The 288,358-nt window shown below is 40.2% G+C and overlaps 3 protein-coding genes across 3 annotated transcripts; 2 read left to right on the top strand and 1 right to left on the bottom strand.

Annotated features, from left to right (window-relative positions):
- Window positions 1-52,055: 52,055 nt before the first annotated feature.
- Window positions 52,056-80,404, top strand: SP4 (Sp4 transcription factor). The gene is made up of 6 exons (XM_075143608.1): window positions 52,056-52,579; window positions 53,253-53,353; window positions 53,834-55,391; window positions 75,337-75,565; window positions 75,802-76,001; window positions 77,062-80,404. The coding sequence occupies exons 1-6, from the start codon at window positions 52,573-52,575 to the stop codon at window positions 77,307-77,309; spliced, it is 2,343 nt and encodes a 780-aa protein (XP_074999709.1). The 5' UTR covers window positions 52,056-52,572; the 3' UTR covers window positions 77,310-80,404.
- A 10,058-nt stretch (window positions 80,405-90,462) lies between these two features.
- Window positions 90,463-248,533, top strand: DNAH11 (dynein axonemal heavy chain 11). Its single transcript, XM_075140860.1, is given in 91 exon segments — window positions 90,463-90,591; window positions 94,739-94,935; window positions 96,336-96,525; window positions 97,285-97,384; window positions 99,045-99,086; window positions 99,089-99,255; window positions 100,486-100,573; window positions 100,576-100,718; window positions 102,407-102,574; window positions 106,718-106,834; window positions 108,731-108,868; window positions 108,948-109,063; window positions 109,297-109,414; window positions 109,949-110,043; window positions 110,350-110,455; window positions 111,872-112,076; window positions 112,079-112,203; window positions 112,830-113,078; window positions 113,174-113,343; window positions 113,870-114,097; window positions 115,543-115,681; window positions 115,807-115,893; window positions 116,621-116,779; window positions 117,617-117,700; window positions 120,693-120,851; window positions 122,282-122,404; window positions 122,658-122,780; window positions 123,196-123,420; window positions 124,710-124,788; window positions 125,918-126,051; window positions 127,619-127,768; window positions 128,930-129,159; window positions 131,348-131,501; window positions 132,559-132,691; window positions 132,694-132,712; window positions 133,542-133,698; window positions 133,816-133,961; window positions 134,738-134,784; window positions 134,787-134,853; window positions 138,782-138,920; window positions 141,901-141,993; window positions 142,121-142,315; window positions 143,750-143,827; window positions 144,498-144,630; window positions 145,193-145,320; window positions 146,375-146,514; window positions 148,155-148,163; window positions 149,391-149,547; window positions 150,414-150,545; window positions 152,492-152,662; window positions 153,829-154,030; window positions 158,897-159,062; window positions 161,305-161,407; window positions 161,858-161,900; window positions 161,903-162,093; window positions 163,130-163,199; window positions 163,202-163,290; window positions 165,535-165,728; window positions 168,251-168,416; window positions 169,930-170,053; window positions 170,876-170,988; window positions 170,991-171,023; window positions 181,367-181,528; window positions 188,104-188,337; window positions 190,339-190,485; window positions 197,629-197,742; window positions 198,128-198,271; window positions 205,608-205,742; window positions 209,918-209,968; window positions 209,970-210,092; window positions 212,982-213,217; window positions 214,492-214,614; window positions 221,732-221,936; window positions 223,254-223,307; window positions 223,309-223,419; window positions 223,911-224,051; window positions 224,686-224,856; window positions 226,673-226,795; window positions 227,339-227,532; window positions 228,441-228,587; window positions 229,653-229,782; window positions 232,538-232,765; window positions 235,081-235,272; window positions 238,504-238,623; window positions 242,300-242,542; window positions 244,559-244,741; window positions 244,873-244,988; window positions 245,822-245,934; window positions 247,372-247,398; window positions 247,401-247,499; window positions 248,047-248,533. Coding segments are annotated over 91 exon segments (12,489 nt in total). The 3' UTR covers window positions 248,295-248,533.
- A 51-nt stretch (window positions 248,534-248,584) lies between these two features.
- On the bottom strand, window positions 248,585-268,867 carry CDCA7L (cell division cycle associated 7 like). Its single transcript, XM_075143609.1, has 10 exons — window positions 268,784-268,867; window positions 261,803-261,949; window positions 258,317-258,448; window positions 257,497-257,847; window positions 255,503-255,583; window positions 253,848-254,033; window positions 252,211-252,345; window positions 251,197-251,346; window positions 249,909-250,045; window positions 248,585-249,566 (listed from the first exon to the last, which is right to left on the bottom strand). Exons 1-10 carry the CDS (start codon window positions 268,865-268,867, stop codon window positions 249,536-249,538), a joined length of 1,434 nt encoding a protein of 477 aa, XP_074999710.1. The 3' UTR covers window positions 248,585-249,535.
- Between the last annotated feature and the right edge of the window lie 19,491 nt (window positions 268,868-288,358).

Here is a 288,358-nt window from a genome sequence, read left to right as displayed (position 1 = left end):
AACAGTAATAATAACAATGAGAACAACAACAATAACAATATACAAAGCAGGCGATGCACAATGCAACTGCTCACCAATCGCCAACCTCATGTCACGAACGGGGGGGCGAGCCCCCCCACACACCTGGTTTTTATACTGAGCATGATGTCACATGGTATAGAATACCCCATTGGTCAGTTGGGTCAACCACCCCGGCTGTGGTCCCTCCCCCCACCCCAGCTTCCCCTGCATGTGGCAGGGCATGGGAGGCCGAAAAGAGAAACCAAAAGTCTCCCCGGTGCAAGCACCACCCAGCAACAAACAAAGCATCAATGGGCCATCAACGCTCCTCTCATACCAAACCCAAAACACAGCACCCCCCCAGCTACTGGGAAGAAAGTTAGCTCTGTCCCAGCCAGAACCAGGACAGGGTGGTATTTGAAATACCAGGATTTCATCTGCGTGTTGGCCTTGCATTCTTGAGGAGCTGAAGCTTAAACACTGGCCTTACAGGTAAGAGGCCTTTTCTCAAGTGAATATATGGCACCTTAAGTGTTTTTTTCTTCTGTTTTTTGGAGTATGAGTTGGAGTGCAAATTAAGGCAGATGCAGCTAGGACAGAGGGCATGGGGGAAGTGTCCAACAGGAACGACCATCTTCCATTACGCTTCGCATGGTACTTCCATGGGTAATTACTGTAACGAATGTTGGCTGACAGCGTTGCTGTGAAGTGTTGCTTAAAACACCCATGCAAGAATTTTCATGCTCAGCAGTACAACTAGGTGCAGAGAGCCAGCAGGACTCGTTCAAGCCTCCTCCGATGGTGACAGATGGATGACTTTATATTGACAGACCCTGTGAAGACACGAGTTACAACAGTGTTGAAGTGTAGCATGCAAGTGCTTTAGGTAGTCTTAAAGTCTTAAAGCAGCTTTTAAAATAATCTTAGGAGAATCTCCCACTGCTATGGGAAAGGAGTTTTTTCTAGAAATTATGGGAAAAGTTTGGGAATTGTGTTAGAATTTAACATCTTTCTGTCACAGATGGGGCCTCTGAGGTAGAAAGTAGTTAATGAGCAGCCTGATGTCATACAGCAGCTGAGGGGACCTGGTCATGAAAATGTACTATCCTTGTGCCCAGAACTGCTATTTTGTTTTCCTGAGCAGCCTGCTGGAGCTGACAGTGCTCTTAGCAGGAAGTTGGACTAGGTGATCTCCAGCGGCTTCTTCCAACCTCAACTACTTGGTGATTCTGCCACAGTCCCACCATTTTTCTCTGATCTGTCTTTCACCCACAGGCTTTATAATCCTGAAAGAAAATGTGATAAAGATCTAACCATCCTTTATTTTGGGTTTTTTAAAGCTGAAAATACCATGCATCACTCCCCAGTGGTGTGATGAGGCTATAGTCTTAGGCTCTTGAAAGTCACACAATATAAAAATATCAAAGAATTCATCTTCATGTGGGTTCTTATGGAGCCTAAATTTTTCAGGTTAGAGAACTTTGAGAGAAAAGAAATGGATTTGCTCACCTAAATAATAAGAAAACACCAAATACACCAATATAGAAATTGCACATAGAGTATTTCCAAGGAGGTGACTAGATCCAGCTCCATGTGATGAAGACACAAATGGCCCTTGGGAAGGTCAAACTGAGAACTCAGCTGCATGATTCAGGATCCACTTCTCCTTCCACACAAGAAACACTTCAGAAATTCAAGACTAAATTAAATATGCCATCCTAGTGATGCAATCAAATGGGTTTTAAAAGTTCTTGCCCTGGAGTTATCAGGAGGTGATGATCACTAGACAAGCTAAAAAATGTTTATTGCAACAGCGAGGCTCTCGAAGTGAATTTCCCTCTTAGGAGATTATTGCCTAAATAAATTCAGCAAGACTGTGAGGCACAAATTTTATTGCTTCTAGAAAATGAAGACCCCAAACTCTGGCAATAGAAAGCATAGAGTGAAAGGCATATCTGTTCAGATTGGGGAGTTGAATTCAGGGTTTGACTTTAAAAATTCTGAAAAACTCACCAGTGGCTACAATGGGCACCTAAACACATTTGCCTGCACTCTCCAAAGGACATCACCCCACAAAGAAGCCAAGGTGACAGATCTTCTATCTAAGAAGTTATAAATTGAATATTGCAGGTTTTTTCCTAAGGTAAGATCATACTTCCCCAGTGTTTCTGTGTTCAAAAATGAATTATTTGCCTTTCATACTGAAATTTTAAAAATGCTGTAAGTTCTAAGAAATATAGTATTGAACCTCACTATGCTGTGTCTAAATGTCTCATATCTGCTGTCTCACTAATTAATATTGTATTGAATATTGGGACTCCTTTTCCACTTAGTACATAACACCTGTTATTGCTAATGGGAGTCCTAGTTACTTATTAAAGAAGAGTAGATCTCTATTCAAGCTGCGGTTTGCAGTGCAGTGGGTTAAAAAATATAGCACAGTCTCAACCTTAAATTTCATAGATGATATGCTGGCCGTGTTGAAGTCAATTAAAATTTTGCCATTGATTTCCAATGGTGAGAGTGTTCCACAATACAGGTTTGGACTGTAAAAGAAATCAATATTATTTTAAGACATTTATTGGCTGAATTCTGTTTATTTTTAATTCCCTTGGTTCCTTCGTAGACCAAGAGAAATTCATTCAGAGGACTTTGTAGACTGATAGTTTAATGAGTATGATTTAGACATGAGGCAACAGCCTAAATCATATGGCATTGCTTTCAGTTTTCAAAATTCTCTTTTACAAGTGAGGTGTTTTTTAGCATAGCAAAATGAAAAATTCACATACATTCCCACACAAACCCAAGACTATCAAACAAGCTAAACCAGATATCCCAAATATTTCGTTGATACGATCTGGTTTGGTGTGAACGCACAATATATAGATATAATTTACATATATCTGCCCTCTTCATCATTAGAAAATGAGCAAAAGTGGGTAATTTTGAAAGAATGTTCAAGAAACTGTAGCACAGAAAATCAGTTTGCAGGCTGAGACCCTGCCCAGTTTCTGCCTAGAATCACTTTCCCCAACAAAAAGTTAATAATCCTTGAAAATATTAGTTTAAGGGATACACTGAATCATGTAGCTGTATATGTATTTCACTAAGTTTCTATGAAATTGAACATGTATTTTTATTTTACAGTATACTAATTTTCACATTTACCACATGCTTTAAAAAAAGCATAACAATTTTATGCCTATTTTCAAATAAAGGAGATTATTTCACAGTGTCATTGCAAGCAGGTTGGTTAAGCTACTACATGGGATTTGATATGACAAGATTACTTCAGTTGCTACGTATTAATATGTATATGTGGGGTATAGTTTTATAAAATCAAAAGGAGATTTTAAAAAAAATAAATTAAAGATATTTCTTGTATAACTTTGCTTTTAAGCTCTAGAAAGGCAGCTGGCTATATGCATGTTTTGTAAAGTAGAAGGAAATATATTTATCAGTATTAAATGCAGTGCCATATACTTTACATAATGACATACAGAGTAGGCACATGTGTATTGTATTTTAAACAACATTATTCTTGCATAATTTATCCACACAGTATTCACAATTTTTCTCAGAGAGGCAATATATCCAACATATTCACAACACCCATACACTCCAAATATTTGGACCACTCTGAGATGTTAAGGGAGTTACTTCATGAAACAGATCACACGCTCTTGTTTCTCTGTGAAAATTAGGTGGTACCTTAATTAATGCTGAATTGCAGTGGAATTCCATGTGAGAACTTAGACATTCACAAGGCTGCAGAATGAGTTAATTATGATCAGTGTTATTACAGTGAATACCAAATGAATTAATAATGCTGGCACACTTAAAATGAAGTGTTACCAAGGACTGTGGTAGAACATCTAAGGTTAAATATTATGCGATGAAAGGCATTATGCGCTCAGTGGGAAGAAGCAAAACTCAGTCTCCGTAGCTCCACACTCGCAAGCACGGTGTCTGCTAGCATCACGCACGCTTCATATTTGAACAAGTCGAATACACATTTCCTTGCAGGAACAAGTGTTCAGCAGCACTAGCCACAGTTTAACTTTCCAGGGGGAGAAAACATACCCTGTAGAGAAGCACTATTTCGTAGCAGCGCTCTGAAGATCTCCTTCTCCTACAGACAGAATTTTTCTGGGTATCTATAACATTAAAACAGTTCACTGACAGGAAGCTGGAGACAGCAAGAACACCTGAATCTCCTACAGCATGCTGCCCCGAGTCACGCTGTCGTTTACCAGACACTGTGGGCTCTAGCTGGAATGAAACTGTGAAATACAACAACCTGATTCTACCTAATATATTATTGCTTCGTAACCTTCTGAAGATAACCTGCCTCGAACTCATAGAGAAATTTTTGTTTTGATATAATGTATCGCAACAATTCAACAATTCCTATCAATTATAGATTTATAAGATGTGAAAGCATAAATGGATTTAATCAGACGTAATTATTTTTATGCCTACTACTCAAAAATACGCAGAAATGAATTTATGGTTTTTTGGCAGCCAGTGGGAATTGTGTTTATAAATGTTGAAACAGCTGTTGGCAAATGTAAGTGTTAAAGCACAGAAAACAGCTTTTAACTTCTACTCGTCAGGTTTGCAATAACGGAATCCTCCTCGTTCCTTGTGAGGGCTAGGCTGTGATCCATGTACACCTCCAGCAGCTTCACTGAAATCCCTCAATTCATTCCACACTCATAGGCATGGCAGAGAGATAAGAATTTGCCCTCTAAGCTTTGACTAGTTCTCCACTGGCTCTCTTATTGTCTGTAATTACAAACACGTATTATACAGTAATTCTCCGGGGGATTAATATAGATGAATGGATAAAATGAGGACTTACTGTACTTTTCTCTGCCTTAACCGTTAGTATCTTTATCTCTAGCTAGAGATGCCTATATTGCCTAACGCATGCGCACCCACCTTTACATGTGGATCCCATGCCTGCAGGTTTTGTTGAAGAGAATCAAGCACATACTTAAAACTCTGTCGGTGCTTAACTCCTGTGTGCTCCAGGGCTAGCATGCATCATCGCTTTCCCAACTTGAGTTTTAGGGTTTTTAGCAGGATCAGTCTGCTTTATACAAATACAAGCATGCTACCTTAATGTATGATAGTTCTACGCGCAGTACTCCTGCCAAGTTCTCATAGTTTGGCTTCTATTTGAAAAACTCTGTTTAGTTTTAAGTAATTTTGAAGTTTTACATTATACAGATGAATTATTTTGTGTTACATCTTTATTAGATTACTCCACTTTACTTCCGTGCATTCTAGACAGATAGGCTAGAAACGCCTAATTTGCTCAAAAGAAATTCCCCTTCAACTTTTAGATTTAAATGCAATGATTTTGATTTGAAAATGAGTGAACAACAGAAGTCAAAATGGTTAGTAAAATCAATAGCACAAGACAGACTGGTGCCAAGAAACTAACCTATTTATGAACTAGAAGAAATATCCTGTATGGAACAGCAGTGGTGTCTGACCTGCCTACACTTACGATATTCAGTGTCATCATTTTTAAACAACCAGCAAGGGTAAAACTCACCATTACTGAGTAAGTACACTTTTAACTCAGAGTATGTTACAACTTTTACATATAATTTACAATTTTGAAGATGTAAGTAAGAGCTTACAGACTGTGTACATCACAGGCTTACTCCTAGCACCTGACTTCATCAAATGATGGGGTTCTCTTTCATTCCTGTACTCTATGTTATTGTGGAAATCAGTAGCATTTCCAATAAATTATAGATTGACCAGTACTAAAGACTCTTCGAAAACCATACTCAGTCATATCTTAACCCTTTTAAGCTCCTATTAGGCTCCTTTGAAAACCATAGAGTGCCCTCTGTTGATCAAAACATATTCCTTCAACATATTAAAGCTCTCGCACAGCAAATGTTACAGTTTCATCTTTTCCAATGCTTCAGTTAAAAGAAAAAAAAGCTAATTTTGCGAAAGTGAAGGTATTCACTTAAAGATTGGTGTTAGAATACAGAAGTATAAAAAAAAAATCACCCAAGACCTACTGCATTACTAAATATTTACACATAATACTGATGATTAGAAAGATACATACCTGGCAATGCTAGTTGAAAGCAATTTCTTTCCCTGCGCGTGCATGGGTATGCACATGCCTGTTCATTGGTGCCTACCATCCCAGACACAGTTATACACATTTCTATTAATATAATGAAAAATAGTATTTTTAAAACCCAGATGCAAACACAGGTGCTAAATGCCACAGCATACAGTGAGCAACAAAAAATGTATAGTAAATGGCGATTACTTAATCCTACCATGTTCTCGCAAAAAGCAAAACAGCTGAGTGAAGCTTTTAGCTCCCATGTTGTCTCTGTGTGACACAGGAAAATTGATGGCCTGGCTTTCTGGTGACTCTTTGAAACTAAGTTCCAGGAAGCCTTGATAAAACTGTAAATTTTACTGCAATTTCTGAGCAGGCATTCATAGGAGGATGAGAATAATTCTTTTTTTTTTTATCTTTTTTCCTTTCGCGTCTGTTTGTTGGCTGAGAGTGAAAGCATTGTTATACTTAGGAACTCACTGTTAATTGATTGAGGATGTCAACACTGTAAGTGATTGATTTGCCTTAAAAAATCTTATAAAATAACATATCCTCCTATATATTTCATTGAAATGCTGAGAACAGACTCACACTTCTTGGTGAATGTTGAGATAAATAATAGTGTATACTTAATATGTTAGTTAATTAAATAGTTCAATTTATCTTGTGTCTCTATCATTGTACAGATAATGATTCATTTGTAGAAGTAATTGTTCTGTGCTATTTTGTAATAAAGAAGGGCCAGTTTCCATTTTTCTGCAGCCATTTGAAGATATAGTAAAAAAAAGAAGAGTTGTATAGTTTAATTTCTTTTACTGTATTAGGACGTCAGTAGCAAGTGTTGAAGAAACAGGTTCTAATGCTGAATGTCTGTTTATTCAGAAATATGGTGGTAACTATAAAAGCATACAGACAATTCACCTTTTGAATCAGGATAAATCGCTAGTAAATACAGTAAATTAACATTAATTTCCTAATATAAAACATATAGACAGAACTCTGAAAATTAAAGAGGAAAAATACAGAAACTCTATTCTTCAACAATCTTGCCTCTTGCTTGCATTATATTTATTCTCCAGATGTGATTTTTTTTCTAATGCTATAATTAAAACATATATTCATGAAACTGAGGTTTTATTAAATTGAAAATATGGTAATACAAAATCTTTTAAAGTACATTCATCAATACCATTTTTGCATATAATCTTCTTTTTGTCAGGCCCATAGATTAAACCTGTTTCAGTTGTGAACTGAAACATCTCAAACACATTTTCGTGGAAAAAAAAAAAGACAGAATAAACGTCAAAAGAAAACACAAGAGAGTTTTGGAAAATTAACAGTGTAGGTTAACATTCATACTGATTGTAATTTATTTTCTTTGAAATCTTAATGATTCTATAGTTTCATATATATTTTTGGTAACTACTACTGAAAAGTAAACTAGATTTTTAAAATAATATTTAATAATATACAGGGAAAAAAGAGTAACCAGATCAACATCCCTCACATTTTTTTAAAGGAAAGTCTCAAATTCGTGAAAAATAATGTAGTATTGTACTGCCTAACTGGAATGAAAAATGAAAATGCTTTGGAGTGTGTACATTTAAAATAGGTTTCCTTTGGCTTACCGAAATAATTTTTACAATTTTCCTCAAAAATAATGGAATTAATACGTAGAAATCACTTCCAATACAGAAGATTCTAATTGCAGAATATTCCCATGACAACACAAAGTACTTGTTACATTCCTGTGTTTTCTACCTGTCCTAGTAGCCACAAGAGGGCACTCTGCTTTTGTTTGTAACTTGGTTCAACTACTATCACTAGTTGGTGGATCTGCTGTTTTACAAGTGATACTCAATTTTTTTCCTTTTTCCTCCCATTTCAAAGATCGTATATTTTACCACTGTACATGACGAACTGATAAAATTATAGGATCAAAAATCCTTAATGAGTGACTGTACTACAACTACTACATCATCACTCGATTGATGTATTCCTATTGCAATTGCACTACTGGAGCTCTCACAAACACATTTTCTTATGTTGAGTATATATGATACACCCAAAACCACCATCGATGAGATTTGTTTTATGGAGAGATTGAACTCTGGGGCAGCCTTAAACAGAAGCAGGACTTGCTCTTCCAAGTCACATAGGCAGCAGGTGCAGACTTTCTGTAGCACCTGAAAGAAGGACTTACACTGAAGGAGGATGGTGTGGGTGTAATCACACCTCCATAAAATCTCATTTTTGCTGTCAGGCTATGCCATGACTGCAAAGTATTATACAGCCAACAGTTAGCTGTAGGTTGTACCCCTTGTACCTGCCCTTAAAATATCTGTACTATTAGTCATTTTGAATGCGACACATAGCGGCCCAAACATGGCATTTTTTCCCATATATATTTTCTGCTGTAATATCGAATATTTTCTGCTGTACATAAGTAAGGAACATTAACAAAAGTTAATAGGTATATCTCCAAGCTAGACACAGAAGGCTGCCTTGATATATAGCTTTAGACCATGCAAGACTAATCTTCTAACTAGATTTTCAAATAAGCTTTCCAAGAAGAAAGCTGTCTAGGAAAGACACAGGGCAGTCCTTTTTGTGCCCATGCATCAGTCCTTTTCAGAAGCACAAGGTGCTTTTCCCTGAGAGCTGTATCACAGTGAGGGGAGGGATGCCGGTGTCTTCCACCTTCTCAGCCTTTTGACAGTCTGTCTCCATCTGGAAGGCCTTTCTCCACACTTTGTCATTAATAAAACCACAAGTAAGCTTTGTCTCTTTAGCTGGGCCTTTACCAGACCCGTTCTGGGTCCTGGTATACGGTGTCACACAGAGAGATGGATAACATTCACTCTATATTTGTGGTTTATGTATGGCACATTTTAGATGTTAACCATCTTTCCACCAAGCTTCAGTTCAGACGCTCAAGAAAGCGGATAGGATTTCCCCCATGGAAACTTTCCCTCTGGAAACCTTCAAAGACATTTCCCTCTCCACACTGACTGAAAAGCTCAGGCACTTCTTTTTTAACCTCAAATTGCTTAAATTTCAGTCTCAAGCTACATACCTGAACTAGGCAGATTCTGCATGCAAGAGTTTCTAGCACAAACTGCTAGAATAGCACCCTCTGGAGATCTGGAGGCGTAGGAAAGGGTTTTGTAGAACAAAGACAAGCAACCAAGAAACATGAATTTTATAACGTAACTGGTGTTTCTGCTTGACAACATCCCTGGTGTGCTGCTAGAATGATATCAGAGATCTCAAGTGTTCATGGTCTATTAAAACATAAGTATGACACTTTCACAGCTCCCACAAGGGTTGTACTGTTCATTCATGAATGGAGTAAAAGGTTGGGGATAAGACTAAGACGTTGGGGATATTACAGTAATATCACAGTATTATAGCTGTGATCAACCCAGTCGTAAGAGATAAAGAATTAAAAGCACAGTCACTCAAACTGGAATGTAAAGAGGTAGATTGCATGGCACGGATTTTTCTTTTCTCTGTCTTAATAACTTTAGTTTCTTGGAGCAAGTGAGACACAACCAGAGTAACAAGACATGCTTCATGTAGCTGAGTGCAGAAACAGGTACGTTTCTCTGTACGGCCTTGAGTATCTCCATCCCCTGACCCTACTGCCAGTCTATGCAGATGTGCCTCAGATCACTGTTTTTGTAAAGCATTTCACAGTTAGATGTTGATCACATAATTGGCAAAATAAACTATAGCATTATTTTCCCTCTGGAGAGGGAGGAGAAAATGAATTATGGGTTTGATTTAGTTTGAGAGCGATTTAGATGGGTAAACCTACTTACAACATCATAGCTGTTAGAAAGTCAAATCATGTCAGTGGTTGCTGGGTGACACTAGATTCATCCAGATGTTCCTCTCTATTTTTCTGTAATTACTTGTGGTCACTCTCCGTGCAGCGAGTCAGCCATGACAGGAGATGAGTCCAATGCCTCCATTGGCAGTAGCTGTGGAGATGGAGACCCTCCACCCCATGTGCGAGTCAGCAGCTGTGTGTTGGGTCATATTTTATGTTGGCAGCATTTCTTCAACCAGCTGCTGCCCTGGTCTGGTATCTATGTTCCTCTTGTTTTAAAACTGACCCTTCTCTGAGTTATGGACAAAAAAGAATGAGCAACCTGCTTATGTGTATTTAAATATAAGCAGCTCTGGAAAAAAAAGACAACCAGTGCTTGGAGAGGGAATAGGGGATGATCTGATCTGTCAAAAGGCCATGTTCAAGCTTGAGTCCCCTTTTCTTCATCCCAATCATAGAACATACAACAACTGGAGGTTTGATTTCCTTCATTGCAACGCTCATCACCTGCGCTGTTTGAACAGAGAGGAATTTCCCCTGCTCTACTACCACTGCATGTTTTTGTCTAATTTTGTATTTTTTGATAGCAAAATTATCAGGAAAGGGCGGGCTCTCAGCAACAGCATCGGTGGCAACTGCTGGAAGTATGCGGAATTAGATGGACGAATCCGTTACTCTGGCAGATAAATCTTTTCTCTTGTTTGAAACTAGAAAACACAAAGTTGAAAATTGCTCCTGGCTCTAAGTAATGAAAACACAATATATTCTCCTCATGCTGAATCCATCAAAAGGTAAATGTATATTAAGTCTCAAGTCAAATGACTTCCCAATTAGCCAGCCAGGTTTGTGTCCATGAAAAATGCAAATTACAGATGAGTGATGAGATCTTGTATGTGTTACTGTTTTGCAGTCTCAGACTTTTTAGCTAGAACGGTAGTAATAAATAATGCTTTTGAGTGCTCATGCTGTGAAATTGCTTGCTGTTGTGAATACATCTCTTCACTACCTGCAGGTGCAGCAGTGAAAGTACAAGCACTGTTAATCACCCCGAAAGCAGTGAAAGAGGAAAGAAGGGAAGATCCTTCCTGGCAACGTCTTTCCGAAAACCCAGTGAATCTAGACATTATGTTATCTTCAGGAACTCAGCAGTGCACCTGCTTAGAGGCTGGATGTGTCAGATTTTCTTTCCTCTGCTCTAATCCCCTCACTCCCCTCCTGCCTCTTAGAAAGGTCCTTATTTAATACAGGAAAGAGTTCTGACCATTTTTAGAGTGAGCAGCCAGAGATGTTATCATGTAGCTACCTGTGAAGGGATCAGCCCTGCAAGTTCGAGGTAGTCCTTCCCAGCAGGCAGATGGTGGTGGTGGCAGCTACACGGCTCAGCGGTAACTCCTCTCCTCAGGGGTACGGAAATGGCAGCCTTGAAATGTAGGTCTGCCTCTGATCTACACACATCACTTCTCAGGGTAAAAACTTTGCTTTACTTCTTGTATCCACCTGTTGCTTTGGCTTGTCCTGAGGTTCAGCCAATGCCAGCAGAGTTTACACTCTGTAACACATATTCATGTTCTTTCAAATTTCAGACACTTCAAGGATGGTCACTGCCCCCGCTGTTGCTGAATTGCGAGCCACTGATTGTATAATTGCATTTTAACACTATTTCCAGCAGACCTCTCAGAAGTAATCCACTGACTCCCTGGGGAGCTGCAGGCCCTCGCAGACAATGTCTGCATCTATTGCTATTCTGTTTACTCCCCCCTTCAGAGTGAGCATATCATGCAGAACTTAGAGTCAATCTAATTTATGATGCAGGCATTTCTTCTGTGACACATAAAATATTGCAAATATATCTAATGTGTTACAGAAAACAGTTTTATATAAATAATTTTTGTCTTTAATCCCTTCAGCTGATGATCTCTGTCTGATTCTCCAGCTAATTTCACGCCATTGTCTAACCTACACCCTCTTATCTCGTGCCTGCTCTTAAAGTTGTCAAAGTGAATGTTGTATTATGTCAGAATAATGCGTGCAAAGATGTTTGACAAAACAAGTCTGACAGTTTTGTAAAGGGACAATACAGCTTAGAAAAATATCTACCAGTGGCAACCTCAATATTTCCATCTGTATTTTCCAGTTTTGCAAGGAAAAGTTGTGTATCCTTTCCACAATTCAGTAGAGTGCCATTTTTCTTTTTACATGGCAACAATCTTCATCTAGGTTGCTGCCACCAACTGTATATGGGACATGCCAGGTTTCTTCACTCCAGATCTTGTGGAAGAGTAGATAACCTTTATGCACCAATGCTTTGTTGCTTTGTTTTTTAAAGGGAGAGAGAGCTAATTGAAAAACACAGGAGAGTTGGTAAGATGCACAAGGAAGTTGAAACGGATGTTGGTTCTTCTGACTTTCACGTGTTCTACTTGGTAGCTCTGTTCTATAGTTCCCCTAACTGTAATACAGGAGTGATAATATTATGAGCCTAACACATTGGTCTGATAAGTTTTATTTCACTCAGCCTTGCAAAGTGCTTTGAGAACCTTGCTGATGCCAGTGAAATATGAGAGGCTTTTTTCTCTCTCTCTTTTTTGTTATTGTGCCTGGAAATCATAATGTTTAAATAAAAATAATTTATATTCGTGTTTCCTTTGAAAATAACGGAATGGGATATTTTGCAATTAAGATCGCTTTCCATTTGCAAAATTTGCCAGCATTCAGTCTTCACACATAGAAAAAAATCATGTGACAGATCTATGACAGTTACACAATAAGAAATCATTTAATTTATCTTGCACACAGTTATTGTTCTTCATTTAAAACACTTCTGTCAGCTGTATGCAATAACACTCATGTCTATGTATATTGTGATAAAAGAAAAACCAAACTAGAGTGCCTACATTTCTATTACCTCAAGATCTGGGTTTTTTTCAGCTCTTCTATTAAACAGAATAGGTCTGGCTTAGCTGCAGTATTAGGTAGCTCCATCAAAACACTTGTTACTGCAGTAGAGGATGTTCTGTCGTGCACTACATGCTCTTTCCTTTCTCAGTCACCGCTACCTTATTTTTCAAGTAACACCGAGATAGTGGTGTACAGCTTAGTGATAGACCTGTACTTGAGGTGCATTGTTTTGGCAAAGCTGCAGAACTGAAATGTTAACATCACTTTTGGACATTCATAAAAATCTAGAGATGGTTTTAAGTCTGATAATACAGGTATACTGTGCCGACCTCATCTCCAGTTAGTGAATTCCATTCTGCGTGTCTTCATTACTTACTGGTTTCAACTGTCTCTAGCTGCAGTTTTCGACGTGTGGTCTGAGGAAACGTAAGCATGGATGGACTATTTCCAAGACTTCCAGAAAAGCTAAATAACAAAACCAAAGTCATTGTAATTAAATTAGAATTCATTTTGCAGACATCTATCTCTTCAGAGGAAGACAGGGGGGTGAAAACTGCAAAGAGTTGAAAATCATTGTAATATACTGGATCTAATTTAGCTAAGAACTGGATCCAATTTAACTCACACTCTTTACAGAACATCTTCACCACTCCCAGAGGCAAGCAAAGGAATGTGAGAGTACCTCAGAATGAAGTCCTGTAGGTCCACCTGATTAAACAACCACCATAATCAACCCATGGCAATTGCACTTCAATAATGTACACATCTATTTAAGTGGGGACCATGCAAGTCTAGATCAAAGCTTCAAGATTAAGGTGGCATTTACAGCAAGAGCGTAATCTTACCATCTAATGATATTAAAATGGGTTTTGGCCTTAATCTTTATGTGTTAATCCTACTTATGAAAACTATTTTCTATGTCGTTTGCAATGAAGGTTGGTCATATCCCCTGAGAAAAAAGAACAAATATTTATATATTTTATTTCAAGTGGATTACTTCATTATTTTTCCATTTTCTATAAAATTAGGAAATTTGACATTAAAAGCATGAATTCCTAGAATTTAAAAAATACATTGAACACTAGAAGTACATTACAATAGAAGTAGGATTGATGAGAAATCTTTGAAAGGTAGCATGGAGCTGCTAAGAGAGGTTGCTGTTATTTTCAAAAGCAGAAATTGTAAATCTAGCAAAAACTCATGAAATTCAGTTAGTGAAAGTTCAGTTTAAAAGAAATCGAAACTTGCTGAATTGGGAAATATGAGATTGAAGCACCCAAATGGCTTGGGCTCTGCTCTACCGTGGCTTTTGGGGAGGGTTTCCATAGCCTGAAGAATGTCTTCTGCTGCTGTTTGTGCCAGACGAGATCTATGTTGCTATGTTAAGGCTACACTTCATGAAAAACACTGTTTCTTCACAACATCCAGTATGTTTACCTTCAGAAGTGTCTTTTCAGAAGAACTGGAGCTATGTGGCCAGTAACATGCATTAAAACACCCAGTTACCAAGGAAAGCAAAATTGGAAAGATGTTAAAAACTATTTTCTTTTAGAGGTATTTCTTTGGCCACTTTTCAAAACATCTGAGGAAAGGAACGGGTTTTAGTGATCTGTTTCAAAAAAATGTTTCCACACTTATAAAAAGTTTTTTGGAGTGAGAGGAATAGGATGGGAAATCTGCAGATATTGTCAAAATTCTGTTTTAAAGACATGAAGAGATTAAAAGGAAATAGTGCTGTCTTCTGTCAAACAAGGCTTTTTAAAATACTAATTACAGGTTTCACCACCATGAAGAACTTCAGGAGGTGTAGCTGATTACCTACATTTCAAAGCTAGCAAAAGTCCTAGGAAGACACGCACAAGACAAGGTTTTGCCAGTTTTGTAAGGAAGATGTGGAGGCTGGAAGAGATGTGTCTTGTGGATGCAGCTGTGCTCCCTTTGATACATGAATCAGCCAAAGATTTGTCTTTTACTCAGATCTTTTCAGAATTTCTCTTCTTTGCCTGGGGGTAAAGAAATATTTGCGGAAGAGAAAGCAGGGGAAGGAAGAATACTAGTAGAGGCTGGTAATGATCAGCCAAACTCACTATTTTCTGATAGGCTGTGTACAGGGCACCTGCGTGTCTCACTAGGGGAAAAGCAGAGCCCTACAAAGGGTTTTCCTCAGTGAAAGAGGAAGGAGACCTTTGTTTACCTTGCCATTACCATGTACGTAGCTGTATGCACAGAGGCAGATGGTGGGGAACAGCTGACAGTATGGTTTATACTTGTTTGGATGGCTGGCTCCTGAGTCTCACCTCATGCCTCACTGTCGCTGCTGAGAACACAAGAATCAATTTTCTTTTTTAAAATTATTTTAATCAGTCTTGCTTAAGACTTGTCTGCATGGCAATGTTAACATGAAACACGCAAGGCTTCAACCGGAGAATACAGTTTGCTTATAGCAACTCTCATTTGACTTTGATATTAGCTTTTTTGCTGCATTAAAAGTATATTTCTTGGAACTAGATCATGCTAATCTTTAAAAAATCAGTGAGGCTACATCTAAATTTTATCAAATGTGAGACAGAAACCCTCACTGCTCACTCTCTTAACTGACCAAAAATCAGATGACTGTACTAAAGTAACACCAGCTCAAAATGAATATACCCTGATGCTCAGCTCCAAGGAGTGGTACCTGGTAGGATTTTACATTTAGACCCTGCATGTTGTGAATGAAGTCACATAGCTTTGGGTTGTCTCAGTAAAGTACCTACAACGTACACCGCATAACAGATTCCTCTCTTTCTTTTGATCACTCATTTCTAAGATAATGAGCTTTTTCAGAATCTCTGTTAACTCTTTAAAGCTATAAAAACATGAAAAAGCATTTAATTTGCAGAAATTGATGATGCAAATACAGCTGTACAGTAGGACCAATGGTGCATGTTCAGATTTTTGCATTTTAGTATTTTAGTCAGTGTGCTAAATAACCAAATTAACTACAGCTCTTAATAGGGAAATTTCATTTCACTGAAATACCTGTCAACATTTTCTACATGATTTAAACCAGATGCTCAGTAACTTGCACGAAAAGTTAAGTATGATGGATTATAATGTCTCCTAAGTTCTTGCTTTCTGGAGGGAAATAGATTCAAAATGTCTGGAGGTTATTAACACACAGGAAGAAAAACATGCTGACCAATCCTGAGTAATCTTGATACTGAGTAAAGTTTGCCATCCAGATGCTGAAAAAAAGAGATTTCCATTTCCATCCTGAAAATTGAAGCATTAACCCATTAATCACTCCTTGGAAATACAAATAGTGGGGTTTAAGTCTTTCACTGTCTAAAGACTTCAGTTCATACTTTACCTCCTGAGGTCTAGCCCAAATATGTTTGCCTGAATAAACCAATTCATATAAAAGGCACCTACCACCAGTATTGCTCATGATGTTAGCTCTCAAGACCATGGAATGACAACAAAATTTCAATTTGTTTCCCTTGCAGAATGATTCTTTGGTATACAATAATATCGGATACTGTATGTCCATGAATATTTATTTAAATTATCATATTCTAACATGTTAATTCATATTCCTGATTTTTATATTTTAAACTCTTTACGGAATAAGGGATGACAATTTTTTTCACTATGGTTTGGACGAACTATGCTTGAATGAAAATTAGGTTTCATTTAAAAATGACCCCAAAGAGAACCTGAGATAGTTAATTCAAGGCATGCATATACAAGAGGAGGGGAGGAAAAGTTCAGTCCAATGCAGCATATTGCTCTCCGATTTATCAAATCAAGCATCATGTAATTGAGAAGTCCCTTTTTTAGCACGTCCTTCAGGATTTTAGAACTAGTAAATTCCATCTTTTTTCACTTTCTGTGGGTAGAAAGAGGATAATGACATCATTACTGCTTGCTCTGTCATATTTTCAGCTTTGCATGAACTAGTCATTAAATTGACCCGGTATAATATTCCCTCTGTTTCCATGGGAGAGGCTGCGGCTGTCCAAAGCCGGCTTGGTGTCTCAGCAAAGATGCGGCTCCATGTGCTCGCCCAGTGCCATTACCAATTCTGCGCTTCGGACGATTTAGAAACTTTGGCACCAAACACACGCTGCTGTCAGCTACCCAACGGCAATTGAGAAGGACTCCAGCCAGGCTTCAGACACGAGGTTTCCTAGCTTGGCCGTGCCACGGCCGGCGCATCGCACCCTCGCACGGCTCCAGCACGGCACGCCGGGGGCTGGCAGCTCTGCAGGACCGAGGTGCTGAGCCGCCTGCACCTGCAGCCTCCGGCCAGCCCACGGCAGAGCCAGCCCAAACGCCTCGACACGGGAGCCTGGCTGAAAGCATATTCATTGAACGTGGTATCGTGAGCACATGCATAGAGCCACTGCTAACCCTCAATTAATAAACGTGCCACCAGAGTGCGGGGGCACTGAGCAGCAGTTGTGCTAGGTCTGGGCAAGCATATGAGTTTCAGCTCAGCATTGGTACTGCTGGACCTGAGCTGCCATGTGTAGTCTCATCAGGGTCTCTACACCATTACCTGGAGTATCCTAACCTCCATGTATCTCTTAAAAATTGTAAATCTGGTTGTATCATCTTTCCAGTTTAATTTAGAATACATCTATAGACAGTACTAAAAAGTCATCATAATTTTGAATGTAAGCAACTGCATAAGTTCTTGTTTTCTATATTTTTACATCATCGCTTGTTATAAATACTAGCAAAAGGTTACTCCATCTATTTAGGCTTCTACATCTTTCTCATCATTCTGATTACTGTGTGCATCACATATTAATCATTAAGATACAGAAGAAAAAGCCTCTGTGAGGAGCTGGTGTCATATAACTCTGGGACTCATCCATGAAATGAATGACCTGCAGAGACAGAGTCGTCACGTACACAGCTACACTTTCCCATTAGTAAAGATTTTCCAGTAGCACAAATGTACGTTATCTTTAAGGCACTTCAGCAAGACTCTCTGGAAGTGACTCACAGCCAGATCTTCCAGCAAATCTGAAAGAGATCCCAAAGATCAGTTTCAGGCTGGAGATATACTAAATACAAAGGATTCCAGGTGACCCAAAAAAGATTTTACCATTTTAAAACCTCCCATAGTTGTATTTCTAGAGTCAAAGATTTGACTTGTGAACTGTACAACACACAAAATACTTAATACATGCTCTGGATTTTTTTTAAGGCAGCTCATAAATTTATTGCAGTCTTATGGCATACCATTCAGATTGATTTATGGGGCACAGCTCAGATTTCTTATAGCTGAATTACGAAGCACAAACCAGGTACACCATCCCATTAAAAATGAATTTACTATGGGAACTGCACATTGAAAGTTAAATAATGTCTTGATTTTCAAGCTGAAACTGAAATATTTGCTTTTCTGCCAACTAATCCAAAACAGTCTATGAATAATTGCATTACCTTTGCTTTCAAAATGTTATTTATTTTCACTGAAGGTCATAGCCTTTGGGGAAAAATTACAGAATAATGAGCATTACTTTACATACTCTCACCTGTAGTGTCACCACTGTCACACCTTTGCACTGAAGGGTATGCTTATGTTGGCAAAAGAACTCAGTTATGTTGTTGGGGTTTTTTTAAAGATATGTTTATTTTATTTTAAAGGAAATTTTACATGTGTATACATACACATGAATTCATATGAATTGCAAAGTCACGAATGAGTTCCAAATCAACAAAATCTAGAACAAAAAAGTTCTTAATCCCAGAGCACACCATCACAAGTTATGTTTAGCTCACATTTCATAGGAAGTAATATTTTAGGAAATGTCCTAAAGAATAAGGATAAAAAAATGTGTGAGGTTCTCTTTTTTCATATTCTTTCTTCCACCAGTCTGACTTACTATCATAAATTCAACTGTACAGACCTTTAAAGGAGAGATAAATGGTCATAACAGAATGTAAAATGTTATAAGAATGAGCCAGTGTAGGTATTTCTCAATGTTTCTATTCTGCAGACTACAAGGATAAAAGCAAATTTCCTAGAACAGTGAAAATACAGGGTCCCAGCCTCACCAGCAGATACAGTCCTCATTTTTATTTCTAAAATTTTCTGAATGTTAACTTTATGATGTGTTTAGGATTGAAGAGAACAGTCACTTTGAAAGAAGTCCTATATAGAATTTTTAATCAGATGGTATGGAAACCTTGCCTAACATACCAGAAGTGATAAAATAAGAAACCATCAGATTTGGATGTATAGTGGCTCTTAAAAAAAAAAAAAACCAAAAAGGAGTAAAGGTAAATTATTTCCCCTCCTTGCCATTTTCATTTATTAGTAATTATTTATCTGGGGGATCATTTGAACTTGTAAAAAAGTTATGACAATAACTAAGCATTTGAACTGCTGTCCATGCTGCTAGGTAAGGTGATCAGTTGACCCAGGTCAACTGGGTTGAATCTTGCCCAACATACTTCATTATGGAATCTTCGTGAACTGAAAAGGGGTACCTGGTCTTCAGCTAGAACCTCACTTTGTTCATGGTCATGAAGCCTTGGAAGACCAGAGGAACTCATTATGTAGCTATACTTACTCTACCAGCAGGTAGTACGTATTTTGTTTTGTTTTTCCCCTGTAGACTGCCTCCTCTATTCTGTTTCATAAGCACAGGGGTTCGTTTATCCGCATGCGACCCAAAGTCCCCTACCATAAACTCTTCCTACACCATTTTCAAGCACTGACAGCTTACGAAGTGGAGCAGGTGCTGACTGAATGCAAAAGAACAAGTTGCCTTCCCAGTTTGGTGCAATAGAGCTGAACTATACTAAAACTGCCCAAGGCACATAACCAGGTGAGTGACATCCTTACATACTCTCGCTGTGCACTGCTGGCCTTTGGAGGAAGTGCTTGCGTGTCACAGAAGTACTTGTTTGATTCCACTTTTTCCCTGTCTGGCGTACGTCCATGCAAGACCTAAGTCAGCTATCTGGTGTAAGGGTATGCTTCGTGTGTAGAGAATAATCAACATATTATATGCAGAAAGAACAATTAGTTTCTGTGGTTTTTGTCTCATTGGAAAGAACCATAGTAAAAATATGCAGAATCAGCATTGCCTGATCAAGCCATGACTCTCCTTCATCCAGGTTTTCCTCGCTTTTGGTCTGGAGTGGTCCCATTCAGCTGTGCATTTGGAAAGCATTCTGGATTACCCCGTGTCTATGGCAAATGCTCTGCAGTCCTACTGCCAGGTACTGTATTGCCAGAAAGGAATTTGGTCCAATCTTCCTAATGCAGGGCATGGAATATAATTTGTGCTAGGCAACCTGCACATTATGTTGAAAGGAAACCATGAAAACAAGGGCTAAAAGCTGAAAGATTTTTGTGATAAAAGACTAGGACAGAGGGAGCTACTAGACAATGAACTCCATAAAGGGGCACGTCTGTATTTATCTACAAGTGATACAGTGTACAAAAGAACATTTATAAAAAGTGCACGTGTGATGTGCATGCAGAGTACTGAGTGCTTCTAACCCATTGATTTATCACACCATTTGACAGTAGTGTCCCAGTAATGGATCATAGCTGCTAATGATGATTTTAAAGTGCAATTGGAATGAAAACAGGACTACTTCTCTTTAATCTGTTATGTGTGACACACTACGGTAGATGTGATTTACTACTTGTGTTGTGAAATACCATGATTGGCCAGTGGTACTGAATGTGCTATAAAAAGATGGCATAGAGCTAAGTTATTTCAAACTCTCCTTTCTAGCTTTCCAGCTGTGTTGGCAAGTTTTACTTTTATATGTACATATTCATTTTAGAGATACTAATTGCTTGATTTTTATTTCCTGAGCAATTAGTGACATTAAGTAAATGTGAAAAACTTTATACAACACAGGGTATGTCAGCATTTATAATCTATCACAGTTTAGGCTTTAAAAATGTTGCCTCACATTCTCCTTTAGTTATAAAACACTTCACATAGACAGAAATTGTAAATGACTTTCACAATGCTTAACAATAGGCATCTGAATCATCTACTTGGTGATCCTGGTGCAGTTCTTGGGGAATTTGGGGCCCTCAGAATCAAGTGTACTGAAGAGACTGTCAGTCAGAGGGCTCAAGCAAGTAATGTCAGATAATCAGTGACAAAGGTCAGTCACCATGCCACCATGCAAACAAAGGGTGGCACCATGCCACCAGCCACCATGCAAACAAAGGGCTAATTAATGCTCTTTTTTTCTCAATTTCCCTCTTCAAGACTTGCACAAAGACTGAGGAGGAAATCTCAAAGAAGAGCTGGTGGGAGAGGAGAGAGGAGAATGTCTTTGGGAAAACTGGATTCCAATTTCAAAGTTCCTTGGAATAGCATGTTTTTGTATGTCCAAAGCCAGAAAGGGCTTTCAGGTATTTCGTTTTGGCTTTCTACTATTGTTCTCCAAACACTAGCCTGGAAGAAGCTGGAGAACTCACCTTGTATACTCAAAAAAGGTAGTAAGCTCATTTCAGAATTATATATATAAATATTCATCCCAAATCTCAGTCTCACCTTGTACCTTCCATCATGAACCTATAACATTCTTACTTTTAAAATTTCCCTTACCATGAGAACAAAGGTCAACTTAAGCAAAGTTGATGGCAGCAAAAGAGGAAACTGGACGCAGTATTCTGGACACAGAACTCATATTCAGAAAATGAAAAAAGAGACTGCCTTGGAGAACTAACATGACACACAACCAAGTTGCTTAAGAAAGGAAGTATTTAATCCACTCACTTTCTTTCCTGGTATCATTTTGGTAGCTATTTTCCTAAATGAGTCCATCTTTTTTGCAGGTTTCAGCTCATTTTCAGAGCAGCAGCCAATGATTTCTCCACAATTCAATTTTACATCCACAGCCACCAGTCATGTGAGAAGGAGCTCACCTACCTTGGGATATGCCAAGTATTGGTTCTTCTAGGTATTTTTTTCTGTTGGATAAAGAAGAAATACAGTGACAGTCTGCAATATGGGGTGCAGGGGAGAAAATTAGTACATTACTGCCCAAATCTCTGCTCACTTCCTCAGAGGGAGAGGGTGACCTTGTTTACTCTGCCAGGTTGTCCAATTGTAGTTTGAACTCCCGTTTCACACACTTGAAGAGCAGATCCACTGCTTCGTCTGCTCTCATTTGTTACAGCCTCTTTGGCTAGTTTTCCTTATGTGCAATTCATATCTCATTTTTGCGGGGAGAGAACCTGCTTACAACAGAGCCAATGTACAACTGATAAGAAATGAGCCATATGCTCCCCTAAATTACTAATCCTGCTTACTAACTAGAAAAGCAGAAATAGTGTTGAAGGCTCTCTGCATGAAAGCCTCTCACTTTCCGCTATCACTTACTTCCAAGTCAGAGCAATGGTCTTTTCCCGTAACCCTGGCCCAGCCGTGAGCGTGGCAGGTCCTTCCTCTCCAGGACCACGGAGAGAGCTTTTACCCGCCCCGAGGGGCATCCCTCCGCTCCCAGTACTTGAAATACGTAAATAAGTATTTTTGGGGGGCGGTGGGAAGTGTATGGGTATATACGAGTATCCATCCTGTTAAGCTGGAGACAAGGCAGATATATGTGCTGGTGATTTATGGGTGAAATTCCCCTCAGGAAATGTTTTATTTTTCTCTGTTCACTATACACTCCACACTTCATGCCTGTTATTTTTTGCCTGCAATGGGAAAATAGTTTGCTTAAGGAGATTTTGAAAGACAGGCCGTTTTTTATGGATTTTTGAAGTCATATTCTGAAATAGGACTTTTAAATATTTTGGTAGCAGAGAAAGGTCTTTGAGTCCTCCTTTCGTCCCACTGAGAACTGCATAGAGACACTTTACCTGCCATTCACCTTTGCTTGTACTGTTTACATCCCTCAGTCATGGTCACGTAACTTTCTTGTGGCAACAATAGCAAGTGCACACATCGGGCAGAGTTTTACAGAAAGGATAATGTGTTTTTACCTGGCAGCTACGCTGGACAAGCCTCCTCTCCAAGGATTGTAAGCAACACTCTGTAGATCCCAGTGTGAAAACTTTTGTTTTAAATATTAATGAATATAATTGTCTCTGAAGATGGACTCTGGAACCTATTCCATTTTTGGGGATTCTTTCCCCAAACAATTCTGTTGTTAGTGGTTTTACTAAGTACTTGCATAAATCTCAGTATTGGAATGACTTGATAGAGTCCTAAAGACAGGACAGTGAGTGTGTGTTAGCATACGTGTTCAGCAATGTACAATCATTTTAAATTGAAAAGTATAATTCAGATCACTTTGCATCTCACAGTTTTATTGTGATGATCAACTGGGAGAGCTGAAGTGTCTCCTGCTTTTCAATGACTTACAAGAATAAACTATGCAGAGCCAAGAATGTGTAATGGGATTCCTTTCAATACTTAATCAGAAAACAAACCCACACTATGCCTTATCAGAGGTGTTATTCTTCACCAACACATAGCACTGAAATTGCTTTAGGCATTGTCATAAAAGAAATTGTAGTTATAAAGAGAAACACAAAGTAAGGGGAAAATGTTCAAGAGATGATGTTTTCTCTTCTTTAACTGACAGGTTTCTTGAATACTTATTTGGCTTTTTATCTCATACCTGCCAGACAATTTATATTCCAGCAGATAAGATTCCTGAAGAAAAGGAACTCTGAGCAGAATATAACCATATATAGTTTACTAATTAGGTGTCAAATGGCTGACTATGTACATACAAGGAAAATACTAACTCTGAAAAAAGGCCCCTACAAAAAAGTGAGCAGACAAATGGCAGATCTGAAAAAAAATACATCTTCTTGTATGTGGATAACATACACAAATACAGTGCACATGAAAACACACATATTATATATATCAATCAGCATGTGGATGGAGGACGGACCAGATGATCACTTTACACCTGTTCCAACATTCCTCCTCTGTGATTCTCTGTGTGTGAGTGCACACATCCATGCATAAAACATTCTTGTCAACTAAGACTAGGACATGACAGGCATTTAGTTACAGGTTATTAGTGATTTTAAAGAGAAGGTGTAAAACTGGACTGCAGAAAAGATTATTTATTTTTGTAGAGAAAAAAGAGAACACTTCATAGGACTAGAAAACAACAGACTTGAAAAAGTTCCAAAAGAATACCTGAAATTCCAGATCCTTTTCTAAGGTCTTGAGCAAAAACTCTTTGTAGTTGCTGGTATTAAAGAAATGCTATACAGCTTGAGCAAACCTAATGCTTCTATTCAAGACTGTCTCAAAGGAATGAAACCAACTAAAAGATTAGATGGAATCTGAGTTTTAGACCAGAAATTCATTCGTAAGAGGATTCCCTTTAATAGCAAATGCTATTTAATATTATTGATGTGGGCGTTACGGTACCCAAAAGCATGTCACCTCCTCGAAGAGCTCTATAATTCCTTTAGTAAGATGGCTGTAAAGAAGTCCCCTTCCTCTTTGATAACTGGCCCAGAGGGCATTTACTGAGTTCAAAGAGAAGGCACAGATATAATTTTTTTCCCTTTTAAAGGCAATCTACATAGAAGAGAGAGCACAAAGAATCTCACTTTATTCCCTCATATAGACACTTGATTTAATATGTATATTCATGAATAATGTTTCTTTTTCTAAGCTGTTGACTCAGCTTTACTTAGGTGCATATTATCATAGATAATACTGAGCAAGTGATGGCATAACCTTCTATGTTATATAGGCTTATCCCAAAAGCCATTCTTTCTGAGTCAGCTGCCCCAGAAAACAAAAATAATTATGTATTAAAAGCTGCAGAAGATGTTGGTGCTGACTGGAAGGGGTAAACCTAACTGTACAAGTCAATATGACAATGCATTGGACTCAGTATAGCCATTTAGCTTACAGAGAAACACAGGACTAAGCCCTTCAAAAATCAAAATGAATCTGTGAATCTTTTTTGCCTTTTTCTTGATTCCTGAATATTGGTTAAGTCTGGGACATGTTCAGACTATCAGGAAAATATCTGTTCTGGGACAGGTGAAACATGACAGGAAAATATGCTTGGTGGTAATGCAATATTTTGTATATGGCGAACAGGTGCATACTTCTATTAATCTTTGTAGTTATTCTGCTCTTGTGACACCTTCTCTGCTTCTGAAACCAGTGGCTTCCTAATAAGTAACATATTTAACTCCTTTTTTTTCTCTTTTTCTAAAATACAAAATCTCCTGTTAATTCCTGTTGGCTTTTACTCTGAAATATCTACAAAGTCAGTCTGACCCTTCTTTGACACACTAAGACTTATGTTTAGAACATAATCATTCTTCTTCTTAGCAGTTTTAAGTTTTCTCTCTAGGTACTTCTTTGTACTTCCATTTTTTCTGAACAAACAGTATTTGCAAGCTGTCAGTGCTGCCTGCAGTATCTCCCACTTTTTTTTTTTTTTTTTAAATATTTTGGTATCATAGTTATACATCTGAGAAAAACACCACCTGTTGCCAAAGTACAGTCCAGGCCAGGTTTACAGCTCTCAGCATACGCATGTGCAGACATAAACTTGGGCAGGTGCAGTTTATATCTGTGCTTTGCAAACAAAACCACAGAAAGGTCTTCCCATTCTGAGCATCTGGTTATCCACAAACACTGGCTCTCCTGCCTGTGAAACGCAGACAGAGCAACAGACTTCAGAGAATCCTCTCAATTGCTTCAAAATGCCACTTTTGGGACTGTAAGAGGTGAAAAGTTTCATAGGAAAAAAAATTATATCTTTATCTTTGAACAAGGTACAACACAAGCATGAAGACTAGTCTTTGCTAGAAAACTTCTAAAATTGTTTTGCTTTTCTTCTGCGTTTTGGTGTCATTCTTCTCCAGCACTCTCCCTGTAAATACCTTTTTACTCTGAAACTATGCAGTACAGCAATTTCTTCCTGTATGTTTTCTTACAGCAGGGTGCAACTGAGGTAATCCTCTTGTCACTGATTAAAAGTTCCTCTGTGGGGAACCTTGGTGGGTACTAAGCCAGAAGAAGACATTTTGTCAACAGCCCATTACATTTCCAGATAGATACCAGCTTGTTGACATGGCAACTTGAACGTCATCCTTCTGCTTTATGTACAGTTATTATCTGCCATCTACTAGGCTGACCCTTTCACAGCAATAAAATATAGACCACAGCCTCCAATGGCAATAGTTTTGTTTTACCAAATGTCACGACAAGAAGGAAAGCTTGTTCTGTACTAACGCACTGTACTGGCTACCAAAGACAATTAAAACATTATTGCTGCACTTTATTCTCTCCAAAATACCCAGCCTATTAGTCAGTTGCCTCACATGTTGACTTATAGTTGCCACCTGTTACTGTAGGGACTTTCATCCCAGATTTTTAATCCGATGGATTCCTAATGTAGATCAGAGAATAAGGACTACCTTTATTTATCACCAGCATTGCAAAAATATTGCCAATGCCATCGTATGTGGGAATTAGATCATTCTTTCCCCTCTATGCTTGAAATAACATTTAAATGAGTAGGTGGCATTATGTTCATCTCTAAAGTTCTAAACTTTTGATGAAGTTCTTTCACCCCGAGTAGTGTGGAGGTTATGGCAGTTTGAAAATGTAGCCTAAAAAAATGGCCACGTTTGACCCTTTCTTGATTCCTGGTATGTGCTAATTCACCATTCTCATGCATTTCCATCCTTCTCACTTCTACTTTTTTGATGCCTTGCCACCACTCCTGTCTCATGATCCTGCCCCCAAGTGATATTCCCAGACTGACCATAGGCTGCCAATGTCCTTGTCCTCCCTTTACCTTCAGATCCACTTGCTCAATTTCCTTCCAGCCTGTATAGCCACTTACTCCCCAGCTGTCCTTTGAGAAGCTCCTCCTCCAAAAGCAGCAACAAGAAACACCCCTGGCATTTATAGATAAAATCTTCTCTGGTCAACTCTCTCTGACCAACCGGTGGCCCTGAAACAGCTCATACAAACAGCTGTGCAGTGGCAGTTTGGCTCCTCAGGTGTTCAGACAGGTAAGATTACCCTGGAACCCCCTTCAAGCCCTATTTTATTATGTTTCTATATTTAATAATCATCAGATATTGATGAAAAATATTTATCAAGTAACGGTTCTTTGCAATACCATATGCTAATAGTTGCATGCATTCTTCTCCATCGCAGGACAATACTTGCCAGGAAGGGGCAGATACAGATCAGGAAAGGGAGATTACTGGTACCTTCCTCTAATTAATTGGTGAGCTTGTGGTTTTCATCTGTCAGCTTGCCAGGCATGAATTATATGAAATAGCAATCAAAAATTACTCCTATATTAAACTTCAGAAAACAAAATATCAGCAGACTTTCTCAGTACGGACCTATCTACAACATGTTGTGAAACAACTTTTTGTCTCAAAAACAGAAAAATAAAGCCAGCCAAGAACATGTTTTCATCCAGCCTGCCCAGTTTCAGATGTAATAGTATTTAAAATGGCAAAATATAAACTAAATAGAAAAAAAGAAGGCCTATAAAAATGCAACCAGGGGAAATTCAAATTAAGTTGATATATGCTTTCAGAGATAAAAAAGGCATTTATGTCCAATTCTAAGCCAATTTTTTAACAGAGCCATTTCTAAAAAGTTTGATTAGGTTTTGGGAATCAGTGAAAGCTGATTTAGGTTTTGTAAGGTGAATTTCTTTGCTAGTATGGCCAGCCCAAAGGCTGCACACTGCATACAGCCCAGATTCATCTTCTCTCTGGGACTTAATTTCACGAGGTTGTAAATTAGCAAAGGTGCAGAGGCCACTCTTTCCCCATGTGTGGTTTTTCCTAAAAAAATGCTTTCTCAGGCCTCTTCTACCTACCATTTCATTCTCCTTCCATTTGAGTGGACCCTTCCATTTGAGTGAGGTTATGAGCAACCTGCCAAAGGGAGTCCAAAGGCTTCACCTAACTCTTCCCAATCAATATCAATAGCTGCCAAGAAAATAAGTTTCAGAGATATATTGAAAGTCTAAGGGAGCCATTTGAGGAAACCTGAGGACCGTGTTATTTAGGATCATCACAACCGTCGCTTCCATCCAAGACAATATGCAAGGCAGTAGAAAAGGAGCCCCCCTTCACCAACGCCTCTTTCGAAACAGCACCACACTGGAACAAATATATTGAGCACATGAAACCCAGGTGCTTCTAAACAGCCATTTATCACAGCGACACTGTAATAAAAGAGAGAAGTGACTTCCCTTCCCTCTTTATGCTGTGAAGAAAGGCTGGGTGCGGCAAACTGACATCCTGCTTGGATGCCAAAATATCCTTCTATAGCACTGCCCCTGGCCCTGTATCTGTTAATCAGTTGGTTGATTGTGTCTGTTTCTATAGGTTTATTTAATGGAAATAACAGCATATGGAACAAAAATCACCTGTTCTTTCAGAACTGAAAAAAAATCACACAATAACATTTTAAAGTACCAATATAGGCTGTAACGTGGTTTCTGGTCTCTTAGCGTTTTTAAATCACGGAAAAATCATGGACAACTGGTGTGAGACACACTTCCTCTTCTTGCTTCTCACAAGTGCTTTCACTAGCCAGTGCTTTCACTGTTCAGAAAGTGACTAATAAAAAATAGCCATGGATGGAAATGAATTAGTTATGCTTTAAAGTAGAGATTTCATTTTTTTGCAAGTATTTAAAAAAAAAAGTCAAAAGTTATAAAGTGTGATGATTTCTTTTTAAAGGAAAATCCAAACTTGAGCCCTTATTTAGAATCCCTCTGCACCTAAGGTTATTACAGCAAGACTAACATTGTTTGCCAAGATCTGCAGTACCTGTTAATCCATTTATTTTTTCTTAATACTGTCCTGCAGCACATTCATCATTTATGTATGCAGAATTTGAATGAAATTAATTATATTTAAAGATACAATATTTCTACCTACAATTCAATAGCAGTACACAATTTAAAGTTATTAATCTTGTATTTCAGGTTTCCACATTGAAATTTCTATGGATCTCATTCCAGATTTATGCCAGAGATTAATTGCAAAGAGACAGCATAAGTAATTTTCATTTACATATTAATATATCTTGGTTCTTAACCTCATCATAAATACTATTTTCAACATATGTGACTCATGAAGGTACACAGCTAGTAAATTTTCCTGTGGCAAAGTGCATTAAAACTCTTTCTGTATACCTTTCTTTTACAAGCATATTAATAAGACTTTTTACTACCAGACTTTCAAATACTGCTTCTAGGACTACAGCCATTTCAGGAAAGAAGGCATTAATATAATTTCAAAAGGCCATATTTGCAGTTTTACTAAGTATTAAAGATTATATGAACATTATGTTACAGCTTACTGTTTATCTACTTCAAGCGGGACAGTTCTCAACTGAGTGGTCTCAACTGCTGTTGTGGTTGTGTTGATTTAATGGGACCGGCGGTGCTCATCACCACGCTGGGATGAGACTGAAGGGAACAAAAAACCGCATTTCACTACAAGCTCTGTAACCTGGCTGGGGTTTGGATCAGATCCCATGTACTTTAAGGTAGAAAATCTCTCAATTACCTTTAGAAAAGCAATTTCTAAACAAACAAGCAAGCAAAAAGCCCTGTTTCACAGTAGTCTCAGTTACTAAAAGGAGTCTGGTGCCGAGTTCCTGATCTGCACTTAACCACCTCCTGAAATGGATCAGGATGTTCCCAGTTGTGTAGAATTTCCTGGGGCACAATAACCGCCCTCTAGAGCTGTTGAATTAGTCTGTACAAGTCTATAGTTGTATTTTCCCTAGTGCATACAAAGAGTAACAGTGTTAAAAGACCAGCCAGCTATACAGTTAACGTAAGTACTTATCACCTGTCTATCCATAGGTGGAGACATAGATCTTCCAGGGACCTGTATGACTTTCATGCTGCAACTTGGTTTTCGAAAAGCAGAGGTAACACATACTTTCCGTAAATCTTCTCCCCGACTGCTCCTTGTCCTGTAGGAATGACAGATCAGGTAAAATGGGTAGCATTAACCAACTCCCTGTTTCTTCACCCCATGGGCTGCTAAAAGGAAAGTGTCAGTGCTCAGACATGTGTACCACTGTCCTGGTCCTGTTTCCCATCCACCTTGTGAATTTTCTGGAAAAAATAAGGTGACAGGTTTTTATCATGCTCATATCATCTTCCTCATCTTTGCAAGGCCTTTTTATGATTTTCCCAGCCTTAATTCATTCTCCTACCCCTTTTCTGCTGCCCTGCACAGTCAGGGGTTCACAGGTCACCTTGACATCAGCTGATGATTTTTCAGCAAGATGATGATATTTACATTGATATGGGAGGCAAATGTTTTAATAACATTAAATTAGGCAATCACAGTAAAGTTAAAGTCTAAGATGCACACTAAAGACCCAGAATAATTCAGATGACTCAATTGAAACTAATGCATATGGGCTGTTAATCAGTAACGTGACCTCTAACACTGTGAGGAACGATTGTTGGAAAGAGCTGTCATTCTCTCCTGCTAGAGCCTGAAGGAAGCCAGCTCCTTCATTTGCCTTCAGAGCTTGATAATGACTGGTCGGTTGCAGAAAAAGGAAAGAGTATGAGATTCAATGAAGAAACCAATAGCTTTTATTTGTTTCCTACAATCTGGAGTGATGAATTTAATATTTGTGTACTAATATCCCATTATTACCAGTCCTTCTGCATGTGTAGTTGAACTACTTCATGATCTCACTATGCTAATTCTGACCCAGAACTGGTTAGTTTACTTAATGCTGTTTCTGAAAAGGCCAGTCACCAAAATTTGAGAAAGTAGATGGTTAAAAAGTATTGACGTCCTCAACACAGATACAGCATAATAACTGCACATACTTGTAGCTCCTTCACTAGAATAGCAATTCAAACATAGAGAACCACACAATGAGTGAATGTAAATGTTTTTAAGACAATTTGGGGGATTTTGCCCAAGATGGGTATGACATATCCTTCTTGGTATTTGTGCTGGAATAGTGATCTGCTGTGTCTGTCTTCAGTAGGTGGGATGGCTGCTGGTAGGTACGTGTTAGAGCAAGTACAATCTATTTCTAGAGCCAAGGTTAGGAGGAAAGTCCAGAAGCCATAACTGGTGGTTACTGCTCATTCTCTTCTACTGAGTCACTGCCGCAGATGCACTAGAAAATAATTTCTAGAGACTACAATGTCATCTTTTTGCAGAACTGCCTTCCTTTCTCCCTAAATTTCCCTCTCCAGACTGACTCACTCTCTGCACTTAGTGTCTGTACACAGAAGATATTTTCACCCTAGCTTTAGGCTGGTCTCCATTTTTGCAATTTTTGCCAAGAGCTATTTTTGCCAGAAGTCACATGTATGTGGGATTCTGCCACAAAACCAACCTATTTAAAACCACCAGTACCAATAATAAACTCTAAAATTAAAATGGGGAGGAGGACTGAATCTAAAAATGTGGTCTATTTTAGGTAACGGATCGATGTTTCTATTTTGAAGTAAATCATCTTCAAAATGTGATTCTGTTTGTCAGCAAAAAAGCATAAGAGCAAATTGAGTAGATTATTTTTCAGCAAAGGAAAGGATATGCACATGAGTTTTGGTGACTGCCTGTCCCAAATTTACAGTCAGATGTAGAAACCTTGATCCAGGCTACTAGGAGATTGTAACTCTTTGAAGAAGACATTAGAAATTTATGAAGTATCTCACAGATTTGATGTCAAAAAACAGATAACATTTATGCAGCAACTTTAAGACAAAAAATCTTTCATTTCCTTACAAACTTCCTATAGAAATTAATCCCATTGCTACTAAAATATTTTAAAGTATGTTTGAATAGCTTTCGTAAGTTAAATCAATCAATCACAGCTATATAGTCAACCTCTTTGTGTATCAACCTTTTCACATACTAGTCAGGATCTTACCCCAAATATTTATCTCATAGTAAATGCTAGCAATAAAAGGCCCACGTATCTAAACCTATTGGCTTTATATACAGTTGTGCTGTGTAAGGACAGGTACAGACCCAAGGCTGATAGAAAACATCATCTTTCTACTTTTTATTAGCCAAGTTTGCTCTACTTGGATGAAAACAGTGATGGCAACTGTTCCACCTCTTAAAAAGAAAAAACAATCTTTCTCTTACTGGAATAAATGGAAAATTTATTTTGCATAGACGGATAAAAATAGCAAAAATTTAGATAAAACCTAGTAAAGTTTATGCAGACGTGCCTGTGGTGGACTGGAGCTAAGACAGCATGCAAACTGAGATGCTTAATAACAATAATTCTAATAATTTTAGAACAAAACTCTTGCAATGTTTATGCTGCTGACACACATGAAAAATATAGAAAATGACAAGATGGCTTCTGCAGAGGCAACAAATGTTTGCAATGGTGTTATCCATCATCTTTCATGTATACATCATCTGTTTGTGACATATAGCTTTCCAGGATGCAGTCATGCTAAAATGATATATTTATGTAGACCAAATGATTCCTGTCTTGCCATCAGCTTATTAGCTCCTTTTTCAGCTGAGACAATGTTGTTGCAAAATTTAGTTGGAAAGGAGTTATTTTCATCTGTGGCCACACGGTGCCTGTGATCATGGAAATTCCAAATAGTTTCTGATATTTCTATGCTACCACACGGTTAAAGGAGAATAATCCATTGTTTACCTGTCTTTAATCTCTTTTCCTTATCTGCCTGGAAGTTCCTGCAGGAGATAGCTGTTTTCCTTCTGAAATAGATGAAAATGTTAGGGCACGTCCTCCCAAGGGAATATCTGTCCTGGTTCTGGGTACTTAAAGTGGTAGCTTAGGTTTCCTTTCCTTACAGTGGTAACAAACAGAGCTGTGGCTAAAGAAAGGCTGGATAGACCACCTCGGTGAGGGAAAGCTGGAGAGCCCAAGGGCAGAATGTGGTTACTAAGAGTCCTCTGGTGAGTTTGCATCAGTGGGAGTTTCTCAGGGCCATGTCACCACAGCCCTTCTGTGCCTCATTCTCTCCTGATTGCTTCCTCGTCCTTCAGCTTCTCCCACCTCCATCTCCCCACTCAAGCCTGCCATTACTCCAAATGACTATGACTTCTGTTGCTGCTTTGCATTTTGCCTGACTGGTACAGACAGGTTACAAAGAGGAAGCCACAAGAAAGCTGTACTCTCCTACTGACTCCGAACAGGTTTTTACTTATGCGGCAAACCAGAGCCTATCCCAATATCTGGGCCATGATCGGAACTTGGGACTAGTCTAAGCCTAGACTACTTTGGAGAGTATGTCCCAGCTTGAATAAAGTACAGAAGCACTAACAAAATTACAACATTACGAACTACTTTAAATTAAGTAAAATGTCTTCATATTTGCCTTACATAAACAGCGCAATCTGAAACTGAATGCAGCTCAAGGAATTGGGGCTTGTATTTTTTTAACGTGGTTAGGTCAATCTGTCTATGATTAGATGTTGGTTTTATAGCCACCAAAGAAATAACCGAAAGTGTTTATGATATTCTCTGGAAGCATTTGCCTCAATAAAATGAAAACATAATGTTTCCAGAAAACATTGGTAAGTTGGCTTTGCTATCTGTCATTAGAAAATCATGTTTTGTGTTGTTTGCAATCTGATACACTTGCAACCTATCTCTTCTTCACAATAATTGTTCTTCTTTTTTTCACCTCAGTAAGCTAACAGAAGGATCTGGGTTCTGAGCTCGTCATTCCCTCTTCATTCACTCTTCCTTTCAACAAGGCACACAGAAAAATAACTGTTGTTAAATGCCGAAGTACTGGATCCTATCTTTTCAGTGCTGAAAAGACAGGCCATTGGCTTTTTTAATTTAAAAAGCCACACTTGTTACTCTTCCCCTTCAAGCCTAATCACACATATTTAAGGTGTCTGACAGCCACAAGTGACATTGCTTACAGTCTCTTGAAACTTGCATTTCTTGGTAGCTTTAATATCCTTTTAAATAACTGTTACTTTTACTTTTCTTTAAAAGAGAAAACTGCTCATTTTTTTAACAGTACTTCATTAGTGCAAAATTAATCTTTCTGGATCTGAAAATGTTGTCCATGTTAAACCTAGCCCCTTCTTGCACCTTCTCTGAAGCCAGCAGAGGAGCTAGCTGGAAGGGGCCAGCGGGCTGACCTGAGCAGGTCCCCCTCACACACCCCGTTGTGCAAGAGTGTCCCCAGCAGGCCCGACATGTCTTGGACCATCAGCTGCTCTAAACTTAATGCTTTGTTTTATTTATTTTCTATTTCTTTGTTCAGTTGGAAGGGACCTACAACGATCATCTAGTCCAACTGCCTGATCACTTCAGGGCTGACCAAAAGTTAAAGCATGTTATTAAGGGCATTGTCCAAATGCCTGTTAAACACTGACAGGCATGGGATATTAACCACCTCTCTAGGAAGCCTTTGGCTCTGCTTTAACTTGTTTTCACACCTTCACTGACATATGCCTGACCTTTATCACTGCCAGCAGTTACACAGGCCTTCATCCTGTGATGAGAGGATAGTTCGGGAGGAGAGGTAGGAGCTGCCGTTTCTAGCACACTTGGTGGAAGGAACAAGCCATGTCAGTCTATGTGGAATAGAAGCTAGAGAAAATAGCTCTGCTTTCTTGTACTTTCCCAGTTGCTCTGAACACCAGCTATGTAATTACCTCAGCAATATTCAGAAACGATAGATACAGCCCAGTAGGTGCTCACTGTGCTTTGAACTGTACCCTCCGTAGGTAGTGAGACTGCTGGGAGAAGACGTGCTTAGTCCTCAAAACCTTGTTAGGTTTCTGTGAAGAGCTGATGCTGCTAGTGTGTACATTGATAGAATCTCAGAGAACTAAAAATCACCTGTGTTAGGAAATGTGTGAAAGTCTCGTTAAAAATAAATATATATATAAAACAAAAAGGACATTGCTTGTTGTAAAAAGTCTTCATTACAGTACCTCCAGCTAAATAATTTCAGGACAAAGCTTATCAAACAACTTCTGAAACTTTTTATTGGTTAATTCAGTACCATATTAAATGTCATATCAACACAATACATTCATGCTTGTCTAATCATGGTCAGCATTATGCTGGGAGTCACGCGGGGTACAATCCCACCTGCAGCTCCCCTACCTCTCTGTCTTCACCCCAATTGACTTAGCAAAAAAAGCCCTTTGTTTTTTCAGTAAACCAACTTGGAGGGTGAAGTTATATTAAACAGGGTGAGCTGATGAAACCACTCCTCACCACTGAAAAGGAAAACCACTCCTTGTCTTTCCTCTCCTCTGTGTTCCCCAGCACCTATCTGCTCCCACCACGAAGGTAGCACTGGGGGACCTCTCTGTGACCTGTTCAGCTCAGTAACCCAGCACACAAACCCAGAAAAAAGAAAAAAAAAAGCGCATATTCTGCTCGAACAGTGAGTTCAGTTGGCTTGGGGAAGGGACTGACGAGTATTAGAGCAAGAAGAGAAGGAGAAAGGACTGTGTGGTCACCAACAGTGCTTATAGAAGAGAGACGTGCAAGGAGGCCCTCTGAGCACAGGAGGAGCAAGACCTCCCCTTCTCAGGGGGCAGTGAGATGTTAGCAAAGCCCAGAGGCTTATGGAAACACACCCTGGAAAAATTCACCCTCTGTTTTTTTCAAATGTGTCAGTGTTTACTTGTGCGAGTATTGCCAGGAATAACACTGATGAGAAGGAAAAAAGATGAAATACACTGAAAACAGGTTGTCTTTGTAAAATCACTGGAATGGTAGTAACCTGGACAAGTATAAGAACAAAAAAACATTGCATACGTTCAGCACATGTTTTTCTTTTTTTTAATATATTGCTGCTTTCTGACACATTTCATGTATTTAGTATTTTTTGTTGTTTCAAGGCTACCTAATACTATCTGACTTAAATTCTGGCATTTAAATCTAGTTTTCACTTATTAAATCAAATACTCTGAACGCCCTGAAAAGAATAATTTATTATTATAGCACCAAATAAAACCAAAATATTTTTAATAGAAAATACATTACCCATAGGATTGGTAAAATAACAACACATAAATACTGATTTTCTATACACTCTGCAGTTTTAATAATAAAACACAACCAGTTTTAATAATAAAATTTTATTAATAAAAATTAAAACAAAATAAAAGCTGATTATTATGTTATGAAAATACAAACAGATTTATTGAGCTAAAACTATATTCTGTAAAGTAAGAATAGTGTGTTGTCTATTTTATCCAGCTTTAATAACCTTAATGCTTAGATAAAAATAGTAACAAATAACTACATGATTTTAAAGATCCACAGGGCAACCACCTATATACCAATCTGAAAGTGGTTTCCACCAGGCCGTAAGGTCTTTCTACCTTGCTGTGCATGAAGCTAGTTCACGCAAAGCCTGATGACTTCTGTGGACCACCAATGGACAGCACTTCCGAGCACCCTGAGAGTGGACCCTGAGGTCAATCTTAGGACCATTCTCAGGAGGCAATGTCGACGCATCCATGCATGTAACTGCACACCCCATATAGGCCTGTGGAAGATCATGCACAGCTCCAAAGTCCTATTCTGTTATCAGTGATACTTAAAACTCCCAGAACAAGGCATGTCAAAATAAAGCATATTCTATCTACTATATTTTTTGTATGTCACCTGATAGAAATTCAACTTCTTTGTTCCTTTAGGATGGTCTTTGACAGCCAGCATAGGAAATTAGAAGTCCCATCAAGAATTCCTTTCATGTCAGGGAAAATTCCTTTGGAAAATATTTGTTCTTTGCTTTTTTTGCTTTATGCACTTCCATTTTAAATTTCCTTTCTTAGCCATAAAAAATGTATGCAAACCCCCTCTAAGTATCTCCACCAAATCGATTTAATATAAAACAAAGCTACAAAATTTAGAGCCATGATTATATTAATAAATGATCTGAAACTCTGAGAAGTATTTTAACATTAATATAGCAAAGCAAGCCCATAACACAAAGATAACAGCACCCTATTTTTTCACAGTTTAGACTTAACCTTAAAACTGATTCTTTTTTTTTTTTTACATGCTATACATTCCAAATAGGTGCAGAGGCTGTCACCACACTGGCTTTTTGAGTAACAACAACAACAACAACAACTTGTTCTAAAGCAACGCTAGGTTAATCTATGGAGTCTCTCTTTTTTTTTTTTTGTTTCCAGAGGAATACCTCCACTCTACTGACTTCAGTCCCTCAGGGCTTCAGCATAACCCAGTATTCCTTAATTTAAGCTTGTTTTTGATGTCATGGATATTTTTTTTTTCAAAACTTTACAGCTTTCATTTTCCTTAGTCATAAAAGGCATCATATGCATCAGCAGCTATTTTACATCCTTTCTGCCCTCCCATGACTTATATCCAAAACTCCCCTCACATGAAAATCTTTCTACACACTCAACAAAGTACTCTAAACCCAGCTTTAAATGAACTCTTTGTTGCAATCTCAATGAGACAACAAAGTCCAGTAGTAAGGAAGATCCTCTTAGATTGGGCAGGTTTAAGTTCAGTGCCTGTTCCACACAGGCTTTTCTTACCACCTTAGGCAAGTCAACTAGTGGGATCCATGCACTTAAATATCTTTTTTTGAATACAGACTTTAACATTTCTGTACTTTGATATCCCAGCTGTACTGGGGGTAATAAAACTCCCTGATTTTACCACAGTGTTGTGAGCATAAGAATGTCAAAAATTAGAGGTGTCTCACACATCCTGGAATAAGCATTCAGGGATAAGATCCCCTTTATGAGTCTTGCAGGGCTCTGATAGATTACAACATGTGGAGTCTCAAGCAATTGTTCAGAATGTATGTATGTAGGTATGCATGTATTTTTTATAAACAACAGAAAGATCTTTATTAAATCCTGATGCAAAATGGGAATTATGCAAAAAAAGGTGCTACGCAAAAATAAGCTATTGCGTTATTAATTAAGAAATAGAAGTAATAATTAAATTAAATAGGAAAATTAATACTACAATCAGTGCACTTCTTACTACTAAATTAATTATTAAATACTATAAATAGCTTAAGCTTTCCTCATTGTTCCAATTATGTTTCAACCGTGTATTACTCTACTATCAATGGTGTATCTGCAGTGAATGAAGACTTGAATAACATTACCTTCCAGTTTTTGCCTACATTAGTAATCGTAGCAACACTATTAACCACAGTTTATAGAACCTTACTGATAGGTATTTTCACTGCCTTTGCTTGCAAGACGGACTGTTCAGCTTCGAGAGATGGTTTCACAACTCTAGTAGGCTGAATTAACACCCCACCACGGCTGATGCACACACTGCTCCCTGCCCTGCCCACCCTTCCTTTCTGCCCCAGCACTAACCACTCACTCCTGCTGCTCACAGCGCGCCAGCTCCAGAGCTAATGAGGTATTTCTGGGAGCCAGTTTCAGTCTGCAGTGGGTTAGACCAACTTACAGCAAAGCCTGCCTACTGTCAGAGCTGGAACAAGGAAGGATGGGGGCTTGAGGGGTCAGGAACATGTGGATGAGGAAAAGCAGGAGCAAGGGGCTAGGGAGTAAGGCTTTCTTGGCCACTGAGATCACTTTCATTCACTGCTGACTCTTGTCTTTAGTGTGTTCCTTCACTAATAATAAATATAGGCTAAAAAGATCAGAAGGCAGGCAGGTTTGTCCATGCTAGTGATACTTTTGGTGGTCCTTTCTGGAGTATGTTCAGTATCTGCTGATGAGTCACATACCAGACACATTCCTCAGATTTTGGGGTCTTCTTCTGGTGAACTAGAAGACCAGATACTTGGGCTAACAGCAACTTGACAGGTTCTCCCCAAACTGCAGGCACAGCTAATGGCACAACTATCGTCTCCCCAGAAGCCAAATAGCAGGATGTGGCAATGATGGTCCTTAACTTGTGTGTGTGGCTGGGAGGTACTGGGCTGATCAAGAACTGCTTTTTCTTGAAAATAAATAATAAAATGTCTGTAATAATAAAAAAAAAAAAGCTGACAGACTTTAGACCTAAAGTTCTTAAACACTATGAAATATCCAGCCAAGGAGCTTCTTCAAATTACAGAATACCTTGAGACTTGTAAAACCAGTGGAATAGCAGTGCCTGATCACTCGGTTCAGCTGCCGGCATAAGAGAAATGGCTGCGAGCAAGGCCAAAGAGCATACTGGACCAGCTATTCTCACATGCCATAGTAGCTCTCCAGGGAGCGTTACTGTGTTGTACCAGTTAAAGCAGCATTATCCCCTCCGTGTAAATATCTGTATCAGCAACATGGTAGACAGAGGACCAATCTTCAAAAATGTTTTGAGAAGTAACGGTAATTGTTTCATCCTTATTGCTTATTCGCAGGCTCATCCACATACTGTATGAAATTCAAATTACATGCTTTAAAATCCCTTTGAGGCCATCACATGTCCTGATGCTGCTGGTATACCACGTGTCATGCAGAGTCCTTGTGAGACATCCCTCATTCTGGGCTTAATTCTTCATTATGTATAACTTAAGCTAACTCTGCCCCATGTGGCCTATGAAGAGTAGGTCAGACTAACTTCTCCTGTCCACACTTCCCACTTGAGTTTCCCCTCCTAGCACATCAGTCAACTTGTGCTTATATACAAGCTGAAGTGAAAACCAGCGTGGATAAATGTGGAGTTTGGACTTGACACCTGAGCTGAAGTAACTCATGGGGGTCAAGCTGCCAGCAAAGGCAGCTCAAGGGTCCAAACACAGCATGCACCTCTTTTCAGCTATGCTACAAGTACAGTCTCACAGCATGGCTGAGGCTATTATGAAGGAGGGAGAGAAGAAAAGACTTCACAATAGCAAGGAAAATCGGTGCAGAGGTATTCTGCTAATCCCACGGCAAAGGAGTGGTTTCACGCCTCTTGTAGCTGATCTCTACTGCTGCTGAAAGGTGCAATTCCAGTCTCTACCACATCTGCTCACCTTCCCTTTGTGTTGGGACTGTGCTGCTTCGTCAGCACAGGCAGCTGAAACAGCTTGCTGACCTAGCTGAGAAAACACCTCTTTTGTGATTGTTTTTTCCACTGGGTTACGTAAGCTTCTCTGAGTCACTGCATGGCCACACAAACGCCGGTACTACCACAAGGGAGTCAACGGTGACACACACTGGGGTGAGAAAGAGAATTATTCTTTTTGGAAGAGTACCTTCTCAAATTGGCTAAAGATAGTTGTGAAACCACACAGCTGAATATCAACCCGGCACAGGTGAGTATGTGGCTGTGAATAAGCACATAAAACTAAATGCCAAACCCAGAAGACTTTAATTAGACTATTGTTAATGTAGCACTGCAGTTGCTAATGACTAGGGCTGCAATGACCAGTGAGACTGGTATAGATCACTGTGATTTGCAAGATCATGGCTTTTCTGACTATGAGAGGAGTATTGTCAAGAACAAGCAAACTGAGAGAAAGCATAAATGTTAAATGTTTCTGAACATTTCTGTTTTCTTTCTTGGGAGATGATAAACTCTGGCAAAACAAGAATAACTTTTAAGTAAGAGTTGAAACTAAGGAATCCCAAATATGTCCTCTGATATAGGATAGCAGAAGGGATCAGACTGGCATAAGCTCCAGTGTGCCAGTTTTCTGCTTCCAGAGATGCTTCCTGCTTTGTTGTGTTCGTAGCCGGCCATCTCAGCTTTACAGAGAGACCCTATAGTAACTTTGCACAAAGCATATGCTCGTCACATGAAACAGAAGGTGTCAGGTTTGACTTTGGTTATCCCTGTCATTCCCCTTCTCACTCTCTGTTCAAAACAGGAAAAATAGGTAGTGTCAGCGTAGGGATGGGGACCAGGGAATTCTACCTACGGTATAATTTGTTGTCAAACTGACAAAATAGTTTAGCCGCTTGGAGCCAAATGTTCCATCTGCTCCACCGTGTGATTACAGCAGCCACTGCCCAGCTGTTTTCTGCTCTTACCTCTCCCTAGTGCTTGAATGCATACTTTGCCACAGAGGAAGACTTAATGGCACCCAAAGGGTTTGGCTCTCCATGCATGCTCTTTAGTCATCTCAGCTAGGCAGCAGAGCTGTGCTTACTCCAGAGCTGTGAGGTGCCCTTGTGAAGCTTGAGGACAGACTTCACTCCAGGGAGAATGTCTTCCATTTTTTAATATGTAAAATATACACATTAAAACAGAAAGCTTATATATCTTTCTCTTAATTATCTTTTCATTATTATTTTTCAAATAGGTAAAGAGAGAAACGATTTCCATATTACATTTTATGTTGAGCTTAGTCACTTGTTTGGCAAGTTTAATGCTTCATTGTAGAAAAAAATACCAAAATACGAAAGATATCTTTCACTATCTAGTAACTGAATTTTGCAGTGCTCATACATTTGTCATTGCAAATATGTATTTCAGCAGGAAACCACATGAGATGAATTAGATTTCCTGTTCAGCTTAGAGAGTAGCACAAGGCTATTGATGCATCTAGCTAGTTCAGAGCTGTTATCTACTGTTAAAGGAGATACAACTCTGACATTAAAACTCTTCAGTTGTTCTTCATCTGAAGACTAAGGTGAATGGGTCAAATTAGTTGTGTCCACTTCTGTGAGTTGCTTGTTGCAATGTGCAGCTACCAAGACAGCAAAGTACAATAAATTTGCAGCCTAGGAAAGCTGCCTTTGATGTCAGGCAACTGTGCCTGTTCTGTAAAATAAAAACTTAAACATACAGCTATAAATTAAGGTGCTTTTCTAAGTCAGATAGAGAGCTGTTCATGGCCACGTTCTTTTACCAAGCTGAAAAGGTTGAACCCTCCTATTTCTTAGCAACAGCTTCTTATAGCATCACATAATTCCAAGGAATATCTAAAAGCAATTTCCTTTTTCTCTCACATAATAACTAAAACTTGATGAAAAGAGAAGACTTTTGTTATGATTTAGAATGAGACTTTTAACACTTTGGAGGTGAATCTTAGCAACCTGCATGAAGCTCTTCATAAAACAGAAAGCACTTTTTACATTTCCATCATAATTCAACTCAAAAACAAGATAAAAAATACTGAAACAAAATATGACCAGTGTAAAATGGCATAGTCATTTTCTTCACTGGTTTGTTGACATTTTTTTCATTAAAACAGAAGAAAGAACATCCTCAAGTAATCATTGGACCTTCCACAACCCATAACATCAAATGGGGATAGCTTTGCTTACAAGGTCAACAGTAAATGGGTGCTTTCCAGAGAGGGTTAAATTTCACTAACAGAAATCAGTTACATTTGAAAGGTTCCAAATGTGTTTTTAAATTTTTTAGTATCTGGAGTCCCATCTGTGGCAGAAGAGCCATTCTGTGTTAGGTTGTGTGATAAAGTTCATCTGAACACCCATAAAGGAGCTCAGAGAGACAGTGGCAGGAGGGGAACCCCAGGCCCATCACAAGAGCCATCAGCCCATGAAGACCTACCTCCACAAGCCCAGAGGAGCACAGGGACACAGAGTGGCAGGTGGGAACCTAAACCAAGGATCACCGAGGAATGAACACCTTGTCCAGGTCCCCCCACGGGCTGTCCCAGCAGAGCCTCAGCCCCAGCGTCCAGGTGAAAAACCCATCATGATGATGCACTGCGAGTGAGCAGCTCTCTGGATCACCTTTCAACCAAGGAGGGGTTGCTGCCCAGGGGTGGGATACATCATGGGATGCAGGAGAAAAGCAGTTTGGGATCATACACGACTTACTATGGGATGTTTAGGGGAGGAACCAAAGGCAGGAAAAGGGAGTGGTTTAGGTGATTTGGGGAGGAACAAGAGTGGGAAAATTGAAGGGTAAGGTGATAAAAAGGGCCGGTCGTGTGTAAACGCTGTGTATTTCAGTATTCTATATCTCACTACCTGTATCCTAACATTTTGTTTGTCTTTTTAACTCCTTTTGCCCACTGACTTATTGCCAGTCAACTTTCAAGAAAGCAATTTGGCAACCAGCACTTCATGATGATGTAGTTTTGGTAAAGAAAATTAGTAAGTATTTAAATAGCTTCTTATAATAATATTTAGAAGGAAAAGTCTGCTAAAGTTACAAAGAATGCTAATACACTGGTCATACAATTTTCCTTCTGATAAGTTATTCTACTTTATTCTTTTTTGTCTTGTAAATTTTGTCTTTAACAATGTTTATCTAGTTTACCTCTTACTAAACCAAGTGTCAAGTATTCATTTTAAGCACAAAGTCATGATTTCTAAGTTCACTCATTATCTAAATATTTACCTCAGAAATTTTCTGTGGAGTGGTTCTAGAATTAAAACATTGATAACACCTCATTGCCATCACTGTCTTCAAGAATTCATGGAAGATGGGTGAGTCTGAATAGAGGAGAATATAATATTATCTTCAGAAAGAAAGGAGGAATCAACAGTCAACATAATTCCAACATCAAGAACAATATTCTAATAAATTATTAAACAGCCACATTAAAAGCACCTTGAGTGAAAAAGAAAGAGCCAGCAAAGATTTGTTGCAAACAGAAGTTTGTTAAACTGCTGTATTTTCCTTCTTTAACAGAGTATCTGGCCTGCAGTGAAAGAGGCAGTAGAAGTGATGTGTATTGATTTTAGGGAGTCTTTGGGCACTGTCTTACATGACACTCTCATAGACAGTGTACAGAAATATTTTGTTCTGGGCTAAATTGCTACACAGTAGGTGCACGATTGCTTGCAGAAAATACTCCAAGACTTATCATCAATATTGTGTTTTCAAACAAAAAGGATATATAATACAGAATTCTGTTGGGGTCTAGCCAAGATCTGGTACAATGCAACATTTTCATTCATGACTTGTATGATGGAACGGAGAGCACACTTACAAAATTTGTAAATAGAAGGGCCTGTGAGGGAGCTGAAGGATTTGAATTCAAAATGACTTTGATAAATGGGAGAAGTGGTCTGTAATCAATAAGATGAAACTCAGTAAACACAAGTACCAAGTATTATATTGAGGGAAGAAAAAATCAAATGTATAAATACAAAAAGGAGAATAGTAATAGCACTGTAGAAAGAGACCTGGGTGTTACAGTAAACCACATATTGAATATGAGTCAACAATATGATGCGGATGCAATAGAAAAACTCATCCTGGGACATTTTAATAGATGTGTCATATGCAAGACGGGATTAGCAATAGTTCTTCTTAACTCTCAGAAGTCTTAGTTTGGTGTAGTTTAACAGGACAGTACAAAAAGATGTTAAAAAAAAAAGGAGGTTTATAGGTTGGAGAATGATTGAAAAAGGGAAAGGATATATTTGCTCCAAAAAATAAAGGCTGATGGCAGGTGTGGAGGTGATATGATAACAACCTTCCAATATGTAGAAGGTTCGCATAAGCAGGGATCCCATTGATCTTCATGACACTGAGGATAGGATAAAACCTAACTGGCTTCAATTACAGCAGGAAAGGTTTAGCCTAAGATGGGAAAAACTTCTAACTCTAAGGATAGCTATGGACAGAAATAGGTCACCTAAAGATGTGGTATAATCTCCACCATTCACGTTTCTAAGAACAGGTTAGAAAAATACTCGTTGGAGATTCTCCATTCCTTGGAGCAAGAGGCAAATAGTATGAGCTCCTGCAATTTTTTTCATTCTAGCTACTATTGTTACAGTATCAAAGAAACAGAAACCTGTAACTTAAATTAGCTTTTTTATGTTAATACTAAATATTTTCAGGCCAGTTTCTGACAGTGACTTGCCTTTCTCATCTGCAAAAAGAAATTCATGCCCTGGTGGTCTGATCCTTGTGAGTAGTAACATCTGCAGAGAGGTTAGATCTGCTGCTGACTTTGATCCATTCTCTCAAGACAGCTTAATACGTCTCTTGATGCCTGCAGATCTTTGATTCCAAATATTTATCTTCTTTTGGATTTATTTCTGGCCACTTGAATTTTACGTTTCCCCACAGAGCCCCTCTGACACACACATCAGCTTCAGAATTCAGTTGCCACTGTTCGTGACATTTCCTCCTGGCATCACTAGGGCAGCTGTTAATTCTTGATAGACTTATTTATTACTGGAATAAATGATCTAATGCAACACGTTTGCTGATTTTACCATTCTACTGTGATGTATTTAAATAGTTACCAAGTTAATTTTAAGGATTTTATTTTCTTTAATATTTTGCCTTGGTTTCATGCTTTTATGCCTTTGTACACTCTTTCTGCAGTTAAGATCGCTACACTAATCTTCACTATCTTGCAGTTACTGTGACAGAGAGAGTCGGCTGTAATTACTTCTTAAATCAGATCTCGTTTGTTACTTAGGACAAAATCTCCTGTGCACCAGCAAAGCTACCTACTGCTTAAAGCAGTCATTTGTGGTAACAAGAATTTGCTACTCTTAGCTATATCCTTCAGTGGTATTTGAGCCACTAATCCCGGGTACTTGAAATGATCTATTACTACTAGCTTACTTCCATTTGTACCCTTCCTTGTGCACTTCTTTTACAAGGGTCATTCTTCTACCACAAAATGCACTGAGAGTTGGATCTAGATAAAAATGGAGTCTATGGCTCCTGTTCTTAGTTCTCTCACCTCAGAAACTTAATTAAAGTAAAACGGTATCATATTGAAGAGTCGAGATTAGAAAATATATTTGAGACTATGGAATGTGCTTGTTTTGTCAGTTTTCTTTTCCATTAGAGTGCAGGGGTAAAAACTCTACCTCGCATTCTCCCATACACCTGCTGTACTTGTAGACTTGAATTTCCAGGTATATTCATTGATTTTCTCAAACAAGAACCGGCGTATTGACACGTCTCTCATGCAGCATTTTTTACATTTAGTAATACAAGATTTGGGCAGAACTGAGTCACTGGTAGCATGTGTAAAATTTGGATCACAAATTGCAAATTACGCAGAGCATAGGATATCCTGCTTATGCTTACATGTATCATAGGCATGTTAACTAGTATCTTAGATTGTACTGCATCGCACTTTCCCATCCTCTGATACTTTGTAAGCTGCCAGCCCTGTTTCTCTGCAGGGAATAGGGGAGAGGGATCATGCATCTGTCTTTGAAGTACCCAGCAGCTTTAAAATGTTCATATAAGATACCATGGACCTCTCACCACACCCACCATCAGAGCCTCTCCGTTTTTGCAAGATGAACTGAGCAAGAAGCACATATCTGGGCACAGCAGCAAGGCTTTCAGTTACAGCGCAGATGCATGCAGACTTCCTGAGCCAAAAGCGTTGTTTCCTGCACACAATGGGCCACATAAAATGAGACTGCAAAGTTGGAGTTACATCAGGCACGACTTTCTGTGTAGTCAGATATTGTCACTGATGACAGGATCCCTTTGAGCATCACATCTGGCGCTGTGAGAAGAGTTCTGCAAACGCAGGTGGGGCAGCTCAGCAGCAAAATGAGATTTCTAGAATGGGAAGTACAATATTAAGGGTAGATTTGTGATAAGTTCAGCCATTATTTGGTGAGATAATGACTAGTATAAGTGTGTTGTTGAACAATTAGAGGAGGATATATAGTCATGTGGAGACCCAAAGCATAATTCCACTATGTCAGTGCTCTGGCAGCATGTTGGGACTGGAAAATCAACAGCAAGCAAGGTTATTTAGGGAATGAAAACAACCATTTTGATAAGAAGTGGTAGCAGACTTTTCTTGGATACTGTCTCAGCTGCATCAGGGTCACTGAAGGGGAAAAAATACTCCCCGCATATTTAGGTCTCCATGCGTTAGATCAAAAGGAAGGAGTAATTGTGTTGCAAGCTGTTGTAGATAACCATGGAAGACAAAGCCAGTGTTGGGTGATTTAGCAAGGTGCATGATGTCTGGGTGTCCCACAGCTCTCTCCAAGTTCCCAGCATGCTGAGATCAACAGACTGACCCATCAAGAGCCACTGGTGACTATGCTTGCACCCCAACATCCAAGCTCATGAGCTCACCCATCAGCAATCTCCACTGAGACCTTTTCAATTACCGCTTAAGTTGCTGTCAAATGGTAGCTGGAGGTGTGTGCTTGTCCAGCTCAAAGAAAAATCATTGATCTTCTGTCAGACCTGATTCTACCCATAGCTTTCCTACAATTTTTTTACATATTTAACAGTATATATCTCCTAATCGTGAGGATGTGCATCCCAAGGTTCTTCCTTCCCTACTTAATTTAGCACTGATGATAGTAGGTTATGTCACATACTTGGCAATGGGGGCTCTCTGGCTTGGAAGAACTGAGAAGGCAAGATGTCTGCAGAGACTTAGATCTGTCAGAAGTTAGGGACAGGTGGAGAGAAGTCAAAGACGGTTCATAACAATGAGAAGTAGAGTCAAGTAGCTCCTCGAATTCAAACAGACTTCGGGCAAGAGTTTATTTTAGTTTTAAAACTTGCAATAGGTCAAGCATAGAAAAGTGTACAGAAGAGAAAGATCACTCCCTTAAGGTATGCACATCACCTTCATGCTGGGTGACGTGATTATGGGTGGTGAAAAACACGTTTGACTAAGCCAGGGGAAGCCCATCAATTAATGTCCTGAAGCTGATGTCCATGCTGTGTCCTTGGACATGCTGAAGTCCTCGATCACAGCTATGTCCTTTACTGTGATAAGGAATAAAGTCTGATGTCTTGAGTAATGTCAGGTGGATTCCACTTTTCTATCCTAAGCTAAAACCTCACTTTTACAATGTCTGACGTAACGTCACCCAATGGTCAGAGTCGGTATGGTAGCGGGGTGGGGAGTGCATGGGCCCTGTCTAGAGTCACGTTATTGCATAAATTCTGTTTGGAATAAATAAATGCTTGATTCAGTGTCTGAAACATACCTGTTGCCTCATAATTACTGCCACATAGTTATGACATGAGAAAATCCTAGGAGAACATCAGGTGAGTGAGAAGCAGGTGCAATGGGTATGGATGCAATAGAAGGGAAGGGGAGCTTTGTATTTCAGGCTTGGACAAGTTACGGCCATGGCAGGCCATGGAGTGTTCATTTTTACCATTTGTCTTAAGGATTCTTAACCTATTCCTGCGCCGTTAACCCAGTCCAGGCCGATGCATTTGCAAAGAAAGGACGCTACAGAAGAATTCATGCCTTGAGTTCCCATGGTGTTGTCGATAGATGTTTTCCACGGAATCCAAGCAGATCAAATACCTCTGACTTGGTCCACTTGGGATCATGTGGAACAATGCCTACGGAGTGTGCTTGCCAAGTACACGATTTCCACTTTGGCTCTGGTCCAGGCTCTGTCTGATCAGCAACGCTATGCTGTCACCAAATTCTTCAAAGCTGCTGTTGTTGGAGCCGAGACAGTTTACAACAAAACACCGGATTCCAGCAAGGGCCCAAATAAAAGAGGAAAAATATGCACCCAAACCTGCATATACACAGGGAAAGCAATTTCTTGGAAACATTTGGGTTCCATGACAAAGCAGCATCAAGAGCAGAAAGGGAGCATGAAAGAATTGGCAAAAGAGCCTTTGGGCTGGCAAAGAAGGTTCATTCAGAAATGTGGATATCTGATACCTGATCTTGCACAATCCTGCCAGATAAAAATTATTCCTTCATTTGTTTATTTATATATTCTTACCCCCACCCCACCTTCAGCCAAACAGAGCGGTCTTATACTTGTTCAACATCTTGTGTCTAAGGGCTGCAGCATTTTTAATCTAATACTAGCTACCCTTCACTGGATTTACAGTTTTGTGAAGCCACTGTCTCATCACTGTCTCTGCTGTTTACAGCTGCTGGCCTCTCGGCTCTCTCTGTCCAAACGCAACCTATGTACGTGCTGGCAGATAGTAGAGAGGGTAACCAATGAAACCGGAGCACGCAGCCAGCTGTCTCTCCCTCCCCCTGCACGCCCCCCTCTTTTTTTTTTTCTTTGTAAAGATATTTAGGTGTTGCTCTGTTCAGCATTACAAGCCTCACTGTGCTCAGTAGATCAATGCCTAAATATGTACAAAAATATCAGTCAGTGTGTTAGGTGAAAAATCAATCAATGCTAAGGATAGCTTAGAGAGCTAGCCAGAAGTGACATAAAAGAAGATACAAGATAGTTTGGGAGCTTAAAAAAGAAAAAAAAAAATAAGAAATGTGAAACACAGGTTGGGAATTTGGGTGGAAGAATATTTTTGAGGTGGAGAAAAGAGTGGGTGTTAGAACCAAGAAAAAAAGTAGCAAAAAATAATGGGACAAGCAAGATCCAAGGAAGTAACTTAACAGAGGAAAAAGTTGGAGAAAATAATGAAAATTAAATTAGGGCACTAAGGAATGTCACCAAAAGATTAGAAAATCAGAAACAAAATGTAGAACTGATAAATAAGAGAGACAGAAAACTGCACATATGGATACAGAGAAAGGATAATTAAAATATTAAAAACAAGGAGCTAAACTCTTTGTAATTAAACAAAACATATATACACTATGAGAGATGCCAAGCAGTAGAGACTCAGCACTAGGTGGATTTTCTTAATTTGGGTTGTTGTGCAAACCAGCCACCCTCATGTGATACTACGCCTGAACTACATCTCGCCAGGAACCTCGCATTTCGGTGGGTCTCTGCTCACCCACGCATTTCCATGCTGTGCTCTCTTCCTGGGTGTCAACACACTTCTAAAGTTCTGAGCCTGAAAGAAGGTGGTGATGAAAACCTTTTGCTTCATTTTTCCCTATTCCTGATATTTTTCTTTCATCCATTCCAATAGCGGTTGGGACTCCTGTGTCAACAAATATACATGCTCAGACCTAATCCTACTTCCATGTAACTCAACAGGTGACTTCTGCTGACTTCTACGAGAGCCTGCAGACAGCAACCAGTATCAGGGTGCAGAGGGTAGGTACTGGTTCATGTGGGAACAATGTTAAAAGAGGCAGGCTCAGAAAGCTTAAGTTGGCAGAAGGAATTTGAACAAGAGTGACATTTGGAATCTGGGAAAGAGTAGGTGGTATAGGAGTAACTGTGGATGGTAAAAATTTATAAAAATCATGATGCCCCTACTGAAACCACCTACACCACCACCACCTTTTATCTGTTGCTTCAATCACTCGCTGAGTTGAGACTGAGTTTTTACTCTTTGCGCCCTAGAGCCAGATTTTCAAAAGCACTGTACCTACAGCCGCAGATCCAGTGGAATCCAGTGAAAGTTTAAAAGTTCGCATAGGACTTAAAACACCTGTCTCTCCCTAAAAAAAATGGCCTTGCTAATACACTTGCCCATTCTTCACACAACCTCTTATTCAGGAGGTGCTCCATACTCTGCCTCCCCAAGCCCTGAGCACATGGGCAGGCTGTGGTGCCCTGACCACCCTCGCTCAGGACCCCTGCCTGCTACCCAGGGACCAGGAGCTCCGCATAAGCTCAGACCTGGCTCCAGACCCAGCCCTATGGAGGAGATGGCCCTGTCTCCTGCTCATCTGATGACCACTGGACCATTGGCAGGTCTTATCATCCACATCCGAACAGGGACGGCACCCTGCCTGCGAGGGCACTGTCGGGCTGGGGTCTCCTCGGCAGTCAGCTCTCTGCCAGGGCAGCCCCGCTCTTCCCGCTCCCCGGCACTGCCTAGGAATAGGCACTGAGATTTGGCTAAGTTGTAAACTGTGAGATATTACCATTTCCTTATCTGAACGCAATTTATTCAGCATTTGTAAGGCCATTTTCTGATGCACCTACTTGTGACCTGTGTGTTCTGACTGCGTACAACTCCTGGTAACAGCCTGCGCTACATTTATTTCTGATTATTTTCTTACTCTACGATGGACAAGCTTGACATTTCTAAATTTCCTGTCTTCCAGAGGGTGTGCTGGAGGCCTGGGTTGGAGATTGAGGGTGTCCTCGTCCCTTTGAAGGATGAAACTGTTGAACAGCTGGTAAACAAATTCTTTGGCACCTTTGTCACTGACTTGTGATTAGTAGGTGCTCTATATTACCTAACAAAGAACTTGAACATGTAGTATAGAAAATGTAAACTGACAGATCAGTACACGTGTACCACTACAATCAAATTTCTTCTACATTTGAATGGGGTTAACTGCCAGTTAACTGCCATACTGCCCGTTTTTGCAGATCCACTATTTCTTGCACCACACCACAGCCACAACCAGTTTGGGCTTACCCAGCCACCTTTCCAAACCAGTCAGGTTGAGTGGGCAACACCGCCGGCCCGCTGGCACGCACACCGGTGCCTGCTCCCACAGGGAACAGGCAGTGCAAGAACCGGAGGAAACCATCAGCACAACCATCATTTATCCGTTTTTAATACAACGACGACCGGCCTGGCCCACACAGGCTGCTGGGGGCTCACTCCCGCTCTGTCAATCTGCAGCGAGGCTATGCAAAGCGTTGAGCTGACCTGACCTGACCTGACCTGACCTGACCCGACCCGACCCGACGCCCCGCTGCCCCCGCCGGGCCTACACGGCCGCGCCCGCCCGCGCCGGCGGCTGACGGCGCCGAACGGCACCTGCCGGGGAGGGCGGCCCCAATGACCGACGCCCGCCACCCCCTCTGCGCATGCGCCACCGCCGCTCTGCGCGCCCCGAGCCCGCGCCGCGGCGCCCGCCCAGAACTACATATCCCGGCGTGCCGCGCGCGCCCGCCGCCACGGCTGAGCCAATGGGGAGGGAGGAGGCCAGTTCCCGCCCCCTCGCCCCCGGCTGCGGGAAATATCCCCAGCAGGTGTGTAAGAAATCCCTGCGCCGCCCTTCCCCCGCCGCCCTCTGAGCCGCGCGCGCGGGCAGGGGGCTGGCTCGGAAGGCTGTTACAAAGGAGTAGCGGAGCGAGGGGGAGGGAATAGGCCGCGGCTTCCATATGGAAACCACGGGGGGGCTCACCTCCTCCCTCTCCTGCTGGGCTGGGGGGGGGTCGGGGGGGAGGCAGGGGGGCCGCCAGCGGGGTACGGCGGGGAGGGAGGGTGCCGCGCCTCAGGAGAAGCTGCGGAGCGGCTTCCCGCGCGCTGTCAGTTACGAGCAGGCGAGGCGGGCAGGTGCCACCGGGTTGGCCAACTCCACGCGGGGCCCCGCCCGCCCCTCACCGGATTTGCCGGCGGCTGGCGCGCGCGCGCTGTCAATCAGCGCCCGAGCCGCGGCGGGCCGCGGGCTGCCCGAAGGCTACGGCTCGGCCGGGCCCCGCCCCGCGGCGGCCAGGCCCCGCCCTTCGCCTGCCCGCCCCTCGCGCTGTCAAGAGCGGCACGAGCGCGGGAGCCGGGGCTGCCCGCCCGCGCCGAGGGCAGCCACCGCCCCCGCCCCCACCCCGAAGCGCGCGCGCCTCGGCAGCCACGCCCCCTCTCGCCCGGCGCGCGGCACAGGCGGCCAGAAGACGAGGAGGAGGAGGAGGAGGAAGACGAGGGCCCTTCGCCTGCCCCGCTGCCTGCCGGGGCCGGGCTCGCGGGGCGCCGCGTCCCGCCCCCGACCCGCCTCCTCTGCCTCCGGCGTGGGGAGCCGGGCTGAGGCGGAGAGGGGCGGCCGAGAGGCTGGCGGCTGGGCTCGGTTTCCTGCTCAGTGGGCGTCAGTTGGGCCCCGGCGGGCCCCGCCCCCGCCGCCGCTCGCCCTCCCTCCCCCTCGCCGCCCGGCCGGCCCGCAGCTGTCACTCAAGGCGGCGGGCTGAGGCCGGCGGCGGCGGCGGGCGGAGAGAGAGGCAGCTACGCCACAGCCCAGCGGCGGCCATTCGTGGAAAAATAGGCCGTCCCGCTCCTCCCAGCTCCGGCTGCGACCGGCCTTCTCCCCGCTACCCCCACCCCACCCTCCGCCTCCTCCTCCTCCTTCTCCTCCCCCCTAGAGCGGCGCCTCAGCGGGGCATTAATGCGGGATGAGCGGTATGTAACCCCCTCCCTCTCTCCCTCCTGTGCACACCCCTCCCTCCCTCCGCTCCTCCCTCCACCCTTCATCCCCCCTCTATCCCGCCCTCCCGGGTTCCCCCTTTTCTTCCCTGCTTCTCCCCCTTCTTACCCCGCTCTCCTTTCGCTGCCCCTCCACCCATCCGTGCTGCTTCCTCTTATGCCCCCTTTCTTCTCTTCCTCCCCTGCCTGCCCCTCCGACTTGCCTCCTCCGTACCTCCCTCCTCCATTCCCCCTTTCTTCGCTAACCCTCCCTCCTGTGCACATCCCTCCCTCCTTCATTCCTCTTTTCCTCCCTCTTTCCCTCCCATGCACAACCCTCCTCCTGCCCCCTAAAGCATCGACGGCCACTCAGTGGCCGTCGATGCTTTAGGGGGCAGGAGGAGGAGGAGGGTTGTGGGTGGTTTTTTCCTGCTGTCTCTGGGAGAGGAAACCAAACCTCCCCTTTCTGGGTGTTAACTCTCCAGCCCCCATGGGTTGGGTTTCAAACCACGTTTCTTAGGACTCGTTCTTTTGTAATAATGATTTGCACTGTTGTTTTTATGGAGAGGTAAAGGCGACAAGCTGGGAACCAAAAAGGATATGCTCGTAGGTTTTGTTATTGTATAAATGAAGGTGAATAATTAACCTGTTACACTTGATATTTTTTCAGATCAAAAGAAGGAGGAAACTATGCCCACAGAGGGAGAGAAATCTCCCGAGGCAGAGAATAACAACAATAATAATAAAAAAGGGAAAACTGGAGGCTCACAGGTAAAGCACACACACCCGAATAGGGAAGTGCCCAAACTATTAGCATTTAAAATGAAATGTTCAGCTAACAGCATTTCCTGCTCAGGGCATCTTTCTTTGGGTTGGATGAAACATAGTCGGTTGGGTGCAATATTTTTACTGCCTGGACATGTTTTTTTTTTATTGCATTTTGCAGTGATCAGCTGCTTTCCATGTAATAGAAGCATTTTTAAAATTTTTCTTTATTTTAGGGGGGAAAAAAAAAGAGTGGATTGAGGATGCGGTTGAGGTCCTGGCTGTCACATATTCATGATAATTGGGGGCTTTATGTTTAAAGATTATTTACAGAAATACATACTTCCTTATTCAGAGCTATATCATTGGTCTCTATGCAGAAGCACTTTTTTTCCTGCTTCCTGTGTAAACCTTAATGCTTACTTCTGATGGTTCATGCTCATGCTCTTCTCCTGAATCTGTTCTGTTTTCTGTCTTTATGGATAGGATTCTCAGCCTTCACCTCTCGCTTTGCTAGCAGCCACTTGCAGCAAAATAGGAACTCCTGGTGAGAATCAAGGAACTGGACAGCAGCAGATTATTATAGATCCAAATCAAGGTTTGGTGCAGCTTCAGAATCAGCCACAGCAGTTAGAATTGGTAACAACTCAGCTTGCTGGAAACGCTTGGCAGCTTGTTGCTGCTGCTCCTTCTGCTTCAAAAGAAAATAATGTTGCTCAGCAAGGATCTTCTGTTGCCTCGAGTGCGGCAAGTCCCTCCAGCAGTAACAATGGAAGTACATCTCCTTCAAAAACCAAATCGGGCAATTCTTCTGCAACAACCCCTGGACAATTCCAAGTCATTCAAGTACAAAATCCAAGCGGTAGTGTCCAATACCAAGTGATCCCACAGATTCAGACAACAGAAGGTCAACAACTTCAAATCAATCCATCTAATGCTACTGGTCTACAAGACATACAGGGTCAAATTCAGCTTATTCCTGCAGGGAATAATCAAGCTATCCTCACAACTGCAAATAGGACAGCTTCGGGGAATGTTATTGCTCAAAACCTAACAAATCAGACAGTTCCAGTCCAAATTAGGCCTGGTGTTTCCATACCATTGCAACTGCAAACTATTCCTGGTACTCAGGCGCAAGTTGTAACGACGTTACCTATAAACATCGGTGGGGTTACCCTGGCATTGCCTGTGATAAACAACGTGGCAGCTGGAGGAGGTTCGGGTCAAGTTGGCCAGTCTACTGAGAGCGGAGTTTCCAATGGAAATCAGCTAGCATCTACGCCTGTCACTTCTGCCTCTGTTAGTACAATGCCAGAGTCTCCTTCCTCATCTTCCACCTCTACGACCACTGCCTCAACATCTCTAACTAGCAGTGACACGCTAGTAAGCTCTGCAGAAACAGGCCAGTACACAAGCACAGCAGGCAGCAGTTCAGAGCAGACGACTGAAGAAGCTCAAACAACTGCTACAGACTCCGAAGCCCAGAGCTCCAGTCAGCTTCAGTCCAATGGACTACAGAACGTCCAGGATCAGTCGGGCTCCCTTCAGCAGGTCCAAATCGTAGGTCAACCTATTCTGCAGCAGATCCAGATCCAGCAGCCTCAACAGCAGATTATTCAGGCCATTCCTCCACAGTCATTTCAGCTCCAGTCAGGGCAGACTATACAGACCATCCAGCAGCAGCCTTTGCAGAACGTTCAGCTGCAGGCAGTGAGTCCAACTCAGGTGCTCATCAGGGCTCCAACTTTAACACCGTCAGGGCAGATCAGCTGGCAGACTGTACAGGTTCAGAATCTGCAAAGCCTTTCAAATCTTCAAGTTCAAAATACTGGGTTGCCCCAACAGCTAACCATTACCCCTGCATCTTCAAGTGGTGGCACAACCATTGCCCAGATTGCACCAGTGGCTGTTGCTGGTACCCCCATCACTCTGAACGCTGCCCAGCTTGCTTCAGTACCTAATCTTCAAACAGTAAGTGTTGCCAACCTGGGTGCTGCAGGTGTTCAAGTTCAAGGAGTTCCTGTTACCATTACCAGTGTTGCGGGTGAGTGGTCTGACAAAGTTTTGGGTTTGTTTTGGTTTGCGTTTGTTTTTGGGTTTTTTTGTTGGTTTTTTTTTTTTTTTTACTATTGCAAGAATACCAGTCAGTTTTAAATTAATACTTCTTTCAGGATTTTCTGTAATAAACGTTAAACCCCTAACTGTGAAGAAGTACCTTATCTTTATCACTAAAATTCAGATTTTAAAATAGCTGACACTTCTCCTAAACATTGAGCTAATATTACCAGTTGTGTCAATTGAAATGGAACTGTTTGTGTTGATAAACTATCCTTAAATGATCCTGCTCTTCATCTTGTTAAAGACTTGTAGGCTTCAGGAGTGAACGTGAGACTTTACTGTTAGAGCTTTTATATGTTTAAAAAACAACAACAAAAAGCTTTTTCCAGCCAGGCAGTATTCGTCATCTCTGCATGGGGGATGTAGGATGAGAAAAGTCACAGTATGTGACCTGGGATATCTTGTGTCATGGCATGCATTTCTACGGAACTATTTGTTGTATTCTGCACTACATCCTAAACTTGTTCCCTTAAAAGTTTGAGTTCTGCAAAGAGATTGAGTGGAATAAGGTATGCTTGCGCACAGCATAGTTCCTGTGACTTGTCTTTTTAAAAAAATAAAAACAACTGGTAACTGTACCTCAGTACTTGCTGATGAACTTTTGATATGTATTATGAAATGCCTGTTTGGTTATGCTGGTCTAATAGTTGGGAAAGGAGCTATTAAGGCTCTATGGATAACAGGGCTTAGTTCTAAAGTAAATTCTGTGCAAGGTCTGTGCAGTGTTCCAGAAGGGCAACTTTGTATGTAAAACTTGCAAACTTTTAACCTTTCAGGTAAAACTTGATTTAGGGGTTCTCTCTGCCAGTTTGATAACTGCTTACATGAGCTTGTTTTTATTTCATACAAGTAAAAGTCTTCTGTTGTAGTAGTTACAATAAACTCTTGTCTTAGCAGCAACCTGGCTACGGACAGAGTTCGTTAGTATAAAACTGTAAGAAAAAAATCATGATTAACTACTGTCCAGTCTGCATAAAGAAATGTTAGTATCATATTGACTCTTAATCTGTTTTTTTATAATCATATGCTAAGATAAGAAATGTTTAACTGGGCGAAGGATTGTTCCCTTTACTTGAAACATTTCTGAGGAGGCTAAACATAGTTTGGTAACGAATTTGCCATTGGGAGAATTTCATCTGCTGTGGTACTCTTTGGCACTTGATGGCATGTTGAAATACTAGAGGTGGGTTGGATGCACTAAACCTGGCTTACTTAAGGAGCGTTACAGAAATGTTAATCTGGGTAATCAGAATTAAAATCTTGATGTTGTGTTTAGCTGTAATGGCTCAAAAAGAGGTTTCAGTTAGCTGGACCTGACCAGCTGCTACAATATCTTGCAGTCCGATTTGCCTTGGAAAAATTTTTTCTTGATGGGAAGGTGCTGGTTGGGTACTCTTGTTAGACAGAAGTTCCTACTTTGGTAGGGGACTCTTCATAGGAACAGCCTAGATTTGGGGGTGCGGGAAGAACATTTCTGCATGCAGTTTTTTCCCTGCTTACTAATGGCGTATAACTGTTTAGTACAGACTAATAGATATTAGAACAGGAGATACTGAATATCATCTTGCTCAATTATCTTGACTGCACCTCTGCTCACCTGTGATGTCTTTTGGAAGATAAAGGGATTGAGATTTATAAATGAGGATGAAAGAAGGGGAATGAGTCACAAGTATGGTCCTGGAGAAGCCAAGCCTTAGTCGTACAGGGTTCATATGTTAACTAAACTTAAGCTTTGTGACCATTGAATTCCCCTCCACTTTTTTTTTTTTTTTTTTTTTAAGTCCAGGCAGACCTTATGGCTGTTTCTGCAGCACTTGTAATTTTATGCTAGCGGCAGTGAATCCTCCAACCTTTTCTCCATTCCTTAGTATATAAGGTACTATTTCTGTTTCCCAAGGCTTGAGGTTATGGAGAAAGAACAAACTTTGAGAATGTGAGAGATTAGTTACAATTTCTTTCTCTTATTTATCTCTACTTCTCTCCTGTGAAACTTCCTGATGCTACACTTTGGGAATGGGAGACATGGTAGCATGGAACCGAGAGTGAAGAGCATGATGTGCAGTCCTTAATGCTATATTAAGTATTCAAGGAAGGAATGGTTATGAAATAGAAAATTACAGACATGCTAAAATCTAAACTTTGCTTGCCACTTATAAGGAATAAGCTGTCTTGATCAGGGCTATTAACTTCCTCAGATTTGCTGGTTTTTATTTGAAATGTTTTTTGCTGTTATTGTTACAGGAAACCTTTGAAAAAAATAAACTGCTCAGTTACCTCAACATCTGCAGACTGGTATTTCCATTCTTTTTCTGCAGTACCTAAGCTTGTTGGTGTGAACTCTTTTGTACATTAATTGAACTCTCCAGAAGTGGATCCTTTGCTACAAGTGAGCAGTAGAAGTAGGTGTTAGAAATGAACTGTATGGAGGATGTCCAGAAAGTGTCAGGCAAAAGACTGAGTGAAGGACTCATCCCATGCATTGATTCAGGTGCTCTAACTTTGTTAGGAAAAAAAAAGTTACTTTGTCCTTCAGGCAAACCCAGCAGATCAAGCCAGCTGAGTTTCAGGGGAAAAAAAAAATCACAATAAGTATTTGTCTGAAATAACCGTTCTTTTATTTGTGTTGTATTTCTCTTCCATGAACATTGGTTTTCCTAGTTATTTCTACAATGGGGTAATTTAGGTACCTTTTTCTTAGTTTTTCAGTAATAAATGAAATGCTAAAGGAATAGAACTCTAAATAATTAACTGCAAATAACAAAAATTCTTAGCTTAAAATTATTATGGAAGTGTTAAACTATAGAACTATTTTGGGAAAGTCTCTTTTTTTTTTTTTTTTTGGTCAAATGGAGTCTAAATTGTCTAAATTCCAAAAGGAACAAATTTCACATTGGGAAGAAAAACATTAAAATCTTCAATTATTATATTTTGGTCTGCTTTTTATAACCTTTGTTACTCAAAGTCTCTAGTCCCAAGGTGCATGGGCTCTGCTGTAAACCAAGCAAGATGAGTAAGTGTGCTTGCGTTTTTTTGTTGTGTTTTTAGTTTAGTTGTTGTGTTAAAAGTTCGAATGTTGCTCTCGCTAAGTATCACAGTTTGGGTTGTATGTTGTGTGTGGTCAAAAAGCAGAGCAAAACAGAGAAGTTCTCACATCCTTTCACTTTCTGGCCTGAGGGAGAATTCATTCAATATCAGTGATGTAGAGGAAAACTGCTTTTTTACTGTGAGAGTGACCGAGCACTGACAGAGGTTGCCCAGAGAGGTTGTGGACTCTCCATCTTTGGAGATATTCAAAAACTATCTGGATATGGTCCTGGATAACCTGCTCTAGGTGGCCCTGGTTGAGCAGGGTGGTTGGACCAGATGACCTCCTGAGGTCCCTCCCAGTCTGCACCACTCTGTGATTCTGTGAAGTTTTGCTGAGATGGTGTACAAAGTGTCAGTCAAAGGAGTAATTAAATATACAGAAGAAAGCTGGATGAGAAGATAGAAACTAGGTATCTGAGCCTTAAAAACATGTCTTTAAACAATTATTTAAATAAGAGCTAATCAAACAACAGACTACATAAAAGCAACTGTGTTTACTTGAACATGCAGGCATCTACAAATACCTGCCTTGCTATGAGATCAGTACCTGTCATGGCCTTTAAGCAAGCTAGTTCTATACAAAGTAAACTGCATTTCTTCTGTGCTGCATGAATTGTTGTTTTATACCTGATTCCCAGTGGAACAGGGTAGCCTTTAATATTAATAGGTGGTGACTTCCTGAATCTAGCCCCTATGAGCTTGGGGACAAATAGGTACTGCACAGTTCCCTTGCCTTTTTTCAAGGCTTCTGCTGTGATAGCTGTAGATACAGGTTTGAAGGATTCCTGTCCCCCCCATCCCCTTTTTAAAATAAGGTATCCTTTGCCTTTTTGAAGCTTATTTTCAGGCCTTTTTATTTGTCCGGATGTTTAATTGACAACATAAGTGACTATGTGGAAGGAACTTGTTTTACTACTAGATGGTTCTAAGAAAAATATATAGTTCGTAAAACTATTTCCTTTTGGTGGGCTAAGTTTCTTTGTCCCTCAATGCATTGGCCTTTGAGTATATTTGTTTTAGGAATAGCACGGAATGTGAACATTTGTGGATGCTGAAGAATATGGGGTGAGATAAAACAGACCAGTTAAACTGTAATGAAATGATGAGTATTAATGGCTTTCCTGTAAAAGTTGTGTGTTCTGCTTGTAGGATTTCTTTCACTAGAGCCTTCAGAAGAGGTCGCAAGGTTTTTTTTAACTTGTTCATTGTTTTTGCTGACAGTGGGAATCTAGTGGTGGTGGTGGAGATGATGTCTTTTCAGAATAATTCCCTGTTTCTTACAGGAAAAAGAATAGTAGATCAGGATTGTATCTACCTTAATTATACATCTTGAAGTAATTTTGTTACATCATGATGAAGGTGTGTGTCCCATACAAAAGTGTACGAGAGACTTTTGTTTTAAAAATAGTGAAAAATATTACTTGTATTTTATGTATACTTAGGCCAAGCTTTGTTGGTTGCTTTAGGCAAAAGTCACCAGATTCCATCACTTTGCAGCTCAAGTTCAAGCCATTTTGTTTAAGATGAGTGGTGACATGGCCTGAATCATGGGGAGTTTGGAGTTCATCCACCAAAATAATCTGGAGAAGTGACTTCTGTTCAGTGGAACAGTCTGTTGCCTGGCAATACTGGAACTGGAGAGTTTTAAGTCTTTTGCAGGGATGTGCAGTGGACTCTAAAACAGTTGTTAATGACAATGAAGTCCAATACCAAGTGTTCTTATTGGGACACTTTACAAACATGATGAAACTTGTCCTTCTGTTTCATACTCTGTAGTAATGTGAGTTACTAAAGCATTTTTCTCTTCAACCAGCTACTTTCATTGCACTACTATTAGTAGTTATGCAATTTGTCAGTACCTCTAGGTCTCCTGCTTTCTTGTGCCTTTTCTCATTTGTCTGCCTCCAACTTCATCCTGTCTTCAAGGCTTTCTCTTCCCTTTCCTTTTTTAGTAACTCTTCTTGTGTGACAGTCGCTAGTTTTATCACTTGCTGTTCAAAGACTGAAGATATTGTTTAGATATTACTATCATTCTGGCTCAAACTTTGCAGAGGAGTTTGAAACATTCTAGCAAATTTTTCAAACATGAATAAAATGATACATAAGATTAAATGCATGTAACTTGGGAATAGTGACTGGAAAAAGGGAAACATCACACCCATTTTTTAAAAAGGGTGAAAAGGAGGACCCTGGGAACTACCAACCAGTCAGCCTACCTCTGTGCCTAGTAAGATCATGGAACAAATCCTCATAGAAGCTATGTCAAGGCATATAGGTGACAGAGGTGATTAGAGACAGTCAATGTGGTTCACAAAGGGCAAATTGTGCCTGACTAATTTGGCGGCCTTCTACAATGGAGTGACTGAGTTGGTAGGTAAGGGAAGAGCAGCTGATGTCATCTGCCATGACTTATGTAAGGCCTTTGACATGGTCCCGTACAATAACTTTGGAGAGATATGGATTGTATGGGATATTAGATGGATAAGGAATTGACTGGATGGCTGCATTCAAAGAGTTGCCATCAATGGTTAATCTCCAAATAGAGATTGGTAATCAGTGGTGTCCCTCAGGGGTCTGTATTGGGACCAGTACTGTTCAATATCTTTATTAATGACAGTGGGATCGAGTGCATGCTCAGCAAGTTTGCAGATGACACCAAGCTGAGTGGTGCAGTTGACATGCCTGAGGGATGGGACGCTGTTCAGAGGGACCTGGACAAGCTTGAGAAGTGGGCCCATGTGAACCTCATGAGGTTCAACAAGGCCAAGTGCAAGGTCCTGCACCTGTGTCAGGGCAATCCCCGATATCAATACAGACTAGGTGATGAATGGATTGAGAGCAGCCCTGTGGAGAAAGACTTCTGGATATTGGTAGATGAAAAACTTATATGAGCTGGCAATGTGTGCTTGCAGCACAGAAAGCCAACCATATCCTGGGCTGCATAAAAAGAAGCGAGGCCAGGTTCTTTGATCCCAGGTCGAGGGATGTGATTCTCTTACTCTTCTCTGCTCTTGTGAGACCCTATCTGTAGTACTGTGTCCAGTTCTGGGGTCCTTGGTAGAAGACAGATGTGGACCTGTTAGAGCGGGTCCAGAGGAGGGCCATGGAAATGATCAGAGGGCTGGAACATGTCTCCTATGAAGAAAGGCTGAGAGAATTGTGGTTGTTCAGACTAGTGAAGAGAAGGCTCTGGGGAGACCTTATTGTAGCCCTTCAATATACAAAGGGAGCTTATTAGAAAGATTGAGAGATACTTTTTACCAAGTCACAGGACAAGGGGCAGCAGTTTCAAACTGAAAAAGGGTAAGGTTTAGAAGGAACATAAGGAAGAAATTCTTTATTATGAAGGTGGTGAGATGCTAGAACATGTTGCCCAGAGAAGTTGTGGATGCCCCATGCCTGGAAGTGTTCAAGGTCAAGTTGGACGGGGCTTTGAGCAACCTGATCTAGTGGAAGATGTCCCTGCCCACAGCAGGGGCATTGGAACTAGATGATCTTTAAAGGTCCCTTCTGACCCAAACCATTGTATGATTCTATGAATATGAGTCAAAGGTGTTTCTAACCCTGTCTGATGCTGACTGCAGGTGATGCATACAAGAATAATCTGCTCAGATACTCTTCCCACCATTCAGTGATCTGCAGCTCTGGTCTTCCTGAGCCAGAAGTGGGATTTTTTTTTTTTTTTTTTTATATTTAATAATCCTTGATGGATTTCTTTTCTTCTATGAATTTGTCTTTTTTGAGTCTGTAAATTTTTTACATGTTCAATACTTGTCTGCAATGAATGGTGTCTTAATTGTTGTATAAGATATATTTTTATTTAATGTTCTCAAACTCGGGTATTATGAAAAATTAAATGATCTGATTCACTTTTATACCACTCACAGTCTTCTGTTATCTTTATTACATGTGCTAGTTATTGAGGGAGGGGAAGGTGTTTAGTCTGAAGTCCTAGAATATTACACTTATGTTGTTGAATGAAAGAAAATGCACTTTCATGACAACATGTAACCTGTGGGTCTCCTTGCTCGTGTTAGTGTAATAGTGAGTATGTGTAGAAGCAGAACTCGGTGAGTTGTGTAGCTAAGCAAGGAGGGATGCCTGTAGGAGGCAACAAGGTGAAAAGGGCTTAAAATAGCGACAGTGTGTACAAGCAAACTGGTAAATATAAATACCAAGGGTAGAAGTCAAAGGAGCTAAAGGATGGTGGTTGCACGATCTTTTTTTTTTTAATAATATCCAGTGTTTCCCTGGATGTTCATTGGCAAGCAAGCTGCAGTAAATACTTTGACAGAAACAAGCTGCAAGCTATGGAATCTGCAGTAAGAAGATAAGTACAAAGAACTGAGCTATTTTCCACAAAAATAGAAAAAAATGCAGCAGTTTTTCTTAGTTTTTTACTTCATAGGGTGTTGCTTGGCATTCTGAGAGTGTAGTTGGGAAGAGTATAGAAATTTAGCATACTTCTTCCAAAGTCATGAAAGGTCACTTACAACTGTTCTCAGGTTGCCTTGAGCTGAGAATTGTTGCAGAACCACAGTGTTCTAAATATTATAGCACTGTCATCCTTTTCAAATGCCTCAGAATAATTATAGAAGCATTTAGTCTTCTAATGACAAAATTGCTTTGGTTGTGGGATTTTCTTAAACTGAAATTCAAAATAGTGGCAGAAACAGTTTAACAACAAACAATGCGGTGAAAACAAACGTTTGCCTTGGTGATGGTAGCTTAAAAAATAAAGTATCAATATACTGTTCCTGAGCTTGATGCATAAGGAATGCACAATCTACCTGTTCAGCTAAATTGCCTATAGAGAATAACCTGGTAAAAATATCTCAGTAAAACAAGCCTTTTCTGCCTGGCCTGTGAGTAGCAAGGCATGACTTCAGCATTGCTTCTAGATAAAGTGGGAAGGGGAAGCGTTTCAAGTACCAACTTTGCTCGTAATTGTGAGGTGAAACAGGTTTCTAATGAGCCGTTTCTATGCTATTAACTTCAAGAATTAAATGTAAGTTCTTAAGTCTTCGAAGAAGAATGTTAGTAAAACTATATTTCCCTATTAGAGTATGTGGTCTTATAAAACTGTTTCATCAATACAGGTGCGCTCTCTGAGAATATCAGGTTTTGCCATCCCCTCTCTCATTCCCCATTGTCAGAAATCAGAGCATATAGAGCAGGAAATGAATTGGCTGAACTTTCGTGTTCAGAAAATGTCAAGCAAGCAAACTGAGTAATACTGCACATCTTCATCAGCCTGTTAGTGTGTGGTTTTTTGTTTGTTTGGTTGGTTTTGTTTTTTTTTTTTTAAGGGTGCTTAGATCTACACTAAGCCAACCTTCTTGTTCTTCCATTACCACCTGGGGCAGGGGTGTGGCAAGAAACATATTCAAAATCTAATTTCAGTGGCTTCCTCAGTGTAACTTAAATTATGGAGTACTTAGCTTCATGTGATTTTGGTACCGGTAGATAAGATAAATCAATTCTTAGTGTTTTAATAATTAAAAATATTTAATGGCAATGGCGATTATTGAAAAATCTAACTATATATGGAATGGTATGTTCTAAGGGGAATTTTAATTTCAAGTATAAACAATGTTATTGAAAAACAACTACATTTTTCAATGGTCAGTGATTTTAATGGACAATTTAGTTAATAAAAGTTGTTTCATTCATATGTTGTAGCATAGTAGCTTTGGAAGTGGTCAGGACTGCATAATGAAATGTAACTTTTATAATATTTGCTCTTGTTATGGCACTTTCACCAAAACAATAGCTCTGGACATCTGCAATCTCTTGAGAAATGTAGCATCTCAGCATACGCTTAGGGTAGTTTGGGCTATAGTTATATGGATTTCTATATGCATCCATTCTTAAGAATGGAGTTTCGAGTGATGTTTAATACCACTGACAGTGGGTATCAGCCATATACATTAATCAGCTGGTTATTGGTAAACCATGTTATCCAAACATGCATAATTAGTCTTAATAGATTGGCAGATTAGTATCATTTTGTTGTAAAGAGAAAATGATCAGTTAATATCCTTCTGCCAAAACGAACTTGGGATACATGTTAGGTACAAGTCTGACCTTCCTTAATTATAGAGTAGTTTCAAGTGACGATGTGACCACTTTTCCTTTGAGCAAAATACTGAAATCTAAGAAATACAGGCCTTGGTTGTCTTGTTTCTTTGGTCATCAGGAAGTAACTCTGACTAAAACGTCACGCTCTTCAGTTTGTTCTGAACTAAAAAAGGAAGACCAGGTAAGATTAAGCATACCATTTTATAGGTATAACAATGTTACAGAAGAAGACTTCTAAGGGTTTGGGTCTTGGGGATTTACATGGCCCTTCTTTTGTGATTCTATAATATGTAGCTTTGTTGGTCCTTGCCTGATGAAGGCTGTAACAAAGTTACAGTTTTTACATCTTTAATAAACAAACTAGTCCTCATATTGATTAGCCTGTCTACCCATAGGCTGTTATAAAACCAAGGCTTATGTCTCATGTTTAGTCTTACTAAAAGGTCTTTAAAAGGTCTTTAAAAATGTTTTATGAATCTTGTTTTTCCTGATAATAGCTTTTAGTCACCTTAGAATAGAATAGAATAGTTTGGGTTGGAAGGTACCTTTAAAGGCCATCTAGTCCAACCTCCCTGCCATGGGCAGGGACATCTTCAATTAGATCAGGTTGCTCAGAGCTCCGTCCAATCTGACCTTGAATGTTTCCAGGGATGGGGCATCTACCACCTCCCTGGGCAACCTGTTCCAGTGTTTCACCACCCTCATTGTAAAAAATTTCTTCCTTATATCTAGTCTGAATCTACCCTCTTTTAGTTTAAAAACGCTACCCCTTGTCCTACGGCTACAGGCCCTGCTAAAAAGTTTGTCCCCATCTTTCTTATAAGCCCCCTTTAAGTATTGATAGGCCACAATAAGGTCTCCCCAAAGCCTTCTCTTTTCCAGGCTGAACAACCCCAACTCTCTCAGCCTTTCTTCATAGGAGAGGCGTTCCATTCCCCTGATCACTTTTGTGGCCCTCCTCTGGACCCGCTCCAACAGGACCATGTCTTTCTTGTGCTGAGGGCTCCAGAGCTGGACGCAGTACTCCAGGTGGGGTCTCACCAGAGTAGAGTAGAGGGGCAGACTCTCCTCCCTGGACTTGCTGGCCACGCTTCTTTTGATGCAGCCCAGGACACAGTTGGCCGCCTGGGCTGTGAGCGTACATTGCTGGCTCACGTCCAGTTTTTCGTCCACAGTACCCCCAAGTCCTCCTCTGAGGGGCTGCTCTCAATCCCTTCCTCCCCCAGCCTGTATTGATACTGGGGGTTGCCCTGACCCAGGTACAGGACCCTGCACGTGGCCTTGTTGAACCTTACGAGGTTCACACGGGCCCACTTCTCGAGGTTGTCCAGGTCCCTCTGGATGGCATCCTGTCTCTCAGGCATGTCAGCTGCACTGCTCAGCTTGGTGTCATCTGCAAACTTGCTGAGCGTGCACTCGATCCCACTGTCTATGTCATTGATGAAGTTATTAAACAGTGTTGGTCCTGGTACGGACCCCTGAGGGACACCACTCATCACTGATCTCCATCTGGACATTGAGCCTGTTGACCATTACCCTCTGGATGCATCCATCCAACCAGTTCCTCACCCACCGGACAGTCTACCCATCAAATCCATACCTCTCCAGTTTAGAGAGAAGGATGCTGTGGGGGACCGTGTCAAAGGCCTTACACAAGTCCAGATAGATGACATCGGTAGCCCTTCCCATGTCTGCTGATGTAATCACTCTGCCATAGAAGGCCACTAGGTTGGTCAGGCAGGGCTTGCCCTTGGTGAAGCCATGCTGGCTGCCTCGAATCACCTCCCTGTCCTCTGTGTGCCTTAGCATAGCTTGCAAGAGGATCTGTTCCATGATCTTCCCAGGCACAGAGATGAGACTGACTGGCCTGTAGTTCCCCGGGACTTCAGTTTTTCCCTTTTCCAGTCAGTGGGAACTTCACCGGACTGCCATGGCTTCTCAAATATGATCGATAGTGGCTTAGCAACTTCATCTGCCAGTTCCTTCAGGACCTGCGGATGGATCTCATCGAGTCCCATGGACTTGTGCACCTTCCCAGTGTTGTTTTTTTTTATTCTGAATAAATTATCAACTGCTGTGCAACTTAACCTAGTTTTAAAGTCAGCTATCTTCCTTTCTGTTGAAAAGATTTTCCATTTTCCATGTCTGTACCTGTTAAGTAATCCCTCCTGTGCATAGAGGCGTATTTATTTTTATCTTGATCAATATGAAGATAACATTTCATATAGCCAAAATGTATACTTCAAGGACATTCATGAGCCTTCTAGTCAAGTGTAAAATATGTAAGCTAGCTAAACTGTAGTCAAAAACCCACAAAACCCAACCAAAAAAACCCTACCCCACCCCTCCAAAAACCAAACAGAGTACTGGAAACTTAGCTTGCATTTTTTCATGGCTCCTTCTGTCCTTTCAAGATTAGGCTATTGCTATTTCCATGGTAATATACAGAAATTGAACTGAGATGTTGAAAAACACACTTCCAGAGACCAGTATTCTAGTTTCCATATGGCAGAAGTGTGAGAGAGAGGCATTTGATTTTGTTTTTTGTTTTGTTACAGTTTGTCAGGTATTGAGGTCCTCTAGTCAGACTGTTGAGACTAACTGTCAAAATGTTTCTTTCTGGCCCTATCCCTATTTCAGAGTTAAGGGGAAGAGTTGGAAAAAAGAACTGGGCCACATTCTGTTGTGACTATAAGCTGTAGAATAACCTGAGAGTTGGGGCAGGGTGATGGCATAGAGGGAGATATTCCATAAAAGTAAACTTAAAAACCTCCATTTCTTAGATCTACTACTAGTTTCCATGCAGTGCATCTGACAGTCTGCAGCACAGTTGGTACTTGAGTTTTCAGTTATCTATTTGCTGTATGGTTCAGTACGCAGGGAACTACTTGTGTTCATCTGCAGAGAAGCGTTCTTGAACACTCATCCTAAATACACTTTTCTTTTTGACTGTTTTTTTCAATGATGATGAAAATCAGATTTTTTTGGAAGGGTCTCTTGCCTTAGCAGTAGTATAAGAAGTTATTTTTCTGATTCCAACTCCTTCTTTAGAATACTTAATAAATTGACCATATTTTCTTTCCATTTGAAGCCACAGCATCCAGAACAACCAGAGGCATTGCCTTGCTTTGACTGAAACCTCTACTTGGTAGTGCAAGACTAAACTTTGTGAAACTGTAACTGTATGGTTGATTTTCTGTATAGGTCTTTCTGTGTTGTATTTGTGGTAGCTCTTTCCTATGTTTAATAAAGTAATAAAAAGAAAACTGGCTTTCAGTTTAATGCAAGATACTACCAGCTGGGAAAACTTTTCTGTCTCAAAGTACTGAAGTGACTTCAGGTTGTCCTAAAGCACTTCAGTAAAGCCTTATGTTTTTGAAAAGTCATTGAAGTACCTTCATGAAACTTCTTGGGCATTGTTTTGTCTTTGTGTTGCCAATAAGATTCTTGCACAAAATGAAAAAGACTTCAGTTTTTTTAAGGTGTTTAAAACCCTCAAACTTACTTTTTACTGCTCTAAATCTCATGCTTTTAAGTGGTATTTTTCACAGAAGTTAAGCATAATTATAATGCTGTTCAGTAATTTTTTAACACACTGAGCCATTTCACATAGGAACCTTTTGGAAGAGAGGATAACAAGTTCTTATAAATCTTGTCAAAGTTGGCAACAGGTCAAAGATCAAGATAGACGCTTGCTGCAATGTCCCTGTAGGAGGTAGAAAAGATAGATGTCTAGTTGATGCTGCAGTTTGCACTGGAAACTTTCTGCTTGTGGTAGCATCTGGACACAATGCTGTGCTGTGATAACCCAAATTTCTTGTAGGAGTCCTTTTCTCCCCTTTCTGCCCTGTTTGCCTCAGAGTAGTTTTTCATACTTGCTACTTCAGGTAAACAGGAATAGGAATGCAGGTGCAATATGTAATAAAACGAAACTTGTTTTGACTTATCACGGATGTCCAAGCCTAATAACCATGATCTCCAGTGGTCAATCACTCTATAGGAAAGTATTTCCTAGGTACCATGAATTAGCTTCCTTTAATCACTGAGGTGGTATTATGGGAGTTATTATTTTGCAAATTAGCTTTGAAGCCTAAAATTGATGGAGAGAGAGATATATTATTTGACTTCATAGTAATTACTTAAAATTTTTGAGTTTTCTTGCATGAATGTGTTACAGACTCATGTATATGGGAAAGTGCATATGAGTTTTAACTGCTAAGATGCAGTTTTACTGCAAAATTGGAAAGCCGAGTATGTGATGCTGAAGAACAAAGGATGTGCAATCCTTTATCTTGATAATCCTGTATCTTGTGCTAAAAAGTAATGCATTTACTTAACTGCTTAAATGGGAAAGATTAGTGACTAAAATCACGCAGGTTCTTCTACCTGAGGAGCTTTAAAAATTTCTATCATGTTACTCTTAATTACATTCAGTCATAATCGTATATGCAATATTGCAATGAGTGAGAGTCTTACTGCGCTTGATTTGCAAAATAAATACCATATCAGGTTGCCTTGTTGTTTGCATGTTGTCCTGTGGTCAAATAAAATGGTTAGTATCCAAAAGAGAGAGACAACTTAGACCTGAGAGAAAATGAAATGTCATGGAGTAGTTGGAAATGTAATGGAGTAGTTGGTATCAGTGTTACTTTGTACTAACATTTTATTGTAACTTAACGTTGTAACTTGACAGCATGTACAATAAAGTTCGTACAAACATAAGTTCGGGGATGATTTTGTTAATCAAGAATGTTTCACAATTTCACGAAATCACTATTAAAGAAATCATGGGAACTTGATAAAAACTTTTTATCTTCTAAAAGCAGGTGTAAATGTGAAGTGACTGCTTTGACAACTCATATAAAATAACATAGATGAACTGAAGTGTGAATTTGTTCCCTCATGTAATGATTTGTTTAGATCTCTTTCTGAAATCTGTGTTGAAACATGAGAGCTCTTGTTACTGAAAGGTTTGATTGTGGATGGTGAAGTGTAGTGATACCAGGTCTTGTGGTTTGGAGTATGTCAGGAAGAAGTAATGTCAAGTGATCTCATGATTGTAGCAGAATTTCTTTAGGGAGGCTTTAAATAGTATTTTAATGCCACTAGTAAGAATTCATATGGATTATTTTTTATAGGTCTTTTTTCTCCATCTAGAAAGTGTCGGGAGATCGTTCTGTTCCTGTATGGGTAACGTTATCTCAGCCACCTGTTTTCAGAATAAGCAGGGTTTGTTTCAGACAAAAAGCTAATTTGTATCTAGATCCTCTATATTGAAAAATCCTCATTTTTATAAACTTTTAGAAGTTGCCCCAGTTTAATTTCGTAGGCTGCTGACAAGCTCATATCAACAGTTAAGTTTTCTCAGTATCTTTTCTTCATTAAACTTAATTTAAGAAATAATGAAATTCCTTTATCTTCCCTTAATAAGTATAAATGATGTAAAAGTTAAAGCCCTTAGTGATCCATAGTGGATTCTAGTATATAGTTTAAAAAAATCAAAATCCCATACAACTCAAGGCTATAGCAGGCTCACGTTGAGATTTAGACTGGTTCTGTCAGTTGTTCTATGAAAATGTTCTGATTTTTCTTCAAGAGAAAAAATTTTTCAACTGGTCTAAAATACATTCATTTTACTTTCAAAGAACAAGAATGAAGAATTTTACGTTTAACAACTTTAAAATGAGAATATATGCATTTCTTTCTATCCTGTATGCTACTAGTGTGCTAGCTTGTTGGAATGCTCTTTCAGGAGTTCAAAACAAAAATTAAGTTAATTACATTATTGAACTTTCTAGTGTTTTCTGATAACTATGTAAATCTTTGGCAAAGAATATTTATCAGATATGTGTGCTTCCTTCAGTTACTCCTTTATCTCAAAAAGTAGAGATTTGCTTATTGAATATTGTGGCCTGGATCTTTAAATAAGGCTCTTTGTGTGATATTTTGAGGGTTTCAGAACCTTCTGTTCTGAATTAAGTAAGTGGAATACAAGGGAAGGGAGTTTAAAATAACAACTCCGTGAGATTAATTTAAAGAAGAAAATCAACATTCACATTAGAAAATGTAATAACTTTGTTAATGCCATCTAAAGAGCAGTCATTTAATTACTGTTTAACTGAAACCATATGGATAATGTAATTGTCTGAGCCACCTTACTTTTGGCATTTTCTCTTTCGTATTTGTCGTGGTTTAACCTGGCAGCAGCCAAATACCACGCAGCCGCTCACTCACTCCCCCCACCCCCAGCGGGACGGGGAGAGAATCGGAAGGGTAAGAGTGAGAAAAACTCGTGGGTTGAGATAAAGACAGTTTAATAGGGAAAGCAAAAGCCGCGCACGCAAGCAAAGCAAAACAAGGAATTCATTCACCACTTCCCATCGGCAGGCAGGTGTTCAGCCATCTCCAGGAAAGCAGGGCTCCATCACGCGTAACGGTTACTTGGGAAGACAAACGCCATCACTCCGAACGCCCCCCCCCCCTTCTTCTTCACCCAGCTTTATATGCTGAGCATGACGTCATATGGTATGGAATAGCCTATTGGCCAGCTGGGCCAGCCGCCCTGGCCACACTCCCTCCCAGCCCCCTGCACATCTGGCAGGGCATGGGAAGATGAAAAGTCCTTGACTAGCGTAAACAATACCTAGCAACAACCAAAACATCAGCGTGTCATCAACATTATTCTCACACTACATCCAAAACACAGCACTATACCAGTTAATAGGAAGAAAATCAACTCCATCCCAGCCAAAACCAGGACAGTATTTTTATTATGACCTTTACAGTTATTGTGAAGAATTTCTACTCAGATATATCACTACATTATGTTTAATAAATAGATTAAGGTTTTAGCTCAGTAGTATGTATCCTATACTCGAAGATATGCATGGTCCTCACATGGGGGAGGGAAAGTTTGGAGCAGATAAAGTATGTGTCAGCAGTGGTACTCGATATTCTGAAGAAGTATTAGAAGATCCTTGTGTGGTTGATCGTCTCATGACTTAAAAACTGGAAGTTGTTTTATATGGAATCAGCACAATATATTGGATTTTTAGAAATGCTGAACAGGCTTCCCCATAAATGTGGATTGATCAGATCCAGCAAGAGTTATGTGCTGGCCATTCATCACTGTAGCACTAGTGATAGAGTGAAAAATGGAGTCGTCCTCCTCAGGGTTCAAGTGCTTCAATTCACATCACTTGGAAAGCCTTGGTCTGGCAGCCTGGGGGAAAGTTGCATTGAAACTTTAATATCAATTCAAGAAAATCAGAAAGAAAGGGAAAATTGAGAAAAAATAATGCTCTTCAGCTGTGTTCTGACCACACACTGGTTAGGTCCCAGGACTTCTTGGCTCAAATAGGACTTTGTGACATGAATGGAGTCATCCCTCTAACAGACTGTAACGACAAAGGATAATTCTTATTAATGTACTTGAAAACGTGACTGATAGTGAAAATAGCATAAGAGGCTACAGTAGGAATGGCCATAATGTCTGTTACATCTTTAACTACATTCTTAGACATTATAGTAGCGTTTATAGTGCTGCTCTGTGGATTAAAGGAGTTTGCATCTTGGGTTTGTTTAACAGACAGGAGAGCTGTTTGTGCTCTGAAGGACTACAAGCTAAGCAAGTTCTTCCTGTTAATCTATTTACCTTTGGCTAACCAAAAACTGCAGCTGGTTTTCAACACAAGCAATCACATTATCATGTTAAGATGAGCATTAGATATAACAAAAATGATCACCCGCTTTTGACTCTGGCTATTGATAGCACTCGCTCAGCACTTCAGCAGCTTACCAGCCTTACAAGGAATTGCCCTTGGACTAGCGCTTTCTTTAGAAGCTCTTGTGTCCTCTTCTGCCACTGTTAGACCCAGGTAGATATTACTATTTGCATTTTATAGTACAGTGTTCTCCTTACCGTATCATATTCTCCCTCAAAGATTTTCGTGAGTGCTTTTCTTTCCCGTTAGAATATGGGAAATAAATTTATTTCCAGTACATAGCTATTCTGAAAAGAAAGACTTTGTTCTATCCTAGACATATGGAGGCTCTGCACTCAAGATTAAGCCTGTAATTCTTTTTCTATGGTTCCTCTGCTGCAAATACCAGACTTTTTTTAGATTGTTTGTTTTGTTTTAATATCTATCTGTCCAACAGCAAGTGGGATTCAAACGTTATCTCTTCTGGGTTTGTCCTTGTTCTTTGACGGTTGGACTTGATGATCTTAGAGGTCTCTTCCAACCTTAATGATTCTATGATTCTGTGATTCTTTTCAGAGAACCGAAAGTACTCAGCATCTGTCAATATTTGTGGCCTGCTTAAGATAACAAGGAATTCATGTTTATTCACATCTAGGCAGATCAGGTGCAAGATCCAGGCAGAAACCAAGAGGAAAATTTGATCAGTGCTTCTGGTGAAAATAACCTGGTACTGACCTAGGCACAAGACATTTTTTTTCTATTTCCTGTAGCCAACAGTGGCCTGTTAGAGGACAGTCAAGTCACTTTGGGGGGTTCTCTGTGTATCATGTTATTTAGTCCTAACCTGTCTGCATGTATGTGGTGGTGTTCGGTGGTGTGTGTCAGGTTTCGTTTACAGCTATTATCATGGTGTTATACAAGATAGCATATATTACTCCTAAGCAAAGATGTGAATGAAGTAGTCATTATCCCGAGCTGTGTTGTATATGAACTCACTTGGTAGTTAGGCAGTTTAGACTTCAGAGAGAGTGTTCTTCTCAGTCTTATCCCCATTGATGGCGTCTGTTATGGATGCTTGAGAGGTGAGTTGGAGTACCCATTTGAATCTCTCTGAATCATGTTACCTCCAAGGGATTTCTAAGTTTCAAATTAATGCTTCGTCTTTCAAGTCTTAAAATATTATAGTCAATTCTAAGGAATTCTGGTTGGTCATTACACTCTCTCAATAAGTGGGTAGTATTTCCTCTTATTTCCCATTTGTATGAAGGCACTGAATTTTTGAAAATGGCAGCATCTAATGATATTTTATCCCATTCCTGTTACTGACAGGACTGGCATTCAGTGTTGTCAGATTGCGGCTGGGAATCATATGTCTGTGTCACATTAGTTTGTCACATTATTTTCTTAGATCGTATAGTACTAACTTTTTAAGCAAACATATTACCCTGCTGCTCAAGAAACTACACTTCTTACCTATGTTGGAATAGTCTTTGTTTTGCTTTAATATCAAGACAGTAATCCTGATTTCCTTTGATCAAGAAAGCCAATGAGATCAATGAACTTATGCAATGAAACTGAGTTCTTAATTCATCAAGTCAGTCTTAGAATTCCATTTGATTCAGTCAAGCTGCTTTTCCAGTCGTCTTGAAAACATACTACTTTCTGCAAAACAAAATCATACAATATCTCGAGTTGGAAGGGACCCATAGGATCATCGAGTCCAACTCCCTGTTCCTCACAGGACTACCTAACACTAAACCATACGACCAAGAGCGTCGTCCAGACTCTCTTTGAACTCTGAGAGGTTTGATGCCGTGACCACTTCCCTGGGGAGCCTGTTCCAGTGACCGACCACCCTCTCAGTGAAGAACCTTTTCCTAATGTCCAACCTGAATTCCCCTGATGCAGCTTCATACTATTTCCATGTGTCCTATCGCTGGTCACCAGAGAGAGGAGATCAGCACCTCCCCGTCCGCTGCCCTCCTTGAGGAAGTTGTTGACTGCGATGAGGTCACCCCTCAGCCTTCTCTTCTCCAAGCTGAACAAACCAAGTGACCTCAGCTGCTCCTCGTAAGTCTTGCCCTCGAGACCTTTCACTATCTTGGTCACCCTCCTCTGGACACAGTCTTAATAGTTCGATGTCCTTATATTGATGTGCTCAAAACCACACACAATACTTGAGGTGGGGCCACACCAGTGCAGTGTAGAGTGGGGCAATCACCTCCCTTGACCGGCTGGCTATGTTGTGCTTGATGCACCCCAGGAAACGGTTGGCCCTTTTGGCTGCCAGGGCACACTGTTGACTCATATTCAACCAACCCAAACTCCCAGATCTCTTTCCGCAGGACTGCTCTCCAGCCTCTCGTCCCCCGGTTTGTATGTATAATGAGGATTACCCCATCCCAGGTGGAGAATCCTGAGGAAAACAAAACAAAACAAAACAAAAACAAAGCTCTGGTATGCAAGCTTGTTCAAGTCTAGTCCTACAACATTTCTTTTTCTTTGTGAAAGTTCCTTTGTGGCTCAATGTTGATTCAGGACAGATTGTAGGAGAAGTGACAATTCTGTATGTGCTGTAAAGCAACTTTTAAAATTAGCTAATTGTAGTTTTAAGAATGTAGATATATTTTCAAAGGTTATTAGAGCGACATTAATTGGCAATAGATTTAACAATCTTTCTGTGTAAGATTTTGTTTAATGTTTTTTCATTTATCTCAGCTTTTGAGAAAAAGAGTTAAACTAGTTCACATTTCTTAGTATCAGTCGGTAATTTGCAGTCTTGTACTGTTCTAGTAACAAATTACATTAAACAGGGCTATCTATCTAAGCTAGCAGGTAAGTCCTCTGGTAGTGCTTCAGGAAGATGACTGGATTTAGTATTTGTTTTGTGGCTTCCCTTAACTTTAGGTGGATTTTTGTTCTATAAAATGTATAAAGTTTATTTGTGCATTTCACTTATTGAAATGACTAATAAAAGGTACAAACACTATTATTTTACAGGTCAACAGCAAGGACAGGATGGAGTAAAAGTACAGCAAGCCACAATAGCTCCTGTTACTGTAGCAGTAGGTGGCATTGCTAATGCAGCAATTGGTGCTGTTAGTCCTGATCAGATAACACAAGTGCAGCTGCAACAAGCTCAACAAGCTTCTGACCAGGAAGTGCAACCTGGCAAGAGATTGAGAAGAGTTGCCTGCTCATGTCCTAATTGCAGAGAGGGAGAAGGAAGGTAAATGTAAATTTTATCAGTACGTATTTAGGCTTCTTATCACAGTTTGCCTCATTTGGGCATGAGATTTTCGTATATTGCCTACATTTTGTAATGCTTTCTATTACAAAGTATGTTTATATATTTCTTTTTAGACAGGGGATTATAATTGTCTCTATTAGCATGAAATATTTTTCCTAATAGTTAATAATATTTTATAATATAATTACTTACCTGTTTAAATTTGATCTTTTTAGAGGCAGCAATGAGCCAGGAAAAAAGAAACAACATATCTGCCATATTGAAGGATGTGGAAAAGTTTATGGCAAGACATCTCATCTTCGAGCACATCTGCGCTGGCATACCGGTGAAAGACCCTTTGTATGCAACTGGATTTTTTGTGGCAAGCGATTTACAAGGAGTGATGAGTTACAAAGACATAGAAGAACCCACACAGGTTGGTCAGCCCTCTCTGTATGCATAGTACAGCAAGTCTGAATCATAGTGGCCATGGTTAAACAGTGGTATCAAAGATCTCACTTATTAGGATCTCTGAAAACTACTTTTAAATATAAATTAACTTTAAAATAGATAAAGTGGTAGATTTCAGTTTTCATCAATGCAAGCTGACTGTGAAATCAGATAAATAAAATGAGATCTGTTCAAACTGTTCTTCTGTACCTACGCTAGAAAAAGATGACAGTTTCATCACAGGTAGCTGATGTACATTAGCTAATGCCTGATCTAAATTTGGCAAATTTTCTTGGGCGTGTAGGATTGGCCATGGACCAGGGTTGTGTGGACTAGCTCAATTCTTAAGAAATTTATTAACCTAGTCCATACATCAGATTTGATCTTCTTGGGAAGTTTCTTGAAGTTTCAAGTAAGAACTGATAAAGCAAGTTTTTACAGTTCAGATTGGAAAGGAGGACCTTTTAGAAACTGAAAATGTAATCAGCCTTCGTATTTCTAGCCCCAGGAAGGTTCCCCTCCCCCCCAACTTATAGCATCAGAAGATAGCACTCAAAGTCTAAGCACTAATTACATTTGAACAGTGACAGGACTTTTTAGAGTGGTGAATTTCTTTCTCTTGACATAGATTCATACATCGTCATGGAGCTTTGGGATTCACGTTTCCAAATTCCTTTCTCATCACTGTAATCTAAATAACAAAAGTATGCTTAAAAAATGCTATCAAGTAGTTCTTTCAGGGCTTTTACCTCTCCTACTCTGTCAGATTTAGAGAAGTTAATGAAAATTCTCTGGTGACCTGAAATTCAAACTTCTCACCAGATAATCACAGCATAGCAAATATTTGTTGAGAACATTTTAGTAGTGAAGAGTGGGTTGTCAAAAGCCCGTGACCTGGAAATCAGACAGGTAGAGAAGAAAACATTGTATCCTTTTAAAGACACTTCAAATGTTAAATAGAAAAGAGTTGGATTCAAATGATCAAGCAAAAAGCGTTCAGTGCTCTCTTTCAGTAACATTTTGGTTTTGTTCTTCTTTTAAAAAAGGTGAAAAGAGATTTGAATGCCCAGAATGCTCTAAAAGGTTTATGCGAAGTGACCATCTCTCAAAACATGTCAAAACTCATCAGAACAAGAAGGGTGGTGGAACGGCCCTTGCTATTGTTACCTCAGGAGAACTGGACTCTTCAGTTACTGAGGTTCTTGGTTCTCCAAGAATTGTCACTGTTGCTGCCATTTCTCAAGATTCAAACCCAGCAACCCCTAATGTTTCAACAAACATGGAAGAATTCTGAAAGGATCATTTATATGGACGCCTAGTGCTGCACTTAAGTTTACATACCTTTCAGGATATGGAAATGGGCTGGTAAAGTGGATTACAGAGCAGGAAATCATGTTTTCAGTCATGACTTCTGTAAGTGTTCCAGGTTGGAGGGTCAGCATGGGAAGTGTACACCGGTGCAACAAGACAAAAATTTCAAAAATACAAACAGCGCAAATTGATGTACTGGATAAACAGATGGGGGAATATTATTTCCATACTGTACTTTTTTAGTTATATGTCTGTATATCATGTAATGATTTTAAATGAACTTCCCCCCCTATTTTAGCATTGTGTGTTAATGTATTTATAAAATCAGATAATATCAATGTAAAACAGGGTGGACCTTGACTAGGATTAATAGTTGTTTGATGAAGGTACTTTGTTTTTAAAATAAATTTGTAATATTTTCATGAAAACATCCTTTTCCCATAAGGCACAGCAAAACCGAATACAGATTGAATGATAGTGGAAATATTTTAGGTTTTTACTCAGTCCATAGAACACGTCAGTTGATTTTGGCCGTCTTTTCTCAAGTTTTGGAATTACTCAAAAATAGCAGCTGGATGATGCATGCTGCGAAGTGGTTCTGAGGTGGACCTCAGATTAATTTTGACCACTACATTATAGTAGTGTGTATAAATGACAATCAGTGAGTTCTAATTCCTCTCTTTGTTTGGAGAGCTAAGGTTATGTAGAATTAGTGTATACAGTAGGAAAGATAAAACCATAGAAAGATATTAACGTAAGATTTTACAGAAGTAATGGTATCTTTACGTAGGATGAAAAATGAATATGGCAACTTTTGCGACAGTTTTGGTATTTCATTTCATTATATTTTAAAACATCCATGGTCCATTTCTAACTCGTAGGTAACATGAATCTTAAAAACTCAATCTTAAGTATTTAAATGTTTTAATTTTGTTAGAATTCATGGAAACTAATCAGACAATTGAGTGTTGTAGCTCATTCTCCCGTATCTTTTCTCTGTAAATACTAGTTATTATATTGTGGTTAATGTGCCGAGTTCTTTATGCTTTGACTTGATAGCCAAAGAAAAGAATTAAATATCACATTTTAACCAAAAAAAGGTATTGAAAGTAAACATTTTCTCTCTTTTCCCCTAAATATTACTGTCTTTATTTTCTCTCCAAGGATAATATGTGGGCTGGTAATAAATACCTGTTACCTATCAAGTCATACATTGAGCCTCCAACCACAAAACAAACCGGGGAAAGAGGAATATAGTTATCTTTTTACTACACGACTTTTGATTTCAAAGGTTTGGTTACATTTTCAGATGTGCCAGTTTAATAGGAATATAGAGGAAAGGAAAAACAACGACAACAAAAACAAACTGCTTTTTTTTGTGTGTGAAAACTCCAGTACGTACAAGGAGGAAAGATGGCCAAATATTTCATACTCAGGATTTTTAATTACTTCCCATAGGCATAAATGTAACCTTTTACACATACAGTCATTTGGTAATAATTCTCATGACCGGTTTTTTAAAAAATTTATACACCAAAATATTTTTGATGTAACTAAAGGAAGTACAGTGCAAGAAGGATAAGTTTTGTTTTGGTTTGGTTTTTTTCCCTGCAAATTATAAAAGGAAGAATGTGTTCGGTAGCTGTTGGTTTGAGAGACATAACAGATACCTTGTGCATTCCCTCACAAAACGTATACTTCTCATCTGAATACTTTATCAATCTTGTGGTGTTTTCTGTATTTTTGAAGCAAGAGAAATACCAATCATTGTTTACACTGTGTACACTTTAGGCCAGCCCTTTGTAGCAAAATACTAAGCTGAAGGTATTTTATACTTTCAGTTTACATAAAAAGCTTTGAGATTAAAGAAAAACAATTTTACACTGTGGTTATAAATTTCAAGTTTCTTAAAGCTTTTGTAGACTTGTAACAGAGTCTTTAAATTTTAGTTGGGTTTTGTACATTATTTTGTATATTTTATTTAAAGTACTCTTAACTGATGTACCTGGATTTAAAACATCAGAATCAATTAGATGTTACATTTAATACAGATGAACATTAGGTAGTATTAACTGTTAATTTTATTATATAGGAAATGAAACGTCAAATATATATTTTATCATTATGCTTCACAATCAGTGCTATAAATTTCTTTATGCAAAGAAAAAACTTTCCTAATGTTAATACCATGTTTCCTAGAAGTTAACAATTTTTCTAAACTGAAGTTATGAGCATTCTGCACAACCATTTCATATATAATTTTTCATGCATACTTATGTATGCAGATAGGAAACTGAAGTAATTTTTAATCTGCAATGAATCCCTATTATAGATATATCAAAATCTAAATCCGGTTGGCTTCATAGCATCTCAAGTACATTAACTTGTGTTAGCAGGTGCATATTGTACCACTGGAATTAGAAACATTTTGACGGTCTGTTCTGCATACCATTCTGAATCCACTTTTCTGTCTTAAAAGGATCGTAAATTTCAATGTCCTTTATTTGACTCAGTGGGATATAGCTGTTGTAAGTAATAGGGCACAGATGTGCAGTAGTATCTTGTTTAATGGCATTTCACTGTTCATTCCCTTTGCCACCGTTAAAAATTTTGCTTTATAGTAATTATCAGTGCAAAGTGTATTTACCATGGTAGAACTCCAGTGTTAGAATAGTTTTTTTCTTACAATATGCTTTCTTTGGTTAGGTTTGTGTATGTGTTGCCGATTACATTAGAAATTGGTGTTAAGTCATTATTTATCACATTCTTTCACGAGAGCAGTAATAAAAGTGTGTAATCTAGGAGAAAAAGTTAATTTGTCAAAGTTAGGTAAGCATGATGTTTAGGTCCTATTTTTCAATTTTATAACTGTTTTATTGCAACAATATTTGTATTTAAGTCTTCATTTTAATGCCTTGTGGTGTTTTTTTATGCATGTCACTGAATTGTCATCCCGCAAGAATTGATGTGCAGCATAGGGTATTAAATCTACATAATGATTTTGAAACAGAAAAATAGTTGATGGTAAAAATGTAAATGTTTTGCAAAAATTCCTTATAAAAAAGTTTTGTAGTAATATTTCACTTGTAAATTTTTCTAAAAAAATGGAAAAGGAAAAAAATGAGAGTAACACTTCCCCACATCTAGAATCTAGAAATTAATTCTGCCAGCAAAGCCTGTAAGGCATTAATTTGACACTTTTACAATGCTGATTTGTATAATTTTTTGGTGGGTTTGGAACTAAAATCATGTACAAGTTGTTGCCTGCAATAACATTTTGCAAGTAACCTATTAAAATTCCCTTGAGTTTAAAAGGTTTCTTCATTTAATTACTTACAATATAAAGCAGCAATAAATTATGTTTGAGTGATAATCTGTTCATCAAGAAGAACACTAGAAAGCAAATGCTTCTCAATGGGGAAAGGTTGGCAGCAGCTTCTGGATTTGTGTAATTAAGACCTGTACTTGCTGGTCAGCGTTTCCCAACTGGCAGACTCCCAGCAGGGAATTAAACCAGCAGATTCTAGCTCAGCATGAATTCTGTGGGGTTTGTTCAGCTCTTGTGAATGGAAGTTACAGTTATTCCTGAACATACCAAAGGAAAAACTTTTCTAAGGTAAGGAGTATGAACACACACACACACACACAAATAAATAATTAAAATTTAAAACAAAAAAAGATAATTCAGTTTGAGAGAGAGGAAAACTAATAGAAGTGTCATGATTGTATTGCAGACAGGGAGTGAATAGAACAAATAATGGAAACCTGAAAGTAGTGACTTCTGAGCTTTTCCTAGTGAAATGTAAAGGGGCTCCTGCATTGTGTTATACTAAAATAACTTTGATGGTATACTAAACTTCTAATTATAAAGGTATACTAATTTTTTTTAGTACTAAAAGAATTTTGATGGTAAGCCTTTCAGTACTTTGCAGTGAACAAGTAGTAGTATTTCACAAAGGAAGAAACAAATATCAAAAATACCACGTGTTTGTTCCATCTTGCAAAAGAAGATGGAACTTAAAATTTGTGGCTTCTAGCCTTGTACTGCAAGACAGAATCATTTTTCCTTTTTCCTAATTGAGACCTAAAATCAATTATCTTTATGTATGTTTGATGAAATATCTGTTTAATTTTAAGTCTCATTAACCTCTATTTGAATGCAATGATTCTAATGTCGGACAAACTTATTAACTGAAGTCAAACTATGCCATAATTCAAAGTAACTGCATCTGACCAACTAATATGTCTTTATTGCCCAATTCTTTAGTATTGTGGCACTGGCATTTTTATTGTGAATTACAAGATACGTGGAGATTTGAGCCAGTTTCTAGATTACTGATAAGAGAGTAGTCCTCCACTTACACAGCCACCATTGTGGTACAATATCAGAAAAGGTAACAAAATTTAACATAAGGACATTAAGGATGAATACGCATATTCCATTTTACCCTTTTAGTCCTTTAAATATGATCATTCTGCTCTGTGAAACAAAGAGCAAATAATACCAAATAGAGTAATTTCTTCTACAACTTTACATTCAGTACCATTGCTATTAATTTAATTATGTTTTATATTTATTCCATTAGCTTAATTTTATGTCCAAATAGGTAGCAAATAGTAGGGTATTTTCTATATGTAAAATTCATATTTAATTCACATCGAACGTCGTGCTGCCACCTTCACCTCCTTATGCTTTCCATGTCCCTGCTTCCAATTCCTTTTCCTTTCCCCAAAGCTACTTGCATCATTTCCCGATATCCTGAGACTTGTCAATGCACGTGGAAATACTGTGGGGACAAACAGCTAACATACGCTACCCTTGCTTGCTAGAATAACTTCCGTAGGGAGAGAACAGCAAGATACCTTTTCTAGCAGACTGTTTCACTCTAAAAATTGCTAGAAGTCATTACCAGCAGGTAGTTGGTGATGTGATCAGTTGATGTGAATGTGGTTAAAGGCACTTTCTTCAACTAAGCTAGGCATTAAACCACCGTAACGGAGGGATTTGGCTCAATGTGCCCATTCCATAATGCAAGGGATTTACCATTAACAGGAATGTTTAAAGGTCTCTCATTTTGCCCTGGAATTGTCTGTCTCTTCTCCAGAAGCATTTGCGATAGAAGATTTATAGCTTGCAGAGGATTTTTAACAGGCTCTGATATTTGGGAATTGTTCAAGTGAAATGCTTCTTCAAATCATTCCACTACCATTGCTGAGGTATTTTTCTGTCTGGTTTTATCTAGTTTGTTGGGTGTTTTTTCTAGCAAAGATCAAAAATTACCTACTTCTAAATTGCCAGATCAAGGAACATGGGCATTTCTTTGACTTACAAGAGCAGCAGTGTGCAATGTAAGGTTCATAATATGTAGATTCCAAACTTTGCCTATCATTTATACTTCTATGTATGGAAAATGCCTAGCCTTGAACCATTTAATAATTTCTTACAATAATGTTTTTCAGCACAACTTTTTCATTAAAAGAAAAAAACAACTACAAAAATGATGTCAATCTTTACAGTTTCCCCTAGGAAGAAACCCTTTCTGTTCTAAAATGAAGTGTATTGGAGACCATAAATATTCACAGGTTTCTTTACCAGTGATACATTTTACAATTTACATTTCTAGAATTTTTCACTTTCTCTCTTGCATCTGTCCCCTATGCTGTATCCTAGCCTAGGTTTCCATTAAGACCTCTCTTACTGCATTCTCAAATGCTATAGCTTTTTATCTTAATAATCTCCTGCTTCTTGCTAAAAGCCACTGCAGAAACACATAGACTGGACAAAAGAAGTACTCTGTCTCAAATATTTATATTGGAAAACTCTTTTGGAAAGTATTTGAGTTGAATGAGGTCTCTGTTCCATCCCCACGTTTTATGGAAGCATAGTCCAGGGTAGAGTTTAAAATGGAGTATAAATTTGCAGGGCAGGGGGTGTTTCTCAAAAAATGTTTGTACTGCTGGTCTGAAATTCTGTTAATTGTTAATTTTTAAGCTGTTTTAAGTTCAATGCCTAGTTTTGTGTCACTTGTATATATAAAGGAAAGTCTTGGGACAAATTCCAGGAAGAACCCAATCTCAAAGCTGGCTGACCTTTCGGTGTTGACAAGTTTGTCGAAGTTTTGGAAGATTTTTAAAACTACTAAAAACAAGCATTAAGAGAAGCATGCTCTCCGTAGACCTAGACACATTCAGATTTTTAAAAAATGTAATTGAATTAATGAGGTATTGATTTACTTTCATAGCTCAATTTACTCACTTAAACTACTGCTGATAATTAAGGTGTATATCTGCCAAGTGATGCATGTGCATCTTTCAGGAGCTACTTGAAAGATTTTTGAGTTTGTACATCAACAAGTATATAAAATGTTATCCTCTTTCTACCTCCTTTTAGTCAGTTCTACTTCAGTCAGTAGTACAAGTACACATCCTCTGCTTAGAGTTTTAAAAATCTAAGGAACTAATGCATAAAATTACACAGGTATGTGGAACAAAGCCAAGAAAGTGAAAGCCAAACCAAGTGAATTAACATTTTCTAGGCACATACTTTACTTTTATCCTGTTATAATTTTTACTTAGGCATGCCAGATTTTCATCACCATTTTTTGTCAATTCCTAACAGGAAACTTCCATAACTAGATGTGGAAGAAGTGTTTATTTAAAGGAAAAAAAGGTAGCTAGAGCATAAACAGGATTCTCATTGGTGTACCTTTTTCCCTTTAAGTTTTTTATTGACAGCTGTCATCAAAGCTTACTGCTGCTTTCAGTTATTTCTAAAGGTGTTTAATACAAGCTGGCAAAGGGAACAGAAGCCAAAATAATTGAAGGAGGCAAGAATTATTTGAAAGTGGGATGAGAGGGATGGTAAAGTATCTAATTAGCAGAAAAAGGGTGATATAAAAGAGTACATTACAAAACAGGAGACTAAAGAACAGGGACAAACCTGAACAGGATCTAAAATGATAATAGAGGAATAGGAAACGTAGTAGTTCCCATTTTGAGCTAGAAGGAGTTGAAGAATAGGTAGGTTTGTCCCTTTGCAAATATGCATTTTTTTATGCTTTTGACTTTTGAAAAAACACTGGTCATGCAAATGGTGCAGGCAGCTTCATTCTATCTGGGTGAGCCACAGAAGTCAGTAGACTCTCTACTAAAAATTCTTTAAAAGTGGAAATCCGTGTTAGTGTTTATTTTTTCTAAACTGCTGGATTTGCAGGCACAGTGGATTACGTTAAAAGTAGAGTCCCCTGGGAGCTGTGCATGAACATAGTAAATGTCAGTCGTCCTGGATCTGGTACCATCTGTCCACATTAAGACAGGCAATCAATTTTTACAGGCTGTCATAAAACAGAAAGATTCTTCTACTTATGTAGAAAAAAATTCAATTTCCCTCAGCTTTTTTCCCTTCCTCTTTTATAGCAGCGTGAAACTACCCTGGTTGGTATCAAGTTGGTAACCTTGATGGAATAAAAATACTCTGGTTTAAATGGTAAGAGCTTAAGACATGAAATAGCAATACATTTAAGCTCTTAAATACGGGCAGAACTGATTTCTTATCATCAACTTATTGAAAAAGTTCAACATCAACTTATTGAAAAAAATTCAAATTATGTAATTCAGCTGTATTATGGTCAATATGGCTTTCACATTAAACACAATCCATACTTCTACATTAACTTTTATAAATTTTACTTCTGTTGAACTAAATGCATGAAGCCTGTTCTGAAACTAATATTGAAACCTTTGGGTAGCCTTCTCTTTTTACACTTTAAGCTTTCAAAACTAGTTTGCCATTGTGAATCACCTAGAAACCACTCTGATGGCTATTATTGCTATTTAGCCAGTAATAATGAATGATTGCACCTTTGTTCTTCCTTTATTTATGACTGTTCAATAGCCTCTGTCTTGTTTGTTTTAGCACAGTAGTCTGTTATCACACTGTTAGAATAAAATTTCGTAGTCTTTTAAAAACTCTAGTCTGTATTAGATTGTTATCTAATTAATTGGCGGTAGCCAACTGATCACCCAGTAGCATGCGTGTGAAGAGTAGAGAGTTGGAGAGCAATGGAGTATGTAACAAGTCAATACGTAAAGAGGCATTACCTGCAAAAATGCTAAATTTAATCTTGTCTCTATTTGATCTCTTCCATTCTTTTAAGTTCTGTACGTGACCTGCAGAAAAAAATTCATTATCCTTGGTCTTGAGGAGATGTCTAGCAAATACACAGGAACACATGCAGAGAAAAAAGTTAGCCGAGACAAATATTTATTGCAACCAAGCCCCACCAGATGAACAGCAATGATGTATTGAGGAAAATCAAAAGTGAAATTTACTGGGGAAAAAGATAACAGATTTCAAATGTGTCACAGGATCAGAGAAGGAATTTTGGGGGATTACCTTTTTGTCATATTGAAGAAATCAAAATTCATGTATCACAATAACGTGTATGAATCCCTTCATTTAAATGACTTCACAGAATTTCCCGTGTAATCTCTCAGTTGAACTAGCTAGCCAAAGCTTTCCACAAAGGTTCTATGAACAGGAGTTTATAATAAGGATCAGAAAATGACTTTTTGAGGGTGCCAACCCTTTTCATTTCAGAGAACAAAAGCTAGTATTTAACTACTTCATTGAGATCTTAGGGATTGACACCTATTTCATGTACATCTAGTCAACTCTCACCGTATGTCCCTCAGGATTTAAGATTATGATTTCAAATTACTGTTGAATTTATCTGTTAATCATCTGTTAATTGTCCTTCTGACTGGCCAACAGAGAGATTCAAATATCCACTCTACATACCTTGTTGAATGTGTCCATTCATTGTGCTACAGCTGTAACAGCTAACTAAAAAAATTATGTTGAAGCTTTCAACCAAACTCTTGCTGAATTGCACTGCTAGAAGATCATCTGCTTTGCTGAACTACTTAAGACAAGATTTAAAGAAACAAAAGGATTATCAGCAAAGAATAAGGCAAATAACACTTAAGGACAAATTCTGTCAGTCACCGAGGTTACAGAAGAAGGCAGTAAGATACCTAGGGTCAATCTTTAGGATTTTTATCCCTCATCTAATGGTAGAATTATTTTCTTTAAAGAATCTTGCGCTTGGTTTCCCCCCAAAGACAAGGGGAAATTACTTGCCTTCCATAGATAGATAGATAGGTAGATGAGACTTTTTCACCAGTGCCCTTTTAAGCTTGTAGACTGCTCTGGATGTGACCCAAGAGGCAGGTTTGTTTGTCTGTGGGGAAGCCTTGAAAAACCCCTGCACTTCTACCAGGACAGCTATTTTCTCTGGCACTCTGTGATCCCAGAAAAGGGAAGTAGATCAAGCCTGGCAGCGAGGAGCTAATTTGCGCAGATCGATGACTCCAAAGAGCAAGAGAAGTTGAAAGAGTTCTCTTGCTGTTTCCTTGAGAGAGATGGAAAGTACTCTAAAAGTTGGTTACGTGCTAAATGTCGACCAAATGAAGCATGAAAAGCAAACGGATGGCACTGGCAAGAGAGCCAAACTCCAAGCCCTAGCAACAGTGCTGAACTCCAGCTGGCCCCTGCAAAGGGGGAAGCAATCCCCTCTTCTAAGAATATGAGGACAAAGGTGCTCACAGAAAAAGAAATCAGAGTAAGAAATGTAACGTCCCTGGTGCTGCAGAAGAATGAGAGAAAAATTCATCAAGGAGCACTATGGTTTCTTGCACAAAGTGAGAAGGCAAGCCAGCTCTAAAGGTCTGTCAGGCAGCAGCCTGGCACGTGGTGGTTGCTGTCACTAGGCTTTACCCCGCTATTTGTGCTCAACGTTCGGAAGAGCTTTATGCGCGGCAGAGCAGGGCTGTGCGCAGTCAGAGCTTTGCCCACCTACAGGTACTGGTTTCTAGGATAAGTTGGTAGTGGAGCTCAACTCATAGTCAACATTTTGTTTTTCCTAGATACAGTCTGTTTTGGATTTCTTTTTTTGCAAAGACCTGTATGATCACAGAGGTCTTCTAGATGCCCATGCCAAGAGCACACACATATTTTATAAGGGTGTTGTTGCATTAGTCACATGGGGAAAACAGCTTTTTCTGAACTGAGTAGCCATCTACAGCGGTGCTTTACAGTTTGGCTGACCAGCAAGTTGGCTGACCACTGTTAAGAGAGAGAGGAATGAGCAGTCTGTAAATGCCAAACTGAAGAAACCTCAGAGAGAAATCACTGTCACACACCAAATAAAACTGACTTGCTGTTTTTCTCAATCATCTACAGATTTTGTGCTTTCACTGGGTCAAAAACATGTATTCTGCAAATATCTGTATTTTGTTTGTGCTTAATCAGATACAATTAGCCAGCTCTTCAGCTGTGAGGTTCGGAAGGCAAACACTGGTGACCTGTTTCTTCTTCCTTCTGCAAAAAGCAAACTTTTTAAAATCGCAATAGGAAATATTTACTAAGCAGCGAGTGTAACTTCAGAAAGCAGCTGTCCTCACATGGCTGCGTAAGAGGCAGTTACTTTTCGTGTGACCTGAAGTTTAACAAAGAGCTGCCCAAATTGAGTCACAATAGCTACCACGCTCCCTGTGCAGGAGCGGAGCCCGGCAGGCGTGTCCCAGGGAACGCGGTGGCGCTGGGCCCCGAGTCGGGACCGAACATTTGGGGTCTGTTTTATTTCTAACAGTTTCCATCTGACTGGCTGTCCTGGCATCCCCAGGGCATGCTGGGGAGCCAGTATGGGCAGACAGCAAACAGTTAATTTATGGCAGTTTTGTAAACATTTACGAGGGGGGATGCTGAGATAGGGACCCGTATTTCATACATTCCCGGAGGCGGCGGCGGGGCGGGATGATGATGTACAAGTGTTGCTGCATAAGGACCCGATCCTGTAAAGGATCACGCATTCCTTCAAATCCGGCCGCGCCGCCGATGCCCTCCTCCCCCGCCCCCTCCCGCGGGGGCCCCGCCGCCCGCCCCCGGGGCTGCCGCAGGCGGCGGGCGGGCGGGGCCGCCCCCGCTCAGCCGGAGGAGGCAGCGGAGCGGTTGCCTAAGTTCCGCGCAGGTGGCGGCAGCGGGCGGGGTCCCGGGGACCGCCATCCCCAGGGAGACGGGACGCGGTGAGCGGTAAGTACGGAGCGGCGAGAGGTGTGTGCGCCGGGGGGGGATAAATCGCCGCGGCGGAGGAGCGGAGCAGCGGCCGGTGCCCTCACCGCGGCTCTGCGAGGCGGTCCCGGTGCCCGTTGCGGGCGCGGGCGGCGGAGCCGCTCCCCGGCCCGGCCGCGGCGGAGCCCTCTCGGCGCCGCCGTCCCGCGGGAGGCAGCGGCCGGGCAGAGCTGGCAGCCGCCGCGGGATCGTGGTGGGCTTTTTCCAGGGAATTTAGGTGGTGTTTGTTGTTCTCCCGCCCAGCGTGAACAGTGAGAGAAAGCAGCGGTTTTGTGTTTCTTTTTTTTTCAATTCCGAGGGTTGCGTGATTGTGAAAGTCTGAGAATGTCATCTCTCGATGAAATTTAGTTGCAGCCCGAAACAAAAAAGTTGTTCTTCTTTTTCTGGGGGGATGGAGGATAGACAGAACCTCGAGCTGATTCCAAATTCTTGGTTTGACCAGCAGGCTCAAAAATTAACTGTCCATGTTACTCTTCTTGCATCACTGTGAGGCTGCACTTGTATCTCTTCTCAAATAAGCTGAATACATTTTAAGAACAGTTTAACTTTATGATAGAAACCGAGGGGTAGAAATGCTGATGCTTTACAGTGGTAATCTTCCTCCCGTCCTCTCCTTCCTTTTACTGTCTTGAATGTATGTGGGTTTGAATATCTTCTGTGCCATTTATTTCACAAAGGTCATTGATCTGTCGTCTGCTGTACTGGCTCTGTGGCATCTGTGTTGAGAACTGGAACTATGAGAACTAGGTAAAGCTTAGTCCCCGTTAAACTGCTTTGTGGCAAATGATTTGTTTTCATGAATGTAGTGTCTGACCAGAAAATCTGTGAAAACTTTAGTTGTGCTGAGCACAGCTCCCCTTCTCCTCTTTCTACCGATGAAGTTACACTTGTGCTATGGCCAGGACTCTTGCTGTTTCTTGCCTCTAGTTGCTGGTCTGTGCAGGAGCATGCTGACCTTCTCTGAGGGGATTATTCCTCTGCTGAGGAGTTGCCTCCGTCCCTTTTAGCCCTCTGCCCGATGGCATTCAGTGGGCTACAACCTAACCATAAGGGTCACTTAATGCTATATGTGTTTGCTGGTCTGGTGGAGTGAACCGATCGCATGTCAGCCTGGTCTCAGGCTACAGCCAGTTCAGCCCATACTCCGTTATGGCTTTTAACTTTTTCAGGTAGGTTAAAAGTATTTTGCTGCAATGAAAATTCAGATTCTGTATTTCTGAGCAAGCAGTGAAATTCACACTAACTTGCACAGCTGCCAAGTCATGAAATACAGAGCTCTGGCAAACAAGATTTTGAAGAGTTAGTTTATTTTTGGACAGGAATATATAACTTACTGTGAGATTATGCTGTTGGAAATATTCTTTTGGTTCCCACTAATTTAGGAAGGAGTCATGTATGTACAGAGTTGAACAGAGTTAGGTCTGTGGCAGTCTAATGTCCTAAAGTGCAACCTCACTGGTGTCTGGAAGTGTGACCCCGATTCTGTATCTGTTAGCTACAAAGCAGGCTCTCTGGAAGATGAGAATATACGGCTTTTTGGCAGAGCAGAGAGAATATGGATGACTAAATGCAATTATGTAGATTGAAATATGGTACCGATGAAAGGTGGTGTGGAGTATCCAGGGATAGTTTTCAAAAGGTGATTTGCATGGTCATATTTCCAAGCCCAAAGGCTTGGAAAAGGTCAATGCACATCCATAGGGAAGCTGGAAAAGCAGGTTTAGGAGGAAGATATATATGCATGTTCATGTAGTATAGGTGTTCTGGAAAACATTCTTTACATTTGCAACTTGCCTGTGTATGTACTTTGCTTTCTTCTGTTGGAGAGAAGGAGGCTCTCCAACAAAACACTCTGAGATTTTGACTTCTGTGATGCATCAGTTGTTGGAGAGCTCTGATGGGCAGCGGAGGCTCTCCTCATCTTCTTTATTCTGTCTAAACTGCAACAGTGACATTGTCAAACCGATAACCTGCATCTTACTTGCTTCAGGTGCCACACGAGGTGATGCAGAAAGGTGTCCGTGCTATGAGGAAGACCACAGAATGCCTTGGAATGGAGAACAACAGAAAAGACCTTCAGTGTGGGAAGCTGTCTCAAACACCAGTCGGGCCTACAGTAGCATTGATAGAAGAGGTATTTATAGCCAAATACTTGTAATAAAGCAGCAAAAACAAGGATGAGATTTTAACTGGCACCAGAGACAACTGACGCAAAATAACTCTTAAGAAAAAAGTGACTCTCTAAAAAAAGTAGCTACTCCACTCTCTATAGACTCATCAGAGATGCTGGAGGCTTAGTTCTGTGTAGCATGTTGCTCTTCTTTTCTTTTTGTTGCTTTTTGTGTAATGGATGTGACTGCTGTCATCTGAATTGTTTACATGAAATATATATTCTTTCCTGTGCTCGGGTCTCTACGCAGTGGTAGGTGATGTACTTCTTGTCCAGTATATGTCATTGTGAAAGATGAGGGATGAGTCACTTCCCCTGTGGGCAGTGATGACTAACCGCCTCTCCTTCGGGAGCAATGACATGGTGAAGCTGCCACACCGGCAGTTAGGCACACAGGGAATCATCACCTCGAATTGGCTCTCTGCTGACTATAGGATGTAAAAACAGTTTATTAAGTCACAAGATTAAAGGCTTTTACAGCTCGTAAAGGAGGAAAGCTTGTAAGAAGGTAGTAAGAAACAGAAGTAGTGTTTAGTTTTCTACCAGTTTTCCCAAAATTGTGCTGCTTCTGAAACGTAAATCATAAGAGTTTTGTATACAGGGTTTCAAAACTTGTATTATAAGAGTTATTAGGATTAAGCTGTAAAAACGAGTACTTACATGAGATATTCTTAAAGAATAAGGCATAAGTAATTAAATTCATATATGTGCAATTTCTTTTAGTGTACATGTCTTAAAGTTGCATAGAAACCTCTTGCTTTATTAACAACACTGTTAGTAGACACTCAGAATTAGGGCTGGATACAAAATATCTGGGGGTTTTCTGTCTTGTAAAAGTTCTGGGAATAACATGAAATATTTCATTGTGAAGTGTAGCTGAGTCTACACGAATATCTTAAAGAAAAAGTACAGAGAGACTGTAATCCAGATCAGAATCCTACCTTTCCAATGAAAATTCCCTTAAAATTGCATTTGAAGCTCTGCTTTAAACCAATGGTGGATCTACGCTTGGTACAAAAAGGCAACATCATGGATGTAAAAGTTGTACTGTTCTTGCCAGGTCCTGAGTCATGCCTCTGGTCCTAATCCTGATTATCTGGAACTCTTTCCCAAAATTTTGAGAAGCGTTGGCTCATCAAAATAACATGCTTTTAAATGGAAATACTCTAGTTCTGAGCAAATTTTTGTAATTACAGATCCAGGATCAAATTTTGGATCGAGGAAGAGACCAATATAGTGGTTCGTGTCCCAAATTTAAGCCCAGGACAGCCAAACAGGTTTCACAGAACAGTTTTAGTTGTTACTCCTGCAGTTCTATGAAAAATGGATGTTTCAAGAAGGGAATAAATGTGTGCCATTTATGCCACAGTATTACAGATACTGTGTATAAATACTCATGGCAATGACAAAAAGAATAGTTTTCATCTTCCTGCCTTTTAGTACTTTGTTAGCAGCATTCAGATTTCAGGCTGGTCATTATCTCAGTGGTTTGATCTTGAGAGGCAGCGGTTATGAATAGGGGCAGGGATAGAACCGCAACTCTCCTGCCGAGACGGAAATCTCTGCCTGATTGAAGCCCATGACAAAACTCCCATCAACTTCAAAGGAGAAGGATTTCAAGCACAGCCACCTGAATGCATCTGAAATCCACTGTTGGGCAGTTTGGAAAGGTCAAGGTTTTTTCAAAGATTAGTAAGGAAGAGAAAAACACTGAGAGCAAATCGTGACTAGCATGAAGAAAAGAGAAGAGGAAGTTGACAACTAAGTTCACAGTTCGTTGCTAAATCTGTGTTTATTAAGGAAGCTGATTTTTGTGAAACTTGATATAGGCATTCAGCTGGCTTGGGTATTTCTGCTTAAAATGAGAATGGGATTATTTCTCGCTTGGCTTGATGTTATGGAAACAAATATCTAAGATTTGGATGTCACAGCACTATTGTGGCTGTTTACTCAACTAGCATATTCTGCAGAGAGAAGCCAAAATTTCCCAGCAGTAGCACCTGCTAAAGTTTTTAACTTAAATATTTCATAACTTCCAGTCTCCATGTGTTGCTCATCTATGTTCTAAAAAAGTCTTCAGCAAAAAGTGCTTAAAAATTTATTTTAAAATTAAAATATTTTAAAACCTCTTGCAAAGGAGAGACTATACATGAGAACTGAAAGTTTAGAGATTTTGACATGAGTTTAGTGCTTGCTCAGTGTATACACAAGGAGTTTCATTTATAGCCTTGATATTTAAATCTAGTCTCTAAACTCCAGTGACATCTCATACCCTGACTTCAGTGTTCAACAACAGAAAAATAACTCCCTAAAATGTCAGTTTTGCTCCTTTTTTTCCATGCTGGGGCAAACCCAAAGCCTATCAGATTTATGAAGTTCGGAAAGTTTAAGGGGTTTATTATGTTAAGGGAGCGTAACTTGCTTCATAAAGTCACAAATGAACTCATTAAATTCACGTCTGCCTTTTGAGTCTCTAGGGAGCACACAAGCAGTGCAAGGCGTGCCCTCTTCATGGATGAGACGGGAACCGGCCCAAGTGAGAGATCTGGGGAAGGCTTTTGGGAGGGGAGGAAAGGCTGCCGTGGGAGCGGGGCTCCGCTGCTCTGAAGCAGCTGGCGGTGCTCAGGGGGTGCAGGCTTGGGCGGAGGAGCGTGAGCTTCAAAGTCCTGAAGACACTGTTCGTTACTCTATCAGGGCCTAATAAATTAGGTCTCGGGAGAGGGATGATGGTTAAAACAGATAAACAGAAGCACTGTGCTGCTCATCCTAGCTTCTCTAGCTCGTATTTTTGCCCACTTGCTTACACATCACAGTTGAGTAACAGTTGCAAAGCAACAGGTATGCTGGGGCTGCTCTTGTGCTCTTCATGTCTTCACTGTCAAAACAAGCAAAATTGAACCCTAAAAGTGAATCTTGAGTTTGTAACTACTTATGTTAAGAGCAGACTTGCATCACTATTTTCCTTATTGTTTCCCTTTCTGTTATTTTTCAGTTTCTTGTTTGTTAATCTCTCTGGCGCAGAGAGGAGTACAGGGAACATGGTGTGGATGTAGCAGCACATTTTTAGCTGCACTAGGCCCTAAAACTGAGTCTATAGCAAGGACCCATCTCCCTGAATTCTGTAACTCAAAGGTTTCTCGTCGATTTTGATGTTTGGCAATAAAATACTTTGAGCCTTACGAGTGACTGAAGCCCATACACTGATGAAGACATGAAGATGTTCCTCCAAGAAGCTCACTTGGGATGCTGGTGTGAAGTTTTAATTAATCTCTCTATGGCGTGGACCTGATTCAGCAAAGTACTTTGATTTGAGCATGTGCTTAATTTCAAGTATCATGACAAATAGTAACATACTTCAAGTTCCTACCTGCCTTCCCAAGCAGAACTCTCTACTGACTGGTTTAAGAAGCAGTGTGGTGCAAAGTTAGGAAATGTTTATAAGTGTGAGAAGATGAAGGATTTAAAATAAATGTTTGAACTGGAACAAAATTCACAATCAGCGTTATGCTTTTGCATCACAGAAAAAATATTTTTCCAAAGGATATCACAGGTGTCTATTTCTAGGAAATAATTTTAGATAGGAGCTTATAGCCTGCAAGTAAACTGGCTTTAAATGGTATATATTAGTGGCTATTAAACCACAGAAAGGAGGGTTTGGGCTGCTGATAGGATTTGTTTCTCCTGTTAGGAAGATACTGGGTATAGGTGGTATGAAACTATGCCTGCTCCCCTCTCCCCCTAGTCCCAATCTGTTTCTATTTCTTGAGGTAAGGGAGGGAAGGAGGAGAGTGATGATAATAAAAGTGGTGTAAACTTCTTCTGAGTTTCTGGAGCTGCTCAGTATTCATTTTCAGCTGACTGAGAAGCAATACTGTCCCAAAACATAATTTCCATCTACAGTACAATCTGGCTGAGATTCAAGTATGTATTTATGTTGATAGAAAAAGAAAATATAAAGCTGATTTTGATTCAAATAGTCATGAGTTTGAGAAGTGTGGCTTGGGTTAGCTTGTTCCTCTCAGATTTAAAGAAGCGGTTTGCAGTATGTCACCAATAGCCAAGTTACTGTTATTACTGATTTGTAATGTTGCTTCTCCCGCTTTGCCTCCAGGTGTTAGTGCCTATTCTAAGCAATAAGGAAAACCATATGTCCTGGCCAGGTTGTGTTTCCCAAGATACGGAGCATCATGTGGAAATAAGGAAAAATAAAACACAAATTATGAAAGGACTGATGTCAGGAAGAACTCATCTTCCCATTCCCACGGTTGCAGCAAAGACAGACTTGCATCAAATATATGCTGAAAATAAGTAAAGAAAGACTATTGTGTGACCTGTGCAACACAGGAGGGGGAAAAAAAAGGCAAAAAAAGTGCACTGCTTTTGGTGTTTTTAGTCTCGGATGTAAACTGGTAGTAAATTGCATTAACAAGAAAGTAATTAAATACTTAGTATTCCAAACATAATATTTTTATTACTCCATTTTTCTAAGCATTAAAATGTATTTTAAAGTATTTTATGTGCAATTAATATATTTTAAACACTGTAATTACTCTGTCATATGAAAACATGAATTTTCAAGAATTTCTATTTTGGGTTTATTAATTTCAAAGGCAAGACTTAAGCTGTCTGTAGAGTCACCAGGATTTTGAATCACATGAAGCTATGCTTCCAGAGTACAAAATAGGGTTATTCTGTTGAATTACCTTTTAAATGTGTTTCCAATAGATTGCACTTCTCTGTTGCCTTGAGTGTTTAATGTGAACTGCACTCTTGCCATAAAAGGTGTGTTACTGTTTTTGATGAGATTAGTACTAATCTCAAAGGATGGCATCAAAAAGGAGCGCGGCACTAATCATTGGGCTGTGCATCTGTTACCTATAGAAACAGCAATAATATGAGCTATGTCCCAGAGAACTCACAGTTTAAGTAAACCAAAGGCTTGATTTCAGTTTAGGACTGGCTGTGTACAGAGATGATTGATATTCAGTTGTTCGATAAGCGAAGATTTATAATCCTGTCAATAATAAATGATTGTGAAGGCCCTGGTCAGGGTCAGCTCCTTGCTGTATGTCACGGCAGTGAAGCAGGTGTGCCAGGCAGAATAGTGCGAGCAAGTATGGAGCTAAAACTGAGGCACAACAGATGAATTAGCTTAAATGAAAGGACTGAAGGGGAAAAAATAGTGTGTGAAAGGGAGAATGTAAACTTAACGTTCCATTAATATTTTATTAAAATGCTTTGCTGTGTATTGTTAGTTCCTTTTTTTGTAAACACTGGCAAAGTGTAATAAAAATATATTAAATAAAATCTATTTAATATTTATGTTAAGTACTAGCGTTCATTCAAACACCAAATTACAATGTAACTTACTTATCAGAAAATTAAACAGTAAAATGCAGGTTTTTTTACATCTGGAATAATTGCAAAGAAGCATTCAAAGGATCTGCTGCCAATAACTTCTGAAAGGGTGTTTGGCTATGGTTCTGAATAGTAAATACATCTGGAAGTGTGATCTGTGTCTTCATAAACAGCCTTTTTAGCTCTGTCTTCAGGGTTGTTTTCTTATGATTTTCCTCTTATCAGAACCAAATTCCACATTTCAGTGTTGTTCATCCTTAAATGTAAAGGAGAGTGGGGGGAGAAGAGTTCTGTACTATCACAGTACAGTATTTGCTCTGAAATTCAGGAGCTTTTTTCGTATTTTGCAGACAAGATCCCAATTCCAGGGCAGTACTACGTGCCATCGAATCAATGGTTATTAGGTGGTCACATCAGATTCATGACACTGCGGATAGGGATTCTGCTGAACCTCTTCTGCATGGCCTTCATCCAGACCCCCAAACTGATCTGAACTTCTGGAAAGCAAGAAAAGACAATCTTTTGTATATAAATAAGCAAGTAAGTGATTTCAGGTATTATTGTAAACATCAAGGAGAACTTTCTTTTGGTTTGCCTTTCCCCGTGCACTCTGAAAAATGAGACACCGAAGTGATTTTTTGTTGTTTTATTTTTGTGAATAGCTTATAGTGGTTTCCCAAAGTAATCAGACTTTGCATAAGTTACCAAAGAAAAACAGAGTTAAACATTAGAGGACGGTGAAAGTCAGTGATGAAGGGCTATGTAGCTGTAAGGAATTCTGTTGTTCTCGTCCATCTCTTCTAAATTTCTTCCCATGACATTTCTCAAACTCTGGAGAAAATGAGGTTGAGAACAAAGTTTAGTTTTGGGAAATTATTGCCAAATTTGGCTATGAAACGGATACTGTTGTTTAATGATGATAATAATCATAGCTTGTTACAAGTGAAACAGCTCTTTTTAATTAAAAAAGGTATGCAAGGTTATTTACTTTCCAAATATGAAATGTTGTTTGGAGCTGTGTTTAATCCTCTGCTTCTTCCGTGCTTGTTATTAGTGACGTTGCCATGTCAGGTAAGTGAATGTTATGAAGAGCCCAGTTCATTCCCCACTGAAAGCTTTTGGGGCCTTTCCATAGATTTCAGCTGGCATGGATCAGCCTTTGTCTTGCTGGTAGGCTTGAGACATATTTATTCATTAATTCTCTGAGTGCAACTGTAAGTTGCCTGAATTCTCCCTTCTACTCTTTTGACAGGCGACCATGATCTTTAATTCCTTCCTTTCTTCTTTGTTAAATTATAGCTTCAGAGTCCTGTTGTTCAAAAAATGATTAAGATCTTAAAAGCCAAAGAAAGCAGCTATTATCCTGCTTCTCAGGACATTTTCTAGGAAGTAGAAGACGGTAAGGGTAGAGTGAATGAGGTGTATATTTTGTCTGTGCTTATATGTGTGTGTTACAGAATAATCTATAATTTGTCTTGACATAATGGTGTAAGTCATGATGGTGAGATATATCAGGGCTGCAGGGACGTACACATGTTAAATCAAGTTCTTTTGTGTGCTGAGCTGGCTCATTATTTGCTTTTTTTTTTTTTAACTTTATATGGATACTTTTCCTGTCATAAAAATAGGTGAGAGAGATAGCAGTAGCAAAAATCAATTAGTATGTGCATTTTTTCAGCATCGTTTTTGATTGTTTAGCTGCAGTAAATCTGTAGATAGATAAATTCTACTGCTAAAAGAAATTAAATAAGGCAGTTAGCAATGAAGAAATATTTAGCTAATATACTACTTTGTATATAAAATTAAACTTTAATGGAATATAATAAAATGCCAGCTTCTTCTGTAATGTTATTCCGTTTAGGAGATACTAGCTCTGCAAACAGCTTACACTCACAAGTATTGTCTTGCCTATTTTACTCATGGTTAAAGATCACTGTTCAAGTTTTGAAATAAAACCTTAAAGTACTCACACATTTACATATTTTTTTCTTTTTTTTTAATCCCAGTGTTAAAATTTTGGGGGCGATAATTTTGTATTAGTGAATTGAAATACATTTAAGCAGTTTTTCTGTTGATGTATGACTAGAAGAAGGGATTGAAACTTCTGTAGTTCATCAGGTGCCTTTAGTTAGCAAATAGTCTACAGTGACAGAGTGCAAAAATTTTCAGGTCTCTTCTGAACTTTTGAGGCCAGAGATGTGTGGAGTACCTACCAGGCAATGGAAAGACATTATTCACCAGGACCTTGCCACCTGTAGAGGCCGGCATTGCTCTATAACTTCCACTTCAATGGAAGTTTTGAGCGGTGAAAGAACAGACTTTAACTGGGTTGAACAGAGCCCAAATCTCCCTGCTTGTATGAGTCTGAATCCTTCCCACGTCATCCCATGCCAGCAGCAGCCTGTTGTGCCTTTTGCTGAAGGGCGAAATAGCACAAGCTTCTACAATCTATGAAAAGAAATAAGTTGTCAGTGTTTGTTAAACGTCCAGCTTGAAGCAAATGTGGAGTCCTCTTCCCCTTTGACAAAAAACACCAAGCCGTTGAATGTAACACTGGAAGGTGCAGTGGAGCACACAGCCCTTGCCAGAACGTCCAGATGCGCTTTCCTCTTGGTGCCAGATTAGTCAGCAGTAGTAACTGATTATCATTTGACCTCTTGTGATCAGACCTGGCCTGTCTCTTTAAAATGATCGCAGGCTTCAGAATTTTCTTTTCTTTCATTCCAAGGTAGAATTTCACATTTCAGTGACCTGGGTATCTGCGGTGATTCCTGCCTCTCCTCAGTCTGGTTGGCAGCAGTGAGAGGAAAAACAGACTGATTGTAGAAAGTTGTTAAGTATCCTTAAGTACCAGCAGCGGAACGGGAACCATCCTATCCACTTGCAGAGCCTCTGTGCAGTTTCATAAGCAATCTTTGGCTGTAACATGCCACTAAAACCTACGTATCTGTTTCTTTTAAGTAAGTACAGGATAACTTTGCATTCTTCATTGAGTCTAGGATGATTTGGAAGTGATCATCTCTTAAGCTGTAGCATTTTTCCCTTTTATATTTTTATAGCACTTGTAGAAGCCCAAGATATTGATCTATATCTGAGAGCACTGAAAAATACATTCAGCTCTTTCGGGAGATGGAATTCCCAAAGATCTGTAATCTAATCCCGCCTTTATTTCACACCATCTGCTTGATATGGAGCCACTCCAAGTTTTATAGCATGCCTGCACGAATAATAGTTCTGCTGCAGGAATTTTGCAATCTGCGTATTGACCAGGTAGCTTCAAGTAAGGGTGGTAAACCACGTAAGTACCTAATTGAGAAATGTTAGTTGCTATGCAGTACACCAATAACAGACACATGGATTTAATCTGTCTGTTAGTTGTCTAATAAATACCATAATTATAGAATTCATAGAATAGTTTGGGTTGGAAGGGACCTTTAAAGGTCATCTAGTCCAACCTCCCTGCCATGGGCAGGGACATCTTCAATTAGATCAGGTTGCTCAGAGCCCTGTCCAACCTGACCTTGAATGTTTCCAGGGATGGGGCATCTACCACCTCCCTGGGCAACCTGTTCCAGTGTTTCACCACCCTCATTGTAAAAAATTTCTTCCTTATATCTAGTCTGAATCTACCCTCTTTTAGTTTAAAACCATTCCCCTTTGTCCTATGGCTACAGGCTCTGCTAAAAAGTCTGTCCCCATCTTTCTTATAAGCCCCCTTTAAGTACTGAAAGGCCACAATAAGGTCTCCCCAAAGCCTTCTCTTCTCCAGGCTGAATAACCCCAACTCTCTCAGCCTTTCTTCATAGGAGAGGCGTTCCACTCCCCTGATCACTTTTGTGGCCCTCCTCTGGACCCGCTCCAACAGGTCCATGTCTGTCTTGTGCTGAGGCCTCCAGAGCTGGACGCAGTACTGCAGGTGGGGTCTCACCAGAGTAGAGTAGAAGGGCAGACTCTCCTCCCTGGACCTGCTGGCCACGCTTCTTTTGATGCAGCCCAGGACACAGTTGGCCGCCTGGGCTGTGAGCGTACATTGCTGGCTCACGTCCAGCTTTTTGTCCACCAGTACCCCCAAGTCCTCCTCTGAGGGGCTGCTCTCAATCCCTTCCTCCCCCAGCCTGTATTGATATTGAGGGTTGCCCTGACCCAGGTGCAGGACCCTGCACTTGGCCTTGTTGAACCTTACGAGGTTCACATGGGCCCACTTCTCGAGCTTGTCCAGGTCCCTCTGGATGGCGTCCTGTCCCTTGGGCGTGTCAACCGCACCACTCAGTCTAGCTGGAGGGATTTGTAACAGGTTGAACACACTTTGGGAGCATCTCAAAAGTGAGAATTCTATTATGAGATAATTGACAAACTAGAATAGTTAGAGATAACAATTTTAAAATAAAATACATACTGTTCTCTGTGTTCGTATATAAAGTGGAAAGTAACTTTGTGATTGATGTCATGACTACATTTTTAAGAATTTTTTCTTCTGCTGTTCATTTATTTACGTTCTAGTCTAGGTTGTATCTTTCACCAGAAAATCTTTTCAAAGGAGAAACTGAGGAAGCGTTGGAACATGTGAAAATAGCTAAAACTATTTTAAAAGCTTTAAGGATTCATTCTTTAGTCACAAAAACAGATTGGAGAGTTACTTCACCTGTGGCAAGGAATTTAAACCATGGGATTTCAGATCTGAGCTGTTGTTTGCCAGATTTGATATGTTCCTCAACCGCTTACTGAAGATTGAGGTATTACTTATAATCTATACTGCTGGATAAATGTAATATCTAAGAAATATGGGCTATTCTCAGTTATACAGACAGCAAGACTCAGGTTTCTAATATCCAGAATGCAATATTACAGTGCATAGGAAGAATTAGGAGCGTTGAGTAGGATGCAAACATTGCGTGCTGTGCAAGGAGCAGACTAGCGTTAGCAGTAAGAAAAATGACAAAGCTGTTTCCTAAATCCAGCCCTTCCCAGAATTTTGAAAGTTGCTTGAGTCAAGTGCCACTCTTCACATGCAGCCCATGGCTGGGACTTCCTCCCGAGCACGGCACCTCCATCTGTTTTTTTCTAAGAACTGAGAAGGAGTCATCTGTTTACAGCTAGAAAAAATGTGGTGTTTTAAGCTGGTCCTTGGATGAGACAGAATACTCTTCACCTTTCCTTTTAAATCTGTGCCAACAAGCAAAAAAAGATGAAAAATCTGAGGTGTGTAGATGATTTTTCTAATACTGTAGTTAGGGTATTTGTATAGGATGGGAGCAGTCATAGGTTCTGGTTCCTGGGGCCTTTTTTTATGCTTTTCTGAGCCTGGAAGCAGTTGCAGTAAGAGTCTAGACTAGCTGCTAGTTAGGGTGCCCTTCTGGGAAGTGGGAGATTCACTTTTGGGATCTGAGCTGGGAAACGAGGTATTTTAGCTCTGCAGTTATTTAGCTAGTGTGCCTTTCCATCCCACCCCTTTAAAATACTATCAGAGGGTAAGAAATCCAGTCTTACAGTGTCCGACAGTGCCTGAAAGGGGTTTGGGGCAAATGCATTGGCTCTTGGCTGTCCGTTGGCAGACAGACAGGTCGCGGTGGTCTGGCCGGGGGTAGTTGTAAATGCTTAGGGACTGCATCCTGTGCCAGCAGTTTTGCTCCCGCCAGGAGCATCACGTACAGCCATGGCACACGAACTAACTCCTGCTGATAGTCTTGGTTCTTGACAATCAGATGGTCCCACAGAGAGCCCAGCCCTGTGCAAGCAGGTCCCTTCAGGGTGAGGTGGCCGCTAAGTCTTTGTAGATCGTAATACTGAGCCTAGAGGACTGCAGTCCAGCAGGAGTCTGCTTGGGGAACCCGCGACTGGTTTGCTCCTGAAGAGAATAGGTGTTGCACGTTTCCAAACACAGAAGGCACGAATTATTTTCATCCCTTTGGGGCATAAAACAATTACTTCATTCGAGTGAAATCAGAGCCCATAGAAATTAATTTGGCACATGTTACAAAGGAGGTTGAAGTGGGTTCAATTTTACTCCTCTGAGAAAGAGTTATGTTTAATTTTCATAGCAACATTTTGTGTTATGATAATAAATCGTGTGTTTACACACGGAAGTATGTGTTTAGTAGTGCGTGCTCTTTTTTATCTAGGCTTTTTTTAACTGATAATCTGATAAAATGGAGTTAAATTTGTATGTTCTATGCGACAATTCATTTCCACTTGTGTTTTAATCCTACAAGTGACTCAACCAGGATAAAGCCTTGCTTCAATTACCTGTTGCTCCTCCACTTTTTTTCATATTAATTATTTAAGATGGCACAGATTTTAACCTCTCATTCTGCCAAACCGGAAGAGAGAAGGTCAAATGAGGCAAAAACTATCTCAAACATCAGGTTTGTTACTGTTTTTTGTAGAGGCATACCATTAATTAATTTTTATTCATTTGATCTAGGAAATTTTCATTAACATGTTGGAATTTCAAAAGCTGGAAAAGCTGGAGTTTGGTGGAATCAAGGGGAAAATTTTAAGTGAGCAGGTCTGCAGAATGAAGGAAGAGTTTCTGGAAAGCTGTGAAGTTTTCAGAAAGAGAACATACGATCCTTCAGGTTACAGTAACATGGTAATATTGCAGCCTGTGCGTAGGCATTTGTGCTGTTGTTTCCTTGTTTATTTAGAATTATCTGTGAACTTGGAGGTTGTGAAACTGGGAATTTTATAGTGCTGAGTGGAACTAGGCATGAAATAGGCTTCCAACACAGCTGGGTTCAGCGTCTACCACTTCTTAAATCAGAAATTAATTTTCTTAAGAAAAGATTTCTGGATGCTTTCTCCTGATCAGATGATTGAATTATTTAGAAGTGCCACATGTGGAGAAGCATTCAGGTGGTTCTTGCCAAAGAATTTGAGTGAATAAAATATATTTGAGTGAATAAAATATATTTAAGTGAATAAAATAAATTTGGATAAAGTGAAACAAAATCCTCCACCAACATTGACCAAAATTAAAAAAAGAAAAAAAAGTTAATTATCGACATACAATATACAGAACTGACAGTCAGGTTTTTTCCGACAGTAAGCTTTTTTCCGAGAGTGTTAGGATGTAATTTATGTACAGTTCTGGTGTAAATAATAGATCAGTCGACTCTACTTGAAAAATAGAGAAGGCTTTTAAAATGTTGGTATATAGCGATGTCTTGCAATAATAGCTGAAATAATTCCTAACGCTATGCTTATTAGCAGTCATGATATGTATACCTGATAAAACAGAAAGAATGTTTATTACTTTTCTTTTCATAGGTGCTTTTTTTTGGTTATTTTCAAGATTTTGGTGTTAATTCATAGCTATAAGTATCTGTAAACTTGCTAAATGGTGTTTTCTGAAGGATTTAATTCACTTTCAGCATAAATTCAAATAAAGAAGTACCCTATCGCCTTATGTGATTGGCTTTGCTGCCTGCTGGCAGCACTCTGGCAGCACTAGAGCACTCGGCTGCCGTGAGAGCGGGCTCTGGTGCCAGCGCGGAGGATGCTTCCAGCGCTTGCGCCGGGCAGCCAGGCGCGGCGGGGAGAACGGCGCCGCCCGGGGAGCGCCCCAGCCGCCCGGGCGCTCCTCTGGCTGCTCCGCCCGCCAGGGCTGGCAGAACGGCAGTCAAATGCGCTCTTTCAGGGTACTCTCTGACGGTGGGGAGGTCTTGATTAAGTTCCTCTTGAGGTGAGGAGGCTGGGGAACCCAGGGCTGCCCCCTCGCAGGTGTGTGCCCCAGCCAGGGGAGGTAAGGCAGCAGCAGAGGGGGGTGAGGCAGCCTCAGCCCCAGCTGCAGATTTAATGGGTGCCCCGTGATGACGCTCTTCTTTGCCCTCCTCATCCAAAAGGTTGCTATCCCAAGTGGGATTCAATCACCCCAAATAATCTACCTTAAAAACATACTTTTTCTAATCTCTTTGCTGACTGACCTTCATTTAAATGAAATTCTTATTCTCTATTGGATGACCAATTTTTTTTTTTTTTTTTTTTTAATGCTTAAACCCACCCATTCCTCCCCCAAAACCCTCCAGCCAGCTGATTCTCCTAGCTGTGTCTGTGCCATTTCCCTGTGCTCCTGACACCTGTATATCCACAAGCCTTACTGGGTTTGCAGAGGTGCAGACAACGAGGAGATGGGCTCAGCCTCCTGGTGGGTATAAGCTTTGCTGGCGTTTGGGAGCTCGGACCTGCTGCGTGGTGTTTTTGGCAGCGTGTTAAGGAGAGGGAGTGCCGTGCGTGTAAGGAGCATGTATTTTGGGTGAGGTGTTACTTTAACAGGCAAATTTTCTGAAACAGACCCAAATTTTAAAGTTGTTATTATTAAAATGTTAATAATAATATAATTATTAGCAAAATATAGAAATTTACTGTTCTGTTAGATGTGGTAGGAAATATAACCTGTGTATATGCGCACTGGTTTTTCTTGCAAATATGTGGCTTAATCTAGGTAATTGAAAATCCAGAAGAATGATCATAAACCAGATTTGAACTAAACGAATGGCACAGGTTTAATTCATGCAGAAGCCTTACAAAATTATTAATGTCTTTAGGGTAAAACCCTGGCACTGCTTTAAAATCCATGGTAAAGCTTCCCATGTCTTAAGGTCAGGACTTACTGTACTGTACCCTGTACTCTGTACTGGCGCTCTGAAGTGTCCTTGTCTGTGGGAGATGTGGTTTCAAGACACTCCTTCTCAGGCCTATACATAGTTTTTCTGGTTTGCCTTTACCTCTACGAAGGATTCCCTGCATACTCAGTGTATAAATGTAAATGGTGGTGAGATGCTTGAATAACAGTTTGAAGCTGCTAGGTAAAGTACAGCAATTATCATATTTGGCCAGACAGATTGTAAGATGGTTTGAGCTGATCCATTTCTGAGGCAGTGGGTCCTCCCTTAGTGACTCGACTGACTCAGGACAAAAACAACCTTTTAGCATGTTTCTGAACGATCATTCTGCATTGTAAGCTTGTTGACTTTCCAGCTTATTGCCAAGTAAATCATAGCCAACAAGTGTGAGTTTTCAAGTTCGAGCCACTCTCACTCGTGTATGCAGGCTTAGTGTTGACAGAAGTACAAGTGGAATACCAAGCACCAATTACGGTGCTGGTTTAACTGTTATCGGTAAAATAGTATTTTTTTCCAGGTTCTTCGGAAACTAATTGCCTTTGGGTTTGACAATACTAACCAGGAGCTTTATCAAACACTAGCTGTCATCTTAAAGCTAATTTGTTTGTCAGAAGCTTCAAGGTTCATGCTATTCAGTGTATGATATATGAATAGTTCCAAGAACAAGTTTTACATGCTTCTGAATAAGCAATGTGCAGTATGTGTTTGGTTAATACATGGATGCAATTGCCCCAAATCCAGAACAGAGAAATGGTCTGGACTGTGGTGTGACTGGGGGCCTGACTCTGAAGAGGACCAAAGGATGCTTTCAGGGCACAGATATGGGCTTCTCAGACTGATTGTCTTAAGCGGATTTTTGATGTATTAAATATAGGTATTTTAAATACATATCACACCCAGTCACACAACTAAATCTGAATTTCTTTATTGGCTGTGAAGAAGTGCAGGTAGTTCATCTGTCATGTGTTTTGGGTATATATGTGTGGTTTTGTGCAGTGTGTTTAAAAACCAGCCAAACAAAAAGCACATTAGTTGGGAGAGAGGGCATTAGAAAGGAAGAAGATTCTTAAATAAACAAGTTAATTTTATATGCCTTTCCAAGGAGGCTGAATTTTATTTAACTGTCCAGCTTGGCTATGGGTACTTCTATTTTATTTTTTTCCAAGTGGCTTGCAACAGAAAAGAGATTTAGCCAAGTTGTGAGGAAGAATATTTTCTCAGAGGTGATTAGTGTTAACGTATTTAACAAAGCAACAAGTGTAGCTTTACTTGTACATGTTACTGTTTGTGTTGCTAACAGGACAAAGCAGAAGGTGCTGGAGCTCTCCCTTTAGAGCCAGCATGAACTTGCATTAATATGCACCTGTCTTTTCTGCTCTGGTATTATTTTTCCAAAAGTCCTCATTTGTGAACATGGTTAATTACCTTGAGTATAAAGAAAGTACAGCTGTGCTATAGAAAATGGCTGTTGTTCTGTTGCCTAATACATGAGGTAGCTGCGGATTCTTAAGATAATCTAATTAAATGTAACAATGAGTCAGAGTCAAAAGATACTGTTTACTTAGTGAGTTGACTTCAAGTATCTGAGTAGCTGAAGTTTGATGCTCATAATATCCTACTTAATGATAACATGCAGAGATCATTTGAGCTTGTAAAAACTTGTTGAGAAGTTCTTTGTTTAATGGGAGGGCTAATAGTGTCAGCATAAATGTAAGAAGTAATAGTACCTGGCATAGATGGCTATCCCTCTTATCAAGCTTCCTAAACAAAATATTTTAATAATATTTTTCCTTTCCTTGAATATCTGTATACTGGTACACACATGTATTGATCTTACACTGATGTTCAAAAATAATCTGTATTGCTAAGCAAATGCTTCAGTTATTAACTCAGTTTCTGTAAAAAAACCAAACCAAAAGCATCACTGTTAGATAGCATTGATCATTGCTCCTCAGTTAAAGTACTACTGAAAAACCTGAAATACAAAAATCTTAGAAGTTTGTTCAGTGACAGAAATGAGCTATGTGTTTAGCACAACCATGCTGCCCATTAGCTTTTCTTCCCGTTGGAAAGGCATGCATTTTCTACATTTTTTTTTTTTAACATTACAGGAGTTGGAAGCTGATTGTACTGAATTTAAAGCCAAAACTGGGGATCTTGACAGACGTCTTGCCTCAGTTCTTTGTGTAGGATTTCATGACTGTTCAGGGTTAGAATCCACGTTCAAGGTCAGTACCCCTACACATAAAACTGTTCTTCATTTATTGTTAAAAAAAACAGGTTTGTGCATTGCTTAAATTAAACTTTATGTGTAGGTAATCTATTTGTGAATTGAATGCCGTGGCATACTGACTAACAGAAAATATTTTGGCGATACATTCTTTTGAAATAAATGTAATCTTGTGGTGTATTTCAGCTGCAGACTCAAACTGAGTTCTTCAGTTCTATTCTCATTTTAATGCTGTTCTGAATACAGGTTCTTTCCAGAAGTTAACCCATAGCTAAGGCCGGATCTAAAACGTGATTCAGAGAAACAGATTCGCTATCATTCTGTATTTGCACTTGACTGCGCAAGGCGTGGAGAATCTCATGGATGGCAGGTGCATCCAGGCGCTCCATCCAGTGCAGCATACAGTTAGCCTGGGGAGTTGGACTGTGTTTCTGCAGTAGTATGTATTATTCTTAAGCAGGAATAATTAAAATGTAAGATAGAGAACAGTTGGTTAGAAACAGTTCTTCAAAATACGATTTAGGAGTTGTCATATGTAGAGCCTGAGTCGATGATGTCATGTTATTAAGAAAGAGGTAAGTATGTAAGATGTTCCAATGGGTGATTGTCCTGAAAGGCACAAGGAAAAATCTTTCATTTTAATCACCCTTGATAAGGCCTCCAATGGAGTATTGTGCCCAGGTATAAGCATTACAGTTCAGGAAAGAGGGTCTGTTGATGGTTATTGAGGCTGAAAAAGAAAAGATGGAAAACAGACATAAATCTTCAAATACATTAGACTTCTGCATATAGGAAGGAAATAGTCTGTTCTCTACATCCAGAACATAATGGATTTAATTTAAAGTGCAGAAGGTTCAAGTCTGATGACTGGGAAAACCACTTTATGCCAAGTGTAATGAATCGCTAGAATAGATTGCTAGGGGAGGTAACAGGCTCTTCGTTACTGAGAAATCTTTCAGGGAGGGCTAGAAAAACATCTCTTGGAAATGGCATAGGTATAGCAGACCCTGTCTTGGGGCAGGAACACAGGCTAATTGCTCTTGAAGTCCCTTTTAGACATACATTTCTATGACATTGTATACATCACACTCAAACTGTGTGAAAGTATTGCAAATTAGTGGTGGTAAGTATAAGGCAGTAATAATTAATACTTAACTACAAATTCTGAGTAAATTAATTTTCCTTAGGTTGTCACTTTTGGCATCATTAGCAGTTAAGTGAGTATCTTGCATTTAATGCTGGTGTTTATTCTGTTTCTTTCCAAACTTACCTTCTCACTGAATTCAGATAATACATACAGTATTAAATCTACTCTTTCAAAAGGCAGATAACTAGTCTTAACTTTAAACAAAGCAAGGAGAATGGAAGACAACTTATCCTCAGAGAAGCCACTTCTGTTTGCCTCTTGTTTGGTAATTTTTTTACAGCAGTAGGCTTTTTTTCCCTCAAAAAAACCATGAACGTACAATTAAGACTTTGAATTTGTGTGAGACACTGGAGGAAGAGGCTAGTGTTTCAGGAGAAAGAATATGTCTGGAAAAAGGGGAGAAAACACACAGGTTAGAAATGTGCAGGGTAGGATTTAGGAAGTATCTAGAGTGTGGGGTATATGGATCTGGAAATCGTAGTTAAATACTTTCTAGGATCTAAGCTAACCTGTCACTCTTAATCGTTCTAGAATTCATATGTTTAGCACAATTGAAGAGAATATTTAGAAATATGTGGTCTGTTTATCAGCACATGGCACATACCGATAGTATAGCTTGGTACAGTTCTAATCCTTCAGAAGCCTTTTGGATGAGATTTCAAGTTGAGAGAAGATTATTACAGAAAGAGAACTCTAATGCTTACTTTGCTGTTTGTTTTCTTTTTTTTCCTTTATTTTCTTTTTAAGCTTTTAACTGTCTTTGGAAGCTTTCTAAAAAAACCTGTCATCATGGAGATATTTAGCCCAAATTGCAATATTTTATTGGAAATGTTTTATGAAGAACTGGATAACTGCAGACATATATGTGATGAACACATTAAAAAGGTATGCCACAATGCAAAAAAAAAAAAAAGATTATGTTCTTGTTGGTTCATAATGGCTTAATTTCTGTTCTAATAAGCAGGCAGAAGAAGGGAATAAAATAGTTAACAAAAATATGCCAGTTACTTCAGGAAACCTTAAATGGGCTAAAGAACTGAAGGAACGAATACAGACATTTTGGTCCTACTTCTCATCTCTGCCTCATCCATAAGTTGTTCATAGTCGCTGATTTAGTGGAAAGTTAACAGCCTTTAAATAAAGCATCGCTAATCACTGAACAAGTGTGATCTGCATAATATGGTGTCTTATCCAAGTGAATTTATACATCCATGTTGTGCATGTGTACAGTTCAAGTTTTGTGGTATATTGTGGAAACTTCATGTTTCTGCATTGAAGTGCACTCGGTAGTATTCTCAGAATTGCTTTTTAAGAACTGTAAGAGATTTGCTTGATGATTTTTTGGATAAAATTTGTCAGTTTAATTGAGACCAACCTCTAATTAAGCGTAATCCTGAAAATGACCTCCTGAGTGTGAATTTTGACTCTAAGGTATGTAAGTATAATTGTAATTAAATCTGTATCTGATGTTTCTCCCTGACTTCATATTCATAAAATGACAGTAATATTCTAGGGTATGAGTAAATCCTAAAATCTTAAATCTTACTTATTTTGTTGTCTTTGTTTTCCAGTCAGGAAATCTGGTTGCCCTATACCTGCTCAGGGGAGAGTTCTTACTTTAAACAGTAAAGAAGGTTATTACAGTAGTAAATGGTTTCCCTAGAGACACATGAGGAAATCTAATAATATATGTTAATATAATAATAATATAATAATATAATGACAGCACTTACCTTGTAACATACCTTCAAGATATCAAACTTCAAAAAGCTCTTAAATCCCTACCCATAAATTGCTGAAGACTAATTAAAAGATGTCTCCTGTGTGCTTTCCTATACTCCAGTCATCAAAAAGATATTCTAATGCCTTTATATCTGAGATCAAATACAAAGTAAACAAGAAGTCACTGTGTTGAGGCTTCTGAAGGGATAAATATGAGATAAACTGTTTCTTTCCTTCTTCTAGCTAGTGGCTTTATTGAGAGATGTGAAATATCTCTTGATGTTGAACCAACTCAGTATTCCAGATTCTGCTTTAGCTATGTATGAGAAAAGGAACAGGTTTGCAAAGGTTTGTGGTGGCGGGATATGTTAGCAGTGTGTGTTTCGTTTTTTCTTTTTTCTTCACCACAGCCCCTGCAGCTTGCATGCATGTGTGGGTGCACGTGCAGGGCTCTAACTATCCTGCTGTTGTTGAAAGGAAATATCACATCGTTGTCTAACAGAATCCCACCGCAGCTTACCCTTCAGCTTGCAGTGCTGGCCACAGCTGAGCATTAGATACCATTAGTCTGGATCTTCAGGCTGTGAATCCAGTTGCCTTCCCGTAACTTACTTTCTATGGATGGAACATGACCTCTTTTTCAGGAAAGGTGAAAAAGAAGCTCTATTATACTTGGATGACAAAGGAGAGAGACTTGCTAAAATATACAAAATTCAAGAAGATAGCTACCAGATCCATCATCTTGTAGAGGTAATGGCCAAGTGAGCTGCATTTTGATGTGGTGACATGGGTATTAAATATTCGACTATTAATACTTAGTCACTTGCATGTTTTTGTTCAATTATTTGTATAATTGCACAAACCACACAAAAGTTAAGACTGAAGTTTGAAGACAAATAGGGAGAAGAGAGAACAATTTTGGCAACATCTGAAAAGGACATTAGTGCTTTTTTAAGTTGGTAGATTGGGAACGACTGGCAAGCTGCAGTCATGATAGTGCTGCTGTCTCATTTTTGTTGCTCTGAGCTATGTTGTTCCTGTGATCCCCACAGGTAAAGTAATTTCTGCAGCTGGAGAAATTGTCCTGAAATACTTTCTTGCACTAGATGTATTGTGAAATAATTTTTATTTGAAATATGAATATTGCTTCCTTATATGTGTAATTAAAAATGTACAACAGCGAATTTAATTCACCAGTTTACTTATGAATGCTAAATCAAATTATAATATCCTTAAATATGAACTGCTGCGTTACATGACTACAAGTGATATGTCGTACAGTGACTAAGTCAAAGAACTTAACTTGAATAAGACACGAATGCAGAAGCAGGGTTTTTTTGTCTCTTTGCCCCATTTTTTGCTAATTTTTGAGAGACCTGCTTCTGTGTCTACTGCAACAAATTTTTGTGTCCGTTATCAACATTAATCTTAGCATTACTATCTGAAGAGTACCTTTTAGTTCAGATTCAGACCTAATTTTATTTGTATTATTGCCTTTTATTTATACTATTGATATTTATTTAAGAAGGAGATCAAAACCTGATCTATTGGTCAGGCCTTGGAACCTATTGGTCAGGCCTTGGAACAGGCTGCCCAGGGAAGTGGTTGAGTCACCATCCCTGGAAGTATTTAAAAGACGTGTAGATGACGTGCTTAGGGACATGGTGTAGTGGGCATGGTGGTGTTGGGTTGACGGTTGGACTCAATGATCTTAGAGGTCTTTTCCAACCTTAACGATTCTATGATTCTATGGGTTTCTTTTTAATGTTTAGTTAAATATAACAAGCGTTGATACCGCAATGCAGAACAAACATGCAGAAGTGTTCTTACAAAATGTGGATATTCCATCAAAGTTGAGGTATTGTATGATAGTTTTCTGCCAACCTGTAGCCTTTTCAATGCAGGGATGCCTTCACCCTTGCACAGAGGTTTTGCTGGTGTAAACTGTGATTCCAAAGAGGTTCAGGAGTCTCCTACACTGACCAAAGTATGGTCCAGTAGCACACTGGATACAAGAAATACTAGAAAGTGTTGTTTTGCAATATACGTCAACTATATAAAAATAATGCTGAAACAAGGAAGTGTATTGAATGAAAACAAACATTAACACAATGATAAATTAAACGCTTTTTAACTGTAAGGTGGTTTGTTTGTCTGCTTATTTAGGGAAATTTAAAGCTCTTCAAAGCAGATTCCTCGTTAGCCTCTTGGAAGTTTTATATAGAGTATGTTGATGACATTGTGGTTGATAGTTTATATAACACCATAATGCATTCTTTAGACTTCTTTTTGGAGAACACAGAAGAAAATTTGAAGCCAGCTCCACTTTTCCAAGCACGACTGATCCTTAATGGCACAGAGATTCAGTTTAAACTTCTCTAGATAAAGAGGCTGGCGATGGCTTTTATGACCTAGTAGATGAACTCCTGGGTGATGTTTTCTGAATGTCTGCCCAGGTGGAAAGGGTAGCAGCACACCTGGGATCAGAACATTACCAGGTACAGCTTCTCCTCTTGTGTTTGGAAGTAATGAATCCAATTAATTGTAAGCTGCAAGAAGTTTATTTTTAGTTGCGAACTCATTTAATAGCATCAGTCTTCAAATCCTGAGCCTCATCTGTTCTCTCAGTTATGCAGTTTATAGAGGCATAGTCCCATTAATTTCTGAAGGTTTACTCGTGCTTTCACCCGCTTCTGCATCCGTGAGCAGCAGAATGAAGTTGTCCATTTTACGCAAAGCTAATTTAGATTAGCTGAATATTTGTCTCTCGGTTCCCGTGCTGTGAGCTTCCACCTTGGGTGCCATGTTAAAGTCTGTAAATCTGCACATAGTGGAAGCTTAATCTCTTGGACAAGTAAGGGAGTATCCACTAAATTACATATAGTCCATGAACAGTTCAGCTCTGAATAACTTGCAAAGGATATGCATTCAGTTTGTTTTTATGTGTTCATATAACAAAATGTAAACCCAAAATAGGAACAGCTGAGTGAATTGTAATTTTTCTTGTTAATAGGTCTCTGGGGAAAAGGGGTGAAATTCCAGTCTTCCATTTGCATGTAAATTTAACCAAATGGTATTACCATCTCAGTTACTGAAATTACAAAACTTTTCTTTTGATGCCTAGAATGATACGGACAACATGTTTGATCTGTCTGAAATCAGGCAGGAGATTATGGCGAGAGTGGCAAATGTTGCCAGCAAAGCCCTGGGGTACAGAAGATCTCTCGCTAGCTATGCGTCTCTCTGGCTGGAGGATCAGTCTGAGTTTATGAAGCAATTCCTTCTCCGTGGTCATTGTTTAGCATCCACAAAGATGCCTCTTATTGATGAAGTCTCTCAACAGCCTCCCACTATTAAACTGTTTAAAGAGCAGGCAAGAAAGCAAGTAGTCTTAGTAATGGCCTATTTAGTGGGGGGGGGGGGAAATTGGAGGAGTATATGCATTTATTTGTCTCTCTTCTGCTCTAGATTGGCATCTATGAAAATCTTTATATTCAGATAAGAGAGTTTGAAGACTCAGAAATTTTTGAAAGTTGATTTAAAGTGGATACGAAGCCTTTCAAAATGAGCTTGCTAAACACTATTAAGAAATGGAGCTGGATGTTTAAGGAATGTCTCTTGAGATTCGTCATTATTAGGTAAAATGGACTGCATGTGTGCGTGTCTACATGCACTAAAGGAATAACTATAATCTTGGGGTCTTTTAACATGTAACACTTCAATGAACTGGGTTTGCAGCTTTTTTATTTTTGTTTTCTTTCTGTTTTTTTAGTGGTTGGTTGGGGGCGGGGTTTGTGGGTTTTTTTGTTTGTTTGTTTTCCAGATATTGTACTTGCATATCCTGTTGGGTTAATTCTCAATAGTAGCACTTGCCATCGCTGGAAGTCAGGCCCAAAATGTCTTAAAATGATATAATAAAACTATATTATTTTATTTTATAAACAACTATATTTATTTTAAATACTAAATATATTTAGATAAATAAATATTATAAATAAATAAATATAAAATGTAAATAACTATAGTTATTTTATAATTAACTATATTTATTTTGTAAAACAGCTTAAGTGCCACTAGTAGTACCAGTAGGGCTTACTACATGTTTATTCACTATAGTAAGGAATGTTTGCCCTGTTCGTAATCATACCTGTCTCTCTTTGGTAGTCTGACTGACTTAGAAGAATTTATAAAAGTGACAGATGCTGGACTTCATAGGGAGCTGACCGAGGGAGATTACTGTGTGCTGGTAGAAACCATGGGCCATCTCTTGGCTGTGAAGCAGAGGCAGACAACTGCTGATGAACTCTTTGAACCTTTAAAAGAGATGGTTGCACTGTTAGAAAGCTACGGACAGAAGATGCCAGGCGAAGTTTATGCCCAGTTAGAGGTACTGTAGCAAAAGTAATATATCATGTTTACATATATGTGTATATGGTCCCGAAATAGCAGTATTTGATCTCAGTGATGCAAAATAATGCCATTCTCCTCTTTCCTCTCCTTCTCAACTGCCAGCCATAAAACCAGGTAGCTTTTCTTATGTTCTTTAAAAGACTTGTTTTATGTGAATGATGGAAAATCAGTTCAAGAAGAGATGTGTTACATCTTGTTCTGATGAGGTCTGTAGTTATTTTTTGCTTTTTTTCTCTCTTTTTTTTTTTTTCTGTTGACCAAATCATGTTCACATTCATAAGCCTCCTCCCGGGAGCTGAGCCATGTAGAAACTCTAGTGAGTGTATTTCCTATGTTGCTTCACCTTCTTAACACAGTTAACAGTAGTTTGGGGCTCTGTTCAATGATAGATACAAAAGCTGGAATTTGATGCCTGTCAGGTGATATTGGCTTTCAGGCATCCTCAGCCACTTGTTTCTGTATGTATTCTGCCCCACACCCATTCCAGCTATAATTATTTTGGGTGGCAAGTGAAATTGGGGGAATTAACTGAATTAAACAAAACTCGGTGGTAAGAATAGGTGGGAGAGCACTACAGCTGCAGTGGTCCCTGCTGACACTAAAAGAAGAGCTTATTAAGCTCTGGCTTTAAGATCAGCACCTGCATATGAGAGACCTCTCTTTGGTCTGTTTTAGGAGATGCACTACACTGTAAATAGCGTTGAATAGAATTGGGTAGAAGTTCAGCTAATGTTTTTCATCAGATAATCTAATTAGTCAAAATGAAAACTTCTCACCAGTTTCAGTGAGTTTCGAGTCCACAGTGGAATTTCTATTTTTGTGTCTGTCTGATCCAAACCAGATTGAGGGGATGACTAGGAAAGTAAATGTACGATTTTTGATGTATACCCTAAACTAGTGTTCCAGATACTGTGAAGTGACTTGGATTCAGGCTTCTCTTTCTTGTACTTTCTTTTGACACAGACAAAAAACCTGTCAAGGTATTTTTTTTCATCCTGATGAAATGGTTTTTTTCATATGGTTTACTGAATGTTTTTTCTAGCAATCTTGGGGAGATCTGTAGAATGAGAAAGCTGTTTCCAGGTCAGCTTTATATATGTGAAAATGTGTTAAAGCAGCAGCAGTGGAGCTCTCTGTTTTACTGTGTGGAAGATTCCCAACATATTTTTGAATGAAATTTTATGTGATTATACATAAAATAACTGAGTTCATTAAGTTCAAGTAGTTTATAATTACCAATAATCTATAAAATTAATTATTTTACAGTTTACAAAAAGTCTAGTAAAAGCTACAACATAGAGTATAGTTTGTGGTTAAATAAATCCTCCACTATAATTTCCTATTCATAGGCAGGTGTTGGGTTATCCTCACTGTTAATATACAATTTTACTGATGTTTTTTGCCATGTGTGATATTTTTCCTCCAAGATAATTTTACTCTTTTAAATATGAATTGCCTGAAAAATGGAATGCCGTTAAGAAGAGAGCTATGTCGGTAAAGCACAAAGTAACTTCTCTTCAGGCATCTGAGGTTGCAGTTATCAGAAGAAAATGCACTTTACTTGATGTATGTTGAATTCTGTGGTCAGTCCTTTTTTACCTCGGGGTTTTTTTGGGTTTTTTGAGGGTTTTTTTTGTTTTTTGTTATGAGAATGTGATCAATGACAGGTGTTATTACCTGTGTTTCATCAGGGGAAGCAGATGGAATTCAGAGAGAGATTTAAAAAGGAAGCTCCCTTTCAGTTTGATGTGGAAAATGCATATGCTCGTCTCGATAAGGTAATGGGGAATCTTAGAAAAACGCATTTGCTTGTAATCTTTCAGTACTAAATCTAATGATATTTTGATGTACATATTTGTAGTTTGTGGGTTGGGTTTTGGTTTTTTTTGGGGGGGATGGTTTTGTTGTTTTTTGGGGTATTTTTTGAGTGTGTGTGTTTTTTTGTTTGCGGGTTTTTTCTTGTTTTGAGTTCTGTTTTTTTTCAGGAAGCTGGTATAATTCTAGCACCACCAAATCTAGGTTTCTCTTGTTTCTCTTCCAATGCTGCATATGCTCACTGATAAAATAAAAAATTTCAGAATACTTGCTCGTATTCTTTATTCATGTTCTTTTAAAAAGGCAGCATAATGTGCTCTTGAATATAGTAGTCTAAAGTGGAAGATTTACTGGTTCTTTTTAAAACATCATGAAGGGATGTTGTTAGCATTTATACAACTTTAAAGTAAGGAGAAGTGGTTTAATACATTAAGAGATTTATTACAAGAGTATAAATTAACTGTTTTCTATGCAGCTTTTCTTTTTATGGTTCAAATGTAGAGCCCGTCGTATGCCTTTTGGGTGCTTTCAGAGGCAATGCAAACTCAACTTTTTAACTTCTTTACAATAATTGCTCCCAGCTTTTCTTACATTGAATCATACATACAGGATCTACAGATTTCACTGGCAGGTTTAGGTAAGCTCAATATACCCTATAACTGTACTTTGAGTGCTCTTTTCCTCTTCAAGGCAAATCAAGAGCTTGAGATGCTGGAAAAAGAAATGTTACTAATGCAGGAATCTGCAAAACTATTTGAAGTAGCTATTCCAGACTACAAGCAAATGAAACAATGTCGAAAAGAAGTGCGGTTGCTCAAGAAAGTTTGGGATATTAGTGTTTATATTAATGTAAGATTTTTTAAAAAATATTAATTACAAAGTTAGAATATATTTTGAATGTTATACTTTTAATTTGATCTAGAAGTGTTGTAGCTTTGATTTTAAAAAAATGTTTAAAATAATGAAGATTTTCATATTCCTTTTGTTTTTGAAATTATATTTGCTATGTTTTAGGATACCCAGAGTAAAAATATCTCTGTTCTCAAGTTAACCAATTTCAAGATAATCCCAAAGCAAACCAACCTTTGTAGTTTCATTTCGAGCTTTTTTTTAATATCAATAACTTGCTTGAATAGTTATAATCATTAAGTAAAAATTCAGAAAGCCAGAAAATTGTACATTAGAAAGCTGTAGAAGACTAGAAGCAAGAATCCAGAAAAGTCAGTGTACAGACCTGTATGAGAAATCAGCCTTGTAAAGTTCTGTTTGCCTCAAGAAGTTGTTTTTCATAGGCAAGGTTAAAAATATATGTACTAGATTTTCTTTCCATAATTGTTTGCCTAGCATTTGTATTGCCAGAAGGGGGTGCAGGGCAGTTTCTGCCACATTTCCTAGGTGCATCTGTATATTATCAGTGCATATACGTGTGTGTTTAATAGCGCAAGAAAGGTATTTATACCTATCAGAAACTGAAGTATAAAATCGTTTAAATGCTTGGGTTTGGGGTTGAATTTTGAGATTATTTTGTATTCTTTCTAGGTAGTGGTGGTGTAGGGTTGAAAAAAATAAGGTCCGAGAGCTATTGCTGGTGATGGGCTTTCCCCCTGCATCCATTTATCTGTTATATAGCAGAAGATTGTCTTTACCAAATGTTGTTGACACTTTTATCTGTACTTTCTGTTTCAGAGCAGCATTGATGATTGGGCTAAAACCCAGTGGAGACAGATTAATGTGGAACAGATGGATGTGGAGCTCGGAAGGTTTGCCAAGGCAGGTTCCATAGCTGCCTCTTTCTGCAATTTATCTGTCTCGGTGCCACCCCTTCCTCACTCTTCCCACCCACTTTGATGTTCCAGTAGATTTGTTGCTCGCATCCAAACTGAATGTTCTGGAACATGTTTTGTTTTGGGGGCTTTCCTTTAAAACTTTATTCTTCTGACTGAGTTTCCAGCCCCTGTAGAGGTACATGGTCAAACCGTGCTCTCACTTCTCTGAATTGAGGCAGTATGTGAAAGAATAAAGAGGGTGGGGTTTTATGATAGGACCCACCAGGTGAAAGTCATTATTTTTAGAGACAGGTGGAATTTGCAGAGGTTTATCTCCTCTGCCCTTAGACATAGCTCCGGAGTGATGGGAGTTGCAGCAAAGATGCTAATTTTTAGAGGGAGGGCACTTTCTTTCCTTGAAATATTTGCAAAATTTTGTTGATAGTAGCCCTGCAGAAGACAGTTCCAATAGGACAAGGGAAGTATGAAGCAAAAATAGCAAAGACCCTCATACTATTTGCAGGACACTAGAAGAATAGCTGTGGTTCATAGACAGCATAGTAGTTGAGTATGGAAGGAAGGAAGTCTTGAACCTAATGGGCATAAAGTTTCTTCTTTACATATTTGTTTCATTCAGGAATAAATAAGTTTAATTGCATGCCAATTAGTAGTGCTTGAAGAGAAGAATCAGACTTACAGCAGATGTCTTGGCTTAAACTGCTTCAAAACAACGTGACCCCATGTGTTGCCTGGCTAGCTGCTATAGTAATTCCCATAACATGCAACTCAAGTCTCGGGTTACAACAATTTAAAGGTATTTCCATTATAGACTCCATCCCTGGTCCCTTTGGACCAGACTGTAGGGTTTAACATTACAGTGAACTCCTCCCCTTGCCCCTGCTCCGGCTTGGACTCATGCACAGACTGCAGTCCCTTAGGGGTGTGCCTGCTCCAAGTGGAGCCTTACCTATGAGCCACAGACTCTCCAGGGGTGTACCTGCTGCGGCATAGACTTATCCACAGTCGCTTTGAGGTGCACTTGCTCCAGCGTGACCTTATCCGTGGGCCACAATGCCCTCAGAGATATACCTGCTCCAGAGTGGCCTTACCCACAGCCACAGTCCCTTCAGAAGTAAACCTGCTCCAGCATGGCCTTACCCGTGGCTGCAGCCCCTCCAGGGGTGTACCTGCTCTGTTGTGGGCTTATCCATGGTACCTGCTGCAGCATGGACTTATCCACAGCCACAGATGCTTTGAGGTGTACTTTCTCCAGCATGGACTTATCCTTGGGCCACAATCCCTTCAGAGGTATAGCTGCTGCAGCGTGGACATAACCATGGCCAGAGACGCTTCGAGATGTACTTTCTCTGGCATGGGCTTATTCTCTGCCACAGACACTTCGGGGCGTCCTGCTCCCACGTGGACTCATCCACAGGTCACAGTCCCTTCGACTGTGTTCACACTGGAGTTCCAGCCTGTCCAGTACAGCAGCACAGAAGCAGCAGCGATGCCCTGGCATCTGCCAGCCCAGGCGCATCCCCGTTGCTGTATCAAAATGCTCCCAGGCACAGCCCAGTAAGGTGATCAGCAGCACAGCAGGACAGCAAGCAGCGAAAGCAAAAAGCAGCCACTAACGAGCACTAGAGTCTAATACACAGTGAGGCAAGCAAGCCCCATGGCAAGCACAGGAGCCTGCCAATTAATAGCTAAACAGCAATAACAGCTATAAACTCAATCTAGCACGTTCCAATCAAAGCTGTCGTTATCTTGAACCCTTTGAGCCCCACATTGAGCGCCAAAAAGGACTGTTGTGGTTTAACCCCAGCCAGCAACTAAGCCCCACACAGCCACTCGCTCGCTCCCCCCTGGTGGGATGGGGGAGAGAATCAGAAGAGTAAAAGTGAGAAAACTCGTGGGTTGAGATAAAGACAGTTTAATAGGTAAAGCAAAAGCCGCGCACGCAAGCAAAGCAAAACAAGCAATTCATTCACCACTTCCCATCGGCAGGCAGGTGTTCAGCCATCTCCAGGAAAGCAGGGCTCCATCACACGTAACAGTTATTTGGGAAGACAATCGCCATCACTCCGAATGTCCCCCCCCTTCCTTCTTCTTCCCCCAGCTTCATATGCTGAGCATGACGTCATATGGTATGGAATACCCCATTGGCCAGTTGGGCCAGCTGTCCCAGCTGTGCCCCCTCCCAGCCTCTTGTGCACTTGGCAGAGCATGGGAAGCTGAAAAGTCCTTGACTAGTGTAAACACTACTTAGCAACAACTAAAACATCAGTGTGTTATCAGCATTATTCTCATACTAAATCCAAAACACAGCACTATACCAGCTACTGGGAAGAAAATTAACTCTATCCCAGCTGAAACCAGGACACTTCACTTACCCCTTTATGATACCAGGGTGATAGGGGTGGTAAAAGCGAGGAGAGAGTTGATAATTGCATTCCTCTTCTCCTTTTGCATCATTCACTGTGGCACATATGCCAGGTCATGGAACAGAGAAGATGCTGATCACTGTCCGTGAGCTGATCACTTGCGTCATGTTCAGCACGCTCCGGTCTGCATATGAGTCTCCCTTAGCCCCCTGGTGGTTTTGAATATATTAAATTTATGGATAGTTTTATCTCCAGTGAAATAATTAATAAGAAAATTAGACTTAAATCATCAGGGCTGTGATGAAGTAAATGGCTCTGATCCAACTATAATCATAAAATCACTGTGTATATGCAGTGTTAATACAGTTCCATTACTATAAGTGACATACTGGAAAGTACATTTCCAGAGCCCTTGCTTTATCTGCCACATAAACCAATGACCCCAATCAAATCTTCCCGAGACTTGTGCTAGCTACAACCATCCCACACATCCGCGTATGAAATGGGAAAGTAGAGTTTTCTGACAAACCGCCTAAATTTTTCTTAAAGCTATCAACGAGATGCCTGTTAATGACAAGTAATTATTGCAATTATTTTAATCTTATTCCTTAGGAAATGCGGTCTTTGGATAAAGAAGTTCATTCCTGGAATGTATACAGGGGCTTGGAGTTAAAGGTGAAGAATCTGATGTCATCACTGAGGACAATACTGGAGTTGCAAAATCCTGCAATCCGAGAGAGACACTGGTACCAGCTCATGAATGTGATGGGAGTAAGTATTCAGCCAAAGAGACCCCCGTGATGGTCTTTCCTGCTTTACCCATAGATGCAGCAGTACTGTCAGGCATGTGGTAGAGCCACTGCTGCCAACTATTCAACATATAAGTGGAGCAGAGATTTAGGTTTCAGACTGAGGCATCTCGTGGGTTGAGAAGTGAATTTGTGGTCTCTGCTCAGGCAAAAGGACCCAATCCTCTGAAGGCAGACATGCCTTGCTAAATTAGAGGGTTCTTCCATACCTGGCTGTCTCCCTGCTGAGCCTGAAAATAGCACTAAGCTTGAAAGGTTCTCTGTCTTGTCTGGGACAGGGGAATACTTCCCAGTAATAATTTCTATGAAATATTTATAAGAAAACCAAACAATGTGGCTAGAAACTTTCCTGGACAGCAAAAGAGAATGTTTCTTAATAGTGAACAGAGGAGATGATGGGCAGAGGGAAATGGAAGGTAGGGAAAGAAAGGCCACGTGAAATATCAGCCTATAGTAAATTTTTTAAGAATTAGTGCATAAGGAGACTGTTGACCTGACAGTAGATAGGGAGGGGAAAAAAAAAAGAGAGCGGTGTCAGAAGGGGGAGAGATGTATACATTTTACCCAACTGTTGATCATATAGCTGGAAAACCAAAGAAGTTTGTATGAACAAAAAAAAAAAAAGTTACTTCAGCTTCTCAAAATGAATCCCAGTGGTTTTGGTTCCTAGGGTATAACATGGACTAGTTGTTGGTTTTCAAAATTTGAATAAAATTTTTTAACCATTTTGAAAAAAAGTGAAGTTCCATTTTCAATCATGTTTAAAATGAAGAAAACTGGAAAGCTGAAAAAAAAACACAGAAGAGAGTGACTATAACAAAATGTTTCTATTCCAATATACCAAGCATTTTTCACGTACAGTTTTAATAAGAGCACATTTTAACTTATTTTTAATGCAGAAAGCTCCTAAACAGGCCTAGCACAAAATTGTTGTGATTTTTTCATTTTTTTGGTAAAAAAAAGAGGATCGACTGTCATAAGTCTTTTCAAAGCCTCGATTAGAAATTTAATTTTTTTTTTAAGTGATATCTTACAAAGCAGTAACAAAATATGGCAAATATCCCCACCAAGATTTCTAGTGTGTAAATACTGTGTCTGTAGCTTACATCAACTTCAATGGCAGCTGTGCAAATTAACTTGCCTTTTAGTGTTATGATACACAATATGTCACAGTACAAGACAAAAAAAAATACAGTAACAGTATCAAGAAATATTTCATCTAGGCTGATTAAGTTCACAATTTTGGTGCAAATCTGAAAGTATATCCAGTATCTAGAGTGCGTATAACTTATTTCATCGTTTTTTACTTGGATTCCATTTGAACACTTTGTTATATACTTATGTCTGATTTTTCTTATTCATTTACTTATTTTGCTCTCTGCTGCTTTATAGGTCAGGCTTTTACTAGCAGAAGATACTACCTTGACAGACCTTCTGGGACTCCAGCTTCATAAAGTAGAAGATGAAGTCCAAAGTATAGTTGACAACGCTGTGAAAGAGTTGGGTACTGAAAAGGTGAGAGGTGCCCATTTTTTCCTTCCGTTTTTGCATTTGATTAAGTTTTGTTTCAAGAAATTAATGATAGAAGTGAATATTTTCATGTGACTTACCTAGTGAGCAAAATTCACAGCCTAGTGAAACTAAATTCTTGTCTGTGGTGTAGTTTACCATCACTGTGAATGAAATATAATTTTATTAAAGTTCTCAACTCAAAATATTAAATGTGATATGTATAGACACATGTTATTACCTCTCTTCTTGTTCCCAGATTTTGGCAGAAATCAGCCAAACATGGACTGCCATGGAATTTTCTTAGGAAGAGCATCACAGGAACGAAGCTCCTTTATTAAAGTCAGATGAACAGCTGCTTGAAACTTTAGATAACAATCAAGTAAGGATTTAATTAATAGAAATACTATTAGTATATCAATATTATTCACTCCCTTGATAACTTGGTTAATTAAGACTTTTTTCCTGAATCTTTATTGCAGAGAGTTATGTTTCCTCCAGATGTTAGTCCTGGGAAACGATATGTATGCTATGTAACTATATATATTCTAAAAAATTGCCTGTCTCCATGTAGGATTTAACAAAATTACAGCTTTCTAAGCTTATATTTTCTTAGGTTTTTTTTTTTAATAATTTTATAATATGCTGTCCATTTGCAGTGTTTACGGATGTCTTCTGTTATGATATACAATAATAACAAGTTATAGGAGAATTTGTTAACTCTTATTAGCTCTAGTTCCTCTGTTTGATAAATTATTTTGATTAGTGCAGTTTTTCGCTGTTTTTTGTTTTTCTAGGTTCAGCTGCAAACGATTCTGAAAAGTGAATATGTGGTATATTTAATTGAACAAGTGAAAGGTTGGCAAAATAAATTAAACATGGCAGATTCTGTCATTTCCATTTGGATGGAAGTTCGGTGCACGTGGCCTCATCTAGAAAGTATTTTCACTAGCTCTGAAGATATCAGAAGCCAGCTGCCTGAAGATGCAAACAGATTTGATTAAATCAACAGAGACTTCAAAGTTAGTAGAGTTAGTGTTTTATGTCCATTTATATCTTGCATTTGAATTGAGTGGGTGATTAAATAGATTTTTTTTTTTTTAAATAATACCATATTGACAGTTTAATTTGTGTATTTCTTCGATAGGCTTGTTTCTACCGCACTGAATTAACATTATTACAAGAGTCTCAGGCTTACTTGGGAGAATATCAGAATTTGCATTCTTTATTATTAAAAACAAAGTAATTATTTGCCTTGTTTTCCTTTCGCATGGACTGGCAGCTGCTGGTTGACACATTGTCACAAATCATGGTTTGTGACAAAGTTCTGCAGGTCATTCCTTCATGACTTTAATCTTCTTTTATTTACTCTTTGTTAGCTTTTTAACCTCCTGGAGTTGTATAGAGATAGAAGATACTTCTGAGTTACAGAAATCCCTTCTGCCAAACTCAATATCATTTAGGACAATGATAGCTGAAATACAATTTTATGGTCTATTATTTATTATTGGCCAAAGGTAATTACAGCAATCAACCTAAACATTTGAACTTATGCAAAATATCGTGCCTTAATTGTTCATTCTGACAAAAAAAAAGTCACTGAACCCTTGCTTAGTAAAGAGAATAACTTGTGTGTTATCAATATACCTATAATTCAATCCACATATGCTAGGGAAAGTTCTCATTATGTACTATTCTGAAAAGCTAAGATATGATAATGTTCTACAGGGAGGTTCTACGTTTAAAATTCCAATACATTTCTAACTGTTTAAATCTGCAATTTAAACAGTGTGGGCAGCAACATGGCTAACTATATGCCAAAAAAAAAAAAAAATCTCTACATTCACACCTTTGTACGAGTTGAGAACCCTGTTAAGAACAATGAAATTATTCATGCCGTTTAACATGCATAAGTTTCTTCATGGTGCATGTTGAAAAAGGCACTGGGCTTACACGCATGAGCAGAATTATTGTACAAGTTAATGCTTCTGTTACGATCTGTCATTTTTATCTTGTTAGAAGAGTTCTAACAGTATAACCAGTGGTGTTTGCTTTCCTCCAGAACAGTTCTCTCAGTTCATTTTACATTTCCTTCATGTTCAGTCTAAACACTGTCAAAACAGGTGTTTATGGATTTTTTTTTTTCTTTTGCCATTTAAGAAATAGAACCTAAAACAAGCTCATGAGGTGCCTTCTTCCGGCTCTTTTTCCCAGTGCTTTTCTTGTCCCAGTATAGTAAACAGTATGAAGTAGAAAAAAAATCTGAGGGGAATTCCTCACGTTGCAATAACTTCCTCGCACTTCTCTACAGGAGTTGGTGACTGACATAGCAAATACAAAAAATGTGATGGAAGCTATGACCAAGCCAAATTTGAAGCTTTGCGGCACAGGTAAAATTGCCAGTATGATTATGAATTGTTCTAAAGTGTAGTAATGGAACAGCCAGGAAAGAAGAGATGTCAGGTCACGTTTGCTTTTTGTACAGGTGTGAGATGATCTGATGATAGTATTTTGTCATTTGTTTCTATTTGACATACTGGATTTTTACTGCTTTTTATATGATCAATTACATTTGAGGCATTGGTTCATTATTTATGGATTGCATGATGTAAAAATTGTCAAAGGTCTTCAAAAATATGCTCCATTTCAATTTTCTCCCCATCCACAACCTGGGAGCTGGGAGTCTTTCTTTCATGCTTACAGCAGGAGATAGAGGATTGTGTACAGCAAAGGTCCTCCTTCAACACAAAGGTATGCCTTGAACTTCCCACTGACGTTCACTCTTCCTACCTGTAGAGGCAGTGATGTTTGGAGCCTCAGCCCGTCTCTCCTTGCAGGAAAAAGTTGCAATAGGAAGTTAAAAAAATCAAAACACAAACCTGTTTTTTGAGATGGCACTTTTGTTATTATGAGAGATACCGAGCTAATAGCTAAAGTGCATCAGTCACACGTAAATAAATGTGTTTTTTTCCTCTCCAGATAGGCATGAGTATTTTGATTCTTAATACTTTTTGTGTCAATACCAACATGTGTTTTCCTGTTTGTTATCCTTCATCCATAAAAGAAAATGTGTGCATCTTAAGAAAAGTGGTTAATTTGCTCCCCCATTAGACTGGTTCTTAGCTGTTTGGGGGTTTTTTGTTTTGTTTTGTTTTTTAATTTATCTGCAAATAACTGCCCTGTTAAGTAAGAAATTTTGTTCTTGTCCCTTACTTTCTAAGGCTGGACTCTGCAAGGTTGAAGGGGAGTTTCTGCTTAACCATTTTCTGGCACCATTCCGTTCTCTTGGGTTCCTTGGTCTGTATGAGTAAAAAAAGCGTGTTCTGTATCAGTTTCTGGAAAGGAAATGTGTAAGGTTTGCCACCTTAATAAATACAGGTGTATTCATCATTATTATTTTAAATCAAAAGTGGATTGTATTGTTCTGTTTTACTTTTTGGTCTGATTTCTTCCTTAACTGGGAGGGAATTCTTGGCTTTAGGGTGACTAAGGGCATGTAATGTTAAAATCTCTCTGTTCTTTTCAGACTTTCTCTTTGTGAAAAAGCTCTGGCTGAATAGTTAGAAACCAAGCGCATAGCTTTTCCTCGCTTCTATTTTGTTTCTTCAGCAGACTTGCTAGACATCCTTTCAAAAGGAACACAGCCAAAACAGGTGAACCTCCTTGCATAATATTGTACTTAATTTTGTCTACAGAAAGACAAGTTTTCCAGCTAACCATGTGAGGAGATAGTATGGTAGAACTGCACCTTAGTTTCTGAGTGTTAATTTACTTTACGAATAGAACACTTTGTGTAAACAAGATAGTAAGCATTTCCCCCCAGCTAGGTGTTCGGCAAGGAAAGATGATACCATCCTGCTCAGAAGTGTTATAAATCCTGTGCTGTCTCTTGCTGGAAATCTAGCTATGTGCAATTTGCATTTATTTGGATGTTTGGATTGTAGGTTTGCGGGAATTAGAAATGGAAAAGGTCAATGAGATCGTCAAATCTATTCTGCTTCTGGTGCTGATTGATCAAATTTCAGGCACGCTATGCAGAGTGATGATAACTAAGACTGAAAGATCTATGGTCTCTGTTAGGCTGTTTCTGACTGAGCTGCTGACAATTGTACGAGGAATGTTTTTGTAGCTATCCTTCTGTTTTCCTCCCTTGAACAATAATCTGCTAGGTTTTGTGACACTTTGAGACCAATTTGGATAAGAGCACAGGCACTTTGATGTATTTCAGAAGCTTTATACTATGTTATCTACATGCCAGATGATACTCCTGGCCTTGGTGACTATCCAGCCATGGCCATTAATTCTCTGAGTGCTAGAGTTATTGGTGTGTCTCAGGCAAAGCCTTTTTAGATGCGATGTGACATCTAACAGGAGAACTGTTACTTTCCAAGAGGATGAAGGGCTTGAGGCTTGAACACTGAGCCTCTTCAAACATGATGGCATAGCTCATAGCTTCTTTACATAACTAAGTCTCAGTGACTTGTATCATCCGCTCATTGCTCTGCAATATAAGAAGAGCAACCAAACAAATCTTCTGTTCTAGTTATCAGGCATAGAGCATGCTGGTGTGTAGACAGTGATCTTCAAACTCCACGGTCTTTGGAGAGGTGCGTAGTTACACAAGGCATTTAGACCTGAATCGACAATTTGTGAAATAAGCACTAGCCATAATTAATAACAATTTCAAGACTTTGCAGTTTTATATTAAGCTATCTTTGTCCTTCAGGTTCTTCTGATGACTGACAATAGTGTAATTAACCCCAGCTTTTCCCATAAAATCCTCCTGTGTAGTGATCGTGCAACAGACAGTCAGCGTCACCGTGTCAGTCTGCGCCACCAGGGAAATCAGAAGTACTCTTATTATTTATTCAATTGACATAAGTGTTCTAATACTATGGAAAAAAATGGTTTATATTTTTTTTATTGTCTTTAAAACTTAAGGATGAAATGTTGATTAATCAACATCTTACTTGCTAAGATCAATTGAAGCCCTATGCGCTGAAAGCATTAGAATAAGAAACACAATTGTAAGATTAGTGCAAGGACTTCATGTTATCCAGTTAGTTGGTAAAAACTGTGTTAAATTTTGCTGGACCACAAAGTCTTATTCTGTGTAGCAAATGGTAGCGTGGTAGTCATCCACTTTAATAGAAATATGCATTAATGTAGTGTGATTGACACAAATTTAAGGTAAATGGTTTCCTTATATGTCTGGTGCAGGTGGCTCATCATCTTACCAAACTTTTTGACAACATGGCTGATCTTAAGTTTCAAGAGAATATAAAGGAATCTGTATATACTGCCCTTGGAATGTACAGCAGAGAAAAGGAGTCTGTTCCGTTCTATGACGGGTGTGGATGCAGTGGTCAGGTATGTTGAGTCATGTGAAATTTCCTTTACAGATTTTGCCCTTTTTGGGATATAGATTAAATAGACACTTTCAGTGACATGAAATGCTGCTTTAAGAATGTGAATTTAGGAAAAAAAACCCCAACAAACCCTTACAACTATTTTTTCCAAATTTCAAAACATTTTGTGGCCCAAAACTGTGTAATAAACTAATAATGTAATAAATTGTCTAGCTGCCCCTTGTATGTAAGTTTTTGCTTTTTTTCTTTTTTTTTAAGAAGTGCAGAGAGTTAAGTGTTTAGGAGCAATGAAAAAGAAAAAAAAATGTACTAAAAGCCACAGAACTGATGAAGCCTATGGTTGAGTGTTGCATTTCTCATACTTCCTCTCTTCTTCTGCCCTTTTATTTCATCTTCCATTATACTTTCAGATCCCCTCCTCTCTTATCCTTTAGCACACACCTCTCCAGACCTCCAGCTCTCCCCCGTGTCCCCTATCAGCTGAACAGGGTTGTAGCTGTTTTTGAGCCTCGTATTTGCTAATTGGCCAGCCAGTATGTGTGCTAACTGGGTAGTGGTAGGTCAAAAAGAACAGATCAGCAGCTTCTGAGACAATAACGTATTGTTCTCAGAACAGTGCTGAATGGATAAGCATTCACATTGCATAAAATCAGTGTTGCATGTGGTTCTAATGATTGATTGTCTCAGCAGGGAGGCCCCAGACTGAATGGACAAATATATGCAGCTTGCCTCTTAGAGATAGTTTCTCCAAGATACAGCTACGTTTGAGTGCATAGAGACATAGGAAAGACTGTATTGTCTTTGTTTACACTGTGTCTGTGAACAGAAAAACTTCAGACTTTTGTATTTGGAGCTCTAAGACTGTATCTAGTCTTCAAGTATGCCTCTGTGCTCAAGTCAAATGGATATGTAAAACAAAAAAATGTCTGGTATCTCAGTAATTGGGAAGGGCTCCTCTGAGCTAAATCCTACCGAAGAGGCAGCAGGAGAGAGAAAATGGAAGAAAAAAACCCATTCTCATTTCAAGTTTGTAAAGAATGTTGATGCAAAAAAAACCCTTTGCAAAGATTAGTGAGATGAGCTTCCTATATTGTTAGTATAAAATGTACCATTTATGTTACTTGCATAAATTTATGCATGTTTGGGTTTTTTTCTTCAAAAGGTAGAGTCTTGGTTGCAATACCTTGAGGAAACTGCACACAAAACGGCGCACCTCCACATCATGGAGGCAATACTGGCTCATGAAGAGAAGCAGAGAGAACAGTGGGCCTTTGACTACCCAGCCCAGGTTGCACTTGCTGGTTCACAAATCTGGTGGGTTTCAGATGTTGAAATGGCATTCAGTAGGCTGGAAGAGGGCTTGGCATCAGCCCTGAAGGATTGCCACAAGAGGTATGGATATCTTCTTTCTGTTTAATTCAGTTGAAAATAAGTACAGTGTGAAAATGGTCTCATAAAAAGAGAGGAGTGGCATATCTAGTAATTTCAGCCCTCTAGTAAAGTAACTGCTATTAGCGCCTACTGAAAAAAGAAAAACACCTTTTGCTTCCATTTCTGTTATCTCATGGGCATTGTTATCACATCTTAATTACTGGGATTTCTGTAGGGTTATTCTGAACTGAGATGAAAGGTGAAAGCAAAGATACTGCCAAACATCAACCACAATGGTGTGACAAGAACAGAGCATGCAACCAGTACATATACAAATACTAAACACATGTATTTGTGTAGGGGAGCCAAAACTGTTAGTTTTATTTGTGTCAAACCAAACAGTTTACTTCTAATACTATTAGTTTTAGTCCCACTTCTGAAGGGTACCGTCTGCAGTTTGATTTTTTGCTTCGCCCTTGTTTACCTCCAGCTTCTTTTGAATGTTTTTGTCCTGGTGTGAGTATTGTTTCTCTTTGTGAAAACTTGGTTCTTTTCCAACCTAGAAAATCTGCCGAAGGGAAACACGAAATAGGAAAGAGACTTTTAAGGGGGAGGAAATCTGGTAGAGGTGTCTAAAATTATCCCTGTAATAGAGAAGGTGGATAAAGATTAATCTTTGTTTCCCATTTCTCATAATACAAGAGCTAATAGGCACTACCTGAAGCTATTAGGTAGCAGACTTTAAACAAAAGAAATACTTTCAGACAGTGTACAGTTTAAAATATGGAACTTTTGGCTACAGATTGATGGAAGTATAAAAATGGTCAAAGGAAAGATTAGCCACATTTCAGTCCAGTTCATGGCTATTAAGTATGATAATAAAATAGGTAGCGTAGTTTTGGGGGTTTGGGTTTGTTGGTTTGGGGTTTTTTTGTTTGTTTAGTAATTTCTGGCTGTGGCAAATTATGGCATATGTTCCCAGGATATCCTTCTGGACTTGTTTTTTGTGTTGCTTTTGGGTTTTTTAAAACAATCTCTGCTAGCTTCTGTAAAAGGCAGAGACAGATCCACGATGAACCTCTATGTGATCCAGGCAGCCTATGTTTCTGTGGTCACTTTGCAAGTAGAGCAGACCACTGTCCCATGCTGTTGCTGCTTCCTGAACCTGTGGTGGGGACTTTGGAGTGGTTCTGCTGTAAAAAGAGTGGACAAGGAAAGATCATCTGAGCCTCTCTGCAGATGGCAGCTCACTGCCATAACGAAGTGGAGCTTTGGGCATGTTTAAAGGAAGATGCCAGAAATATTTCAGGATGCTAGACAATTTCATTCAGAATGTTGCTATTGATATCTCCTTTATAATACAGAAAGAATAGGGAGCCCAGTGAAATTACCTTCTGGTTTTATTTTTGTAAGCATTTTCAAAATCTGTTATGGGTTTAGACTGTGATTCTCAAATAATTTGTTTGCATGGAGTATTACCTTCTGGGCCTTTAACTCTGTCTCAGTTAAAACAGCACCAGTAGGTGTTTTTGTATATTATATAAAAATAATACAGAAAGTGTAGTGTCTCACTAATTCACCACCCGTTTTTAAAGCCAGAGTTTTAAAACATGTACAAGCATAGTTCCGTCTCACACTAGCTACCCAATAAGTGATATCTTTCTAATAAAGCTACATTTGCCTCCTTAGAATTACATGCAGTAGCTGTGTATGTTTTTTGTTCCTATTAATAGGAAATCTGAAAAATTCCATTGCGTCTTTCTACTATGTAAATCTGTATAATCATTCATATCACACTTTGTGATCTTCCCTTCGTTGCTTTTAAAACGTAAGTCACTGATCTTTCCTAAAGTCTATTTTCAAACAGTTTGCCAATAAATGTTCTCATGCAATTAGTACAATTTTTGTGGAGTCTGGTGCATATCTCTGTGGAGATTGTAACCACAAAGTTTACGACTCAACTTCATGCACATGTTCTTATCCATCCGTTCATCCTACCCTGCCTAGTTGACCACCTTCAGTATTTGTGCTCATCTGGATTGTCATTGTTTTGGAGGTGGTTCAAATGTCTGTTTAAACCATCTCATGTTTAATATCAGTAAATTTGTACATTCAAGACATATTTTGTGGGGATTTAATTAATGATGTAGGCAGACCTAATTTCTAGTGGCAATAATGGTAAATGGTACTGGGATCCATCTGGTCTTAGAGGGTTACCTAAATCTTTTCAGGTCACTCAGCTAAATGCTTTTATTACCATGCTGCTTGGAGAACTTTCCTTGGGTGATCACCAGAAAATCATGACCATTTCCACCATAGATGTTCACGCTAGAGATGTTGTAGCAAATCTTGTAACTCAGAAGGTATGTGTTTGGATCGGCTGTATTTTACATGCACAGTTTTAGTGGTTTTGACAGGAATTAATAGTACTTAAGCTAAGTTTGGGTCTGGATCTGCATGGCGGCACCAGGACGGTTGAGGTGGAGTAGGTATAATCATGAAGACAGCCTGCTTCAGACCTTCAGGCCGGCGTTTTTACGGGCTACTGCCTTCTAAATTTAAAATTTTCCTGAATAAAAGTCAGGTGTCAACTTTTACCCTACTTCTGGGAACTGTTCAAACTTTTAGTAGGTTTTCTGTGAGCAGCAAGATATTTCCTTTACATTTCAGATCACAAAACTGAGTGCAGACAATCCTTGGGCAATCTGAGTGTTTTTTCCAGATGTCTTTAGTTATTCTGCTTTTAATTATTCCATCTTCAATCGTTCACAGTGTGTTTTGCTCTCCTTTTAGAGGCATACATCTGCATCTCTAGAGCAAGGCACTCCTCTCCTGTGGTGACTCTTTATAAGTGCATGCAATTACAATTTTGAGCATTTATTTAAACCCGAGCGCTCGCCCTATGTATAACTTTGTTCAGGTAAAACTAAGGTGGCTGGCACATGTGGCTGGTTTGAATGCACAAAACATTTCACTGGATGGGTTTTGAAATAGGAAAGATTTCCCTTTTTACTTCTGACCTCCTGAGCCTCAGAAGTAAAATGGGTTTTTAAGATGGCATTAATACAAGAAGGAACAACGCTTGAGGAGTAAAATGAAACTCCTTCTGGTCAGAGTAATGTCTGCTCCCACGCAAAGACTGCGTTGTTTGTAAGGAGAGGTCTTGGCTTAAGAAGTGGCAATGTGTTCTGCTGTAATAGCTCTATTAAAAAGATCTTATATTACAGTTGCATCTGTATAAAAGCACAAATGCCTTGAGGTGCATCTAATCCTTTATAATTGGTTGTTGTAGTTATTAGTCATAAATGGCTAGGAATGAGGTGTGAGACCTGCTGATGACAGCTGTAGCTTTGTGACGGGTCTCATTTCTTTCATCTGAAGAGCTCCTACCTGGCATAAGGCTCTGCAACGGCTTTTTAGGTCACCAGTTCCCAAGCTTTTGCTTGGCTGTCACAGCTACGCCATAGATGGGATGACGCCCAGAAACACTGTTTTGCCAACATTTGCGATGCTCAGTTTCAGTACTTTTATGAGTACTTGGGAAATACCCCTCGGCTACACCTTTGACTGACAGGTAATGACTGTTACTAATAACAGGGTTTGCTTTATCTGTTTCACTGAGTAAAAAGTTAAATGTTTCTTAGAAGTTTAGTGTTCTTTCATACCTCGTATGTATTTTATAAGGTTATTAAGACACAATATCTTTGAGCATGTGTGAGCATGTAGGTGTGCATACTTAAGTAATGGTACGATTTTAATGTCCATTATTTTTAAAATAACTGAAATATTTCTTGCATAACTTAATGTATATATTCAGTGTCTAGTCTGAAGGAGAATCTGAGTGGATCTATACCAAGGTTAATCAGGAGTTTTCAGCAAAAGAATTATTTTTTTTTTCCTATGTTAAAGTCCAAACCAGTGCTTTTTTTCACACCACATACAATGAAGCTTTTTTTCTGGAAATGCTTTGGCTCCAGAATGGAATTTCTTGTCAAAATCGGTGATGCAAAAAGATGCACCCAACAATCCTGGCTGACTTAGTGCTTACGACCCTCAGTTTGGGGGGGGACAATTTTGGGGCTCAAGTCTTTGAAATAGGCAAAGTGGCAACTACAGCCTCCTGTTTCCCGTCCTGTGTGACCACTGATAGGATATTCCTTCTTGCTAAAAAATGTTGAAGTGGTTGATTTTCATATCTAAAATAAGCATTTTCCAAGTAGTGCCACATTATGGTTTTACATGACCATGAAAGAGGTACGTTTGTGGTTTAGGATATTAAATTAAAATGAGAAAGTGGACTCAATAAATCGCCCATGAAACATAAGGTTTGGGGAAAAAAAACCCCAAACTCCCAACATTTAGATGTTCCTTGCATTGCTAACAATCACTTCTCTTATGTTAAGGTGTTACGTTACTCTAACACAGTCTCTCCACGTAACAATGAGAGGTGCTCCTGCAGGATCAGCCGGCACAGGTAAAACAGAGACCACCAAAGATCTAGGCCGTGCCCTTGGTGTGATGGTGTACGTCTTCAACTGTTCTGAGCACATGGATTGCAAGGTGAGATGTTCTGCTAAGCAGTACGGAAACTGTTGTTTAGTTTCTTTTTCATATGAAGTACATTGGAAATTGTTGCTTTCAAGAAAAAGATGTTAAATCTTTCACTTTTTATTTTAGTCTATAGGGAATATCTATAAAGGTTTGGTCTAGACAGGAGCTTGGGGATGCTTTGATTAATTCAATCGCATCTCAGTAGAAGTTCTGTCAGTGGTGGCAGCACAAGTGAAGACTATCCACGATGCAATTAGGAACAAGAAAAAGAAGTGAGTATTTTAGCAGTGCTGCTTTATTGTCCTTTGCAGGCTATAAATACTGAACCAGTAAAATCTCCTTCCAAAGTTCCTCTGAAGCCCTTTGTAAATGCAGTGAGGGAGTAGATGGTAACACTAAATCACCTGTGTAATATACTACCTTAAAATAAGTTTCTCTTCAAAATGTAGCCATAAATGTGAGTGAACTCCTGGCCTTATAGGAATCCAATTGAAACTCTGGTCCTGTTCACGTCCCACCATGTGAAATCATTGCATCATATGGGTGAGAAGTTTGGCGGGATTCACTTTGCAAGAAGTCTCAGGGGTTCCAGGGTTTCCCAGTGCTTTTGAGACATGCCTTGTGTTTCCACTGTCCCATGTTCTCCTTCCTCTGCTTCCTTTACTCAGTGCTGTCTCCTGGCCTTTTCAAACCCACCGCATCCCTACCAGTCTCATTTATTTTACGTGTTTCAAAAGATAATTCCTCCTAGAGACATACTTCAGCCATATACAATCTTTGTTGCTCTGACAGTCCAGTCTTTTCCTTCCAAATTCAGTGCTGGCCAGAGGAGCCATAGGTTACTAAAAGCTGGTGCCTACCAAGGAGATGCCTCTGTTTGTTCAGCTCTAATAAACTTTCCTAGGCATTTGCTTTTGGCCATTGTGAGAGACGGGATCCAGGCCCAGATGCACCTTTGTCATCTGACCCCTGATGGCTGGCTTTGTATGATGCAGTTCTTTACATCTAACCCACCCGTAAAATTTTTGTGTTATCTTTCTTATAACAGATTTTTATTCCTTGGTGAAAACATTACATTGAAGTCATCAGTTGCGATATTATTACCATGAACCCAGGATATGCAGGTTGGACAGAACTACTTGAAAACCTCAAAGCTCTGTTCGGGCAAGTATGCTATAGTGTACTTTTATGGTATACTAGTATATCAAGTCTACATTTAGAGTGCATATCCCACCTAATGTTACTAGCCTTGGTTTGCAGTGAAGTGCAATTTCTGTTTACTTCAGAATTTCTGTGAAAAAAATCAGTATTCATGTTGTGCCTGGCTGTACACTGTAATGACAAGGGAAATTAAATGTATATCTTGCCTTTTTTAAAAAATCTACTTAAAATTTTAAAGGTACCTGTGACACATGGGATGTACCTAAATACATGCAAGAATATTCGCTGTTTTGTGGTAAATAGGAATCCTCACAGCTGGCTACCTAGTAAAATTTCCATTTGAAAAGTGTCTAGCTATCACATTGTCGTGGTTTAACCCAGCCAGCAACTAAGCCCCACAGAGCCGCTTGGTCACTCCCCCCTGGTGGGATGTGGGACAGAATCAGAAGAGTAAAAGTGAGAAAACTCGTGGGTCGAGATAAAGACAGTTTAATAGGTAAAGCAAAAGCCGCGCACGCAAGCAAAGCGAAACAAGGAATTCATTCTCTACTCCCCGTCGGCAGGCGGGTGTTCAGCCATCTCCAGGAAAGCAGGGCTCCATCACGCGTAACGGTTACTTGGGAAGACAAACGCCATCACTCCAAATGTCCCCCCCTTCCTTCTTCTTCCCCCAGCTTTATATGCTGAGCATGACGTCATATGGTATGGAATATCCCTTTGGTCAGTTGGGGTCAGCTGTCCCAGCCGTGTCCCCTCCCCACTTCTTGTGCACCCCCAGCCTGCTCGCTGGTGGGGTGGGGTGGGGTGAGAAGCAGAAAAGGCCTTGACTCTGTGTAAGCCCTGCTCAGCGGTAACGAAGACATCCCTGTGTTATCAACACTGTTTCCAGCACAAATCCAAAACACAGCCCCGTATTAGCTACTGTGAAGAAAACTAACTCTACCCCAGCCAGAAGCAGCACACACATTCTTCCATGGATGTAGGCATGCAAGCGATCATAGATGTTTCATAACTACCAGCTGAAAATGAAGCCGCATACTCTTACCTGGCAAGATATTGAATATGTGATTGTTGAGAAACTGCGAAAGGTATAGTGCACAGCAAAAAAATTCATATGCTTTTGAACACTGTAGGACAGCCCATTATCTTTTTCTTAAAGTACATGTTTATGCTTTATATCTTAACACTAATGTTTCAAGGAAGAAAGTTTTGAATTTAAAAGATCTGACTGTATTTTGCGTGCTGCGCTCAGTGAGTTTGTATCGAAATGGTGTGAGTGTGAGTGAATTAATTCCACAAGCGGTTGCTCCAGCATGATGGGCAGTAAAATTATGCCAGTCTTTTCTGACAAAGTGTTGGAGCTGTGCTTTGAACTATGTGGTAATGGTCTTTGACTTAAATGGTGCAGGGCTTGCTTAAAAAAGGGTTGTCACTTGAAATCCTTGCTCTTGCATTAACACTTTCCACTGATTTAATCAAGACTTGAGAAAAAAATGATTCAGTGATTTCATTTCTCAGCGTATTGAAGTTCAATGGGGCAAGCTGTGAGGCATTGCCAGGCTGTCTGGGGAGGCACAAGTATAGACGTGCTATCTGGGATCTGCTTCTCTGAGCAGTAAATCCCTTTGATTTTTAAAAGATAGAAACAGGGCAGAACTGAGCATCCCTATTGCTTCTGTGAGCAAGTTGAAGCAGAAGTACTACTTTCTTCTGTTTTAAAAGTACATCAAGATTTTGGTGTATTTTATTATTTCTGCTTTAGCTGTGGAATTCCTGACACCATAGTCCTTCATCCTTTCACTGCAGAAAGACACAAAGTCTGCTGAAGTTAGAAAGCTGTTTGCTCGGGCACATCTCATCCTCTTGCCAGCCAAACATCCTGCTTCAGATGGCAGGAGCGGGCAGCACAGCAATTGGCTTTCTTGTTCTTGGAGCCTAAATTACAACCATTTGTAAGAAGCGGTAAGTAACATCTGTTTACAAGGAGGAGGTTAGGATTTGAATTCATGTGCCTCTGCAAAGACTGTTGCTGAATAAGACCCTATAGTTGGGTCTTAGCAAACATTAGAGAAAGACCCTGAGAGAGGCATCCCCATAAGTTTCTTTTTTAATATTTCACAACTTAGTTGTTGCTTTACCAAGCCTTCTCATTAATTACCATCTGAGAACTCTTCAAGGCAAAGCAGGATTGGTGCACACCAAGGGAACGATGTTGGGCAGCCCCTCAACTCAGAACCTCGCACAAGGGAGGACAGGGCGACGGGGACCCCATCCACCCGTGTCTGTGCGGTGCAGCTGCCACGCTTTCTGCATTTGGAGGCGTCAGCTGCCTTGACGGCCACGTCTTCGGCAGTCAGCTAGATGTGGTATTTGACAAGAGAGCAGGAGGGATCACTCCCTGTTGCTACCAGGTGTTTCATCTCTCAGTGGACCACCAGAGGATGGAAAATGCATGTGATTTATTTTTGTTGTTCATTTATTATTTTTGTTGTTCCTTTTATTTTTTTTTTTCATTTGGGAAGAAAACAGTAAGGAATATGAAATAATTAACAATATCTCTACTGAAAGATAAAGTCAAATTATTGCTTTATTTGGTGTGCTTTCTGTTATGGTTTTCTTTGGGTTTGTTTTTTTTTTTTTTTTAATTTTCAAAATGTACTTGCTACATAGAGCTGAATTGTTACCTTTACTTGGTTGTCACATAAAATAAAAAGCCTTTGGAATTAAAGTATGAACTGCTGCATTTGGGACTCAGGAATTCAGCCCTGTAGCTGATGTCTGTAACAGCTCTTATCCATTGTACAATGCACAGGAAAGTTGGGAGGTAACTGGTAAAGCATTAACTCCTTATATTTGCCACCTAATAAAATCTCACAAGGGAGAGAAGATATATTAAATACTACTAGCCTGATATTTTTTGTGCAAGCAGTTATTCTATTTGCAAGAAGGATATTGGTTATGGTAGGTAGAAGTGCATATAATTTTTTATAATTGACTGCAATGCATATAGCAGCCCTTGTTTGGGCTTATGAAGAAATGCTTCTTAGGGAATAGTTTACTTAAAAATTGTTTAACAGAGGGGTGCTTACTCTCTTTCTAGATTACATGTTATTGATTTCTGTCAGAAATATACTGCTGGACTAAACCACTGGTTTTAATTTTGTCATATTTAAATATGAATGGGGAACAAAAGAACTCTTTGTATTTGTCAGGAGTAAGAAAAGTGCTCTAAGGGACAAATTTGCTGGCTTGTAGCTGACCTGAACACAAAATTCAAGATCTCTTCTCTGCTACTATGTAACTTAAGTAGTGATTTTTAATGAGGAAATTGTTTAGCCTTTGCATTATTGCTTTGTGTTACTTTTTTGACTGGAGATTTTTCTCATTTATATCATTAAAATGGCTGTGGTTTTGTTCTAAAAGTTTGAACTAAAGGTTATATTTAAAAAAGAAACAAACAGTGAAACCTCCAAAGGCAACCATAACTTCATATAAAAGCTTCAGAGCTCTCCAAAAATCGAAGTCCGTTAAAAAATGATGGCATTTTTAGCAACGGCAGGGTGTTGCACCTGACTTCCAGACGCTGTACAGCTGCTGGCAGTGTCCTCCAGTCGGTGGTGGCAAGCGGTGCCGCTGCAGACTGTGCCTGCTCTAAGTTTCGGTAGTACCTGTCTCCCAAGCCCTGCGTTTCTCAGCAGCATTGTGTGCAGCAATGTTACTGAATACTAACAATCAACAGTGCCTAATTAGCTCCTTTTACTTTGAAGTAAGGTCCTTGTTAGCTTTGACTGACACTTTTAATTGTGACTCTCTCGAGCTCTGTTTTTAAAAATGTTTGCACACATCAGTCATTTGATTTAAATGACTTACTCTTACCATGTTTAAATACTAATCTGTGTATTTGGATTATGGGGTTTGTTTTCTTTCGTAGACCCTGTGCTATGGTTGTCCCTGACATTGAACTGATCTCTGAGATTATGTTGGTTGCTGAAGGGTTTATTGATGCACGACTGTTAGCCAGGAAGTTTATTACCTTGTATAGTCTCTGCAGGGAGCTGCTTTCTAAACAGGTGAGGGTCTCTTTGGGCTTCTGGGTTTGATACGTGTTAATTAACACATACTCCATACCGGTGCGGCTGGACGTTGTGGAATAGTAGGGTATTTTTTAAGTATATCGTCTTATCTTTTATTTTGAAGACACTTCAAATCATGTCCATCCTTATTAAATTGTCAGATATGAATTTAGAGGAAAGTGCTCTTTCCTCTGATCTTGGGACATTTGTAATGCGTCAATTTTACGTTAAATAATTGTATATCACTGCTTCATACCTGGGATGGCTGAACTAAATCGTGCTGTTCTGTAATACCTACATTAGAAATATAACTATCTGTTGGAGAAGAGAAAAACCTTATAGCAGAGTAGGAATTATTCTGAAAAATGTATTCTATTTGGATAAATGTTTCTTTAAACTTTCCCCAGTAAATACAGTGGAGGACTGTTTGAAAAATAGAAATAAAGCGTTGCTTAATAATTTAATTATTATACTAGAAAGAATTCATATTCAGAATAATTATCTTAAAAATCTACAACTTGTAAAACTTGGAAGGTTCATCATTTCTTCCCTATATTTATGCTGTTTACTCATTTCCAACTGTATCATTTTTCACAAGACATTCTTAATATTCAGTTTTATTAGTGGAGTAAGAACTCAGAGAACCCTTCAACCTCAAGCCATAAACTCTAGCAAGCAGGGCCATTATGAAAGCAAAGTCAACTTTATTTTCATGCCTGCATAATTTTGAAATTATCTCTAAATATCCTGAGGTTTTCCTAACACATTCTTGCAATGATTCTAGAGATAATGGAGTTAAACCTTGTATATCTTAAGATATCAATATTGTCTGCTTTACTAGGGGATTCCTCAACTCTAATGATTACTTTGTCCTGGAGTCATTTTCTGAATTCAGAAAAATCGCTTATACCATTGTTTGCCACTTCAATGTTAATGTTAGTAATAATAATAATATTAACATTTGAAGCAAAAGCCAGAATGTTCTTTTTTGTTTACTTTTTTAATCTTATTTGTTTTCATTTTAATGGAAATGGGAGAAATCAAATCCCTTTGACAAAAATTCTGGGCTGCTGCAGAAAATATACAGCAGTTCAGAGAGCTCTGAAAATATTGGTCCAGTGTTGGGGCTTTTAGGACTTTCAATATACCTCTGGGGCACTAGGATCCTAGCCTATGAAAACTGCTTCAGGTCAGGGCTTTCAGTGCATCTGCTGCGAAGGAAGGGACTTCTGGTCCTGTCATACCATGGCAAATAGCCAGGATGTCTTAAAGTCCTTGTCTTAAATCCACACAGCAGGCTGCTGTAAAGATGGATAGCTTGCTCTTTAACAACCTGTCAGACAGCAAACTAACAAAAAATTTGGAAGAAAAAAATCTTACCTAAATCTAAGCAAAAGCCCATTAAGCCCAGTATATTCCTAAATTTCCTATTTTCCTAACCAGCTCTATGTTTAACTTCTCTGCCTAGGTGTACTTTTTGTAAAATGTGGAGCCTCATTTTCATTGCAGATACTCAGCATCTTTAATACCTCAGAAAAAAATGGCAGTTTTTCTTACTGATGATGAACTGTTCTGAAGCTGAAAATTCCTTTTTTTTTTTTTCCTTCTTTGTGATATATTTAGTGCATTTGATTCACAGTTAGAGAGTGCCACTGTTATGGAAGAGGATAGTGACATGTGCCAACTTTAAAAATTGTATATTGTTAAGTTGTGGGTTTGCTACTGGTTTTTGTTTGGGTTTTTTGTTTGGTTTTTTTGTTGTTTGTTTGTTTGTTTGTGGTTTTTTTTTCCTTTTTTTCTTCTTTCTTTCTTTTGGTTTTGGTGTGGTGTGGTTGCAGCAAATGTTCTCAAACTCTACCTGACTGGTAGCCAGTTTGGGTGCTGACAGCAGGGTAGTTGCAGCCCCAAATAGTTTCGTTTGGGTTTTTTTGGTTTTTTGTTTGGTTGGGGTTTTTTTTAATTGTGGGAGGGTTAGTGTGCACACACTAAGGAAACTGTAGACCACCACGAGTGGTGGCTGTGTAACTGTTGGCTGCAGCAGCACAGAGGGTAGAGAGGAGCTGATTATCCACGGACTTAGCCAGCTGCTCTTATAGTACCTGGTCCCACTGCTGGTTATACCAAAATTAACCATCTGGGGTCTCTACATGAGCTGCAAGAACACCTTTAAGTGCAGGTGTAGCCTTAAATTTAGAGAGCTGTAACTTCATGGTAGACCTCTTCAAATTGCAAAATTGGCTGTTGGGATACTCCTTTCAATCATACAAGATGCTGTTCAAATTCTTTAAATCTCCAAAATCATTCAAACTCCTTCTCTTTCTAATTTTGTGTTACCTCGGCAGGAGAGGGAAAGAGGTGAGTGTTACACAGCCCTGGAAAAAGGAGAAAGAGGGATTGAAGAGCATACGTGTGATGGCAAAAGTTGTGCCTTCTGCATTGGATTCTTCCCTCTGGCAGGGCTTAGGGGAGGATATAGGCTTTTTCTCTGCCCTTCACTTACCAAATGTTTCTAGGCTTTTCCTCTAGGCTGGGTACCTATCTGTTTCTCTTTTCCTTTAATTTTGGTGTTGGAGCTGGTTGCAAAATATGTTGATAGTCGTCTCTTTTGGAAAGACAGAAAAGTATTGCTAGCATCAGGTCAAATTAGTAGAAGTTTGGCAGCAATTTTTTGCTTGCTTTCTTTCATCATGGAGGTATAGTTGCAATGAATACAATAATACTTAAGGGTGCAAATTTTGCCATTTAAAAATAGGGAACAAAGTGATGGAATACTAAAAATTAAATAGATATACACACTTCACCCTCTTTTGTTTTTTTCTTTACTAGACTTCCAACACTGGCCTAAAGCCACTGCAAGACTACAAGGGACTAAAAAGGTGTCATTTTACTCTGTGTGTAAACCAATTGTTTTCTTCATAAACACTACCACTTAGTTTTATTTCCTGTTCTAACGTGACTAGTTAAAATGTTTTCACAGGACCATTACGACTGGGGACTGTGTGCTATCAAGTCAGTTTTGGTCGTTGCTGGCTCACTGAAACGAGGAGACAGGAACAGACCTGAGGATCAGGTAAAATCTTCACTTGAAAGCATCTAAGAGTAGGAGCTGTTTCTGGTGTTTTGCCTTTGGATAAAAACAGAATCCTAAAAAGAGGATTTAATGTTCTTGCGATATGTGGTTTACCATCCTTTTCCAGGTGCTTATGCGAGCCTTAAGAGACTTCAATTTGCCTAAAATAGTGACAGATGATATCCCAATTTTCATGGGCCTGATCAGTGACCTGTTTCCAGCTCTGGATGTTCTGAGGAAGAGGAACCTGCAATTTGAACAGATGGTTAAACAATCTACCCTGGAGCTTCACTTGCAGCCTGAAGAGAGCTTTATTCTCCAAGTAAAAGAATTCATTGCCTTTAATTACTCCCCTTAAGATTTTCAATCAAAATAATTGCAAATGGGTTATATTAGAGATGAAGGTTATTTTTGAGTATGTTACAGTATTGATAAGGTGTCCTCAATGTCTCGGTATTTCAAAGGCATTTTGTTGTGGAGGTAATGCTCCTCAGTATGATAAATATGCCCCTAAGGAAACACGTATCCTGTTCAAAAAAGCTGTCTACAGTGACAAACATGTTTGTTTGTGTACAGTACCAAGCATTTGTACTCGGTAGCAAATTAATTGTTGTGATTATTTGTAGGGAGGAAAGAAGAGTGAGGGAGCAAAAACATATAAATAAGAAGGCGTGGATTTGGAATGTGCATGGCTACATGTGACTTTTCTGTTCTGGTATTTCTGTATAATACAATGCACATTGTGCTATACACATTAAAAATATGCATGTACATGTATGTATGCATGTATAGTCATAAGAATTAGTTGTCTATAAGCTAAATTTAAACACTAATTTTAGTTTGAATTACAGACAGGGTGAAAAGGTGAAACTTAGAAATACTGGTTAGTATACGGACTAAATAAAAAGTGTGCTTATTTGGACTACTAAGAAAGTATATTCCCACCCTCCTTCAAGGAACATCCGCATCTGCTGTATGCGATAGCACAGTCCTTACCTTTATTAGGGTATATTTGAAACTGAAATAACCAAGCTGGTTAAATGTGACTGATCTCAGGATTTATAAAGGATTTTCTGCTCTTGTTTATCTTATTCCATTATCCTGAATGGTGAAGGACAATAAGCTATACCTTGGGGTATTACAAACTTTGCCTTCCATAGAGTATTTTGATTCCTGCTAACTAGGTGAATCAGAAGACGAGCACTTGAGAAACATGGACTTGTTCCTATTGGACTTCAGAAAATCAGTGTGGATGCTCTTCGCTAAGACAGAAATCCATAAGCAGCCAAGCTATTTTCATTCTGTGGCTCACAGAACTATTTTTTTGGAAGAAATGTATTACTTTAGTGGACTGATTTTCTATTTTACCAAATTATAGCTGCACCACTGTTCTGCGTGTGGAATTCACTCTGCTAAAGTGATGGCAAAATTGTGGTAACTGTTCTGTATCCCTGGGTTGGCACAATCCTACTGGACTGTATGGCCGCCTAGCAGAAGAGGATTTGTTCTCACTTGTTGAGGTAACTGCATTCATCAATTTAAGGCAATTTTCTTCCCATTTTCTGGGAGACAAACAATGTTGGTTGATGCAACATCAGCTCAGCTGAGGCAAATCTGCTGAGAAAGTTCATTTTTTCCTGTTGAAGGGAATAGGAATGCGGAGGGGGAGATAATTTTTGTGAATAATTGTGCCTCTGTAATAAGAAGGACAACAGGAGAGGAAAGGCGCTCACTGTGTATCCCTTCTGTGGGGTAGGTTGTTCAGCTGGAGGAGCTACTGGCAGTGCGTCACTCTGTGTTTGTCATTGGAAATGCGGGGACTGGAAAGAGTAAGGTACCTGCCTACCTGCGCAGCATGTTTTCTATCTTACATTGTAAAGAAATTGCCATGGTTCTTGTAGAAAACATTCTGCATGTTGCCTTTGCCTTAGGCTGCAGTGTAATAACACGCTGTTCAGGCCATCCAGTCAGCCACATGACTTTTGCAATGGCAAAGCTCAAATGTTACAAGTAAATTCTACATTTATGTGTTGTTTGCATGTCCCAAAGGAAAATTAATCGTGGCACCAAGTAATGAGCATTCAATTTGACAGATAGAATAAGTAATACTTTGTTCAGGAAGGAGAAGCAGGATGGTTTAATTAGGCTTCTAGACAGAAATAGGGGAATATATTGCCAAAACACTAGACAAATACTTCTAATAGATAATGCTTGCCCATTTCTGCTACTAAATGTTGGCAGCTGCATGGATTTTATTCTCCATTTAACACTTTCTATTAGAATTGACTTCAGAGTACAGCCGTTTCAGAATGGGAGTCTCCTTTCCTATCCTTAGGCTTAATGGAAATTTGGGACCAAACTAGGACAGAAGTGTGAGTAAATCAAGGTGAACAGTTGACTGAGTGCAGGGATTTGCAGTCAGAGACCGAGTTCAGGAAGAAAGCCAAAGACTCCTATTGTATCAAAATTGTGTCACTAATGTGCAGCCTGTTCCTCCTTCTCAGGTGCTGAAAGTTCTGCATCACACACATGTGAACATGAAACAAAAGCCTGTTTGGAATGACTTTAACCCAAAGGTTCTGACAGCTGATGAACTGTTTGGGTTTATACACCACGCAACCCAAGAATGGAAAGATGGCAAGTAGCACACATGTTCTTACTAGGACCTGTTCCTGGAGGCATCATTCTCCATCAGAAACAGACAGCTTTGGAGAAGGTGTTAGAGACTGAATTCTTGCGTTTTTCTGTGTTTTGATGCAATGAGATGTGGGTGCAGAGCACTGGTGGCTGTGGAAAGACTGGAGGCAGGGCAGGATGCTAGCAGATAGAAAAGTACTAGCCTGAATGATGCTGATTGAGCTGCCTTAAAGGGCGAGTTATTTTCTCCCCAGACCCATGAATCCTCCCATATCTCACCCATGTCATTAAGACTAATGACATACTCTCCTGTAATCAAAACAGAAATAGGTCATTATTATATAAAATGCAGTCATTTTGCTGTATCGTGTTCACTGAAAGTATTTTTTAATTTTACTTTGAATAACCACCTAATAAGCAAGCAAGGGAAAAAAGCATGGTTTTGATGCTACAAAAGCTTCTTGTTTCAGTGATGCATTAAGTCTTCTGAAATTTTAGTTGCTGTGCAGTGTTGTTATTTAAGCACTAAAGTGGTGGGATTCTGTTGAAATATAATTTGCAGGTCTCCTGTCATCTCTTCTGAGAGAGCAAGCTAATATTACCCATGAGGGGCCAAAATGGTTAGTTTTAGATGGGGATATAGATCCTGTGTGGATTGAGTCACTCAACACTGTTATGGATGATAGCAAGGTGAGCAACTGAGAAGCAGGTATAGTGGCATCCCCTCTGCCTGTTTTCACATTTTTCTCTTCCTTTGTTTTTCTGGAGTTAGTGTAGCAGTGTGTGTTCTTTTTTCTTCCGTTCTTATAATTTCTTTGGTTTTCACTACTGCTAAGTCGTATTTTAGCATCTGATTAACACATTATGTCTTGCCTATTTTGTACAACAAAAAGACTTAAAGTAGCCTACATATACTGTAAGGGTGATTGTGCCTCCTAGTGTATGAGTTGATGTAATTCAAGATGTCAATCATAAGATTATTGAAACTGGTATTTGGAAAGCCTCTCAGTAAAATAGATTTAAGATTCCGTGAGTGAAGTCCTTGCATCACTATACTAAGGAAGGCTAGTGTTCGGGAATCTAAATAGGTCAGTTTAAGAACTAGTAATGTCCAGACTTCTTATTCCCTTCTTATTAATTATACAGCTAAACCAATTTTGTTGTCTGTCTGAAATGCTGTAATGTAATGAAATCCAAATTTAAAATCTGAATGTAACCTTAAGAAGGTGATTGTAGTTTAGCCCATTCTCTTAAGCTTTCCTGTCTTAAGAACTTAAACCTATCCAGTGACACGGTCTCTGGTTACTCAGCAAGGTGTCTGTCTGGGGCTAGCCACATAGCCTAATTTTACCTAATGAACAGAAAGTGGCTTTTCCAAGGGACATTTCAGAGCACCTAAGTTTAGGTTCCAGCTCGGAATCGTTTTCTGTTTATTTCCATTGACATTGAGAGAGACTTTGCCTCCCCTGCTTTTAGCAGCTTTCGGGAGAACTCATACAAGATCAAATAAAACCTTTTGAATTTGCCCTCCTCTGTGTTTCTGAACACAGTTCTGAAAAAACTATAGCCATGTTCAAATAAAGTTTGTTTAGCTACGTTCAAGAAATAGTGTATGTGCATGGTGTTGCAGATAATCCGTGCTCCTTTGTGGGGCTATAATAAACACACGGTTGCCCTGATCATGTTCTTGTTAGACAGCGTATCTTAGCTTGCTTTTGCTGAAGAATTTGCTGATGATTTCTAGGTTCTGACCCTTACAAGGAATGAACTTGTGCCTATGACTCCGTCAATGTGGCTGCTATTTGAAGTACACCATTTAAGAGCTGCTACCCCAGCTACAGTATCCAGAGCTGGTATTCTCTATCTGAACACCCAGGACGTGGGGTGAAATCTATGAGTATCTGATGATATTAGTTAGCATTTTTAAGATACATCTTGAAGATTAATGGGAATAGACTCCATTATTTATATTAATTCTTCCTTCTAGATTTTATTCTGACAATAGTGGGATGATTTATTTGGTGGCCATCTATATTCTCAAATATGCAGTTCGGAAAATTTCACCATCAGTTAAGTATTTATTTTCCCTTCTTACATGTACTGCTTAATCAAAGCAGCAGTGGCATGGGTTGACCCTGGCTGGATGCCAGGTGCCCACCAAGCCGCTCTATCACTCCCCTCCTCAGCTGGGCAGGGGGAGAAAAATACGACGAAAGGCTTGTGGGTCGATATAAGGACGGGGAGATCACTCAGCAGCTACTGTCATGGGCAAAACTGACTCGACTCAGGGAAATTAATTTAATTTTATTACCAATCAAAATCAGAGTAAGGTAATGAGAAATAAAACCAAATCTTAAAATATCTTCCCCCCACCCCTCCCTTCTTCCCAGGCTCAACTTCACTCCTGAATTCTCTACCTCCTCCCCGCCAGCAGCGCAGGGGGACAGGGAATGGGGGTTGCGGTCAGTTCATCACACGTTGTTTCTGCCGCTCCTTCCTCCTCACACTCTTCCCCTGCTCCAGTTTGGGGTCCCTCCCACGGGAGATGGACCTCCACAAACTTCTCCAACGTGGGTCCTTCCCATGGGCTGCAGTTCTTCATGAACTGCTCCAGCGTGGGTCCCTTCCATGGGGTGCAGTCCTGCAGGAACAGGGTGCTCCAGCATGGGTCCCCCACGGGGTCACAAGTCCTGCCAGCAAAACTGCTCCAGCGTGGGCTCCTCTGTCCACAGGTCCTGCCAGGAGCCTGCTCCAGCACAGGCTCTCCACAGGGTCACAGCCTCCTTCGGGCATCCACCTGCTCTGGCGTGGGGTCCTCCATGGGCTGCAGGTGGATATCTGCTCCACCATTAACCTCCTTGGGCTGCAGGGTGACAGCCTGCCTCACCATGGTCTTCACCACGGGCTGCAGGTGAATCTCTGCTCCGGCGCCTGGGGCACCTTCTCCCCCTCCTTCTTCACAGACCTGCGTGTCTGCAGAGTTGTTCCTCTCACATGTTCTCATTCCTTTCTCCGGCTGCAGTTGCTGTTGCGCAGCAGTTTTTTTCCCCCTTCTTAAATACGTTACCCCAGAGGCGCTACCACCATCGCTGACTGGCTCGACCTTGGCCAGCGGTGGCTCCGTCTTGGAGCCGGCTGGCATTGGCTCTGTCAGACATAGGGGAAGCTTCTAGCAGCTTCTCACAGAAGCTACCCCTGTAGCCCCCCCACTACCAAAACCTTGCCACGCGAACCCAATACAAGTAGTGAACTGACTGTCTGCTTTTTGTAATGCAAATTTGGCGGTAGCAAGAAGTGAATAACTTGGCTACTGACAAGTTCTCTGACAGCTTTTTAATAACTGTCACCATCTTTGATATTGTTAAGGACACTGGTTTATATCAGCTTGGCTTTTTGTTTCTCTTATTCCTTTGGGTCACAGTACTACTCTTTTAACTTGTTTTATGTCTATGCTTCATGCAAATTAATTATGAGAACAATGTTTTCTAAAGAAAATGGGTTTCCATGTATAAAAGGGAATTTAGCTGGTCAAGGCACAATGCACTAACTTGAAGCAGTCCAATGTGATCTTTTCCTTTTGCATTTGTTGAGCTGATCCAAAACAGTTCTTATAAACTTTAGTAAGAAGTGAATCTTTTTAACATTTGTCAGTCGGTGTTTTTATTGTCAAGCAGCATTACTGCTGTTTCATGTCAAAATTCAATTTTGCAGCATTCCAGTATGTCATCAACATTTCAGTCCGTTCTAACTGTCTGTTAGAGTTGTATGCCGTTGGGACAAGAAGCTGTCAGTGCACATATTTCCTAGAGAAATCTTATCAGTAGGAGAATTTAATTAAACAGCATGAGTCTGTACAAGCTGCCCACCTAGAGTGATGAGGATCAGAGGACTGGTGAGGACATAGAGAGGCAATACAATCTCTCACAGCAAACAGAGGAGTGTAGAGATGGAAACTAGGCAACAAACTGTCCAAATAGAATAGCTGTGAATGAGTAAATAATTGGTTTAGACTGTGTTTGACCAATACTGTGTGAACACGAGCAGGGGATAAAATTGCCTAATCCTTTGGAATATAGACAGTTAGGCATGTGGCTGCTAACCTGAAGCACATGCTATAGTTAGCATAATGATAAGGAATTTTAGACTTGGTTGTGATAGGAACTAGCAGATGAGAAGGGTTACTTTTTTGTCTTCAATTACATATAGCTAGACTTTTCAGCCAGACTGGGTTATATATACTACTGTAGATATCTGCAATGCAAGTTATGTTGAACTTGGGTGTCACATAATCCTTGGTCCTGTGTACAACTTTTACACACTGGTATTTTAAATAGTCTGTTCTCAAACAGCGTAAAACAAATACAGAATCCTTGCTCCCACCTGCTTTTTGGTGGTGTAGCCCTCTGAAAGCAGGAGCAGACTATCATCTAGGTCCTTTCTTCCTGCCCTCCCTGGAATAAAGGATGCAGTCAAGGAAAAAAAGTATAGCCATATGCCAGTGTGCTCAACTGTCATAATAGCTCTTAGAAATGCCCCAGCATGATGACCTTCGCATGAACAAATAAAAATGTTGTAGGCTGGCGGCACTTATGTCTGACTTACAGCCAGCACAGTAGTATTTGTGCATTGCACTAAAGGCAGTCACAAACAGTTCTCAAAAGTCAACAAAAGTTTGCATTTCAAAGCTAGAGGAAAGAAATTTTGTATTTTTTCAACTTCTCTCTAATAAAAAATTGGTTGCTTTCCAATTTGTTTTGCAGGTATGTTGCCAGCTGGATAGAAACAGGGAGACACCAATCTGAAAAGGCTAACTTGACTGTTCTCTTTGATAAATATGTGCCTCCTTACTTAGAACAACTCAGAACAAGATTTAAAACTGTTACTTCTATTCCTGAGAATAGTATGCATTAGGTTCAGGTATGCATTAGGATTAAAACTATTTATATTTTAAGAAACAGTATTTCTGAAACATCCGCTGAGCATGTGGTCCTATGCAGGAGTAAAAAAATCTTAAAATTACTGTGTATCTGAAACATATGTGAGATGAAATCAAGAGGCTTTTATATATCGAACCTGGACTCTTATATTGGAGACCTACAGGGGTTCAGAGGTTTCGTATTGCAGCGGTGCACTGTAACAAGAAGAAATGCGTGCTTATGGCACTGCACGTAATTCCCTGACTTCTCAGTTCTTGTGTTGCTTCTGTTAGTAATGTCTTAGGCAACTGAGGGCTAGCCATTTCATCTCTCTATACAAGCATTCTGCCTCTCTCTAATTAAATGCTCACTAAACTCATTAGCGTTAGTTACTCTCATACTCTGATAATGAGACCCTACGTTATTAAACGTTATTAAAGAATGGAGCTGAGCTCTGTTTGTTTCATATAAAAATGATCTGATACTGCACATCCTCATGTTGACATCTTAAATTTACTTAATAGGCCTTGTCATTCTAAAGTCTTCTGAGTGTTTGCCTGCTTCTAAATAAGTCAATATGAGAGGAGAAAACTAATTATTGCGAATGAGTATTAAGACTTTTCCATAATGTACATGCCTGAACTGTGTCATCTTCTTCATACACCTTGCTTTAAGTCGTGTAGAATGAAGGTATTTTGGTACATTTTATCAGAAGACCTCTTCATGCCTTTGACCTCCGAAAGGACCTCCTAGACAATAAGGAAGCACAGCAAGGAGTTGCAATCTCACTACTTAAATTTAAATACCTTCTTACTCCTGTGGAGTAAGACTCACAGGTCACTCTCTTCACATATTTATTTATTGCAGACACTCTGTTCTCTGCTGGATTGTTTGCTGACCCCTGAAAATGTGCCAATGGATTGCCCCAGAGAGCTCTATGAGATGTATTTTGTCTTTGCGTGTATTTGGGCGTTTGGTGGGGTGCTCTCTCAAGATCAGGTAAGTTAATGACCACAGTATCTCACTGTGCTTGAAAAACAGATGTAATATATATACATGCCCACCTACATATTTAAACAGATATAAATACATATGTGCGCGTGTGTGTATGTATGTATATGCAGGTTTCTACTCACTAATACTGATAGGGGGTGCAGAGCAATGGCCCATGCATCTGATCTGTTGGCCTGTAGTACTGTGTACTTTAGCTATCAGAGCTCGTCTGTAAATGAGCTAACTTGACTGGAGGGAGCTGACTGCCTGCAGTGCAAGACTGCGTGCAGAGTCATTTACCATGCATAGAGAAGCTGTGTTTACTTAGGGAAGTGTTACTGGTTGTACTTTATACTAAAGTTCCTGGCAAGCAACAAAAAGTAATATGAGGGTCACGCCTACCAAAATTAAAGCATTTAGTAAAGGGCTGGAGAGATGTATGTTTAATCTCACCTGTTGGATTTATACTGAAAAATGTAGATATAAGCAAGGCATTATAATGCATTCCCCTTAGTGAGATTTTTTTTTTGTTGTGATGCTATAAAGGTTTGAAGAAGAAAGTTCTAAAACTTTACAATTACTTGTCAGTGTTTTGCTTAGACAGACCTTGATTTCTTGAGAAATATCTAGTCATACTTGCCTATTAAAGACTAAAAAATACAGTTGGCTTTACTGCTGTTTAAATTAGGTGAAGCCCTTGTGAAGGAACAAATTTATACGTGCATAGTCCGTAGGTGAAGGAGCACCTTGCATAACTTGAAGAATCAGAAGCAACACATTATTACATCGAGAGACTGGGAAGATCTTTTTGGTCATATTAACATCTGTTTTCCTATCCTTCAAAAAGCCTTGCTGTTCTGTGGACACACTCAGGAAGGTCTTGTCGGAAGCAAGTCATCTCTGTGGTCTCACAGCTATATAAATTTAAACTGAACATAGAAGCTTTAGGAAACAAAGTATTTGGGCTGGATGTGTGGTGGGTTAGCCTTGGCGAACAGCCAAACACCTGTCCAGCCGCTTGCTCATTCCCCTTCCTCAGCAGGGTAGGGGGAGAAGATAGGCTGAAAAAACTCGTGGGTCCAGATGAAGACAGGGGGATTGGTAAGCAGTTACTCTCATGGGCAAAACAGACTTGATTTGGGGAAAATTAATTTAATTTGTTGCCAATTGAAATGGATTTGGGTAGTGAGAAACAAAGGCAAACATTAAAACAAAACTTTTCCCCCTCCTGCCCCCCAAGCTCAGCCTCAGTCCTTCACTCCTGACTCTTCTACTCCCCCACTCCAAGCGGCGTAGGTGGGTGGGGGGTTATGGTCAGTACACAGTGGTTTCTCTCTGCCATGCCTTCCTTCTCACGCTTACCCTTGCCCCAGCATGGGTTCTCCATGGGCTGCAGTCCTGCAGGGCATATTCACCTGCTCCAGCATGGGGTCCTCAGGAGGCTGCAGTGTGGGTATCTGCTCCAGCAATGTGGAGCTCCTCCTCCCCCCCTTCTTCCTCCCCTTCTTCCTCCTCCTCTGAACTTGGTGTTCTGCTGTTTCTCAGTCTTTCTACCCTTTCTTGAATCTGTTTTCCCCAAGGTGGCACCAGCTTGGCTGAGGGGCTCAGCAGTGTCCCTTCAGTGGGTCTGTTGGAGCTGGCTGGAACAGTCACTGTCCAGCACAGGGTAGCCCTCATCCTCTCCTCACGGAGGCCACCCTGCAGCTCCCCACTGCCAAATTCTTGACACCTGCACTCAATCCAGGATGTCATCAGAAGGTGGCCTGTCTTTAGCCCCTTAAGCAGCAGGAACACTAAGATGTTGCTTTGATGTTCTTGGCTATTTCATCACAGTCTACATATATATGCATTTAAAAATAAGATTTATTTGTATGTCTGTTTTTCATATGTGCTTCACATGAATGTCTAGATATGGAAAATGTACTGTAAACAATTAATGCTCCATTTCATAGCTTTCAAATTACCAAGCTGAATTCAGCTGCTAGTAGCTTAAGAAGATGAAAGCACTAAGTTTCCATCCCAGGGCACAGTTTGATTATTACCTTGATCCAGAGACGAGGAAGTTCCTGCCCTGGGTGGATAAGGTCCTGAGTCCTGATGTGGATCCGGATGCACCCCTGCAGGTACAGCGCACACCAGTGACCACACGCTGAGCATTGTCCTGAGGACGTACCATATTCACTTTGTTAGTGGTTTATACCCTTTTTCCACAGTAGGAGGAATTCAAGCTCCAAGTCCATTTAATCATTGAAAATAACGCCCACGGCAACTGTACACCACAAATTGAAGCCTTAACATTTTTCTATTGCCAGCTTTATGCACAGGTATTCTTTTTGCCAGATAATGCCCTTCATACTAATAGAAGTGTGTGAGGCCTAGGGGAAGCAGATCACTTTATCACCTTTCTACTATGCTCTTGATCAACTTACAAAGTTAGTTATATTTGTGGAATACCAGTTGTAGAAGTTATGACAGTATGATATATACCTGTCAGTGGAGAAATAGAAAGCATGAGCTATTAATTGTAATTGCCTCAGTTTGGAGGTTTGGTTGGTTTTGCTCTTATTTCAGTGTGATTTGCATAGAATATTCTCAAATGCTTTATGGTGTTTTGATTGCATTAACTGCTAGGTCTTTTTCTTTTTAAATGCTTAGGTGAGTAAGAATTTTCCTGGGGAGATTAAAAGTTTGTGGGCATAGAAACATGGAGCTGGTGATCAAAAGACATTATCCATTATCAGCTATCCTGTAACAAGCTCTCTTTAAGGGTTAATACTTTGTAGGAAAATACAGAGCTTGGTAAAGAAAACTTTATCAGTCAATGAAGGTTTTAGGTGCTCACAGTAAGTAAAGCTAATCTATTGCCAACTGTTTGCTCAAACAGTTTTAGGTATGCTGAAAGCCAGGCCAAAAAGTAAATGAAAATACTAATTGAAAAATTAAACCAACTGCCTGTTGCAGCAGCCTTTGTTTCTGTACCAGTTTTTGGGAGACTGGCATTCTCTAAATGGAACCAATGCATTTCAGTTACAACCTGATTTCAACATCTTCCTATTAGAAGATATTGAATACAAATTTTCAAGTAGAAATGCTGTGTAAAAAGTAATCCAGCAGAACATTTTGTTCTAGTAATTATGTTTGAGAACAAGAAAACGGTGTATCCCGTTTCATTGCTTTTAGAATTCAGTCCTAGCCACAGAAAGAGAGACACAGAAATTACTGTTTGCTTTTAAAACTAAACTGTGTTGTGCAAGTGTTTGATGTTTTTTTTTTTCCTTTTCAATTTCAGGCAATCTTTGTTCACACATCTGAGACTGCACGTCTCAAATATTTTATTGATCTACTCTTAACAAAAGGCAAACCAGTCATGCTAGTTGGAAATGCCGGAGTAAGAAAAACAGTGTTTGTAGGTGATAGGCTTGCTGCTCTCTCTGAAGACTACCTCCTGGCTAACATCCCTTTCAACTACTACACATCAGCAGTGCTCCAGAGTAAGTTCCATACAGATGCAAGAAACCTATCTTCCCTCAACAGCAAAGGTGAAAAATATTACGCAGTTGTTATGATCTCATTACAGCTTTCAACTACTGCCATTGTCTGGGTCTTGGCAAGCTCATCGCTTCACAAAGTGGAAGACTTAGTGAAGTTGGGGCAGGCAAGAGGAAAGGAGGAGGATGAAACTGTTTGGGGCAAACTGGCATTGACGCTCTGCTCCCACGAGTTGCTCTGTGCTGGTGGACAAGAGAAAATTTGGCTTTACCTATGTTAACAAGAAGCCTTGAGTCAGCTTTGGCTAGCCTGGGTGTCTCTGCGTTGTGCCTGTAGATGTACCAAAAAGGACAGCCAGGAGTTGGGCTTGCTTTTGCTAGGCACCCTACAAGCCCCAGGGAGGGGCAATCCTTGTCTAAGGAAGACTGGAGTCTGCATAGGCGAGATGGATGCAGAGCAAAGGAAATTTTAATATAACACACAAGCAGAGGGGGCTGTACGTTGGCCAAAAACGTTACACTGGTGGGTAGGTTTTGTAACAAGAGGAGTCATACACTCAAAGTAAAACAGGCTTGTAAAAGCTCTGTGTCTCTTCTGCTTTTCATGAACACCACAATCAAGGGAGAGTCCAGCTGTCAGTGGATATGCCCTCTTTGCCTTCTTTTTTCATCCTTACAGTAATTCGAACTGACACAACTATACAGAGAAAATGACACGCCATCTGTAAAAAGCACTAGAGAAAGAAGTTAATACAACTGTCTTATCCTCTCAAAATGTCTGGGAGAAGATAGAGAAAACAATTTCTCACCTTTAAAAACTTTCCAAAATGTAAGGAGTCTTCAGATAAAATCTTTAGAGGTATTTAAGTTTGCTTGTTGCTTAATTTAACTGCTTGTGCAATCAATTTTTTAATTTTTAGCCAATCTACATTGCTGCTAATGGATCAAATTGTCACTAGGCTTAAAAAAACAGGTATAAATCCACAAATCTCTCTTGAATAACTTTTTACCCTGCTTTTTCTTTCCTGGCTCCTGTTGATTTCTTCTGTATTCAGGTCAGATAAGCAAATACCGCTTTCAGTTTACTTTGTACCTTAGTTTATTCTTTGAAGTGTTTCCAAATTCGTGTTAACTTAGAATCCTGCATTAACAGAACTTAATCTCCTTTTTGCCCCTCAAAATGAATGAAGAGATTTGGGGAAAAGAAGTCTGCTGCGCGTCAGAACGAGCTCATGAACTGATGTAAACTGTTATAGCTCCTTTAATGGGGAATTAGCCTTAAAAAGTTTTCAGATATTCCTCTGTTCTGAGAGGGATTTTTTAGCTAATGATTGCTATTCCAGCAGCAACCAAGACCAGGGCACTAGAGCACAAAGGCATAACACTTTCCGTTGCAAACAGAAGCTAATGAAAGGAGGTCCTCGGCAGCAAAGGTTGTGTATTCTTCTTGCAGGAAACTTCTTAAAAAAACCAAATAGGTGAAGTTAGCATCACAGGGGCTTTCTTTCCAAGTGTATCACACTCGCCAACTGTACTGTGGCATAAAATTGGGGAGTTTATGAACCTTTAAGGATTTGCTATGAAATGTTAGTAGTATTCCTTCAAATTTTAAGTCAAGTCAGCATTTAAAACATCCACTGCTCCTTCTAAGAAATAATGAGATATGAACAAAAAAGTGGACTCTTCTGGTTGTCTGCAGCTCTTCCTTCCGTCCGCTGCTCTTCAGCCAAGTCCCACTTGTTAAATGCTCTGCTAGCAAGTCCCTCCGCTGATCACAGCAGGCGAAGAACTGCCTGACAATTCAGGAACAAATACATTGTGTTGGCTTTCCATTGTGTATACAACATTTTTTTGGTGAGCTGTGATGGAATGGTTTTGTTCTGTCGTGTATAGCTCAAAATGACTGCATCTTACATTATTTTTGTGTTTGTGTGTACCAATGCTTCTTCCTATAAAATGCATTCCAGTGATACACTGAAATGCCTTCTTATGTGTTTTAGGGTATGACTCCAAGCAATTGTTTGGAACAATCAAATTGTTGGATTTTTTTTTTTAACGGAAGGAGGCATTCACATCAAATTACACAAATGAGCAATTTAAATTAAGTCTCAGTTCAAAAAGAAGACCTTAAGAGCTGAACTTGTTGAAGTACAGTTATTCACTACATTGCCATGTTCTTTCCATAGTTTAGAGGTTGAAAGATTTTTCTTATAGATCATATCACTTTTAATCTGCAGTATTTTCTGCCAGCTCCTATCTTATCTGTATCCATATAACTTTTTTGGAGGTATCTGCTAGAGTGGGTGAGATTAGCATGTAGTTGGGTTTTATTTAGCATTCTCCCAAGGCATATGACTCACCCGCTCTGCCTCTAGAACAGCAGAAAATTTCAAAATGTTACTTGATGGAGGCAGGTTCTGATGCAAACTAATATTGGTACATTAATTTGGGGGTCTTCACTAGTACTAAAGTCTGGAACAGTGCCACAGAGAAGAAATTTGCATAAACATTTATGTACAATGGAATTTAGTACAATATATTTCCTTATTGTACTGCAATAACACAGTATTTTTAAAAACATAATAAGAGTTATAGATTATAATTGTGGACACTATTTAAAATTTAGATAAGGCTAAGGATCAAGGGGTATTCCTAATTTTGGGTTTAAAAGTACAAGTATATATGTACCTCAGCTAAAAGAAGAAGAAAATCTTCTTTTATGTAAGACTTTAAGGTAATTAAGATACTTTAAACCTTTCATATGCACGTAGTTTCTGAAAAAAGTTTTTTCCCCTTTGTGGTAGAAAAGCAGGATAAGTGCAGTCACGACTTTTTCCCCCCAAATTTATGATCATCCAGTGCGAATATGTTGAGGTTCTACATTTCTACCTTGTCCTCCAGCACACCTTCACTTTTTATCTGCTTACTTTTCTTCTCCACAGTCAGCAACCATCCTTTTAGATGACTGTGACTAGACGGAAATGTCCTTGGAAGAATTTGTGACCAGAATTGGCCAGACAAAATCACTGTTGAGGTTTGCAGATGATTTATTTCACTGTTTGAAGAATCTAAGATGACAATACAATACTACTTTTGTCCTAATGGAAACTGTTTGCAATGATATATTTGTTTATATTGCTTTGGCTAAGAAACCAAGAAGTCTGCTGCAAGTCAGAACTGTGGCAGGGCTATGACATACAGCATTCAGCTGTCCCTATGCAAGTGCAGTTTCCATTTCCTACAAGCTCTCGTGAACATGTTGCCCAATTTTAAAAAAAAAACACGACAAGTTCAAAACCATATGCTTACATTTCACGCTTTTTATTTATCTAACCCAAAGGTTTTTAACATACAGCCTAATACAATGGAAAAAAAGAAAGAAGTCTGTAGTCTGCATTTTTTTTCTCATCTACTTATTATACATGGAACTGATAATCCTTTTTTTTTTTTAATTCCTCATCCTCCTTTCTTTTTGACAAATATTAAAGTAAAAAAAAATCTAAACTTGGTCATCTCAAAACCAATAGCAGGTGTAGCCCAAATTCATGACACTATTGACTAGACAAAAAAAGTCTGGGCTAGAGGCACAACATTTGAGAAATTGAGAAATCTTTTTCCTCTTGCCCAGCAGTATTGAGTGAGAAATCTCATGCATATAAAATCTGAATTAAATTCTCTCCTGTGCTGCAAGGCTTGTAACCACCATCTTCCCTAAATGTTTCATAACCATCTTTGGTTCAAATCCCTGCTCTGAATGAGGCAGAGAAAGCTTTTGAAATTAGGCTGGGGGACATGCTGAAAAGTTGTCCTTGAAGTCCACCTATTACTATGGTTTCATTTTGTGCAAAATGTTTATGTGATCATTTAGGCAACAAAAATAACGACCTAGGAAGAAAGAGAGATGAGATTGTTAGTTTCCAGTCCTGCTTTAATAAATTCCTAATGATTTCTGCCGGTTCTTACTTCCATGCATAAAATAGAAACAGTGCAATTAGAAATCAAACGTCCACGGACAATGAATCCTTTCTTGTGAATCTGTGGAATACTTCACTAAGTGGCAAAAGTTGAGGATCACATCACACCAAAGTTCAATATTTTAATAATGCTTAATACAAGTGGTTTTCTTCTGTATTTCCAAGATGACTTAACAGCTTTCTGTAGTTATTCTTTCTCTTACATCTCTAAGGGAAACAGCGCAGTTGAATAAAAATTGTATAAATTCAAAATTTATGTCTCAAGATTTTACCGTTCTGATGAATGCGTAAGGGTAGTTAATTTGTTCACTGTTGTAATAATTTTGTTACCTGGTGGTCTGCATTCAGCATCACATAAGCACTCATTTTGGGGAATAGGCTGAAATTTAATACAATCAGCTTAATATTCCTTAGTATGGGAGGTGCCACACTAGTTTTCTGATTAAATGTCCTGATTAAATGATATTTATCATTCATATTTTTACACTTTACATATGGTAAAGCTTTTGTTTAATCCTTCCCAAGAGAAGGAGAAGATAATCTACTTCATTGATAAACTTGCTGAGTGTCAGGATACCTGGAGATTTCACATTCGAAGCATTTCAGTTCTAAAGGGATATGCAGTGAGATTTTCAAAAGCTGTGAAGTAGTCAAACAACTAAATCCACAAGACTCTTCTGGAATTCAGGATCCCAGCATGATGTTTTTTTAAAGGCACTGTCTGAGTTTCACTGATTACTAAGGACTTCAGTAGTTCAAAAACCCTCGTAGGTGATTAAATGTTTCATAAATTTTAGCCAGCATGATTTTGAATTCTTGATTTGTTTAGTTTCAGCATTGCTTAGTACATTTTTATGTATGTAATCATTTTTATGTATGTTGTGTTACATTTCAGAAATGCTTGAAAAAAAGCTGGAGAAAAAAGCTGGTCATAACTATGGTCCAGTAGGAAATAAAAAACTTATCTATTTTATTGATGATTTGAATATGCCTGAAGTGGATATATATGGAACAGTTCAACCTCACGCATTGATTCGGCAGCATATAGATTACAGACACTGGTGAGCATTTACTTCTTACTTAATGTTATGCTATAATTTTTATATTCTTGTCCATGATGGGATCTTTAAACCACATAGAAACAGTAAGCTTCAAAGAGAATTGTTTAAACGGAAAATCATGTTCTCCCTGGAAGTTATAAACAGTTTTAGAAAAGAAAAGCATAAAGTGAAGGGGCTGTAGAGAGTCTCGGAAGGAAAGTATCCTTCAGCTGCTCCTGATGGAGCTGCTGGATGTTGACCCCATCGATTGAACTGGTGAGATGTATGAGAAACAGAAATTGAATCCCTGAACTGCAGCCTGCCAAATGTTCAGCTTATACTACCACCTATCTTTTCATCACCCTGTAAAGACAGCAGACAAAATCCACAGAAACTTTGATATGGGTTCAAATGAATGATCTTTCCTGTGCCATGAAAAGAAAAACACAGATGACCACTGAAGGATAGTTAAGTTGATTTGGGCAATTAAGGTAATTATTTTCTTACTTTCCAAAGGACAATTTAATTTTTTGGCAGTTAAAATATATTAATACCCTTTTATCAGAGTCTGTGGAAGGAGAAAGTCTTCAGTTTAAAATTAACTGATTAGTGTTTGATTTTGTTCTGTTATAGGAGGATCTACATCTTCTGTAGACTTTTAACAACTTCTAACTTACGTGACATGAAGAAAACATGCGACATACAAAGAAAACATTGTGAATGATCTGGTGGGCGAAGGAGAAAAGTAATCAAACATTAAAAAAAAAAAGTTAAATGCACATCTGTCTTTGTATTGTAGCCTTGTAGTTTTTGTTTCATCAAGGGTTCTTCTTTTCGTATGCATGTACGCTGTGATCTGCCTATAATTGTGACCAAGGTGAGGCAATAGCATCTGTACTGTTCTTGCATCTTTTAATGCAGATTCAGTTGAATCATATAAGCTTTTCACTAGGTCGTACTTCATCTCATGAAGGAATGATACCAGGTGTCGGCTGAATATCTTGTTAAGGAACAAGATGTAAAGAGAAAAAAAGGAAGTGACTGCTCAAATCTGAAGCATCTCTAGCTTGGAGAAATCAATCAGGTCTAATTCAGAGACATGTAAAGCTAACGTCTCAATGCCCTTTGTTTTCTTCCCAAATCTATAAGCTATTCTAGCCTGGAATCTTTTTGTTTTCTCACAAAGATTTCAAAATTCAGACCTTAAAAGTTCCTGTGCTTAAAACTGCTGGTGCTTCTTTCTTTTGAATTGTTTTGAATTGTTTCTTTTGAAACAAAACCAAACCAAAAAATTAAAAATCTCCATTTAACAAAACAAATCAAATTAGGAAAAAAGTGGACCATGCCGTTCAGGAATTTCGAACATAACCATTTGAGAATTCTAAAATAGAGTAAAATTTGTTGCAAACGCATGGAAAGGAAGAAAATGTATTATATTATGAGGTTCTGGGGAGGATTTGTTGATTTAAGCAGGGAGTGCCTGCATTATTTATGAGTTTTTCTTTCACTGTGGTTTTTTAAAGATGGTAGCTGCTTGGCCTAGTTCAGTTGTACGCAAACTTCTAAAGAAACAAGACTCTGTCTTCAGATTTGAGCGATCAGAACTCAAATTGCCAGCTACTGAATGCCTCTATTTTATTTGTTTGTTTGTTTGTTTATTTAAAGTGGCCTCCTTTTAATTCACCTGGAGCTATGTCATCTGGAGAGCCAGAAACAGTATCTGTTGGATGATGCTGCAAAAAAAGGAGTGATCTTTTAAGCCTGCCACCTCCTACTCTGTGATGTTTTCTCTTAGGTGTGCTTGATGACAGTTGTTTTACATAGCTCTCAGAGCCATTTCTTCATACGTGTCAAGATGATCTTTGCTGTTTTTTTCTTACTGAAACCCGTTCATTTTGTCTGCTCTTATCTATCATGGTTATGTGCATTCTCAAACTGATTTGAACTTCCCTTGGCTGTGTTGTACTCATCCAAATTGGTTTGGAGTCAGTTTCATTCACAAATCTCTCTTTATCATCATCAGAATGTTTTGTGAGAATGTAGTATCTTCATTTCAACAAAAATATTGAACAAAATATTATGTGATTAGAAATTGTGGGATTTTTCTTAATTTTAAAATGTCCATCCTAGTTTAATACTCCTATGGCCATTTGTATGCCAGATTTCCATACAGCAGAAATGTTGATTCTTCCACTGAGGTTAAACCTGGAAAATGTATAGTATTTTGTCACTACTATTAATCAAGCTACGTTTTCTTTCTCAGGTATGATAGGCAGAAGCTAACTATTGAAGAAGTTCATAACTGTCAGTATATTGCCTGTATGAATCCAACTGCTGGCAGCTTCACTATCAACCCTAGGCTTCAGGTATGGTTTGAAGTGTCATATTACAGCAATCTGTATTTAATATATGAGGTGATTACTATTTAGCTTTTCACTGCAATAGGGTAGGAGATGAAAGGGGATAGGAGAAAACATAGTGTCTGAAACTTAGTACAGGTTCAAAATCCTGCTGTTCTTATAGCTAAACAGAAAGAGACACACCATATTTATTATGATATTGAGATTCCCCTGAATTTCATAGCAATTGCAGTCTCATGGGGTCCTTCACCTGGCAGATGTGCGCTTGGGGTTCATAGCCAGACATGCAACTTCTGTGGAACTGCATCAAGGATGAGGCTAGAAATGACGTATTTTCTGTGACACACAAGTAACTGTATTTTCGCCAGGCTGTATTGTCATTTAACACTTCATTGACTCTTAACTGCTGTCTGATGCTGAAGAATCTTTATCTCTTTTTCCCTTTTGATTTTTCAGAGACATTTTGCAGTATTTGCTTTGAACTTCCCTTCTTCAGATTCCCTACCATCTATAGCAAGGTAGTTTGCTTCCACTTCCAGCAACATGCTTTTACTCTATCAGTAATCAAGAGTATTCCAGCCATAGTATAAGCAGCCATATGGTTTCACCAGGCAGTGGTTCAAAACTTCCCACCAACTGCTATTAAGTTCCACTATATCTTTAATATGAGAGACCTCTTGAAGGTATTCCAGGTCTATATCATGGGTTAATTTTCTATCTAACAACACTCTATTATTGCTGCTCTTTGTTATTTAATGATGTAAATTGGCCAGTGGACCAATGAAGAACAGATGGCCTTTGTACAAAGTAGGAGATAGTCCCTGCCCTGAGGTGACTATGGTCAGGTAGATGAAGAGGGTAGAAACTGAGAAGGAAAAGATATTTAGTGGAAATAGAGTAATGATTTGCAAAGTTTGCTGTGCTTACTTATTATTTTGAGAAGAGAAGGTCAACATTTGTTTGGAGGGAAGAACAACTTTCTAGAGACTAGGTAGAACGAAACAGAGATTGAAGAAGCTCTGAAGCAGGGGCTGAAACCAGTAGCCAAACATCAGAGCAGGGATTAAAGAGAAAAAAGAGGAAAGGGTATAATATGGTCCCTGGTCCCTCTTGTAAAATCAGGGGAGTCTGGTCCTGGTTTGGTTTTACCTGCTTTCCTGTTCCTTGGAGTGCAGCTCTGTTCTCTTCCAGAATGCCTGCCCACTCCATGGATCATCATGAACTGTTAGCAAGGAGGCAAGGATTTGTCAGGTCTCCTGCTAATACTGCCCTGTATAACACATACTCAGTTTGATATATGCCCATCAGGCATATTTGCACCCATCCTGGCATGGAATTTGTTAAGGAAGGAAGCTTGAGGTGACAGTTGAGAAAGTGCTAATTTTGTCATGATAAACTGTGTCCTGTTTTCTTGAGTGGTATTGCAAAACAGGCCTAGTGAACACATAAAATCCTGGCAGTGCTGATACTTCCCTGTGTCCTGTACTGCACCAGGACCTCAAATCCTGAGGAGTCACCAAAGTGTGCCAGTCGGGGGAGACCAGACATCTGTTTTAATGATATTTTGCACGCTCAGTTGGCTGGAGAACTTGCTAATTTAGAGACATTCTGGTTCATGTTAAAGAATGTATAGTTTCAAGCACAATGTGTATTGGGTATCTACTCAGTATAATTACTGCCTTTTACGCAGCATTTAAAAAAAAATGAAATATATTGTGTTATCTTTAGGGTATTCTGTTTGCTACCCCCAAGTGTTCACAACAACCGAATGGTCTTCAACGTCTTTGGCTTCATGAATCAGACGTGTCTATGGGGATAAATGGTGGAAAGCAAGGACTGCAATTTTTTTCATAAAATGAATGATGGACACTATGCACAAGTATTTTGAGGTACGCTGGTAGCTTGAAAGTATTTTGCCAAATGCCAACAAGTTAAAAACGGGGTAGTGAAAGCTCTTATTTACTGGAACCGTAAGTAACAGTAGTGCACTATCTTTTTATCCTCAGCCGCCAACACAAGCATCTTCCTTACTAAGGAAAAGCAGGTGCCAGAGTAAGTGAAAAGGGGAAACCAAGGAAGCTTCCCTCTTGAGAAGATTCAGAGGTGGTTATTCTTACCTTGACTGTAATGTTTGACTAGCAGAGGACTGTCAGGTATCTGTTGCAGCGTTGTTAGTAACTTAAAGCAAACACTTGAGCCTTCCCTAGAATGGGGAGGTGACAACCTGTCTGTGGACGTGACTCTTCATATCCTTCACTGGGTATATGAAAAGAAGTTGCAATCTTCATTTTCTGTTTCCTCATTCTGTGCTTCAAATCACAAGAATAATGTACTTTTATTTTTCTTTACTAATTGTTCCTTTTGTATTAGTTTTTTTCCCCTGAATAGTTTATCTTGAGTATTAAGCGTGTGCATGTATGTGCATGTATGTGCATGTATATTAAAAAACTGAATGAAGTTATTTTTCAAATAATTTTAAATTGCAGTCTCTCTTTGGGCTTCAGAGCATGTCACTAAAACAGCATGTAGTTTTTTAACTGTGAGCACTGTTGTTTATCCAAATAGAAGTACTTGTTATCAGAATTAAACTATTAAAGAATTAAGACACTGTAGATTGCAAGACATATATCAAACAGATACGCATGTTTCATTTTGGTCTTTCTGTTGTATGGGGATGAGGGTTTTCATAGTCCAAACACTGCACATATAAGCCAGGAAACAAGTATGTTCCTTTGCCTTGGTGTTCTCAATTAAGTTTTGTTATGTATTCCTCTTGTTTCCTTCACTTGTCATACATAATGAAATATAGTACCTCTTGGTATTGTTCGTTGTATCAGGCATGGTACAAGGAAGACAAAATAATGTCACATATTATAGTACTATGGCATATATTATTTCTTCTGGAACTAATCTGTGTTGGTGCCAATAATGAATTAACTAGTGAGGACCACAATACTTGCCCTTGTTTCTACTTGCCCGTCAAAAACTCTTCACTTGAAAGCATACTCATTTTGCAGCAAACAAAGCAACAGAAGCATGAACTAAAATGAACAAATTAAATGCATATATATTTGATTTTTAAAAAAGAAAATAGTTTTCCTTAACAGTTGGGGAGGAGGGGGAAGAAAAAGAAGTGAGTGTTTGAATTTATTTGTCAAAAAATGGAAACTGGAAAACATCAGCTTTGTTTACTTAGTCCTTCCTTTCTAATTTCTATTTGCCAGTAAAAAATGGGATTAAAAGAAACAGAATAAGGATAGGAATGAGGATACCAACAGGGAAAATTTAAAATATTTGGGAGTGTTTGAACCTAGATTGAACAGTGACTTCCTGTCACAAAGAAATTGTTGTTCCTTAGTTTTAAATAGTTTAGACATGAACAATTAAAGATATAGACAGTTGTCGTGGTTTAACCTGGCAGGCAGCCAAATACCACGCAGCCGCTCACTCACTCCCCCCCCGCCCCCCAATGGGACGGGGAGAGAATCAGAAGGGTAAGAGTGAGAAAAACTCGTGGGTTGAGATAAAGACAGTTTAATAGAACAGAAAAGGGAGAATAATGATAATAAATAATGATAGAATATACAAAATGAGTGATGCACAATGCAATTGCTCACCACCCGCGCTGACCGATAACCAAGTAGCGATCGGTACTTCCTGGATCACGCCTACCCTTCATATACTGAGCATGACGTCACATGGTATGGAATACCCCATTAGCCAGCTGGGCTGGCTGTCCTGATTATGTTCCCTCCCATCTTGTGTACCTAGCTCAGTCAGTAGGCACGGGAGCTGTCCTTGGACTAGGAGGGCACTTAGCAACAACTGAAAACATCAGTGTGTTATCAACATTCTCCTCGTACTAAATCCAAAACACAGCACTAGGAAGAAATTTAACCCTATCCCAGCCGAAACCAGGACAACAGTTTTACTAGTAGTTGTTTGGAGTCTGGCTGTACTGTGCAAATGCTTTGAGCCCATACTTGCACCTACTTCTAGTCTTTCAGTGTACTCACAGTGCATGGGTACATCAATCACAACACTAATGGACTGTTTTTTCATGAAAACATTTTTCATGTGCTGTGTTTGGGACATTTTTTTAACTATTGTTTTTCTCTTTCACTGTGTGGTAGAATGTGGAAGACCAAGTGTTGCTGCAATCTCTGCTCATCTATTGCCATTTTGCAAATGGCAGAGCAGAGCCTTGCTACAAGCCTGTGAAAAGGTGGGAACCACTGAGGAATATACTTGAGGAGCTCCTAGAAAGTTACAATGAAATGCATGCTTCTATGAACCTAGTCTTATTTGAGCGTGCCATGCAGCATGTGTAAGTAGAATACCTATAAAGGGAGCCAAGTAATTCATAATGATGCTACCAATGATTGCATGAAGTTGTTGCTTTTTACTGTTCAGAGGTGGTTGCAGTGCAGACTCATAACACTCTTAACGGAAGGCTTATGCAAGGGCAATAATCAGCTAAATATACTTTATTGGTGCCATTATGGGAGAGTAGATTGTGGCTCAGTGTTAAAACTAACCTCTGTTTTGTTTGTTTAAACAGAGATTCATTCCTTTTTTGCAGTGCACAGAAATTAACACCACTTATTCTCTGAGGTTGGAAAGATAATCTATAATGCTGTGGATAGTCTGCCTTATCTTTTAATTAGTTAATGATGTAACAGGCCTTTATAAAAAAAGTAATATTTATCTTGTTTCCAAGAAAGGAAAAATGCTTTTAGAATTAGATCAATTCAAAACAATGACAAGTAATACCTTACGCATGTACTAAATGATGCCACTGCATGGCAGACTTGAAGTTGCTTTGCTGCCTAGCCTTGTATGTTTTTAAATCTAAACCAGCCCAGACTTCTAAGTTTCATCATAGGTTGGTGGGGTTTTTTTTTATTTATTTATCCGTAGATTTTTTTCCATATGCATTCTTACCTTATTTCCATTTAATGTAATTTGTTTTTCTCATGTCAGGCAATATCTTAGTATCTGTCATGGCCCAAAATTTGTTTCTGTTTCTGAAATCTGATTAACTACATTTGCTTTGTTTTCCTGGAAGAAAACCAGCCAGTTTTCAGAAGACGAAGTGAAGATTTTGCTGAATAAGTGAGGCACAGACTTCATTGTTGCTCCTTATCATTATTTATAATCTCTCTTCAACATATACGGTTGTTCTGGTCATGTATAGTATCAGTGATTTCCAGAAATAGACAGAGGCCCATGCTGGCAAAGCTTAGTTTTGTTAAAGCAGTTTCTATTATTTGCAGTGTCAAATTATTTAACACGGATCCTTTTCTTTTCATTGAGTTGGACTAGGATTTCAGTGTCATCGTTTTTCACTTTGCACATACTCAGGCAGGAACTATATAAGAGAAGGCACCCTTGACAAAGCAGTCTATTGTAGAAGTTTCCCTCCAAGAGGATTAAAAAAGAGCTTAAATTACAAAGATAATCATATGGATCTTTCATAGGGACTGTAGATTTTGTTCTGCTGATTTAGAGGTTGATGTGATAATCATCAGAATTGTAGACAGAAGCCTTCTCAGGTATCACTAGTTTTGCTTGAAAATGTTGGTAAGCCATTATCTTCTCTCTGAAGTCTAGTGACCGAGAGTAGTATCCCGGTTTGGCAAACAAAGTGGCAGGGTGTTTTAGCCTTACAATTTGGCAGTCCCAGAAAAGTGTATGTGAAATTAAATCCTGTAAATTTTTTCCGCACCTTTTATGTTTTTTTTTTTTATGGATCCATTGTGAAATCATGAATAAGGCTGACAAAGCTCTACAGTGAGGTCAAAGAGAATTGGCTTCCAGTAATGTTTTGGTTGAACAGGTTTCTACCTCTTTATTAGGTGCAACCAGATTAGACACATTATCCCTTTATTTAAGAAGGTTCTCATCGATGTTTTTTCAGGGATGATTTTTTCAGTGGCATGAGACACAAAGAGAATGAGGGGATTGGTTTTTGATTTTTTTCATTGATACATGGAAGAAAAATGAAATAAAAGGTCCAACGTGCTGTCTGTAAGCTCTGTCTGTAAGGTCTGTAAGTATCAGTCTGTAAGCTGATACTAGGCTGTAATCCCTTAGAATCTGCATTGGATTTTAAAAAATGAAATTTCGAAAATAATTTTTAGATGTTTATATAAATGATTAAAACATCAATTGCATGAGATTTCTTTTAATGTCTCAAACAGCTTTTTGGGGGAGGAATTATCTCAATGCTTACATTTGAAAATTCTAGCAACTAAATCTTGTCTAATTTTGGGCCAGATTCTCATCTGGCCTCATCATCCTACAGTATTCCATGATCAGCAACTAAAAGCATGCCTTAAGTAGTCTGGGCTAGATTTTCCAAGAGTAAATTAAAGTTTGATGCATATTTTTCATGAAGTGATTCATCATCCTTCAGCTTCTGAGGTGCAAACTGCCAGACGTGAAATTCTCATGTGCTCCTAGGGCCCAGTCAACCTCCCTTCAAGTTAACTAGGTCTTTATTCTGAGTCCAGTCAGGGTCCATCAGGATCTTGGAATGATGCTTTGGAGCAGCTCAATGTAAAGAATGAGCAACCAGACAGCTCTGGTCATTGTAGAGGTCAGTGCAGACCTTCAGATTTGACAAAGGAAAAAAAGCTTTTCTTTCCGCTTGCTCAAATATTGGAAAGAAACAAAATGCTGATGTGAAGATGATGTACCTTTAGGTGTCAGGAGCACATTAGCACAAAAATAGACAAAAAAGAAAGAAGAAAAAAAAAGAAAGCTTGGTGCAATAAAAAGAAATCGAGAAACTTGGCTAACGAGGTTGTTGAAGTCTATGTTACGTTATTGTTTTTTTGTCATCAGGTGCTGGATCAGTCATATCCTAGAAGCCCCTAGGGGTTATGCACTCCTGATTGGAGTAGGTGGTAGTGGTGGTAAACAAAGCTTGTCGAGGCTGGCAGCATACATCTGCTCCCTGAAGGTTTTCCAAATCAGACTGAAGAAAAACTATGGGATCCAGGCCCTGAGGGTAAACGAATAGATATTAGTTGAGTTCGCTACTGCAAGAATGCGTTGTTTTGTTGTTACACAGGCTTGATAAAATCACAGGCGAAGCAGTGTAATTTACAGTAACAACCCCTGTGGTTCCTGTGGTTACCAGCTGTACCTCTCATTTTCTTTATCTCTGAAAAATGGGTGGTCAAAATGTATTTTAGTGTCTGTGTGTATGCTTCACAGAATTTTGGTACTTTCTCCACTTTTCTCCACTTCCAAGGTAGCTACTTGACACACTACAATGATGTGGTTGGAATTCTGGTATTTAAAGTTAGCCATTTGTTACAAATTTTTGCATGTCATTGTACGTGTATTGATTTAGTGGAACAAAATTGATGTGGGTGAACACTAGGCAAACTTTCGTCCTTGTTGCATGCGAGTCATTTAACCACTTAAACTGGTCATATGCAAAGATAAGGAATGTAGTTTAGTGAGGTGCTCTATCAGGCTTACAGACTTAGGGACCTTGCAAGGCTGAGCTCTATCTATGTGAGCAAACAGGGAAGGAGGGAGCGTTTTCTTCCTCTTCACTCCATGTGGACGACAAGCGATGCTTCTGAATTTCAGACAAGGCTAAATGAGGATCTGATTATGGCCAAATTTAGTGGATGGTGGTCCCCAAAAAGCCCTTCTCTTAGCCTTGGGCCATGGCCAAACCACCACAGTGTGTGCAGCCCGAGGCATTTTTTCAGAGGGAGGTACACGCTGTTCTGTTTCAGAAAAGTGCTGCGTGTTCTTCAGTGTCTTACATGGTGTCTTGTGCCCTCCTTCCCTGGGCAAATGAGGTGCAGTGTAAGATGTGGGCTCAAGTGGTCATTTCCCCCATGCTGTTTCCAAGCAGGGAAGCGTCTAAGCCTCTGTTAATAAGCCTGAGGATTTGCTTTCTGCTAGGTCATGTGGCAACTTGTTCGTATCAGCCAGTACTGACCTTAATCTGTGTTTCAAATGCAACTGATGAGGGTTGGCTTTTTCCTGGAACCCAATGCCAAAAAGCATTCCATGTTTGTACCACTGCTAGCACAGTGGTCCCATGCCGTGTCTCTCTCTGGGCCACCCATGTGTGACAGCAAAAGTAACAGTGCACTGCAAAAAAAAAAAACAACTCTTGCGGAAATAACAGAGTTTAAAATGGATCTGACTCTTCAGTGCAATTCCCAGGCATTATTGGTATGGTTATGGCTGTTCTTGATGGGGACTTTCATGACTGCAATATCCCTTTTTTAGTACATTCATGCAGGGATTTCCTTGATTAGTAGTCCGTTTTGATCTTTATCACTAGGTCATGTCAAAACCTCAGTGTTTGATATGGAAAACAGAGGCAAACTGCTTTTCCCTTTGGAGGTTATGCAGCAAATTAGCGATATGTAAATAAAATGAAAAGAGTAACGAGAAGTCAGCAATGCGTTGCCATCCACTAACATGCATTTCACACTTTTTCTGTATCAACGTTTTAACAGAATATGAGTGATTGCCTCCTTTCCTTACAGGTAGATCTTGCCAGTTTGTACATCAAGACTGCTGCCAAGAATATGCCCATGGTGTTTTTGCTGACAGATGCCCAGGTTCCAGATGAACGCTTTCTTGTGCTGATTAATGACTTGTTGGCATCAGGTGATTAGACAAACACATTTCTTGAAAGATCTTTTCCAATGACAAACGATCTGTGGTTTCACTGAAATTTAAAGAGATTATTTCTCTTTCAGGTATTTGTAGGGGGAGCTTTTAGAGAGGCCAAGTCAACCCATCCAACTTGAGCATTCAGTCTAATTTGCTTAAGGAAGCATTGCCCACTGAGGAGACGAATTGCTAAGGCTTACCATACATAAGTGCATTGATCTGGGGGGAGATGGGAATCTGTCTTTGACTTAATGCCATGTTTGCTTTGATATGATTTCACTGACTTCAAGCAATGTCTTCGTGACTGCACAAGTGTAACAGACAGCACTGCAGTTTCACTCATGTTTTGAAAACCAGAGAGTCTGGATTCTTAATGTGGGGATCTGGAGATATTTCCCATAAGAAAAATGGGAATAATACCACACTGTACAGTTGGAGAGTATCTTGAAAGTTTTTTTTTAATTATTAATTATTTTTGCAACCAGACTGGAAAACAATTTTCTAACAGCCTCTAAAAAAAGGAACCACTATTCTGAGGGATACATAATTTATGAGTGAACTTCCTATCAGGGCAAATATTCTTTTCTTTTTAAAACAATGTTGTTTCCTCTCCCTTATAAAAAGAATTGCTCTTTTTAGGTGAAAAGGTGTGGGGAACAGGAGGAAACTGGTTTGTTACTTGATCTACCTATTATCATAGCATCACCCTAGTTATGCACCTAAACCCCATTGTGCTAAATCCACTAAACGTAGAAGATTATTTCTCGGGTTGTGTTGTGTAAGGCTTCTCCTAACTACCCCTTTGTCTTTTTGCAGGAGAGGTTCCAGATGTGTTCAGTGATGAAGACGTGGAGGGCATAGTTACGGGAGTTAAAAAACAAGTCCGAGCCCTGGGCCTGATGGACACCAGAGAAAGCTGATGGACACCAGGTTCTTCTTCAGTAGAGTGCGGCTGCAGTTAAAAGTAAGGCATATCTCAGGGGAGAGAGGCAGTACCGAGCTGGTTAAAGTTACAACATATTTCAGTTGTCTTATAACCCTGCATATGTTGGCATACTTCTCTTGAAAGACATGCTCTCCGACATGTGGCACCAAATTTGCCTCTCTCACATTGCCCCTGTAATAGCCTTCTTTATGTGGAGGCTTGCTGTACGCCAGGTGTGACTCCTAGGCCTGGCTTCTGGCTTCCTCGCTGTTCATAGGAAAGTCACTGCTCTTAGTTTCATGGTCTTATGTTTTGAATATAACAATGCATTTCAGAGAGAAGCGAGATGCTGATGAGGAGTTAGTGGTGCACTTAGTGCAATTGTAAATATGTTCCCTGTATTACATACAGTAATTCTGTATGTGTAGTCAACTCAAACATCAGCACAAATGACTGAAATTTCACAGTAAATGTTAATTCTTTCTACTTTTCCTATGCCATTTAAAACTGGGAAAATAAAAATATCTATATAGCTGTTTTCAGGTCAAAAGCTGTTTAACAATACACATTAATATGATACCGCAATTGCAGCAAGTATCTCTCTTAGAACTCCATTTTAGAGGTAATGTTGTTGAGGTTGGCTGTAGTTCTCTCCTGAAAGCTGGAAAGCAGAAGCTGGGAACACTGGTTTTGGAGTGGAATCTTTAGGAACTTTTGGTTTATGCACGCTTCAATTTTGTACATGACCTGAAACATGTATGTAGCAGATAAGAAAATTGAAAGTCTGAAAACCATTAACCCTTTAGAAAGAGAGTGTTTTGAAAGGAATATATGCCCCGTACTTTGTGTATTAGACTGATCTGTTTGGGGATGAGAAGAGCCTTCCCATAGCAGATTATTCCACAGTAGTCTTCCATGTGGGTTTTTTCTTGTTTCTTCTGAAGTGTTTAACCACCACTGATCTAAACACCATTCCTGTTTGGTTATGAGATTTTTTTCAAGTTCTTACACTTTATAACATACCACTTTCTCATTATTTTTGTCTTATCGTCTCTCTTTCCTATCCTGCTTTAGTTTCGCTGATGTTCCCTCCTATCTCTAATTTTGTTGCCATCACTTTCCCTCCATAAATTTCTTCTGTAACTTAAAGGCCAGTGGAGACTTGTACGAGATCTAGCATGACATAGTCCGTATTGTTTTCACTTTTCCAGACTTCAGTGACACCGTCAATAGTGGTGCTTACCTTCTGTATACATATTGCTAGTCAGTGCTATTTGTCTCTGTTTCATGACTATTGCATTTGTGTATGTTTTTTAAGAAAGGACAGGAAAAAAATATGATGCCTAATACCCCTCTTAATTTTCTTCTTTCCCATTTCTTTCCCTTTGTGTTTTCCTTGCCCCAACAATTTCTTCTTTTTCTTGTCTTTTTTTTTTAACAGCTTTTTGAAAGCCAGCTTTCAAACGCCTTTTACCTTGCAACCATTTCACCAGTCCCCCACTGTGCAAATTAGCACTTCTGGAGGCAAGAACAGGAGATACCTATTCATGTTGCAGGGAAGCAAAGTAGAGACATTATAGTACTGAAGGAGACATAAATTTCATGAGTTAACACGCTGGCAGATATCTGTATGGACTTTTAGTTAGTGCTGGATGACCTATCACCTCCTCCTTTCCCTAGATTTGAAGAAAAAAGGACTAATAAAATGTAGAAGAGAACAAAAGGGAGAATTTAGACAGTTTTAGAATGTTAAAGCTTAGTGAAGTGATACAGTCTCATTTTTCAATTTCATTTTAAAAACCCAACATCTTACATTAAGCCACATTTCCCTTGTGCTCACTCGTCATCTTATATCCTACAGTTCTGTTTATGATGAGGAATCTGTAGCTCAGGCACCCAAACTATACAATGCAATTCTTTGAACCACCATAGCTCTTTGGTTTTGTGTTGGTTTTGTTTTGATTGTTTTCAGTCTGGAACTTGCAACCAATTCTGCTGTTAACATACTGAGAACATGCCATGTATGTCAATACAAATTTATGTCAGTGTAAGTCGGAAGTATGTCAGTTAAAGACAGTGGATTGCACCATTATAAAATATGGGCCCACAATTGAAGTGTGTGCGAGGACACATATGCACCTAAGGATTTCGAAAGCTTTTGTGATGAATGATGAAATAAATTAAAAAGGAAGAATGCTGCTTAAGCAAACAAAGCTGATGGCCAAACATTGTGAATGGTAATGTGCTGACAGTGCTAAGGCATGGCATTGCATAGGTTGCGAAGTTTCTAAGTCTCACAGTGATTTACTGGAGCTCCAGAAGTTTTTCAATCTCCCACATGTCTGTGCAGTAATCACTCTTAAATACTCTGCACGTTACCAAATTTTTTTGTAAAAGTAAAGGCCAGAAGAAGCAACTAATTCTTGAAAGCATGGATATGAGGCATGGCCAGTCAGTCCTGCTGTCTCTTGAGCTCTGTCTGATTTTATTTTATTCTTTTGGTCGTGGCAACCTTTCAACATTTCCCCAAAAATACCTTGCAACCCACGTCCTACACAAACATACTCTTAAATGTACTGTTTCCAGTAAACATGCTCTTTACAGCATTTCATCTTTGCATGTTTTCCGAGTTCTACATTTCCTACTAGCTCATCTCAGTTTCCTCAATGCTCTTAAACATTACTATGTATTCTAAAGCTGTACATGTTATATGGCTTTTCTTCTGAACTGAATCACTGTCACTTAGTTCCTGTGCAGTTTTCTTCATGAGCCGCGGATCTCTATTACAAATATCTGCTCCCATTTCTTGAACAAGTTTCCTCATTGTGTGTTTTCCTCACATTTCAAAGTTTACGGTCCCTCAGTGGCCGTTGTGAAGTCCCAGCATTAAGAACTAAGTCTGCTGGTTTTAGGGGAATACTATTTCTCTAGTTTCCTTCCAACAGGCAGGACTACTTTAGTCATTACATCCTTATAATGGCCTCCTCCTTGCATAGTCCTGTCAGTATTTAGCTGGCTCCCCATTTTCGAAGGAACTCAGCAGTAAAGCAGTTCCATGCTTCAACCAGGATTAATGTCAAACACAGGCAGGGCAGGTGCCCTGCATCTCCACAGGCAATCTTGTCCATATTATTACTATTACTTTGCTTTTAAATCATTTCCAAGTCCTCTTTCATTAAGACGTGTTAGCATTTTCCTTGTGGTCTGTTTTGCCACTGACAGAACATCTCTTTTATCTGTGAATCCGAGAGGAACTTGTGCAGTCCCATCACAGCTCAGCTTTTGGCCAACTCTCGTGGTTTTTCCTTTGAGGGCATAAATACACATGCCTATTAGCCTGACTGGTTTAATCACAGCCAAAGAGAACCATGTTTTTAGGGTTTCTGGTTCTGTGTTAAACTAATACTAATCCCAGATGTGATTATATTTGTCTGATTCAATGGGAAGTAAGGGTTTAATTGATCATGCTGTCTATCACTTGAGCAATCTTGCCTCCCGACTAATTTCTGAACTCACCAACCAATTGCCACCAAGGAGGCAGTGGATCAGGGACAGACAGACATAGTTACTGCCCTCTCACCGAATGAAGGCTCAGTTATGTTATTAAACAGCCGAGAAGCTATCGAGGATTTCTAAGTTCTGCAGCACACAAACCAGCTGCTTCTGCAATTCGTAGGCTCTTGCAGAGTTCCTGTTTCTCTATGAAAAGCTCCAGGCTTTTCTCATTTGGATGTCAGCCATCTTTTCGTGAGTACTTAGAGAGCTGATTTTTAAGGATGCATCTATATTGGTAAATTTATGAAGTGTATTTTCCTGAGAACTGGTGGCATTTCTCTGATTCTGTGACATGGCTGGCATCCACGTGGCTTAGCTTTTCCCTTGCTCTGCTCACAAAATGATGGCAGCGGCATAGAGCTGGGTAGGAACAGCTCTGTACAGCTGGTCTGTACAGCTCCTTACTCCTGCTGCAGCGCTGCTTAGCTTCACATGGGGAAACCATGCAAGTGAGTGTGCTAACACTTAAATAGGATGGGCCCTGTCAGACCCAGGTCAAGCGTGTGCCAAGAGGCTCTTCAGTTCGTTAGTATTAAGAAACACTGCTGTCTGCCTTGCTCTGTTTGAAGCACTCAGTGAACCTAGAGAGCTTGCATATCTGAGATAAGCAGGAGGAGGTTGAGCTGAAAAATACAGTGTAAAAGACACATCTGTAGTGAGAGTGACATATGAGTATGAGGCTCAAATGGGACATTTGAGAAAAGAGGGGTTTTGTGTTCTTAGGAGTGGTGAATGCTACATGGAGGTTGATATTAATTTCACATGATACCAGTTCATTTGTCCACACTGATTGTCTTCATTACTCAGTTATGCAAATGTAAATCTTAAAAATGTCAGATGAAGGACTCTTGCACAGTCCCTCTCAATCCACATTTCTTTCAAAGAAGGGGGTGGGTCTATCTTGGAGAACTTCCTAAGTTTTTCTATAGTGTATGAAATACCCTCACTGTAATATTTATATCCTGGTTATCTTGCAAGAAATGAAACATTTCTTACATGGAGCATTTCCTATTCCTTTTTTTTTCCCCCTCTGTCAAATTAAACTGTCATTTATGGTCTGGGCAGAATCACAGAATCACAGAATCATAGAATCATTAAGGTTGGAAAAGACCTCTTAAGATCATCATGTCCAACCGTCAACCCAACACACCATGCCCACTACACCATGTCCCTAAGCGCCTCATCTACACGTCTTTTAAATACTTCCAGGGATGGTGACTCCACCACTTCCCTGGGCAGCCTGTTCCAAGGCCTGACCACTCTTCAGTAAAGAAATTTCTCCTAATGTCCAATCTAAACCTCCCTTGGCGCAACTTGAGGCCATTTCCTCTTGTCCTATCGCTTGTGACTTGGCAGAAGAGACCAACACCCACCTCGCTACAACCTCCTTTCAGGTAGTTGTAGAGAGCGATGAGGTCTCCCCTCAGCCTCCTCTTCTCCAGGCTAAACAACCCCAGTTCCCTCAGCCGCTCCTCATAAGGCTTGTGCTCCAGGCCCTTCACCAGCTTCGTTGCCCTCCTCTGGACACGCTCCAGCACCTCCATGTCCTTCTTGTAGTGAGGGGCCCAAAACTGAACACAGGATTCGAGGTGCGGCCTCACCAGTGCCGAGTACAGGGGCACCATCACCTCCCTGCTCCTGCTGGCCACGCTATTCCTAATACAGGCCAGGATGCCGTTGGCCTTCTTGGCCACCTGGGCACACTGCCAGCTCATGTTCAGCCGGCTGTCAATCAGCACCCCCGGGTCCTTTTCCTCTGGGCAGCTTTCCAGCCACTCCTCCCCAAGCCTGTAGCGTTGCCTGGGGTTGTTGTGGCCGAAGTGCAGGACCCGGCACTTGGCCTTGTTGAACCTCATACAGTTGGCCTCGGCCCATGGATCCAGCCTGTCCAGGTCCCTCTGCATCATAGAATGGTTTGGGTTGGAAGGGACCTTAAAGATCAGATAAATGTTTTCAAAATCTGACCTCCTTGCTTAAGCAAGGATTGCTCAAAATGTGGTCAGTAATAATTACTCTTTTTTCCTCACAGATCTCTTGTTATCAGATCACATGGCATCTTCATTATTCTGCATGCAAAGCAAGCAGTGCACAAGGTCCTTTATAATATTGGGAATTCACTGATGGGAATGCAAATGAACCCTGAAAACATGCCGCATCAAATCCCTGCCTGATACGATTTTACCAAACTTCACTAAAGCTAAAGGAGATAGAAAGGTTATGCCATGATGAAGATCTGGTTACCTGCTTTTTATGACTATTTTTTCAAGTACGTGATGTATCCTATTTTTTATTGTCCACAAAAAATAATTAACAAAGACATATTTATCTAATTAGGGTGTTACATTATATCTAGGGCTGTGTTGGAATTTCCTGCTTAACAATACAATATAGTAAAAATCACTCAGTTGTAACTTCATGTTTTAGAGAAAAGTAATGGAAATTTTAAATACTGTGTTTAAATTTGAATTCTAGAACTAGCTATTCCAAGAATAATTTATTAAAGGATTGAGAAATTGTTCTTCTAAATTTCATCCTGACATGATAATCTACAAAGTTTGTGTACCTATTGCTACCTTTAAATGGGATTTAATTGTTTCTCTTCATTTTCTGCAAGGTTTCTAGAACTCGGATCTATGCTGTTCTCTTTATTATTAGCTTTTGCAGATCTTCCCATCTAGTCCCTCTCTTCTTAGCCTTCATAGCAGTTGTTTTCAAGTGTTACCTTTTGCTTTGCAATCTGCACTTGTGAAATAACAGCTAGGTATTTGAATATGTTTGCATTGCAAGCAAAAGATTGGTGTATCTGTATTTCATGTATACTAAGTTCACCTGCCTTTAAAGTAGCTGTTTTCAGGGATGTTATGACAGTTGAGTCCAGGATACTTACTCAGGTATATTTCCTTTTTCTTGGTTGGGCTTTCCAGCCAAATAATCCTGGTAGGACTAGTGTGTGCCTGGTACTTCTTGCAAAGACTTTCTGTCACTAGGACTCGCTTGCCGTGTTTAGCAGCTTGTGCTAGATGCGCTGTTGCTTCAACCATTTCTCTCCTGTCTGTCTTCACTCGTCACTGTTCACCTCCTGTTCCGTACTCATTTGGTACGAAAGTTAACTGTTGAGAGGCTTTTGTGTCCTGTGGTTACCCTGTAGTACTGTGCTGGATGAACATGAGATTAGAATAAAGATTAGAACATACTACTATAATGTACTCTTTAAAACGTTCAGAAATTTTTTTGGTGAGTTGGCTAAGGGCAAGGAGAGAACAGGTGAGTATGGGTATGACTTAGTAAATCCAGAATTTAGACGCTAGAATAAAGTTAAAAGTAAACAATCCTGAAAGGTCAGTATTATCTTCTCAGGGATCCGCAGTTCATATAAACTAATGCAGCTCCTTATAGACAGAAGTAGTTCTTTTAAATCACTCCTAACAAATGACATGGGATAGAGGAAGCACCTTCTCCCCTAAAGTTCAACATAAGATTGATATAAATATGGCATAAATAGTAATCATTCCCTACAAACAGTTGTTTAATATTTAGGGAGGATAAAATATTAATTAGGGTACAAGACTAAGGAAAACACTAAATTCTGATTTGTGTTTGGCAGATGGTCCAAGACTTTGATTTGGACTCTTCTTGCAGTCCAGTACTTAGAGAGTTAAAACCAAATATGAGGAATGTGAGCAGCATAGGAGGGTGTAGAAGATGTAACTTCCAGCAAGGCTGTGTAAGGTTTGCAGCTTCGGAGGTGTGATAGATTCAATTTGGCACCACTGCTATACCAAGGGCATTTATGAGAAGCACATCAAAGAGGAGAGAGATATCTCTAGGATCTCCATTACTGTTGCTACCATAGCAGGGATCGTATGCAGATCTGAGAAGGTGGCTGCTAGAGGAATAAGAGAGGAGAAAATGAGGTGCCCCACGCATCAACATTGCTCACCATGTCTCTGATATTATAACTGAACACAGAATTTTATCAGAAAATGAGGTGACATGAATGAGAGGGAGAGAGAATGTCTAATTGAAGGATACATGGTATAACAGAGAAGAAATTTCGGAAAACTCACAGCAGTGTCCAAGGTCTTTGAGAATCGCAAAACAGATCTAGCAGGTTCTTCATGTACGTTTTTTTCTGATTCAGAGTTTTGGGGTGGAGACCATTTATTCTTGTATCGTTTTGATTGTTTCTTCAATGTTTGCCCTTCTTTCTTATCAGCCTGATAAAATTTTGCTGTAAATTCCAAGATCTTTCTGTGGTCTCTGTACAGTTTTAGTGTGGTTTTCACCACCTGGCTAGAATGGATTTCTACATGGACATTTCTGCCATTTGCCTCTTCATACTGAACACACTCAAAGTAGATGACATTTTCTTCTGTGCCTTAGACCAACTTGCTGATAGGCCTTTCTTTGTAACGTCTCTGGACAACCTGGACTCCATTGTGTTTTTGCATGGGTGTCTACGTTTCTGCCTAAATTCTTGAAAACGGGGGAGAACATTATCTTCTTGCAAATATGAGAACATGCACTGCTGTTTGTAATTATTGCAGGAGTCAAAGGTCACAAGTGATTTAAAACCAGTGGTTTCTCTTGCTGACACGTTCTCGAGTACTTCCTAGACAAACGTGCAAATCACCTGTGGTTAGAAGAATTTTAGGTTCATGTAAGAGAGGTATTTTTCTCTGTTTGACAATAAACTAGATCAGTAGGGGGACCAGAATAACTATGGTAATTCAAAGCTCTGTTTTAATGTGAAATAGTCCTCTACATCCTATTCCACGAGACAGACAAAAAATGTACTATGAGATCTGTAGCTCTTGGAAACTGGTAAGCATGTTGGAAATGGAATAGGTACTAGTGAATACCCTCCATTTAGAAATATAAAGTAGTAAGTGGATTAAAAAATGGTGGAACATGCAGTGAATTCACAGTGCAGTCTAAAGCATGGGCTTGGGGGCTGTAGTTTATTGAATATTTATGGTTCACTCACCAGTAGAGATTTCAGTGAATTCTTCTCTATTTCGTGCCCCATTTAGTATTTTAGTCTGCATCATTTCTCTTCCTGTCTGTCACAACATGGGAGACTATCATTGCTTCTGTTTCCTTCCTTGCTTCTTCCTCTTACCCTTTTTCAGGTCTTTCTTTTTTTTTTTTCTTTTAAGATTGTTTCACACCTCTTCTGCCTTTCTTCTCCTCTGTGTCCTCCATGGCTCCCAACAGAAGGGACCACTTGTGCTTTTCTTGCTGTTACACTTGGTCATATCACACTCTTCTGAAAACGGCATCATTGATCTGAAGCCTTCAGTAATCTCAAAATTCCACTCAGTTTGTGGAGCCATGAGAAAGAAGTTTTTTGTGAGATACAGCCTAACCAGATGCCATTACTTAACTGATTTTGCTAAAAAGGGTGGGAACAAAAAAAAGGACATACCCTGTGGTTCAGCATAAACCCCAAGCTTTACAAAATGCATAAATGTCCCAGGAAACAGTTTCTCTTCCAGAGGATTTTCTGAATAATGGTAAAAGATTTTCTTGTTTTGACTTAGTTCTACTGAAACTTACTCGTCTTTGCTCATAACTAAAGGTTAATTGCAGAAATTGTTGTCTTGTGTTTTCCAGTGCAGAGATGTATTTTTAGAAACTCTGAGACAGTGGCAAGTCTCTTCCATTTTCCGTGTAATCTTCTTTCCAGATGCCATAGAAGCTTTTTCCATGTGCTATCTATTCATCACTTTCTCTCTCCTCTTTGACTGCTTTAAAACCCAGTGAAGTATTGTCCCAGGTCAACCTCCTCCGTTCTTCAGTCCTTTTTTCCTTCTTTTCTTTCAACTTTCTGCTCTTCTTCCTTTTTCATCCAGTTTTCTCCTAATAGATAATGTCAATTCCCGATTACTCCAGAGGCAGAATAAACCTGTCACTTCCCTAGCATGCCTGGCTGGGCTCTGGCCTGGCTCTTGTGGCTGCTGGGGAAGTGATAGTCTGTTCTGATACCATTTGTATATTTTCTATCGGAATTAACAATATCGATGCTATATGGTTTGAGAAGCCCTGTACAGCAAAAGTAGCTCATTTCATAAGAAGTGCATAGGAGAGACTCCAGTTCTGTCTTAACAGCCTGATGTCTCTCATTTTGCTAATTAACTAAAAGCAAACACAATGGCCAAAACACATGCTAATGGCAGTAAGTAGGTCCACAGATACAACTGAGAGACTAGAGTAACCCTTCCTTCCTAAATGAGAGTTGCTTTGGGTAGGCCCAGTGATACTAACAGCCAATCACAGATTTATTTATTTTTCTTTGACTGTTTTAGCCTACCCTTGTTTGGACATCCTTTTCCACTTTTGTAAAGAGTAGTCCCTAAAACTTCACATACAAACCAAGATCCAGATTTCCTTTTCTTCCCATTCTTTTAACGGGATTGCAGTGCGTATTGAGGTGGCAGGAAGCGGCTTGAACAGATTTAGCAACTCAAGAACGGGGTTTGTGTCACCGTGACCAGCTGAACGTGCGCCTTCTGGCTGGCTGCGTGCCAGCCAGTCCCCGTGGCTGCGTTATTATTTATTGCTATCAAACCCAGTAACTGATACCAACGTGCAGAGAGGGGAAGGAAGCTGCAAGTATGCTGTGTTTGTACAGTGGAAAGGGAGAGTAAACACTGTTTGCCCAAGGTAGCTGACAAAGTTCAGTAGCTGACAAATTTGGTTTGGAGCCTCAGCTATGCGCTGGCCGGCGCCAGCGCTGGGCCGTGGTTCGTTGCATGCCTTTCTTTGATCGCCTCAACTTGCCGTGTGATTCTTTTCTCTCTCTTTTCCCTCCCTCCTCTCCGCAGATCGTTCTGTGTTTCTCTCCTGCCGGTGCCACGCTGCGAGCGCGAGCTCGGAAGTTCCCAGCCGTAGTTAACTGCACGGCTATTGACTGGTTTCATGAGTGGCCGCGGGAGGCCCTGCGCTCCATCAGCAGGAGGCTCATTGAGGAAGCCGAGGGGGTCGAGGTACAGAGCTCCAAGCTCGTCAGCCTTCTAAGAAAGCAACGGAGATCATTGAAAGATCGATAACTGAATACGCTGAAAAAAACAATGCTCTTTTTACTCCTTCTTTGCATACTTGTTGCCTTCCGTGTTGTTCAAGCTCGCCCCTGCTAAAAGCTGAATTTTTATAGCGTGTCACTGCCCGATTCCTTCAGCAGGATTTAGAGAGCTGTCTAGCACAGGCGAAGAAGTGAGGGGGAAAGAAGAGAGGCATTGTAATTCATAGCACTGTCTTTGCAGAATCCTTCAATTCTATGCTTTTTTAGGATCTTACAGATACAGAACTTATTTAACCCTTTTCAATACAGTTGAATATATTCACTAGTGCTGTAGCAAGTGAGGTGAAATATTGCAGTGCACAGACCAGGCTAACTGAAGAAAAGTTTTCCCTCTGTTCAGCAACTAAGCAGGTGAAAATTTCCCCTGTAACCACATGGCAAATGCATTTATAGTTTTAATATCTGGGAGATTATTCTCTTTTTGTTCCTGATTGATCTGGAGTGTGACTTGTTTGTTTTCAGAAAAAAATTATGCATTAGTGAGTTTCCTTTCAGGGAAAAGGAATATTCTCGTATTCTTCTGAAAGTTTTAACAAGCTGCCTCTGTTGTCCCACTCCTCGTGGGACAGCACTGTCGTGCTGGCGGTGAGACTGCTCAGGTATTTGCTGATGGAGTAATTCACATAGACCTAGAAAAGATTTACTTTCTTTCAGCGATTGCAGTTGCAATAGTTTCATTCTGGAGTGCTATTATATTTGGGACCATTTATTTGTATAGGGGATTTGTAATCATGAGAGACTGAGGATTTCAGGAATGCCCAAGGAAGAGCCTTCTGGTTTTAGTCAAGGGTAGCACTAGTCCCCAGGCAAATCTCTGCCTCAGAGATTGATGCATTTACAGCATTTGTCCTCCATTCAACCCCATACAAAATACATGGGGTCCTCAGGAAATGAAGGCGAAGGAGAGGGGAAGTCTGCAGGGATGCCTGGGGCTGCTTCCAGGGTACCCCGCCGGCCCTTGCCCTCCCCGGGGCTTCTGCGAGGGAGAGGGGCCGCGGGCATCAGGCGGCTGCCGGCGGCGGAGGCTCCCTCGCTGCTGGCCCGTACCCGTGCTCCAGCGGCATGCGGATGCCTCCTATAGGCCTGCGAGGGAAAGAGAAGTGTTCGCAAATCCTTGTCATTTATATTTTCCATCAGCATCTTCTGCTTTATTTTAACAGGTCGTAAGAGATTTAAAGTGTTATTAGGGTAGTTATTTGTGGTCCGGTGGACTATATGGGTGTTTTGCCCTTTTTTTTAATGTGATACCAACTTACATATTCCCATTTATTTTAAAGAAACTGCTGGAATTACAAAGAGAAAAGAAAACAGAATTTGTTTTGATTTAAATGCATTTTTTTTTTCCAAATCCTTAATTAATTATATTTTGCTGCTTTGAAAAGACATCTTGTCATCACAATTTAGGCTTTTAATACTGAAGCTGGTTTTGGGGGGGTTAATTATTTTTTTATTTAAGGATTATGTTCCTATGTAATTCCTTTTGTAGATAGTTAGGAAAGAATTCACTCATCCAAGAAACTGTTTATGAGTCTCTTTTGCACATTGGTGTTTACTGCTCCTGGTAAATATCTCTCCTGTTCAGTTCCCAGCAAGTGAAATAAATGGCAACTAACAAAATATCGTGACACTTTATTGACAGTGAGTTAAGGTTTCTGTGTCATCAACACATGTTAAGCAGTACTGGGTGCCTGAGTCATCTCTGCGTATGCAGCCGATTAGAAGACCAACAGACAAGACAGCAGAATGCAAAAAATATTAGGAGGAGACAGGGGAATGATTTGAAAGTGACGGAAAAATTGAACCCAGAACAGAGGTGTTGAAATAACAGAGAAACTATGGCAGCGTTATGGGGGGAGAGGAGGGGAGCTCAACCAAAAGAGGTAGAAGAGAAGCAAAACTGGACCAGAAAGGGAGGAGAGGTGTACTGCAGAGTCTGAGGAGGAGTAAAAGGGAGGTGAAGGGAGAATGATCACAGAAAAACAGTTAGTAAAGGGAGGGGGGACGGGAGAGTTGCAGAGGTGTATTAAGATATCGAAAGAATGAGAGGGGCAGGGTGGAAAAGGACCACCCTGAAGAACAGAGGGAATCTTAGCTGCAGTCTGCCATCCCCTCTCCATCGAAGATTTATAGGAGGTGGTCTCCTCTGCTTCTCTCATCTCTAGTGCTGGTGTGTTGATATGTCATTTCACTTGCTCCATTTTAGATATCTTGGGAAAGCCTTTTGTTTGTTCTTAGTAGAGAAATCTTGTTAGCCAGAGCTCATGTATGCCTGGACTTCTGAAACGTGCTGTAATTGTGCTGTCCGTTGTGAGTTACTGTCCGTTGTCTGTTACTGAGTGGTTATCCTGGCATAATTGACACTTAGCTCCTAATTGTCCTGTTTCATTGTTTCCAAAAAAACCCAACAATAGTAATTGCTAGATTTTTTTTTTTTCTTCATCACTGTATAACAATATTACAGATTGTTTTAATTAGGGTAGCTTGAAGTTAAGCTAATGATCTTTTTTTTTTCCTCCTCTTAAAAGTTCAGTACAAATATGACATCATATCTACACTGTTTTCACAAAAACTGGAAAATTTCTGCGTTTAAATGGTAAGAGAAGACCATAAAAAATTGATCATCGTTAATTATGGTGCCTGTTGAAAATAAGTCCCGTGAGCCCCTTTTCATTCGGAAGGACATTGGAAAATGTGCAGGTTAAGGACAAGAGACAGTGAGTTCAGAGATATTTGGAGAGAAATGGAGAGTATCAGAAATTTATTCAATTCGGATGTCTTTGATTTCTTGGGAGAAAAGAAAGGAAAAGAGCACTCAAATTGCTAAACTTACGTTTAAAAAGAGCACAAGCAAAGGACACTGTGCAGTGATTCTGAAATCCATATACTGAGCTTAACGAACTTACAAAAGCGCCTCATTTGCTGTAAAACATGATCTATATCACTTTGAAATAATGTCTCTGTCTCCAAATTTAACATGACACAATCTCTCTTCCTTACTTTCAGCTGGTTTCACGTATCAGCACTGAGTACAGAATAAAAGAGTCAGGATTGTTTAATCCATCCCTTTGAAAATAACAGCAGCATACATCTCTGCCATCTCCTTTGAGTATTTTGCTGTTGCTGTCTTGTATGCTGCTCCTCTGGTGCTTAGCACCAAAGAGCACACACTGTTAAGCATACCAAGGATAAATTCATTATACTCTTAGTTTATTGGATTCCAAAGTATTTTACAACACGTGGTATGGCAAAGCAGCAGCCTGAAGTAACTTTTTTGCCTTCTGCCCTTGCCTCTTACACTCCCCACTCCTCCCCACACTCATTTCCCAGTTACCTTTTCCTTCAGACACACGCTGGCTTGGTTTTATTCTCAGTTTTGGTAGCTGCCTGTGGGATGCATTCAAGTTCAGTGACATTGGTCTTTTTCGCTCTTTGCTTGGCATGTTTCAGCTAGTTCAACTTAACTGCAAAGAGCTAAGATTTATCAATTTGGTAATGACTAATTTACATCCTGAGGAAAGTAAAAGGGCAAAACTCCTGTCTAAACTCTACTCACAACTTGCTTTAGGGGATTTTTTTGCATGCTTAAAAGACAGTTAGCCAAGGCCTAGAATAGAGAGACTGCGTGAGAATGAACCCTTGTATTTTCTTTCAGATTGTATATAGGGTTATTGCTCAGTCGTCTTTAGGACTATTGAATGGTTTTGATTTGTACCAGCCTAATCTTCGTTATTGGCTTCAAGCTACTTTATGCTTTCTAGTGAACTGCAGTTAAATCAGATTTTGTTACTGTATCAATTCTTTTTTGTTTGCCTTTTTTTAATAAAGAAGGCTAAATTAGCAATAATAATTTCCTTTGCCTACAACCCTGAATGGGCATATATTGAAAAGTACAATGTAGTATTAAAAAAAAAAAAACCCTGGAGATAAATGAATGGCAGAAGAAATAATTTATGCTAATGAAATTACTGCAATTAGTAGTTCCACAATGACCCTTTTAAAAGCCACAGCTGTTAATGTCAGGAAGCGCTGTCACCGCTGACCTTATCATAAGAGAAAGTGACAAATTGAAAATGCAGGGAAGACCAATCCTCAAAGAGGTCTGTTCGGGAACGATTAGTGTTTTCTGAAAACCAGTGTGAATTACAACCAGCTGCTCTCTGGCTCAGCGTGTCTCCCATGCTGTGCCATTTTGTTAAGCTCGATAACAATAGTTATTTTGCCCCATTGAGACAAGTTGTCTCGGGCCACTTCCAGCTCTACCGGAACCCACTTCTTCCCTCACTGATTTACAAATGAAACTGTTGTTAGAGGGCTTTTCAGGGCTGCTGAGTAGAGACCTCTCATAAGGATCATGTGTAAGGAGGTCGCCTTTCGCGAGGAAGAGCTGTACTGCAGGGTGCGTGTGCGTCACAAACAATGAAAAAAAGGAGAAAAAGGCTGAAACACATTTCAGTTGGAAGCCAAGCGCTGCTCAAATCTGCATAAAATGTCCATTCCTGCTGACTAGCCTTGCTTTTACAAACAATTTTATTTTTAAGATGAATTTAGGCTAGCTTTGCCTCAACTAATGATGTTCTGATTTCTTTTATTTGTAAAGCAATTTATTTCTGCTTTCCCTAAATGCAAATCATTCTTTATTTAGTCCTTGTTTTAATTTCTGTTTTTGTAATCATAGGTGATGTGAGTATTCTTCTAAACTAGCTTTTAAAAGTCACAAGAAAATAATGAGGTTTCTTACTGAGAAAAATGGCAAGTCTTTCTGCATCAACCTGATTGTAATATTAATGATGTAGGCTTAAAACATTTAACTGCATCAACAGCCACTCGTGAGCAATTTTCCCAAAGTTCCCTAAGCATTATTGACAATGCTTTGGTAAATTATGTGTGACTTTCCTAAGAGTTGGTGTAGCTCATTTAATTCATATTAATTGATTTTTAGGCTTCCCTTGATTAATTGAACTGGGTTCGTCTTGTACAGAATGCAATAAATAATCATTAAAATGAGGGAGATGTGACTCCACAAATTATAAAGTTAAGTATGCTAGAAGTCATAGAGGACAAAATGGAAGTTAGTTACAGTGATGGAGTTAAATGGGTTTTCTTAGTATTTCCCTGTTAATTCTGCATGCATTACTCTTGCTTAGACATATATATGTGTATATTCTAGTAATATAGGTAGATAGGGTCCTTTAAAACAAACAAAAATTAATTTTGGGGGTTTCTTTATCCTGGGGAAGTATACTCTCATTCAAAGTAGTGTAGTAGTATCTTGTATTTGCTAGTTCAGTTTTCAAAAAGTTTAGAAAAAGGACCTTTGAGCTTTAGTCCTGGCACTACCTCTCTTCTTGCTGTGAGAGGTGAATAAAGACAGGCATTCTACCTCTGCATTTTGCTCAGAAATACGTGACTAAATGACCATCTGGAGCTGTTTTAAATATGCCTAGCCTGTTTTGGTTATCATACAGTACGTGAAAAGAATTTTCCAGTCTCAGGGCCGCATTTTCCTCCCTGTGATGAGAGAGAAACCCCGTGCAGTGCTGTGTGGCACCCGGCGCAGCCCCCGGGGGCCACAGGCCCGCTCTGGGGTCCCTTCTGCAGCGTGCTGAGTTTTGCTCGGAGCTGGAGGTACGCCTTGTGCTTTGATGCCTGGGTGGCACCTAGGGAAGGGAAGTGTGTCAGCTGTGACAGCTCGGGGGGACTCTGAACTCCATTAAATTGTAGCTACCTTTCTGGTCAAAATACCCCTTGAAACTGATAGAAGAACTCTTCAGCACAGAAATGTTCCTGATTTTCTGACATTTTGTGGTAGGTAGAGACTCAGCTTTCGGAAGCACTCCACAGCGCTCTAATCGTGCCCTCGTACCAGTTGGTGTTCGTTTATCACTGACTTTGACAAGCACAGATAAGCAGGGACTTGTACAACTTCAGAAATCTAAATCGTGGAGTCCGGTTCTGCTCAATCTGAAGCTAATGGCATAAATGCGCTTCATTCTGAATAGGAATTTGATGATGTATGAGGTATGTGGGGATCAGTGTGACTAGAGTAGCCACTCTATTGTATTTCTTTAACCTACACAGGATTTTTCTTAAACAGGATTTCCAGAGGAAAATCCATATTGTATTAACTCTGTGTATAGCAGTATAGTGACTGATTTAATCTCTGTTTTTAGCTTTTAGGAGTATTTATTTTTAAAAAATGAAAGTGTGTTGAAGCACTGAGCTTCTGTGGTGATGAAGACTTAATGAATGTCAACACAGAATTAATTAATTTATATGCAAAAAAGATTGGGGAAGGTTCATTTAGCTTTAATGTTTTTTACATGCTGACAAAATTATGTTTAGGGTAGACTGAAGAATAGTTCCGTGAACGAGCCATCCTTAGAAACGTAACCTTTTCTGACTTACATAGGTATACTTAATTTTTGAAACATTTCTTTGCTCCTGTGTTTACATTTGTTCTTGTTCCTTGGGTATGTTCAGCCACTCATCCAGGACTCCATCTGCAATTTCACGGCTTATGCCCACACCAGTGTGAATGTGCTGAGTGCCAAATACAATCGTAATGAGAGGCGATACAATTACACCACTCCAAAGAGTTTTCTGGAGCAAATCACGCTTTATAAGATCGTCCTAGAGAAGAAAAGCAAGGAGATGTCAGGACACATGGAGCATTTGGTGAATGGCATGCAGAAGCTGAAGGCAGCAGCTTTCCAGGTAAACTGTGAAAGTCACAACCTTTTCTTTCACTCTTTATAAATAATCTTTATTTTATTGCTAATAAAACAAAGTTATTGCAGCACCTTTTCATTAGACTGATTAGTTGTGGGGTGGCATTTTTGTGTTTCATTGAAATTACTTGAATTTGGAAACTGGGGTTTGGTTTTTTTCTTCGCGTAGAACCTCTTTGAGCTCCTTAGCTGTCTTTGGAAAGAGGGGTCCATCCATTTGAGCAAGGACAAAGTCTGGAGGGAAGGGGAGTGTAGTGGGGCCGCAGTAAAAGAGTGGGAGGGGAAGTAAGTGCCACAGTAAAAGCCAGACCACGGAGAGAGAAGATGCAGTCCTGTACGTGGGGATTTTGTGCATGGCCAGTGACCAGCTGAGGGGTAATGAAAGCAGGAGGAACAAGCGCGGAGCCTTTGCATCAGCTGTCGTCACCTCCTTGTGGGGGTAGTGCCACTTAGCTCCCGGTCAGTGCTTCTGCCTACAGTTCGCTTTTGGCTAGTCAGTCCACAGGGACAGAAGGGTGGGGAAACTGCTTTGAAGCCTTTCCCTCTGCCTCCCGCCACATTTTCCACAATCCAGATTGCAGATGCTGAAGGGAAGCCGTAATCCAGCAATTTCTTTATTAAAAATAAAAAGTCTGCGTGTTTTATATAAAAACTGCAAATGAAATGCTCAGCTCCAGTCTTTGCATATTGTTGCATCTTTGCACTACTGCATGGTAATAATGGGAGCTGAATGGCTTATTCCCACTTTTTAAACTGAAGACCTGCAAAAATAAACGGTCAATAGAAAAGGGTGACTGCTTTTTTAAAGTCTATTTTTAATAGGTATTCCATGTTAGTAAATGATTAAAATGCTCTTTTTCTCTGAATTCTAATTTGACGACCAAAAGGTAATTTGACAATTTCAAGTGCTGGATGATGTGCTAGCAGACAGAGCCACAGCTCCTGTCTAGCCAGGTACTTGAACACTGAGCCATTTTTATCCTGCATTCTGGAGCTCTACACAAGAATATCAAATGCAGCACCATTTAGTTTTTTGAGAAAGAAAAAGACGTAAGGGCAGCCCAAATAAATTGAAAAATACAGTGAGTGGAGAGATTTGGGAACTTTAGAGTCATCTGTTACAACTCGGTATTACAGCTCTGTCTTCTCATTTCAAAATGCTCAAATTTTGAAAAGGTAGATTTTGTAGGTTTTGTAAGATTTCAGAGACAAGAACAAGAGCCCTCAAGACCTTCCATGTGATGAAAGTTTAAGCCCTCTAATATTAGTCTTCCTCTTTGTCTTATCACCCCTATCCAGATCAGGTTAACAAGAATCCCCTCTGGTTAAAATATAGCCTTTTATCATCAATAACTGCCAGATAAAATTCTTGGAGGGATAGGGGAAAAAAATAAAAAAACAGGTATTTGAAACAATTCCTTTATATGTGGGAAGATATTGTCGCTGGATATTTTGATACGGGTTACTTGCCTGGCAGGCAATAAATTGCTATTTCAGCAAACTAACAGATAGTCTTTGTTGATCAGTCTCTGAGTCTGTCTTAACCTTTCAGCAAACCTTTGCTGGAATTATCTGCTCAGAGCGATTACTAAGCGTTTTCCATAATGTCCTTTTGCTTTTACATTTGCATCTTTGCTAGGTGCTGCGGCTGGGCCTTGTTGGACCGCCGAGACACCTGGTTACAAACACAGCCTCAGCAGCTGGGCAGACATCTGAGCATCTCAGGGGAGCTGCGGGGTCCCTGGTGGGAGCAGTTAGGCTTTTCTTATTAAATTCTTTATGTCAACAAAATTCTGTGAGCTACAAACAAGGAGCTGTTAAATGGAAACAAAATAAAGAAGGAAAAGACAACACTTTTAGTACTGAGACCCATGAAACATGAATTTTGTTTTCAGTTCAGCTTTTTGAGGCTCATGTGGTATAATCCTTTCAGAACCATACCTAATGACGCTTGCTCCCGAATAACTCATTACCTTTTGCCCTGTAGGTAGAAGATCTAAAATCCAGACTTGCTTCTCAAGAGGCAGAACTGCAACTGAGAAATCAAGGTGCTGAAGCTTTGATTGCTAAGATAGGGTTTCAGAGAGAGAAAGTGAGCCAAGAAAAGGCCATTGTAGATGCAGAGGAGCAAAAGGTCAGTCTAATTCCCTCATTTAGTGCTGTTGAGCTATATTTAGCACAAAATAAACCTTTTTAGGTGAACAGTTTTGAACAACTTCCTCTCCAGGGAGCATAAAGTCTAAAGAATTATTATACTTACACATGTAACAGCATTTCACACCGTGATTACCACTTGACCTTTCTTTACATTATGCCTTTTCCCAACCTTTTAGCTGTTTTAATGAGATGAAAGAACAATAAATACTGAGCTCATTCAAGCATTTAATGGATGTGGATCTTGAGAATCAGACCTATTTGTAATACAGTAAAGGTCAGAGAGTCGTCTCTGAGCACTTCAGATTTCTAAAGGCTTTGAGGCTTTAGGTAAATTGAACAACTCAATTGATACAGAAGTTCATTCCAGTATCTCGCAATATTGCAAGGTGCAAACCTTGAATTTTAAGATTATAATAGCATTCTAAATAATATGTGTCATCAGTGTTGAATCATCTTCTTTTTGCTCTCAGTTCAGCCTATTAACATTAGTTATCAACATCCATGTTGGAAACATAGAAGTTTACGTGCATTAGTCTTCACCACGGAATGAATAGAAATGCATAATTTCATCTGGACTCTAAAATTTTCATCTACTGTTACAAGCACGGTTTTTGAAATAAAACACCAGCAGTATGGAATGCTGTAAACTGAAGTTGCTCTGCCTTTAAAGTCTGAAGGGCTCATTCAAGTCTGGCATTTTGCTATGAAATCTGATGTACATTGTGTCATTTATCAATACTGCAGAGAGAAATTTTTAATTGACTCGGAAGAGTTCTTAATGCCTGATTTTGAGCTATGGAAACTTCAAGTTGCCAAGAACTTTGTAAACAGTTTTCAGATAATGATCAACAGGGAAGGCTATATTCTCTGAGCAGTCAAAATGGTCTTTCACTCTCTTCTGGTTTGTTTCTTAAAGACTACTTATTATTAGATGATATTTGACACCTTTCTAATGACCTTGTGTCTGATCCTAATTTTATTGAGGGAAAAGTGATTTTTGACACTGACATAAATTAAGATTGGATTAGGACCTTTCTATTTCTCTGGATTATGCTAATTATGGACTTCAGCCTTTTGCTGATCCATATCTTATATAGGACTTAAAAATTGCTATGAAGTTTAAAGTCCAAATAATGCAATTAATTAAACTTGCACAAATTGCATCCAACAGCTCAACATCCTACCAACCACTTTTCAGTGGTGCTTTTCCTGTATTGGTTCCATATGCTTCTGATGGATTTGGATGATCAAAATACACCCTTAACACAATTCTAATTACTTCATTAAGCAACTAGGTGAAACATACAGAGTGATTATCGTGGGATAATCACATCTTTGGGCCACTTTGTTTCAGGGATGAAGTTCAGCGCATGACACTAATGATTACTGTACTCTCCTGTTCATTGCTTTATTGCACTTCTGAAATGTTTTCATTGGAAATGAAAGTGTCATTTTGTGCTACATTAATCTAAAACTATTTCATAAGGCTGATGATGGTTTCTAAATATTAATCTTCTATAATTTTTGTTAGGAAAAAAAAAATCAGCATATGAGGATACATCTTCCAGCTAAGTAATTTGTGAATACTCTTCATAATTGATTAAAATTTGTCACCCTTTAAAAAATTATTTTGGCTTTCCTGTTCTATAGATTTCAAACTGGAGTTTATAAGGTTTTTTTGAGTTTTACAACATTAAGCCAGTAAATACCTTGGAGGTATTGCCTTAGAGTGAAGCATTATTTAAGAAAAGGTGAAGAGTGGAAGTCACTTTAGATTAGCCTCATCAGGAAAAGTGGGGTCAGTCTGGATGCCCCATAAATGTGGCAGAGCTACATTATCTGTATAGTAATCAACAGGAGTCTGACTATGAACGTGACACTGTTAAGGTTCTAAAATAGTGGGCAGTAACACTGCTGTCACTTTACTGGCCATTTGTGTGCTCTGAATGATGCCAGCCAGAGTGGTTTACAGATGAAGATGTATACACCATTGCCTTTTAAATTGGGACCTACCCCTTCAAAGGAAGAAAACATGCATGGTGTAGGTATATGGGTAATAGTGACATTAGCTGAGGATTAGAAGCAAAGATCGATCCAGACTGACCAGCTTTTTTGATTTACCTCCTTCAGCTGAAGTGCATTCTTTATTTACATGGTATATTTGAGCCACTGTACTCATGGTCTGATTGCTAAGGGCACGCTGCTTCCAGCTTTTCTAACAATTTAGCCATCATTGAAGAGCTGTATACCGTAGAAGTTATTGATGTGAAGGGGACTAAACTTCTGGAGACAGAAAGCTCCTTCATCTCTTTGTGAGGGGAAGTAGATTTGAGAAGTACTGTCCTAAGGCTTATCTGCAACCTGCTCTGTTTAATTTTTCCTCCCTTAAAAAAAATTACCTTGTCCCATATTTTCTTTGGGCATCAGCAAGCAAAGAATAACTAAGCATAAGAAAAAAGAGAGACAGAACTATAATGCAACTTGTGTGACTTAAATTAGCTGTTTGTTTTAATGGAAAATACCGTGTCACGTTAGAAGCACTATGTACTCTAAATGTAATACTTGTTCACTTGGTTACATCCTTAAAAACTTTAACGGAAGGAGCATTTGGCTGTTCTAAACTTTTTTTGTTTTAAGTTAATTGCAGTAACATGAGTCTCAAACTATGTTAGAGAAAATATAAACCAAATACAAACTGCAACTGTATGTGCAGTATGTAATTTAAAAAATGAGTTGTGGCTAAGATGCAAACCAATAAACATTGGGAATTTCATCCTAAAAGCTACATCACAAGAGTTGGGGGAAATATTTAACTTTATTAGTAACTTGTCATTTGCAATGTAATGCATATTGATTTTTAATCTTTGTTACTTCCACGGACAGTGTCTGTGTGGGTCCCATGCAATAAATGTATGCATGGAAAGTGCCCCCAACAATTGTAGAAACACGTTTTGTAAGGATATTGAATTCTTACAGAGGCTTGTTACTGCCAATGCATAATGCTTGATCCAAGTATTAACATCTTGATCACTGTAATATCCTCTTTCTCTGTAATTAGACTTTGTTTAAGCAAGACCTGACAGGAAATGAGCCTGTGAGATGAGCATGAGGTACAAGGGTAAAGATGAACCAAATATAGCCAACTTCAGCCCTAGGCAATGTATTCTTAAAAATGTGTATGATAATCTTCCAAATACGCAATTGCAGATGATACAGAACACCCTCCAGGGTTACTCTACCAGATAAATTTGCACCAATGAAATCATAATCAGCTTTTAAACAGATAATTAGATCATTAGAGAAAGTTGTGGAGGCGCTCCGATTTCACTTAAAACTCATGCTAGCTGATGTAAAGTCACTGATCTAAGCCACTGGTAAGCCAAAATAAGCATTTTGACAAATCTGCTTGGATTGGTATCTGTTTAATTTCCAAACCTGAAATTAAGTACAGTGTTTTCATATAGGATATTTCCTTTTCTCCTGTTCTTTCCCTTGTTGAGGCCTATGGTTTCAGAATTGGAACTGATGAATTAAAAGAAAAAGGTAAATTTACCAAAGGATGGAGGCTGGTTTGACAAATCTGATATATTTACCTATACTCCAAAAATGCAGTGAATGTTTTACTGGTTAGGGAAACCCCAAGTGAACTGACCATTGGCTCCCTGGTATTTTCTCTGATTTTCTGAACGGGAGCCCTTCAAAGAGGAAAAATGGGGGAATGAGGGGGAAAAAGGTTATGGCTTTCAAAATCTTAGTGGAAAATCTTCACTTTCTCTCTGCCATACATCTCTTGTTTAGCTCCAGCTTCTGCATTTGGACATAGATCATGAAATGCTTGTAGCATAAGCTATTGAGTTCTCCCCTGTGTTTGATAACTCCTCAGAAGTAGCAGACTGCCCTAATACTCCCCAGCTTTTTTGTACAGATACCTTACCTGGTCTCCTATTCTGCATTACTAAATCTCTCACCTTTGCATCCTACAGTATTATATGGAGTCCTAAACACAGGATTCCTCCTAAATTTTTGTATCATCTCACACAATGATCTCCAGGTTTCTGTTGGCAACAAGGAGCGTTCACTATCTGATGTCTCTTCACAAGCTTACAGACTCCTTTTTTCAAAAGCATCCATACAGATGGGTGGTATTTCACATCCCTGCAGACATGCTTGATCACAGTCTGGTAGATAGGTACATCTATTAGAAGGACAGTCTTCATACTAGCAATTTTTCAGCAAGAGATATTAAAAGAAGAAGAAAGAAAAAAAACCATAAATATCTGTTACCCTTCTTACAGCTGTACCTCTCTTCTATGTCCTTAGATAACAAGATGGCAAAGAAAGCATTACTTGCAATATTTTTTGTTGTGGTGCCCTATGCAAGAAAGAAATTGGGCATCACACAAAATCTGTTAATCCGGTACCCATTTGAAAAATGTATGCCATTTATTATAGTCTCACAAAAATGAACAGCAGTTGTATAAAGCTGTCGCGTAGTCCTGTCACAACATTGTGGTGGTAGCGTGTTGTCCTTCATTGCCCTGAAGGAGAGGAGGCTGTGCTAAGCAATAGTTAGTTAATTAACCTGAGAGGTTTAGTCTTACAAACGCTGAACTTGAGAGACCCGTATTCCTTTCACCGTCAACCTGGTGAGCGCTACCAAAATTGTGTGGAAGTGCCGTATTTTCTTTAGTAAGCCAAAGGTAAAACATTTTTTTTCATCAGGTTAACTGCATGTGTCTTTAACATGATAATAAGAATAAGGCAAAGTTGTTGAGGCCAGAATCAGAACAGCCTGTGAAGAAGAGAATTTAAAAAATAAATATTTCAAGTATAAACCATTTTTAGCAGATAAAGCATCGGTACCTGTTTCTTACTTTTCAGTTTGCAAAACTGAGCAGCAGAGGATGATGGAGAATATCTAGTTGTTATAATAACCTAGATAAAGATTCTTTGTGATGATACAGACATTTGTACATAAGTATAAACAAAAATGGTTTCTGGTACGCCATTCCAAAGCTGTTTTGTTTCCTATTCATCTCTCTTAATCTGAGTGTGTTTTCTCCACAAAGGGGGTAGCCAGGAGGTTTCCACCTCCTATCTCACGCTATTGTCCTTAAAAGGGCAGAGCAACACGCAGGGATGCTTCATGATTCAGAGCAGCAGGGAAGAAAGGAACTTCATATGTCAAATTTTCTGGAGCAATGAGAATAAATGTGATCTAGCTACCCAGAGGTTAAACTACTGCTTTAGTAGAAGTAGCAGGTACAATATGATGTCATAAGTCACTGAGAAGCCTGTTAACTTCTAATGATTGTAGATACCTGATTTGCCAGCACATCCCTCTGTCCCTGGCTCTTTATCATGTTATCCTCACTGCGTACAAGGCTTCAGTCCTGAGCAGCTGCATGTGCTAGCTAACGAAGAGCATATAGGAGCTTTACTGAAGCGAGCTTTGGCTGCCTTATGGAACTCCTGGCACTGCAAAACTCAGCTGTCGTTGAGGGTCCAGTCCACCAGCTCTTAGCATCACAGAACCGTACAATGGTTTCGGTTGAAAGGGACCTTTAAAGGTCATCTAGTCCAACCCTCCTGCCATGGGCAGGGACATCTTCAACTAGATCAGGCTGCTCAGAGCCCCGTCGGACCTGACCTTGAATGTTTCCAGGGATAGGGCATCTACCACCTCTCTGGGCAACCTGTTCCAGTGTTTCACCACCCTCATAGTAAAAAATATCTTCCTTATATCTAGTCTGAATCTACCCTCTTTTAGTTTAAAAACGCTACCCCTTGTCCTGTCGCAACAGGCCCTACTAAAAAGTCTGTCCCCATCTTTCTTATTAAGCCCCCTTTAAGTACTGAAAGGCTGCAATAAGGTCTCCCCGGAGCCTTCTCTTCACCAGGCTGAACAACCCCAACTCTCTCAGCCTTTCCAATCCCCCTGATCATTTTCGTGACCCTTCTCTGGACCCACTCCAACAGGTCCATGTCTGTCTTGTGCTGAGGACTCCAGAGCTGGACGCAATACTGCAGATGGGGTCTCACCAGAGCAGAGTAGAGGGGGAGAATTGCCTCTTTTGACCTGCTGGCCATGTTTCTTTTGATGCAGCCCAGGACACAGTTGGCCTTTTGGGCTGCGAGCGCACATTGCTGGCACATGTCCATCTTTTCATCCACCAGTACCCCCAAGTCCTCCTCTGAGGGGCTGCTCTCAATCCCTTCCTCCCCCAGCCTGTATTGATGCTGGGGGTTGCCCTGACCCAGATGCAGGACCCTGCACTTGGCCTTGTTGAACCTTATGAGGTTCACATGGGCCCACTTCTCGAGCTTGTCCAGGTCCTTCTGGATGGCATCCTGTCCCTCAGGCATGTCGACCACACCGCTCAGCTTGGTGTCATCTGCAAACTTGCTGAGCGTGCACTCGATCCCACTGTCTATGTCATTGATGAAGTTATTAAACAGTATTGGTCCCGGTACAGACCCCTGAGGGACACCACTCATCACTGATCTCCATCTGGACATTGAGCCTGTTGATCACTACTCTCTGGATGCGACCATCCAACAAATTCCTCATCCACCAAAGAGTCCACCCACCAAATCCGTATCTCTCCAATTTAGAGAGAAGGATGCTGTGGGGGACCGTGTCAAAGGCCTTACAGAGGTCCAGATAGATGACATCGGTAGCCCTTCCCTTGTCTGCTGATGTAGTCACTCCATCACAGAAGGCCACTAGGTTGGTCAGGCAAGCCTTGCCCTTGGTGAAGCCATGCTGGCTGTCTCAATTAATCTCCCTGTCCTCCGTGTGCCATAGCATAGCTTCTAGGAGGATCTGTTCCATGATGTTCTGAGACACAGATGTGAGGCTGACTCTTCTGCGGTATGGTGGTATAAACAGGAGATGTTAATTCTCACCATGCAGAATAGATGGAGTCTAGAGCTGAGCACAAACCTGCTTGAGTGTCAGAGTTGTAGAGGTCTTTTTTATGCATAACATAAAATAATGGGTTTTAAAAGCTGTTTGTGTATACAGACATTACACTGCAAGTGTGAGTGCTTAAGCAGCTCTGATTTGATTTACAGCCTTAGTTTTCAATATAAATCTTAAGATTCATTGTTTTAATAGGTAGCAACAATCCAAGGAGAAGTAAATCTGAGACAGAAAGAATGTGAGGAGGACCTGCTGAAATCTGAATCTGCTGTTTTTGCTGCTACAGCTGCCTTAAACATGCTTAATGAGGTAAAGATCATACAGTTTGATGTCTGCAAAAAAAATTTGTTCATCATTCAAATAGTTCAAGGCTATTAAATGGTCATTCTAGTGCCAAGCTGCCAAGCACAATCAAATTTCCATCTTTTCTGGGCAGCATGCTCCAAAGTAACAGGTTGGCAACTGCTGTACCTGACCTGGCATTACACTTCCCATCACCCTACTTGGCTAAGTTGCGCATAGGATTGCAGAGCAAGGGATGGGCTGTGATCATAAGTATTTTCACCACATAAAATAATTAGTAATAGTCTTCAAAGAGCTGAGGGTTGTATGCTGGTAATCAGAAAGCTTCTGTGGGACAAATCTACTGTTTTTGCACAATTCTGTAACTGTTCCTCTGATCTTCTTTTTTCAGTTTAATCTTACAGAACTGAAAACCTTCACCAACCCACCAGTGGCTGTAATCAATGTTATTGCTGCAGTAATGGTTTTACTGGCATGTAAAGGAAAAGTGCCCAAAGACCGAAGCTGGAAAGCCGCAAAAGTCTTTATGGGAAAGGTAATGATCAATGGGTCATTATATAGTATCTGAGATGAGAGAGTAAAAGAATAGTTAAATATGAGAGCCAGAGAAAGAGAAATTAAATCACGTCATTTCCTTACAGTTTGAATTTAGGGGAATAAGATATGACCCTGCGTTGTTCTCCTCTGTGTACCTTTGGTGACAAACTCAAGCCACTGAGCACCACTGGGATTTATTAATTGCAAAAAATAGAAGACAAGTCAAAGGAAGAGCATTTCATTGTATTTATTTTATCTCTGCCAAATTCGAACTCGGCACTGGTGAGGCCGCACCTCGAATACTGTGTTCAGTTCTGGGCCCCTCACTACAAGAAGGACATGGAGGTGCTGGAGCGTGTCCAGAGGAGGGCAACGAAGCTGGTGAAGGGCCTGGAGCACAAGGCTTATGAGGAGCTGCTGAAGGAACTGGAGTTGTTTAGTCTGGAGAAGAGGAGGTTGAGGGAAGAGCTCATCGCTCTCTACAGCTACGTGGAAGGAGGTTGTAGCGAGGTGGGTGTTGGTCTCTTCTGCCAAGTAACTAGCGATAGGACGAGAGGAAATGGCCTCAAGTTGCGCCAAGGGAGGTTTAGATTGGACATTAGGAGAAATTTCTTTACTGAAAGAGTGGTCAGGCCTTGGAACAGGCTGCCCAGGGAAGTGGTGGAGTCACCATCCCTGGAAGTATTTAAAAGACGCGTAGATGAGGTGCTTAGGGACATGGTGTAGTGGGCATGGTGTGTTGGGTTGACGGTTGGACACGATGATCTTAGAGGTCTTTTCCAACCTTAATGATTCTATGATTCTAGGAAGACACGGCATTAATTGAGTTTAGAAGGCTTTGACTTGGCTTGAGAATTCTTTTGTTGGTAATATTTAGACCTGAAATCTCACAATTTAAAATATCAAGCAATAAGTGAAGGCTGAACAAGTACATAATATGGGGATTATTCTCACTCTTTTCTCTTAAATTATCAATTTAAGAAAAAGGGCAAGATTCACTTTTACTGAAACTCTTAGAAATCTGTGAATTATGGTATCTCAGAATTTAATTCTTTATTTCAGAAATTTCCTGTTATGCCTACTGCTATTGTAGTACCAGCTTTTTTTGTTCTGAAGGAGATGCAGATTTAATGGGTGAACAAAAATAGCTTTTACTATCTCCCTTCCTCTTCTGGTCCCCTCTGCCCCCCACCCCAAAAATCCCATCAGCTGCTACGGCAAGTATTTTGCTTCCATATGATACAGCTTAGCCTTGTGACCTTGGAGCTGGCCATTCAGATCAAAGTGCATCTGCCCTCGTGAAGCTTGTATCTACACTAAAAGATAGCTTTACTGAAGAATCTTTTTTTTTTATTTCACACAGCTATACTGATATATGTTTATTAAGTGCAAATACTTACTTTTTGGACTAAAATAGCTTTTAAATTCTTTTCTTTAATTATTTTTAATACACAGCAGTCACCCCTGAAGCTCATGGAATCTTTTATTGGTTTAATGTGTTCCTCAAAGAAGAGCACTAATGCATCTCTGTTACTTGCCTGACAGTATCTCAAAGAACCTTTTCCTGGTTTAGGTGATCTTGCAGTTCAGTAAGCCTCCAACTTTGAATCTAGTCCTGTCTTTGTATATTTATTTACTTCCTCTCCCCCTTTCATCTCCTCATGAGTTTTTCTGGAGGTGGTTAGCAGCAGTTTTTCTCTCAGCTATATTCAGTTCCTAGTAGGAAGAATTCTGCACCGCAGACAAAGTTGCAGTTCCCTCTGCAGTTATCTGTTTCCTGTGTTAGGCCAACAGTTGTCACATATTGTCATTTAATATGAATATTTTTCCTAACCACTTTATAAAATCCATACTGCATGTTCAACCAGGCTTCCTTTTACAAGGTGGGAGGACCCAGTTAAAACTATTATTTTTACAACTGATTCATACCATATTTCACTTCAAAAGCTTCAGTTACAGTGCAATTCTTTGCACAGGCCAATGCAAAATGTTGTTCTTTCAAATGTCTTGCAAATTCCAGCTAGCAATAGGATTCTCATCTAATTTGTCATGCTTTTTTCCATATGTGAGGCAACTGAAGTTAGTCATTTCCATGAACTATTTACCTATACATACGCTATATCCAAATGGGGTATGCTGTGCATAAGCTTACACACACTTGGACTAACAATGATTTATGTATCTATTGTACTCATAGAAAGGAAAGAATGTAATTTCTTATTCATTGAGAGGATTTAAAATGTTATTTAAAGAAAAGATTTGAAAGTGATTGAAGTAACCTAGTTGTAATTACATGTTTAACTTACGTCTTAACTAATAGCTGTGTGGCAGACTGGAAATGATCGAAGTATCTATAAAAGTGTAGTGCATAACACGAAGACACGTGTATAAAAGCCGTTGATAGTTTCCCCAGGACTGGCAACTAGAAGGGGAAAAAAATTGCAAATTAGGATGCACCAGAGCTTCAAACAGTCTAGGAATCTTAGAAGGAAGTTTAAGTTTCCAGAATTATAACAAGCTGGGGAGTGACACCCACTTTATAAAGTGTTAATCCAAGTTTCAACTATAGAAAATTGTATGGCTGAGAGATGCTTTTTCTCTGATCATTAGTGCTCAGTTTCCTACCTGTGAAATGTTAGAGGATGATGAGAGGCTGAGTTCATTAGTAAGGTTCAGTAGGTGGAATGAGCTAAAACGCATTAAATAAAACTATGGTTTTAATGACAGTTACAGCTGGCATTTCACAGAGCCTCCGCTTAGGTTTCTGGGCTCAGCTTTTTCCTCCATCTAAACATGCTCAACGTGGTCAACAGTGAATATCTTAGTCTGTAGATTTTCATCCCTATTCAATAATCCTGAACTGCGCTGTTCAATTTTACATTTAAAATCAGCTTGAGTTCCTCAGCTGGAAACTTGTATCAATCCACACTTTAAAGGACCTGATGTTCAACGTGATGTCCCATGGGGAGGACTAGTACATACAGCAGTAGCATTAACCAGGATTAGCTGATGAAAAGATGCAAATTCAGAGTGAAACATTGACTTTTTAGTGCCATCCATTTTTAGAGTTAGAAGTGCTGTACAAATATTCACCAGTTGTCTTCCACTTTTCCAGAGAGTTTCACATCTAGCAAAGTTTCATCAGCTCCATTTTTCCAACCATGGTAACTTCTCAATCTGCTTCATTTAATGTTTGCATTCAGTATTTTGTAACGTGCACCCCTGCCCTATGCAACCTGTTCCAGCTGGCTCATGTCACACCTTTTAAAAGTATGATTCACTGTGTAAGGGAGTCTGTGAAACGGGTATAAAGAGAAGGCAAACTTGTATTTCTTCTGGAAAGTGAGAAGTGCCTAGTTTTTGTTTACCTTAGCTGCTGATAACCCTCTGTAACCCATAAGCCTGTAGAAAGCTCTTATTCCTTATTTCAGTTGTATGCATCCATAGTCTGTAAAAATAGGAGGTCATCTAATGCTGAAGGATGGTCACTCCCAATATATGGATATTTTTCTATATCTCTATCTGGGCTGCCTGCTGATTGGATCCAGTCTGCAGGAAGTTTTCACCTCACCCCCCACCTCACCCCCCACCTCTTCTTCAGGAGTAGTAGAAGTGCTGTGCAGCCCTATCAGTCATCCTCTGAAGAGCCAAATTTCTTTTAAGCTTGCGCAACACCAGTATGTAGAGCCCACAAGAAGAAGGTACTCCACCAGTGCAAATTCATCTGAATCTGCATGAAAACAAGCAGTACAGAAGAGAGAGATATTTTGTATGTCATTTATGAATGCTAGCCTTTAGTAGTCCTCTTCATTCTGGAACTAAACAAATTTAGAGCAATGAAGCAGTTACTCTTCTATCTAGTCTCTTTTAAATACATTTCAAGTGGCATTAGAGTTCTTCTTATCATTATCCAAGCATCAATGCACACATTCAGTTGCCCCCCATCCTTCAGTTCATGTCTTGCCCTTTTCCCTTCTGGTCATTTACTTGCCTGTCTCTTTCCCATCTTCCTCTATCCAGTTTTCTGAAGAATAGACTTGAAGGCACGGTATCAGTTGTTGGTGATCTCTGCTTCTGCATTCATGGATGTTCTGTGATCCCTGACTCATAATTCAGCTTCTTTCTGTTGGCAAAGAGAGAGAGAAGGAGAGTTGTACATATTTTTCATATGGAAGTTTTTGCAGCCAGCAATTTTCAGTGATGATAATTGGTGCAGCTGTTAGTAATCAATAATACATCTTCGGCCTAGACAGCACAGTTAAACTAACCTCCTTTCGCTTCTCGTGGCTTCCAGAATATCTCTTTAAATGAGAAATTAAATTCTTATCAAACATGGGCAATATTGTAATGAATATTGTCACAGTAATTTTTTTTTATGTCAAATATACACAGACTGGTACTAATACTAATAGAGTATGTAATTTTAAATATTTACAATGTTTTAAAGATGATAAAAAAAATACTCTGTGGATGGTGATGCCTGCTGATTCTTTCCGGCATGACGAGGTTTTAATATACGAAGATGGACATTTGTCCATCCAGTCAAACTATTGCTATATATTTACAGTGAATGGAAAGGAGAGAAGGTTAAGAAATAGAAAAAAGGATTGTTTCTTCACAAGCAAAATTATTTTTTAAGCATTTTGAGTGAAATGAAATCAGATTTCCATCATTAAAGAGACTACAGTTATCTGCTAAAAATATTTGTGAAAATTATGATTTTACATTCACATATATATTACAATACATATGACTATTACATGCAAAAAAAGAGAAGGAAAGGTAGTATATTTATTAGTGTTAAAGCTAAAAAGTTGGGCCAAGTTCATCCTTTTGGAGGAGATGGTACAATTTGTATTATTTATCATTGCAATCATTGCTATTAACATATGAGAGCACTTAAATACAGTGAAGATACACTCTGAAAAGGATTATAAAAGGGCACAGTCCAGCAGGCTTGCTATGGAGAGTAATGTCTCTCTGCTGTGATTTGTAGAGCGTAGTTCCCTGGCACTAACTTTCTCAATAACAAGCATTTTTAAAACATGTGAACTATCCCATAGAATTTAGAGTACTGGGGTGTAAAATTCAATATGTAACCCTGCTGTTGCTAGACTTATACTTTATTTATGTTACATCCTATGAAAGAATGACAAGGGAATGGCGTGTTTTGTAGTGATGCCTTTCCTATTCAAAAGTCAAGAGATAGGAAGTGCTCTGATAAAGGAGACTATTATGTACCAAAAAAACCCCACAGAGATGTTGGGGCATTCCTTACTGTTTGTCTCACTGCAGAAGAATGTTCTTGCCATCTTTACTACCTGAGCCTTTGATGGATGAGTGTACCTGAACTACGGTCAGGTCTATGTTATAATGCAGGCAAACTTTAGATGCCTAGAAATAAGCCTCTCTTAAAAAAAAAGAAAGAAGAGAGAACTGTTTCTGTGTTCATTCTTCTCATATCTTGCATGCTAGACTAATGGAATTTTACTTATAGCCCATCTCTGTGAGATGCCCTTATTGAGCGAAAGTCCTCATTAGTCTCTCAATTTAAGATCCATCACCATTAAAAAGTGGATTGGCTGCCTCATTATTCCTAAGAAATCAAGCCAACCTTCTTTATCAAGCTCTAGGTTTTAATTTCATCTTTCCCACTTTGCCAATTAATTTCTTATTTTTAATTTATGTATTATTGTGAAATTTCCTGATTGCACACCATCAATACAAGCACTAAACTTGTCAGATGAGATCTAACTCTTATTCTGCAAAACCACAGAGCTTTGGTGGAGATATGCACTCCTTGCTCCTGTTACGGTTCTTCCATTAAACCTGAGATGGGAAAATTTTGTTCTGAAGTGGAAATCACTGTTGTTAGTTCTGTAGCTACTCTAGAGAAACAAAACCGTTTCAGGCAACTTGCCTGCTGCAGCCTCTGTTGTCTTGCCTTGTCTTTTCTTTTTTCAAAATGGTCTTTCAAGCCCTGTTCCTGTATTCAACTTTTGCCTCACCTGATTATTTGTAAAAATAGTACTTTTCAAGGTGTTAACCTCTTAGCTTTTATCACTCAACCATCTGACTTTTTTAACACCTTTCTTTTCATTAGGTCTTATTCGTTTGCTGAGCTGGAAAGGATTCTCTGTTTTTCTGATAGAGTAGGAAAGAATGTAAGTGTTTATCTTCCTGATGAAAGGGAAAACTGAGATAAACACATTGTGGGTGGTTTTCCTTTTTTTTTTGGTTCTTTTTGATGAACAAATGCAGTAGTTTGGAGTTTCTATTTTTACAACCAGAAGAAACTTGTAATTTTTTCCTCCCCCTGTTCTGTTGACTAACTATTCTTGACTGATTATTCCCGTATTTCTTAGACTTTTTCAGAAAGACAGGGTATTGTGTTTCAACAACAACAAGATAGCTCCTCAGCCAAGCATATTTCAGCTGTTTTAGTTAAGTAGGCATTGACAGAAACAATTTTACATGATTTCGTCTAAAAATCCCATGTCATCCTAGCTGCTCAGTTAAGAGAATCTGGAGAAAATGCTGCAGCTCAGCAAATTACCAGTTGTATGGCAGGAGTGATAGAGACTGAGGAAAATAAAGGGTCTGAGCAGTCTGAGAGGGAATTTGCAGGGGCTCACTGGGGGTGGGCAGTGGCTGCTACTGAGTTGAGGTGCATTCAGTATGAAACCCCTGAAAGCAGAGGGAGGGCATGTTGCTGCCTTTTGAGCAGAGTGCATGAAAGTGTGGTTAAAGATCTGTGGTGAAGGTGTGGACTGGCATGCAGGAGATCTGCTTGTTTCCTGCCACTGGTGAAACCATCCTGTCTGCCCAAGAGCCAATTGCTGGATCTTCTCATGCCACCAGGCTCATATACCAAATAAAAATAATAATTCTTTTTTTGCATTTTTTTTTCTTTCTGGCACAATTTTAAATGTTCCAGAATACATAGGACATAGTTACAATGGCCTAGGATGTTTGTTACTGGATCTAGCACAATAAACTTGCAGTTTTATCTGGGACCTCTAGATCCTACTGCAATACAGGCCATTGTCATCACGCAGAAACATTTCTCTTCCTATTATTATCTCCAAGCACCTGATCTGCTTGTTGTTAGTTAGCGTACTTACATTGCGCCAGGAGCTGTAGAAAGAACAGAGTACAACAAAACCTTTCTCTCAAGTTTGTATCCTTCAGACTTAAAGGTACTGTCTACAATTATTGTCATTAAAATATATTATATAAAATAAAATGAAATAAAATAATTAAATAAATAAAAACCCACAAAAAAATGCAACAAATCTTAAGCTGTAGTATTTCACCATCCCTTTTCTGAATAGGTTCTGGATAGCAATCTGCGTAAGCTCACAGCTTCACTCAAGAAAGCAGTTGCAGAGAAAGTCCAATGTCAAGATGATGTGAATCAAACAAACAAAACTATTGAGCTGGCCAACAGGCTGGTCAAGGGACTTCAGGTAAGAAGATTTTGCCTGAATGTTCGTGCTAGTGTGAGTTTTGAAATATTTGAAATGTTTTGTTGAGCATGAGGTTAAACTTAAATTTTCGAGGATAGTGTGGGGGAAGAAAGGCTTGGGGGGAGGGGACGCACAGGTGCAAGATGACACCCTTATTAGAAATCATTTAAATAGAAAAAGAAAAACCAAACCACAAAATAAACCCATAATAAAATCCTGAGAAGTAAAATGTGCTGCACCGCAATTGCATTTCCTCAAAATCATGTAATGCTGAGCAACTGATGTTGGCATGATTGCTAGAGAGAAGTCTCGATAACTAAGTCACCACATTTATACACAACTGCGAACACATTGTGACAGGCTGGGCAGCCTCTAGTTAATGAGCAGAAAGACTGAATAATCCTCTAGGTCAGGATCGAGTCACCCCACATCTGCCCCTGTTGCACTTTAGATTGTAAATAAGTGAAAGGCACCAATCAGATATTTGCTGTTTCCTTTTGATCTTTTCCTTTTGCAGAAACTATTAATTTTTATATAAGAATGAAATGTATTTATGTTACAATTATATATATTTCAGTGTGGTTATTAGCTTATTTGCAGACAAACATCATTAAAGCTAACACATGCCTATTTAATGATCAGTAACCATTGAAGTCAGCCACAGCTTTGCTGTGCAGTCTTTCCTAAGTCTTTACAGAAATTGTGCTGTCTCAATTAATCATCTAGAATTTTAACCATTCCTTTTTGACAAATAGGTGTAAATAACAGGAAATAAAAAGTACAAAGAATATTTGCACTACTGCGCAAGTTCCCAAGGCAGTCTGAATAAATATTTTAAGTTGGATTTCATAAAATCCCTGTGACCTTGCTTTCTAAGATCACAAAGTGAATACTTTTGTTTCTGCAAATTTCTCAGCAGAGGCTGGCAATCAAGAAGATTAAATCAGTTTAGAAAAAAATTAATGTAAGCATATAGAACTAACCAAAAGCCCCCAGTGCAATTAAAGCAGATCCATTTTTCATACACAATTCCGAAATTAATATGCCCAGAAATATAAAATGTGTAAATAATCTTTGCTTTGGTAGAAAAACACTGAAGTCACTGTTACTATCTGCATATAAAACCTTTTGTTTGCCCCAAGATGCCCGCGACAGTCAGTGTTAGCCTGACCCTGCAGACCCCCAAAACCTTTGGAAGCTCTGTGGAAGCCAATGGCCTTTGCCCATAGGTAGTCTCCAAGTCTTGGATTTGGAGGTTTCTACATAGTTAAAAAAAGTTTTTCTCCAAGATCTGAGTTTTTATTAGTGATCTTATTGTGTAAGTTAAAGGGGAAAATATTTAAAAGGATTAATTGAGAACGTCAAGGCTTTTCCTCTGAGAATAAATTCTTTTTGACTAGAACAGGAGACAGTTAACTTCTGAAAAGCATCAAGACTGATGATTTTGTCTATATAGCATTGACCTGGAAGCTCAACCATTCAGACTAATAAATCAGGCAATTTATATTTAATCATTAACTAACTCCCGAGCTGAACAGCTGTTCAAAATTAGAAATGGGTCACCCCGGCCAGGATGACATTACAGGCAATCTATAATGCATTAGAATAAAATTATAGTGATTTTTAACTGTCTGGAAATTTATTACACTGCATGTTCCAACTCTTAAACCCTTGTTAGCCAATGTCACTAGTGATTTATGGTGCTTGGGTGGTATGGTAAAATTACTGAAGATTTAAATAGACAATCATTCTATGTTTAGTAAATCTTCAAATTTCAAAGCTATTTTGGAGAATGAGGTGGGTGCTCTTTATTGTTTATGACTTACCAGTCAGTGACAACAAGAAGAGAGAATGGATAAATCAAAAAAGCCCTCTTGTAAATTAATGGATTTATTGTCTTGCTGCCTTCAGTTAATGGTTTAAAGAAAAATCCAATGACTTCTGGAGGAAAAAAATGGATGTCTAAAATACTTCAAAACAAAACTGCTACATTACAAAGATTGCTGTTAGAGCTTTCAACAGGAATAGTCATTTTTTGGGCATCTCTTATGAATGTAACTGGGGTTTAGGAGGCCTTCACACGCTGAGTTCCTGTGTTTACTCTGTGAAACATTTAAATTCTAACCCTTTTAAGCACGATACTTTGATTAAAGATACTTCCATTTTCTTAGTAGATATTTTATATTCCTATTTTATAACAAAAGAGTTTGAGTCTTCTGTTGTCGTAGAATTCTGTGTCTGTCTTTGCAGGATAGGATGTTTAACCATTTCAGTAAATATTTCTGATTTTTCTGAAAAATATAAATGGAAAATACTTCATGAATATCAAATTTAACAATTATTTTGGTTTTGTACACATAGAAATTTATTTTTAAAATGAGTGAGTTGTTATTTGAGATCAGATTTTATACATTTTTAAGGCTTTCAAGAATGAGCACATCTAAGAGTATTCTTTTAAGTTCTCAAGCAGCTAGCACCAGCAAAATGCAAGCATTTTACATGAAATTATTTGAAGTATGGAGGATCCTTTCTATTCAGTGATTTTCATTGATTTTGATTACATCATGTAAAGGACTGCAAAAATATGTTTTGATTACTGTCATTGCTCTGAAAAATAAATGTCTGTACAGACAGTGGGTAAAGGATGGTCCTTATAAGTTGTTTAGCAGTGTGCTTTCCTTCTTTCTTTGCTTCAGTCCCTCTGCTCGCTGGAGAATGATTTCCTGAGGTTTCCCTGATACAAGTGAACAAACTGTGAAACAACTTTTATTTTACCATGAGCATTTCAAACAGTACAAACAAGGAAGAAAGGTTATGGCAGTCTATTCCAATTTTACATCTAGAATTTCATCAGTTTGAAGATGACTCTAATGGATGATCAATTTTTACCTTCCTTTCCATGCTGAAACTATTTGAGCATACATTCATGCATACATTCATTCCTTTGCTGTGAATTGTATACATGGAACAAGCAAAGTATAATGTGCCAAATACTGCTAGTTTGGTTTTTATACCATGTCATAAATTCCAGTTGAAACGGAGATGATTATTTGATCCATATCTTAAACATTAACTTTCTTTAAAGAAGATACTTTCATTTCTCTGAAATTCTTTAGTTACCATTTCAACATTTTAAATAGATGGTGGGCTGTCTTTACAACATAACTGGAATAAAATAACAGCTTTCCATATAGATACTAATAAGAAATCATCAGTACCTGGGACCGTTCCTGACTATTCATCCAAAATATCCCAGGGTAAGCGTGGTTAAGATGAACTCTGCAAAGTGCACAAGGGATTCCAGAAATCAGGGCTCTCTGGAGGAAAAAAGTATGAAGAAAATGATTTCTAGAGTTAAACTTTAACAGAATCATTGAGGCTGGAAGGAACCTTCTGAGATCATCTAGTCCAACCCCCCTGCTCAAACTGGGTTGATTAGACCAGATTGCTCAGGACCATGTCCAGTTGGGTTTTGAATATCTCCCAGGATAGAAACTCCACAACCTCTTTGGGCAACCTGTCTGTTTGACCACCCTTGTCTTTCCTCCTGTCGAAATTCGAAATCATTACAGCTCTTAACTCAGTAAAACTTCTGTAGCTAGTAGGTAAAAAAAGTCAGACGAATAAGAGGAAAAAACCCCGCAACTCTTCTACCTTGCCCCTTCCCTTGGAAAAAAGCGTGAGAAAAAAGTAGAAGTCACATCTTTGTTGAGGTTGAAACAGCTTTTTCTCCTTTCTTCATCTTTTTTTTCTTCTAATATTCTTGTTTCCTTGCCTTTTCTGAATCTTGCTAGAAATGATTGCCCTTCGCACAAGGCAGTGCTGCCATACTGTACCTGGCAGTAGGATGCCAGATGCTGCCGGTATTGCCATGTGTCTGCCGTACTGTATCTGGTCTAGGCAAAAGCACCATTACTGAAAAAAAATCAGAAAAGGGAAGGACATAGAATACTTGATGAAGAGCTCCATCATATTTTTTCGGATTCAAAGGCTTCAAATCACCACCAGAAATTATGGATTGTTTCCAGCCTTGCAGTCTTAGGAAGTGTATCTCTTGCTGACAGAGTACCGTTCCTGTTGTGCTTTTGCATGCTTCTGGTTTTTAATGTGGAGATTAAACTTTCTGTTGCTTCCAAGTTGTTCGGGAGATGACATTTTCTAATTTTGCTTTGCAGTCTGAAGACATGTGTTGGAGCCAGTCTGTTGAAAATCTCAAAGTGCAAAAGAAAAACTTCATGCGTTGATGTCTTATTAACAGCAGCGTTTGTGTCTTACTTTGGACCCTTCACAAAACAGTATCGCCAGGAACTGATGGAACATTTCTGGATTCCTTTTCTAAAGTCACAAAAGGTAAAATTTGCTGTACAAAATGGGAGTCTCCAGTGAAGAGACTGGTTTGTTAAAGTTGCTGTCTTTCAAAAATTTGAAGTATATATCTGTGTTTAAAAGTGGCTATAAAATACTCTTTGCAGGTATTTGTTTTCTAGTGTGTATGTGTATATATATATATATATGTATGTATGTATGTGTGTGGAACACACACACACACACACACACGCTTTCCTCAGATTACAGGTACATTTGGAGGGGAATGGAAGAGAGAGGTTAAGTGCTCTTTGGGAAAAGAAAATCCCTTCCCTTTCCAATTCTCAATGCCAAATTCTGTCCTTTGTGACACCTGTTTAATACCAAATGCTATAAATAGTGATAGAGCTGTATAGAGAGACCTACTCTGCTTAGCTTTTCAGCTCCAGGAAGAGCGTGTAGTTATGATAATTCCCATTTCTCTGTACACGGAGAACATGATAGTACTCAATAAATGCATAGAGGCTCTAACACTTAGAATTGTCTCTGCAAAGCTTTCTCCATCCTTCCTTGTGAAGCTTTGGACCATTCCTTTCTTCCTTACTGCTGCAAATGCTCCTCACTTCTTGCTACTTATTTCTTATTTCTCATGTGCCACAAATCACAGCATTGTATCACAATTAATGTAGTTTATTCTCTGAAATATGTGACGTGTGGAAGTCTTACCCCATTTTAAATCACAAAGCAAAGGCACAGCAGGCGAGCTGAGTTGCCTGAGGACACTCTGGAAATACAGTTAAAGCCAAATCCAAGTTTCCCCAGGTCAGCACTCAGAATTGCAGGGGCATCTTTTTGTAGATGTTTGCTTTGTGCGAGCATTTAAGTGTCACTAATTAGTGTGGAGCTTTGTTTTGCATGGAACATCTCCCTGTCCTTTTCCACCAAAAATTTGTCTGCAGATGAAGTTCTTTCTCAAAAACTTCCTTCTACCTTGCAGCCTAACGCTGATAGGTAGAAAAAATTATCCCTGTATATTTGTTTTCAGTAGTGGGACCCTAGAAATAAATGTCATTCTTAACTCTTTTAAGAATCCTCTGAAATGGATTGAACATTTTTGTAAATAAAAATAATCCATACTGTAACTTTTTAGTTTTTAAGATGCTTTCACTGAACAGCAGTGAGATAAAATACCTCATTTCAGCTTTGACTGTTTTCCTGCAAATGGGGAAGAGTGGAAAAGAGGAGAGAAATGCATTTGGGAAGTGATGTTAAAAATAGATGTTTATTAATAGACCTCTTTAGCAGGAACAACAAGCAGTTCTCTGCCATGAAGTATCAGTTTTGTGTAGATACGGGGTCAACAGATGTATCTATATATTAAAATATTTTTCTTGCATTGTGTGAAAATCTGTATTAGAAACCCTGATAATACCCCAACGCTACTGTTTTCCACAAGGAAGTATTTCAGCTCATGGAAATGATTGTATTGCTTGCCTTACAGTCCAGAGATAAAACGAATCATATTTTCAGTCTTCTGCTATATTTAGATAAATGTGTTACACACAGGAGATAAATAGATTGCATGCTTGCAGAGGGGAGCATATGCCTGTTGGTCCTTTTGTGCTTATATTTTCAGCAAGTTCATCAAATATTAGGTTTTTTTTTGGCTCGGTGATTAGAATCAGGGGTTAGACAATTTTAAGGTGGTATGTATTTTGTAATAATATGGTAACTATGACATTATGCCACAGAAACTGCACTAGAGGTATGGTGCCATTCTTATTAATACTAATAATTGTGCAAATTTGGCTCAACTTAAATATATGTAATGACTTCCTTTAGAAATAACCACCGGATTTACATGCTTTTTTATTTCAGTGTGCACTTTTAAAAAGTCTACAAGCCAGTACTAAGGACTATACATGTCTAGGGGAGAGGAAAATTTTGATGGAAGAGTTTTTAAAACACTTCTGAATGGGGTAGAAGATAGTTCAGGCTAAATACTGATGATGCTGTGCTTTCCTTTAATTTATGGGTTTAGAATTCAATCCAGACATCTCAAATAAGGAAGCCTGGGATAACATCGTGAAGGCATTTGTGAGGGTTTGCCCTTGCTTTAGTAAGGAAAAATTTAATTCCAGGCATCCGGTATAGATCATCTTTTATGTTCCACTAGCCACTTTTTTTTCCAAATAACTTAGTTATTCACTCTCTCTTATTCTGTTGTGTTGCGTTAGGCATCTCCCTTCCCACGCATACCCACTTGGTAAGCTCTGATTTCAGATGTTCCATTTCTCGTTGTTTTCATCTCCCTGTAAATGCCTGCGACAAGGTAGTATCCAGCAAGCGTGGCTGGCTGCGGACTGCTCTAGTGTACGTGGAGACCACAGCTTCCTTCTCAGCGAAGGAGCACTCACACAAGAGCCATGCAGGGAGCTCCAAGGCTGCCTCTGCCCCTGGAGATGGTCCCGTTCTCTGGCTCTTGACCTTGTTAACATATAGCTGAACTATATTAATAAAATGGGAAACCTGTTTTTGTTATTTTTGTGTACATAAATACTGATTTATGTTCCAGAAATACCTGCTCAAGAGCATACATGAGCATTGAATTTGCAATATCAGAATCCGTATACACTGAAATTTATAATATATGGTGGGTTTTTTAACTTTATCAAACTATAAATATATTTTATGAAGTAAATGTCTTGGATGAAAACATGTTTTTTTAAAATCTGTGATAACTATAATAAGCTGCTTCTTACCACATTTCCTAGTATATTCTTTTGCATCTGAGACTCCACAGGGATCCTCCTTGCTTTTCTGCCTAGAAAGCCTTAATTTATATCATCAGCCCAGTTATCTTGTGCATTGACTGAGTCATGTCTTGCTGCTCGGTAACCTTGCTGGATGATTATATTCCACTCTGATTCAAAGGTTCCTATTCCGGTGGCGGAGGGCCCGAACCCGATTGCCACGTTGACGGATGATGCTACAATAGCGGCATGGAGTAACGAGGGACTGCCCGGTGATAGGATGTCAAAAGAAAATGCCACTATTCTAACAAACTGCGAGCGCTGGCCTCTGATGATAGATCCCCAGCAACAGGGAATTAAATGGATAAAGAATAAATATGGAGCTGACCTTAAAGTCGTACATCTAGGACAGAAAGGGTATGTGCATGCTGAAGAATTGGCTTTCATGTTTACTGCCCTGAAGTTCCCCTAATTTTTGTAAGCTGCTTGTTGGAATGCGCTTACTTGAAGACTTGAAATATTACATCACTGCTGCTTGTTTGTCCATAGCATCACTTTCCATTTAAACTGGTGCTTGAAAGAGGACCTTTTTTATGCGATTTTCAAATGTTGAGGAGGAAATGAAGTGGAAGTTGAGGTGCTCTTCTTGTGAGGGGCAAATAACTTTTTCGATAGGTAAGGTGCAAATCCCGATGATATGGTGTTGCTTATACTGTACAGTGTAGTCAGCAGGACACAGCACGTGCACCTTACAGAGGTGGGGTACAATTCAGTGTACGGCATTCAAGGCAAAAGCCAATTATCAAGTCTCTTGCTGATAAACATGTTTTTAATTCTCATTGCTATTACTGAATTAGTTGTAAGTTGATAGCACTTGCATGTAATTGATCTGTTCATATCTTTTCTCATATTTACTTTGATTTTGGGAGACAACTAGGTAAGATTTAACTGCTCCATTTCAAAGGGCTATCTGAGTTTATTTTACTGAATTCCAGATACAACAGCACAGTAAATGGCCACAGTAATGCCTCATTTTTAAATGAAGCGTTAATCGTTTATCTGGTCTGCTCCTCTGAACAAACTCTTTTCCCTCACCTGCCCTGATTTTTTTTTAATTCTTTTTCCAACCCTCACAAATAATTGTGATTTTCATTCGTACCCTGCAGTACCCTTCTGCATGAAGCTATATTGTCGGCTTACTTATCCTTCCACGATTATCTACTCTCTTCTCAGTGCCTGTTAAAACAGAGTTCTTCCAAGTCATTCAGATGCAATGCCTTAAAGAAAGCATTTATAGTGAATATTTATATGAGAATATACCAAAAGCTGTAACACAAAAACATATAATTAAAAAAATAACAATAGCTAAAAGATATATGTGCCCCCCCAGCTTCTCTATGTCAGTTCCGATGTCTTCAATGTGGGGCTATATCCTCCTATTCGCTTATAAGAAAAGCCCCAGCAATACATTTTTTGTTTAATATGAGGACTAGCAACTGCATAGGGGTAAAGATGTTGAACTCAAAACTGTCGAGCTCTTAACCACTGGGAAATTCTGTGTGAACCGTTTTGCATGGTTTAACCATGCTCTTTGAGAAAAACTTCTCCAATTCTGTTACACAAAAGAAATCTGTCTATGATCAGCATTTATCTAATATTTGAGGGTTTGTTTTTTTATTTTTCATGTTAAGTTTTCTGAAGACCATTGAAAGAGCTTTGGCTTGTGGAGAGACTGTACTAATCGTAAACATGGGTGAATATATTGATCCCATATTTGATCCCCTGCTCGGAAGACATACAGTTAAAATGGGAAAGTAAGTATACTTGAGTAATCAGAATTTTTCCATGATAACTGGATATATATTGCTTTGATTGCCACATTTTGCTTACTGCTTCATAACCCTTCATGAAGTTGGTTGTTTTTTTTTTTTTAATTTAATGGCTAAAAACTGGTGATAAGTGGATATTAAAATGTTAGTATCTGCATCTGAGTAGAAAACAAAATTCTCTTCTCAATTCTCAAATTGGACTCGAAATACAAGATAGACGTGTGTGAATTTCTCAACCCAAAGTGAAAATCTTTACTTTTTTTACTTCAAAAAAGGAAGAAAACAAGCAGGAGCATATATTATAATTTGGCTCAAAAGAAAAGGAAATATTTCATTTCCATGTTAGGCATCTATAGCAAAAGGGAAAGCATTGGAAATGACAGGCTAGATTTGGATTTAACAATGTAGGGATTTCCAGCTGCAATATCAGCATAAGAAAACCATGCCTCCTCTTTGCAGTGTGTTGCCATAACTGTTTGTTGGGCCACCCCATGAAACAAATCAATGAACTGGCTTAAAAAAGGAAAAAAAAAAAGGAAAAAAGTAAAGCTAATGAGGAAAAACTGGTATGCCACAACACAGGGCAGAGATGGGCAAGCCAGAGATGGGGACTCTTTGCATTGGTATTGCTGCCAATGTCCCGTGCATCAAACCAGCCCAGTTGATAGTGTTCACAAATCCATTGAGGCAGACGTAGCAGCGGTGTTGCTGTCTCTTCAGTTTTACCCAGAAACCTACTTTGCTAGCACCAAAACTCACACGCCCCATTTCGCATGAGAGTGCTCCAAACACCCAAGAACAGGAAGGACTACAGCTCCGACAGCTGTGTGAGCTTCACCCCAGAGGTCTGTAGCTGGGCATTCAAGTGGGAGATTCAAATTCAAATCAGGTTAACTCAAGGCGGAGTTAATGCGTCTTCCCTGTTCTGACACTGCTGTGGCAGGAGTGGTAGATGGTACAAGGGAGGGAAACCTCATGTTCTGACCTTTTGTGGGGGATGTCTGTGAACCTCATCTTTCATTCCCATGCCCCCCTTTTCCCTAGATTTTGAAAAATTGTTGTCAAATTTAGAAAATATCATCAAAAATATTTCCTAAGATCTAATTAAGATACCTTTAGATACACATTTTCAGCTTGTACTAAAATCCTTGGTGCAAAAGAATTTCAGTCTGTAATGTCTTCCATCACCTTTCATGAAAACTTCCAACGCGGTTGTTGAGTCTTCAAGGCAGCTGTTACCTAAAGAATAATGTTGATTTGTGGTTGCATGAGAGTAGACTTGGTAAACCTCATTAAATGTTTCATCTGATGAGCTGAAATGCCATGTTATTGTCTCTCCTCAAATGTGAATTTATTTTTAAGCCTGAAAGTGTTCCTCTCTTCTATTCCTGTTTTCAAACAACACATCAACAAGCTAAATTTTTCAGGTTGAAGAATATGATGTTTATCCTGATAAAAAGTCAGAGATACCCCTGAAGAATTTCTGGATGGGTGTCAAATGTTACTTGGAGTATTTAGAGTACTTGCAGTTTCAGATTGTTAAAAGGGAAAATCTGCAAGATGATAAGTTAATAAAAATGGTATCTAGTTTTGGACAGATTACACATGCTTTTTCTCCCTCCTTCCCCCCATATTTCAGGCATTGGTGCCTGCACAGTAAATCTAAGCAATACGCAACAGCTCAAATCTCCTTGCGTACATGAAGCTCCTAGGAGATGCACTCTTGCCCTGCACTGTGAGATCTTCAAATTATTCCTTTTTATTGCATTTTTCTGTAATGGTATATGAAGTACTTCAGAGTAAGATCATATAGCTTGCTTTTTAGAATCTATAGTGAAGAAACTCTGCTGAAAATTAGAATTATACCGGTCTGAAAGAGAGATCAGAAATTGCACGGTCTAATGAGTCTTAAGGCATGAGACAGAGGGATGTAAAAGAGTAGAAGGAAGTTGGATTGAAAAGGACAAGGGTCACAGCGATATAGTTTAGCATTTACTTAGCAAAGGCTTCCAAGCAGCACAACAGGGCTGTACACATGAACACAGACACAAACACAAATATATGAAGCTATTCAAATATCGGTTCTCCTGGTGAATATTTTAGCAGTGTTACATGGCCTAGCATTCTGTGGCTCATTGAAGATGTGGCAGGTCTCCTTTGTGGGGCACTGGTAATATATATACCCCTTTATTACCAAATAAGCAGAGTTTTCCTCATTCTAGATTCATTTCTGTTATTTGTTTGGTTTAGTAGTTGTGTCAGGCACTTTGAATTTTTTTTTTTCCTAATAAAGAAAGACTAGAAAGGTATTTGTGATAGATATGGTGTAGTCCAGCAGTTGAAGTTCATTAATAATTGGAATGTTGCAGAGTATGAAGTAATGAATACTAATTACTCCTTTCATGTCTGACAGCACCCTGTGGACCAATACATCAGCCTAGACTTTAATTTGGTTCTAGTAATGGTTTCATCAATAGTACATTAATTCTGTGTTTGAAAAGATATACAGTTGAACCTGACCCACACAGTAGACACCACTGTCATAAAATGGCCACATACTGACAACAGCTGGATAATTACAAATAATTAAATCCACTGAGCTTCAGACAATCCTAATTTTAAGTAAAATATATCTTATCATATCAATCGACAGAAAGCATAGCAAGGGAGATTTATCAACTTGTACTCCTTCTAAAGCAAATTTACTAGGCTGCATATTAGAGAACTTGCTGATCTGTGAAGCAGTTTCATAAAAGTATATCTCCCCTTCCTTGTTTACCAAGATCGTTCTTGTGTTGTACTCTTGGATATTCTGTAACACCAGCTTCTAGTGTTGTTTCTGAACGAAGCCTGCAAAACAAATTCTCAGCTTCAGAGAACTTTAAATATATGTATAAATTTATATTTTCCTCAAAATGTGGGTGATTGTAGGGTGAACTACTGGTACTTGTTACCTCTGAAAATCAGAATTCTTGCTTAAGTGCCTCAGTATATATTTAGAAGCCTAACAAATTTTAGGTGTTCAAGTTTGGGGTTTTTTTTAATTTTAATTTTGGAGCTGCAAACCTGCTCAGTGGGTCTTAATACACTTCAGACTGTGAACTTATGTTCAAAATGGCTTCAAAATGCTAAGATTTTTATTAAAATATTTTAGGATATTTGCTTTAAGAAAAGGGAGAAAAGACAAAAGAGAATAAAATAATTTCCAAAAGCTATCATCAGTACATAGCTTTATGTAAGCATGAAAGGCACAAGAAAAAAGTAAGTAAAATTTGGGTGCAACTTATTAGCAGTGTATGCAAAAATGATTCAAAATGTACTTACTTACATTTTCTGGAGCAGATAAATCAAGGTATAAAAGTAAACAGGTGCCAGTTCTATACTGTGTTGGGTTTTGGCCCTCGCCTGCTATAAGAGGAGTGATGCCATTGAGTAAGTTTGGTATAGATAGGTTTTAATATTTGAGTTTTACCTGTGTGTTTCCTATCCTGTCTCCCCAGCACCGCTGTTTTGGAGATCACTGGATATGAGCATTACCTATAATCGATCAATGCCATTTTGACTCATAGCAGAGAAGACAGAGGAATAAATTCATTGTTCATAAGGCTCCTATTTGCATTCGCATGAGTTGTTACACCTGCTCAAATCCCTTGCACGTTCACAAAGTGGTAGTCATGTCTCTTCAGTTGCAAGATTAGGTTATTACAAGATTCTTTCAGATGTCTTGAAATTTGATTTATGCGCAAATGTAGCTTGTATGAACAAGTTTCCATTCTTATGAGGCATGACTATTATTCATGAAACAGCAAGACAATTCACTCTGTTTCTCCACAGGGAGAAGCTTTCCTTGCCTTGAACGTCTCGCCAGCTGTGCAACTTTAAGGCAGTGCTTTTCCCACTGAACTAGTTTGACCAACTTGCACAGTTTGCCTACTGAGATTGCCTAGTAACAGCTCCATTCTGCACTTGTTTTCACCTGATTTATTCAACTTCATTCTCTACATTACTTGTTGGAGTTTGCAAGTCGGTTCCAGAAGCTTTTAATTTTAAGCAGCAGGAACTGAAAGAAGGCTCCTTCGGAAAATGTGTTTATCCCTTTTTCTTCGCACTGAAAAATATTGTTTCCCTTTCCTTTCCTGTCCAAGAATTTATCACTTCTTTTCATTCTTGCTGAGCTGATCCAAAACATTTAGCTACAGGAAACTATCCTACTTTCTGCCATTTAGACTCATGGCATGTTTTGGAGAACATCTGCCCTGAAAGGTATTCTTTTTAATTTTGAGTTGCATGAAAGTATCAGCTAAGAAAAGTTTTTGCATAAACTCTTGAGCCATTTCATAATATGAAGTCATGTTCCTATACTTGAGATTTTTTCACCTTTCAGATCCTGTCTTGGAGAGTCCTAGGCAATGTTTCCTTGGGCAGCACACACACAAGGGGGGAGCAGTTCTTTGTGCCAATAACTCAGATTTTGACAGATCAGACCAGATGTTGCACTATTGCTAGACTTTCAATAGCTGAGAGTTTAGCACTCGTGTTAGCTTCTGGGATGTATTTATTTTTATATTTGCTTTTGCTAAAACTCAGTTGTTCCTCAAAGTTTATACAGGATTTTAAAAGTGCTTTGCGAACACCTTTTGACTCCCTTAATCAGCTTTTTTCAAGATCTATGAGAATTTCAACAGGAAAGAACTAGTGGAGAACAATCTCTTTTTAATTTGCTTTGTATGTTCTTAAATAACGGGAAGCTGGAGTTCACGTGAAAGATGCTCTGTCTATTCCTGGATAGAACGGTGCATTAATTCAGTCCATTCTATCTGATTCTGCTGGTGGAACAGGAGGTTATGAGGAAAAAATTTCCGAAAGCAGAACTTGTCTTTAGTAATTTCTTTGGCAATCATTTTTTTGCTATGCCTTCTATCATGGACTTCCATAAATAGTGCCTATATCTGGTACATTTCTTCAGAATCCAGAATTAACCTCTAAACAGATACATTTCATTGAAAAAAATGAAACAATTCTACTGGGTTTCCCCACCTCTGTGCTTATCGTCGTTGCTTATGTGCCTTGAACCGTGTGAGAGCAATAACAAAACATTTATTTTTCCCAGATCTGTAATTAACAGAAAACCTAGAATAGCTGCAGTAATAAAACCCACTGAGTCATTATGTAGTTTTTGCCTTTCATAGATGATAATCACAGAAATTGGTAATTTATTGCTCCTGTGAATTGAAGAACCCATAAACTAAGTACTTGAATCCAGAACTCTAAAGCTTGTATCGCTATGTAGACCTGAAATACAGTGTGACCCCCTTAGCAAAGTTTTTTCCACTGATTTTTGTCAGATCTCTGCTTCTATCTTTTGCCTCTCTGTGTGTGAATTGAAAGTGGAGCAAAATTACTCTCTCTGTGTCAAGCTCTACTGTTTTGTTCCCTCCAGCTGTAGCCAGTTTTGAAGGTTGTGGAGAGACCACAGTATCAGAATTGAAATCCATGTTGCAGAACTGGAAGGTGAATTCCTGTCCACCTCAGAAATGTTGTATTATCTGAAGGACGTGACTGTATGGCTAAATTATTTCACTGTTATGCAAGCATAAGCCAGGAAAACTCATCTCCAGTAGTTTGCATGGCAGTAGTGTACAACATACACGTCTGATGTTGGATTTTATAGAGTCATGGGTTTCCTAGCACTAGACATATTAGGTTATTTTTAGGAATTCACTTGCAGTATATCATAAGTGACTGTCTTTTCTTCCTGATCCTTGGTGAAATGCAGAAGTGCTTTCAGCACAACATTTCATTTAGCCTGCGTTTTCCGGCTAAGGGCACGTCAGAAGCAGGCGAGGATGTTAAGAGCTGAAATATGTGTCTGGCAGTGCACTACGATACCCTAGAAAGAAAGTGATGCTAAAATTTATACAGGAAAAACTTCTTTTATTCATGTTCTGATGTGACTTTCGTGAATTGTGTTTTAAGTGTTTAGTATCTATACTATTGCAATCACTTTGAAGATTGATTCAACTTAACAAATGTCGATCTGAATTTTGTGAAGAGAGTTTCTGTCTACCTGTGTTCCATTGTATAAATGTTTTACTGACTTTTTTGAACAGAATGTTGTTACTAATGTTTGGATCTCCCTTCGTAGCAGAGAACATTCAAAGCCATTGCTGTACAGAAAATATTGCACTTGTGCTCCTGTGTGGCAGGTAATGGCTGAAGATCAGCATACTGCTCACAGTGCAAGTAGATGACACAAAGTTGTGGCACCTGCTCACACCAGACCAGATGCACAGCACACACTGTAATCTATAAGCAGTCTTTCCGGGTTTTTTGGTGCTGTGCCATAGAAGTAGGAAGGTGAACTTTATGTTGCCTCACTGCTGGGCTCCAAAATGGTACTTCAGCAGTAGTAGTGTTGCTGTTTGGGACAGGCTGGCACCTCACCTTGAAGACAAGGGGTCAGGAAATGAGATGTCTTCAGTAAGGGAAATTATTCAGTGAATAAAAGGTGAATCTAGTATAACTCATTCTTTCACCCAGCAAATAATTGATTTGGAACAAAACATTTAGTAGGTTGCCTTAAAAAATGATTTTTGTTATTGCAGTCACCCGCCCTTCTCTCTCCTCTGGTCACTATCAGTTTGTTATAAATATATGCATCTGCTTAGTTTTTTAAGATTTACTGCTAAGCTATTTCAAAAGATGGAAAAGTGAGCTATATTTAAGGAAATGATTGTAAGAACTAACAGCTATCTCATTAAGGGTTGTTTGAAAACTTTCCTAAGTTTGTGGTAAGTAATGAAGATAGATATTTACCCCTAAGCCACAGACTCTTCAGTACAGCAGTGAATAATCTACTGGTGTCTGCTGTCTATGCAAATGAAACTATGCCAGTTAAGAAATGCTCTGTGTATTCTTCATGTAATTTTGGTGTGTTCAATCATCCTCATTTTGTTTCTTAAGCTGCAGGCACCTAAAGTTTGGCTCGTATCCATTTCCTATGCTGCCAAGATCATGCAGTATCCATCTTTTGCAATCTAAGATATATATGGCTTTTTAATTCAGTGAGGTCCCCATTCTTGTGCATTTTATTCCTTCCCAGGTATATCAAGAGTGAAGACAAGGAATGTGAATTCAACAAGAATTTCCGTCTCATCCTTCACACTAAACTGGCTAACCCTCACTACAAGCCAGAACTGCAGGCTCAGACCACCCTCATTAATTTCACTGTCACCAGGGACGGGCTGGAAGACCAGCTGTTGGCTGAGGTTGTTGGTGCTGAAAGGCCAGACTTAGAAGAATGTAAGGTAAAGACTATCTTTTGATCTGTCTGTTGCCGCTTCTGAGATTTTGAGGCTAGCATTAATATGCCTGTTTGAATCTGCTGTACAGTAATTGTTAGTAACTCATATATTAGAAAGATTTTAAGGGTCAGATTCTGCAAAGCATAGAAAGTACTTCTATTGATTTGCTCAAATCCATGCTCCTAGACGGCTGGGCTTGACCTAAAGCTCTGCTAGAAATTAAATTTATTGTGATCTTCTTCCCCCACTTCTCTCTACTGCTTGGTTTGCTCTGTGCATTGCATTTAATTTCTAAGTGCAGGAATAAAGCCCTTGCAGTGCTTTGCGCTTCAGTGATCTTGAGCCAGTAAGTGTGAATAAAATTTCATGCCAGTCCGTAAGAGGGTATGATGGCACTGTTAGGACCTGGGGCATTTGGTTAATAAATCATAATTTATTCCTGCAAAGATGCATTTCTGTGGGTGCTGCAGTCATACCAATGTGCAGTAACTTATGAAGAGAAACAGTTTTATAGCTGGTTATAGAAAGGACTTTGAGCAGACTGTGATCTATGAGCTAAAAAATGAAAAAAATACTTAGGGGTGTGAAATGAATAATAAAAATACTTCCTATTTCTCTAGTGTGCCTTTGCAGTTATCTGATGTAATTTACTAACTTCATCCACAAAGATTTGCTACACCTCTTTGAGGTACTGCTGCTTCGTACAAGGGCAAACTGGGTCAGAGAGTTTAATTACCCCTTGAAGAATGAAAGCCATATACTTGGAAACACGATCTGAAAACAGCTGGCCATTTTCCTCTGCATCTGCACATTGTTCCACGTGGGGCTGTATGCTTACAACGCCTGTATCACCTAGGGTTTTTTGGTGCGAGGGTCAGATTTTGATGGAGAGCTCCCCATAAGACTAGTCAAGTTCTTTCACTGCCAGAAGGTCAGTCCAGCAGAGCGGACTACAACCATGCTTTCCCACACCGCTTGCTGCCAAAGTGGGGTTCTCCAGCTGCCACTGTTGGTTTTCTCAGCTGCCACGTAGATTACCGTTTGCCATCTCTGGTGAGATCCCAGTTCTTTTGTGTAGTCTGAGGAGGAAGGAGGCTAGGAGAGAGAGAAAGTGCTGGTCCATGGTGACCTTGACCTTCTTGCTCTGAGTGTCGCAGAACCTTAGTTCTAGTGTACAGGGACAGAAGATAAACTGTCTTTTTCAGAAATTTAAATTAAATCAACTGATGTAATTAAATAGAAAATATAGCTCATAAATGCTATAAAACAGTATTTCTTGCTGCGGTTGTTTAAATACAGCATTTTCTTTCCCTCTGCTAGTCAATCCTGGCCAAGCAGCAGAACCGTTTCAAGACTGAGCTCAGGCAGCTGGAGGGATGACATGCTGCTCAGCCTGTCAGCTGCCCAGGGCAGTTTCTTAGGCAACCGTGAACTTGCAGAGAAACTGGAATCAACAAAGTCAACTGCAGCAGAAATACAGCACAAGGTAATAACAGTTAAACTATTTTTAACAGCTTGAAGTCACCTGTAAAATGTGTATTATTAATTATTTTTAGTGAAATATTTCTATGAGCTCGGAATAGTCCAATTCCTGTCTGTCCAGCAAGTGCTGTCCGCTCTCATATTCACAGTTTCATATCTATGGTATGTAGTTGTCCCATAATCTTTTTTTTCTTTTGATTTAGGTGCTTGAGTTAGTACTCATAAAAGAAGCATCAGTACAAAATGTGAACAAATGTATTCATATATGACTGCCATGTTTTCGCAAGTGAACAGGCATATTGCTGCAGAGAACAGTCATTCCCTGATGTGTGTCTAAGATAAGAAGCTTGCTTACCTTAAATATTTGCTACTGTCTGAAACAAAGTCAGTTTTCTAGAGTATATCCATATTCTTTTTTGTACAGGAATGTTTTGGTAATTGTGTGGGATAATCATGGCGCATTAAAAAATAAATGAGACAACTGTCATCCTATAGATAGCTGAAGCCAAAGAAAATGAAGCTCAGATTAACGTGACAAGAGAGCATTACAGACCAACAGCCGTAAGAGCGTCCATTCTTTACTTCGTTAGCAATAGTCTGGGCAACATCAACCCCATCTACCAGTTTTCACTGAAGGTAAAAATTCATCCTGCTGATTTGGTTTCAAAGTGCAAGAAACAGAATTCTGCCTCCAGCAGTGATGCTCAATATATTAGTTATTACTTGTACCAGATGTTTACATTTGCAGGGCTGTGTGTCTGAGAAAGGAGAACACGATGTGATCGCCTGCTGGTACGTAACACGGTACATTCCCATGGGTCTCTTTGCCAGCTGTCCCCATTCTGATGGTGTTTTCTGACTGTGCTTGTACACTTTACCTTCCTTGTGTTAAGCCATCCCACAGCGTCAGGTAGGAAGAGTTTTGAGGGATTTCTTATAAACAATTCACTGTGGCAAATCTGCCAAATGATCTAATGCTACGAGGAAGGGAGATCACCCACTGCAGAATTACCAGCTTGCTTAAGTGAGAGGCTCTGCCTGGTGAGTTAAGTAAGGAAGCAGAAGAGTATTGCCGTTTGCAGCCCTCGCCCCTGCTCTGCTGAAAGTTTCCTCAAAAGTTTCCTCTTGGCAGAAGCGCCTTGCATTTTAGACTGCTTAGGCCAGCTCTTCTTAGAAGCCTACAGTCAGAAACCGATTATCTTGTGTGTAGAAAAGCAAACAAACAGAATTCTGAAATTAAATAAATGAAACTAATTGTATTTATTTTCAGGCCTTCAATGCAGTCTTCCACAAAGCAATTAAGCAGGCTGAAAAATAAGGGGATATTCAGTGTCGTATCTCTAACCTGACAGAAGCTGTCACATACTCAACCTTTCTTTTCAGAAGCCAAGGACTTTTCGAAAAGGATAAGCTCATTTTCTTGGCCCAAACAGCTTTTTAGGTGAAGAAAAAATTTCAGATCAGTGATGCTGATATTTACTGAGTTTGCTCTTTCTTCACTAGAAGGTGATGCCTCTGCCCAAACAAGTTATCTTGTTACCTTGTGGCTGTGCAGTTTCTCACACAGTGTGACTGCTGCTTCAGTATCAATAATAATTGCAAAAATTCCAAAGATGCTTTTATGTAATTCTTTTCATTTAAAATGCTGCAATGACTTCGTGAAGCTACGCTGAGGATAAATAGCATGACTAAGCTGCTTGTGGTTGGATGATTAGGGTTGAAATTGATGTGGTATGTAAAGTAAGAGTTCACTAAACAATACATATCCATATCGCATTCAGGCTGTTATTTTTCCTTTTAATTTTAGTTATCTGTAAGCCCTGGAAGAAATCAGGGCTCAGTTGTACTGGGTGGCAGATTTTGCCCTGAAGAGCTTGCTCCAGATTGTATCACAGAGATGATCAGTAACAGAGGTAGGAATTAAACTAGAAACCAACAATTTGGGAAGAAGGTAAAAAATTATAAATTGAGGAATCCAATTTGGGGGAGGATAGGAACAAAGGAATCACTCCACACAGTGTATAAATAGGAGTTAAAAGCAGAGAGACATGTCTGGAAGAGAAAGGTGAGAAAAGGGGGGAAGGAAAACTGGTGATGATTTCTCTGCATCACGGTGCAGATGGATTTATTCATATCACCTTCATTTTTAGCACTGTGTTACTTAACTTTTGGCTTTTCTGTAGCAATGGTACTGGGATGGATCATGAAGAATGGAAATCTGCATGGCGACCAAGAAATAAGCTCTATCACAATTACAGAGTAGACAGAAACCAGAGTAAAGGGCACAATAAACTTCTGATTTGTTAAATACATTTTTAATTGGAAAGAGAGAGGGCTTTTAATAGAGGAAGAATAATGTATTTATATCAGAAAGGAGAGAGAATATATGGTATCATGGCAAAGGTGTCTCTTTTTCCCACTGTATGTGGTTAAAGTAATAAAAGAACTAGAAAAAACCCTTGTAAAACCTGAGTTTTCTTCCGTATACATTCAGCTCATGTGCCAGAACTGATTCAGTGTAAAACAACCCCCTAAAAAACACCAGACAAAAACCAACAACAAAAACCACTCAGGATTTGCAAATTTCCCAAAACTTTGTGTCAGCTTGCAGTCTGAAGAGGGATTAGAATGGTGATGGAAACAGCTGTGCACTATTTGTTCTTCCCTCTATCTTTTGAGATAAAAAGGATACATAGAGATAATTAGATGGGATTCAGAAATCTGTACTTTTTTGGAAGTATTAATATAAAATAATTGTGGCCAAGTTTATGTAAGCATAACTTCAGTGTGCAAGACTTACTTACATTTTTATGTTTATGTTCCCACAAGCTAAAGAAAAATAACTGCTGTTGTTGGTTAGCTCATCTTAAAATTGGGGTGAATTTGTCTTTCAGTACATAAATGAACAGCAGCTATATTTTCTGCAAAAAGTTTTGACTGACAGGTTGTGTTTGGTTTTCATGGTGTCTTTTTTAACAGGTGAAGCTCTGTGTGTGAGTAGGAATGGTTCTGAAAAGATTTGTCACACCCTTTTGTGACTAAGAATCACTCCATTTGCAATAGATTTCAAATCAATATTTTAAAATACATTAAAACAAGATGTAAATTCTTATATCAGAGTTTTAGAAAATGCAGCCATAGTAGTTTTTGTTGCTTTGAGCTCTCTACTCAGTAATACTTTAAGCAATGAATACTTTAAGGTAGAAGTGGCTCTGAGGCAAGTCTGATGACCTTTTTCAATTTTGTGTGCTGTCAAGATTCTTCTAAGAAGTAATGAGATAGAACTCCTTGAATTGGATTTCCTTCTTCGATTCAGAGTTGAACATACTTACAAGAGTCCTGTTGACTTCTTAACTACTCAGTCATGGAGTGCCATTAGGGTAGGTTGGGAAAATTGCTTTTCAGTTCTAAATCTTTTCTGATGTTATTTCTGGAGGCATGCTGCAACTAGACAATTTCAGATTAAGTCATACATTCCACCATAATTTTCAGTAGAACTAGTGATGCTTTCAAAGAGGAGTTGTCTTTGCTTTTTGAGTGCATTTTTTCCTGAGACATCACATACTGGGCTTTGTGAGGGAATTCTGTTTTACCATAATTTGTCCAGTCTGCTAGAAATATAATTTTGATCTTCATACCACTCCTTACTACAGTAAATGTTCCATACAAGGTTTCCAGTTTGTCCTATCTTGATATTTAACAGTAAGAAAACAGTATGGCAATACTGACCAAAGTAAACTCTTATAAATAATATTATCCATATATATATATGTAATTTAGTATTTTAAGGTAAGTCCTGAGTCACTTGTAATTTGTTAAGCTATGTTTTTTACATACCCCAAAAGTATCAGTATTTGTCTTCCCGTTTCAGTCTTCACGCAGAAGGCACATCATCTATATTTATGGCTTTGGCATGTTTCCAGGCTTTGGCAGTGATGGATGTGTTCAGGGGGTTAGATAGAGATATTGAAGGATCTAGCAAGAGGTAGAATAAGTGGGTGGACTCAGAATGTCCAGAAAAGGAAAAGCTCCCCCAGGAATGGACAAACAAAAGCTCCCTTCAGAAACTAATCATACTGAGGGCTCTCCGTCCGGAGAGAATGACGTACGCTCTTAGGTATGAAATCTGAGGGTACATCTTTCGGGGCAAGTGTGTGTGAGGGTGGTTTGTATGTGTCAGCGTGGAGAAAATTCGGATCTTAAGAGGCAGGCAAATAACTTATGAACTAGGTGATCAACCAGAATTTGAAATCAATGACTGTGGCCCTTCCCAGCCTGTTCTGCTGGTGGAGAGTTTATGAAGAGGTAGTGTGGTGAGACATGAGTCATGGCATATTTGGAGAGCTATGTGTGTTTTGCATATAGGTACCCTGACGAGAGTGCACATTAATAAATGGAAATATAGTAAGCTATGCTGCTAATAGCTAAAAGTGTATTTCTCAGTGTTAGTTCTCATTATGGTATTAGGGCTGGTAGCTAATCCCATGGGATGACAATTTTTCAGGTCTCTCTTCTTTAAAATTCTGTGATACCAAGAAAGATTCAGTTGTGGATACTTACCGATCTTCTCCCAGCTGTTGTCCGGTTGTACTGTTTTAATCTTTTGATCCCAAGTGATGGTCTCATAGACCTGATCCTCCACACCCCACCTACACAGCTTTTACCCATTTACATGCTTTCTGAGAATGCAGTTTTTGTGTCCTGGGTGTTTATTCTGCCCAGCTGCCCTGGCTTTATGTGACAGTATTGCATGTATATAATGACTTCTTGGATTCAGTTACTGAAGAGGTCCTTTTCGTTCAAAAGTTGCTGGCTTCTGTCAAGTGGCCCCTATCCCACACAGAAACGGGAATGATCGTCTTCTGTCTTGCTTCACCACCTGCCTCCCCTTCTTGCCTTCAGTTCACTCCCCTGACAATTTCTTTGATGAAGCTGTCAGCCGCTCAAATCTGAGAATGGTGCAGGCTTGAAGGCTGTATTAGGGAACATTTTTGGTGCTTAGTGCATGTTTTTTTGTATGTATAGGAACTCTGTGGAGGAAAAGCTTGGCTCAAGATATGTGGAAAGCACAAGGATAGACTTAGCAAATTCCTGTGAAGAGAGCAGTCCAGCCACTCCTGCGTTTTTCATTCTGTCTCCAGGAGTAGACCCACTTGAAGATCTTGAGACACTAGCTAAGCCTCTTATTTGCTTCTGGTGCAAGGATCATTCAACTGTGCTCCCACTAAAGAAAGAAAAATTGAGCTCAAAAGTGAAATGGAGCATGCAGGACTATAAGTGTAGATAAATCAATAAACGGTTATATGCTTGTGTGGATGTGCCTGTACACACCTACATGTATGGGTGTATTTTTACTACACAGAACAAAACCTTCTGGAATCATCTGTCACTACAATGGAGTATACATTACTACGGGAAAGTTGGGCAAGGTTTATTTTCAGCAGAAGATTCAAGTTCTAAAGTTTCTTCCACCCCCACCATATTCATGGTAAATGGGGTGGATGAAAAGTGTAAGGCCATAAGCACTACAGTATGAAGAAATTTTTAGATCGAGCATTCCTCTGCTTGGCATAATGCAGGTTTCCTTTGTACTGTTTTCTACCTTCTGACTAGATGAGGGCCAGAGGGCAATTTTCTCCATGCTCATGTAATCTTGTGCCCCCTGTGACTAAATAATGGTCATTATACAAACTATATTCAATTGTATAGGGCTCTGTGGCTTTATACTTAGGATTACTATTCCCCACAGACAATAGTGAGAATACCAGGTTAATACAGCTGTGACCTCACCGTGCTCAATTTAAACTCAGGCCTCACAAGGTGAGAGGCTTGTGCATTTACCCACTGAACCAATCAGTTAAAAAACTGATGTGATATCTACCACATGTTGCTCCCTTTTTCATAAGGGAATTGCTCTGTACCCCCTGTAAGAGTTTCTAAAGCTCAGTAACAATGCCGAGCATCTATCAAAATGTCAAAAGGTTCATTATCTTAAAACCAAGGGAACAGATTTCTGCAGGCTTTTTCTAATACCAGCAATAAGGCCACTGTTGAGAGCTCGCAATTTTGCTTGTTGAAATTGTAAGGGTTTAGTGAAGTGCTTCAGAAGAAGTAATATGCATTGCACAAGTGATAGTGAAATTAATGGGGGCATTATCATTCTTTTTCCTTTCTGCTCTGCCAATTTTCCTATCTCCTCCCCCCCGTCACTCACCCTTCCCCAGTTGTTTCTTTCACAGGCAAAAAGCTTGGGTTCGCTATAGACGCTGGAAGATTTCATAACATCTCTTTAGGACAAGGGCAGGAGATGGTGGCAGAGGAGGCACTCAAGAAGGCTGCCAGACATGGCCATTGGGTTCTTCTCCAAGTGAGTGTCAAGCAGCCCTTCTGGTGGGGACTGTCTCCTCAGTTGGAGGGATATTCCCAGAATACAAACAAAATATGTGGTAGATTACAGCAAAAGTTTTAAACAGCTGATAATCTTGTTCCTTTTTGTTTTTGCTTTTGATTGTAAGAGGATAAACATCATATTAGTAGAGTGTATGTCATGTTTTTCTGAACACCGTCCTCACCCTCCTAGGAAGAACGGGAGAGAGACAACAGAAAGCCTCTGGTGGGTAGGTAGGACTGCCCTCAGGAGTACACTTCCCCGGACTAATTAAGAGCTCCTGGTCTGTTCAGTGGGCCATAATGGAGACTTTAATAAAACGGGTCTGACTCCCCCTTGGGAAGCTGTATCATTAGCCCTGGCATGCTGCTCTTCCAAGATAGTGGCTGTTGCTTTGGCCAGTGTTGGATGGACCGAGAACCCACTCTGCAGCGGGCAAAAAGATCTGTGCAACACCCTGGCGAGCTGCGGTTCCCGGCGCAATGACGGAGTCGACAGGAGCACCGCCATTGTTAATGCTACTGAAAGAAGTTTTATGCTAAATAGCCAATGGATATTTGTAACGATCCCTTTGCCCTGAAGCCAAACAAGAAATGCATGTTCCAGGCTTTGATATTAAGGAGGTCGTGGGGACCAGATGATTCCCTCCTCTTCTGGTTTTAACCTCCGCAACATACACATTTGGCTGTCAACCAGGTTGCCTGCAAGAAATGAAGAGAAGGGCTAGACTCAGTGTTGCCTGCCGGCTGAAATAAAATCACCGTGAGATTGGTGAGAGCCCTTGGTGTGCTAGGCACTGTGCAAACACGCACAAACTGACCCCGTCGTCGACACCGAAACTGGAAGAATTCTTTAACCAGGTTTCACACGAGTAAGCTAGTCGCGCTAGTCTGAAAATAACCCTGCTTTTCTGCTAGTGAGTGTGAAATGTTGTGAAGGAAAGAGCGGAGTTGGTTTTCAGGGGAATTTTGGTGATCTGAGTCGCTCCGAGGACAGGGCAAGAAAATGGGAGATGGCAGAGGCCCTAAATCAGCAGTGTTGTGTGTCTGAAGCCACAGGGATAAATGGGGAACATCTGAGAGGCTTCTGGTGTTACAGACCTGCTCCATTTCCCAGCCTGTTATGCCTGGCTTCTGAGGGAGGAGGGAGGTGACAATTTTGCTGTGAAGAGTTTTGACAGTGAAGGGTTGGGGAAAGTCCGAAAGGAGACTAAATAAAGATTTTGGACCAAATCTGAAATGATGCTAAGCCAGCTAGAGCTAGTGGATTTTGATGTACTCAGTGCTTCTCAAGCTTCCGTCTTCTGGGGTTTAGCCCAAATACCTATATGTTTATGTTTTAAAAAAACAATCCTGGAGCAAAAAGATTAAGTATTTTACTATGCATTTTGTTGAGGCTAGGGGGTGTATAATGCAGAACTCCTGCTGGAGGTGAAGCTGAGGGAAGTCCAGAAGGTGACAGAGCAAGAGGTAGGAGACGTATGTTGTGGAGTAAATAATGCAGGTCTGAAAAGGTCTGAAAGGTCTGAAAAACAGTAGCAAAAACAATTGGCACAGCATTTGGTACACTGGCAGAAGAAAGACAGTTGAAATTTTTTGGTAACAGGTTTAACTCTTGTGTCACTCTTACATTAGTGTCTCAAACTCAGACATCTGATATATCAAAAGGTTATGTTGTTATTATATTAAGGGTTGAATCACTTCCACTTTGCAGTGGATGGATGCAGCCTGTATGAAAATGCCAGGCTGCTGTTGGGTAATGTGATATGAAAGTCTCCCTCTCTTTCCACCCCCCTATTCCTTATTCCACATGTCAAGGGACAATTTGGAAATATCCCCTCAGCAGGTCCCATGATAAAGTGATGTAGCAGCCAGAGCGTGAGTGACATGTCGTATTCCTTGGCTGGTGTACAGAGTTGCAGTTCCTCTTGTGCTGCATGGAGGTGGCAGCCAGTGCAATCAGCAGTTTCTGGCACAGCAGTGAACAGCCAGAGAGAAGCTGTAGGGCTGAGCTGCAATTTGAGTTGAAATGCTAGTTCTGTAATAAAAAAGTGGAGTGTGGGCTAATGGAGGGGTGAAAGCAGCTGTAGCCCAGCCACATTGTAAACCTTTCTCTTGATATTCCCATATTTCACCAGTAGGTGCTTTGGAAGCAGATACTGTTCCATTATAACTAATTTCTCTGGTTTATCAATGACTTTCCACTGTCTTCATATATTAAGAATCTTAAAGACAATTAGGCTCTGAAGTGGTATGAAACATATTTTTTAAGTAGTAGGATAGCTGTAAACATCTTTTTGTCTAGCACTTCTTCAGTCTTGGTCCTGGTATGCATTGGACATGGTTTGTCTTAGGTCCCAGTTGTACGGGGAATTTAAGTAGAGTCCAAGTGCTCTGCTGAGTTATGCTTATCTTTACATAGGATAACACCCCCACCCCCACCTCCAGATCACTTAACCCTGAGATTATAATATTTTTGTTAGCTTCAGAATGAAGGCCTGAAACTTTAGAAGCTAATGGTAAAACCTCTGTCACTGCAACCGATACCAAGAAATGGCACAGTAGCTAAGAATCTTCAAGATTATTCTTTGTATTATCCATTTATTTAATAATAAAGTGATGCTTTGAATTAAGTAACTTAGCTATTTTTTATTATAAAGCCACAATAACAATGCCTTAATGATAACAAATTTATTTGTTTTTTCACAATAAACATATTGGCTGTTTTTCAACAGAATATTCATCTAGTAGCCAAGAGGCTAGGAACTTTGGAAAAACTCCTCGAGCAATACAGTGAAGAAAGTCATCCTGATTTCCGTGTCTTTATTAGTGCTGAACCAGCTCCAACGCCAGAGGAGCACATCGTTCCTCAGGGAATACTGGAAAACTTGGTTAAAATTACCAGTGAACCTCCTTCAGGGATGCTGGCTAATTTACATGCTCCACTCCACAGTTTTGACCAGGTAAAAGCAAGATGTACTTTTTTCTTATTAATTTGTTTTAATTACTCCTTCCCTCATGGGGAGAAGTGGTAACGCTGATGACCGCTTTGTAGGAGAGCAGAACTTTGGGATCTTTGTGCTTCCAAACTAACCTGACAGTTGCAGGATGCCAGCCCTCTGTGCCCCGCGTTGCCTCCGAGTTTCCCATCAATGTTGGGCGGGAGGAAACACGTGACAATAATGTGTACACATGTATTATTAAATATCTAGATATAGAATTGCGTAGGTATGCTTACAAAGATAGACAGAAGTGCATTTGTCGCACCAGCTTTACCCATCTGTGTAGTCTTATTAAAAAAACTGTCCATGCTCTGAAGTCAGAGCTCTTTCATTCAATGATACTCGCTAACTTTGCATAGCTCTAAATTTGGTTTGACCATGTTCATTCTCCTACAGAGTGGATTTATGCACCCAGATGTTCAGGCAATGGCTCACTACCCTGTGTATGAATTCCTGTAGTTAGGCATAAAGAAAGGAATTCATGAGCAAGGGTTACGCGCCATTTATTGTTTTGTCTTTTGCTCTTTCCCTGCGTGAGGTTCTGCGGAGCTGCTTGGTGGGTGGGAAGAAGAAGTAGGAGAAAGAAGACGTGCGAATGTGGAGGACAGGGCTGTCACTGGGCATGCATAGCCTCCTTCCCTCTGGATCCTTGGTTATCCTGGTCTGTTACCCTGAGGAACTTGTAAACAGATCTTCAAGCTCGGTGCAAGTCAACTTCCCCGCAGTGTGAAACCACTGGAGCAGCAAGCTTATTCGTGTCAGCAAAGCAGACCATGATAAAGGCAACCGTAACTGTACGCTTTAGCCTTCCAGCAGTGTATTAGCATGTATTTATTTAAGCACAGGACACATGAAGGTAAGAGTTTCTTTTAAAGGGAACTCTGCTAACCAATGCCTAGAAAAAAAGAGCCGTGCACTAAAAGAGCCATGTCAAAGCTACCTTGGCTACAAATGGATTGATTTTGATGGTATGAGGTGGTTCGGGAAGATGCTTGTGTGAAAGGAAGAATGGCTCTGGTTTTGTAGCTGAACAGACAACTATTAATGCAGCAATTTTTTTCTCTTTTTTATAACTTATTATAATAATATTTTTAATGGAAAGCTGAAAAAGCTAGACAAAGTTTTTAATAAAGGTAATTCATACACATTGTTGTCCCACTTCAGGCTCAAGAAATATATATATATGTATTTTAATTAACTAATTTCTAAACTTGATACTTTAGAAAACTCTTTTCTCTTCCATTTTTTTGAGCCATGGGTGTTTGCAGCTTCCTACAAATTCCTGTGCAGACACAGTTTTTAATATGTTTCTGGTTAAGGTATTTTAATTAAGAAAAAAAAAAAAATAATTGTAGTAAGAAAATCAAACTATGCCTAATCCAGGTGGAATAAATTTCATGGTTTGTGGTTTTCTTCAGGATAGAAGCTTGTGTTGTATTTTTCATGGTTAAACTCAGGATTCTGACTTAAGGAAGGTTTTTTGTCAGACATAAAATTCTTCACCTTTGCTCAGACTTTGCTACCTGTTGTTCAGTTCAGGATGACCTATTTCCTTCTGACAGCCAAGAGTTTATCCCTCTGAAGTTTATTCCACACATCTATCTTTTTATGGGTATCAAAAGTAATTTTGTTATGTCAATTACTTCTTAAACTAAAAGATAGACTATAGAAAACTGTCAGAGAACTAAGAATTAATTTCTGCAGGTTTTATAGGAAAATGCCAAATAGTTTGTCTCAGTAATTTAAAAACCAGCTGAAGCCCTGCGCAGAATCTCATCTTGCCGAGATTCTCTACTGACACTATAAACAAAGGAGGAAAAAACAAAAAAAGATTAAACTTCAATTTCAAACATGACTCTTTGGGAAACACTGTAAAATTTGAAGCAATAGTATGCTTTTTAATAAATGTTAAACTGGCAAATTTTCTACTTGGGATAAAGCCTATGGATGATTTATGCTAAGAAACTATAGTGGTTATCTGAGTAATATTTATACAGTTCTAGTTAAAGTCTCTATTTTTATTGGTTTCAGTAGCACAACAGTTCTCTTTCCTAAGGGACATTTTGAAATAGAAGGGTAACCATCAACACCTTTGCTTCTGGGAATTACTGCAAAAAATACTGCCTAATGGTCACTCATCACTAAGAAACCTCTTTCTCGCTCTCCTTCTAACTTCAGGCTGCTGAGTGCTCCCTTTCAGCGGCTGAGGCAGGCACAGCCGTCGATAACACTGCCGGTTGTTAACTGGATAAACGTATTCCTTTCTTCTTTGACAGGATACCCTCCAACAGTGTACCAGAGAAGGGGAATTTAAAAGCATCCTTTTTCGTCTGTGCTGTTTTCACACTTGCGTTGCTGGGAGGCTGAGGTTTGGCCCTCGGGGCTCGAATGGAAGGTGCCCGTTCAGTGCTGGAGATGTCGCCGTCTGCATCGCTGTCCTCTGCCGCTATTTAGAGACCCATGCGAAGGTAAGAAGGAGTGGTCAGGTAACCACACGCCAAGCTCATTTCAACTCGTTCAGTACAAACAGCTGATTAAGGGGGACACAATCTTTCTCTGAAGCTGTTATTTAAGTAGCTGGCGTTATATGATGCTGTTGCCGAGTATGAAAATAAACCAGATTAAAGGGGGGGGCGGGGGGGGCTGTGGGGTTTTTTCTGGCAATGGGTGCTTGAACTTTGTAATATAGGTCAAACCAGTTCCACATCAGTAGCTAAGGGGGAAAAAAATGCCCTTCATTATGTTAACAAAAACAGTGGTTTACATGTGCATATATGCCAAATTCATTAGGCAGGTAATGAAGCATTTGCACAAATGTAATTACATACAGCAATTCTGACAGTTCATAACACTGCATTAATAATCACTACAATTAGTTCTGATGATGGAAGCAATTTACAGCACGTCACATGTATAAATAATGGTGCATTTCCTGCATGTGTCATTATTATGTATTAAGGATGCCACCTTGTTGTGACTTTCTCAGTAATGTTCCCCTTGAGTCAAAGTTAAGGGTAGATGAGTGATTTTATTTCTGAGCTACAGCATATTTCACACTTGTATAGTTTAAATACTCAGTTGAGGTCATTTGTGTAAGTTCTGTGTATGAAAAGCCTAAATAAAAGCAATAATTATTTATTAAAACCGAATGACATAGGATAGTACTGAATAGGTCTTTCCATTTTAGTAATTTAAAGAAATTTAAGAGATATTTATAAAGAAAAAAAGAGAGGGAAATGTCACCCTTTGACAATATGGTTTTCTGTGTATCTCCCAACTTGTATTTACTCTTAGAAATCAGTTTTCCTTTTTTCTTTTTACCCCTACTGACCTTTATTTAGCTAATAGGACATGAAACTGTTTTTCCTTTCTGTGGTACTTGGTGTCATAGTGAAATAATTGCTTCATTTCATAGTGATGATTTAATAATGCTTCCCATTTAGAAAACAAGTCTATAAAATCAGCTTATTCCAACTCTTAGTTTTCTTTGCTAATAAATCTTGCTGCTTTAAGCTCTGTTCTTTTCAAACCACAATTCATAAGCTGGATAATCGATTTTGCTAATTAATGAGAGGGAGGATTCTGATGGCAGGGAGGACTAGAAAGGTCTGTAAGAGCGAGAATTATTTCTTCTCTCCTCTTGGTAATATTGCTTATTGGCCCTTCTCATTGTATTGGTTAGTGACTCATTACCCTGTGGCTTTATAAGCATTTTTTTGACATAGATATTGGAGAGAGAAAGAGATGATAGTTTTTTAAAACGTGACTTTGTATGTATGTATACATGTATATGACTTTGCGGGAGTGGGGGTGGGAGAGAGAGATACACAGTTTCCCAACTGAGTATCCTTTGGGGACAGCTTTGTTTAAGACAATTAGGGATTGACCAGAAAGCATAAACTGGAAAACTTGAGCTCGCCCATCAGCTAGTAGAAATTGCCCTAACGTCGTCATCACTTGCACCCGTTTATGGTGCTTCCCTGTGAATATTTAATCTTCTTGCATCTCAGTTTGACTTAACCCACTTTCCTGTTGCTAAGACAAACTCCACCACACTAACCTCTGATAGCGAAGGTCTCCTCAGGTGAAGCGCAGGATGCCTGATCCTGCCCCGTTGTCCCGCTCTTCCCCTCCGCCTTCTGATCCCCGTACGCACGTTCATGGAGTTGTCATTCAATGATGCGAGGGGGATGTGGACTCCAGCCTCACCATATCCATCCACTGAGCAATGGCTCAGTGGTTTTTTGAGTACAACAGACCAGTTTTCTGTAGAGTACAATGGCAATTATGCAAACCTGGCAGCCCAAAATATTTCTAATGCAAACCCCTCAGTTTTCTCACACTAGCAAGCTTTGATTATCCCAGTGTAATCAATGTCCCCAGAAGCGTGCAGCTGAATGAGCTTGTACTCTTAGAATATTGATATACTCTTCTAAAAGGCAAAGGAAAAAGCCATTTCTTGAGATAAATATATGTGAAATTAGAAAAACATTAAATGTGTTTCTGTTGCCAACAAAGAGAAAAGCAGGTTTATTCTAACTGCAAGAATATTTCATTCTAAATCCAAGTTGTTGGCATTTTTCACAGGGATTCTCTGTTCAGGCTTCTCATCACCAGCATGCAGCATTGCATATTATATTCCAGTGGCCTTTTTTTTTTACCTTCTTTTTTCATTCTCTTCAAACCAAATTTAAAAGAAAGATGGATTAGAGTTTCACATATTCAAATTGAAATAAACTTGTAGCAAGCAGGCTGGAATAGCTGCAGCTATTTTACTTGTTCTGTTCTGTCACATCATGCAATATTTAAAGCCTATAATTAAGTTTTTACTTGAACTGTTGGGAGGCAAACACTGCCCCCAAGGGCGTAAAGGTTCCTGTCTGGAAAGGCTTCATCACAAACTGGCATATTTTGCAAACCAAAGGGTAGCTAAAAGAAGCTTCAAACTCTGTGAAGCCAACTAAAAGAGAAAGACAGTAGTTCCTTGAATAAAATGTGTTACCACTGTTAATCACATGCTATAACAGTGGCATTATGACTAGAGTTCTACAATAAACATAATGCTTACGTGATGTGGTAGTAATGGGATTAATATTAATTCAATTTTTACCAAAGTTCTTGAATACATCCCAAATTCAAATAATGTAGAATTTCAGTTACTGAGTGTTTCCTAGTGAGGAGATATAAAAGACTGCAATCAGATACAAGTTTTTTATTTCTTCTCTAAGAAAGGCACAGTAGGTTACCTTCCTGTCACTCATGGGGATTATGTTTTTAAAGATCTGTATGGGAAAATACATGCGCTTGTTAAGGAGTTATGTTCTCTTATATCATGCGGTGTTTTGAAAATGTGCTTTTCTCTTAAAAGCTTTTTATAAGGGATAAGGTAGAAAATGTGACATAAGGCTCAGATGATACACTTTACACCATTACTGAATTTTAGTCACAAATGATATTTTTACTCAGATATTTATAGATACCTCTCGCTGGATTGAAATGAAAGAAATTTGTGTTTCAATGTAGTTAGCTGCTAAACAAACAAAACCCAGCAATGCGAATATATAACCATGAAGCTTTCTGAAGGAAAGTATTTGAATTTCTTTTGTTTCTCGTAACAGCATTTATTCTGAGCAGCTTTGGTTTGTTCTCTAGAAAGCCGACTTGTTTTATTCAGTAATGCATTCTATTCCCCCAGGTAGGTTCCATGGGAAGACTTGCATTACCTCTTTGGTGAGTTCATATATGGTGGCCGCATCACCGATGCCCGGGACCGCAGGCTCTGCTGTATATATCTGCAAGAATTCATCAGCCCACCTGCGGTAAGAACTGTCATAGACGCCTAAAGCTCTTGAGCGTGTATATAGTGTGTTCAACCTGAGAGAAAGTCATCTTTCAGAACTGGAACCTTGTGGAGAAGACCACAAGCTTCCTCATCTATGTGGCCCCGCCTGTAGCAAGGTCTTATCTGGCTGTGGGGGAGTAAATTCTCCAACTTGTAATGAGTACAATGATTCATCATGAGCAGATTTTGTCTGCAAGGGTTTGTGACTTGGCATGTTGCTTGTTTAAATACTTTTGCAAGCATGCTTACTTGGCAACTTGAATTCAGTGTTTTGTAACACTGCCTGTATAGCCAGCTTAATGACATTAGGGGATAGTGCATTTAGGTTTCCATTTTCCTAATAAAACTATTCTTTTTTAAGGCGCTGCTGTTTAGAAATGTCTGGGTGGGCATAGGAAAGTATCTTATACGGAACTGCACTTTAACCAACGTAACTGATAGACTCACCAGTTACAGCAGTCCAGAATGGCGCTGTCCTCAAAACTTAACATTTGCTGTTTGTTTTCTTCTCTGGAAAAATAATAGAATGGAAATGTTATACATTTCCTTGCGTTTTCCTGTTTCCAAAGTAGGGAAAACAGTTTGCAAGACTGTTTCTCATTTTCCACCACCCTTTCACACATCTGTTTCTGTAGCTTTGTCAGATTATCACCAGCTGATATATACTGAATTATTCAAATTTCACTATTGAGTTTTGGTCCTGGACAGCAGTGTATGTGGAGCATCCATGAGTCCAAGGTGCAAGATTGCCAAAGTTGCTTCTAATCAGAAACAAATGTTAGAATTGTTGAGGATACAAAAAGCAAATGTTGCTTTAACTTTAGTTCTAAAAAATCTTGCATGGAAACTACTTTAATGTATTGTCATATACATACGTTTATATAAAATGTGTATGTGTGTATGGGGGGGTGTATATACATACACATAATATATATACACACATATATATACATATATATACATATATATATTAAAAAAATATATATCTAAAAATAAAAAAAAACAACCAGCTGCTTCTCCTAAGCTGCTGAACTAGTCACTTTAGAGAACTGATTGTACACAATTTGCTAAAAACAGCTGAGAGATTTTTCAAGTGCCCTTTCCAGACTTGTTGTTTTTCATTGTCTAAAGGTAAAAAGCTTATTTGGGAGAAAAAAAACCTGAAAATTAGCATGTTACGTGGGAGCAGGCCACTTGCAGAGCCTGGCTAACTTGGGGAAGGTGCACTTTTCCCCCTCGGCGATGCGGCTGAAGCCTAGCTTTCGGTCGTGAGCGAGAGATGAGCTTGCTGGTGTCTCCTCGGTCCCTAACGAGTGGGTTTTCATGTGTCAAAGAGCCACGCTCAGATGAAGGCAATTGGAAGTAACTGCTCAGAAGAAGATGCCCAAGAGTAAGTTGCCATGGAGATGGAAAGGCTAAACACCACCGTACTCCTGACCTCGGAGGAGGCTGATTTCTCCAAATGACAGCTGAGGTCGCGGGGGCATGGTAGGAAGCTCATCCTAGCAGCTCTGGCTCTGCCTCTAGCCTATGGATAAGTAAAGAATTACTGCTTCCAGTTTAGGCAGTCCATTAACCTTCACAAGCCTGAACTTCCATTCAAATAATTGTAAAATAAGTATAGGTGGTGAAACCTGAGGAGAATCACTGCTATTTATATGGCCTTTGGAAAGTTTAGGGACCCAACCCTGAGCGTGGATCTGCTGGTATTTTAAACAGTGAGATATCTTTCCAAGCTTTTTGCCATAAGTGGAAAATGCTAGAGCCCTGCATTACCAGCAAAACCAGAAAATCATTCACTGACTGGCAGCCAAATGGATGCAAACAGGATGGCAACGCCTTTCATCAGGGCTGGCGCTTTGTGTTCACTGGGGAGATTACCTTCTCTTTTACCTATTTGCATTGCTGGTGAGTTCTTTTAGCTATAAAGTCATTCCACGAGGTGTGTTAGAATAATCCACGATATGTCAGCTTTGCTATACCTCATCTGGGATCTGTCATAAGGACAGAAGGGCGGTGAGTTCCTGCTATGAACCCCCGAAACCGGCAGCCTCCCTCCGTGTACATGACTCCCAGAAATACAATAAAACCCATTTTAAGTGCCAGCAGAGAGATTGGTAAGTACAGATTGTCTGACAGAATTGATCTTCCACTCAAGGTGAATAACAGGGCTTTTTTCAAAACCTCGGTACTGCTTCAAAGTGGCATCTTAAGACATAGCTTATTGTGGGTGAGGTTAGTTGTGCAGGTTCAGGCGCAGGTAAATGGCTGGTTGCAGAACCAAAATGACTTCAGAAGTAAGTGCTTACTGGTGTTATTGTGAGCAGCAGCTTGTTGTTGACTGTTCTAAATGCCAAAAGCTGTTAAATTTTATTGTGATTTTGTGGAGTGGACCCTGCATTAGGAAGAAATAGCTCCTGTGAAAAGTACCACTTAGAGCCAGAAATAATTTTCAGCAAAACCAACTTGCAAGTCTGGTTTAAATCCCAGACAGCTCTATGACAATGAGTTCAGAGAAACTCTTTGAATCCAGTGAAGTCCTTACAGCGCAGGAGCTGGGGGAGCCTGGAAAATAAATGTGGTTGCTACAGCTTTTATTCTGTCCTGTCATCAGTAGGAGGGCAGCCCACCGAGAGTACATCTCACCAAAGCCCTCTGTCTGTCTACTTAATTCTTGACTTGCTCCCATGTCCTGAGTCTTATCTTTTATATCCTGACAGGGGTAGGGCCTGCCTGTTCTATAGGAATGGTGCAGTTAATAGTATTTGGTTCAATATAGAACTGATTGAGACTTTAATTTTTTCTGCTGTGAAAACTGTCGCCACTCTTTATCTCACTGAGGCCAAAGCAGCAGTACAAAACCCCGTGCAAGACTCCTACATTTGGAGAGATGGAACGGAGTAGCATGTTTTTCCTTTCTGTTCCAGCCCCTGGGTGTTAACAGCCGGGCAGAAGAGAAAAGAAGGGACATCAACACATGAAGAAATGTCCTAACTGGCAGCCATTTCTGTGGAAAGTGGATTGGGATCACTGTTTTTGACAAGCTAAGAATTGCACAAATACTGATGTGTGTTGTCCCATTTCCACATACCACTACTTGTCTCATTGACCTGTTGCTCCCAGTAACCTCTTTAAGGTTATTATGAGCACAGTGTGTTTGTGCAAAGCCCCTAATTAACAACACACAAGCAGAATTAATGTTGTGGCTTATGTATTATTGGGATGGGGGTTCAGGTGAGTTGAGGCTCCAGTCCTGCCTCTCCCACCGGTGTCCTGTGTGACACTCTATCACGTGTGTCTCAGACTCTCATCTGCAAAATGCCGTAACGATCCTTGCTGAGGGGTTGCAGAAATTCAGTACTTAAAATACACTCACCTCAGTAGTGGCAGTCCTTAAATAAACAGAGCATCCTCATGAAGGAAAAGGAAGCAGCAACAGTATTTCAATACTGCAGAATATGGGAACATCGGAAAAGTGTGCAAATAGAAAATGTGCTAAAAATAGTTTGGTAACCCTGTTCCAATATATCAGAACATATAGGCGTCATTTTCATAGACTCCAGACAAATTTCTGAAACTTTGTAGATGCGGGAGAATGTTTCGAGAACCTGGTGATAGCATTATCAATAACACTATTGATTCTTTTACTGAAGTTTGAAGGGGAACTGACTCTGGCACCAGGTTTCGTGGCCCCACCAAATCTGGATTATGCTGGATACCATAAATACATAGATGAAATGCTTCCATCTGAAAGCCCTGTACTATATGGACTGGACCCCAATGTTGAGATGGGACACTTGACAGCAATGTCAGATAATCTCTTCAAAACTCTTTTGGAAATGCAACCCATGAATTCATTCGTAGGAGAAGGATCAGACCAGTCTGGAGACGAAAAGGTAAAGTTCTTCATCTGGTGTGTTTTGGTGCTGTTAATGACATGTAGAGCACACATCTTTCTTACTGTGTTATTTCAGCAAGAGACTTTGTTTCAGGGAAAAAAAAAGGTGCATCAAATTAGCAAAGATCAGCTGAGTGTCAATAGTAGTGATGCTAACGCGCCAGCCTGTGCAACGCACTGCACTAGGGAGGAATTTGGACCAGAGGAACACCCAACCTGTTATTGCAGACTGTTTCTTTTTCACTTTGAATTTAATATGGGGTGGGAAACAAGGGATGAATCCATCTTGCTTTTATTGTGTGCTTTTATAAATAAGTACAGCAAAACTAACTAAAAAAAGTTACGGTTGGCTGAGTTGGTGAGTCTAGTCTTCACCTCTGTGCTTTCTTCCCACCTCTTGCGTGGTAAATCCCCTTTGTGTAGCTTCCCTGCTCCTTCCCACTTGTGCCAAGCATAGGACGTCCCCCCCAGCCTGTGGTCCTGCCTTCTTTCTGCCACGTTCACAGCACAGCCTAGCAGTGATGTGGAGGTCTCCAGGCCAGGAAGAGCAGCCCAAGCCCATCTGAGCAGCCCATGTGGCTGTTCCAACAGACTTCTCTTGCAAGCAGCAGCTGAGGAGGAGGCTTTCAGAGATTTTTAGTTTTCTGGTAGTCTGAAGAGGTGAAATCTGGGCAAGGAGGCTGTCTGACCATCTCTTAGCCCGAGCACTTCTCTTGTACCAAATCTGGAGTTTAGCAGAACAATAACATTAATACCTATAAGCTATCAGATGCTGGATTGAAGGGACCAACCCTAATACAAAGATAAGCTTTGTCACTTAATATGGATTTAACTAGGGCACTGTAGTTCTGTTCACAGTCAAGGTATCTCAGATACCCAGATATCTTAGTACAGCCAAACTGATCCAGAAAAAAAGTAAAAGACTGGGTTTTAAGCATGGAACAGCACTGGTGCTGTGCTTAATAGATTACATAAATAAAGGATGAGCAGGAAAAGAAAATGTAATTAGAAATCTCAGCTAGTTCTGTTCTCAGACCCTGCTGTCTTCTGCACCTTCCTTTCTGAGTGTAGGCCTGAGAAACTATGTCCAGATGCCCCCAAAACTGGCATATCATGAGACTAAGCCTTCAGCTCCTCATCCTTACCAGAGTTAATTAAATTCCCCGGTGACTGCCACTCCTGTTCTGCAACTCTCCTTCCCTTTCTTTACTCCCTCCTTTTCCTCTGGGCACTCTTTTTTTTTTTTTTCCTCTTATCACCATCAGATCATGGGGTTTTTGCAGAAGGGAATATGACAGCTCTGCATGCAAGAAGCCAAACAACACTTCATTTCCCAAGGGGAGCTTGTGCTTTTCACTTTTGGTTCCCGTCCACTTTGGTGAGCATGGACAATTATATATGGCATTCATCATTCATTCTGCCAAAGCTAGGGCTGAAAGGGAAACTGAGCTGCATGAAGTGATTTTAGTTCCTGCTCATTAGTACTGTTATGAATTGTTTTTCAGTTGTGTTCTGTCTCAGTTCCAGAGCAGGCCTGCGGGGAGGGAGAGAGGCTCTTTTTGGGGGCGAGACGTGTGTGTGCATGTGCCTGCATTCTATTTTGCCTAATCCCCAAGACAGCAAGGACTGTAGAAGGTAAAGGGGAGATACTAGGTACTATAGAAATATAAACTACCAATCACGCTTGACTAAAAACCAAGGCAATATCAGGTACATCCTTGTAAGAGCAGTCATCCCAAACCCAGAGACTATGTGTTGGTGGGCTTTGGGGGTCAGTGTTACTTGAAAATGTAAAGCTAAATAGAAGCTGCTATGTGTTAACTGGTTTGCAGTCTTTTCTCTCAATACTGTTGCCAAAGAGACAGCAAAGGTGGGGGAGCATCTCTGGCTTTTATCTGCCTAAGAAAATGGGATGTTTGTGCTCTCCTGGAGAAGAAATCAGACACAAGAATAGAAGAGTCAAAAAGAGTTAATTGCAGTGATTTCTAATGGCTGTTTGTATTGGCCTGGAAAGGTTAAAAATGTCCTGGACAGTACTCTGGAGATGTTTCCTGAGGAGTTTAATATGGCAGAAATCATGCAGAAGACTACTGCCTGGAGGCCCTATGCCCTTGTCTGCCTTCAAGAGTGTGAGAGGATGAACCTCCTCCTTTCAGAGATCCATCGGTCTCTTAAACAGCTGGACCTTGGTCTGAAGGCAAGTGACTTTTTTATTACCAGTACTGTTGCTCTTCTATGTATTCTGGGTCTTTCTGTTGCTTTTTTGGAAATGAAAGAATAGCTATTCTTTATGATGCCAGTATGCTTTTTATTGTTCTCCAAACAAAGAGGGAGTTGATGTTTTCTCCTCACATGGAAGTGCTGCAGTCCGCACTCTTCTATGATGCTGTGCCAGACACATGGACTAAACTAGCATATCCATCCACATACAGCCTTGCACACTGGTAAGTATGCCACAGTAACAGGGTTTAGCTACTATGCACAGGGCTATTCCAGTGATCTAAAACCAGCAGCATTGTTCCATTTATTTTTTTGGTCCAAAATTTGTCTTAATGCAAGTCAGTTTTACTTTGAAGTGAGATTTGCCGAAATGCTAAGCACTTCGCTAAAGCAAGGCTTCGTCACCTCCCTTGTCACAAGTGCTAGGGATGTTCAGCATCTTTCAGGATTCCTTTTCCCCTACCCTGCCACCAGCAATAGCCACTCGCAGGCTGTTAGATATGGAAAAAATAGGCAGTGTTTTTGGAAATTCCTCTTATATCTCAGGGCAATGTGTGCTGCAGAATGGCATTATTCAGAGTCTCTGTCAGACTCTCTTGTGCTCCTGATTTGTACTTTGCTCTGGCCTATTGGAAGTTTAAATGCACCACTGAAGATGGGATCAGACAGTTTGCATTTAAGAAGCCATCAGCTGTTGTTTTACCAATTTCTGGCAGTTTCTGAAGGTGCGTTAACATGACTAATGGTGATGTTCATGTTTCTCCCCAAGACAACAAGTTTTACTGGATTGAGCATACTCACATTCTCTGTTGGCAGCAATCTGTCTCATGCCTGATCCCCTTCTACAATCAATTTCAGACATACCTACATCAGGGAAAGAACAAATTCCACTAAAACCGTGACCTTATGCTTATGTAAGCATATACTTTCTGGTTACTTCAGCCGCGTACCTTCTCTGTAGACAAAAGGACTCTTACACTTGAAGTCTGCAATTTCTTTTGCCTAAAAAAGTTGTACAAATAGATTAAGGCAGAAGCTATTGCTGCTTCTCTTTTAGGGTTACCGATCTTCTCATGTGATATGGAGAACTTGAGATCTGGACGCAGGACCTTGTGCTGCCAGCAGTGGTGTGGCTTTCCGGCTTGTTCAATCCTCAGTCCTTTCTGACAGGTAAGCAGCGATGGTTGTAAGGAACCAGGCATATCCTTTCACTGCCGGACATTTATTTTTTACCGTTGGTGTTAGCTATGTTTGTGTGTTAGCTATGTTTGTTTAAATAAAAAGATAAAAATCAGCCAAGTATCTAAGCTGAAGAGAAAAGTAAAGAAAAACAAAAATGGCAGGAAAACTAAGACTGAAATGTCTCGGGTTTAATCATGTGCTCTCTTTAACATCTATTTGACAACAACCTTGCTCTGTAACAGGGACTCCTAGCAGTGAGTTGTCCCATTTTTAAAATCCTCTAGTCCAAGTTCTTCTCCTGTAGGTAGACTCATTGGCGTCAGAATAACCATCTCCTGGAAACAGGGGAAACAACCCAAACGTGTCTTTAGTCTACTCAGAAGCGTGCTGACAAAGTAGCTAGAGAAATAAAAGCTGAACTTCATAGTTTAAAAGAGGTTGAGAGTGCAAGTTTTCCTGCCATTATTATTTAACTAATTCAGTGTATATGTCATGGTACCCTTCTAGTTTATTCCTTAGCATTAACGCAGTTACCAGGTTAAGTAGGAAAAATAAATGTCTGCCAGTCCTCTCTGTGTAGTTGTTGCCACAGTAGGTGATGAAAAATCTTCAGCAGTGTATTGATGTCTCACTTCTTGCCATGATCACAGCACATACGCATGTATTTATTCTGAAGACCACAGTGGAGCCAGATGAGAGCCCAATAACAGGGTATCTCAAATTCTGCATGGCCGCCAATGACACCCATATAATCCTTCACTACCTAGCAGAAAGGTGGCCAGGAGCTCCTCACAGGACAGTGTGGCCGGGCTGCCATCGTTCCCTGGAGAAGATGGGGCCCAGGGAGTGTTTGCAGCCCAGACACTGAAGTGCCTCTCCCTGCACTTGGAAGCAGAAGGGGGTGGCAGCGTGAGGGCTGGCAGGCACCTCCTCTTCTCTCTGCTGCTCATGTTGAGGTCCCCAAATGGGGCTCATTTTGTGCACAGGCATAGAGAAGCCCGACTGTATTTTTCACTCCTTTTACTGCCTCTCTCCAAGCTTCCTCTTCTTGGCGCTTGTTCCTGTCAAGGGCTGGGGGGACGCAAGGACCATGCAGGCTAGAAGAGATGTTAGCACGGGCTTGTTCTGAACAGGGACTCAGCTGGAGAGAGGTGGTGTCTCAGAGTGCGGACAGGAATGCAGCCTTGCTTCCCTGCTAAGGAGGGGGTTGGTTTGTTCTGTACTGTGCAGAATGTTTTGTTTTCAAACAATTGCATTCATGCAGCTTTTTTGCCTTACTTAAGTAATGGCCAAAGGAATAAAAAACAAACAAACCCCAGTCAGTCTCAGGCTTGTGCACAACAGGCCCAAGAGGGGCACGTTAATAGTTCTGACATTAGAATTACTGTCTGGATATTGAATTATTGAAAGTATTATTTTTTAAAGCTGTAATGCAGAGCACAGCACACAACAACTAGATAAGGTGTGCTTGACTGTAGATGTTACCAAAAAGACCAAAGATTATAGCCACCCACCAAGAGAAGGAGCCTGTATCTGTGGGCTTTTCATGAAAGGTAAGAAATAAACTTAAATTGCTTGATTTCAGTAACCTAGTTCAGGGACTCGAGCTTCCTTCATTAGGTAGGTAAGTTCCATCAGGAGTTGGACTAAAGTGTTGTGATCCTCGAACAGCACCAAGGAAGTTTAGGAATGGTGGGGGATTGTTGGTGTTGGTCCACTGTGACTTTAAATTTCATACCAGCTTGGAATACTTGACCATAAACGAGTGGAGAATTAGGAGAAAATCTGAGCACTTGACTCTGACAGGCACACTCAGTCACAGGCATACTCCAAGTCCCAACTGCAAGCAGTTTCCAGTCCCTGCTTTCAATAAAAGGACGTGCTGATGCAACCAGGAGTCCAGTCCAGGCAGATGATACATTCTCATCTCCACATTCATACAAAGAGATGATGCATAACAGGCCAACAAGAGTCTACACTAAATCTGTATGTTCAAATGTAGCTTTAAGTATTTAGCAATAAGCAACTGTTTAAACCCAAATTATTCTGGTCGTGCATTACAGGACACCATGTAAAGCACGTGCCTATGTTTATTTGCAAGTGCCAGGTGGGACATCCAGCTGGGGACCATAGCTGAAGCCCGGCTCAAGGAATTGACTCCAGCAATGAGAGTCATTGTTGTAAGGGCTATTCTAGTGGATCAAAGGGAAACTAAGAATGTTTACGAATGTCCAGTTTATAAAACCAAAAGCAGAAGGCCAACTTACATTTGGACTTTCAATCTGAAAAGCCAGGAGAAGCCAGCTAAATGGGTTCTGGCAGGAGTAGCTTTACACTTGGCAGTTTAGTACTAAGCTTTCAATAGTACGCGCTGCTTTCTCAATCTGCCTTGTAGTTAAAGCAAAAGGAGATAAATATTTTTCACAGTCAGCTGGAGCAGGAGATCTGCCTCACAAAAACACAATCCTTAGTGTAACACTTATGTGCTCTATGTTGTGATTTCCTCATCCGTCAGTGTTGTGTTCATGTGTTTCTCCACATAATGATTATTGATCTGCAAGCATTCCTTCGTTACACCAGCTATGGGAAAGTAAATGGGAAACATCAGCATCTGGGTATAGTTTGACTCACAAAACACTCCTCTTGATTATTCTTTATTCTCTCTACATAAAATGAAATGTGTATCTTACAAGAATTTTAACATAATCATACTGCAATACAAATATCCTGCATTTAAACAAAGTTCTTTGAAAGCTTGGTTGTACATATGAAAAAACATCTAAGTAGAACTGTATGTAAAAAAAGTAATCCTGAACTTTGTGATTTAAACCAGTTAAGCAGTTAGGACTGCTGTAAGGTAGTTGGTTCAAGCAGCAGGTGCATCACATAAAAACTGCTGGTGAGCAATTCTTTTTCTTTATTGGGATGATGTTTAAAATTTTTTAATTTTTTTTCTTTTTTTTTTTTTTTTTTTTACAAAACACTCTTCCACTTTTCATGTTTCAGTGATTAATTGCACTTTGGAATAAAAAAAAATCCTCCTCCCACTGGTAGGTTCCACCAGCTTTGGCTGGAATATAATGGCATTCAGATGGAAGTACCCTTCCCTTCTTCGCAGGGACAAGTTCCATGAACTACAGGTGGAGGAATAGGTTCAGAAAGCAAGGGTTGGAAAACAATCTTTATGGTCAAGTTGGAACACAAGGGGATTTTTGTTTCTTTAAAGATGGGGTATGCTTTACAGGTAGTTGTTAAACACCCTTTCTGCAAACTTGCACAATTATATAAATAAAAATATTGATCAAATTGACCATCATGTGATTGTGTAGCTCTATTAAAAATTAACCACTCAAAGTTCAAGAGTGCCATTTCACTTAATGTATAGGTCTGTGCATGTAGATTTCTCTACCAAAACATTTTCCTGAGAGATCTTTTGCATAAGACCACATCAATACAAAAAGTTCCCAACACAGAAATGCATATACTATACTCTACAATTCTATCTTATATAAAACATAGTAATAACCTTTTGAAGTCAAAATTTGTCAACATATTAACCAGTTGCAGGCACAGCTTGAGTTCAGTGTTCTCAATTGTCATCCGCCAGCTGTTTTTGTAAACTGGAAGACATGCAAGAAAACAGCGTTAGTGCTTTTTAGGAAACTCAGGTTCCCCATAAACAGACAATTTCCATTGCTGAAGATGATAGCACTTCTATATGCTTGAAGCAATCAATACTGATTTCAAAATAGGGAAAAGCATTTCAATTTCTTAAGCAAATGAGTTTTTTACACAGACAATATGACTCACTTTAACGCAGCCGATTTCAGCCTAGGAGAAATCTGAAGTCTAAGAGACTTCTTTTGCATTCGTCCAGGATCTGCCCCAGGCCACAAAAGTCAAGTATTATTTAAAGGGCTACAACAGTTTGAAAAGGAACAACCGCGGGGTACAGCCCTCACCTTTCCAGGTACTCCTTGACGTTGTCATAGCCGTAGAACTTGGCCAGGTGGATGAGCATGCCCGTGGCACAGCGCCCGTCCCGCCGGCGGCAGTAGCTGCAGTTGCACACCCCGCGACAAGGAGGACAGATCCAGGCCTGCAAGGGGGTGAATGTGGGAGGGGGGTTAAAGGCAAGCCATGAGTTAGGTCATATTCGCCTTCCCGTTGCTCAAACAGACAAGAGTATGGCGTCCTTACTGCGTGATTGTTCAGGGCAAGGTTTTAAAAGCCTGAATCAGTCAGCCAACCTTGTTAACACTTTCCAAATTCTGCAGGACTAAAGAAATGATTAAATACTACCCTGTTTGCTTGAATGCTTCTTACTCTGAAGACTCAGGCTCTCCGATTTGTTCAGTATTACTTTAAAATAGACTAAAGGCATCTCTAATGCCTAATGATAACTCATCCTACGTTAGGCTAACCATAGTGAACTCCCTAGAAAAAGATGGGTACCCCCTGTGACAAGTTTCTTTGGCTCTGCCTGCTGGCATAGCCCGATTCCTGAGACTGAATTACCCGGCAGGTACGTGAAGTCGGGAATCTCCCAGCTGCTCAGCAACTGAACACAGAGGTGCAGGTGCTAACAGCCTGCATTACAGTATAGCAGCCACTGCCACACTGGGCCAGCACCTTGGAGCGTTAGTTCTTCGTTGTCCTTCAGAAGAGCCCAGAAGCCCATGTCTAAAGCAGAGGTGGGGGAGAGGAGGTCCCAGAACAAGCTGAGCACAGAGAGCGCTATTCTGCCGAGAGGTCTTTCCGTAGCCACGTGCCTCATTCTCTGGCAGCAGCCTGTGCTCTCTCCTTGCTCAGTGCCTCAGGGGACAACAGAGAACAGGGAGCCAACCCTAAGACTTTTAGGTATCCTCCTTTTTTCTCATATTTAAAAATCAGAATCTAAAACAAGGAACCTGCTTTGCATGCCACGTTACAGAGAGCATTAAAAAAGAAAAGGTATATTTTGGCATTTTTCTGAACGGGGACAGATTCCTTTTCTTTAAAGCTCTCACGCTTGCCCTCCACTGTTAAGCAAGTGGAGCTTCAAAGCACGAAGCTGGATGGACTGTAACCCAGGTCCAGCACCTTCCGCTTGAGTTCCAACAAGATCAGTGTCAGTCGTAACAGTACTACAGCTCTTCTCATGGCAAAAAGCTTTGAACACCATGTTATCATGAGCATATATTCATCGCAGTTTACTAAAAAACCCATATTCATTACACATTCTTTCTAAGCCCAAGAAATGACACCTACTGGATCAAGCAGTGCTGATTTCACATCTTCCCCGTATCGATTTCGAAGACAGGGTCCACAAAACTGCCCCCTTACTCCTCCACAGCCCTGGTTGCGACAGATTGTCTTTGTGTCAATTGTCTTTTGTCGACACTGGTGGCAAGTACTACCCTAAAGTTGGAAAGAAGGAGAAATACGTATGTATGAAGGACATCCTAAATGCTTGTTGCTGAACTTTCCTAATGTATCTGCTGATAGCAAAGCACAAACTTCAAACCAAAGTCAAATTCAGCAATGAAAATGTTAGTAAGAACCATAAGTTCTGTTACTATGATAAATCATATAGTTATCTGGAGGGATGCTAGGGATTTTACAGAGACAGTGCCCAGCCTCAGTTGCATTGGGAGTCTCAAACTACATGAACCTCATGTTGCAGTTCTGATCCTTTCCCCTATCTAGGAAAAAACTAAAACTATTCAGAAAATTACCTTCTGACTTATCTCTGCAAATACTATGAAGCATGAAATATATAGTAAGCTAATCATCTAGATCTTTATGACAATTAGTAACAGCCAAATCCGGTGAAGGAAAGGAGGAGGATTTCCATCAAGAGCTTTGGAAACTACCCAACCCATACAGAAATGTCATTTCCAGGGGGTACAAGGAGCAGCAGGGATCACTATTATTTAATGGCACAACCACCACCACATTTATATTAAGTGAGAATGAGAGATAAAAGGGATGTCAACTCTTATCAGTGGTGAGTCATAGCTATAGCAAATTCCACTTAATAGCTCTATGGCAAGAAAGCACTTCTTTACAGAAGCAAAAAGTTGGTGGGGCGTATCAACCAGCATGGGCAAGCCCACGGAAGCCTGGCAAAGCTTCCGAGTTGTGCTTGTGTAATACAGTAACGCAGAACTGCACTCTCCGGAACCTCAGGAAAGCCTACCTTTTAGCAAACACCAGATGAACTGTTAGGAAACTTTCAATTTCAAGCAAATGGACACACTAAAGAAAACAGCAGCCACTTACTAGAACTTTGTCATAGATTTTGTCTTTAACAGTGATTGCAATGTTGTCCAAGTCCTCCTCAGTAATATCTTCTACTGGACGGTGAGATGAGTATTTTGATGATCTCCTTCTTTTGCGCACTCCACAATCCCCCTGCTAAACAAACTCATCTCAACACCTTTTGTCTGGTGTCATGAAGACTCTGTCACCACACTTGGTAACAAGTTCTTTCATTTATAATGCATATGCAGTCTAGAGGGGTCTACAGGCTCATGGACCACTGGAAGAACAGGGAATAGAGCTTCCAAGTCATCACCGCCTTTTTCTCTCCCTCTCCTCCCTAATCTTCTCTCCACTCCATTAATTATTTATTCTGTTTATATGTTCTTCCTTCCCATCATTGCTACTTCTATTTCCACAAATTCCTAACATGTGTTTCTGCTACCGCCTTTTCTTTGCATTCTCTGCACACCTGCACTGTAACTCTTCATACTCCATTTCTTCCCTCTCAAAATAAGGAACTATAACCATCTGCCTTCCCATGCTTTGCTCCTTCAATCTCTTAGCATGCTCTCTAATTGCTTTCTCCAATGACAATCTCTAATGTCCTGCAAAAAAACCTTTACTGAAGTTTTAGGTTAGTCCTGCCATACCCAGCCCTTTGTTATTATCCTGTTTGTTATTTGGAAGAGTCCTCTACTCACTAGTAAGCGCTCTTTTTTTCCTTCCAAATATCAATCTCTTTGACCCCAATCCATGGATCATCATTATGCCGCCTAGGAGATTTCAAATTTCATGTACAAGTCTCAACTTCCTTAGCCTTCCGCCTACCCCACTCTTAACACCCAATTTGTCCTTCACCCTACCCCACTCTTAACACCCAATTTGTCCTTCACCCTAGATCAGCTCTGATCTCTCCAAAATAGTCATTTACCAGCCCAAGTTCTCATTCAGTGCTACTCCACCTTGTTCAATTGCCAAGTTCCCTCTATAATGCTTCAAATATACCCAGCACTCATTCCTATAAGCAGAACTGGGATCCAGCCTCTACCATGTACCGATACAAACTTAAGAGTCTTCCTCATAAAGGCTATACAGTAAATATAACTAAGACAAATGACCACCATAAGCCAAGAGCAGGAAAAACAGGAGATTTTTTAAAAAATGGTGAAGAATAAAATCTGCAACTTTTGAATGGCTAGCCAGTTGTCAGCAGTTTGTTCGTGCAGATTCCCTTTATTCATTCTCAGTTCAGCTATATAACTCCTATCGTCCCTCTGCTATTTCCAGAGAGGGGTTTTTGCTAACTCTTCCTGAGCCTGAAGATAGAGAAGATCTGCTTTGTCACCTCCACCAGACCCACCTCCTTGTCACTCGAAGGCTTTCTACATTGTGGGCTCTAATATTTTTCAGATAATAAATAAATAATAGACCATAAGTAAACTGCCTTGTTATGTTTTGGTCACAAATAGAGCCCAATTAATGGGTGAAAGATGAGGCAGGAAGGCCTGAAGACAACTTCTTCTGCAGCTAATCCCAAACCAAAGGTTCTCATTGACTTTCTGTAGGATGTGATCTCTGCTCTAAGTGTTGGCCAACAATTTAAATGAATGTTTCCTAATCCCTGACTACCGGAGATACCAAAGTCTGGCAAATACCACACTGAGTCTCTTCTTCAAGAGGTTTTGTTGTCTATAGCTACGGAAGTGTTCTGCAAATCTAACAGCTGACACAGTAAATTTTTCCAAGGCAAATTTCTCTGGTGGACGAGCATTTCTGGTTGGGTTCATGCGACGTGCTATCTGGCCTTCAGAAAATGTCCTCCTTGGGATTTTCTTTTGTTTCTGGAAAGAGAAGACAATTCCAGTAACTGTCCTTTCAGTTATGTTTGTAGTGTTAAACACCAGAAATTATCTCACAATGTCTGTACCGCACTTGTACTATCATGAATGAATCTGTTCTTCTCCCACTCTTTATTTGTTAAGCCAAAGCTCAAGAATTTCTAGTATACTTAAGTGTTCTCCCTACATTTTATACCTTTTTGATCCTTTTAAAACACCACACTTTCATGGTCAAATTCTATTCCAATTAACATCACAGAACTATACCAAAATTTTTTGTATGGCATGTCAAGGTAGAAGCTAGTTCCCACTGTTTTTCAGCAGGTAAAGGTTCAGATTTTCCTACAAATTGAATACATCTTCAAGGAATAATCTGAATTCTAGTTTATTTTCTTTTATATTTTTTAAATTGAAAGGGCATTAATAAGTTTCTTCTCCTACTTCCAGATTCCTAGATCTGGAAATTACTAGGAGGCACAAGATTCCCTTTTCATATTGTCACAACTGCCAGTTACTGCATGATTGAATTGATGCAACAGAAGTCCTCCATAGACACCTACCATAAAGGCATCTACTAAATCTGACAGGATAAACAAGATGTAGGAAGCAAGTCTGCTTGCTACTGTCCTCTTTAGTTATTTCCCTCAAAAGAAGTGAAAAGCACATCACAAGGCCACAGGCTAGAAGTCAAAAACCAAGCAGAAGAGATAACTAAAATACTCCTGATGCCCCCCCCGCCAAGTAAAGATCCTAAATAAAAGTAGCAGGCTTATGTATGTTTCAAACGATGTTTAAGTTTCTATAGCATTTAACTAGAGCTAGCAAGGTTCCAGCCTTTCACAGACTGTGTAATTTGGCTTCACCTTTTCACCCGACAACCACCACACCAGCATTTCTACATAAGCTTCCCAAAGATGCGGCCCTTCAATTTTTCCTCAAATCTTTTCAGTTTATAATACACGTGGAAAAACATTACTCTACAGAGAACCTAGAGGGGTTGACAGTTCTCTGCTTCTAGCCAAGAAAAGTCAGTTGAAATAACTCAGTATCATCCCGGGTTCATGTTGAAGTGGTTGAATTTCATCAGCATAGCTCTACTGGGAAGTGTGGATTTTAAAAGAAAAGCCTGCAAGAGGGAAATTAACAGGATCTAAACTCAAAGGAAAGCAAATATTCTTCCTTATTCCCACATACACAGACATTTGTCTAGCATCTCAACAGTATTTCTAGGGCAAAAATGATAAAGCATCTCACCTTGGTCTCCGTATTTCTTCATAAATTACCTTATAAAACCCCATTTCCCCACATAACCTCTGGTACTTAAATACTGACCAATAGCAAATCTATACAAATAAAGTGACCAAAAGCAAAGAAAACCAGAACAAACTTGGTGAAAGCATTTCATCAGGAAACATATTAATCCTAAGTCTAGCAAAAATGACTGTCACCTCTAGCCAGTAGCAGAGACTTACCGAAGGAGTCGAGGTGGGCGTTTTCGTTTTCACTGGGAACAGGTCGGGTATGGAATTCAGTTCTGCCAGCAGCTGGGCGAGCTGAAATCAACAGTGATACCGTATTGAAAACTCCCTGAAAACTTGCAAATAAGCAACACCTATCATCCGCTCTTCACAGGCACTCCAAATTATATCTAAACATATGAAGTTTCAGTGCATGAAACCTTTCTGGAGGCACTTTATTTAAGTGGGGGTCATAAAAGGGGTTCATTTACCCCTGAATGAGCAAAACTCTGCAGGCAGTACTAACTTCACAGTTCCCATTAGTTCTTACTGGGAATTAGAATTAGCTAGAATTACATCCAATCTTGCCAAAATAGCACTGAGGCAGCGCATTACAACATGGTTACAATATCTATGACGGATAACGAGAAATTCACAGTTCATCTGACAGGAGGGAGAAAAGAAAGACAGGGTGCCCTTGGCCAGAAGGCTGTAAGATGTTCCCTGTGGGCTGTTTTACTGAATGACTGCCGATACACCTGTGGCAGGGAACTCAGAGCGTTCCCTTAAGCAGTGACATTGCAGCAGGGAAACTTTGCTCGTCGTTTTTCAGAGGTCCTTAGTAGCAATGGCTAGGAACATCACTTTTTCAACTATGAGAGCTAGTGCTGATTTCACAAATGCTGCAAACCACAGCCAGTAATGCTACATACGCATTGCTTTGTGCGGACACACACAGCAGCATGGGTACACGCTCATTTGCAAAGTCGTAAAACAACTAAGCCCCACTGGCAGTTCCCCCAACCATGGCGTATGCAGTATCAGAAGCACTTCAGCAGGATGCTCTCTTGCACCGTGTAAAAGATGTCCTGGAGGTACATTTCAACAGAAGCAGTGGCTGACAGGTCCAAAAAAATACTGACCTGTTCCGGAAGGCCAGGATAAGGTTATCTTCTGAAAAGCCAGCAATAGCGGGGATGAGCCAAGCTGCTAGCTGTCTCTAGAGACCGCCATACCAATCATGAGATTAAAAGCTGGATACAGCATTTCTCAGTAAATACTTCAGTCTGGCATTTATCAAGAGCTATTTAATCTCATTACAGTACCGCAACTAGGATGCCAACGAATTTCGCAATGGTTGAACTAGAAGGAAGAGTGGAAGGTGAGAAGGGTAGAAGAGCAGCAAGACCAACACAACAGCAGTGAGGATACAAGACAGATTAGAAACACAGGTACAAAACTAAAGGAAGTTTTTACATGGGAGCTGCAGGCCCACGCACCCAAGAAGTGTACTTGAGCCCCAAGACTACTTGGAAGCTGCAACGTTTCCTGGAATACAGTAAAACTGAAGGAGCCACTGAGGACCCAACATCAACTCAGATTTGCACGGCAGCGTGATAATTAAAGAGAGCTGGTGGCATTTTGGACAAGAGAGGAAAAAGCGTTAGGGAACAATCAGTGTCTCTCTTTTCCGCATCTATACACACACACACACACACACACTTTCAGCAGTTACATAGCAAAGCATTAACTGTAAACATCACATCCCACACAACAGAAAAATTACATGTATCATCCTTAGCAGTTTTTATCTGGCTTTCCAATCAGTAACTGCAGCAGGTCTGTCAGACACAAATGAAAAGTAGAAACTCTATTGTGCAAATGACACCACGAACCACCTGAAGGGACCAGCTGGTTTTCTGACATGTTCTGAAGACTGCAACTTGGGCATCTGTAACTTTGTTCACATCCACATACAAAATGCTTGGTTCAACTCGGGTTTTAAACTTGAGCAGGCTAGTCCTACTTGAGGCTATTTTAGAGGTAAATGTCTGAGTGCTGATGGTCCTCTAGGGTCTTCCCCTACGTAGAAAAATTCAAACACAAACCACCACGAGATTTTCCCAAAGTCACAGCACAGCACCAGGGGGACCCCAAAATTCAAGTGTGCTGAAGCCAAGTACTCGGATGTAAATGTCAGAGAACAAAGCACTGCTCGTAAGTCTTACCATGGCTTTATTTTCTTTAATATTCATGGCTCTCTTAAGCAGAGCACTGGAACTTTCCTCCTGTGTTTCTTTAATGTCTTCTTCAGACTCTGAAGCAGAGCCCTCTAGTTTGTCCCACCGCTTGCAGCTTATTTCTTTTGAAAGAGGTGTGAGAGGTTCACTGTCCTTTAGAGGTAAGTTAGAAGAAGCCTGTTCAGGCACTTTTTTCTCAGATGACTTTCTGGTGGGAAACTGCAAGGCAACACGAAGGCCAAAGCTTCTTCTCTTGGGGGAACTTCTCTTCTTCGCCTCTTCCTCCTCACTACCCAATAAATTATCGCGTTCTTCATCACTCAAGTCCGACTCCATCGCCTAGAGGCAGGAAGAATCCCATGTTACATTATTGGCTGTGAAACAAGAAAGGTCATTTTTAAATCACTAATTCTAGGCAGCAGTCTCACCACCCGAAGGCACTGTCATAAATTCACCTATATCAACAAATTTTTAACAGTTCACAGTACACAACTTCTCCCTGTACAGAGACCAACACAAAATCTATGCATTAATATTGTCTGGGATACAGACATGGCTGTCTTCAGAGGAACAATCTTGCCCAGCACAGTCAGTCTACAAGCAGGTGAAGAAGTTCTCATTTCTAATATGTGATGTTACATCAAATAAAGCTCTTCTTCTCTTTTAAGATAATACGTATTTTTCTTCAGCATGAAGAACGAACATCATGGTGTATCAGAAACACTCCTACTAGAACATGAGGCTTACACAGAAGAGACAGAAAAAAAGAAGTCAACATGTACATTCACACGTAGGTGACTGCCTTTACCAGAACTCCTTTCTTGTTCACATCCACCTCGCTTGAAGGGAAGCCTTCAAACGTTTCCGTTTCAGAGTCGGTGTCTTCAGTGAAAATCCTCCGCAGTTCTTCAGTGAGGTATCTGGACTGAAATCGAACCCCCTGTAAAAATACCAGCCGGTAGCTGTGAGAGACAGTCAGATACAGAGCGGTCACACAGTCACAATAAACAGGTTCTGAGGTTCAAGCAGGTACCAACTGGATGGCACATACTGTGAAAGCACTGTCAAAAGAAAAAAGCAGAAGACATTCAGAGTTTCAGCATTGAGATATTTTAACTTAGCAGGATTTTTTTTCCCTCATTTTGAGCACAGGGCTTTAACTGAGCTGCTTCTTGTGAGGAAAACTTTCTTCTTCACCTCTTCCTCCTCTTCTTCACTACTACCCAATAAAAACAAACTATCCGTTTATGTGTAAATTATCATGTTGTTTTGTATGCTTTCTTCTGGACGTAAAAAAACAGGCCTTGAATGGAAGAAAATACAAACCACAGCCACAGTAAGAAAGAGCCCTCCTTTTTTTCACTTAGCAGTAGAAACACCACTCTCCTCTGGGCTTGCTGCAGCAGTACTCAAGGCTCCTGGAGATGGAGTCTGCTCCTTCTCACGCTGTCACGCCATCACTGAAGTGACAGACAGCAACACAAAACCACAGAGCTTTGAACAGCCTGACTAACATCCCTCCACCTTCCAACTGCTCAACTCTCTCTGTTTTAATGGCGCAGCTTATCCTTCAAACGTGTTCTAGGGTAGACAGATCCCAAATTTCTGCCTACAGACTAGGAAGTCAAAAGTCAGCCAATGAAAAATAAACTAAGATCTCATTAAAACACTTTTCATGATATGCACATTACACACCAATTAAATACAATGCATTTACTAAATCAAACGTATATTTGCATACTTCTAATCAGAATTACTAGAAGACCATCTGTCAACTTGTCCCTGTTGGTCTCCTGAAAGACTCATTCATAGGGGGAACATGACCCACGTTCACACCACACTTGCCTCTTGAAAGTCAGCAACACTCAAGTTTGTTTCCCCAATTTTCCTCTGCTATTTCTTCCTCCCACGCGAGATACAAAAATGACCTTTCATATGATGCACTTGCTAAATATCTTTACTCTTCCTTTCAATTCCCTCCCATCCCTGACTTTAATTACCCACTTCTTTAAGATAATATCTGGTGAAAAACAGATACAATAGACGAGTGGAAAAACTTACAGGGGAATGGGAGGGGGGAGCTACTGCATATGCTGTTTCCTTACACTTAAACATCTCCTACAAATTATTATGGGTAATTGGAATGAGTTTTCTCTAAGCAAAATTACTTCATTCTTTTGTTGATAGCTGCAGTGCAGCTGCTTGAGAAAGGAACAAACACAATAGGGAAGTTACTTTAAAGTTAAATTGCATTTCTTGGAGGGAAACTGAAGTTTTTATGCATTCTGTGTTTTCATTAAATTCCACAATGAAGGTTGGGGGGGAAATAAGCTGTTTGTTAGCTGACTAAAAATAACACATCTAGAGCTATGCTGTTACACCTACGAAGAATGAATGGTCTACACAAGGTAAAATACGCATCAGGGATACCTATAGGAGAAACAGCTGAAAGGGAGCAGAAGTGCAGGGACTATGGGAGTAGGACTGCAGAAAGCCCTGAGGAAAAGCAGACAGGCAGAGGTCAATACTTGTTAATGCGTTTGCGCATCAGCATCCAAGGGAACATCTGATGCAGTAACATCCCACTCACACCCCGGCAGGGCAGCTGCCGTGCCTCCTCTCCCAACAACTGCAGCATTTTTCTGAACTTTCCATCGTTTTGCTCTTCACACTAAAACTTTTTAGTTTCCTGCACAAGAAGCACCTATGGTGTTTCTCAGCGACAGTGGTGTTTGGCATCATAACTGGATGGAACTCAGGATAAAAAAATCGTGGTTTTATTGTGCCATTTAGTGGTAAAGGAGTTAAACTCAGTACTAGTAGAGATTTAAAATAATTCTCAGCCCAAGGGAAACACAGGAATGGTGAGGAAGGCTGCAGTGCCAGCTGTAAATTTGGAACTAGTCTCACTGGGATTCCCAGTAACGCATGTTAAATTAACAGTACCTAGCTCTTCCACAGCATTTTTCATCAGAGGATTTTAAAATGCTTTGCAGCAAAGATCATTATCATAATCTCCATCTCACAAGTTGGGAAACCAAGGCAGAGATAAGTAAGGTAAGGTGCCTGCAGTCTCCAAGCAGGCAGCAGAAGCTCAGGCTCCCGCACAAGGCTCCCTCTCCCTCTCCACCACCACCTCCTCCTCCTCTCCTCGACGATCGTTCTTCATGCTCCACATAAAGCCACAGATACAAGAGCAAGCTACCTCCTGGTTTTCTGAAGTTACCAGTGCCACCATCTAGCAACAAGATGATGAAGCAATTTAGAGCCAAGTATATTTCATTAGTTTTAAGCCGCTGTCTTTCTCCATAGCACAGACTTGAGGCTCTACTCCCGAACAGCTTCTGCACTTTGTACAAGCTTCTCTGAGGCCATTCGCCTACGAAGGCTCAGAAATAGCACACACTCGTACAAGCCTCATTCTGTCTGTTCCCCTTGCTAACACGCGTCATATTCCTTGTCTTCAGCAACTCTTAACCAGATACTGACCTGATGGACAAAGCAAAAGCAAAAGAAAAACCAAGCAAAAGAAAAAAAGACATTTTCGATTTTTTTTATTAATGGCACAGAAGAACCCTTTTGAGAGCACAACTGACAAGGGTATCTTTTAGCCCATTAGTCCATATCTATCAAGTATATAATTACAAGCTTCTAAAAGACTAAAAACTAAATTTTCTGGCAGCCAAGACAGCACACCAGTTCTCTTCCTTTCTTGTGAATTCAGCTGGTGCCTCCATCTACCAAGTCAGAGAACGAAAAACGTCAAAACATTATGCTGATCCAAGCTACTTCACCTTTAAGAGAGCAGAGAACCGGCAAACCTCACAATCGAAGCAGGAGCTGATGGTTTCTGTGGGTCACCACCACTAAAACAGCAATTTTAATGCAGAAAAAGCACTAATATAAATTAGTGCAGAAACAGCACTGATATAAACTTCTGGAAGAAATACCTTGAAGTCTGCATACTCACAAAACCCATCTATTACCATGCATTTCCACTGTCATATGTATCCAGAGCACACCAGCCCAGGATAGTAGTTGTCTCTCCTGTTTGCTTCACTTACCGACTTCACTGAAACTCACCTTCTCATGAAACCCATTTTCCTTATGTTATGAAAGAGTTTTTAAAAGCAATCATCAGAACCTAAAAAGGATAACACGTTTGTTTACATTTATTTTTAGTATGAGGACTGCAGATTATGGGTTTTGCTGCAAGTTATGGCTCATGCAGCCTTGACACAAGCTCAGAGTAATACTGCACCGAAAGAGCGTTAACTGGGCAATCTGTTCCTACCTTTTTTCCTGAATCCAGGGAATTAAAACTAGCATAGCTGTCCTCTGACAACAACCTCTGTTTGGAAGCATCATCTTGGAACCCCAGAAAATCTTCATTGTCACTGGGGGCATTAAAGATGTCAGCCACTTCCTTGGGTATCTGTTTCTGATTCAAAACAAGACAGAACATATGAGTCAGACATGCCAACTTAATAGGAAAACTCAAATTGGCAACAGTACAACTTATTTTTATACTCCTACGAAGTACAAATTTGTATCACAAAATATGCTATGTGTAGCAAAACTGTACCTCATTTAGCTAAACTCCAGGAAATTCTGTAGGGGTGGTTTTAATCCCTAAATACAGACTTCAGATTTGGAGCTAGGGAGGGGATGCAATATGCAGGGTGTTTAAGTCCACACAACAGTGCTCCTCATCATGTAAAAATACGCGTGTGCCTCATCTTTGCAAGCATGTGCTCAGAGCACCCTTTATCCGTAGTGAAACCCACTCCTCCTCTTACAGAGCAACGACGGCTCAGAGATGAGGGACAAACCTTCAAATATAACGCAATGCTAAACAAGTACAAAGAAACCTTACCGTTAGATCCCATAACAGTACTGTAACATATTTTATCAGACACTTACTAACTCCAAAAATAAAACCAATGCAACTCATTCTCTTTTGTCAGTACTGCCGCAGTCAGTACCGCTGGTTCTTACCAGCCACACTTGGTAAGAAAGTGAAAACCCATTTTAACCAAGAACATTTCTCGTTTGCTAGAAGCCCACAACGTAGCCCGCCAGGAGGAAGCACTGCCAAGGGCAGGCAGCGGCACCTTCTGCGGTGACCAAGGTTACAACTTCAGAGTTCGAGAAGTCCAGTCCCAGCACAGAAGGAGACTCGTACCGCCAGAGGTAACCATCCCCCCTGGCCGCAAACTTCACCAAGCACTTCAGATAATCCTCTCCATGTAAGGGGCCAGTAAGAAGCCTTCAGATAGCTCCCACCTAGGCTGCTTTAGGATTTGGTGTGTGGAAGGATGGGATGAACACATCCAGCCTTAAAACCAAGGGAGAAGGCATTTTGCCAAGTTTCAGAACACGGTTTTACATATCCCAGAATCATTTGCAAAACCATTCTGCCGTTCACAGAAATGCTCGGGGAGAAAAGCATCCGCATCGCTCACCAGCACCTGCACATTTATCTTCTACATCCCCAGGACCACATGTACACGTCACGCATGCTACTCCTACTTGAAGCAAGCCTCTCTGCTCTTTGCTGTGTGCTAAAGCTGCACGTGGATTTCCCACTCCTCTCATTAACCTCAGGAACATGAAATTAACACCTGCCTGGTGAGAGGGGCCAGTTCCTCATCCGAAGGAGAAGGTCTCCAGCCCTGAACGTTCAAGACAACATCCCCGAGATGAACTCCAGAACTGAGAGCAGCCTGCCCTTGGCCGCTGTCATAGACAACCAAGGTTGCTCATACAGGGCCCCATATAATGATTATTTTTTATTATTATTTTATCTTTTTTTTTTTTTAATTTATTTGTGCCAAGGCAAATGGCCCAAAGGAGGCTCATTCTCCAAAAATAACGTTGCTGACAAAATTCCACTTCCATTAGAAGAGCAAGCAGCACCTTGACCAAAGCGTCGCTCTCTGAAATAAGCTACAGTAATGGGCATACACGGGCTTACTTTTATTCTTGCTCTGCTTTTATAAAGCTGATGTAGACTGATGCAGAACTGATTTACTGTTGCTTGAGCAAGAGCAGAATTTACCTCTGAACAACTGACCCTCGCAGGCATGTAACAGCACAACCCAACGCACTGCTGCAGAAGTCGTGCTGTCCGCATTTGAACTCCTTCGGATATTCCCTCACCCCCACTTCTGAAAACAAACAGCCAGAATCCAGCTCCGTTGCTGTCACGGAATTCACTCAGTACAGAGCAGCATTAAAAATGAAGCATTATGCATTTTAATGGAAAAACATACAAGGAACTGTGAGGCTCGTTGCTATGAATAAATTGCTTCCAGGAGCCGCTGCATTAGTTGTTGTGCTATTGTACAGCTGAGTTAGCCACTGCTGTGATTACTGTATGCCCAACTAATTTCTTCTTCTTCGTCTATTACTTCTGCATCTGCACCAGAGGAGCCATTATGGGGGTGTAATTACTGATTTTGAACAAAGGAAAAAAAAAAGTTTCCCAGTAGAAGACCTTCTTTATGCATTCCCAAACACTAAGGTACTGATTTAAGTAACTTACTGCAGAACTTCAAAGATTTTTAGGTTGTGACTTGCTCCCCGTAGGCTGACTACGAAGAATCTCATTCAGCCATTGATGAGGCCCCATTTCACCGAAAGGGCTTAGGTTAATAACAGAAAACACCTGACACATACAAGGTGAGTAGGAGTTTAAAAAGAGCACCCTCATGACCAAGCTTGCTCATCGCCAGTATTTCTACACCTGAAATCCAGTATTTCTACACCTGAAATCACAAGTCAAGTTTATTCCCGGCAGAAGTCCATTGCTATCACCAGACAGACGTCAAAAATGAGCTTGCACCGAACACCTCTGCCGTGATGGGTTGGTTCGCCGTTATTTATTGCGTAGTCCTGGAAGCCACAGACATTTCCATTTTTAACTTTCAATTAAAATACGTTCAGAAACTGATCTATAATCAGCATCAGAGCGTAGCATTTTAACTCCGTCAACAAAGTAGAATATACCAAGACAGAAAATACATACTTACTTAAACACAAATGTCAAAATACTAATCTAAACACTTGAAAGACACAGGCACTTCAAGAGAGGAACTAAACCCCTAAAAAAGGCAGGAAAGCAGAGACGTGATGAACATTTCAAGCTTGCTCAGGGAAAATATTTCAACATGAAAAAACCACAGGTTCAGACACAATGGTCTGCTGAAATGTTGCAAAGATGTGAAAAATACTGTCTTTTTTAAAGATACCAATTACAAAAAGGTAAGTACTGAAAATCTAGTAAAAGCTGGAAATAATTCACAGCTGCTGAAAAGTCAAGGTCTCGTTTCTAGCAGGAAATTTTATACCTGTTGAGCTCAGCTATTTCTGCACATAAAATACACTTACTTGTTTAAAACACCCACAGGTGTAAAGGTACTTTTCAAAAGCAGCAGAAAACATTCCCCACTACAAACAGCATACAACCCAACAATCTCCAGAACAGCCAACCTTAAGTCTGTTTTTTTCAACAAAAGATCAAAGTTCAAGATATTCGCATCTCCCAGTTTCCCCTTCTTTAAATTTGACAAAATACCACCAGTACACCCAAGAACGCACCCGAATTTGTCGGGCTGCGGGGGAGAGAGTTACCGTTCCTGCAGAACCGGGAGCAGGCAGCTCACGTGCGCCCGTGAGGGCTGGCAGACCTGCCACCGAGGGACAAGGGTGACAGAGACGGAAAACGAGGCCGAGAGGGATGTCAGACCTGTTTTGGTGACGCTCCTACACTCACCACGCAAGTGATGGGAAAAGTAAGGCACCTGAGGTCCCCACCAGTCAAAACACGATTTTTCTAAGTGCCACCTCTGTGAATTCCACCTGCCATGTTAGGCAAGAAGAAAAGCCTGAGGTGAGATGTTTTACTTTCCACGTCAACAGGAAGAATTCTCGTATCTCAAGTGAAAAAGCAACCTTCCTGGTACCAACGCCAAAAGAGATGCAACTTGACCTTCTGCAAGGCAGGGCCCTGGCAGGCTGCGAGGAGAGAACGCTTGCGTGCACGCACACCCTCAGCTTCGGTGGGAAGCATCGGAAGCCACTGTCAAGCATATTTCGGTTTTTTTTAAAAGGTATTTGTACATATCACTTTCACTGCCAATTGTCACACTAGCGCGTTCTTCTCTGACAATGATGTATCAGGAGAACATACTGTGTGAGAAAGCAGGGCTAGATGTAATTCTCTGTTTTTGCTCCTACCACGAAAAAAAAAATCAGTTGGGCTGTATTCCCCTCATTCAAGTTTGCACGATGTACAGACATTCCTGTTTAAAGCAGAGGACAGATAATTTTGGTAACGTTCAAACTTGCTGCTTAATCATTTCAGTCAAACTGAAGTAATCTCAGTTTAATCTCAAATGCATACTCACACAAACCAAACTTGTGCAAAGTCACACCTTCAACTCACGCTGGAAAACCTCTTGACTTCTCCCAGGCTTAGTACGCAGCAAGCCCAAGGCACGCCACCCAAGGGTTACAGGCACTGGATTTGGCTTATAGCCCCGAAATAACAACTGAACAGGGAAGCGCTCCAAGGCTGACAATTATGGGCAGCGCTACAAGAATAGAGGGCCCCAGCCAGAATGACAATAGGTGCCAAACCAAAAACCCAAAATTATTTACAAGTCGAGATCCTGGTCTTTCCACTGGAATCATGGCAAACAGCATCGTATGAAAGCTTAATTTTAAACATCATACAAACGTGTGAAAGACGTGGAAGGCAGAAAGAGGCAGAGTCATGTATTACGGCGCGGAAGAATCACGCGACTAGACACACGGTCAACAGGACTGCCGACACCATCCAACCAGCCTGAGACTCAACAGCAACAACAAAATCTAGGAAGGCACGGAAGATCCCACATAATCTCCGCAACTTCTCAACAGCATCAGAGGACAAAAACCTGAAACCTTCCAGATGGTGAAGTATATTCTTGGCACAAGTGGCAGAAGGGTGAAAGGCAAGTGAGTGTTCAGAGAAAAGAAGGAACAGGTGATAAAATAAGCAGTCACCACACAGTTTTACAATCTTCACAGGGATACTTCGATTCCACCAAAGGTGAAGATGGATTATGCCTGAACCTGTAAATCTGTCACAGCAACAACTCCTGGGACTTTCAGGGTGGTGTCCCCTGCCCACACGAGAAGTTATGGTAATTCTCCCGGTCAACCTACTGCTAAACCCAAGTACTCCATGAAATTTTAGTAAATTAAAAAAGTATTTTCAGAACAGTAGAGTATGGTTTCTACACTGCTTTATTTAAACTGATAATTAAATAAGCTAAAACCCATCAAGCTATTTTATCCTAAAATAAAGAACGCCCAACTATCATAATCACATGGCGAGTCATAAAGAACGCTCAACTATCATAATCACATGGCGAGTCATTTAAAATGTTACCTTCCAAAGGCAACATCTACCTGGAAACTATCCCCTGCTTTTCAAAAATGCTGATAATAATGTGAACACCAGCATGTTGGCATATGAACACAGTCTAAATGCTCTGTCAAGTGCTACTCTCTCTTCTTTTGTAATATCTAATATCTCGCTGATCTAAACAGTAGTAACAGCTATTTCTGAATTAATTCTGGATAATTCAAGAGCATCCCTTTCATCTATCGTGGTGCCTAATTACTTTCCGAGCCCCGGCGTTCCAAGGAAAACGCTTTTGTACAACACCACGGGAATACAATGCGTCCTCTCTTCACGTCTGGATTGCTAGAGTCCAGGCTTTTTGGGTGCAAAAGCTTTGTCAGCCAGCATCTCTTTAACGAGCTCCGTGTACTGAATCTGCTGTGCAAGGACCTGTTAAATTAGACCCTCGGATGGGAAATGGAACTGCAGGTCTTGCGATTCAAAACAATTTTGTACTGCTGACTTCCTTGGCAACTGCTTTCAATGGGGGCAAGCTAATTTACCAGTCAGCAGATGACCTGTGACTTCAGAGACAAGGAAGCCTTCCCCACCACATCCTTCTGGCTCAGCCAGGACCGAACCCACTGCTCACCAGTGTGTCACAAAGGGGAGCAAGAGCCACCAGAAGGCCTTGTTCAGCCAAAAGCAAGCTCCCACGAGAAACAGGAGAGCACTTAGAACAGACTGCATCCTTCTCCCCTTTGCTGAGCCTTAAAAGAAACATGATGCGCACCCTTCTAGCTGTGCAGTAGAAAGGTGACTAGCAAACAGTAAGAGCCTCTCCTTATAGCACCAGAGGTGAGAAGTAAGTGCCATTCACTTCTATTGTACCATGTCAATCAGGTTTCTCCCAAACGGTTTTACGGTGCCCTTATCTCCACTCTGCCAATGGAAAGCCTGAGGCCATACGAAGGTGGAAGGTTTACAAAGTCCCCGAGAGGACAGAGGTCCTAACAAACGTTTCAGTGTTTCTACAACCCTCCTGTTCCACAGAAACCCACGTAACTCCCTACCAGCAAGAGCTGACTGAGATGCTGACTTTCCCCTCCCTCCCTCCCTCCCACCACCTGGGAGACTCGCCATACCCCCTCTCAAGACTTGAACCACACAAGCAGCCGGATGCATCCAAGCAAATGCCGGGCTTGGACCAGACCGCAGTCGGGTGCGCCGATCAAAGCACGCCTGCGTTTGTCCCTAAGCCTCCAGCCTTATAAATACTCACATGTATTCAAGCGACTCAAATATCTGTTTGTGGCACGGCGGCATTTCAACAACAACAACAACAAAAAAAAGAAAGGACAGAATTAAAAAATAAAAAAAAAAAAAAGCTATTTCAAGAGTGACATCCCCAGGCTTACAGAGACTAATTAATTAACAAAGCTCCTCCCCAATAAGCTACGCGCAGCCCACAGGCCTTTATTAGGGACGCTGCAGCAGCCAGCACCGCTGGACTTTCCTCATACCGATGCCGAACGCCTCGGGGCCGCCCCAAAAGGCGGCTTCCACCCCCTCCCCGCCGCTTTGCAATCCCGCAGCCGCCACGTGGAGGGCGGCCGGCGGGCCGCCGCGCTCACCGGGACCGTGTGTACCGGGCGGGGACCGGCGCGGGGGACGGAAGAGCTGCCCGCCGCTGTCGGCGGCGCCGGTCCCGGCGCCGCCGACAGCGGCGGGCAGCTCTTCCGTCCCCCGCGCCGCGGTCCCGCGGGGGAACGGACAAAGGCCGCCGCTGCCCCGGGAAGGCGGAAAGCAGCCGAGCCGGCGCCCTCCCCCCCGCGGCCCGGCCTTGCCCGCCCGCTCCGCGCAGCCGGCGGGCCGCCTCACCTTGCCGCGGCTCGCCGCCGCCGGGCCTGCTGCTGCCGCCGCCGCCCCCCGCCGCCGTCGCCGCCGCCGCCCGCGCCGCACCATGGCGTGAGGAGCCGCCCGCGCTGCCGCGGGAGGAGGAGAGAGGAGGAGGAGGGAGGAGCGGGGGGCGGTGGCGGGGTGGAGCCGCCCGGCGGCGGCGGGAAAGGCGGGATGGGGACGGGGCACCCCGTGTGGCCTGGCTGGGGATGGGTAACGGCCGTCCGGTACCGGCTGCGGAGCTGCTGGTCCTCGGGTGCTCCCCCGTGGGCACCCAGCATCTTCCGTGCTCCCCTCCGCACCCCCTCGCACGGCAGCAGCTGTTAGTCTGAACGGAGCGGTCTTGCCTGGGGGAAAACGCTCTCATCCCGCAAATAATTTAAAATGTTTACTTCAGCGGTACAGGTGTGAGGTGTAAGCCTTTCGAAGACCTTAAAAAAAGGGGGAATGGAGATGATGTAGCTTGGATTGCTTTGTGTGAGCGTTCCCCAGCTTCCCAAGTTAACTGCCCTTAGCTTAAGTGTGCAAGTGAAATCTAAAGGTGGAAGCGATGGGAAGCAGAGCTGTTTCCTTTCAACTGCAAGTCAAGAGTTCAATTTCAAAATGTCACAGATGGTGGAAAGTAAATCAAATTAGAGAAAGCAAATTGGAAAAATGGGAATATATCAATTTTGAAAGCATTTTTCCTCCAAGAAATTTGCTATCTTATTCTTCCGCTCTTCAGCTAGCAGGAAGAAAAATGAACACAAAGACATGGAAACTATTTTTCTAGTTTCTTCTGAATAACTTGTATTCCTCAATTAAGTTTAATTTTTATTAAAAACTTACAACATTATATGTGTCCCTTTATTAATCAAGGGGGATGGTACTAAATTAGGCACTTCATCTTATGATTACTCAGTAATTCAGTGAGAGAAGCAGCCCTTTGAGCAGAGATGAGCTCCCAAAGGTGGCTGGTCGGGTGGGGTGGAGGTCCTGCTGACACTGTGAACCTTCACTTGTCCGATGCAATGTGAAGCAGGTCTGGCAGAAACCTGTTGAGATGGTATTTTCCTACTGCAGCTTTGTTAATGGAATGGTGTGCTTTCCAATATGGTTATAATTAAGTTAACCCTTGTTATTAGGGCACATTTTATACAGTTTCACTCTTTTCCCATTCTTGCATCTGAACATTTCTCCCTTGGTGGGCCTGCGAAGCGTCCTCCGTCTTGGCAGTATGGCAGGCGCACGCCTCCTCTGACGGGGCTATTGCCAACTGCTCATCATCCATCTCAACAGGATGGCCCCTGCAGGTGGCTCACAGGTAAAGAGCCCTCTTGGGATTGGCAGTGAAGTACCTTCAGTGTTTGCAGTGCTATAAAATAAATGTGTGTCTTTACCGTTCTCTCTCTGGGATTTGAGAAAATAGGAGAACACTCGGTGGCTGGGGGCATGTTCCACACCCAGGTTTCTGTCTAGCAGCACGTGGGTGAGCTTCCACGAGCCCTCTAGTCTGGATAGTTGGACCAGGGCAGCAAGAAATTCACTTGCCCACGTAATCTGGCTGAAATAAGCCTATGATAACTGTCTTTATAGTTTGTGCATTGATAAAGGCAAATCAGAGGAACCAACTGCGTTCCTCTGTAGCTTGCCTTCAAACCCAATTGTGAATTGCCATGCTAAAAATAAATTCAGATTGTTTTGGCTATTTTAATACTTTCTGGATGCCATCAAATTAAATGTTACATGTAAGTTTTAATTTAGGGAGAGGATAGAATTCAGTAGAAGACAAAATGCGGGAATTATGTATAATATCAGCATAATTGAAATGCGGACTTCTTAAAATACGAAAGAATAAAGATCTCTTGTGCGATATGTTCTTGAAAGGCATGTATTTTATGTATTCCACTGCACACCCTGGGTTTGTCCCCAACAGTCTACGTTATGAACCACTTTGTTTGTTAAAAGCTGTCAACATGCTATCTTGGATTGTGAACAACAGATTTGAAATGACTGTGTTGACTGTCCTATGCTAAATTAGAGTGAATAAAATTGCATTCTGTTACAATAGAGATGTGCAGCTATTATGCTGTTACAAATATATTATGAACTGCCTGATAATATCTTGTGCTATTTTATGCAATTTGTTGCTTTGTTTCTTTTTTCTGTTAACTTTCCACTTCATTTTGTACTTTCACAATCCTTCTTCTTGCCAGCATTTTCAAGCACTTCATGTCAGCTATTGCTCTTTATGTTGCTCTATTAAAAGTGGGTTTTTTTAAATTTCCTTAATTTGTCTGCAGCTGTACCTCAAATACTCATCAGTGTGGATTTTCCACAATCGCTGAATTCCTGCCCATTTTCCGTACCTCTTTTCATATTACTTCGAAGTTTGTTTTTCTAACCCCCAATAGCTTTTGTGTTATTGCCTTGTCAGTAGGATCTCATGAGCTGCTCAGATTCAGCTCAATCAGCTGGATTCCGGGTACTCTTCAACTTCAACCTTATATATTAAGCCTGAATTATTTTGCAACAACTAGGTCCAGAATAGTTTCTGACCTTGCTGATCATCCCGTGAGAACGTCTCAGTCCAGGTCTTCGGACTCCTAAACTATATAATGAAACTCATAACAATAAGTCTCAGGCTCGATGTGACCATTATAATCAGACTATAACTTTCCAGACAGAGCAAATGTGTACTGAAGGAATTACGAGCTGCTTGGAATGTGTATCGGGTATAGCAGATCCACCAGTTTATGTGGACCACCTCGCTAACGTGCTGATGCACAGTAAAATTACAGGACGGGACCACCATCTCTCTGAAGTGGCCTTGTAAATGCAAAATTTGTTGGCCGTTCGTTTTGAATGAACAAATACCACTCTAGGTTATAATTCTGGACTTTAATGCTGTGAATTTACTGAGGTGGATAAACATTAAAATCAACCCTCGCTCCTGAGCTCTGTTTTCACTGCTCCCTCCAACAGTCTCTAATTTGGGGGCCATTGTAATCATGACTGGGGGCTTTGCCCCCATCTTCCTGCCACCACGTTTCTCTGAGACCTGTCAAGCATTTTAAGTAGGACGCACTTTCCCACACTTCTCAATGAATGCTGACATACCTAACTTAAAAGGATTACTTTCTGCTGAGAGGAATTGTAATCCTCTTTTCCTGCTCTGCAAATCCTCTAGTAAGTGAAAAAGAAAGGCCAAGATCTGTTCTGCTGTGCAGGGCAAATCACCATCTCAGAAGGTATAGAAGAAAACAACAAATCTAAGATTTACTTGTGGTCACGCTTGTCCAGGAGCTGTGTCCCTGACTATTAACTCATTGGCATCTTCCATCACTATTTTTAGTGCTTTGATATTTTCTGTTTTAGTTTCTAATAGCTGTGTGAATACACGCACAATTGGTACGTGAATGGTGCTCAGGACAAAATACTTCTCTTGAAGGTATCTACAAAGAGCTACAGATACTGCATTGCCTTAACTTGAACCCAGTTTTTAATATTATGTTAACAAACCCCAAAAATGTACTTTTAACTTACATACAAAAGCTAGTGGTTTTCCAAACTGCCTAAGGTCAATTTGGAGACTATTTTCAAAAGCCGTTGCCGAAGATGCCGGTGGTGGTAAAGGTTCGTCCTCGGAGGGTAGGGTGTCAGTGGTACCCGGCACAACAACAAAAGCATAAATGTTCCTACTACCTTGATTTCCACCCACCCATCTCAAAGCCTTTCCTCACACCCGCTTGTTGTTGCAACAAATTGGCTTGTGGGTGAGGCTGAGGGCAAAGTTTGGGTGATCTCACCCTAACATCTGAAACCGAAGCCTCAGGCTATTCTCTTGCAATAGTAGCCTGAACGCTGTCTGAGAGAGCCTTCCCCGTGCTCTCGCATAGTTCCCTTAAATGAGCTGCAAAGCTTGGGGCCGGGGGTGGAGGGCGTTACCAATAAAGTTTGCATTGCTGAAAATTTCATTTTCTTGTTTCATATTGCAAACCAATATTTTGTTTCCAGGCTTTCATAAAGTAGATGAACCAGGATTACAGTCCCCTCCCCGTTTCCATTGCACTTACTAGACAGCAAGCTGTACTTACCAGGTGGATGAACACCAGCTTCCAGCTTCCTCACAGGAGGTATTTTCCTTTCCAGTACGCTACTACTGCAGCAAAAAATCCACATCCCAAATTTATGAGAGATCCTTGGCATTCTTTTCGTGATCTAATTCTGCAAGTGTCAGGTCAAGGTGAACAGCCATGTCCTTTACTAATTCATCCTAAAATTCCTTATTGATATTTGGAAGTGTCATGTGTTTTTATTAATTCTTAGCTGTATTTCAGACCACTCTGATGGATAACTGCTTCCAAACTGCCCGTGAGGAGGCTGTGTTAGTTTTAGCTAATTCATCCTTGGGTAAATTCTGCAGCATCAGCAGAGCTGGACCATTTCAGTTGCATATGGGAAATGCCCTTCTCTCCCCTACCTTCCCAGCCAAATGAGTCTTATTGTTTCAGAGAAATGAGCTTTGGACTTTCCCTTCAGAGGAAGTGTTGTTCTGTATCCCATGAGCTAGGATAATCTGACCTTTCTCCTCCTGCTTTCCATGGATTAAAAAAAGGCTAGGAACATATGGCAATGCCCTATTTCATCCACGTTCTCTAGATGGTTCACTTCCGATTCTTTCTCCTATGTCATCCTTTTAATTTCTTTATGAGGCTGATTTGTCAGTTCTGTAAATCCTGCTGAAGATGGTCGTCATTAGCAAACTCTGACTCACCAAAGTTTGCCTGGCATAAATGTCCTCAAAAAATCTGCTATGTCCCTACAAATTGCCAGTCCACTTTGGCATCTGAAGCTGGGAGAGCAACCTGCTCTGACTTCTTGTACCCAACAAAGTTGTCTTTGTACCCAACAGAGCTCTTCTCTTGTGTGAAAGGTCACCCTTCCTGACTTCTTGGGATACTTCAGGCTGCTGTTTTCAGTGCTTTTGGCAAGTTCACTTTCAGTTTCAATTTCAAATATATTAGTCAATATTTGAGTTTTGCAAGTACTTCTACCACCTGACATAAGAGTTTCTTCAACTCAGTCACATCTTGACTCAATGGAGGTTTCTCCTGGATCTCCCTTAGAAATCACCTGCATGATTTAAGCAATGAGTTGAAAGCACAGGGAGTCACAGCTTGTTTCATTTAGAAGTAGAAAATGAAGATATGTGCTAAGTATTTCTTTGTAGCATTCCAGTTTACTTACAACGCACTTAAAGACCCTTTTCTGCAATAAAACAGGAAAAAGAAAAAAACCAGACTATTTTATTCTGTACAGTTCCAATCCATCCACCCCATCCAGTTGTCTACCCGAAACTAGAGTTTACTTTCTATCTTTTAACTTCCATTCAGGTCATGTGTCCTCACTACTTTCTATTGCTGAAACCGCTCGACGTCTCAGTCCTGTGTTTGTATGCAAATTCCTGGGAAAGCTCCCTTCTTTCCTCTGAGATAATTTTTGCGCTGGCATTTCATATGGCCAACACTTTGGCAGGTGGCCTCCATTGTGATAGCTCGTTTAACCCATAAAAGGCTTAATCAATTCTTTTACATAGCATGCCTAGAATCCGGCTAGTGGACCCATCAGCTTCAACCCGTATTAGACACACTTATTAGCGGCTAACAGTATGTTTCAGCATCACATATGGTGGCACTTGCTGTGTGGGTTTGCCTATGAATATCCCATCTTTATGCTAATGCTGAGAATATAGCGAAAGGAGAAAGGAAGAATTTTTTTGCTGTCCAGGTAGTTTAAATTTCAGATGAAAGAGGCAGTGTCTCCATTCGGAAATCTGCCCCTTTCCTTCTCCTGACCCTCTTTGGGAGCTCACACAGGAAAAATATCTAAAGTACGCAAGCTGCAATGTAATATTATGAATGGCACTGCACATTAAATAATATATAATAAACAGGTATATCATCGATGTCTGGGGCCACAAGGGTGTAGGAGGCAAAGACAAACATGTAAAGCACTATGAAGTAGAATTGTCGGGTTTTGCCTTCCTGTGACACAGAGCATTGTGCCACCTGGATTCTCCCCAAAATCCGAATTATATAGTGTCTTACTGCTTTCCACAGCCACTAAACTGAAAGTGGAATTAACTTATTACCAGGAGTTGCTAACAGTATGCCATTTACTAAACCTTTGCCAGAGGAGGAAAAGGAGCCAAGACAACATGCCAAAGTGGACTGGACAAAGCGCAAACTGAAGCTGGAAAATCAGGCCACAGCAGCACGGATCTGGAGGTGAAGAAAACTGGGAGATGGAAGTGCAGAAGCAGAGAATAAGTTCCTGCAGCCTTTGCCTCTCCTTCTCTCTGGCAGCCAAAGCAACATGTCCCTTGGGAGATCTGAAGAAGATTCAAGCTTAGCCCTGCCCATGCCACCACCTCTCTGCCTTGCTATGGCAGCCAGCCGGAAAGTCACACTAGAGGCTGCGCTGCCCGGTTGCAGAGGGGACGGCGTGAGGTGAGAGGTTCCCAGGACCCCCAGCTTCCCCCGCCAGCGGGAGGGAAGGGTAACCAGTATACTGACAATCTGCAATGCTACCCCATGGGCCACGGCACTCCACTGTCCCGGCTCTCCAATGGCTTAGGTAATGCATCGCCTTTGCCCATCTGCCCATCTGGTTTATTTTCTGGCAGCTATACCTCGATAAATGCCTTTGTGTGTGAGAGACAGCCTCTTAGAGAAATCGTTTTATTACAGGCTCAACTGGGACTAAGGTAACTATACTCAGTAGTAAGAAACTCTGGCCCTCACCCAACTTTTCATATATGTCCTAAATTAATTTGCACAGAGCACAAAAGTGGTACTTGTGCTAATGCACCTTCTCCCCATAGCCCAGTCTTGTGGGAACAGCCTTGCTTCCCCAGTTCTCCTGGATGTAGTCTAAATTCTCCAGGTGCATTCACAGTCTGCTGGCACTGGTCTATAAAAGCAGCATCGCTAACACTTTCCCCTTTTCCTCCCATAGGTTGGGCAGGATCATCGAATGACATTCTGCCAGCACCACACATCTGCTCGGGGCATCATAAAACCTTCAGCCAGATGTCTGCATTTCAAGCTGATCATCATGTCCCAAGTAATTAGATGGTAGAAGACTGCTAGCATGCAAAGAAGCTGTGTCTCAGGTATTATTTCTTGGCACTTGGAAGCTGCCAATGGGTAAGTGTCCATAGACTTCTCTCAACCCTCTGACAGCACCTGTACAGCATCTGAGCAAGGTCCTTTCCTGCTGGCATACTCCAGAGGGTAGCAGGTAACAGGGTCCCATGTGCCCTCAGTGACCCTATTGCAGCTCGCTGAAAGCCTGCAATTATTTTGGGAACATTGCCCTTCTTTTGCCACCTGCAAGTGAACCGAAGCAACAACTCCCCCCCAGCAAGCATCCATAACTATGGGTTTAGCGGGTGACTTGCCACTTCCAAACCAATTAGCCAGGCACCTGTAACAATCTGGCCAGGCATCTTCTACTTCTGGCCCTTTCCACTTGAGTCTGTTCGAACTGTGTTGGCCAAAACAAGCTCCTCATGCCACTCCAGAGGTACCATCTACTCATGCAAAATGTCTTGGCTTATTGCCGGGCATCCCATGTCTTGCTGAGGGTGCAGTCTGTGACTGCGGTGTGATGGGCTTTCCCTTCAGCAAGGACCGTTGCCTACGTCTCCAGCTCAGCCAGGAACCACACGCCTTCCCGCAGGAAGAGTCAGCTGGAGCCATAGCACTGAAAAAGTGTTTGCCACCATCTTTTGTGCCTTATCACTAGAGAGACTGAGACTCGTAGACATGACTGCCTGTGTTGGATCTGTCTATGTTTTGTCACTAGCTGGGGCACAGATTGCAAACACAGGGCTGGAGAGTGCTCCAGGGGAATTAGCTTATTTGAATGAGCTTTTTTCCCGCGCTTTATCCACCGTCCAGCTTCTAAAGGAGCAGATAAGTCTTCTCAACAACACACAGGAAAAATTATAAAGAAGCAGTGCATTTCACTAGAAATGCAGGATTTGGGAAGTAGATGTCCGGATGCTTTTATAGTTAACCATGTCGTACTCCTTCTTTTAATATGCTGATTGAATCCCACCATAAAAGGATTTTCAACACCATCTTCCTAGAATAGTTTCAAAATCTCATAGCGTTCATGGGAAAGGGTACCTGCCTCTCAGGAGCACGTTAGAGAATTTTATCCGTTGCATTTAAAAGTTGCACGGGTCAAGAGACTTTATCTTCTACTATAGAAAACCTGGAAAATGTTGTCTACTATACAAATTAATTTAAGTCCGGCTTAAATCCAGCCCATGGAGCCCATGCCTCCAGTGATCACTTCAAATCACTTTAATCAAAAAGCTCTTACAAAAACACATAGAATTTCTTTGTTATTCTAACAATGTTTTTGGAGTAAGTTTTGAAAGGCACTAACAGCACTGAATGCAAGAAGCACTAAATGCACTAACAGCACTGAATGCAACCCCTGCAAGACCCTGCACGGTACCTAATCAGCTCCTGGTGCCGGGTTCTAGGGGGTAATTCTGTCCCTCACGGTCTAAGAGAAGGAATATGTAGATGCAATAATCAATAAGTGGGAATGAGAGGAAGAGTCACAGATTAAAGAGATGTCCTGATTGCACTTGTGCTCCCAAACCACCATGATTTCCTTTTTGGGGCAAGGAGAGCATGCATGGCACAAGAGGAATCTTGTGATACATCTATCACATTGCATCTGACTTTCTTTTGATCCCGAGCACTAGGTACCTAACCTGGGGCACAACTGCTGTTCACACTGCTGACTTTACTGGTGGGCAGGATGCCGTGGAAAAATTTGTGGGTGCTTTCTTTGACCAAAACAAGGGAGTGCAGTGAGACTCTCCACCTTGTCTTATAAAGCACAAAACCAAACTCCCCATAATTTGTTGTGTTTTAAAAACCTTTTCCTGCCCAATCAGTATACTACTGTGACTCAAGGAAGTCAAGAAGTAAAAATAGACTCTACTACAGGAATAAACCCTCTCCTTTCTTTTTATTTTTATGTATTGATAACTAGAATTATCTTCTCCATTGTATCAGTGCAAAGATGCTCTGGATCAAACCCTATCTTTAGTAAATGTAAACAATTAATCCATTAGTCCGAAAACTCATGGGCATACCTATTAGAGAGACATAGGTTTATACTACCATACAATTACGAGAGTACTCTATATTTAAAAGCCTTTATGTCATTTGTTAAGATCTCTCTTCTTGGTTTTTTTTTTTTAGTTGTTACAGGAGTGAACTCATTACAAATAAAGCTTGCTCCACACTTCAGAGGAGGATAAGGTAGTAATTAACTGAATTGTACACACCTCTCACCTGCCCTCACCAAAAGTAGAGTTCAAAGGATTGGTGAGGGAAAGGTCACGTCCCCCACAAACAGACAGAAGCTCCTGCACGCTGCTGGAGGACAAAACCTCAGTTCCAGGACTCCCGGTGCTGTTGTAGTATCCCCTCTTCCTTGTGTCTCCTGTTGAGCAGTTGTCACCCACAGTTTGAAAAAAGAATACAACCCCTTCTCTCGAGGAGATGCAATAAGGGATGCAATAAGAACAAGGAAGATTTGCAGATTCAAGAGGTGTCATGACCTCACTTATGCTCTCAAACCACAAAGTTTTCCTCCATAGGAGCAAGGGGTGGATGTGCAGAACAGGGGAAGCCTTTTGATACTGCCCATCTTTTTCCAACATTAATAATGCACAATTGTCCCCTGTGACCCCTCTCCCATAGGCACACACATTAAACTGAGTGTATTTTTGAGCAACTCATAAGGCAGCAGGTACTGGCTGAGTCTAGTATAGAGAGGAACAGACAGGAAGAACAGTTTGAGGGAAATTAAAACACAAGCAGAAATCCAAAGAGAACAGTTACGAATCCTCGGTGGTTGGCTCATGCTTTGCCTACATGTTATAGCATTACATACGTCAGGTTAGTTAGAGAGCTCCTCGTGGCAGGGACAACATCTCCTATGTGTTTAAACAGAACCTAACAAGGTAAGGCCTTGAGGCAACTGGCAACACAGTTAAAGACCATATATCCAGGTTGATTGACAGAACGTGGAGAGACAGATCACTGTGCTTAGATTTCTTTCGGGAAGCTCCTGTTACAAAAGTGGCAAATCAGTCACCAAATCCACTAAATCCCTCAGGACAGAAGACAAACCCTTTGCTAACATGCCACAGTGAACAGCAATGAGAACCTGATTTTTTTCCGTGGGGAAGCATGCCATGAAAAGGGTGGTAATGCCTGGCTTGGCTGATCTCCAGGACAGGCTCTGCACCTACTCTGCTTGAAGAAAGTGAGGACTCAGGTGATGGCTGAGAAACAAGCACTTCTACTGTCTTTGTGGAACCCAAACACGTGGCTGGCATCAAATATTTATTCTCAAATATTACCTCCCTTGGAAACAGTCAGAAACACAAAGACAGACAGACTGACTATTTCCCTGTAGTCACATAGAGAATGCAAGAACAGGGGCAGGTTTGCATGAGCACTAGCTCTCTGCCTTTCCCTCCTTTCCTTATGCAGCTTTGGTCCGATTCCAGCTTGGCTTGCCCTCCTCTGCATGGCTGGCTCTCTCCCTTGGTAGGATGGGAAGAAAGTGGGGGCTGGCCTGGCCTAGCTGGTTTTTCCTTCCTCTCTCCACTGATCATCTCCCCCCCTGCAGTAACGCATCAGCTCAGTGCCCCTTCCCCTTCTTCTCTCATGGGTTCTTGGCAGCAGTTCTTCTTCCATCATCGGGAGGGTAAACAACTGGACTGGGAAAGTAGGACTTGGGCAGACCAAGAAGCAGCTGAGTTCTCACATTCCAGCAAAGAGGATGTGGTGACAGCCACAGCAGAAGTAATACATCTCCTCAAAATGGCAAAACTGTGATTTGAGGAGACTCAAACTTGTCTACTGGGGTCGTCCTCGCCCACAGGAGAGCCTGTCAGGAGGGAAGATTCCTTCAAAATAACCAGGTGATGGAGCAACCATCACTAGTGTGTACATTTTCCCTCTGGTCTTTCCAGTGCTAAGGTGCATTTACAGCAAAGCTTGTTGAGCAGCGAGGGCACAAGGTGGTCCCCAGTGGCAAAACTATGTCATGGCTGCCTAAGACATTCGGCACCGTCCAAAACAGCAGAAGTTCCAGCTCTGCTGGAGCAGAAGAACTGGGTTGTGTGTGTGCAACCTGCTGAATGTAGGGAAGCAAAATGTACATTTAGCAAGATATTGAATGGACTAGGAGGCATGAAGATTTGTATTGGCATAAGCGTGTTGCTAAAAGTAAAGTTTCACTAGTATTTTGACAGAGATCCTTCAAGAGTCTATCTGACTGGCCATCTCTTGGACTCATATATTCTAGCCACCATCTCCATCTTCCGCCTCCTGCCCAATTCTGGATGAGTTTCACTAGTTTGTTGAAGGGTACCGCTTCTTTCAAGAAGCGTCATGTTTTATGTGCTTTTGATAACCCAGAAGAAGGGATGGCGCATTGCAGTCACCACCACCCGATGTTGCATCTCCCAAGAGATGGCCATTTTGTAAGCTGCTCCCCTGGCAGCAGGCTAGATAGGAAAAATACCTTCAAGGCTCTTATTAACATGCTCTATCTCCAGCATTATTACGACACAAATCTTTTCCTATGAAAAAACAGACCAATCACCCTGAAACCAGTTCTGTACCTGTACTTTAATGCCTGTACTTCGCACTGGAACATGGGTTATAGAGAAATGTGAGCAAAATGTATTTGCTTGTTCGGTCTAGCGGGCAACTACCTCGAGCCAAACAAATAAAACACATTTTTTAAAAAGCCTTTTGCTTCCTGTAGAATACCGCTTTGTTTGCCGTCATTGTTTGGCAAATAGGAAAGGGCTTATCTCTCCTTCCCAGAAACTAGTGCAGCTATAGAAGAGCTCCAGAAACTTGTCAGTCTTTACTAAGAAAAAAATATTGGTTTAACAGCCCTTGCCAGGAAATGATCTGAACCTTCAGAAAGAGAGAAGGTGTAAAAATTAGTTCACTGGGCTATGCCATTCTTTCCTGGTTTTTAGTGTTCAGTTCCAATTCAAGGATCTTATCAGGTGTATTTTCAAAAGCGAACTACAGTAACCTTTAGCATTAGAGCGTTCCCATATTAGATATTTCTTGGTTAGCTGCAAAATTAGCATTTACCCCTTCAGTGCAAAATGTGCCATATTTTTGTTTGATTAATTTGTAATTAAAATTTAAGCGAGTATGTCTGGTTTCTAGCAGATGGAGGCAAAGGCACAGCTTTGACCGTAGTTACAGTTTTGTTTAACCCCCTCCAGAGAAACATAGTTACTGTGCATTAATATACAGCCTTTCACCACCAGACCTGTTAGTGTACATTATGGACTAATAATAATAATTATATTGTCAAACAATTCAAACTGGGTAACAATACAAGCTCCTCTGAAATGTGAAGCGCTAGAGGTAATGAAACCTGCTTTTCTTTATACAGTCAACTCAAACCTCTTTTTGAGCAATCCGGTGTTAAATAAATAACGGGCCTGGTTGCCCCCTCCTCTAGGAGAAACCATAGGAGGGAGCAGAGTGGGAGGAAATCTCCAGGAGTTTTGCCTTGTCGAGACTAAGCTTTTTCCTGAGGGTGGAGTTGCTCATTCCCTACAATGCCCTCTTCTCCCATGCCTGTGAATGGGGGTGTAAAAAGACACTCCACCTGGAGGAGATTTTGGTGAGGGTCTCAGGCAGGCCAGGAGAGGATGGGTGGGCTCTTCTTGGTGTGCCCGTTGTGCTTTTGGTTCACTGGGCACACAAAGGATACACGGCATCACTACTACAGCGATGGCTGTTCTTTATGGGACTACGGGGTTTGACAGCCAAGCATTGCATCCTCCTGGCTCTGGGGCCGAGGCCCAAGCTCTGTCATAGGACAAGGACCCTGTTTTGACTTGAGTGTTAGTATTAGTATTGCCTGTTTCTAGACCGCAGTTTTGCAGTTCTCTACACCACCAATCAACCCAGTGTACCTAGGTGACCTATTCTCACTAGCACTTTTTGTTAATTTAGTCCCTTGTTGAAAACTAGAGCTGTGAGAACAGGCGAAGCTCAAAGCCTCCTGCAATTTTTGTCCAGTAGAAGTTGCAGGAATCTGATAGATGTTTTCCTAAATCTGAGCATACACTCGTGCAGAGTTAGTGCTACGAGCAGAAGACACTGGGTGCGGTGAGGCACAGGCTTGCACGTGAGTACTTGAGAGGTTTTGTTGTTAGCTCTTCATTTCCCACCTTTTTTTCAGAAGTTGTTTCCCCACAGGTGAGATGCTGCAACAGTTACAGTCCATGCCAGCTCCCATAAGCCGCTGCAGTCAATGGGGCTGACTCTGCCCTGGACCCAGGTGGGAGCACACACGGGATCTGCGACGGTGGCTGCTAGGATGACAACCTCCAGCAACGACACGGTAACGAGCAGGCAGAGACAATAACGTCTTAAGCTGCTTCTGCTGTCTCGGATACCGCCATGTGATTGAGGACACTATGGAAAGCAGACACATGCAGACAAACCTGGGGATATCATGGGTTGGGAGGTAATCTATTCATCCTCCTCATGCCTTGTGGAGTGACCCATGTCAGATACAAACTTGCTCTTCTAGGTCAAAGCCTCATGTGGGAAGTGTGGTACAAAACCCAGAAGGTTCAACTACTTTTTGCACAGACATTCTTTAATCTTTTCCCCACGGAACCTCCCTCTCACGTGCACCCAGGTAAACTTGTTCTCACCACGCAGGACAGAATTTCCTGGCGCCTGCCTTTGTTTTTTGCTTCACTGCTTCGGTCTTCAGACTCACCTGAAAAAAAACGCTCCCAGGGAGGAAGAAAAAGACAAGCCAGGCTTTCCGGGGATCTCCCGCTTTCCGCAGGCGAGGGGGAGCCCGCAGGCGCCGCGGCCGGGCTCTCCCCACCCTGGGCGGGCTACGGCCGCGGGCCGTTGGGTGCTGCAATGGTGCCATCTCCTGGAAGAAACCCGAAGAGCAGGGTCTGGCCCGGCTTTCGGGAGGTGTGTGAGTGGGCCAGAGCTTGCCCTCGCTGCCCTCACTGCCACAGCACCCGGTGTGCGGAGAACCGGCCTACGAGAGGCCGGGGGAGGCTCGGTGGGTGCCGGGGAGCGCCGGGCACAAACCGGCCCGGGGGCACGTCCTGGGGCATGGTGATGCTAGAAACGGCAGCGTGCTGGAGCGGGTGCAGGACAGACAACGTTAGCCGAGGCAGCTCCCGGGGTGAGCAGGCTGGGTTCACCACGGCTTTGCTGGAACTCGTGTGGGGAAGCTTTGGATCCGAGATGCTCAGCTGAAAAACCCGCACAGCTGAACTCCTCTGCCATGCACTGGTGCAACTCCCTGGTTTTTGTGAGAATGGGTCCTGTGAAACAGAGAGGCAAGCTAGGCCCAGGGCAGGCCACTGGAGCCTAATTTATCACACTGAAAATATGGCTAAGCTTTCCCAGCTGGGGCTGAGAGCTTGGGTTACGGAGAGGAGAGGTCCCTTGTAGCTGGCCTCTGGTCCCTGAACTACTTCTGCCCCCCTCTCTGAGTTACCTGTTGCCACAGCAATACTGCTTCAGGAAAGGATGGAAAACCTTCAAGTAGCAGTCAAACTAGGCAAACTTGCACTCTGTTCTTCCCAGAGCTAAGCAGATGGAACAATGATTAGTAATAAGGCAAGAAAATAACTGGGATCTAAAACATTCCTAAGAAAAAAATAAAAATCCCAGAAAACCGAAGAGACCTATTAGTTCATTCTGTCTGCCCCCCAGCAGTCAGAGAAACAGTGAGCAACAATTTGTCCTGTAGCACACTGTATTGTACCGTATGGGTCCAAATTCTCCTCCTACTTATATTAGTATAAATCAAGAAGCCAGTGGAGTTACACAGGTATAAAGCTGGCATTATCAGTTCCTGGGTCTCTTTAAATATTACTGAACCCTACTGCTGATTATTCTTTGTTTGGCTGTTAGAAACGATTGTTAAAAAGGCACATGCAGTTATCCATAGCACACTGTATCATGCAAAGGGGTTCTTTTATTGGCTTTGATCTTTCTTTTTACTTTTATTATTTCTTTGAAGAAATGCAGGATTATTACCTCAATCTAGCCATCCGGCCTGCTGGGACTCCCTTTGCTACATCAGGGGTTTCTCTTTTTTCTAATCCTCTCTTTATGCATAAAGCTTCTCTACCTTCTAATGACTCTTGGCTAAGGAGTGTGTTTTGTTATTACTACCTGTTGTTTAGAAATTCATTTTATTTGGTGTAGGTGTTGCTAATTGTTTGCTAATGAAAACCTTACTACAATCAATGTGGTCAAGATTATGTTGGTCTTCGTGGCAATTAATCCTTTCTTCCTATCTTTCCAATTTAGATTTCCCCATGCACTTTTCAGTTTTTAAATATCGAGCCTAATTCTATTTTTTGGGACTCAAGGTAGAGGTTTCTGTGCACTTCCAGGTAGCACAGGGAACTTTTACTTCCCATAAGAGATTTAAAAAAGACAGAAGTTGGCATTTTATAATATGCAAAATGTTTGTACGTGCAAATGCAGTGATGTCTAAGGTAAGTCCTGGAACAAAATGTGTAGGACAAATCTACAGCTTAGGACAAGGAATGGAGATCATTCTATTTTACAGAACTGTGGTTAATCTCAAGGCAGGGAAGACTGTATAAAGACTCTTTGTATTCCTCTGTATCATACGTGCTATTTAGATGCAATATGTATCCCCTTTACACAGAAAGAATGAAGAACAAGCCCTACTTTGAAGAATTTACAGTTTAAAAAGACAAAGGCAGATCAACAGCATTAGGAAGACAAAGAGCAACAGCTGCACAACGTAATAAAAATACAAAGCTTGTCGGTTACCATTCCCTCCTCCCCCTTCATTTCATTCTCTCAGCCTGACCTTATATCTCACTGGTTGCCTTACAGCCACCTTATCAAGAGGAGTAATAGATTCAGGCTGGTGATGCCCCAGCCCACAAGTGAAGCCCCTTCTTACCGCCCAAACTATAGGATCTCTGAATATTGAGGTGTGTACAAAGACTGGGGTCTTTAGGAGGAAAGTGCGATGCAGGATGCATCTCCTCAGGCAGAGATGCCTGAGAAGCAGCCCCCCCGCCCCGCTTCTGTCCATACTTTGGAGAGGGGAGTTTTGCCTCCACTTCCAAATTGTTGGAAAAAGGATGAAGCTCCAGTGGCATAAAGAGGAACCTGCCTCTGCCAACATCCCTCTCTTCCTTAGGAAGGGAGAGAGGAAGGAGCCAACAGCTAACGTGGGTCCAGCTGCATGGCAGTGCCCTATTCGGGGAAAGCAGCAGCCAAAGCCCTGGCCCTTCAGCCTGGAAAACCCAGGGGACTCTTGCTGATGAGAGATTCATAAATCCGACTTCTGGGTCTCCCAAGGGCAATCTCAGCTCATCTGTAGCTACACATCATTCCCACACCGAGGAGCCTCAGGTGTGGGAATTAATTTTACCTCAAACAAGATTTGTTTTTAAAAACCTGAATCTGAATGTCTTCATGCTCTGAAGTATCTCCAGTTGGAATACCATGGCTCAGAACCGTCCTTAACTTCATACTTTGCACGCCATATACTGCGTTAGCTATTGGCATGTGATGAAGAATTCAGTACTGCGAGTGACCAAAGTAAAACAAGGAATGCTCCACTATTGCTGCAGGTAACAGCTGGGACAAGCAAGGAAGAAATTAATATTGAAAAAAGAGAGGGAGAGAAAGGCTCGTATCTTAAAGGTCTAGATAGCTTTTGTTTGTTTGCTTCAGTACTGTCCTGGTTGTTGAATACTAATGTGCTTTAACTCTTTTTCATCAGAGTCTAGACGTTTCTGAGTTCCTCTGACAGCCAAAGCATTATGGTACATCACCAGGATGTTATTCAGCCAATCTCTCCATAATAAAAATATAAATGTCTTTTTATTATTTTTTTCAGTCATCATTGCCCATTTTGCAGGGTGCCAGACAACCGTGCTACTGTGTGTGACTGATGGCACCCGGCCAGTCTTGTGTAACCGTATTATTCATTTGCTCATTTAGGCTCAAAGCAAAACCAGGTTGGCACTAGCTTTTCGAAGCTGGCTTCAGCAAAGACTCCTTTCTTTGAGCAACCAGTGAGCAGAAGGGGAAAAAAGAAGGGTAGGAGGACTGGGGTCAACCAGCAATAAATCTGAGCTGCCCAGAGAGCAGCATCTCAGCTTGCTCAGGTTACCTTTCTGCTACCTCTCTGGGAGAGTGAGGGAGTGAGGAAAAATCAGGTAACCTGGATAATACAACAGATCTGAGCTGCTGCCATGGCAACTTGGGTGATGCTCCTCATCCTCTCCCATACAGGCTTTTTTGGCTCAGGTGGAGGCACAGCATCAGCACAGGTCCAGGACCAGCAGAGCTGCATGTTCTCCGCGCTGACCCCAGGCTAAAGACCCTTCTCAGAAGCAGGACTGCAAAGCGGCCATGGCCACGTGGCTCCAGCCCAGCCAGCGCTGAGGCTGCGCTGAGCCGCCTTGCCAGGCTCAAGCACCGGCAAAACTTCTTATCGTGGACATGATGCCACACAACTGCAGGTGACAGCTGGCTTCAGTGCTAGCACGGTGGCATTTGCACAGCAGTCTCAGACATAAGCTAATGGGTCTGGTTGGACCCTAGAGTCATCACAAGCAACTCTGCACCCGTGAGTAAGCCATTGTTTACTAAAAGGATTAAAAGCGTAGGATGGGACACATTTGTTAGCATGAATATAACCCACTTATTTGGAGTCAAAGGGGCTTTTAAAATCTGGGTAGAAGTTTTCTTTTGTCTTTCTCTCCTTTCCTCACCATGTTCAAATCATGTCTCTCACTCTTCTGCCCATTCAGCTTTTCATTACTGGGGGCAGATTCTTCTCCTGCCTTCAGACCAGCTCATCTCAGCACAGTTTCAGGGTAAGCTTTGGAAACCAGACAGCGCTGGCTGCTGCCAGCATGCCCTGAGACCAGACAAACATCCTGTTTCAGTCTAACTGCTTCTAAGAGCAGGGGGCTTCAAAGGGCTCGTGGTTTTTTTCCGCACAGCTTGGGCCTCTTCACCCAGCTCGGCTGCAGCCAGAGAGTGTCTGACAGACACCTGTGGCGGTGAAAGCTCGGTGAAGGGTAACCAGCTCATCTTTTTTGATGCAGACTGGTATTGGGGAACAAGGGAAAAGCAACTCAGTGTAATGGCAGGGAGAAAACAGAGGCAAAGGCCAGCCTAAGGCTTGGATTTTGGTTTTGTCTTTAAAGATTACTGAAGCAGCAAATTCTGTAGGTAGGAGGTTAGTTCAGGCTTGGTTTGCAAACACTTGTGTATTGCTTGGACGGTAATTTTGGCCTGTGAAACTTGTCTCCTTCCTCCCACCAGCAAAGCTGCAGATATGTTTGGTTACCTCATCTCACCAGCTGTCCTTTTATTTACATACACCAGTGTTCTTGCATTAGAAATGAGTTGTCTATTTTTACCAAGGCAGGATCTTGCTGGCAGGGTGCTGGAATATTTGGGAGGTTTGGGTTGTTGTTGTCTGTTTTTTTTAAAGAGCCTAGCTTAGAGGTATGATATGCTCTGCAAGGTGTAATATAAATTCCTCAAATCACATCACATTACCACATATTTTCTTTTAGCTGAAGACAGTTCTATAGCGGCCCTTATCATAGCGAAAGTTGCTGCTTTAGCAGAAGTTGGTCTGATATCCTTCTAGCTCAGAGAATATGACCAAAATATTTTTCTTTGGATGCTTTCACAATGCATTTGGCTGGATTTAACTTGAGTCCTCCTTTTTCACGATCGATCGTGCAGAGCAGATTGTGTCATACTTTACCTTATTCTGCTGGACCTCAAATCTCATCTGCAGCTTCTGCAAGTCCACAAATATCCAAAGAGGTGTAATCCATTTCTTTTTTAGCAATATCCAAAAAGATAGAAGAAATGTCATTTGGATCTCAGGAGTTGTCAAAGACAGTCCTGAATTTTGGGGTGACCTTTGAGCTAGTAAGTGCCTTGAAGATGAAATTCTGTGACTTTGAATTTGACTTGGGCAGAAGACTGCAGAGTAGGGGTTGGGTGGAGGCACTTAGGATGTTGGCAAGGAGGTGCCGGCAGTCTTTTGTTAGGTCAACATTTCTTATGGATCAGTTCACTGCTCCAGCAAAGTTGGTGATCTCATTAAGTTTTCTGCCTTTAAGATCACCTATTCTTTCAAGTGTCTTTTCTTAACCTTTTGCTCATGTTGTAACACTGTGGCAGAGGGCTGTCTATATTTTGGGATCTGTTGCAATAGCCAATTTAATCTTGTGTACTCTAGAGGAACGATCCTAATTCATGAAACACTGCATTTTTCCATGAGGTCATCTGGCTTCAGTCTTACTGAGTTGTCACTCTTTATTTGTTCTCATGAAGATCAGCCCTTCTTTGAAAACAAACATGGGTGAAGTTTTGTCTTACAATGGAAGACTTTCAATATGCTACATATTTT

Source organism: Calonectris borealis, chromosome 2 (assembly GCF_964195595.1).
Source record: "Calonectris borealis chromosome 2, bCalBor7.hap1.2, whole genome shotgun sequence".
NCBI lineage: Eukaryota > Metazoa > Chordata > Aves > Procellariiformes > Procellariidae > Calonectris > Calonectris borealis.
Note: the sequence above shows the minus strand (reverse complement) of the source record. Positions and strands in the feature narration are given on the sequence as shown.

Excerpts from the sequence above, each read along its gene's own strand:
- CDCA7L (XM_075143609.1), bottom strand. The coding sequence starts at position 268,867 with ATGGTGCGGCGCGGGCGGCGGCGGCGACGGCGGCGGGGGGCGGCGGCG. Across the intron at positions 261,950-268,783 it reads CGGCGGCGAGCCGCGGCAAG|AAACAGATACCCAAGGAAGT; the intron begins GTGAGGCGGCCC and ends GTTTTGAATCAG. Across the intron at positions 255,584-257,496 it reads TTAAAGAAAATAAAGCCATG|CTCGCCCAGCTGCTGGCAGA; the intron begins GTAAGACTTACG and ends TGTTGATTTCAG.
- SP4 (XM_075143608.1), top strand. Across the intron at positions 55,392-75,336 it reads TACCATTACCAGTGTTGCGG|GTCAACAGCAAGGACAGGAT; the intron begins GTGAGTGGTCTG and ends ATTATTTTACAG. Across the intron at positions 75,566-75,801 it reads TGCAGAGAGGGAGAAGGAAG|AGGCAGCAATGAGCCAGGAA; the intron begins GTAAATGTAAAT and ends TGATCTTTTTAG.